This window comes from Vipera berus (assembly GCF_964194415.1).
Source record: "Vipera berus genome assembly, chromosome: 6".
In the NCBI taxonomy this organism is placed as follows: domain Eukaryota; kingdom Metazoa; phylum Chordata; class Lepidosauria; order Squamata; family Viperidae; genus Vipera; species Vipera berus.
Window position 1 is genome coordinate 70,802,406 of NC_138208.1, and position 218,371 is coordinate 71,020,776.

The 218,371-nt window shown below is 39.4% G+C and overlaps 1 protein-coding gene and 1 long non-coding RNA gene across 3 annotated transcripts; one reads left to right on the forward strand and one right to left on the reverse strand.

Annotated features, from left to right (window-relative positions):
- The first annotated feature begins 32,248 nt into the window (after nucleotides 1–32,248).
- On the forward strand, nucleotides 32,249–178,365 carry HIPK2 (homeodomain interacting protein kinase 2). Of its 2 annotated transcripts, none has more exons than XM_081331054.1 (15): nucleotides 32,249–32,531; nucleotides 97,484–98,576; nucleotides 138,171–138,294; nucleotides 142,608–142,727; nucleotides 143,863–143,949; nucleotides 145,274–145,458; nucleotides 147,291–147,453; nucleotides 150,110–150,332; nucleotides 155,289–155,410; nucleotides 160,482–160,624; nucleotides 161,295–161,474; nucleotides 165,179–165,460; nucleotides 169,556–169,803; nucleotides 171,104–171,264; nucleotides 174,985–178,365. In XM_081331054.1, the coding sequence occupies exons 1-15, from the start codon at nucleotides 32,513–32,515 to the stop codon at nucleotides 175,447–175,449; spliced, it is 3,615 nt and encodes a 1,204-aa protein (XP_081187180.1). In that variant the 5' UTR covers nucleotides 32,249–32,512; the 3' UTR covers nucleotides 175,450–178,365. The 2 variants fall into 2 exon arrangements, with proteins under 2 accessions (XP_081187180.1, XP_081187181.1); XM_081331055.1 differs by lacking the exon at nucleotides 32,249–32,531 and adding an exon at nucleotides 95,317–95,393 and having other exon boundaries at nucleotides 174,985–178,364.
- On the reverse strand, nucleotides 61,433–76,916 carry LOC308669572. The gene is made up of 3 exons (XR_014026791.1): nucleotides 76,873–76,916; nucleotides 69,877–69,955; nucleotides 61,433–61,610 (listed from the first exon to the last, which is right to left on the reverse strand). It is a non-coding gene; the product is annotated as an uncharacterized lncRNA (long non-coding RNA).
- Nucleotides 178,366–218,371: the final 40,006 nt, after the last annotated feature.

Here is a 218,371-nt window from a genome sequence, read left to right on the forward strand (position 1 = left end):
TACAGTTTACAGCTAAGTAAAAACATGTTTATTAATTTATCAATAGATTTTTAGCTTATATATATCTTAATTGCTTTTACATTCAACCTTTATAAACAAATCAATATTCAAATTTAACTTTTAATATTTACTTCCAAGTTTTAAATGGCCAAAGTTTTCTTTATCTCAGTTCATAACAAAATCTAGTATTCAAAGTACACATCCTGTCTATTTGAGTATATTCTATTTTAGTCCTCACTAATAAGTCAAAACCTTCAATTTTCTTCAGCCTTATTCTAGCTTTCTTTCTTTGCCAACTTGCCTTCCATATCCATGCTTTTAGGTCATCAAATAGATCTCCCTCTGTTATTATATATATTGTTTGAGATAAAAGAGGCCGTCCAGTCACCATTTTTTGGGAAGGACTAACAAATTGTATATCTGTTTTTTCCATCTCAATGTAGTTGTCCTGAAATGTTTATCTTCCCTTCAGTCTGTTCTTCTTCTTGATCCTCAGGTTTCTTCTGGTTTATATAGAAAAGTCTTTTCTATTTTCAGTGTTGTCAGTCCCTTTTCTGGGTTTTCTTTTAACTGTGTTTGTTGATCAGTTGAATCTTATATCATAGTATTTGATTGTTCCACTTCTTCTATTACATTCTGTGTAGTTGATTCTTTAGTTGTAATCAAAGTTTGGGTTCGTATATCTAGGCTAGTGGTAGCGAACCTATGGCACGCGTGCCAGACGCGGCACCATCGCCCCAGCCCCACCTCCCCACACGGACCCCTCCTCACCAGCAGCCCCCCCCAGAGGAGAGTCATCCCTGGGCGCGGCCTGCACACAGCAGTGCAGCCAAGGACATGGCAGCCGGGCAGCAGGGACAAGAATCTGCCCTCACACCCCATCGTGCACAGATGATGCTGTGGGGTGCGGGTGGAGGGTGTGGCCACCATGGCACTGCAGAGCCACCTGAGTGATCTTCTGTGGCAGCCCGTGGAAGCAGTGGGTGGCCCTGTGGACAGGTGGGGGTGGGCAGAGCAGGCAGGGGTGGGTGGGAGGGGTGGGGCGGTTTGGGGGCACTTGGTCTCTAAAAGGTTCGCCATCACTGATCTAGGTTGACATCTTGTTCTTTTCTGTAGCTTCTTATTTTATCAGAAGCTATAAGAATAGTTTCATAAATTGCTTTCAACACAAAGAGAATCTGTTCCTGATCTTCATCTATGTTTTCTTAGTGGTGTGTTAAATTAAAAGCTTTACAATCAGAGAACGAAAATAATTTTGTCACTGTGTATAGAAGACAGCTGGGCTTCTCACAGCTGATATCTGCCAAGGTTGCAAAAGTCTTATCCATAGTCTGGGCTTCAAGCCAAGTCTCTTTTAGACCATAACAAGTTGTAATATCAGGTTTAGCCACAAGATGTCACCCATACCATTTAAGATTTTTTTAAGTCCAAAATTTTTATAATCCTTTTTCCAATTTTGCTTCTTTTTTGTAAGTAAAAACCCAAATCTTCAATAAGAATAAGAAATCTTTTAGTCCTTGAATTTTAGAAAGATAGAAATCCAGTTAAAATCAGGTTATCCTTTCAGCGTTTTAAACTCCCCTAGATAGTCAAATCGCCACTGTTTTTAGAGGGTGGGATAGAATTTCCCTTCCCTCTCTCCACAAGGGGGAAAATACTTTGGGCAGCTTATACCGGTAGAAAAAATAGTTAGGATTGAAGAGAGGTTCAGATCTCACCCAGTCTCATCCGCGCTGCTTTATAAGTGCCTGGTGGTAAGTTTGACTTCGGCTGTCTGCAGCCTAGTGATGGGCCATATTTCTGTGGCTGGTCTTTTGTCCGCCGGTTTGGAGGGCTGCCCCGGATTGATGGAAGGGCTACCGCCCTCCCGCGATCAAGCGAGGATCCCCTCCTTGCTTGTCGACCCTACAGGGTGACTTTCAACCCTTTCCAGGGGCCCCCAGTGGTGCAAAATTGGATGTGAAAGACAGAGCTCGCCTTTGAGTGGCCACGGTGGCAAACCAGATGTCTTCAGACCTATCAGAATGTAATTTTCAGGCATGGTACCTCTCAGTAATCTCTCTCCTAGGCTGAGATTGCTGGGGATTTTCCATCTGGCTAAGGTGCCAGGGCTGCCCTTGACCTACTTCATTATATTGTAATGGATGGGAAAATTCTATTTGATAAGAGTAACCCCATCTCTCATGAAGCCTCCTTCAGTTCCATAGCCAAGGCTGTAGTTCTTACTCTCTGCTTGGCATCAGGCTGCTCCATTCCTTTGAAGCACCCTGAAATTTAATGCTAAGTGTTTTGCTTTCAGTACAAAATATTTTTGATGTGGCATGTGACAAAACTCTATCAATTTAGATTAACTCAATTATGGACCTCTTCCCACAACGAGATGCTGCTCAGGGTCTGCTTAATGTCTGGTTCCTGTGAGAGAGAAAAAGGAAGGTTAGGGTTTCTCCAAGGTGGCTCTCACACTATGGTACCCCAGAGGTGTCCTTGATTTTCATCAGTTTGACTGCCAAAAAAAAAAGCCCACACAACAGCAGTGTGACTACATAATCAAAGTTCTGCCTCTTTTTTATGTGGCACACATAAATTAAAATTTTCACTTCATCATTCCCCATCACCACAGGTTCCTTGCTTCTGGCATTCCAAAAGGCACTGAAAACCAAAGTTCTTCAGCAGGCTTTAGATTCCTAGCAAAAGAACAATAGGTGACTTTTAATTGTGCTTCTTTCAGGTATGCTCTTGTTATGCTTTAGTGATTTTAATGAGGGTTTGTGTGGGGTTATTTTCGTAGATGTTGTGCTTTATGAATGGCTTTATTGCCCAATGCCAAGAGGTAACTGATTGGGACAATGTGGAAACGATGTGAAATAAACAAATTAATACATAACCTGTACCATTACCAGTGCACCACATCAGAGAGATCACTTCACAAACTATATCATGCCAGGAAAAGAAAGAGCATATAAATTAATCCTATTCCTGAACAGTTAGTGAAGAATTACAATAATTGAAATGAGGAAACAAACAAAGCTAAAAAAAAACAATTATCCACAGGCCACAATTATCTACTAATATAAATTCTCTCCTTTTGTTCTTTTCAGCATCTTTGAAGACCATCACTGCTTATTTCTTGGTTGTGTTTCTATCAACCCATAATTAGCTAACCATAGTTTGTGTTTTGTGTAAACCCAACTGGTCTGATTATGGTTCAATGTCTTTTGATCCCAAATCTAGGTTGATAGAGAATTCATTGGTTAGGTTAAAGATAGGCAGTTGTGTCTTATGAGCACAACTCTGAGGATTATGCATTGGACCCAAGAGTCTATCCTATGTGCAATTCTTTATGCCACAGCCAATGAGCAACTGAGAGAAATTTTGTTAGCATATGTGATTATAGTACCTAGTCAGATTTTCATTACTGAGACAAAACAAATGGAGTTCAAAAGCAGGGGTAGGCAAGGTAATAATGCAAAGTAGTTAGGACTTGGATTGTTTTTATTCTCCCACACTTTTTGGACAGCTAATTTTTTGCATCCAGACAGTTAAAATTAATGTAGACTTTCCACTATTTTTGGGTTTACGGTACTGCTTTGCTCAAAAACTGTCACTGAAATTCAACAGTGCAATTTAAGAAAGCCATGGGAGTCCCAAAATAGGATATGCAATGCTTATGCAGTTCTACAGTTGCAGTTCATCAGCACATGCTTTTAGTGGAAGTGGTGAGTTCAGTTTTTTAAGCTTCCTAAGTTGGTGCTATTTCAGTTTCCAGTCTGGAGATAGCAATAGTGTGGTCTCTGGATTATGCAACTGAATCTCCTCGAAGAGCTGCTGCATGCAGAAGGCCAGTTTGCATATATTACTCGTGATTTTGAGTGGACATTCCTTTTTATAAAAAAATTAAATAAACTAACACCTCTTTACTCTTGTAGCATACATCTCATGTTTGTTTTACTGTTCTACTACAGGCTTAGTGTGATGTTCAAATCCCCAAGGGATTCCTTTTAAAATTAATTAACTATAAGAAGCTCTTTTGTGTTTTACCCATTCTCACCTACACCATTTTCAGTGAAAGCTTTACCCTTTGTTATTGCTACCAAGACAAATGAAATCTTTTCACATGTAAAAATGCACCAGTGTCTCTCATTTGCTTAATAATAATTGCAAACATCTGAGGACAAAACAACCAGTGTCACATATTGATTTAGCTGCTCCTTGTCTCTGTTGTTAGGTATTTTTATTTGGAAAAGCAGAAGTCACATATGCAGAACAATTTTAAGCAGAAAGCCTTAAAACCACAGATCTATGAAACAATTAATGGGAGGGGCATGTAAAATATTGTTGAATGTTATGATAAAAGATGATGTTTATATATATATATGTGTGTGTGTGTGTGTGTGTGTGTGTTCTGAGGTTTTCGCGGGTGACTATATATATATATATATATATATATAAAAGCAAGCAAGCCATCCACTCCATATCCTGTTTATACATTTCTTTCCCCCATCTGCTAAATTATGCCACCATCTTTTATATAGTTTTTGTGGGGCATATACTGTATATTTAAAAAAACCTAACGTAGGCAAATTTACTCATAAGCAGAGTAAAATATTAAAGGGTTTGAACTGAGACAGCTTCTGCATGAAGAGGTCTCCAGACTAATTGATTCATGCATAAAAGAAAAGAGACATTCTTTGTTTCAATTTCTGTTCTATTCCCTTTTTAAATATTTATTTTTCAGATTTAAAATATCTTGCAACCTAATGCCTTAGCTGGAGCAAGTTATAAAAATATATATTTATCACATTACTCTTAGGGCTGTTGGTGGAATACATTCTTCATTCCAAAACCAAAACCTAAACCTTAGAAAACAGCAAGAAAAAGGAAAACACTGTACTCACGCAGGAAAAAATGAAACTATTTGCAGTTTAAAAATAAAGATCATATTTATATTTCATTAGACTGTAGCATGCTAATAGATTTCACAAGTAGTCCAATGTAGAAAAATATTAAGTTGATGTATTTCAGTGCAAAGATGATAAGGAGTGAATTCCAAAAAAGATTGGTTGAAATAACACACTGAACGTGGTTGACATATTTTTATATTCTGATGAAAGCTTTTCATTCTGATAATGTGCAGACAGCTGATGCTATCCAAACATCTCTTCTAACAAATATTAATAGGCTATCTAGTCAAATAAATATCTTTGGGTTGATGGCGTATTTCCAATCCATAAAAAGCAGAACAGGTTATAGGAGAAGAAATAACACTTGCGAGAGTAGCACAGTTGGTAGGAAAATGGCTTGGTGCTAGGACAGTGGCTTTTGTAGAACAAGTGTTTGCTGGGTCAGAGAATTAATCTCTTCATGTCAATCTCCTGGCAAATACCAAGGTGGAAGATGATGTATAAAGATGTACATTATATTAGCTATGATATTTATATCAGAAAACTGGATATGAGAAGGAATGAGTTTAGATGGGTATTATTCAATTGTCCTGCCAGCCAATGTGAGTGAAATTAGCAGAAGCCCAATGGAGGGCTAGGAAAATCGATTTATTCCAATTTTTGTGTTTCATGTATTAAACTGCCCCCCCGACGACTGATAGCCAGGCACTAGTTATTATATTTAAACATATTAGTCTCATAGTAGTGAATGCATATCTTCCTTCCAACACTACTAAAGCACAAATTAATTATTGCTGCTCTTTGAAGACCTCTTTGGACAACTTCATAATGGGCTATCGGGAAGCTCACTTAACAGGAGGTGGTGATTTTTAATGCTAGACTAGAAATGAATTAAATGGAAATTCCGGCAATGTTTACCTCCCTAGAAGAGATGCTTTATCTTTTCTAGTACAACAATGTAAAAAAATCAAAGTGCAATTGAGCCAGACTTAATTGGGCTCATATATTCATATATGTGGTGTGTATAACAGAAGATAACTCATACCTACTGCCTGGATACCACAATAAATACCTCAGACTGTTTGGATATTTCAGGTAGCATGTTGCGTCCATGATTACATTTAGTGTGAATTGTTGCTTAATAGTCATTTACTTGTGATGCTAAGGCTTCAACTCAGAGAACAGGATTTATATACCAAGGCTAAACTGAAACTGGGTATTAAGGAGGAGATTTAAGTCAGACAATAAGATAGGTAGAATAAAGTAAAAATATCCTTAAAAATTAAAGGTTTCTCCTGCCAGTCGTGTCTGATGCAAGGTGCTGTGTTCATCTCAATTTCTTAGCCAGCATTATCCAAAGACTCTTCCGTGGTCATGTGGACAGCATAAATATATGCAGACTGTGCACAGTTTCCTTCCCATAAACAAATAAGGAATTGAAAGAGAAAAAGTAATAAAAGATAATGGAAAAACAGGATCAACTATTGAAAGTTGCTGAATCAAAATACACTTCCAGATTTTGGAGATTAGTATCTTCATCTCTCTGGGACTTGCATTGTAATGTCATATCCCAGCTATGAAATAGGAAGAATATTTTCATGCTTTATATGTATACAAGCTTAGTCCTATAGTCTCTTCATAAAGAGATTTTGGAGTCTTTCTTTCCTATTTTGTATCAGAACATTAACCAATTAACAGCTGGAAAAGCAGTAGGGCAGATGACCTAATTCCCCTAGAGCAGATTAAAAATAATCTGGATTTGCAGGCTTCAATCTTAATGTCCTTTATTCATATACAGTATATAGATAGCACAGCCATGAATACAAGACAAGTGGGTAGGGCTAGAGCAGGGGTTCCCAACTGGGGGTGCAAGATGATATCCCAGGGGATGTGAAACTTGGGTTTAGAAGTTTCAAAATTATAGTGTATATGCATAATTTTTTATTTCAAACTTTTGTAAGGGGTGCAAGAATATATCAGAAGAGTTCTAGGGCAGGGCTTTTCAACCGGTGGTACATCCACCGGTTGTACTTTAGCACCTGGCAGGTGGTACATGACCCCTAGTCAAGTGTAGCGGGGGAGGGAACCAGCTAAAGTGGCGCCACACAGACCTGGAGGAGATCAGCTGGAGCTGCAGAGCTTGGCAGAAGCCCCAGGATCGGTGCACGTAGCTACATGGTAATTGGAGCTTCCGGCACACCCAGAAGAAAAAAGGAGGAGGAGGGCGGAGAGAAGAGAAAGTATAAAAGGGGCAGGTTTTGGCGGGAGAAGGAGAGAAAGAGCGAGAAGCAAAGAGATTTTTCTTAGCAAAGCAGTGAGGAGAGACAGAGTGAGCGGCCTGTTTTCAGAGGAAGGGCGAGCGAGTGGCCTGTTTTGGGGGGAAGGGCAAGCGAGCGAGTGGCCTGTTTTCGGGAGAAGAGTGAGCGAGCGGCCTGTTTTCGGGGGAAGGGTGAGCGAGCAGCCTCTTTTAGGGGGAAGGGCGAGCGAGCGGCCTGTTTTCAGGGGAAGGGTGCAGATAAGCTGGAGCCCGGCGCTGATCCTGGTGCATCTGCTGAGCCGCCCAGACGTGCCAATCAGCTGGAGCCCGACACTGATCCTGGTGCTTCTGCTGACCCCTGACAGCCCTGAAGAAGTGCTGATCAGCTGTCAGGGCTCAGCAGAAGCCCAGGATCAGCAAAGGAAGGAAGGAAGGGAGGAAGGGAGGGAGAGAGGGAGGGAGGGAGGGAAGAAGGGAGAGAGGGAAGGAAGGAAGGAAGGAAGGAAGGAAGGAAGGAAGGAAGGAAGGAAGGAAGGAAGGAAGGAAGGAAGGAGGGAGAGAGGTGGGAATGAGAAGGAGGGAGGCAGGGAGGGAAAAAGGAAGGAAGGAACACCCACACACACACGGTAACCACAATGCTAATGCAGCCCTCAATGAAATTGAGTTTGACACCCCTGATATAAAAGATTGTTAAGTGAATCTGGTTTCCCCACTGACTTTGCTTGTCAGAATCACATGACCTTGAGACACTGCAGCCATCATAAATATGACTCAGTTGCCAAGCATCTGAATGTAAATCACATGACCCTGAGAATGCTGAAACATGGTTATAAGTCACTTTTTTTCCTTGTAACTTCAAACAGTCACTAAGCGAACTGTTGTAAGTCGAGGACTACCTGTACTTTATCACTTTGTCCCCTTTTTTTGGTCATCAAGGTTTTGACACCTAGCTTAGGCGACTGGTGGTACTTGGATATTGCCATATCCTAAAAGTGGTACAATGGGTGAAAAGATTGAAAAGCCCTGTTCTAGGGGTATGGACCCCTTCATGGATTACTGCCTTGTTGTGGCGAAGGGGCTTGCGTAATTCAATGAAGCTATGAGCTATGCTGTGCAGGGCCACCCAAGAGAGTTCTGACAAAATGTGATCCACTGGAGAAGGAAATGGCAACCTACTCCAGTATCTTTGCCATGAAAACCCTATGGACAGTACCAAAAGGAAAAACAATATGACGCTGGAAGATGATCCCCTCAGGTTGGAAGGCGTCCAATATGCTACTGGGGAAGAGCAGAGGGCTAGTACTAGTAGCGCCAGAAAGAATGAAGCGACTGGGCCAAAGCCGAAAGAATGTTCAGCTGTGGATGTGTCTGGTGGTGAAAGGAAAGCCCAATGCTGTAAAGAGTTTTTTCTCCATAGGAACCTGGAATGTAAGATCCATGAATCAAGGAAAGCTGGACGTGGGCAAACAAGAGATGGCAAGACTGAACATCGACATCTTAGGTATCAGCGAACTAAAATGGACAGGAATGGGTGAATTTAATTCAGATGACCATCAGGTATACTACTGTGGGCAAGAATCCCTCAGAAGAAATGGAGTAGCCTTCATAGTCAATAAAAGAGTAGGAAAAGCAATACTGGGATACAATCCTCAAAATGACAGAATGATCTCAGTTCGAAATTGACTGGTTCTATGAAGCCCTACAGCACCTTATAGAACTAACACCAAAAATGATGTCCTTATCATCATGGGGGATTGGAATCCTAAAGTAGGAAGCCAAAAGATAAGCGGAATAACAGGCAAGTTTGGCCTTGGAGTACAAAATGAAGCAGGGCACAGGCTGATAGAATTTTGTCAAGAGAATACCATGGTCATAGCAAACACTCTTTTCCAACAACCCAAGAGACGGCTGTACACATGGACATCACCAGACTGTCAACACAGAAATCAGATTGACTATGTGCTCTGTATCCAAAGATGGAGAAGCTCTATACAGTCAGTAAAAACAAGACCAGGAGCTGACTGTGGCTCAGACCATGAGCTTCTCATTGCAAAGTTTAGGCTTAAACTGAAGAAAGTAGGGAAAAGCACTAGGCCACTCAGGTATGAATTAAATCATATCCCTGTTGAATATACAGTAGAGGTGACAAATAGATTTAAGGAATTAGATTTGATAGACAGAGTGCCTGAAGAACTATGGACAGAGGTTCGCAACATTGTACAACAGGTAGCATCCAAAACCATCCCAAAGAAAAAGAAATGCAAGAAAGCAAAATGGCTGTCTGGGGAAGCTTTGCAAATAGCTGAGGAAAGGAGGGAAGCAAAAGGCAAGGGAGAAAAAGAAAGATACGCCCAATTGAATGCAGAATTCCAGAGAATAGCTAGAAGAGATAAGAATGCCTTCTTAAATGAACAGTGCAAAGAAATAGAAGAAAACAATAGAATAGGGAGGACCAGAAATCTTTTCAAGAAAATTGGAGAGATGAAGGGAACGTTTAATGCAAAAATGGGCCAAAATGGCAGGGACCTAACAGAGGCAGAAGAGATTAAGAAGAGGTGGCAAAATTACACAGAAGAACTATACAAGAATGAGCTTAACGTCCCTGATAATCATAATGAGGTGGTCACTGACCTCGAGCCAGACATCCTAGAATGTGAAGTGAAGTGGGCCTTAGAAAAGCTGAGCAACAACAAAGCTAGTGGAGGTGACAGTATTCCAGCTGAGCTATTCAAAATCTTAAAAGATGATGCGGTAAAAGTGCTACACTCAATTTGTCAGCAAATTTGGAAAACTCAACAGTGGCCACAGGATTGGAAAAGATCAGTTTACATTCCAATTCCAAAGAAAGGCAGTGCCAAAGAATGTTCAAACTATCGCACCATTGCACTCATTTCTCATGCTAGTAAAGTTATGCTTAAAATCCTACAAGCTAGACTCCAGCAGTATGTGGATTGAGAACTGCCAGAAGTACAGGCAGGATTTCGAAGAGGCAGAGGAACTAGAGATCAAATTGCCAACATACACTGGATCATGGAGAAAGCTAGAGAGTTCCAGAAAAACATCTACTTCTGCTTCATTGACTGTGCTAAAGCCTTTGATTGTGTGGATCATAACAAACTGTGGCAATTTCTTAAAGATATGGGTGTACCAGACCATCTTATTTGTCTCTTGAGAAACCTATATGTGGGCCAAGCAGCAACAGTGAGAACTGGACACGGAAGCACTGATTGGTTCAAAATTGGCAAAGGAGTCCGGCAAGGCTGTAAACTGTCGCCCTGCCTATTTAAATTATATGCAGAGCACATCATGAGAAAGGCAGGGTTAGATGAATCAAAAGTTGGAATTAAGATTGCCAGAAGAAATATCAACAACCTAAAATATGCAGATGATACCACTCTAATGGCAGAAAGTGAAGAACTAAAGAGCCTCTTGTTGCGAGTGAAGAAGGAGAAACTTGGGTTGAAACTAAACATTAAGAAAACCAAGATCATGGCATCCGGCCCTCTCAATTCCTGGCAAATAGATGGGGAAGAAATGGAGGTAGTGACAGATTTTATTTTCCTGGGCTCCAAGATCACTGCAGATGGAGACTGTAGCCAAGAAATTAAAAGATGCTTGCTCCTCGGGAGGAAAGCCATGACAAATCTAGACAACACACTAAAAAGCAGAGAAATCACCCTGTCAACAAAAGTGCGTATAGTCAAGGCTACTGTATGGTCTTCCCAGTTGCAATGTATGGTAGTGAAAGTTGGACCATAAGAAAGGACGAGCGCCAAAGAATTGAGACCTTTGAGCTATGGTGCTGGAGAAGACTCCTGCGAGTCCCTTGGACTGCAAGGCGATCAAACAGGTCAGTCCTAGAGGAAATCAACCCTGACTGCTCTTTAGAAGGCCAGATCCTGAAGCTAAAACTCAAATACTTTGGCCACTTAATGAGAAGGAAGGACTCACTGGAGAAGAGCCTAATGCTGGGAAAGATTGAGGGCAAGAGAAGAAGGGGACGACAGAGAATGAGGTGGCTGGATGGAGTCACTGAAGCAGTAGGCGTGAGCTTAAATGGACTCCAGAAGATGGTAGAGGAAGGCCTGGAGGAACATTGTCCATAGGGTCGCGATGGGTCGGACACGACTTTGCAGCTAACAACAACAACAAGGGGTATGGAGTATAGAAAAGGTTGGGAGCTGCTGGGCTAGAGTAATCTTTTAGAAGGGAAAAGAACAAAGTGGCTAGTTACTGCCTGGTTTTGTCAAACCTAGTTAAGACCTATATGACACCTACACTAGAAGTCCACAAATTAATTTGCAAAGTATTTTAACACAAGAGCAAGCAGTTAGAAGCACAATCGTGCTGTGAATTTTGTTCTAAGCTATTTTGTGGAATAATATAAGTCGCAACTCAAGTTTGCATTATATGCTGCATTTAATGATTTCAAGCAGGCATTTGACCATGTTTCAGTAGTAAAACTACAGGGCAGACTTGGAGCCACATCAATTGACTGCTGTTTACCTGCTCTTATTTATAAGATACTTTATGATTATTATTTTCATATACTGTAAGACGTAACATTGTTGGTTACAGTTTGACTTATTACTCACTAGAAAAGAGGTAAAACCAGAATGTTTGTTGCCTGTTACTGTGTAATTTCCATATTTATTTGGGCTGAAAACTTGTGAAAATAGAATTTAATCCCCTTAAATTGCAAATAATTATATCCCAGTGGAGTAACATAAAGATAGTGCATTTCATTACATACATCTTTAAGTATGTTTTTTTTAAAAAAAAAACTAGGAACAATATTTATATTTGAATTATAGTATGGCAAACATGACTTTTTCAAAAAGACCCAGATTTGAACTAGGATTTTTTTGGGGTATAATTTTGAATCAGTAGTACAATTCAATTATCTGGAGAGGATTTTTCATTCTTTCAGTAATTTTAAATTCTACTTCCTACATGCTGCTCAGTAACCACAAAAGAAACTTGCAGCCTTGTATTTTTATATCAGAGGCATCCAAAATACCAGTCACACTACTCCCAACTAAATCTTTGATACAACTCCTTTATGGAGTAGCATGATGTTTAGACATTAAAATAGCAGAAATTGAATTATCCCAGGATATGGCCATAAAGTCAACATGGCAGCCACCAGGGAGAGTGAAGCTCCATGAACTTGTGGAACTTAATCACACTATCACAATTACCTTGACTACCTCTTGAAATGTACACCTGCAATAAAGACTGTAGAAGTAGTTCTTGATTTATGACCTGTCACTTAGCAACTGTTCAAAGTTCTGACAGACCTACCTGGGGGTTACTTATGACCCAGATTCAAAGTTCCAATGGTTGGGGATTCCCCCACAATTTCATGACACCACTTTGGGTGTTCGGCAACTAGGCTGCATTTATGGCTGACTTCGGGATCTCACAATAACATGATTTCATTTTATGATAGTTTTGTTGAAACTGGCATTTACTTCCAGTGTTTGGGGAAACTGCACCCATAGCAAATCATGCCTACATGACCAAGACCCCTGATCATTCCTGGCTTCCAATGTAGGAGGTAGAGAATAGAGTGGTTTGTATTGGGTTTGCCCTATAGATGCTTCTGAGAATGGCATATAATAAAACTAAAGTACGGCTAGGAGAAAAGATAATTGATATTGACATAGAGATAGAGCATAATAGAATCACTACAGATGCAATAATTGGAAAGGCGATGTTCAATCCACAGGTGACAAAATATTTGGAACATCTTTCTCTAACAAAATAGCATACAGCATTTACCTTGGCTCAGTTTAATATCCTTTCCTCAGCAGATGTGGAAGGTAGGTATGTAAAAAAATACACTATTACAAAAGACTTTGCCCTGGTGGAGTAGACATAATCGAAGTGCTGGCTGGCTCACATTCTTCTACACAGTTCTTTTTATAAGGATTTTTGCAATACTTTGTTGTATTCTGTAGTTTGCAAAATCTCTGATGGCTCAGATGATTTTTATGTTAGCCATTTATTTGTGATTCTAGAATTACGTGGCAAGTGGTAAGATTTTGTCTGACTGTTTATAATGGTTGAGTGGCAGCATTTAGAGATGAATGAAGTGTATGTAAATAGAATAACGATTCATAGGTTTATTAGGGGTAATGTTATCTAATTTTCTCTGACTCTAAATTTTACATTGTGCTTGCATTGTCTTTTGAGCATATGAACTTGAGTATCGATCAGTGGCATTAATAAAACTGAATTATTAATAATACAAATGTCCATCTGCTTCTTTGCCACTCTCATTTACTGTCTGTGTTGAACCACAAATAAACCAATAACTTTGGAACTAAGCAAGAACTGAGTCAGCATTTCAGTGAGATATGCTCACTCCAATCATTGGAGTTCAGAGCCAATTTGGTAAAGCACCAGGCTAGAAAATCAGGAGATGTGATTTCTAGGCCTGATTTAGGCACAAAACCTTGGGCTAGTCACTCTCAGCCCTAGGAACAGACAATGGCAAACCACTTCTATAAAATCTTGCCAAAGAAATTCCAAGGACTTATCCAGGCAGTTGTCTGGAATCAAAAACTAACTTGAAAGCACACACATACAAAAACCATGGAGTAACCAAAAAAACCATAGTTGCCCATCAGTTAAGCATATGTAAACATAGGTACCATACATTAGCATGTTGCATGAACCAAGCCATCATAGTAAGCTATAATATGATTTGTTTTGATTTGATACTACTCTTGATCTTATTTATTTATTAAATTTGTTTGCAACCCATCTCTCTGTGAAGTGATTTTTAGCCAGATGGCTGATCCTGTTTAGTATGTTGCATTTGCATTGCTTTTGTCTTTCCATCATGGATTGTTCAGACACTAGTGAGTTCTCACATCAAACGTAGCTCTAATTTTTTTAGAACCAAGATTTATTAACTAAGCTAGCTTTATACATCTAGCCAGAATAACTAAAAAGTTGCAACATTTTGATTCACACTTCACACTATCTCAAAAAGACCTTCCAACACTATCTCAAAAATACCCCAGCCTGAAGGATGGTGTTTGGATTCACATATTGTACTCAACTGAAATAAAATAGCCCATATTATGACAGTGTGGTATATTAATCCAGCCACAATGCCTCTACCTAACCTACCTCACAAGTTCCTCACAGATGTGTGTATGGGTTTATGTATCTCATTAGGCCATAAAAAGATTGGTTTTGGAGATTTCAAATGTGTGAATGAGGCAATGAGTGTTTCAAAGTACTCCTATTATGCTGTATATCTCTAGTCAATTCTGGCTTATTCAACAACCCATGAGTTAGCAAGTTGTAGAGTAGCTTATCTGTGAACCCAGCCTGAAAAAAACAATATAGCCCACCTGAGGTTTTCAAAACAAAAGCAGTATTGTTTTTTGTCTGTATGAACTTTTCATTACTATCCTGACATTGTCAGTTTAGCTTGGGATATTTTGAATATTTGAATATTATTTCTCTTGTGCTGGTTAATGACTGCAATAAAGTAATTTACTATTTACATTTATCCTTGAAATAATAGGCCTTGTGCCCTAATGCGTTTCTATGAGCACCAATTTGCCAGGCTCCCTACATCACCTGAATTTAATTATTTAACATTCTTTGCATTGAAAATCAATAAATAGGAAAGTAGTGTGCTTCCAAGCAAAACATCAACTTCAAGCTTCCTATCTTTCCTAATGATGCCTGTGGGGTCCAAACAGACTCGAATGGCATATTTTGAAAATAAAATTGTGGTGAGCAGCAGCAAGTGTTTGTCTGAAAGTGATCTATCTGTCAAGGAGAGGAAATGTATTGGGAACACCCTGGGTAGGAGTAGCACCAGTCTGCCATTTGAGATTGTGGTTGGCCAAGCACAGTAGCCATTTTGTAGACATGTCCATTGTGTGCCCTCAGAATCCCATATCTGCCCTTTAGCCCCAAAGAGGGTGGAGCATCCCACATTTTTTAGATTGGGGATCACAAATAATGTAAATGTGTTGGACATAAAGATTTGTAACAAATATAAAAATGATTTTATATGTATGTAAATCTTTGATTGGGAGCCTTGTTTGTTTGAAAGCTGGGCGGTTGAACCAATGTTCTAAATAAATAAACTTAAATCATTATCCTATAGGATCACATTGTGCTCAGAATAACTGGGGAGCCCCTTTCTCATCCAGTGAGATTGTTTGCTTGCTGGAACTACGAGTTCCAAATCTGTGGATTTTTCCAAGCTTTTCTTAATGGGGCAGGCATTGAACAGCAGCTGTGGGTGGAGTAGGAAGTTTTTTCCTCTTTGTGGTTATCAGACTGAGCTAAGTTTAGCCTCTGTTTACAATTCTCCTATTCTTGCCTGGAGTTTAGATTGGAAGAGGGTTTGGCTGCTGCTTCTTTTAAAAATTTATTTCTCAATAAATAATACTTCCAGGCTTGAAAAGAGCATAGGCTGGCACTTTAGAAGAGAGGAAAGGAATGTTGCCTGGAATGAAAAGAACAAGCATGTTTGGCATAAATAAAGCTGAAATAGGATTGGAATTTAAAACAAAGAACCCCACCTTCCAACTCCTTCCCCTTCTCTGCTTTATATTCTGCTGCTGAACTTTTCTAGCTGTTAGCTATAAGACAGTATGTAATTTCAGGTTTTTTTAATTGCCATCTATTTGGTTTATCCATGAGAGATCAACCTATAGTCCTCTCTACCTGTGAAGGTAGAAAAAAGAGCTGGCTTCCTTTCTAGCCAGAATAGTGCAACAGTGCATTTTTAGCCAGAAAATTTCAACCTGAAGTTTTCAACATGCAGGACTCACATAATTTGATGGAATTTCTGAATTAAAAGCTTCCCTCTGCAAAATAACTTCATGCATGAGGCCAGCTGCTTTTTGGATATACTGTCCAAGAAACAGTTTGGACAGTATGTCCACCCCAATATGTCCACTAGTCCCCTGATAATTTGACATCAGATGACATTTTTTAAAAAAAACAAAGGTTAAGGTATATTTTCTCCATGGGCATCTAGAGGGGGAGGGGTACGGGAAGACAATGGCGTCATGGACATCATGACATTGTGCAAATGATGTGATTTGAATTAAAGATTGCATTGCATTACACAACTATTGCATTAATACAAAATCAAACATTAGTATAACAAAACGTGCTTAAAGCTTCTTTAACACTTTCCAGTTAGTGAAACGATGTTCACCTATCTACATAGAACACTTTTTTAATACAATTTTTAATTCATGTCCAAAATTATTGTCTTTGTTTTTTTTTCTGCAGGCTTATTATTATTTATTAGATAAATATTTTCCATTTCCTCTAAGAGCATAGATTACATTCCTTCTTTCATTTCACTCCTACCACCCAGTGACGTAAGCTGAATTGAAAGATAGTGGCCAGCCTAATATATGTTCCTGCAAATTCTAAACTGAGAAAAAAGAGAAAATATCTTCTCATAAAATTTAAAAAGGAACTAAAAAAGGGAAATATTTTCACTTTTCTCTATATTTCAAGCTAATATATCTGTATGTCCATAATCTGACATTTTTTAGATATATAAAGAAATAAAATACATTGCTAGATACAGGTTTGGAAAAACTAAAAATATCTTATTTTATAAATGTCCAGCAAATAATTAAATTAATAAACATATTATTAAGAGCACAAAGAGGAATTTTCAACAGCACTCTGACATTGCTAAAGCCATATTAGATAGTAATTAAAAATTAGACTCAGCAGATTTTGAAGTTTTCCAATTTAATGCATGTTGTTTCTGGACACAAATGCACAATGCAACTGGGTGCAAGTCAGCTAAAAGCTCTGTAGATCCAAAGAGACTTAATTAGGCCACAATGAACTTGAATCATTACAACCTGCTTGGCAGTGACACAGACATACATAACGCTTTCACCAGAACAGGAGTGCACAGAATTTGCATGCCCACCTTTGACAACAAAGCAGCATTTACTTCAAGACCTGGTGCCAAACACAAAGACATAAAACAAATGGACACAACCACATAAACTTTTCACTGCTCAACCCCGCCCAAACGTCTCATTATAGTAAATAATTCTGCTCCTTATTTTAAAAAGCAGTTAAATAGTGTGTGAATCCTGATAGCAGGCCATGCAGATCACCTGCCAAAAGAATGCAAAGCTAATTCATATTACTTTCAATAGTAGCCTTCAAGAAATTCCTCTGATGGCTTCCAGGAAGGAAAGTAGAACTTAAAAGCGATATTTTGCTCATGGAATGTTAATCAGTGTTTTGTAGGGCCGGCCATCTGCCTAGTGCAGGGGTCGGCAACCTCGGCTCTTTTATGACTCGTGAACTTCAACTCCCAGAATTCCTGAGCCAGGGAGTTGAAGTCCACGAGTCATAAAAGAGCCGAGGTTGCCGACCCCTGGCCTAGTGCAAAGTGGGTGGCTTTGCCATTAAAAAACGTCAAAATGGAAGCCACTGTCAAATGAACCAATTTTTTACATATGTCAGAGCAAGTCTTCAATCACATAATTATGGCCATCTTCGCTGCTTTGACATTACTGTCTCCCCCTCCCCCCTGCAAATATCATTTCCTTTAATCCTAATGTGATTTGCTTGGGTCTAGTTAAATCCTTTGTGGCTTGAAAACCATACCTTACAATGAAAACTAAAGTAGTGCTTCCCAAACAATTTCCTTCATTATCTAAACCAGGGGTCTTCAAACTTGGCCCTTTTATGACTTGCAGTCTTCAACTCCCAGAATTCATCAGCCAGCGTGCCTGGCTGAGGAATTCTGGAAGTTGAAGTCCACAAGTCATAAAAGGGCAAAGTTTGAAGACCCTTGATCTAAACCAATGTTTCTCAACCTTGGAAACTTAAACATATGTAGACTTCAACCCTCAGAATCCCCCAGCTAGCCTTGCTGGGAGTTCTGGGAGTTGAATTCCACACAACTTAAAGTTGCAGAAGTTGAGAAACACTGAATTCTAAACCACTTATTAGAAAATCTTATCAAACTTTGAGGAGTGGTCTAAGTTCCTTCTTTCAGCATCGTCATAATTTCAAATGGTCAGCAAACAAATGGTCATAAATTGAGGACTATCTGTATTATAAAAACAGCATCCTTGAATGGTCATTATGTCATTTCAATAAATTATCATTGGTACCCTCATTTATTTTTGTGTTAATAGGAATACTTTGGAAGAGTTTTTAATACATGTGGCAATTTTAAAGTCTATTTAAGTGTCCCTATTGTGATGGGTAATGAATTCATGTGTCGTTACTCAAACAAAATTCACTTTTAGCCAGTTTGGGTTAATTTATATACAAGTTTGGGAAGAACTGGCTTAGAGCTATGGGGGAATATAATCAATGGTGTTTTACTCAACCAATTATAATCTTTGGGTCTTTGGGGCAGAAATCTGGGCACTTTCAACCAAATGAGGAGAAAGACCTCTAAATGCATCTGGCCAAGGACCAGCCTTGTCACTGGAGCAGATTGGAGGAACTTATCCCAGAAAGCAGATATTGACAAGGTCAGCAGCATCCATGGGATGGTCATTTCTTTTGAACCCTTTCCCTTCCCAAAATATTTCACTATGTTTAGTGTCCTGTAAGACACTAAAATGCTCCCTCAAAAATTCTGTTACTGCCCTAGGATTGTCAGTTGATTTATATAGACGAATGGGATGTGTAAATAGGATCCACTAAATGCAACGTGCGAATGCATCCAGGGACGGAAACTATACAAAAGGCAAAATCTATTTTGTGCTACATCTTCCAGAAAGACATCCAAGAGAAATGGCCAATACTAAAAATCTTATAGAACAAAATAGGGCATGACCCCAGGGAATACTCTATATAATCAGTTTTACCTAGAATTAAATTCTGATCCCTTTCTCTCAGGAAGGTTATTGGGGAGCAAGAGGAATCCTATATAGAAAAGATCAATGGCAGGGAAAAATCTTTCTCATGAGGAATAGTTACAAGTGGAGACTTTTACTTTTGAAAGAAAAAAAATGAATCAATCAGTGTGGGGAGAAGAACATATTAAGGGTTTTTACAATTATAAATACAATGTGGAGAATGTCTATGGTGATTCCCAGTCATCCAGATCATAGTTATCTCAAAGGTGCTTTTCCAAAAGGCAACAGGACTTTTTTTCTCCCTTGAATACATTTCACTTCTCATCAAAGAAGCTTCTTCAGTTCTTAGATGAGAAGTAAAACATCTTCAAGGAACAACAAAGTCCAGTTGCTTTCTGAAAAAAACATCTTTGGGACAATGTAGAGAAAGTGAATCTAGGGAAGCTGAAGCATAAGAGATTCACAGTAGATGAATGGAATACTTGTTCACTGCAACTACTGTAGCTAAACTATGGTAAGATATTGAGATACCTATCCTTTGGGACACTTGAAAAGGGAATTAGGCATAAGATTTGCAGTAGTTACAATGTCTTTTGCTATCAGTTCCTGCCCAAAAAGGAATAGGAGAACATTGCTGCCTTGGTGACCCATTAACATTTACTTGGCCATTGTGAAAATGCTGTCTTAGGTTTGCTAGATGGATGACCTGATCCTGCATGGTTTGTCTCAGGTCTTTGGCCACTATCCTAACAATTTCCAGAACTAATTTAGTTTTGAAATACAAAGGGACTCGTTTTTTCTTTAACATAAAATATTTCCTAGCATCTTCTCTTGTGAAATTATTTTCTCTAACTTTTCTTGCTGTTCTGATACTCAGCCTCTCTTACTGTCTGAAGACAGATTGGAATCATGCAATGAATGGAAAATGCACAATTCTGACAACATTTTATTTTTCATTCGGCAGTAGAAATGTCAAGGGAAAGAATATTCTACAATTATACTTCAGAAAGACTATAATTACTTTCAATTAAATTGTGGTCCTTAATGTTTGAATGATTTGACCACAATTAAAATCCATTATCTGATAATCATGTTTTTCTTTTCTTTTTAAAAAAAATCATTTAGACTTTATTGGCAATGTGTGTGAGTGTGTAAGTCTGTGTATTGTGAAGTTTAGTATACAGACACTCCCCAGCTTAAGAATGCCTGACTTAAAGACAACACACAGACGTGAATGGGTTGCTTATGACTAAACATGGAGGATGTCATTCTCCTTCTTCAAGCCATTGAAGTGCTGAAGCTGCGCATTGTTAATACAGTATACAGCCTGTTTTTAGCCATTTTCAGTGGTTCCTGAAAGCATTGTGCATCTTCAGCACTTTGTCCGCTCAAGGAAGGACAATGGGGTCCTCCATCTTTAATAATAGGCAGTCTGTTTGCAAGTACGAGTTATGACTGAAATACAAATTTGGGTTAAACACAGAACTAGTGAACAATCAATCAGAATAGAGCTGGAAGGGACCTTGGAGGTCTTCTATCCAACCCCTGGCTCAAGCAGGAGAACCTATACAATTTGAGACAAGTGGCTGTCCAGTCTCTTCTTAAAAACCTCCAGTGATGAAGCACACACAACTTCTGAAGGCAAGCTGTTCCACTGGTTAATTGTTCTCTCACTGTTAGGAAGTTTCTGCTTAATTCCAGGTTGTTTCTCCCCTTGATTAGTTTCCATCTGTTGTTTCTTGTCTTGCCTGGTGCTTTGGAAAATAAGTTGATCCTCTCTTCTTTGTGGCAGCCCCTCAAATCCTGAAGTACTGCTATCATATTCCCCCTAGTCCTTCTTTTCTCTAGACTAGCCATACCCAATTCCTGCTGTTAAGTCGTGGGATCTGGTGAGCGGGAATGAAGACACAAGGCTGAGTACAGAGAAACTCATTTGTTTATTCTTGCTGGAACTGTACTTGAGCTTAGGCCGCACCCAGCCACAATATATAGCCTAGCCCTATTGGTAGCAGCCAATAGGATTGAACCCGTGCTTGCCGCTTGGGGCTGACCAATTGCAGGACCGGAGATGGCCTGTCTGGGTTGCTGGAGAGCCGTTAGCTCTCCAGCAATGCACGTGGTGTGGTACCACAAGCCCAATACATAACACCTGCAATTGTTCTTCATATATTTTAGTCTCCAGGCCTTTAATCGAGTTAACCCAATCCCTGGGTTAACAGAGCCTAGTTAAGCCAAGGGCTGCCTGTATAAGTCCAAGACCTTAATATAATATATTAATAACACAGGTCCAGTCCCTAGTTAACAGACCCTAGTTAACACAGGGACTGCCTGTATAAGTCCAAGATCTTAATATTAAATGGAACAGCTGCTAAAAGAAGATAGGCTTCTAATTCTCAAGAACTAATATCTGACATTGTCCTTACGTTTTCTTCTTCTCATTCCATATGATCTCACCTTTACAAAAGAATCCTATCTGCAAGTTATGGCCACTGAGAAAACTACCATTGGTTCTTAGACCCTTACACTAGCTCAGCATGGCACAATGCCAACAGTAGAAAAGTTCAATTCTACTGCAGTGCAATACGTATTATTGCTGTAACCTTATCTCTTTGAGGTGCTCCATAATGGGAAAAACAAAAGAAAGGGCAGCGTTATGATCAGGAATGCAGATCCCTCTGAAGCCTGTGGCTCTTTATAAGTATTGACTGCAGCCTCCAAAATTTGCTACCATTTTTCAATGCAAAAGGACAAAATCTTTTTAGGCAAAACAGAAGCCTGAAAGGTATATAGCTAAAAGCCATTTTTCAAAAAACTTAATAGTTCATAGTATTAAGTATTTTGAAAAATGGCTTAGAGGGTTTTTTCTGTATGCCAGTGCTTTTTTTTTTCTTCCAAAACTCTGTGTGAATAACCAAAGCTGGTCATACAATATCTAAACTAAAATAAAGCCAGACTATGCACACAACCTCTCATTTCAAATTGGTTTTCCAATTGTTTCCATGAATCTTTAATGCATTCTAGTTTTTAACATGTACAACTCAAATGTTACTATCTTGAATTTTGGAACAGGATTCAGCTGTTCAATATTTTTGAATCTGAAGCCTGATTCAAATGTTCAGAAGGAAAGTACAAAGTTAAAATTGCTTGTTTCTTCTATTTAGTACATTCAAATAGAATGTTCTCTGTCTAATTATAATAATTATCAGTATTGCCCAGTGCATCATACAACTGAGTTGTATTGTTGTGATGTTATGCAACAAGGGAATCAGTAAGTAAATGGTCAGGTTCAGATTCAGGTTCTCTAACAGGACTGGAAACAGGAGTTGAAGCCCATTGTATCTGGAAGGGACTAACTTAGGGAACACCACCAGTGTTCATATTGCTAGCCAAGCACAAGCATAAGAATACTTTTCTGTGCAAAGAACTCTATTCTTTAATGACAATGTGTTGGGGTAGGCCAGGATAGGTGGGACTGAATCCAGGAATGGATTGGGTCAGAACAATAGAAATGAGTCTTCTTTTGTCTCTGTTCTTTCTCTGTCTAGACCAGGGGTAGGCAACCTCGGCTCTTTTATGACTCATGGACTTCAACTCCCAGGAGTTGAAGTCAATGAGTCATAAAAGAGCCGAGGTTGCCTACCCCTGGTCTAGACAAGCTGTTTCTAAAACTGCTTATCAATTGCCTGAGAGCCACCTCTAGATGGCAGTAAGGAGTTATGATCTTCCTGCCATCTAGTGGTCCTTTTGAGGTTTGCAGCCCAGATCAACCTTAGTTGATACCTATCTATACTATCGGTAGAAGAAAGATGTAAAAGACATTGGAAAAAGACAGCATGGTTACAAATAGGAAAAAAATTATTCTGTACAGTCTGAGGCAGAGCAATTACTATACAAACACCTCATTTGAAAGCACATTTCACTTTCTTGTATACTTTCTAACACACTTACACTCACATTTTCCCCGTTTGGTCTCCCTCTTCCTTCCCATCCAGAAAAGGAGGGACAGATTGTTTTAGTCAGATACCTGACCTTACCATTTATTTTAAAAAAAAACCTGTTCATATTTAATCCAAGGCTACATGTAATTTTGGGGGTGCTGGTTGCCAATCTCTCAGGTTTAAGGTTTTTCTCATCCAACACTGCAACAACTATTTACAACTATTTCAGTGACACAGAAAATCATACTTAAAGATGCACAAAGATCTATGGTTGTTCCCCCCCCACACAGGGTTTTTGTTTTGTTTTTGTTTTGCAAAGAGAAGAAATCACTCAAACCAAAGCAAACTTTTATTTTTCTGAACTAGACCATGTTGTCCCTTCCTGCTACGTAGCTTCCCTACTTTCTACATGAAATTTAGCCTGGAACGTACCAGTCTCCGTGTTCTTTGCTATTGATTAATGTAAGCTGCAGAGGGTTAGCACGAGCTATCAATCCACAACAGCTGGCTAGGCTGGCACTTGCCAGCCACAGACACAGCAGTCATTGCTCTGTGCCTGGAAAAAAACACAATCAGTACATTCAGTACAACAGTAACTATTTTGTGTGCTGATTGCATTCTGAGGACAGAAACTGAAATGGCAGATGAATCATTGTTTAAAAATATGAGACACTCTGATGCAAATAAAACAGTCTCTCTTGACACTTGTGTGCAATAATTCTGTTTTCATTAAATGTTCCAAGCTCTAACTGCAACGATCATTTAAATTAAAAAAAGCTTGTGCATATTTACTAGGGGGGAAAAAATCTTTATTTATTTGCAAAAAGGTTTTAGGTATCTGTTTTTATTACTATTTAAACAGCTTCTCTGTCACCGCCTTCTTCGTAATAGCTAATATATATATATATATTCTAATGATGTTAGGACAAATAGTTCAGTTTAACAGTCTGTTCAGACTCATCTCTTCTTCCATTAAAATCCTTAATATTTTGTTCATTTTCCTTTCCTTGCTTTTTTAATAACAATTCCCCTCCCTTTGCACACTTTTTTAAATAAATATTTTATTAATTTTCTAATTTTACAATCGTAAGTACTTAGTAAGCAATGTGTTGTCTGGGTCTATTAGTAATTCAGGGGTACATATTAACTTTCTCAGTCTAGTCCAATACTGCATCATCCAGTGCTTCCTTGGTCCTTTCTTCTTCCAGTAGTATGCATTTTTCCATACTGGGCAAATACAATTCTTGTTACTGTTAATACATATATAATTAAATATAGACATCTTCATGACATTTTTTTGGTATTATACATAATATCGATAGTGTCAATTTATAATATCTTTTCTAGCCAAAATATATCTCAATTGCATTTGCACTTAAAATCTATTTATTCAAGCAATATCCTGTTTTTCCCGCTTTTTAAATTTTTTTAATTTCCCATCAATGTTCAAAATATCTCTATCGCTTATAATTTTCTCATAATAAAATATATTTGGGTAACCAAAAACTTTCCTTATTCAAACCCTTTTAGAATTATCATATTTCCCATCTCATAACAAAGTATAATATTCTAGTTGCAAATCCTATCCTTCTAATTATAATATTACTTTTATTTCTAACAGTTATCTATTTTCTTAGCCATATTTTTAATTGTTGTTTTATTGGGGTTTTAATATTGTATTGACTGTTTTTAGTGGGCATATATTTAATCCTTTTTTAATTTTTGTAACTTTGTATTTTTATTCTTGCCCTGTTCACCGCCCTGAGTCCTTCGGGAGAAGGGCGGTATATAAATATTATTAAATAAATAAATAAATAAATAAATAAATAAATAAATAAATAAATAAATAAATAAACATCTGTTTAGTAGTATAATATCCCATCTAATAGGTCAGAACCTCAATTTTCTTCAGTCTTACTCTAGCTTTCTTACTTTGCCAAATAACTTTCCAAGTCAGTACATTTAAATCATTAACTAGTTCTTCCTCTGTTTTTGTATATATTATTTGGAATGAGGAAAAGAATTTGGTTAAATTGTTTTTGTAAGAATGCTCAACTCATTTATATTCATTAAACAGCCTCCATCCTTCTCCTTTAGTTTTTCTTTTCATTTCTTGTTTGTCAGTATTCAGCATTTCTCCTAGCAGCTTTATCATCCATTTGATCATCTCTTCTTCCTTATCCTCAAATGTGTTCTGAGATCTTGACAAGTATGATGTCTTTTCCATTTCTGGTATTATCACTTCATCTTCTAATTTTTTATGTGTCTGTATCTGTCTGTTAATTCCTTCCTTAGGTCCTCCATCTTTAGATCGGTTTCTTCTAATTTTCCTTCTGTTTTTTGGGTTATTAGTTCCTTCTTTGCAGTCATTGTCTGCATTTGTAAGTTTAGGTTAGAAAATTGTTCTTTTATCTCATTTGAGTTATTTTTAGTCTCATCCTGAAATAAAACAATTGTCTCTTGGATTGATTTCAACATGGAAAGAATTTCTTTCTGAGATTCATTAACATTTTCTTTTTGATATATCAAGCTGGGAGCTTTAGAGACAGGTGTTGGGTGATTTTTTACCACGTAAGGCAAAGTATGGAACATTTATTTTGTTTTTGTATGTAGTCTTTATAGTCCAATAGGGTCCCCAACCCAGAGAAGCACTAGATATCGTTGACACCGTCTTCCAGCTTTCCAAATCCAAGCTTATTTTGCAAACTTTCAAATATTTTTTCTAAAAGAAAGTCTCAAAGGTACTTTTAGTCCCCAAATTTCAAAGCTATAGATCTGTATTAGTTCCAAATGGATTTTGTAGTTTCCTCTGTTTTTCCCCAAAGCAATTAATTTGCCACTTTTCTTTTCCTGAGGAAACAGGGCAATAACTTCTCTTACCTCTCTCATCAGGGAGGATTCTTTGCTTTGGGCATTCTTTTTTACAGGAAAGTAGTGTTAGGGCCATAAAAAGAGGATAAAGTTCACCCAGTTCTATCCACGTTGCTCAGAAATTGCTAGTTAATGCTTGTCTTTGGTTGTCAGAAGCTTCTGACTGGCCACATGAATGTAGCCAGTCTTTTCCCTGCTGGTTTGGAGGGCTTCCTTGCCTCTTTGGGGCGACTTTCAACCCTTTTTAGGGTCTCCAGCAGGGCAAAATCGAATGCGGAAGATGGAGCCCCATCTTCCTGCACCCGTTACACCACGACATCAAACTGGAGGTCCCACAAGAACTATAGGTATCAGATTAGCATTTCTAGCAAATTCATACAAATCATTCTAGTTCTGCAAACTGATGCCATTGAAATGTGTTGGATTAGCACATTTGGAGACCATTAGATTGGAGATGGCTCAGTCTGAGGTGCAGAGTTTTTTGTCTCTAATTCAGGTGAATGTCTGAAATGCAAAGAAACATATGTCGGGGCAAAGAATCAGGAACACTTGTAAAGTTGCAGCATAGAAGTTTTTTTCAGCCTCTATAGACAAGAAACTAGTCAACAAATGATCAGTACTAAATTGCTGCTAGATAAGTGTCAATGGAATTCATAGTGGGGGGTGGACTTGGATTGCTTGTGGTAACTCAAGGACTCTAAATGGATGGTGCATTTAACTCCCCCCCCCAGCTCTGCCTGCTCTTCTATGAACATTTTAAATTAATACATAGAACAGACCTTGCACTTGCTGGAAAATGCTAGCAAGAAAAAGAAAGCACAGAGCAGGGAACATTGTTTTTTTCCAGTCATGAATTTGCAAAGAGTTACTTCTTTGAAGAAAGGAAGAAGCTCCAGATGTTCTTGTCTTTAATTTGTAGACAAGCAATTTCTTACTTTTTTCCAACCAAAAAGATATCCTATTGAGGGGAAAACCCAATGGCTGGGTAGCTGCTTTTAATTGATAGTGCTGGATGTGTTGGTCTAGATTAGAAGCACCAAGTTAAGGGTCAGGGCCCACATTTTCTAAAACTCTTTTTCTAAAAATAAATTTACTTAGAAATAAAATTAAGGAAATTTTATTTAGTTCACAAATTGCACTAGTCATAAAATGGTTTGTTTGATTTTGGCTTACAGGTAGTCCTCAACTTACAATACTTTTTTTAGTGACCACTCAAAGTTAACAATGGCACTGAAAAATGTGACTTATGACTGTTTTTCACAGTTATGACCTTCACAGCATCCCCATGATCATGTGATCAAAATTCAGATGCTTGGCAACTGGTTCATATTTATGACCGTTGCAGTGTCCCAAGGTCATGTAATCACCTTTTGCGACCTTCTCACAAGCAAGGTCAATGGGGAAGCCCAGTTCATTTAACAACCTGTTTACTAACTTATCAACTGCAGTGATTCACTTAACAACTGTGGCAAGAAAAGTCATAAAAAGGGGCAAAACTCACTTAACAGATGTCTCACTTAATAAAAATTTTGGGGTCAATTGCGGTCGTAAGTTGAGGACTACATGTATTGTATTCTACAAACAAGCCATTGTGATTCTGTTAACAAATCATAGTTAAACTAATCACGATGTAATGTGTTGTGTAAACCCAGCAGTTGGGGTTCACTCAACAAACCATGATTTTGCACGATTTGTAATCCAAATCAATATCACAAATTCTAATCTAGTTCATAAAACATTATGAAGCTGTTTTTATGTTACATGCTAAAGAATTTTTCAATCATTGTGTATTGAAAATACACAATTTACTATGTTCACATCCCTTTATACTTTACAAATCTCAGTGATTGGTTTCATGCAACACTATGCTACATAGGTATCTATATAATTAGATAAGTTTAGCAGTTGCTGGGGGTTGGGTAGCATATACATTTCATAAATTATTAGCAGTTTTATTACTGTCATTTGATAATAATATGCAGAGTCCCATGAAAAATGCCACAAAGAAACACATTTTGGCTTAGTATTTTACAGCAATGAGCAGTATTTTCATTCACTTAGAAATTTCCATTTCAAAGCTGGAAAAAGGTATTAAGACAGATATCCTCCAATGCAGCCCCACATAAATTATTGTCAAAAGAGAATTTCAAGTTGCTTCTTGCTCTCCCAAGCCTAACTCTCACTGCTACTGCAGAGATTGCCCATGTTTCTGTCCAGGAAATCTCCGAGGCAAAAGCTAAATATGCAGTTCTGGCAAACCCAGGCAAATGCATGGCTTTGAGTTATCGTGGAAGGAGAGAGTTATGAGATTAATAAAATGCCAGAATGCATAAGTCAGGAAATCACATGGCGCCATGGGGCAGGTCATCATGATTAGGAAGGAATGTGGCTTCCATTTAGGTGTCTGGTATTTAGCAATCACCTCCACTCCACATACACAACTTTTTTCTAGCCCAAAGTATTACAGCTATATGGTACTCTGATTGCTGTACTTTGATAGCATATTGTTTGAAACCAACCCTTGTGGTATGTAAATCATGGTTTCTAGTCCAATGCATTATGTCAGGGGTGTCAAACTGCCGGCCTGTAGGCCAGTTTCATCATATCAAAGCCGCGCCCACCCCATTGCCTGCAATGCAAAAAGAGTCGCAATACGTCGCAACACGTCACGTGATGTGGAGAGTTTGACACCCGTGCATTATGTGATCACAGCCAATTTTGGTTCATCCAAGAAACCATAGTTAAATCACTCAAGCAGTCATACAAGAGGTGAGCAAGATATGAATGTAGTTGTTTGCTTTGCTGACTCCAGGTACAGGGAAATTCCATTTTGCTATCTTCAGCAGCCTTCCCTAAACTGGCACCTCCAAATATGGAATAATTACAAATTCTAGGATTCCCGAGAAATCTCAGAGTTGCATTCTCAGCACATCTGGAGATTTATTTATTTATTATTTATTTATTTTTGGGACTTATATGCCACCCTATCTCCCGAAGGACTCAGGGCGGCTTACAATAAAAACAACAATACAAAAATTAAAAAAGAATTAAATAGCCCCAAAATAGATTAACTACAGTTAAAAATTAAAACATATTTAAAAACCCATCATCAATCCAGGTCAGCCTGATGGAAGAGAAAAGTTTTGAGGTTGCGGCGAAAGGACCGGAGGTCCGGGGCCATCCGAAGCTCAAGGGGAAATTGGTTCCAAAGGGCTGGTGCTCCCACAGAGAAGGCCCTCCCCCTGGGGGTCGCCAGCTGACATTGTCATCTTTGGGAAGGAAGTTTTCTAATCTTGTTGAGCATCACTTTTGGTGGTTCTTCGGGGAGGAAACAATCTATTGCCTGTTAACAGAAGATAGAAGAAATGCATAATACATATCAAAAATTCAGGGTGCTCTCTTATGGCATCAAAGTCATGGATTTTGGTCAGCTATACAATATTTGCTTGAAGTGGAGAACCACTGCAGATCCTGTTCTCCATTCAGTGAAAATCTGAATGGTCTTCTTTGAGCAATTACTTATTGTAGAACAAACATGACATTGGTGCAGTTTCCAGACACTTTTCTCAAATAAATGCTCCCTTTTTAGGAACATATCAAGACAAACACCTTCATGATGGCATAAAGCTCTTAGTACAAATTTGTTTATAATTTGTTTATAATTCCATAAGAGATCTTAGGTAGAGTGGATGCAAGGATACCTTAACAGCTGGTTGTTGTTTGGGGGGATAAACCCAGAGTCTTTATAATGCCTCCAATTAACCACCCAAAGCACAGTTTGTAGGTGGGGTTGGAGGATGGACATGGAACAATGCAGCATGAGAGAGTCATATTACATTGAAAAGAAATGGCCACAATGAAATAATTTCTTTTCAGGTTAAAAAAAAGTGGCACATGAACTACTTGTTGACCCACCAAATATATTTTTGCCTCTGCTTCACATAAAACTCAAGCTGATGAAAAATTTTGTGAAAGTGATGAACAGTGATGAAGTGATGAAGGTAAAGGTTTTCATGATTTGAGACAAATGTTTCCAAAAATATCTGATGCCAAGATTAAGGAAGGCATTTTTGTTGGTCTACAGATCAAGTATGTCATCAATGACAAGGGTTCAAAGAACTGTTAATTGGACCAGAGAAAATCACCTGGAAAGCATTCAAAGATGTCATTGAGAATTTTCTCAACTACAGAGCATCAAACTACTGTATATTCAGTTGGTTGACAAACTTCTTACAGCATACAAGATTTTGAAGTGCAACATGTCACGGAAGATTCCTTTTCTATATTCACACTTGGACTTCTTTCCCTAAAGTCTTGGAGCAGTAAGGATGAATATGGTGAAAAGTTTCACCAGGACACTGCCATAATGGAAAAATGGTATCAGGGCAACTGGAATCCATGAGTGCTATCTGACTGTTGCTGGACACTACAGCTAGATGTATCAGACATGGAGTACAAACCAAAATTAGCAGCAAAACACTTTTAGCCATGTGAATTCATGCAGCATGTCAGAAATATATTACAATTTAATACTTTAGTGTCATTAAAACTTAATTTCTCAAGATTCCTACGTAAGTCATTCTGAAATTATATTTGTGTTCAGTTTGAAGGGGACTATCATAATCACCAAAAGTTTTTCAGAAGGCAAAACATTTGGAAAAAAAATGACCCGTGTAATTAATATGCATTTAACTGGGTTGCAGGATAATCTTTGTTAAGATTTAGTCAGTGGCTTCTTTAATTGTTCTGTGAAGCTATTCAGAAACAGTTTGGAACAAAAATACTATTGGTCTGGACTTGTCTTCCCTTATATATTTATGTAAGTAGCCTGATGTAGATAACAACTGATTTGAGTGAATTTGTTAGTAAGAACACCCTGGGAGGTGATCCTAGGCCTAGGGCCAGTTTGTATATTGTGAAAAACACAAGAGTTGTCTATATAATTAATTTCCATTTAAAGCTGAAATAGAAAGAATTTTGCTAGCAGCCTTGAGGAGAAATGCCCTGAAGACAGCTTAGAAGGAGAGAGTTGGTAGTGCCAGGGCAGAAATTGAACAAAAGAGATAGACCACTTAAAATGAACACAGGAGGGGGCCGCTTGCCCATCACACTCAATATATCAACAGTGTTTTGATGTGGCATTTTCTAGGGGAGAAAATATCTTGAAAACAACACTGCATGTTTATCTAAAAAATGCACCCCATAAATATCCACTCTGCTTATAGCAAATGACATGAGAAGCGACTTAAAAATAAAAATGGCAACATCTTACAACTTTTGTCACCCAAAGAAGATTGCAAAATGCAAATAGCACACAGAGCATTTGTTTTTGAAAGGCACTTTATTTTATTGCAAAATGCATATTGCATTGCAAAATAGATCTTACATTAATGGGATGTGCAACCTTTTGAAAGCCAAAGGACACAATTAGCTTTTTGAGGTGCATTGGGCAGGCCGCTGGACAAAATCCGAATTTCACTAACTTTGAAGAAATATGATAATGCCCCACATTAGTTTATTTTTCTGCTCCAAATAAAATAAGCAAACTGCTGTTACTTGAGGTGGCAGGAAAGCTGCAGGCTGTGCACCCTTGTTGAAATGCGATTACATTTTCGTTGTCCCAAATAGAAAAGGTGAGAAATTTAAAGAAACAAAATGTGAAAGGAGAATTTATACGCACAATAGAAAAACAGCACTTTGTTGTTACTTTTATTTTTTTAAAAAAATGAAAGCAGCATCCTCCGTCTCCCCGGCCGGGTACTACGTACAAAGCAATGGGAAGAAGCTTAAGAGAATCAGATCGAAGATAATTCTACGCCCCGAAAAGGAATACAGTCTGAACGGCCGGCTGATCTCTCCGGCCGTCGGAATCCGCCAATTCCCAATTTCTTGTTCTTTCTTCACGCTCCACGCCACCTCCTCCTTTTTTCTGACTGAAATGCGTGGTTAACCAGATTCCACCTCCTCTGGGCAGCGGGGAGGTGGGTTATTCGGGATTCGCCGGCTTGTTTGGGCCTCTCTACCGCCTCCCCTCGCTTCTTCTGGGAAGCGACGATCCATGCCATCGGCGGTTGATTATGTGCAAAGTCCCTGGGCTTTTTTTTTTCCTTCCCTCCTCCTCGCTCTCGCTCGCTGCTCATCTACTCTCCGCTCGCTCGCTCGCTCGCTCGCTCTCCCCCGTCACTCTCTTCCTCTCCTCTCGAACGCAACTTTTGCAGAAATCTCTCTTCCCCCCCCCAACACACGCACAGACATGTTGAGCTGAGAAGGTCGGGGGATCGCTCCTGTCCCCCCTCCCCGCCCCCAAGCCCCTAAATCTGGGGGACCTCCAGCCGCCCCCTCCCCCTCCCCACTTGACCCGTTCACTGGGCGACGACCCCCTCTCCTCCCCTCCCTCCCTCCCTCCGCCCCCCCTGCCCATCTTCTCTTTTTGCTTCTCCTTCTCCTTCGGCGGCTGGTGCAGCAGCTTCTGGATGGACTCCTCCGCGCCTTTCCCTCGCCCGCCGCCTTTCTCCGGGAACTGAAGCGAGATGCAGGAGGCTGGTGGCCGCTTCGGCTGTACGGAGAGAAGACACAGGCGCAAGATGGCAGATTTCTATTGAGTTTAAAGGGGCGGCGGGCCGGGGGGGGGGGGAGAAGCTGAAGTCCTGCTTCGTTTTTCTTCCGTTGCCATGAATAACAGAATCCCTTGCACCGATGGCTCCCATGTACGAAGGTAAGGGCAGCTTTCGGATCTTGGGCTTTCTCTTCCTGCTTCGACATTGCTCCCGTACCCGGCTTTTCCTTGGGGGGGGCGGAGGAGAAAAAGAGACAGGGGAGGCAGCGAAAGGAGGCGAGGAAAGAGAGGGGAGAGGGGAGAGGTCCCCCCCCACACACACACACACACCCCTCCACCGGCTTGGATTTCCCGGGAGCGGTGGAGAAAACCGTCTCGAAACGGCGCGGAGATCCAGGAGGCGCCGATCCCTCTTTGTATGGGCGCCGGGAGAGAGCAAATGTAGATCCGGGGAGCGCGGGAGCTTTTCCGTGGGTTCGTCTCGTTTGCCCTCTCCCCGCTTAAAGGCGATTCTTCCCCCACCTCCCCACCTCCTCCGCCGCCGCTTGTGGGGAAAGTGCGAGCGCCCGGAGGTCTCGTAGCCCTCGGCGGCTGATTGCTGGAGTCTCCTGGCGGTGCCGGGTTGGAACAATGAAATTGACAAGGCTGGGGCTGCGCCGCCGGCCCACCGGGCGCTCTCTAATGCGGGGCTCGTTCTCTCTCGCACACAAATGGGAGTCCCTTTTCTCCTCCTCCTCCTTCTCTTCTTCTTCTTCCTCCAAAGCTGCGTTGCTCATGAAGGTGCCCGTTTTGTCCAAGCGCTGGCTGGCTGAAGCCCCGAGGTCCCGTAGTTTGCCATAGGTTAGGGGGAAGAGATGTGTCTTACAGGTACACGCCGGCACCTGAGCTTCTCCGGAACCGAGTGCGTGGCCAGATGTCAAGGTTTGGGGAGGGCGTGGGGGGGGGAGGGAGGGAGAGAGAGAGAGAGAAGAAGGAGAAGAGACACGCGATTTTCTGAGCTTCATTCGCCTTCATTTCTTTCAGTTTCGAGCTAAAACAAACTGGGCTGGCTGGGTGGGTGGGTGGGACTGATGTGGTTTGCGGGGAAAGAGCGTGAAGTTGATTTTTTCGCCTTTTCGTTGGAATCTAAATTGGGGAAATGAGGTGTCGCCCCCCCCCTCCCTCCCTCCCGCCCCTCTGTTGCTTCTGGTCCTCCTGCGTCCACCACGAAGACAGAACAATACCTAAATCCGGCTTCGTTTAAAACCACCTTGCGCTTTTCTGTCGTCCCTCCTCCCTCCCCCGTGTTCCCTTTCCTCTTTCGTTCGGGCTTGGTTTTGATTACCGAAAATGCGGGAGAGTCGTCCCGTTTTAATTATTGCTTCAGTTCAAGAATTGTCTCGTCTGACTCTTTTTATCGCAGCCACAGACAGAAAAGTTAAAATGCGAAACCCGGGTGAGTCTGTCGAAGAGCGTGTGTGAAAGAGAGAGTTCTTTCTCTCTCTCTCTTTTTTTTTTTTGCCAGACGAAGGAGTGCAATAAAACTTAGAGAAACCCGACGTTAGTTAATACAGACAGATCTTTTCTTCGCTTTGGTTTCTTCAGGCCTGTAAAAGTTATTATGGTCTAAAGTCGACTGTCCTAAATGTATGGATTCGTAAATCGCTTTCACCCGTTTCTCTTAAATCCTTTGTTGCTTGGGCAGAAATTATAGACCTAAGAATAATAGAGACTCAGGTATGGAGGTATAGTTGCAAATTTCTCTCATTCCAGATGGTGAGTTTATCAGATCAAAAGGTAGCCATTAGGAAAAGAAAGAAAAAATGTAATAAAAATGAGGAGAATTCAAAAAGGTAAAAGGCCACCGAGGTTGGAATTGGGGGTGGAGAAAAATAAGGACGAACCCTCTGTTGCTTTAAGAGACAATAAGCAAAGTCTGCTATGTTGTTATTAAAACTGAAGAAAGAAAGAAAGAAAGAAAGAAAGAAAGAAAGAAAGAAAGAAAGAAAGAAAGAAAGAAAGAAAGAAAGAAAGAAAGAACCATATCTGCAGCGATTAGATCAGCCTGGCATGCCTAAAAAAATAAAAAAAGGGGGGGGGAATGTTTCTCTTTAAATAACTCTTTAGAGCGCCCTCTGCTGAACAAATTGTGTGATTTCTATTCTTGAAAAGTCATTTTACAAATGAACAAGTAATCTGTTAAGGCTACTTTAAATGGACTTTTTCCTACTAGTGGTAGCATTTTCTTTTTCTTGTGATTAAGGACATTGTAAATCATTTTCACCCTGCCCTTTATCCAACAACACAGGCTCCTTCTCATATACATGGGTCTTTCTTAAAACAACCTTGGCAGATATGAAGGTTTAGACCAAACATGTCAAACACAAGGCCCGGGGGCCGGATTCGGCCCACGAAGTGGTTTCATGTGGCCCGCGAAGCCATCCTGGAAACAATGAGGGAACGGCCCCCGCTGCCTTGGCCCCAGCCCAGGCCGGTAGGGAGCCAATGTACAATTTTGTGGTGGCCATCTATGCTGAAACACATTCAGTCTTAGCTTCACAAGGCTGTCTGGAAACAGCGAAGGATCAGCTCCTGCCGCATCAGCCCCACCACCTGGGCGCACGCTGGGGAGGTATCACCCTTTGTGAGGAATGAAGATATGCACCATCGCCTGGAAGTGGCCAGCACATGGACCTGCCTACTTTTGGCAGGCTGGGGACTGGGCAGCGTTGTGCTTCTCTTCAGATTCATGCCACCCAGCTCAGCCTCTTGGCACTGTGAGGAGAGTGCGATGCTGCCTACCGAAACCGGGCAGGCTGGGGGTTGGGTGGCATCGCACTTCTCTTTGGATTTGTACCACCTGGCTCAGCCTCTTGGCACTGTTGGAAGAGCACCTTGCTCTCTGCCAAAACCAGGCAGGCTGGGGGCCAGGCGGCATTGTGCTTTGCGCCGCCTGGCTCAGCCTCTCGGCGCTGGGAGAAGAGCACCCCACTGCCTGCTGAAACTGGGTAGGCTGGAGGCTGGGTAGCATCAGGCTTCTCTTTGGATTTGCACTGCCTGGCTCACCCTCTCGGCACTGTGCAGAGGGCGCCCTGCTGCCTGCCGAAACTGGGCAGGCTGGAGGCTGGGCAGCATTGCGCAGGTAACATCGACTCACACTGCTCGTGGCATCCCCTCCCCCAGAACCCAACAAGCTGGATAAGTGAAGTAGGCGAGGGCCATGTGCTGGCCACTTCCAGGCGATGGTGCATTTCTTCATTCTTCATTAAGGGTGAAACCTCCACAGCTGTGTTTCTTGCATGTTTTTCTCCTTCCCTCATCTCAAATATTTTCCCACCACTCTCTTCTTAGGAAGGAAGGAAGGAAGGAAGGAAGGAAGGAAGGAAGGAAGGAAGGAAGGAAGGAAGGAAGGAGAGGGAGGGCCTGAGGGAAGTCCTGCCTTAGTCCTTCCCTGCTGCCCTTTCACCATCCCCTTGCCCCCTTCTCCTGGCCTATCCTGGGGGGGGTCTCCCATCCTATTGCTAAGGAAGCTTTGGATACAAAGCCAGGTCTCCTCGCATGGAAAGGGAGTGGGCCTCCCTCTTGACTTTGCCCTCATACCCATCATGAGCAACCTGGCTAAGGAGAGCAAGCGCAGCAGCAGCAGCCTTGAGAAGGAGGTAAGTGCAGCTGGGTGCCCCCTTGGGGAAGTGGGGCTGGGCTTAGTGCTGTGGGTCCTTGAGGGCTGGGCATTCGACCTCTGCTGCCCAGGGCTCCAGGCACCCAGCGCCACGCAAACTATGTACAGCTGGCCATCCCCACCCAGGAGGCCACATGCGCTGGCCATGCCTACTCAGTAGGCCACACCTACCCTGGCCACACCCACCTGGCCCCCAAGAGCAACCACATTGCTGATGTGGCCCTCAATGAAATTGAGTTTGACACCCCTGGTTTAGACCAATGTTTCTCAAACTTGGCAACTTTGAAAATGTGTGGACTTCAACTCTCAGAATTCCGTAGCCAGGCAGGGAAATTCTGGGAGTTGAAGTTCATACATCAGTTGTCAAATCTGATAAACACTGGTTTAGGCTTAGGCAGAATGAGTTGATGGCTGACAGTGAGCTTTATGGATGACAGAATGAGATTTCAACCCCTCCATGTTTAATGCTGATGCTGTCATTTGGCCTTCCTTTATATAGTCTTCTCTGGATATGTTGGAATACAGCCCCTATAATTCTCAGTAGACAAAACTGACTCTCTCTCACATGTTTGAAGGGTACCAAATTGGGAAAAGCTGAGGAAGTTGGTTTTCACTTGTGTGCATCCTTTATCCAAACTTTTTATTAGGCTGTGAAGGCTACTATTTGGTTAACATTGTGGCCAGAACAGAAGATAAAGCTGGCAGTTTTCCTACCCCCTGCTTTCAATATCTGGGGTTCTGTTAACATGACTGATAGACCTGACAGTATTTTTCCTCTGTGCCCATAGAGTCTGTTGCTGTTTTAAGGGAAAATATTGTTTGAGTTTGGACTTTGCACTGGCAAGGAAAGCTATACTTTCTCTATGCTCTGTATTCTGCAGAGGGACCATCGTGCCTTTAGTTGCAGATTGGGGGTGGGTAGTGGGGAAATTGCTTGCTGCAAGCACCCAAGAGAGGTTCAGTTGGGTCCAGTTAATTTTTCTATCCATGTTTTTGTGTTTGTGTGTCTTGTGGTTTGTTCTACTGAAGGGTAAAGATAATCTTTTAGCAGTTTAGGAAGCCTAGCACTATTTTAGACTTCACTAGCACTGCACATTTCAGAAGATGTTATCACTCACCTTTGCCTGCTTTGTGACTTTAACGAGACATTTTTGAAATCCTTTTTAAAAGTACTATTAAGCACTACAGCTTTATCTTTTTCATCTTGCCTTTTAAACATTTTTGAATTTTGTTCTGAACTTAAAGGCTTAAGCTGTGCTGGGCAATGCATATGTAACAAAAGAATGGCACAGGATTCTTTATATTATAAATATATAAATATATGTGTATTATAAATATATATATTAGAATTGATGGGCAAAATATTGTAGGGTGACTTTGCTCGGTGTCCCCAGTCTAGTGTATTTTATACCTAGAACAAAGAGTGTATTGATAATTCATATAAACATTGGGCCGTATAAATATAACACCTCTAAAAGAATATTTCCTTGTAATTTACCCAGTAGGTACACTGTTGGCCATCATTCAGGGTTGGATCGCACATGCTTATATATCACTTCATTAATTTACTTCTCCTCAGAAATTAAGTTCTGTCCTGTAAAAGGTAATTCAATGCTGCTGCTGCTACTGCTACAAACTCTGTTTAAGGTCATAGGAAGAACTGGAAAACTTGGGTCTCTGTGGCACTCCATTCATACGTGAAATTCATTACTTGATTTTTTAAAAAAGATTTTTTTTTATCCCACTTTTTGCTGGCACCAAGCAACTGACATACACATAGAATTCAGCCCAACTGTACAGTGACCTGGGATTGAGGAAGAAGACAAAGTCCACATATGAGTGAATCAGCTTTAATTAATTTCCCATTTTCAGGGGTTTTAAGCTGGAGATGCTCCAGAATCACCAGCAGGGGGAGATCATTGATTATTCTAGATCATTTTAAGTAGAGAGACCAAGAATTGAGAAGACATCTCCATGTAAAGCATGTCGCTTTTCATTAAATTTTGATCCTTCTGCACAGCCTTCACTGGATTTGGGCCTATGCGTCTTAGTCCAGAACTATGAGTTCCTTGTTGTTGTTCTATTTCTCAATGGCTTTCTTTTCCCCAATGCTTACCATTTGTCTGTACTCTTCAAAAGAGTCTGCCAACTGTGTTGAATGATACCATTCTTTATATACCCAATCCAGAAAAAAGCCTCTAGCACGCCTCTGGAACTGTGAATTTTAAACTTAAAGTCAGGACTTGACAATCTCTAGAGATTAAACAGGTAATGCATCTGACTGCTAAAAACCAAGCTGATGTAAGAATGTAAGAAGAGCTGTAGTGGATCAAATTAAATGTGTATCTAATTCAGCATCTCGTTCCCAGCAGATGCTAGTGGGAAATCTCCAAGCAGAACATTGGTGCCCTAGCACAAGAAATTTCCATTTTTTTACAAGTGGAATTCAGAAAATTCAAATCTGAAACTGGTTATACCTAGCCAGTACAAATAACAGACGTAGCTAGGATAATCTCCATGGATCTGTCTAATGTTCTATTAAAAAAGATGGCCATCAATGCTTCTTGTAAATGCAAATGTATTTGACATGTGAAGAAGCACATCTCCATGATTCTTAAGTATCCCCTCTGGGAATATTGCATATCATTTAAATAAGACAAATATTCCCAGGTTCATGTTTGTTCCTTAGATTTAGGAAAGCCGGGAACTGGAAAGCAACAAATATGTTTACGGATCACAGGTGAATCTTGCTTGCCTTTGGAAAGTATCTGCTTCAAAAACACACACATTGAAGTGTAAGATTTTTCAATATCTATAGAAAAAGCCCTAGCAAATGAAATATATGAAAATCCCCTTAGGTATAATAGCAGATAATGCTGTCTGGAAGCTTTCAGCAGGATATGTCCTTCATCTGATGACCCAGTTTGCATCCTTAGGTACACACATATCCCCAGACAACAATAGAGGAGTCTGGTTAAAGACATATTAGAGAATTCCCAGCAGCATTGTTCCTTTAATCTTTTTTTCCACCCAACAAAAGATCCACAGGGTAGATTAAGTTAGGAGATAATGTTTGTTACAAAGTCACCCATTAGTTTCCCTGGCTCTGAGTGGGCTTGAATTTGGATATACACCAGATTGACTCTCTATTCTTACGTTCGCTGGAAAACAAATGAGCCATTTGTTCAGTTCAAGTTCAACTGATGACTGTTAGAGAAAATTACATGTACCATGAGTAAGAATTTGGAGAAGAATTTGACTGGCTGATTAATTTTTGTAGTGGTTTGACAGGGAAGAAAAATATGGAAATATAGAAAGTGCTGAGTGGTTGAGCAGGAGGCAAAAAGGAAATGTAGTTGCCAGATAGGTTTATAATGCAAACTAATCTCCATTTATGACAGTTTTTAAACATCACTTTTGGTTAATATGCTTTAGTAATCCTTGCAGCAAGAACTGAAGAAGTGTAGAAATGATCTGGAGACATGACTGGAATGGGCAGAGCCAAGAGTCCTTTGAAATCTTGCAAATCAGGAAAAATTAAATAAAACAGGGTATTAAATCAGCAGTTCATTACCTTTTATTTATGTAGTTTACTGTGGGCTGGGGAGATGATTAGGCCAGCCAGATTTTGTCAACATGGCCAAGAACTGTCAAAATCATGTGTAGGCAAAATATTCATACATCTACTAAGCTACAGAGACCTCACATCAGAAACACTTGAGAACCATATTAAGAGATATGTAGTAAAAGTTGTAGCTCAATGACAAGTGGGTGATCTGTTTTGCATGTAAAAGGTCTTGCTTAAGTCTCTGATACCCCATGTGATGGTAGGAAGGACTTTTGTCTGAAATCCCAAAGAGCTGTTTGTCAATCAGGTAGAGTGAAAACGATGCCCTCCAGCTATTTTGGATTTCAACTCCGGTAAGCAGCTGTGAGAATTGTGATCCAAAGCATCTGCTGGGAACATGTGATCTACTTTCGATGTAGGCAAAAATCTGCCTTAACATAAAGCAGAGTCTGTGTGATTTGAGGTTAAAAGTGGAGAATTCAGTAATGTGAATGAGGAGAACCCCATTTCCCCAACTGGAAGTTATACTTTTGTCACCCCAAACCAGGGAACTAACTCTACATATTGCTCTCTTAAGGGATAGTGCAGGAGCTGTAACACTTAAGACCAAAATCTAAAATCATCCAGTGGCATTTCTGGGTCAGCTAGCAACAAAACAGTTTGAAAATGATCCAGATTATTAAAATAATGGTATTTTTAAGGAAAAATTTTCTGACAGAACAATTAATCAGTGGAAGAACCTGCCTCCAGAAGCTGTGAATGCTCCAACACTGGAAATTTTTAAGAGGAGATTGGACAACAATTTTCCTGAAATGGTAGTGTTTCCTGCCTGAGCAGGGGGTTGGACTAGAAGACCTCCATGATCACCTCCAACAACAACAACAACAACAACAACAACAACAACAACAATAATAATAATAATAAGAAGAAGAAGAAGAAGTTTTCCCATGCACACTTTCAGTGCTAGCTTACCCAAGTATTAACTAGTGCTTAGTGTCTGATGTCTTGATGTGGAACAGAACTTCTGTAAAACCAGTAACACTGCTGCAGGATGCTGATGCTGAGAATTGAGCCTCTTAATAATGCCATGATTAATAAAAAGTGGGTAGTCACTGGCAAAAGCTTTGTTTTTCGCTGCTGTGTTCCATTTAGGTATAAAAAAAGGGGTTGAGTCACTGTTGTTTTATGGTCCCTTTCCACCAAGGCCTTCAAGTGCCAGAAATGGCTTCATTTATCATAAACAGTACGATGCATTTATAGTAAATAGATAGCAGTGCAAATGATTCAGGGACTTGCTGAAAACCAGCACTTGAAGGCATGATCAGTGATTTAAGAAACATTCCTAGGATTTGGGGTTCCCATAGGTAAGAAAGCTCAGAAGCCTTTTGTATCTTGACAGAGATGGAGAATAGATGGAACTTAAGAAGCTGCCTTTTACCAGGTAAGAGTCTTAATTTAGCTTAGCTAATATAAACTATTCCTGATTGACTACAGCTCTCTCAGGTCTCCGAAAGCAATCTTTCCCACCCCCTGAGCAATAAGAAACAACCAGGTAAAAATGCCCTCTGCATGTATTCACTTAGGCACAATGGTAAGGGGTGGAAGACCTGCTGTCTGTTATACGCAAGGAAGACAAATAAGCAATTTGTTCATAAGAAAGAGCAGGGTCTTGTGGGGCAACTAGCACTGACAATTAATTTTAAATGGGTCAGATCTCTTCCCAAAGGTAAAGCAATTGTTCATTACAGAGTTCAAGCAAGAAGCGAGGCATTTATAGTTGGAATCTTAGATCTTGTCTGCAAATACCTGTATGATACTAGATGGAAGCAGATAATTGGTTTCCCAAATCTGTTTGCTGCTCTTCAGTGGTCTTATGAATTTTTGCAGCCCAGACCTTGTAATTCTACAGTGTCCAAAGACAGATATTCAGATTTAATCCAAGATCAAAAGCCAAAATGTAGACAAATATACAAACATTGATCTAGCGTTGGCTGCTAGAAACTGAAGGCTCATTAAACCAATCCCTGAAAACATATCCAGGTACCAGCTGTGGGCTATAAGACAATTCCCAATTATAGATTGAATCCCTCCTCATGAAAAGGACCTACTTCTAGTAATCCTTTACTCATAAGAGGGCCAGTTTCTCAGATGCCCTCTATGCCTTTGGGCCTGAACTACCTTCATGTCAGGATTTTAAAGCATCATGAAAATTTATTTGAGGCTATCTACTTAGAGGTCATTGTGGAAATGTTTATGTCAATATCAATGTAGATTTACGATCTTGTTTTCTGATGAAGATACTGTTATTCTTGCTTTCAGTTTCCTATGGTAGATGGTATATTTGAAGGCATGTCCTGGATGGAAGCTTAAAAGATATGTGTGGTGATAAGTAGATTTCCTGTATAACAGATGTTTATGTTTCTATTGTGTGCTTTAATGATGACATAAAGGAGGTGGACTTTTTTCTGTAGTAGATCTAGGCTGAGATTGATGAAGGGGTAGAAGTTGCTAAAGTAATGATAGAATTTCATAAAGGATTCATTTCCATGGGTCCAGGTGATGAAAACGTCTTCACTGAATCTCAAGTGAAAAAAAGAGTTTCAGGGGGTAAGAACTAAGATAATGTTGCTCAAAGTCTGCCATCAAGATGTTGGCATATTGAAGAGATGTGTGTGTACCCCATGGTTGTATTGCCGAAAATGAAATAGAGTTACTCAGTATGGTGACAAGGCATGCTGTTTTGGCATCAGTGATGATGATGTTCTTGATGGCTTTAGATCTGTTGGGAAATGCCCAGTCAAGCAGGGAACAGTCAGGCAGGGAGTAAGCTTTGAAGCCGCAAAACAACCAGGACTGACCCCTCCCCCTCAAAAACTCCATGGAACCTTATCTTACCCAAGGGAAGGCAAGCAGTTTGGGGATATTCCTTTATTATAGGTTGAATGGCAATAAAGTAAATCAACCTGAACTCTTCACATGTTGATCTGTTGCTTGAGCATGACAAGATCCAAGTTTGTGGGGGATGTTGGTATAGAGTGCCTCAATACCCATAGTGTTGTTAGGGAGATTTGCCTAGAGAGTTGTTTTCTTCCCATTGAGGTGGGAGTGCTGTTAGCATAAGATCTGAGTACTGAATCCACAAAACATGGTATTCTGGTTGTGATTGTTCCAATGCCTGAGACAATGGGATAGCCCAGGACGCTTGGGTTGTGTGTTTTGGAACATAGTTAGAAGATACCATGTTTCCATGTAGAGACGAACTTGCACATCCTTAAGAAAACATGTAATCATTTTCTGTAGTTCTTTCTGATATTTTGTTGTGGGATCTGAGGACAGAAGTTGTTAGAATGTGGTGTTAGAGACTTGCTTGTCAGCTTCCTTGAACTAATCCTCTTTATTCATGATGACAATTATCCCTCCTTTGTCAGCTTGTTTGATTATGATGTTATTGTTAACTGTAGAGTTAACTGAATGTAATAAAAGCAACATACCATAGAAGTAAATTATGTGTGAGAATACATGGTATATTTAGCAAATTGTTCAGCACCAGGCAGTAAGTATGACGAAGTTATCTATTGGGTCTTTGGCTGTTTAAGGTATTTATGAATAAATGTATAAGGAATGCATGTGATGTCACTAGAAGTATGTTGATTGGAGATCCTTAAATGCATACTTTTCTTAGATGATTGCATGTTGTTGGCTGAAAAATGGAATGATTTGCAGTGAATGTTAAACAGATTGTATGATGCAACAGGAAATTAGTATATGGGAAGTATGTTGTATCTTGTGAGGGATCTGTTTGTTGAAAGGAGCAAAAATGACTTTGTACAACAGCACACTTCTCTCCATTTTGTTTTATACAAGTGAGAGTCAGATATGTAATGAAGAACCTAAAAGTGAGTTCAATACAAAGGGAATGAGGTACTTAAATATGTGCTAAAATAAGGATAGGCTTAAAAATGAATGGATGATGAGTGAATGTGGACTGAATATAGAGACTGACTGGTATGAAAGAAGTACGCTTGATCATATAGCAAGTGAAAATCAAGTTGCAATTTAAATATAGGAAAAAAATAAATCTATTAAGATGAAGACTGTCATTTTATGAAGATGAGCTCATGAAAAAAAATGAATTGTGAAGTTTATAGCATGAAAGGTAGTGTATGAAGTCATTTGTTGGCATGGTTTCCAAGCAAGGAACAGTATGGAGACTGTAGTGAAAAGTATTGGCAATTAGTTTTAGCCATGTTTCTTTTTCTTAATCTTTAATTCCTTAATCTTTATATTTGTTATTCTTTTTCTGTGCTTTGCAAAATGTTTCTTCTCCTGAAAGGTGAGTATGTATGCACGCTTAATCTGTAGAATGAGATGAAGCTCCTTTAGTGAAGGAGAATTCAATAGACTAAATTCAGGTTCTATTTGTTGTCCATTTTGAGGATGGTTGAATTGCAATTGCCTACGGCAGGGGTCGGCAACCCGAAAAAGGAAAAGAGCCACTGGGAACCGGTTCCATTACACATAAAAAAAGTGGGAGCCGCGTGCGTGCGTCCATGCACGCGCATGCAAAAAAAAATGTTTCTTGCGCATGCGCGGACGCGCGCGGTTGCCTTTTTTTTATGTGTGATGGAACCGGTTCCCGGTTGCGCGACGGCGACGGCCCGTCTGCAAAGCTGCCGAAAGCGGCAGCTTTCGCAACAAGCGGGGCCTCTACCCATTCCGAGAGGTGCGCGCGCACCTCCCCAAACCTCCCCAAACGTCGGCAGGTTTGGGGAGGTGCGCGCGCACCTCTCGGAATGGGTAGCGGCCCCGCTTGTTACGAAAGCTGCCGCGGCCCGTCTGCAAAGCTGCCGCTTTCGGTAGCTTTGCAGACGGGCCGCGGCAGCTTTCGCAACAAGCAGGGCCGCTGCCCGTTCACGCGCACCTCCCCAAACCTCCCCAAACGTCAGCAGGTCTCCGGACGGCGGCAGCTTGGGAGAGGTGTGCGCGCACTCTCCAAACCGCCGCCATCCCGTTTGCACAGCTGCCGTGAACGCGGCAGGTCTCCGGATGGGACGGCGGCGGCTTGGAGAGGTGCGTGCGCACCTCCGCCCTTCGAAAAGGTGCGCGCGCACCTCTCGGAACGGGCGGTGCCACTCTCCATTTGGAGAGGTGCGCGCGCATCACTGCCTGTTCGAAGAGGTGCGTGCGCACTGGGCGGCTGGGAGCCGCAGGAGACGGCTCAAAGAGCCGCATGCGGCTCCGGAGCCGCGGGTTGCCGACCTGTGGCCTACGGATACAGACAGGTGGCTTTACTTTACGTTGGTCAGAATACAAGTTCTTTATTGGTGTATTTTGAGAAAAGAGAATATTATCAACTGAACTTTTTCTCACATGGGAACCACTGAGAATCACTCTGGGTCAATGACTGTATAGGTAGACCGCACCTAATGGCAGTTGGGTCTCGTACATCTGCCACTAAGGGACACAGTCATTAAGTGCAATGTCACGGGACTGCACCAGCTTATAACAGTAGTTGTGACAGTTTGTGTTGCTGTTGTTAAGCAAATCTTGCACGATTATCAGGCGTGATGTTACACAATTGTCATTTGGAACTTCCGACTGGCTTCCCATGACTTGCTTGTGGGAACTGGCAGTGAGAGCCTCAAACCGTGATCGTGTGACTATAAGATTCTGCAACCATTGTAATTGTAAACTGGTTGCTAGGGGCTTGAATTGCAATCAACTATGCGGAACGGTTATAAATCCCCTCATTCATTGCCGTCGTAACTTTGAATTGTCACCAGTGGTTGTTAAATGAGGACTACCTATATTAACATGTGGAAATGAGTATGCCTCTGTTATTGCTTTAGAAAAATGTATGTATAAACCAGTTAGCATTATGTATTGTTGGTTCTAGTTCTGGGTAGTTGTGGACATTTTTGTACCAGTAGATTGTGACTGCAAAATCCTGACCACCACTAGAGGGATACATAAAATCCTAACACTTTGCTGAAATCTAGTGGCTGGCTAGATTTCTGCTGCCGAGATCAATCTTCTGGATCCCAGATCCTACATTCTGGTATTAATGATAAATTCATTAGGTGGTTTTTAGCTTGCTATAATAGAGGGACACTGATATACAGCCCTCCTCACATCAATGCCTCCTTAAGTAACACCAGCTGCCTGCAATTAGTGCAGGTTCGAGTCCCACCAGGCTCAAGGTTGACTCAGCCTTCCATCCTTCCGAGGTAGGTAAAATGAGGACCCAGATTGTTGGGGGCAATAAGCTGACTTTGTAAAAATGCCGCTTGGGGGGCCCTCGAAAGCCCTAATAAGCAGGCATATACATAGAATGAAGGCTATTGCTAAGCACATTGATTTGTGCTTTAGATTGTAAGCCGCTCTGAGTCTTCGGAGAAGGGCGGGATATAAATGGGAATTAAAAAAATATCTGTAAGAATAGCTATGTAATATACACAGAATAACTGTTATAATCGTTTGTGACTCTGTGCTGTAAACTATAACTCTGTTACAGTAGTTTTATATCACAAAGCCTTCAGTTTGTGTAAATCAGTTTTCTTTGTAGAGAAGAATGTTAATATTAATATAGCATTACAGGATATCTGGCTCTTACTTACACATTACCTCATAATCAAACATCAACCACCAAAAATACAATATACAAAGGCACCAACTTGTACATTTACACAGATTTAAATTTAGAAATATCAGTATAATTTTAAAAAAACATGATCAATCTCAGGAAAAAAGAACACAAGGACACGCATATAGTGTTGATCCAAATGTAATTTGCTCAGCTTGGCATAGCATGTTGTATAAATTGTTCTGGTTGGTGGGCAGAAACTTATAACTTAGCACAATGTGTGAGCCCACCCACCACAAAGAAATAAATCATGGTGCAAATTACAATATGGCTTATATGAAAGTAAATAAGTGAAATGTTTGTGATGCTTTTGCACAACCTCAGTCAGTGCGTCTTTATTCTTTATTCTCAATAGGTAGAGAGACTTTCAAATATATGCCTTGACTCAGATTGGTATTTTTGATAAAATACTTTTTTTATGTTCTGCTTTGTTTTTGCTAGAGAAGATAAATAAAGGTAAAGGTAAAGGTTACCCCGCACATGCGTGCTAGTTGTTTCCGACTCTAGGGGCCGGTGCTCATCTCCGTTTCAAAGCCGAAGAGCCAGCGCTTGTCCGAGGACGTCTCCGTGGTCATGTGGCCGGCATGACTGGACGCCAAAGGCGCACGGAACGCTGTTACCTTCCCACCGGAGTGGTCCCTATTTTTCTACTTGCATTTTTACGTGCTTTCGAACTGCTAGGTTGGCAGAAGCTGGGACGAGTAACAGGCGCTCACTCTGCTACGCGGCACTCGGGATTTGACCCGCCAAACTGCCGACCATCTGATCGACAAGCTCAGCGTCCTAACCCACTGAGCCACCGCGTCCCTGAGAGAAGATAAATGGGAAGATACAAAATAAGATGCAGCAAAAATAAACCAGAAAGATAAACAGAAGCTAGCAGGATACAATGTGTTTTTTTAGCTGTCTTATTCTTAATCAATGCCTGGAAATTTATTGGCGTGATGCAACAACGCTGGGGCAAAATTCAATAGACTTCTGTTAGATGATCAGAATGGCCCTTTAAAAATCAATAACCAGTTTTCAGTGATGTACATCACACAGAACAAAATGACCCTGTGAGAATAAAATAAGGATGGAGAAACTCTTATGGTAGACTTCACTTGCTTACTACAGTCAAGAATTTTAAATAAAATAATACATTCCTTGGTTTTTGAAACTATTTGCATAAAAAAGGGAAGAGGGAATTGTCTTTCAAAAAAGACAAAATTGTCTTCCTTCACAGCTTGAAGGAAGAGTCTTGTTCAGCCTTCTTCAAGATGGCTATGCTTTCTCTTTCTGAATCTATGCATTCTCTTTGACCACTGTAACCATGATTTGTTCTCATTACCGTCTTCTGATATATTGTCCAGAGTTAGAACTTAACACAGTGAGAAAAACTGGTTCCCTTCTTCGTACTCTTATTTACTCTATTCTTCTGGTTTAGAGATGCTCTAGACTTCTTGTATGGAGTACTGCAAACATGCTCAATTGTACATGGGGTTGCCCTTGAAAAGCATTTGAAAACTTCAGCGGGTGCAAAATGCAACTGCATGGGGTAGTAAATGGGTCGGATATCCAACACACGCAACACCAGTACTGAGTGAGCTTCATCGGTTGCCTGCGTGGTTCCAGGTACAATTCAAGGTGATGGTTGACACCTTTAAAGTCTTTTGTTGTTTCAGAGTGGGTTACCTGAGGGACTGTCTTCTTCCACCTGTTTGTACCCATCCAGTCTGGCAAGCTGGGCATGTTACTAGTCCATCAGTCAAGGAATATGACTGACAGGGAATAGGAATTGTGCCTTATTTTCTGTAGCCCGCTGGAGTTTAGAATGACCCTGATCTTGTTGGCTTTTTGTAAAGCCTTGATAACCTGGCTTTGTGTCCAGACCTGGGGCTTCAAGGGTATGTTTTCCTGGCTATGTTTTCTTCTATGATAATATTATTTTTGGCTGCCATATATATTTAATTTTGTACTATATTGTAACTATTTTAAATTGTTTTATGATTGTTCACTGTGCAGAGTCGCTTGCTTGGGATAGGTGGCTATAGAAATTGTATAATGAATGAATGAATAAATAAACAAATAAATAATAACCCCCAGTTTGTTGGTTTATAGCTTGTTGAATAAGACATGAATTTGCCAGGTTTGTATGGTGGACTAATCCACAGTTTAAAAATGCTCAAGTTCAGTTTTTCGAAATATGAAGATTCAAGCAACTACTAAGGTTAACAGTGCCCTAAAGAATTTTTTATATCTACCCCTACGTGATAACCCCCAATGAATTAAAAGCAAAGATTACTTCTCAATTACAGTGCATTATGTTCCCCCCCTTTTTTGCATAAGCAGATTATGCTTTGATGAAGAATACATTTTCCACTAGGTACGGTTAGCAGCTGCTTTTGTATCTATTTAGCACTTTTTCTATGGAGGATTTTCTCTGTAACCTTAATGAAAATTCAGAGAAAAATATTGTTCCAGAAAGATAACCATCTTAGGTATAGAAAGAGAAATTGGATGAGGAAGTTCTATCAATGTTTAGTGTCCTCTGTATATTTAAGTTCTGCTTAATTCTGCTGGAGATTTCAGATTGTCCTAAATTGCCTTAAAGACTTTAGAATCCTTTTTGGCGAACGGAGGAATATCAGCTGATCTTTGTATAGTGATTCTTTTGTCCTTGTCCATTTTGCAAGGCATATTCATATGCCTTCTACTTATTAGAGAAATTATTACAATGTATTTTAATTTTGGCATTGTTTTTTTGGCTCCCCAGCCCCCAAATGTGTTTGCTTTGCTTGCTATTTCTCCTTGACAACCTTTATATTGATTAGCTGCATATTTTTAGCAACAGTAAACAGCCATTAGTCATGTGGGTGGCTTGTGGAATTAATATATGTAATTTTTGTAAACTTTATGTGGTGTTTGACATAGATGGAATGAAGAATTTAAAAAAGTTCCCAGATTCAAAAAGTCATAGAGCAAGCATAGGTTTTAGTGCTTCTTAGGAATACAATCCTCAAAATGAATGAGATTGGAGGTGTGCATTCCTAAGCATCAAATAGATGTAAATAGTTAAAATCAAGCTCACTCTCTGAGAAGATCTCCAATGAGGAGAAGACCAGATTGGGCACTGAAAGAACTGCGCCCAAGTTTGGCCATGACTGGCTGCGTGGTCATAGTTAAATGACTTTCAACTCAAGATGTCCATTTTAAATATAAGTGTGACCATCTATTAATTAGACAAGACACAAGCAGCATTTTATTGGCTAGGAGTGTTCACTGGCCACAGGAATGTGACATGTTTATAAAATGGATAAGACGGTATCATACCCATGAGCATGGATGACATTAAAGTACATTAACTTTATTTTAGGGCTTATTCTACAATGGTTATGTATTCCTTGCCTCAAACAAGATAAATTACGTCCTCAATTTCAGCAGCATGACCAAAGAAGCAGGGGGCAGAAAGTCCTGAGGCATGTGTATCCTCCAAATTTGTAGACTTCAATTTTCAGAATTCCCTGCAATGGCTTTTCTGCTCAGAATGTCTAAGAATTAAAGTACATGTATCTGTGGGTGCCTGGGATAAGGAAGACCAGATTATAACTTGCCTTGATTTCCCTTTTTTTCAAAGTGTTGATCCATGTGGTTGCAACAAGAATTGACCAAGTGACTTGTTGCCCAAGCCTGGCATTGTAGGCTGAGAGAGAAGGACTGGCCAAGTCACCCAGACAGCTTTCATGGCTAAGGCAAAATTAGAACTCATTGTTCTGGTTTCTGGCCTAGTGCCTTAACCACTAGACCAAACTGACCCTCATAAATAGTCTCAAATATTCTACAATAACTCAGTTACTCTAAATAGGGTTTCAGTCGTGACAGAAAAAGTTGGGTCTTCTAATGATAGAACTCCTTCCCTGCTGAGTTATAATTATCCTCAACTTTACAAATGTTTAAATCCCCCTCCTTATTTTTTAGGGATCGTTTTCTGGAATTGGTGGGAAATATAGGTGGGGTTATAATTAGAGAAGGGACGCAGTGGCTCAGTGGGTAAGGACGCTGAGCTTGTCGATCAGATGGTCGGCAGTTTGGTGGGTCGAATCCCGAGTGCCGTGTAACAGAGTGAGCGCCTGTTACTCATTCCAGCTTCTGCTAACCTAGCAGTTCGAAAGCACATAAAAATGCAAGTAGAAAAATAGGGACAACTACAGTGGGAAGGTAACAGCGTTCTGTGCGCCTTTGGCGTCTAGTCATGCCGGCCACATGACCACAGAGACGTCCTCGGACAAGCACTGGCTCTTCGGCTTTGAAACGGAGATGAGCACCGGCCCCTAGAGTCGGAAACGACTAGCACGCATGTGCGGGGGAACCTTTACCTTTATATAATTAGTTGTTTAAAGCCTTGTTCAAAGTAAGCTTTTTCTATTCATTTTTTGAGTTATTAAAACTAGTCCTATTTTAGTTTCATTATATCATCTTTTACTTTTTGCACATTTTGTTATATTTCTCCCAAGACAATGATAATGACCTAAAATTATAATCAGGAGGATAATTATTTAACTTAGAGAAGGAAAAGAACATACTGAGAAATTAGAATTTTGGGGAGGGGTCGAAGTATACTATATTATCAAAGAGATGGGGAAAATGAATAACTGAACACTTTCAGACTTACGGTAATCCTGTCTAAAAGAAATTCCAGCCTCCAAGAAATTCAAAGTCTGGATTTCAGGTTACATGCCTAAGATAAATTACATGAAAACCCAGGTCCTTTGATAAGTCCACACTGTGGGATAAGAGGAAAGAAAGAGAAGAGGACAACCAGCAGCAAAGTGGATTGACTTGATTTCAGCAGGGAAGGGCTTTGTTAGGAGACCTGAAGGGCTAGATTGAAGACACTTATTCTCCAGGGATTATGTTACCTAGAAATCGATGTGGCAATGATATGGACACTAATTTGGAAAGAAGATCTTCTTAGCTTAATAAAAATTGAGAGTGATCCTATCATGAGGTAGAATAAACATAGTGCCAGAAGAGATCAATGCCATAACTGTGGATGGAAAAAGTTGGGAAGGTCAAGGAGAGGTACATCATGTTCCAGTTAGATGCTATGCGTTTCCAGGCTGGCTTATATTCCTCAGGAAAGGAGATGACTTTATTCTTGAAGCAAGATTCAACAGCCACTTTGGTGTTGTCTGGACTTGGAACTAGAAGGTTGAGGTCAAGCATCCTGCTTGGTTTCAGCTTCAGGAAGCAATTGTTTGAAGACAGTTCTTACTTGTCAGTAGATAGCTCACTTATCTTCCGAATATGTGGAAGGTACTTACTCACTAAACTTGTGCTGTTGCTCCATTATAACACAAGGCCGTACTGATCAGCACAAAGAAGCATCTCATACAAAGCACATTCATCTCCACCCTATGTTACCAGTGCCAAACATGGACACTTGCAATAAAGCATAAGCAAAAGTTAGTCACCACAGAAATGAGATGTTTGAGGAAAGCTGCCAGAGCTATCGTAAGGGATAAAATAAAAAAATGATATCATAAGAGAAAGAAATGGAATAGAACCAATCTTAAATTACTTACAAAGACAGCAAGTGAAGTGGTTTGCTCACCTGGAGAGAATGTCTTGGGATTCTATACCATACAAGGCACATACAGGAGAAGGCCAAAGAACACCGGGCAGACCCAGAAGAAGGTGGAGAGACAACATCAAAGACACGCTACAAAAGCATCAAATAACAATGATTTAAGGGCACCAGAAGTATAAGAATCAGAAGTCCCTCAACACCTGAAGTGGTAAAAGAGGAAGTAAAGAAGAAGAAGCTCCATTATGTTTTCATAATAAAACACATAGCTGGGAAGCCATTTTTACAAGCACAATGAGGAAATCTTTTGGCATTTGACTGTAGTAGATATTTTCTGCAGTCCCTTCTTTAAGCTTCATGGTTCAAATATTATGCATCAGCTCCTTGCTCTTGCTTGGACTACCATTATAATGAATAAGTGTCTGGTACAGATATTTATTTTTATTGCCTCCATTTTAATCTAGCTGCTTCCTACATAAACATTTGTCTATACACACATTAGAAAACAACCCATCACCCAATTAAAATTGTATTAATCCATAAAGCAACTGGCAGCAAAAATGTCAGGCTCCAAACTTCACTATTATACCATAAACCAACCAGAGAACTAAATGCAGTGGAAAGAAGCACCAGTAATTAAACTATAAAATCTGAAAATCCAGAATACTGTAATTGTAGATCGACTTGTATGCAGGGGGGTAGGAATACATATTTTCTTAGGAAAAACTATATTGATGCTTTCTAAAGAATTATATATTGATACTTTCTAAAGAACTTGTTGTTGAATAATAGAATGCTGTACTATTATTAATATTTGATTAATAATTGGATTTTGATGCTGGCTGAATCCAGCTGAATATTTCGTTAATTATCAAAGTGAGCAGAGAGAAGAATAAAGAACTTAGAAAAAAAAACAAATATAGAATGAGTGGGTAAAAAAGTTTTGTACAATAGATAATTCTAAGTGGGCTTAATTGGATATTAATGTAATAGAATACATTGATATATTGATCAAAAGATACTCATAGAGATTTATTACAGTAATTATTGGAACACTTTGATTGTTTTAGTAAATCCCTGGTGGTTCAGAAGGAATATTCAGCAAGTGCAACCTTAGGCTTTCATAACATTTATTAGTACTTGGAAGAAATCATAGGAGTGTCTCTGGGGGTAGAGAGATCAAAAAGTCAAGTCAGTGACTGTGATCCCCCATCTTGACTTTTTTGATCTTTCTCTTGCAGATGCCCCTCTGCCCTAGTTACATCTATGTATGGAACTGAGGTTCTTTTCCAATTAGAACTATATATCCATTCCATTTTCCAGTGTGTATGACTGACATTAAGACAATTTTGTCTTAATTCACCAGATTAGAAAGTAAGAGACCATGAGTTCAAGTCCAGCCTTAGCTATAAAAGCCGACTGGGTGACTTTGAGCCAGTCGTTCTCTCTCAGCCCAGCTTACCTTACAGTGCTATTATTGTGGGAAAAATCGGAAGAGGAAGGTTGGATTCTGTTGCCTTGAGTTGTTTGTCAACTCACATGAGTAGCGGGCCAGCATGCACACGGATGTATGCACAGCTCAACTTGCAGTCGAGCTGCATGTGCATGCACGTGTGCGTTGGCCTGCCATTCTCATGTCCCGGTTCCCCTCTCCCCCCTCAGCTGTGCCGCCAAGTCGCACAGGTTGGTGACCACTGTTCTATATCACTCCAAAATTAATTGCAAGGCAAAAGTGAGAAAATAATTCAAAAATTAAAGTGATGGTGAATGAATGTTCAGTTAGCATTAATTTGCCAGTGGCAGACTATACTGCTCAGACAAGGGAACAAGAACTAAACACTTCATTTTTAAAGTAAGATGCATCAACTGTGGTGCTGCCAAGATCAAACTACATTAATTATTCTTTTTCCTCCAATATGCTGAGTTTGGAATAACTTTTCACTAGAGGCCTGCCTAGTAAAGTGAGGATATTTTTGCACCTCTCTATCAGTTCCACAGTTATGTCACCACAATAGCTCTGGAACTACTACCAAGAAAAGTGAAACTATCAGTATTCCACATATATTTCATGTCTATGGTCTTGTTGGCCTCTTTAGCCCAGCATCTTGTTTCCATAGTGGCCAACAAGATATCCTTGAGAACACAATTAGCAAGAGCTCTTCTTTGGCTTCCTAGTAGCAAACACCCCAAATTTTGAAGATGGTCACAACACTGTTTTTCTTCTGTGTAAAATCTAGAGCTTCTAATCAAGTTGAGGGCTGTCATTACATTCTTCAACCATAGCTTTGGATGGAAGACAATCTGCCACTCCCACCCATTTGTGCTTGCCCCATTATTCTCCCCTACAGACACTTTCTTACCATTCACTTTCTGGCCAGCACCCTTGTAGATGACACTCAGAGAGAATCCATTGTGTTGTGAGGTTGCCTAATAGTTACTATATCCATTTCTCGCAGTATCTATAAGGTAAAGGTAAAGGTTCCCCTACACATACGTGCTAGTTGTTTCCGACTCTAGGGGCCGGTGCTCATCTCCATTTCAAAACCGAAGAGCCAGCGCTTGTCCGAGGACGTCTCTGTGGTCATGTGGCCGGCATGACTAGACGCCAAAGGCGCACAGAATGCTGTTACCTTCCCACCGCAGTGGTCCCTATTTTGCTACTTGCATTTTTACGTGCTTTCGAACTGCTAGGTTGGCAGAAGCTGGGACGAGTAACAGGCGTTCACTCTGTTACGTGGCACTCGGGATTCGACCCGCCAAAGTGCCGACCTTCTGATTGACAAGCTCAGCGTCCTAACCCACCGAGCCACCACGTATCTATAGAGAGCCACAAAGATCACCTTGGAGAAGCTCTGTGTCGACAGCAGTTAACAAAACACGAATTAATCCTGGTAAGGAAGAAGGCATTAGAAAGAAGCTTAAAAAGGCCAAGCCTTGATGCTCTTTGGTATAAGAGGGAAGGAAGGGAAAATGCTGGCAGGCTTTGTTATTATAACTTACCTTAATAAAGTAGATTTCCAGTATTTCTGGTGGAGTCTGATTCCTGACATGGCTACCTCAAAAGGCTGATAGTATCTCTCTGAGGGACCCTCTGAGCAATGCTTCACTAATGAACAAACATCTACAAAGAGCTCTATTCTATTCCTTAGATGCAAAGAAGTGGATGTTCTGGGAAGCTTCCACAGAATAAAGAATGAGCATTTGGCTTCAGGTTGTTCTCATCCTGCACCCAGTATGGCTGCTTCGTCAGTAGGGCCAGTCCAAATATTCTGATGACCTGATCTTTAGGGCTGAACCATGCCCTGTATGAAAAAAATGTCTTCCTTTATTTGATAAACCCAGACTCTAGTATTACAAATTATTTAGTGTTATATTATGAAAGCCAGTTTGATTTGGTGACTAAGACACCAAGCTAGAAAGCAGAAGATTGAATTTTTTTCTATTTCCTTAGCTATAAAAGCCAGCTGGGTGAACTTGGGCTAGTCACTGTCTCTCAGCCCAACTCCTCACATGGTTATATATCTATGGAAATACACCTTTGGGGTGCCTCACATGGGGGTTGTTGTCAGGAAAATAGGAGGAGGAAGGAGTATTAGGTAAGTTTGCTGCCAAGAGTAATTTGTAAAAAAATAATAATAATTGAAGGCGGGATACAAATAAAGAAATAAAATAAAATTTAAAAAAATAGATGAAGAAAAACTTTTCCCATTTTCTGTACACTGAATCAAAATGTGAGCGGTGCTGAGAGTCCCTTTGCTATGGTTTTAGTCATGGAACAGTAAAGTATATAAAGGCATGGATTTATATTTAGAAAATAACTGGTCTCTAGGAAATTGCAAAGCACTTCTGACTGAGGCACTATGAAGCACAAATCAAGTTCATAGTACCAAGTTATGTTCCTATATACTCATTCTAAATTACTCAAAACCTTTCGTTTATTTTCCCATCAACATCTGGGGTGCTTCAAATGTTTGTGTCTTAACAGCAATTTGTAGATGCAGCCTCCCCCTCCCCCCCACACAATTTACCTTTTCTGTTTAAACCAAGGGTCCATAATCCTTATTGTCTGACATCATAGTAGTGTGTCTATAGCAACAGATTATGATACTGGAACAAAGAATTCTGTCAAACAGAAGGAAGGCTCAGGTTACTGTATTGGGGAGTAACAATGCATAATAATATTCCTGTGTTCAAATTCACAGGACAGCTAGTCTGATTTCAGTTCTGCTATGTAAGGAAAAAGCAACTCAGATATGTGGGTTTTGCTCAGAGTAATAGGAAGAGGTACTGTTATGGTAGACCTAAGTCAGAATTCCAAAGTTCTTAAGCATTTTTAGTCACTTTCAGGAGATTCCGGACTCAGTGTATATTTATACAATCCCTTAAAGGAAGCTTACTCTTTCGCTGGCTGTTAGCTACAAAATTATTGGACATTCCTCAGCTGCCAATTTCACACCTGCCCAATAGCTGTTTGATGTTTAGGTTGTGTATTTTATTTTTAGATGTGAATAGAAAACGTTTCTGTGAAAGCAACCAATACGTATTCTGGAGACACATGGGTTGGCCAGATGGTTAAATTGGAGAGCTGTGACTGGCTGACTTGTGGAGTGTATGCTTTGTGATGATTTGGGATTTCAGCTATAAAAACATACAGCATGGCAGAGCCTAGCCATTCAGCTCTCTCTGGCATGGTGTCCTCCAGATGGATTGGGATTTATGATCATGTTAGCTGGGACCATTGCAGCTGCAGTCTATGTAGAAAGTTCCAGATTGGAAAAATATACTAACAGATCCAGCAGGAAACTTTTCTTCTTGACAGTGCCAGGAAATGGAGGTAAATGTTTTAAAAACAAACATGTCTCAATCTTGGGGAGGAGTTAATAACGTTAATCTGCAATTCTGCATTTTTATCAGTTGGACTAATAAAATAGTTGAAGCATCTAAAGAGGAGAAGCACAGATGGAAAGCTGCAGATGAACACCCCACCCCCACCACCCCCAGTGGAATGCACACATTGTAGGAGTGAACTTAACTTCACTGCCGAATACAGTGTAAACACACAAGGGTCTCACACTTGAATTGTAGTGCAATGAACCAGGTAGTTTGAACAGTTTGGAAGAGAGTGGGGAAAAGGTCATTTCAAATCCAATTTGCATCAGGAAGAAGCATTAGTAGTTTGACTGTACTACATCCTAACCTTTGAATGAGAAATGCCAGCCCTTAGTATTAACAGGGCTGGGGAAAGCATCCTTCATGAAACTATGGGGGAAATGCTCTTCATTCCTATGGACATATTAAATAAATTTTAATAGTCTTAACTCAGTAAGAAGCAGCTTCTTTCCTTCCTCAGTTCTGCTACTGACAATGTCCAGTAAACTTACTAGCAACTTTATTATACTACATGATACTCTACTATGTGTTTGTGCCAACAATAATGGAAATTGTTTCTTTTGTGGGAAGCTGTGGCTTGGAGGTCTACAAACATAGAAGGGCAGACTGATAATATTTCAACTAATTAAGTAGATAGACATTAGCAGCTAAAATGAGGTGGGGGCATGTTAAATTATTAAATCCAGGCCTTAAAATCACCTAACTTGCACCACTGCATTTATACAACTGGGATCAGTGTTAGTGGGAGGAGGAGCAGTGAGATGGATAAAAACAAATGCTTTCTTGGTAGCTTTCTGAATCTGGAGGTCTGTCTAATGCAGGGGTAGGCAACCTTGGCTCTTTTATGACTCGTGGTCTTCAACTCCCAGACTTCCTGAGCCAGCCAGTTGAAGTCCCCGAGTCATAAAAGAGCCAAGATTGCCTACCCCTGGTCTAATGCCTTACATCTGAGTGGTGACATAAACTTTATGAGGAAAGTGTTTGATCTGATATTTATTTTGACTAATGTTTCTGCTTTTCTAATGCAGCCTTAATTGGTGTACATTTGATTGATTTTGCTTTTTAATTTTCACTATGCTGATTGAATCATAGGCAGTAGAAATTTTCAGAAATCAATTTGCTATTATAGAATTGGGTCATAGCTCCTTTTCCCCCCAGAATGGTAGCTGATGCATGAGAAAGGTCAGTCATTGGGGACAATATGCTTACTCTGTAAACCACTTAGAGAGTGTTGTAAAGCACTATGAAGTGGTATATAAGTCTAAGTACTATTGCTATTGCTATCATAACGAGACAGACAAGACAGAATCAAAACTGGGTAGAATTTATAGCATTGCATAGCCTTGTCCTTTCATCTGATCAATATCTATGGAATAAATTGGAGTGTTCATTACAGTCTGCCCTGCCACTTGCATGCTGACAAACTATACCAAATTCCACAAATGTTTTAATTTTGCAAGGCAGTATTCTATTGCTTCATAGCTGCAAAACAGACAAATGCACACAGTATGTTGCTGAATTGGGTATGCCTAGGTACTGTGCTGATTGACTAGATACAGTTGGAGGCAAGCTGTTTACTTCAGGATTATGCTATAAATAGATTTTTCAGCAGGATGTCATTAGGCCTAAATCCCAGTAGTATCCTCTAATTAAAGGAGATTCCAAATATATAAAATCTGTATTCTCAGAAAACAGCCTCTAATACTTGGCATGCCTGTTATAGCTACAGTTTGTTTTGCAGATCTGGATTTTTTGCCCATCATCTGGCTGAACTATTAGTTTTTTCACCAAGGGAAACTGCTCTTGGGGGGGGAGAAGTAACTCTAGAGGAAAAGACAGTATATTTTACTATGAATACATTTTAAACTAATTCCTTTTCAAGAGGAATTGTTAACCCACAGGCCCATTTGGGTTAAACTAAGTACAAATTTAAGGCATCTGTGGATTTCAGAGCATTCTTTTAAAAATGGAGTGGGGAAATGCAGTATTGAGCCTATCCAGAGATGATGAGATATTAGAATCCTTTCCACTCATTGTAATCCTTTCAGATGGAGGAAACTTTCTCAAAACAATGAAAGATTCTGTGGAGACTACATGCCTATGCAATTGGCTTTCTTGGCACAATTTAGATAGTATTCCCTTCTTCATAGATGATTTTTTAATATCCTGTAACAGCCTCATCTCCTATCCAAGTTCTAGTTGGATCTGATGCTACTTAAATTTTCTTGGATTATCCAAGATTTAAAATCTTAAAATGCTTTGGATGTCTTATAAGCTCTCATCAGCCATGCCTTTCAAATATTTAGTATGCATATTCTAGGGCAGCGGTCCCCACCCTTTCCAGCTTGGCAGCCTGACACCGTGTGTGTGTGTGTGTGTGTGTGTGTGTGTGTGTGTGAGTGGCAGGTATGTGCACTGCTTCATTTATGCAAGCGGCATGTGCTCTCCACTTGCGCGGATGGAGCTTCATGCGCAAGCACAACCATCCTCTGCTCACGCAAGTAGAGCTTCACACGCCTGTGCCTGCCCATTTCTCCTGCAGCCCAGTTTCAAACAGGCTGCAGCCTAGTAGTGGGCCACGGCCCAGGGTTTGGGGACTCGTGATCAAGGGCACATAGCAAGTAAGTTTAACTGTCCTATAGAAATAATAAGTGGTCCTCTCTTTCTTCTGTAGTGAAAAGAATCATGAAACTAATGAGAGGGAAACAAATATGGTCTCACCTTAAACACTGTGAAGAGATATTTTGGCCCTACCTCACCTAGTTTCTTAACAAGGAAAGGGAATATGCCAACTAAACATCCCAAGATTTTCAAATAAATGTTCTACTTTTTTTTCAGAGTTGTTCCCATATTTGATTTTATGCGCTTCTGTTTGTCATGGCCGTGAAGCCCCAAAGAACAATATACAGCTGCATCTGGCCATTGTCACCCATTTAGCACTGCTTAGGGAACATGTGTAGCTTACAGAATGCCACAGTCACAGGTGACCTTTGCTCCCTATATTTAAAACCTATTATTTCTGACAACAGTCAGAATAGAGGATTTGACAATACTTTTAAGGTTTGTTATACTAAACAAGGCTCTTGGCCTTTCTGCTAATATAATATTATTTACATTGGTTCTGGGTTAATTATTTCTAGAAACTTTTTAAATACCTTTTTCGAGAACCACAGATTTTGCAAGTTGGAGGCCAGGAACTATACCTGTACTTATTCATACAATATTTAGTGATACCTACAAAATGAGTCAGATATTTCCTAATCCTAAATAGAGGTGCCAGGGAAATCTGGACATATCTGAGTTGCCTCAGGGTTCATGAGCTAATAAGGAGTGGGCTTTTTCTATATTGGTGTAAAGTACTTCCTAGAGAAGCTTAGCTGAAGTTCATCTGTTTCGTTCTCTTTTTTCCCCCAAAACAAGAAAAGTCCTTCCGTTTTAAAAACCCATACTCATGACTTTTGGATCTTTGTGCTATTGTTGATCTCCTTCAAGTGATGTTGGTTTATCTTGTAAAGCTTTTATTATAAATTATTTCACGTTCTAACAAATTTAACCTTTAATTAAGAGCTTTGACTACTGGGTGGTATAGAAATATAATGCATATATATAAAATAGGTGCTCTGTCCCTAAACAATAGTTCCTTTTCTGAAAAAATCTCTGCTATTGATCACATTTTGCATTTTGTTAGGTTCCCATTTAATACATACTAACTGACAGAGCCAATTTGGACTGAAAGCTGTGAATTTGGTCAACGCCTAGATGGGACATTGTTCAAATTCTGAAAAAGGGTGGACTGATGAGAGGGGAGTAAACTCTTGCCATTTATTAAATTTGTCATTTGGGGCTCAGCTGAAGAGTAAAACCCCTTATCTTGGCATGGTTAATATATCAAATTTATTTTCAGTTTTTCAGTCTACAATATTCTTCTGAAAACTAAATAATAATTTCAACACCAATTGTTCTCATTGTTTAGTTCTCAGATTTATATCTGCCTTTTACCTGAAGAGTCCTCTAGATAGGTTCCAGTAGATTGCAGGCTAAGTATGTGTACATATGTGCACATGCAAACATACAATCCAAACACATACAACCCTGCACAGAAGTCATGAGTTGTTTTGCATTTGTTGCGATTCAAAAACCTCTCTCATTCTGCAGCTCAACACCACTCACCATAGCTTGGAAAGGGTAATTGTTCATTCTTCGTGTGGTGGATAGGATACACAGGTCTCCAAATGGATTTTGATGGAACTAGAATGTGCTTGTCTTGAGTTCAGAAATCCTGATTATTATTATTTTGCAATTGAATTTATGTCAAGTCTTTGCCAATGTGATGCCTTTCCTAAGCATTTGGAATTACAATACCAATTATTCCCAACCAGTGGTTTCCAGTTATCAGAAAGACTGAATGCTCTAAAAAATTTGGAAGGCATCTCATTGAGAAAGGCTGTTAAAACATAGGGAAGAGAGTTCTCTCAGCCTTAAGGTCCCTTACGAAACTTTGTAACTGAAAGGTAATTTTAATGCAGGAGAAAGGAAAACAGTATTAACTGCAGAGAGACAATCACATTAACAACACTGAATTAATTGCATTTTAATGACATACCCTTTAAATTAAAACTGTATTTTCTCTGGAGTCTGCCTGCTTTTTGCTGCTCCTATTTTGGAATAAAGACCATTGTCTGCTACCTAGGGGTCAGGAGCTGCCCCTGATCTTGAAAAGCAAAGATTTGGGAGGGGATGTGCTTGGTAGACAGAAGGTACAGCTTGAGCAATGAAAGCAATGCATGAATCAAGATATTTCCACATTCTTGACTTGTCTGACAGAACAGGTAATCTATATATGGAGTTCATTTCCTTCTTTAATTCTTCATGTTGACTGCTCTTCCGTTGAACAAAGGAATTGATTAGCCAAGCTGTTAGGTGGAGGGAGAGGGAACAAATGAGAAGAAGAGATAATGGATACAAACGTAGCAGCTTTCTCTCTTGCTTCACAAGAGTTAAAAGACTAATGAGATGCCTCAGATACATCATTATAAACCCCATCTCAATAGCTTACCAGTTGTTTTCAAATCATTGTGCTAATGCTGACAATGCTAATTGTCCAATTCCTGAGATACTTATGTCATCCTGCCCATACCAAATAAATCACTTCATTGTCAATCTGTGGAAGTGTATCACACTGATTGGAACATTTGTTTTGAATGACTGAATAATGAGCAAAAGTCTCAAATTCCTTTTCACAGGAATTTCCTTCTAACACAGGTGTGCGTGCATTCTCTAAGAGAGAGAGAGAGAGAAAGATGGAGAAATAGCTACAGTTCTGGCTTCAGGTGATGCAGAAACATGGCCATAGACATTATAAAGCTGATGAAGGGGAACTTGGGTACTGAACAGTAGAACATGAAAGCCTAGGAAGAAGAGCAGATACAGGTAGTCCTCAACTTACAACAGTTCATTTACTGACAATTTGAAGTTACAATGGCACTGAAAAAGTGGTTTATGACTATTCTTCACACTTATGGCCATTGCAGCATCCCCGTAGTCATCTGATCAAAATTCAGACATTTGACAACTGACCCATATTTATGATAGTTGCAATGCCATGGGGGTCACGTGATCACCTTTTGCAACCTTCTTCTGACAAGCAAAGTCAATGGGGAAGCCAGATTCACTTAACACCTGTATTTCTAATTATAGCACTGATTCACTTAACAACTAAGGCAAAAAAAGGTCATAAAATGGGGCAAACTTTTACTTAACAATTGCCTCACTTAGAAACAGATATTTTGGGCTGAATTGTGGTCATAAGTTGAGGACTACCTGTATCTGTGTCAGTCTTAACCCCAGGATTTGCCCACTGCATAACAAGTTCTCCCATTCTGGTCACATCATTTGGGATAGGAATCTTGTAGTCCTAGAATCAAATGCAGCCTGTTTCCATGGGGCCTTTAGACTGATTTCAGAAGTTTTTTGCAAGTTCTCTGCCCTTTATCTAGTATCTGAGGCATATGGGATGTAAAACAAGTACTGTATCAGAGCAAAAAAGAAATTGTAGGCAGCTGAAGGATAGTACTGAGCCATCTATTTTCGGCTATATAGTCCCATGCTTATGACAGCCATTCCATGAATGGCTTAAAATATTGCCAGATAATCGAATCCCAGTGAACTATGCTGAATCAATCCAGCCTCCCTATCCAAAAAAAAAGGCTACTCACACTTTCATCCAAATCCAGACTTTATCTTGCACTCCAGCATTTCGTACTGAAAAGACCTGAGATGCTTCCTGGGAATCTGCCCATTTCCTAAAGCCAGTTTGGTCTAGCGCTTAAGGCACCAAGCTAGAAACCAAGGGATTGTGAATTCTAATCCTACTTTAGGCATGGAAGCTGTCTGGGTGACCTTGGGCCAATCTCTCTCAGCCCAATTTAACTCACTGGACTGTTGATGTGAGGAGGAGGAGGAGGAAGGAATATTAGCTATGTTCACTGCTTTGAGTTGTTTATAAACATAATAAAGGTGAGATATAAAATAAATAAAATGAAAAAAGCAAAGCAAATCTCCATCAGAATAATATATGCAACATATAATGGAGAGGCCATATCTCCAAATTGAGGCCTCTAAAACTGCTGAATTAAACTATTACGCATCTAATTGGGGGGGGGAATCTAAACTAAGTTCTGAAATTATAGATCAGTCATGTCCAACCCACATGCAGCCCTGGACAGCTAGTAGTACGGCCCCACAAAATAGTAAACAATATAAAAAAATGAGTTTGTTATTTAGATGCATTGACTATATTATATATTTATAATTGTCCAAGACAATTCCACTTCATTCAATGAGGCCCGGGTAAGCCAAAAGATTGGACAATCATATTATAGACCATCATCTTTATTTGCATTTATGGACTTGGTTTTCTAAACCTGTGTTTTTTGTCTCACCTTAAAACTTGCTCTAAGTCAACACTAATATTATCACCATCTCATTCTGAGAATGCATGAGGAGCATTTAAGGGCAAGGCAAGGCAAGGCAAGGCTTTTGCTCATTAAAACTGTTGCCTAAGCCAATAATTTGTGGTGGAATGTAGTCTGGATTTGCAGGAGGGAGGGAATACATTCAGAGGAGCAAGAGATAACTCTGCTCAGATTGTGGGAGAGAAAGCAGGTGAAGACATTTCCTCCCTAATAGTTCCCAGAATATATGCTTCATAGGGGTGTTAGCATGCTTTAGTTTGGCAAGAATCTGTCTATGGGTGAGGAATAATAAATTTGCTTGGAAGAATTGTAGTATCTTTCTTAACTTTTGGAGCTTCACTTAACTTTATCTAATGGTGGGGTTGGCCTCTGATTGGAGTTAACATTACCAAACATTCAAAATTTCACTTTCAGGTAAATAGGGCTAAAAATAAAATAGGCTTGAACCTTTTGAAGTGGTACTGAATGTGTGTTTGTGTGCACATCGCTTGGAGCAATGTCAATTACTTACTCATCTTGTTGGGATGAGTTTTAGTTTCCAGCTGTCTTTTCAGTACAATGTGTCACACTGTGAAGGGCAAGATTGAGGCAGCTGATTTTTACCTATGATCTAAAAATGAGATTTTAATAAAATGTTGCCAGCCCAGGCAGGTGACCTCATCATGTGAATAAGCAAAGAAATATTAGCAACAGAGGAGTAAACTGCAACTCTGTGAACACTAAGAGACCTATTAGGAGCAACTAAAGGGAAGAGGGGGAAACTAGCAGGTTCTTTCAAATTAATAAGAAAATAAATGAATACTTTCAATTAGGCCTTTGATGTTCTTTTGAGATTCAGACTTTCTGGTTCTGTAAATGCTCTCTTTATTTGGAAGAAAAGAGTGAATAAAATGCTCTGTGGGGGATTTTAACTCAAATCTTTTGACAAAGAGAATTCAGTTTGCTTGGAGGAAGAGAGTTCTGCAATCTAATGGGGAAAATGGCATTAAACTTTCTATAAGGGGCAATTTGACTTGTAATATGAGGCTGTATTTGTACATTATAGCTGTCAACCAAATAACATGTAACAGTCCTGCATATTTCAATCTAGAGTCTTATTTAAGCTATTCCTAGTTTGCAACACCCACCAAAAGAATAATCTTAATTATCTGGTTCAGCGAAATACACAGGTTTATGTTTTGGCATGTCTGAAATTATTAACTGTAGCCTTGTAAAAGTTTTACTAAGTGCACCATGGCCACCATTGATCAAAGACTATTACCCAAAGTTGGACCAGTAGTCAAAGGTCTTAAGTTCAATCCCTGCCATTCTCAATTTTTTAAAAAAGTTAAGTGGAATGTGATGTGATAACCCTCTTTCCAACACTTCTAGGTAAGTAATTTGGGGCTAGATCAATCTTCCCATTAAAATGTCTTTCCAGATGTGATTGAATTATAGTTCCTAGATAGTGCTGCTTTAGAAGTCTGGGGGGTGTTCTAACACGTCTGAATAGTTCTAGATTGGTGAAGGTTAGTTTAGATGGATTCCTCTGGGTGTAGCACGTTTTTTTTTAATACATGAGCAGCTTCTGGACTTCAGAATACAAAAAGAACAATAATTTAGGGAACATATTCTGTAATTTGTTCAGTTTTATCTTCATAAATTGTATAAATCCAGTAATTGTGGCTCACAAATGATTGCTTATGGTTTAGTGTCCTTTGCCAGCCCAAATGATTCTGATTCATTTAGTAAAATGTGGTTAAGTAAATAATGGCTTAATGTGTACAAACTCAGTTATCTTCTGTCTAGATTGGGATTCTCCAAAGATGTACTTTCCTGTTCTGGAAATCACAATCATCCTAAATCAGCATGCCATCTCCTGGAGATGGTGAGGGGTCTCATCTAGCACAATGGAAAACATCAGGCTGTATGGTGATTCCAGGTGCTGCATCGTATAGTTCTTCCAGGACATTGTCTCCTTCAGAAAGAAACATCTTCTTGGCTGTCCATGATTTGTTGCATCACAATTGTCTTCGGTAATGTAGTGTAGCTTAATGTCAGTTGCTAGATTACAACACTGAGAATGCTAATTGGGGACAAAGGGTGAGAAGTCTAGTAACCTAAAAACCACCAGTTTGGCAAATGTTTCCATAGTTGAGTGGAACCTTTGTTGCACTTATTTTGATTAAGACAATCTGGGAGTCATGATTTGATAATTAAACTGAATATGGGCATAGTGGGAAGTCATTTCCTACTAAAAACTATGTCTTCTACTCATACAAAAGGAAATGAGGTAAATCTCTTCCTGTTCATTGACTAATAACATATTCAGTTGATACTCTAGCAGTGAGGTAGGCTACTATTTCTAGAACATCACTCTGACATTTTTCTTGATGAGCAATGCTACTAATTTAGCATGTAGCTCTATCAATGTATGGCAGGTAGCTGGAATGTATGCACACAGGAGTCCTCTGGGAATAAAGGCTTCATAAAATATAACAATGTGTATTGTATTTAATGCCAGCTGGCTTGAAAAGTTTGCTATGGGAGAAATAGGTTCTGGTGTTTAAGAGGTGACTTTGTTCCGACACAACAAAAGCCATGGTTTACTTTCTTACCCTTTATCAGATAAACCATTTTTAACTGACTCAAAGGTGCTTTTTTCAAAAGGCAATTGGACTGCTTTTCTTGGGGAAGCAGAAGAAGACATTTCGCTTCTCATCCAAGAAGCTTCATCAGTTGTGACTGGATGGTGGGGGGATGGAAGGAGGATAGATCAATCCAGTCTCAATTTTTAGTACCTATCCTTCCATCCCACCGCCATGTAGTCACAACTGATGAAGCTTTTTGGATGAGAAGTGATACGTTATCTTCTTCCTCAAGAAAAACAGTCCAATAGCCTTATGAGTTGCCTTTGAGACAGCTATGACCTGGATGACTGAGAATCTCCATAGACATTTTTGATTGAATTTGCTTAACATAATCATAAGCAACATTTACAGTTCATCCAAACCATCAAGCCAAATACAATGATGCTTTGCCTACAGGATGTTTTAAATTCATTTTTTTATTTGATCCAGTTAAAAATGTTAGCAAAAGCTGCTGATTGAATTGGACAATATTGAGATGGAGCAATTATAACATTTGTTATAACACAGAATCCCAGACTTTTCTTCCCACAAGATGGTTTCCTGTAGCAGACCCATTTTGATTACAGACCTTTTTCTGGGCCATGTGCAAAAAAGTGCTATCTAGTTTTATTGCTGCTTGTTTTCTCCCCATATGAGGGCTATTGCAAATGTGAAAATTGATTTGCAGTGGCTGGTCAGTCCATATTTTTTGCCACCTGAGTTTTACAGCTAATTGTCTTTCCTAAATCACATATGTCAGGGGTCTTCAAACTTGGCCCTTTTATGACTTGTGGACTTCAACTCCCAGAATTCATCAGCCAGGCATGCTGGCTGAGGAATTCTGGGAATTGAAGTCCACAAGTCATAAAAGGGCCAAGTTTGAAGACCCCTGACATATGGCATCTAAGGCTAACCAAGTTGTTCGGGAACCCAAACAAGAACATCTCATGGTGTTCAGTGACACAATCACCATCTTCATGGTTTTGATTCCCACCACCCCAAACCTGATAGACACTCTGAGAATATTCTACAAGTGAGTCTTATAAGAGTCTAAACAGTGGCCTAAAAATTCCATTATACAAGTAGTAAACTCCTTTTTCTTGCAGATTTCAAAACTAGGCACTATGTAAGCCCAGAAAACAAGTGAATACAATAATCATTCAATTTATTACAGTATGTAAGCCCAGAAAATGAGTGAATACAATAATCAAGTTTGTTGTAGGAATCCAGCCACAAATTACATTTATAACTCACCTAGCCCGTCTCAAGGACAAACATTTCTCTCCCTGCTTTCTCCTCCCTGTTTTAAATTATTTTGGCTTTACTTTCATCACCTTAATATCTATATACTATTCATTTTAATCTCTCTCTTCTAAAACACAAGGCTGGGCAGAAGGCTTCTGTGAGGAACTGAGTAACATGATGCTGTTACTGTGCATTGAGATTAAGAAATAAATGAAACCCCTTATCTGAACCAAACCAGGAAATAAAATAAAGCTTTATCTGCTTTTTGCATCTAAGCTGCATTTGTATCTGGGTAGCATCTGGTGATTAGAGATTTCTTCTAGCATCTGGATAACAAAGAATCTAGCAGTGAGAATGCCTAATAATAATGACAAAAACAATAGCTACTACTACTGTATTACTATAGCCACAGCCATAACTAGTTAAATACCACAAATTATTGTCACAAAAATATACACAAATGCTATTTATGCAGTTGAAAGTGGGAAGTGGCATAGAACAATAGTCTTGTCAAAGCTGTGAATGAAAAACTGAGATTATAAACATATTGGCAAAATAATAAGATATAGGAAGAATCAAAGATGGCTGTTGCTAAGGATTTAATAGCTTTTCTATCATCATCATCATATAATCAAAATCCCAGCAGTATAGATTTCTATCTTAAATCACTAGATTTTGTGATTATCCAGGATGTGGATATTAGAGGCTTATATTTGCTTTTAAGAAAAAAAAAAGTTTTTTCTGATTTTTCCTTCCATGGGGATTTTAAAATATTCTTTGCTATTATACTGGGGTAGAGGTCCTCTCGTGTGTTATAATATATGCTATTTTTGTTTGGATATACATGGGACTTTGTTGTTTACTGTTTTTAAACTTTTAAAACTCTCTCTTTGGAGTCCGGCAGCATTTACATCAAACCAACCAATCAATTAACGAACCCTACAAGAATTATTGGAATCTATTTTATTTTTATAGAATATAAAACAGAATCTTAAAAGCCTGACAGTTTCTCCTTCCCTGTTAGAATCAAGATGAGGTAATCTTGAGTTTCTTCCTCACTCTCTCTGATATTCCAGGCTAAGCCAATGCTTACCTAATGACCGTTGCATATTGGTTCAAGGTTGCCTGTCCTCTACACAATCCCACCCCCACTCCACTACATATTTTCTCATGTTGTCAGCTTTGTTGGGGCGGGGTGTATGTGTGTGTGTGTCTCCCCAGACTACTGATTTTTGTCTGACTTTCCAGCTGTCATAGAACAGGGCTTTACAACCTTTTCACTCATTGTACCACCAAAAAAAAAAGGAAAAAAGTGATGAAGTACAGGTAGTCCTCGACTTACAACAGTTCACTTAGTGACTGTTCAAAGTTACAATGGCACTGAAAAAAGTGCCCCCCAAGCCATAGCCGAGCAAGATGCCTGCCCGCCCGGCGGCGCTCTTCCTCCTGTCCAAGGTTTTCATTGTTGTGAGCATTTCTGTTGATGATTGGCAGTGGGGGTGGGGTGGGGGGTGTTTGGTTTTTATTCTCCCCCCCCTCTCTGCTGGGTGGTTGCAGCAGGTTTTGGCCACTTCGCATGACCCTGGGACACTGTGACCGTCATAAATATGAATCAGTTGCCAAGCATCTGAATGTAAATCACAAGACCCTGGAGATGCTGCAACATTCCAGCTGATCGGCGCTTCTTCTGCGCTCAGCAGAAGTGCCAGGATCAGCGCCGAGCTCCATCTGGAGCCTGGCGCTGATCCTGGCACTTCTGCTGAGCCCTGACAGTCCCGAAGAAGTGCTGATCCTGGCACGTCCGCTGAGCCCTGACAGCCCTGCAGCTCCAGCCATCTCTCGCTCAGGCTTGTGCGGTGCTGCCACCAGTTCAGCTCATTCCCCTCCCCCACTACCACTTTTCTAGGATGGTCGCGTACCACCTGCCAGGTGCCAATGTACCACAGGTGGTACCCGTACCACTGGTTGAAAAGCCCTGTCATAGAACACCCAACAGATATTGGGACAGAGATTAACATCTCCAGCAGCACCCAGCTACCTTCACAAGCAGAAATGGGAGACTTCATTCTAACATTGGAAGTTCAATTGTAGTCCAGTATCCATCCAATGTGTTAGGACTCTGATTCCCAGAATTCCTCATATAGCTTGAGATACAAAACTTGGGAAAGCAATGCCTATTTCTATCTCTATGATACACCACTATTATTTTTTTCTACTCATAATTCTCAATCAAGTCTTACTCTTTGCCTATTAATTTCTATTTGTCTTTTTCTGCCTCAGTCCATATTTTTATTTTTTCCTTATATACTTAATTTCAGAGAAGTGGTCAGATATTAGCAGTTCACACTCACAATAGCTCTCTGATGCTGTTCTCCTCTTCCAGTATATCAGTGATGTTGTTTTCCAGGCTCAACTGAGATATCTTTCCTCCTTTGCTATTTTAATATAACAACCTTGAAAAGCAGAGGCAGGTTTGGGAAACATTTCAAGTTAAGAACATCTGGAGATTTTCCTTTACCTACCAAGCATTATTTCTGATTAGTTCCCTTACCTGACAAGCATTAGTTCAGCAAGGAGGAGGCATGGCAGGATGAAGAAAGCTCCATCTTAGCAAACACAGAGATAAATGAAATTATTCAGTTGTTAAAGATTTAGGAACTATGATTTTACCTATTCTCTTTCCATGAAATGGCTAAATAAGCCTTTGCAAAAATTTTCCTGTTGGGTGTCTTTGGCTAACATTTCTTTGTCATTTTATGCAATCAATGGTGTAGCATTTTTCATTTCCAGATAACTGTTACTTTTATGTGATAATTAGTATGTGTTAGGACTTTGCATAGTTTAAAAACAATTTAGAGGAAGAAGAAATATCCATTTGGGGTGGTCAAAAAAGTTTAAGACAGCCAAATGGGATCAATGCCCCACTTCTTTTTTATAAGAATCTACACATGTGGTCATCTTGCCTTCTTTGACCTTCCTCCCTGACACACACTACCTTTTTGTTCTTCATTAAAATCTCAAAAACCTTTTTTCAGGTGTTCCTGTTAGTCTAAATAAAAGGACGATGGCTTTGAGAAATCCACTCATTAAAATTAGCAGTATTTTTTTTTTAAATTTCTTCAGCTCAGGAAAAGCAAGGAAGCAAAGACATTTTCTTTGCAAGAGCTCCTAGGATAGAAGCATATTTAAAATTAAAATGTACTTTTAAGAACGTACTGATGTATCATCTAGGAACTGTCAAGTGTGCTTCTTCTTGAAATGTGATGACAAATCTTGAAAGCTGCTTGAAAGGGATATGGGAATCTGAAAGGTCAGCCCCACTTCTTGAGAGAAAGGAATTGAATTATTCCACCACTGCTTCTGCATAGAGAGAAGGAGGGACTGTAGCAGAGAAATTGTAATTCAGTGGTAGGGCTCCTGCCGTTTGCATGTAAAAAGTTCCAAAACTTTCGCCTCTGTCATCATCATCATCATCAATGTTATTTCCACCTAGTTCTGAACTTCTTAAGTGCTATCTGCACTTCAGGATAACCCCATCAGCAAAAGCCTCAGCTTAGCCAAGCAGAATAGACAGAAATAAGCTAAATGGATTCAGAATTTTCCTTGTAAAAAAGGCAGCTTCCTGCATTCTTACTAGGTTGGAAGGTAGCATTCTTTTCATCCTGCGGCTTCTGTGTTAAGTGCGATAAGTCTAAGCATCGTAATGGTAGAGAGGTGGTGTTTTAGCTCTTTAGTTGCTGTCTCTGTTTTTTTTCCCTATATGGAGAGCAGAGGATTTGATTGATACACAAGTTGCCCACTGTTGCTATCACAACAGACAGCTATGGTGGAGTTCTTGGTGCCGTCAGCTTGGTTATTTTGCTTGCAGACGTTTCATTACTCAACTAGGGAACATCCTCACATTCATTTGCACTGATGATGTTCCCTAGTTGGGTAATTGAAATGCCTGCAAGCAGGCAAACCAACTCACAGATACCAAGATCTCCACAGTTCAGTCCTTAACGACAGATATTCTACTCTATTGGAGATTGTATTGAATGCACAGTTTAATTTTTGCTTCTGATTGGCAGATACGATGATTTGCAAATCAAAGAAAACCACTTAGAATAGATAACTCCAAACCTAGCTAAACTAGCTGGCCTGCTCCAGGAGTGAATGTATAACAGATCTTATGCTGCAGGTTGAATTTCTAAATATGCAGAATATAAATTGGCCAGGAGATTCTGTGTTATGAAACCATAATTTGCAGAATCTTGTGTAAGTGATGTTGCTCTCCCTGAAATATTTCTCTGATTGCCACTTTGGAGTCTCAGATTCACAGCTCAACATGGAGATAGACAAATGGATATATTGAAGAGATGTTTGTTTGGATCCTACGTGAATTGGAAACCTGGCTTAACTATCCAAGATGCTTTAAATGGCCACTTTCAGCATTTGTAAAAGAATTGGGATTCAGTGATTCATGTGTTTTTTTAAAAAAAAATAAGAAAATAACTGTGTGATGAATACTAAGGCAAAATTTCCAGATGACTACATGTCTACAAGGCTTTAGGAAACATACAATTTGTGATTTCCCAGACCTGTTTCTTTTTTGCAAGTGATAGTCCTTGCTCATTCCTGGAAACTGACAAAATGCTAAGGTCTCTTAACACCTAGGCAGATGTCTATTCAGTTGCTTGACAGAGACAATTTATTTTTTTTACTGCTTTGAGAAGGATCAAAGCAAACAATGAACACTTTTTCCCCTGGTGCCTTAATTTACAAATCATTCTTTTCACTGCAAGTATTGTTTAGAGCAGAGTTTTTTCAATTCTGCTTGAGACTGAAAAAGCAAACATACCTACCAAAAGAACTGTCAATATTGAAATAATATCTTATTTGATTTGATGCTAAGATACACACACCTTTGTGCTTGCACAGAATTGTTGCTCATGGCAAATATTCTGAGGTAACGACCAGGGAACAAATATTCTAGACCAGTGTTTCTCAACCTCAGCAACTTTAAATATGTGGACTTCAAGTTCCAGAATTCCCCAGGTAGACAGATCATTATGCTGGCTGGGAAATTCTGGGAGCTGAAGCTTTTCTCCTTAAAAATGGCTCTAAATGGATTAATGATATCAGTATTGATCTGTGAACGATCTGTGTGTAACATAAGGTTAAAAAGGAAAATAAAAGGACATTTATATTGACCACTCAAAATAATTTGGACCAGATTGCTCTCAAATCCTGTTTTATATTCCTTTGTTGAAAAACTAATTTAAATGTATACAATAGCCCATTTCACTGATGGAAATCATATGCAGATTTATTCAATATTGTATAATAATTCTTTTGACTGTCCCCCTTGCATAAATTGTCCATATTTGTTGACTTGATCAATTCCATACATTGGAGATATAACCAAGAATAACATATAAACATCTAAAGCCAAACGAAGAATCCACTGAATTTCAATTCCAAAAGTGACACTACTGCACTAGGGAAATTAATTCATAGTTAACTTGTGAATTAATTCTTGAGTTGCATTTGTAAATATGAGCATCTTTCCAGGATAAGGTCAGGATGGAGGGAGTGATGTCATGGCTTTAATTACTTCATTAGCATGATTTGCATGATGTCGTGACATACATGACATCACTGTGGTTTCTGCTGGGCATTTAAATCCGTGGCAGCAAGGTGCTTATAACTAAGGGTCATTTCATTATAGTTTAGAGCAGACATGTCAAACACAAGGCCCGGGGGCCAGATCCGGCCCATGAAGTGGTTTCATGCGGCCCGCGAAGCCATCCTGGAAACAGTGAGGGAACAGCCCCCACTGCCTTGGCCCTGGCCCAGAGACCCTCCTTCTGCCAGAGACCCTCAGATCTGTCCCACTCCTGCCCAGGCCCCCATAGGCAACCTTGATGCGAACGATGTAGAGCTGGCCATGCCCACCTAGTAGGCCATACGCACTCTAGCCACGCCCACCCAATAGGCCATGCCCACCCAGACCATACCCACCCGGCCCCCTGAGGGCAACCGCAATGCTGATGCGGCCCTCAATGAAATTGAGTTTGACACCCCTGGTTTAGAGATTCTGGTTTGTCAGCTGAGAAAGGCTGATCCTATGACCGTCTATATTTAAAGAACGAGTAGCAACCTTACATGTTACAGGGCACTGGGATTCTAGCGGAAATTAGTAAGCAGTGAAAATGCATAGAGTATGTTTTCATTCTCTTAATTGTACTTGTTAAAAAATTCTGATACAGCATTAAATCTAAGTAGTTTGGAAATGCTTCTATTATTATTAATTAAAATTATGCTAACATTTTACTTCACATCTATTCTTTTGGTGTCAGTGGTAAAGAAAGAGCGATCATTCTTTTCACATACTATTTATTTTTAGTGCATTCTATTCAGGCTCTTTAATTTCTTCTCTCTTAAATATATGGTCCCAAACTTCTCACATATTTTATGTCTATTTTCCACACATCCAATCCTGCTTAATGAGTATTTCTAATCCCTAGTTGTTTCACACAGATGAACCAGTGTGCCAAGTGTAGAAATGGACAGCTTGTAACTTTTTCAGTTTGGCTATGAGGCAAAAGCTTAGCTTTACCATTAAATGCAGTATTTTTTAACCTCAGCACTTTTAATATATGTGGACTCCCAGCAACACAGCACAGGTATAATGTAAGAGCTGGGCCACTTACTTTGCTTGGGATGTTGATAAGAACGAAATGGATTTGGAAACTTTCTGATTATAGTCCCATTAAACTAGATTTGCATACAAGGACACACTTATTTTTCCTAGCCTGGAATATGTGTTAAGAAGTCACTGGAGGTATAGAGTGCACCAAAGAATTGTGTATGAGTTTTTGCCCAATTCTAACCCACCCCCTGCAGTTCTTCTTTTAATTATTGCATAAGCTTAGCCATAAAAATACACCCGCCACAAATGTACCTCCACGTTTCAATACATCTCTAGTATTGCACTAAGTAGCTTCACTCTAGCATAATCCTGTGCATATCTGTTAAGCAATAAACTAAATTCAAAGAGCTTTAGGGGCAGGAAACCTAGTGCTCTAGAGCACGGGTGTCAAACTCACCGCTTCACGTGATGTGTCGTGACATATCGTGACTTTTTTTGCATTGATGGAGCTGGGGTGGACATGGTTTCCACATGATGCAACAGGCCTGCAGGCCGGCAGTTTGACACTCCTGCTCTAGAGCCACATACACTTCTTGGTCCATTTTTATACTGCTTTTGATCTGAATTTCAGACACTCCCTGCCCATGATGAGTTCAGACTTCTGGCAAGAACACCATTTTGTATTCAGAAAGCAGAATTCCCCTCAGTGGGCAAAGGGAGCAATGAATAGAAGAAAGAGGTATCTAATGTGGTTTGTCAAAATCCTGACAAATTGTTCTTACAATAGAATCCCACTGAGCTGCAAAATCCAGCCAACCACTCGATGGTGGCAAAGAGTTAGTATCTTCTGCATTTTTTTTTTTGCTGTCTTCTAGTGGTCCTCCAGAGTTTTCAGAAGTATATTTGGTAGCCCTAAACCACGGGTCGGCAACCCGCGGCTCCGGAGCCGCATGCGGCTCTTTGAGCCGTCCCCTGCGGCTCCCAGCCGCCCGGTGCGCGCGCACCTCTTCGAACGGGCAGTGGTGCGCGCGCACCTCTCCAAATGGAGAGTGGCACCGCCCGTTAGGAGAGGTGCGCGCGCACCTCTCCGAATGGGCGCAGGTGCGCGCGCACCTCCCCAAACCTTTGGAGAGGTGCGCGCGGACCTCCGCGCAAACGGGCAGCGGCGCCGCTCATTGGGAAAGCTGCCGCGGCCCGTTTGCAGGCTGCCGAAAGCGGCAGCTCTGCAAACGGGCCGTGGCAGCTTTCCCAACAAGTGGCGCCGCTGCCCATTCCGAGAGGTGCGCGCGCACCTCTCCGAACGAGCGGAGGTGCGCGCGCACCTCCCCAAACCTTTGGAGAGGTGCGCGCGGACCTCCGCGCAAACGGGCAGCGGCGCCGCTCATTGGGAAAGCTGCCGCGGCCCGTTTGCAGGCTGCCGAAAGCGGCAGCTCTGCAAACGGGCCGTGGCAGCTTTCCCAACAAGCGGCGCCGCTGCCCATTCCGAGAGGTGCGCGCGCACCTCTCCGAACGAGCGGAGGTGCGCGCGCACCTCCCCAAACCTTTGGAGAGGTGCGCGTGGACCTCCGCACGAACGGGTAGCGGCGCCGCTCGTTGGGAAAGCTGCCGCGGCCCGTTTGCAGAGCTGCCGAAAGCGGCAGCTCTGCAAACGGGCCGTGGCAGCTTTCCCAACAAGCGGCACCGCTGCCCATTCGCGTGGAGGTACGCGCGCACCTCCGGTCGTTCGGAGAGGTGCGCGCGCACCTCTCGGAATGGGCAGGGGCGCCGCTCTTTGAGGAAGCTGCCACGGCCCGTCTGCAAAGCTGCCGAAAGCGGCAGCTTTGCAGACGGGCCGTCGCCGTCGGGCAACCGGGAACCGGTTCCATCTCATTTTTAAAAAAATGGCAGCCGCGTGCGTCCGCGCATGCGCAAAAAACCTTTTTGCGCATGCGCGTGCATGGACACACGCACGCGGCTCCCTCTTTTTTTAATTTGTGATGGAACCGGTTCCCAGTGGCTCTTTTTCTTTTTTAGGTTGCCGACCCCTGCCCTAAACGAATAAGAATAGGAGAGTGGCAAAAGATAGATAGGAAGTTTGGGTTTCAAATATTGTGTAGACATTATAAGATGTCTGAAGTATCCAAAAACCTGGTAGCATCTTTTCAGACTTTTATTAAATGGAATATGTTTTCATGAATTACAGCTCACTTCATCAGATGGATGGGATTGCTACATTGATGTAGGATGTAAATTGGGATGAGGAAACAGACAGATGAAGGTGATAAGTGAGAGAGATTATCAACTAACAGATATAGTGTGGTTAAAAACCCACTGTATTTGTTAAAACCTGAGACAGTCTGAAACCTTTTGAAGTTCAAAAGTTTTTTCACTCAGTCATGTTGGTGAAGTTATATATACTTCGCCAGTCTCATTGCAATGAAGTTACAAGAACCTTGGGAGAGAGTGACCATGCAGTACTGAAATTCAACATTATGCAAGCACAAGGATTAGAAAAAAGTCAAACTAAAGTCTTGGACTTTAAGAGAGCTGATTTCAATAAACTTAGAGCTTGGGAAGGATTCCATGGCTGAGAATCCTCAAGAACTGAAGAAACTTGGGAAATTTTGAAAATGAGATTTCTCTTCTCATGGGAACACAAAATAGTAATACTAATATTAAGAACAGAAAAATAGTGACAGTGAATTATGCTCTTTATCCATGCAGCAGTCTTGACAGACTGTACTTACCAAGGAAAATAGGCGGAGTGTGGAATGTTGCAGGTACACCAGACAGTTGAAGAAAAAAGGGCATTGAAAGAATATCTGAAGGATGGTGAAGAAGAAGTACTGAAGCTATGAAGATTTACTGAGTACTGGCGAGATCATGAACAACAGACGTGGTAAAGAAAAGTATCACATGGCCAGCACATTACAAAAAACCATAGCTGGTAAAGTAGATAACAAAAAGACCTGGCAATGGCTAACAGCAGTAAAGTTAAAAAAAAACACAGAAGGGTTAACTAGGCTGCTCAAGATTAAGCTTTAAGAACAAATGCATGGAAATCCAAAATTGAGAAGGCAGCAACAGACAGCAAATGCTGCCTCTGCAAAGAAGGTGAAAGAACCATGGGCCACCTGCTTAGCTGTTGCAAGAAGATTGCGCAGATTGGCTACAAACAGTGCCATGACAAAGTAAGAACAATGGTACATTGGAATTTCTGCAAGAAATAGTTGCTTGCAAGCAAGAACTGGTGGGACCACAAAATAAACAAAGTAATAGAAAAAGAAGGTGATAAAGCAGAGGTCCCCAATCTTTTGGGCACCAGGGACCAGCTCTGTTGAGAGAGGTTTCTCTGTGGACCAGAAGGTGCATGGTTTTGTGTGCTGCCTGCATCCCACAGATGGGGCTTGGCTTGTTTGTGAAGACCAGTTGCTGGCATGCCACAGCCCGGTACTGGTCCACGGACTGGGGATTGCGGACCCCTGTGCTAAAGGGCTTTGGAACTTTAGAATTCAAACAGAGAAGTAACTCCAGGCTTAACAATTGTCAATAAGAAACACAAAAATGTCTGGATAGTGGATGTTGCAATACCTGGGGACAACAGAATAAAAGAGAAAGAAATGGAGAAAATCACAACATACAAAGTTTTGCAAATAGGAATGAACAGCAAATAGCAAGTGAAGATGATAAGGGGTCTGGAGGTTAAACTCGGGATCTAGGTACGTCTAGACTATCAAAGAGAAGGTTTAGGGTTTGACATGATAGCCATCTTCCAATACTTGAGAGGCTGTCACAGAGAAGAGGGGGTTTGCTTATTCTCCAAAGCATCTGAGTTCAGGACAAGAAGTAATGAGCAGAAGCTTGTTAAAGAGAGATCCAACCTAGAATTAAGAAGAAATTTCCTGACAGAACATTTAATCAATGGAACAGCTTGACTCCCAGAGTTGTGGTGTTCCATCACTGGAGGTTTTCAAGAATAGACTGGACAGGCAATTGCCTGGGATGATATAAGGTCTCCTGCCTTGAGCAGGGAGGTGAACTAGAAGACCCCCAAGGTCCCTTCCAACCCTATGATTTTATGATTCTAGAAGTAGAACTGTGGCAAAAGAAAGAAAAAAAATAGTAGCAATAGTATTAAGAATTTTGGGTGCAATCCCAAAATATCTACAGAACCAATTGAACATCATCATTACTGCCAAAATTCCCATCAGTCAATTACTTGGAACAGCTTATACCATGAACAATACCTTTAACACCATCAAACAACAACATCTACCTTTCCCAAGGGAAGGTTTCAATAGGTAGATTAAAAATGCCAAATCTAGTTCAAACATCTTCTTAACTGCCATGAACCACAATAATAATGTAGAGGGGAGGTTTTTTGTGAAAATGGGGGGTGGGGGTGGAGGAGGGGAAATGTCCCTTTGGTGCCATAATGCAATTAATCATCATATAATTGCATATTTTTATATTTTGAAAATTAGCAAAAATTAAAGCTGATTCTCAAGCAGAGTACAATTAAAATGACAACGTCAGCATTTACTTTTTCTGTAATTGCCCTGTAGGGTGTATTTTTCTGACACACTAAACAAATGTGTTCGTGGATTCTGCCAATTATGTCTGCAGATTGGAGAGTCACTGAATAGTTTTCTAGTCCAGGGGTCCCAACCCCTGGTCCCATCTGTGGGATGCAGGCAGCACACAAAACCACGCTACCTCTGGTCCGCGGAAAAACTTCTCTCCACGCAACCGGTCTCTGATGCCTAAAAGGTTGGGACCTCTGCTCTAGTCCATCATTCATTCCCTTTTTAAAAATTGAAAATCCCTGCACATAGAAAACTAGTTGTTAAGTAGACTAATGTGGCATTTCACAATCCATTTCCTGCATGGGCTTTTGTGCTTGCTACTCTTGTTCTGCTGCTTCTGCTGAAGTTAGGGCCACAAACTATGCTGCTTGAGAAGAGAAGCTTGGATAAAAAGACCTTAGGCACACAATCTGTAACTGGCAACTTTAATCAAATCTCTCCACATCCATGCCTGACAGGAATCTTAAGGACTGCCATACTGTTTGCTTTGCTATCTTCATGGGAATTGTTGTAGTAGGTCAGAAGTGCACTTTCATGGGACGTAGGCCATGGGAGAAAAGAGCTGGTATTCAGAGTACTCGTAGCCTAATAATCCATGGGCAAAACATATATTCTAGTATTTGGGAGACTGATTGATATAATCCCTCTTCTGTGCACAAATGTGAAACATTCCTCTTCCCCTTTATTCTGAGAACAATAGGCCTCAAATAGAAAGCACAGGTGTCCATTCTCAAAAAGGTCACTTCCTTTGTACACAAAGACACAGTGCTGTGTTTGATAGTGATTAAAATGGTTCTCAGAGGAGCTGAGTTAATCGGGGTTTTGTTGATATACCAGGAGGGGCTAACAAACAGGAAGAAAAGGACACCATTGCTTAGATGGAGGGGGGGAAGAGAGACAGAAAGAGACGATGGAGGGGGGGAGAGCAAGCGAGCTAATGGTTATTACTAGCTTTTGAAGTCCACCCTACCCAGAAGAAAATATTATAGTATGCAGACAATAAATAAGGAGTTCAATAGCTTAGTGCTATTATGTGCAACAGTCTAATTGGATGGGAAAGTGAAAGCTAGTTTCTAAGGCAAGGTGTGGGGAGGGTGTCAAAAAGTCAAGATAGTTAGTTTTATGAGTATTGTGGGACCTGCATAAAAAGAGACAGGGCCTTGATAACAAAGTCAAGGTTGCCATCTTGATTTTTGTGACCTCACATTTTCAAAGGAATAATGTAGAAATCTATTAGTTAAATAATACTGGCACTAATAGATTTGCTGTAAATTTGAATCTGAAGTAAGCTCAGATTGTGATTTTCATCCTTGCACTAACATGCCAGACTGGGTGTGCTTAAAACAACCCTGCCCCCGCATCCCATGGCAAATGCTGTTGGTTGTTCAGAATTATAGAAATTAAAGTTGAAGAAAATAGTCTGTGATTTTTTTAAAAAAAAATCCTCTCTGTTTCAACTCCTTTTTATTCCACCTAGCTTAGGTGTTTGGTAGAAGCCATTATGATACCATATACAGTCAGTTGCCTCATGACATGAAAAATGTCCAGTTTATTCACCTAAGTCATGGAAGTCATCATTTCACTCCTTTGACCTCATGTCATCTAGTTTCTTCTAGAACAGGGGTGTCAAACTGCTGGCCCGCGGGTCAGACGTGTCATCCGGAAGCCACGCCCACCCCATTGTCGGCAGTGGCAAAACCGTCCCGATACATTGTGCGATGTCACGTGACATCGCAAGTTTGACATGTCTGTTCTAGAAAGTTCTTTCCTTAGAAGCAACTTTGGGGGAAGGTCTCAGACAGAAATGGATTTTTTTAAAAAAATTAATCAGAATTTCTTACCAATCCACTATAATTGCCCAACAATTTACTCCCTTCCTTCTATCATTAGTATCTTCAGCTTTGATATTAGGCTAATCACTATTCTTACCTATTAATCCTCACTAGTCAGGAAATAGCCTTCATATTCTCGTAACATTTTTGAGCAACCCAAGGAAGTGACTCCATTTAGTTGTCTTGTCTTCTATGTTGAATACCACAATCCTGCGTATCAGAGTGTCAAACATGATGTGTCCTTAGCTGTGTTGAAACTGCAGTTCCCAGAATTCCAAGCCGACAAGGCCGTCATCATGCTGTGCTGCCTACAAATTCTGGGAGTTGAAGTTCAAACACATCTGAGCAAATTGAGTCGAGAAAGGTTGCTATGAACATTCCTACAACTTGCTTTGTTTAGCCCCACTTGCATTCGGAGCTGACAGAGTAGCAAATGTATGAAAGGGTGATCAATTCTGTGGCAAGAAATTGCAATGTGGGAAAATACTTGCTATATTTGCTGCTCCAAGCCTCTGTCGGCAAGTGTCTAATGGAAAATAGAAGTTGACTTCCCTCAAGATGAATTCTCAGAGGGGGATTTGGGGATCAGCTGGTGCAGTTTGTACAAATCTGTCCCATATACTAATTAATTCTCCAAACACTCTTGTGTGTCAAACAACTATTATAAGACACCCTCCCATCCTTCTTTGAAGCTAAAAACACGCTCATAAAAGTTAAGCCATTGGATTAAGTTGAGTGCAAAATCAGTGCCAAGCTTGCCTTTTAAAGACTATTTCTCTGAATATAGAGCTGTCTTAAGGCATGATTAGCAGTCTGTAACTAGGTTACATGGGGAATGAATCTGTGTTGTGGTGGTTTAACAGGAAGGTAAAATAGAAAGTGTGTCATCCACACGAAATAAGATGGTTAGTAGGCATGCAGAGTGCAGGCAATCAGATAAATAGATATTATGTAATAAGGAAACAAGGCTAATGAAAGGAATAAACATCACCACACCCAGTTGGGCAGCATATTTCTATGAAATAAAAATACTTGCTCAGTGCTGCATTTCCACAGAAATAACCATGTGCCTGATGGTAGATAGAATAGAAAAGAAGCACAGAGACATGATCCATTATATAATTGTTAATTGCACTTGAGTGCTCATTATTTCTAAAAATTATGTCGACTTTTAGGTTTGCCATGTCATACTTATTAAAGAAATATGTGACAGAATACTGGATTTAGGTAGGGTTATGCCTTAATTCAGCATGCCTCTTCTTATAGCCATACGATTTTGAAAGTAAAGTGGTTATTACTTCTAATGAACATAAGTAATTAATTTTAAGTTCAGGGTAGAAGTTGAAATTTTGAATATTAAGTAGATAGCTAAATGGAGTATAAACCATTGAATTTTAATTTGGTGGTTGGGCAGCAGAGTAGTTAAGACTGCAACAATCCAGATGACCACTAGACGATAGCAAAACTTACAGAAATCACTAATTCTTTGCTGCAATGAAATGCTTATCCAGGTTTTTCAGCCCAGTCTCATGACTAAATACCTATGGTAATTTCGTTTCTATCTTTCTTCCATGTTAGGATTAATCCTAACCTTAACCTAAGAGAAGCCCATAATACCCTTATGTAGCAAAAGTAAGATGTACAATAAATGGGGTGATTTAAAAGTTTCCAAATGACAGCAAGAGGAACTGTGAGATAACTGCTTCCATTTCTTGCTCTCCTCCTGACCTTACCTGATACAGCCTTAATGCTCCCTGTCTGTCTCATTTGCAAACAGGAGATTGCAAAGTGTTTTCTCCCCTTTTATTTTAATTTCTTCCCGCGGTTCTTCCTTCCTGCCTGCCTGCCTTCATTTATTTTCATTTTCCTTTGATACCAGTTGAACTGTAAATCAATCAGTTCAAATTTAACCCCAAGTCTATAAGCATCTGAAACATAGGAAGTGACTTGTAAAAAAGCTGTTGAGTCTTTGCTTTTATAAAATTAAAATAAGAGATTGTAACTAGTCTGCAGTGCATAGGATATTCAGGGATTCATATTTAATTGTACCACTTCAGTGCTCCTATCTGACTGTTCTAAAATTTAGGTAGCATTTTTTTACTATTTTGTAAAAGCTTCATAGGCATTATTTTGGTAATTTTCATCACAGTGCCAATAGTTGTCATCCCTAAATTGCACCAGCTTCATTACCATAATTTTCAACAAAACCTTCCATGCTGCCAGCTTGGGAAAGACTGCTCTAGCACAGCGGTCTCCAACCCCCAGTCTGTGGACTGGTACCGGGCCGTGGCACGCCAGCAACCAGTGCACACAAACAAGCAAAGCCCCATCCATGGGATGCAGACAGCACACAAAACCACGCACTCTCCAGTCCGTGGAAAAACCTTTCTCCACGGAACCAGTCCCTAGTGCCCAAAAGGTTGGGGACCTCTGCTCTAGCAGAAGATTGAAGAATAGTGACATGTCTATTGCTATTCACTAGTGAGCTTTAGGTGAATTGAGTTTGCAGCAGAATTACTTGATGGTACATAATCAGTCAAGACCAGATCTGGGGTGCAAAATCCAGGCAGCTACTATTGGCAGATGAAAAGTCAGATTTTCTGAATCTCAGATGTGATTTAGTAATTGCCCATATTGATCTGGGGGATGGTGTCAGTTTATAATTAAGGAAGGTGTGACAGTAAGACAGGGTTGGGGAACCATGGCCTTATTAAAAGGTAAAGTAAAGGTTCCCCCGCACATGCGTGCTAGTCGCTTCCAACTCTAAGGGCCGGTGCTCATCTCCGTTTCAAAGCCGAAGAGACAGCGCTTGTCCGAGGACGTCTCCATGGTCATGTGGCCTGCATGACTAGACTCCAAACGCTGTTACCTTCCCACCCTAGTGGTCCCTATTTTTCTACTTGCATTTTTACGTGCTTTCGAACTGCTAGGTTGGCAGAAGCTGGGACAAGTAACAGGCGCTCACTCTGTTACGCGGCACTCGGGATTCAACCCGCCAAACTTCCACCTTCTGATCGACAAGCTCAGCGTCCTAACCCACTGAGCCACTGCGTCCCACTTATTAATGCTTGTTAATTAAACCATGCTGGCTCTGGAATTCTGGGAGTTGAAGTCTACAAGTCATAAAAGGGCCATGGTTCCCCACCCCTGCTGTAAGGAAAGGGCAAAACTAGAGTAAGCTAATCTGCATTTTGGGTCCGAGGATCTTTCCATTTGCCTTGCTGGAGACATGGAATTCACTTGTGCCTTTCTTCCTGCTGGGGCTCTGAAACTGGTATGGGAAACCCCAGTGTCAGAGGTGTGTCAAAGGGACCTGGTTGGTAGTATGATGGGAAGGTTTCTCCCACAATCTAAAACATATCAACTATTTGGACTGTTTGGAAACTGGATATAAATATATTTAATCTCATTGTGAACGCTGGCAATAAAAATAAAACAAATTAAAAATGAACCAGGCAAAATCCAGTTGCCTAAGCAGGGTACTCTTGACTACAGGGCAAACTCAGTTTGTAGCAAACTGAGATTTCACTAACATGATAAAAAGTGTGCCTGGGCAAGTGGGTCAGGATGTAATGTTGCAAGCTACATCTCTTGTGTACTTTGGTATGACAGCATGGCGCAAGTCCAAGAAGGATGGGGTGTGATGTAGTGTCCCTCAGCATATTTTGTCTCTCTGCAGATGGTCATCTCTGACCAGCTGACAGCTTTGATCTGTTTCTTGTCTTGCACAGGTATTGTAACAGACTCTCTGTATTTAGTTGCTGTTGATCAGGAGATTCCCATAAACCCCTGCTCAGTGGATCCTGATGCAAAGCAACTAGTTGGCCTGATTCCCTAAAGAAAATCTATTTAGTCAAGCAAAACATATTTAAATTTCAGCATCAATTATCAGCAATGGCACAAATCACAGCTGCAAGAAAGCTGATGCCAGGGAAATGTTACTGTTTCTGAATCTTGCTTTTCTTCAAACGTGATCTCAGTGGTTTTCATCGTGGGCATTAATAAGGTTAAAAATGGTATGAAAGCCATTTGGAATTATTAAGGCCTCCATGAATTCTACTTGAAAGGTTTGGAGCTAGGATCAAATCATCAGGAAATCTCAGCAGGAATAATTTTGCAAAGAGCATTTCTAATCTCTTAACACCGGAGGGACAGTATACAACTGGGAATGTGTAAAAAGGGAACTTTGTTTCATTTGCAGATTTATTTATTAGGAAAAGCAAAGGGGAGTGAGAATTTATTTACCTATAGGTAGACCTCATCTTACAATCACAGTCGAGACCAGCATTTCCATTGATAAGCATGCAGTTGTAAAGTGCAACATCATAGGACCTCATCGCTTAGTGTTGTCATTAAATGAATTCCACTGGTCATTAGCTGAGACCCACCCCAATCGAAGCCATTCCAGGCTTGGTCCCTCCTAGCTCCAAGCCTTGGTTCTCCCAAGGTAAGGGACTGCCTATTTTCAGCTGCCCCTAACTGCTTATTCCCCCCCTCTGCGCTTTTGTCTACCCTGCACCCTGCTTTGCAGTGTGGCAAAGTTAACAAATATTCTCCTTTATTAGTCCCAGAATTGCGCAGTTCTTGGGCTGCTTGCCATATTGTACTCAGGGACTTCTTGGTGTGCCATGGCTCTACGGCTGCAAAAAGCCTCTGAACTGCAGCATAGTACAAAACCACAACTGTCCTTGGAAGCCCCACTCCATCAGTTCAGCCCACGTCAGTGCAAAGCTGCAACACCCCTGACAGGATGGTGCAAATCTACATTGCCCTAGAAGGTTCACTGCCCCAGCCTAGTTCCAGACAGTCACCCTGCACTCTGAGGCCACTGCCATTCTGCGCTCTGCAGTCCCAGCTGACCTCCACTGCCTTTTTGTTCTTCTGGTGAGGCGCACCCAGCTGGCCCTTTGCAAGGCAACTGCTGGCCCACGTGAGGCCATTTTCCCCAGATCTCGTGAAGAAACCACTGTGTGTAACCTTGGGGAAGAAAGCCTCGTCCTTGCAATTGTTTTTGACTTTAAATATTTTATAAGCCTCTCTTTGCTGTTCTGTATTTTTATTTAATAGACTTCCTCAATGCAGATGTGCAGAATACATCTTTATGAGGAAATTGGGCTAAATATGCTGGGGATAAGTAAATTGATTTGTTCCAGATGTTTTGGCCCATCATTCTCACAATCATTTGCCATGGTATGCTGACTGGAGTCGAGTCATACAATGAATCATAGAATGGAAGGATTGAAAGGCATCTTGGAGATTACCTAATCCAAACCCTGCCTTATGTAGGAATGAGCCACTATTGCATCTCAACAGATGCAAATGCTCTGAAAAGAGCGTCCATCTCCCAGGGTAGTCTGTTTCATTGTTGAATGGTTCTTACATTAGAAATGTTTCCTGCTATCTATCTAGCCAAATCTACCTCTACAAAATTTAAATCTGCTCTATATTTTTCCTGTCTTCTGGAACAACTCTGAACAACCCTGTGCCTCTCTTATGATGATAACTTTATTGTCACTTTGAATGTACACCAATCGGCATACATCAAAATGAAATTTCGTTGCATACAGCTCTCAAAGGGTCACCACCTCCGATATATACTCCTTGTTCGTGGCCCACTCTTATATGGTGGTGCTTCAAATATATCTTTGCTCCAAACTAAGCATGCTCAGAACACTCAACTATTCCTTCCCAGACCCCTTCTCATTTCGGTTGCTCATTTCTGGTCCTGCACTAGTTTGTCAATAGCTTTTAACATGTGCTTCCAGTTAATGGAAGTTGTTATTATTTATATTCTGGTTTTCCTCCTGGGCCTCAGGTCAGCATACATCACCTTTCTGAGAAAACCTCTGTGTCTGAAAGTGTATTTGAATTTGGGTCAGAGTAGATTTAATTGAAATTCAAGATGTCTAGGGAGCATCAGGCTGCATATAGCTTATACAGTTAATAACAAGGTAAAATAAGGATGGGAAAAGTTCATTAATTATCCCCAAATTTGCCTGTTGTCATAATTGGTTAATTGTAACTGTTCTACCTTTTCTCTGTGTCTCAGCTTGGTATACATTAACACTTGATTATAACTTTAATGCAGTTCTTAAGACAGTTAGAATTCTGGCTTTAAATAAGACAGAAACCTTATTGAGCTAATCCTCTTCATTTCTTAAGAAAAATAGATGCTCTACAAATGTATATATATATATATATATATATATATATATATATATATATATATATATATATATATATATATATATATATATATATATATATATATATATATATATATATATTTCTACAAATTGTATTTGTTCATATTTAATTTAAATAAAATTATAGAATCAGAGATTTGGAAAGAGCCATTTAGGGCATCAAGCCCAACCTCTATTCTGTGGATTCCAATTTCAATTAAATTCAAAGTAGAACATCTCTAATCAATGACCTTTAGCTTGAATGAAGAATAGCTTATCATCTCCCTTTGTTGTTAGATTTTCAAACATTCAGTAGAATCTGCCTTCCTGTAACTTAAGACAATTATTCTGCATCCACAATTCTGGGATTATTTTGTGTGACATCACTTCAGGGACTTGAAAAGTGGTGTGTTCATATTCTCTCTCAGTTGACTTTTGTCAAGGCTAAGCTTATCCAAGTTGTTTAGTCACTAGAAGATAAAATTCCAGTCCCCGCTTCTCTTTTGTTGCTCTGCTTTATACAACTTGTTCAACTTTCTTTGAATCTTTCTTGAAGTCTGATACCCACAATTGAACACAATCAGATGTCAAGTATTTTCCCAGAAAGTGTGGGAAAGGTTGAGAAAGAATACTACGCAGAAACTATGAAACTTACGGTCTGCTGCTTTTTTTCTCTGGGGCAATTATTAAGCCACTTGTCCATGGATCCTTGGTTATATCCAGATTGTGTTAGCATAAAGTGGACCCATAATTTATTTTAAGTGAAACTCTGAGGTTAACACAACTCTAAAGTAATGAATGCCTGCCATGTTTTATCTTGGATGAATAACAGAGCAGAATTTTTGGAGATAAATTGCATAGAAGAAGAAGAACAAGAAGGCAATAAGTCAAATTGAAATGCCTTAATGGTAATTATGTGAACTACTCATGGCTTGATATGTGATATGAGTCTTCTCTGTACATGTTGCTATCATTTTCAAAGGAATTTTTTTTTCAGAAGAGAGGGAAAGTTCATTTAGTCTGTGCATTTAATGCAAAATAATTTTAATAAGTCATTATTTTTAGTAATATTCTAGGGTAAATAGAGACTACAAGTAAAGATTTCTGGACAAGAAAGCACATTTCTGGCCAAAACACCGAGCATTAGTCACCTGCCAATTTTATTTTGCAGGGTCTATAGCTGATCAAGGATTCTAAGTTAAAAAGATTAAGCTAATTACTGCCAGCTTCCCTGTTTATATTTCCCATTACTGGGTTGTTTTTGTAAGGAATTAGTGGGGAATAAGTCTTATGTCCATTACATTTTATTCTTGGAAAAAAGGCATGTTATAAATAAAAGTTTGCTTTATTTATCTATATGGAAGACACCTACACTATTGAGATTGCTCAGTGATATCCAATATCTGACCGTTCCTTAATCAGAGTCAACATCCCCATCTGAATTTTATCAGGCATCATGAATTAACTTCAATCGAAGAAATGAATGCAAACAGGGGCCTCATTTCATCTTGACTTTAGCAAACATTCTGCTGCAGATCTTGGTTTAGAGCTCTCCTAGAGAATTGTATTTAAAATACCTACCCACCCACCCACCCTCTCCCACACATAAAACCCTTTGTGTCATCTACACAAACAGAATGAGAGAACTTGTATAGACTGTTCAGAGAACAAGAGTATGGAATTTGGACTGCAGTCATTGTCCATTCATCCAGCCAATCTGTTATAATTGGGAATACCTGGAACCAAAATGACAGCATTGTATCATCTACAAGGTACAAACAGTTCCTACTTTATTACTCATGATCTGGGGAACTATTGAGATCATTGTTAGTGGGGATAGCTGGGAATATACGTGGAGCTCAGAAAAGTTAGTGCCAGAAAAGGAATGATGACTCTCTTTCAGTAGGAAATAAAGCCATCATTTTGCCAGATATGTTGTTTCTGTGCTATATGACAAGTTGAGTAATGTTTTTGCAGTTCTCTGAGCTCACCACGTGCTTCCATTCATTGTGGCAACATCATCACCCTGTGGTGATGTAAGAGAAAAGCATCAGGAGAAAGAGACTCAGCCTCTGAGTCACCAGAATTTTTAAGATTTTTCATGATACCAGTAGTACATTCATTTGAAAGGAACTCATCATAATACTCGGACAAAGTTGATGTGAAGGGTATTTTGGGTTGCAGTTTAGAGATTTGGGGTGGGGTGTTAATAGATGAAATGATATGAAAGATTATCTCCCCCTCCCATCCCCGTTGCCTAATAAGGAATGAATAGCACTCTAGCTCTGAAATTTATTTTTTGGATGATTCGAATTAGAAAATGCAGGAATGAATTGGCATGCTCAACAGCAGTTTACACATTAGTAAACCAGATGGTTTGCTGGGGTTTTTTCCCCTGCAAATCTTTCGTGGCTTTTGTGAATTATAATTAATCAGAAGGTGTGTATTTGCTTAAAGGAGTTGTTATTTCTGAACACAGGTATGAAAAAAATGCAAGGAGAAAGAATCATTGAGGCTTTGCAGAATGTGGTGCATATTTTCTTTGCATGCTGTGCACACAAACAGAGGAATTAGAAGGGTGCATGTGTGGAAGTCTTCCCACACATCCACACAGAGAGACTCTTAGCTACATTGTACTTGGAGGCTTCTTTAGCTCATCGTGATTTTGCTCAGTTTTTGTTCCCAGGATATTTCACAAACCTGATTTTTTTTCTTTCAAAAGTTAGAAGGTGTGAAATTCTATTTGCTCTTAAGTGCTTAGAAACATTGGCAGCCAAGTGTATTGCTCTTTTCATGTAGGCTTTTAACTGGTGTAAAATGTTTGACTGAAAGCTCCATACATGATAACACTTGCATTTGTTCTTAATATTTTTTTTAATTATGAAGTTCCTTTTATTTTTCTCCATATGCCCAGTATCCTCATGTATCCGAGAAGTTCCTAACATCTTCAAGGAATTTCCTTGAACCTCCTTTGGGTTCAAAATTCAGTAACAAACAGAGTTATAAAAGCTGTTCAGAGTATATCTCTGAATTAAATAGCTCCTTATCCCTCAAGACATTGTTTCCTATATGGTCCCTCCTGCCTCCCAACTCAGCACAGACTTCCCTACCCCATTATTGGCTGGTTGAGCGCATAAGGAAATGCCTGTCTTTCATGTAGTCTGACTTTATTTGGATGCTGTCAGAGAGTGTAGCTTGAATAGTTCTGTGCATCACTTGGAATGGAGCCTTCTGAAAAATGTACCAGAGGCTGTTTGAGCTATCAGGAAGTCTGGATGCCTTGGTTCACACAACATAGCAGAGAAGAGTCAATTAGAGTTGGATAATTTATGGCTTAGCATGCAGTAGCATGTTGTAGAATCCAACTACAGTCTATTAGTAAATAGCAGCCAGTTGATTGTGCAACTGGGAAAAATTGAGTGGTAGTGGTGGGGACCAGCATAGCTGGAGGGCATCATGTTGGGGATTAACTGAAAATATGATAACCAGCCAGATTTAGGCATTATTTACAAAGCAGAAGTACTAGGCAAGGGTGATTTAACTTAGGCTGTATTTAAGATTGTCGTGCAGAAAGCAGCAGAGGGGTTTCATTTCAATTGTCAGCTATTTTTATCTTTAGCTGACAGTCTTTACAAATGTACCTTAATTTGGACTCATACAGACATCCAACCTCTTATGGCCACCGGGCATTTCTGCCGTGCTACAAATCCACCCAGCAGAACTGCAGTATGCTAAGTGCACTTTTAACACCCATTTCACTTTCATAGTGACTTGCTTTGCCCCACAGCTGTATCTCTGTCAGTTTTATAAAGATTTGCAGGCAGTGTGCTTGTATAGAGGGCATACTATAATCTGCAAAATGGCCAAAGAAATATTCACTGTTAGTAATTTATGAATGATGTGGGGTGGAGGAAATATTTTTTTCCTTCTTTTTAAATAAATGGGAAGATGGTAGTCTTAGAAATAACAAAAATACTTTTTCATATTATTGTAATCTAATGAAACACAATTAAGGTGAACCACAAAGTCATGTGAGAGTCACTTTGAGTTAATCTAGCCAATGTAATGTGGAGTTTGGTTCATATGTGAACAAGACATTGCAGCTTGTTTGACAAAGTATGGTAAAAGAAACTGGGTAAGTCTGATATCTAGATCTAGGCAAGGTTAAGTTCTCAAGAAAATAAAATCTTTCTGGGACAGTGTTTCAGGTAAAATATGTACATTGTAATATTGAAGAACTGGACATTTCTTAATATTAGCAATCTTTTCTTGCAGATTCATTTACAGCTCAGTCTTATTACTCATACTTTAAAGATTGTGAAAAACTGGTCAGGACATAAATAGTTTGCAGTTACTCAAATAAGTAAGTCAAGCTATACACTGCAAGGTAAAAGAACCCAAAGTCATATTGCTAAGGCAACGACTGGGAAGGAAGAGGATAGTGTTTGCTGAGTATTTGTGCCGTCTGGCTTTATGTGGCAGGCAACGTCTCAGCTTCTCATTTCTCAATCTCTTTTATGACAGTTGGGCTGTTATTGATGATAACTTCTGTATGCTGTTGAGTTACTTTTGTGTGTTTGTGTGTGTGCGTGTGTGATTAATCTTACTGTTAGGAGCACCTTCCAAACAATAGAATCAGCATTTCTTCTCCATCTCCAGTTTTGACCTGGGCCAGGAGAAGACATTTGAGAACAGGATGTTCACAGTGGAAATAGTTGATCAGTCTTCTATTTTTCAGGAAACCTAATTCTCAGGGCTTTTACACAGTTGTGTATTTGTGAACAGCTGTGCCATCTTTCTATTTTAAAACCTCCAAGCTGCACAGCTGTGTAGTGTGCCAACATTGACTGGACTGTTGCCTAAAACAGCCTGCCTTCTTTTTCCACGATAGCAAACTTTAACATTTGTGGCTTCACAGCAAGTGCTCTCACAATAAACTTAAATGATAAAGGGTACTTGCCTTTTCAACCTTTTTGTAATTCTTCCACAATTGCAATACTAAAACTTGGTGCCTAAATGCGGAGATATTATAATCACGGTGGTTACTGTATCACATTCTTTCATGTGTGACCGTAGAACAGGGCTTTTCAACCAGTGGTATGGGTACCACCTGTGGTACATTGGCACCTGGCAGGTGGTACGTGAGCATCCTAGAAAAGTGGTAGCAGGGGAAGGGGAATGAGCTGAACCGGTGGCAACACCGCACAAGCCTGAGCGAGAGATGGCTGCCGCTGCAGGGCTGTCAGGGCTCAGCGGAAGCGCCAGGATCAGTGCCAGGCTCCAGCTGGAGCTTGGTGCTGATCCTGGCGCTTCTGAGCCCAGAAGAAGCACCGATCAGCTGGAATGTTGCAGCATCTCCAGGGTCTTGTGATTTACATTCAGATGCTTGGCAACTGATTCATATTTATGACGGTCACAGTGTCCCAGGGTCACATGAAGTGACCAAAACCTGCTGCAACCACCCAGCACAGGGGGGGGAAATAAAAACCAAACACCCCCACCCCATCCCACCCCCGCTGCCAATCTCAACAGAAATGCTCATAACAATGAAAACCTCGGACAGGAGGAAGAGTGCCGCCAGGCGGGCAGGCAGGTGTCTTGCTTAGCTGTGGCTTGGGGGGCACTTTTTTCAGTGCCACTGCAACTTCAAACAGTCACTAAGTGAACTGTTGTAAGTCGAGGACTACCTGTACTTCATCACTTTTTCCCTTTTTTGTGGGGGGGGGGGGTCATCAAGTTTTTGACACCTTGCTAGACGACTGGTGGTACTCGGATGTTGCCATATCCTAAAAGTGGTACAATGGGTGAAAAGGTTGAAAAGCCCTGCCCTAGAACATAAGTTGTATATGAGAAAAATACATGTAGAGTAAGCATTCAGAATCAAGAGATGCTGCAGTGTAACTTCTTAAGTCATCACAAAATACCATACTGTTTTTTTAACGACCAGTTCTTACTTATGGCCATTCCTGATATCCTGGGACTGCAACCCCAACAGGGTTGCCAAAATCCAGTGATGGTAGCAAAAAGATTCAGAAAATACTGTTTCTTTTATTGGGGTTGTAGCTCAGATTTAGTACTTGTAGGAGAAGACACTTTTTGGATTCAGTACAAAATTGTACATACCACTATGTAATCCAAGAAGTGGCAGGGCCTTTAATAGCAAACAAAATGTTTCAATCTATGCCCTTTGAGAGTGTAATATTTTAATAATTTATCATGGCAAATTCAGAATTATTTTATCTCACTTAGACTGCAGATAAGCAAACACTGATTCATAGCATACTCATCGTCTATATACATGCATTGTGGTTTTTTTTAAAAAAAAAGGTTATTCCACATTTAAGCCGTAATTACTTTCTGTAGTTACTTTATTATTTTGAGCTTGGATAGTTTTGGGTGTACTGATTATCTGCAAATGACATATTGAATTTGTAAAGTTTAGGATATGTGATGTCAATCCTCCTCCTCCATATCCTCATTGGTTTCTAAAAGAACACCTAAATTACTTCTCACGTTATTATTCCAATAAATTATAACATTTGAGCAAGTTCCTATAAATACTATCAAATTACATATCCCTTTTTTTAACAACCAACGTCAAGCTTATGAAAATGTTTAGTTATTAACAGAATTATAATGATTGGAGATTGTGAATTCCATCAAATGGCTTCCAAATCTTTTTGTACTTAATGAAAATAATTGTATCCTAACATTTTTAAGTTTTTTCAAAACAATCCTATAATTAGAATGAAAGACCAGCTTCAAAATTTGCACAGTCAAAGCATTTAAACCAGTGTTCTTCAAAGTTTGCAACTTTAAGGTGTGGAATTCTTAAAGTTGTGTTGACAAAACTGGCAAGTGTGTCACTAACCACTGCAACCACTAAGTGAAACATTAGATGACCATGATGAGCTCAAAAGCTCACTTCTCCTTTGGTTGTCCCAAAGGTGCTTTTTCAGAAGGCTACTGGACTTTCTTGTTTTTCTTTGAAGCTGTTTTGCTTCTCATCCAAGAAGCTTTTTCAGCTCTGAATGGTGGGGGATGGAAGGATTTATATTCCTTGCAGACAGCTGGTCATTCTTTTAGAGAATCGTTGAAGCCATTTGGAGGTTTATCTGTGTCCTCAGGTTTACCTGAGTAGTGAGGACACAGATAAACCTCCAAATGGCCTCAGTGACTCTCTAAAAGAATGCAAATGACCAGCTGTCTACAAGGAGTATCAATCTTTCCATTCCCCACCATCCAATCAGAGCTGAAGAACGTCTTCAAAGAAGAAACAAGAAAGTCCAGTTGCCTCCTGAAAAAGCATCTTTGGAACAACCATGACCTGGATGACTGAGAATCTCTATAGACATTCCCCTTTGGTTGTTAAGTGAGCCACTATGGTTAAGCAAAACGTCACGTGACTGCAAGTTATAATTTAGTTTTGTCTTCTCTGTAAACTGTACTTTTTGCAGGCCAGTTGTGAAGTGCCCAAATGGCAATTGCATGGCCACAGGATTCTGTGATGGTCATAAATCAAGGACTGGTAACAAAGGGGGTTTTTTGGTTTTTTTTTACACCATCGTATTTTTGAACAGTTGGTAAACAAACAAAATAGATGAAACCTTTTAACTGTACTCTTTCTGATGTCATTGCCATCTCATCACACCTGCTGTAGACCTCCAAGGACGGATGGATGGACGGACGGATGGATGGATAGGACAGGCATGCCTAGGTGCCTGAAAAATATTACTCATCAGTGACTGACTAAAATAAATTTATTATAACTTGACGACCCAGTTCTGAATGTGGAAAGCATATCCTCTGAAAAGTATATGGGGTGATGTCAAGTGATAATAAAAAATTGGCTTGAAGTGTTGAGACAGGAACAATGCCATGCAAGCAGTCACTGGATTTTCCTTTTTCAAGTGCTAAACATATGTCTATATGTGAATTTCTTCTAATTGCATATTATATATTACACTTAAGGCTTTCACTCTCAGAAGAAGAACATTGCAGAATAAATATTGTTCGACATCTGTCAGATTAATAAAGATTGTATTAGTTCCATGCCAGTAAATTATGTAAATTAAAGGAAGCCAGTCTTCTTGCTTATTATTTTTATTGTAATTCCCAGTGCTGAACAATTTCCCTGCCCTTGGCTCAGACCAACCATCAGGGACTATTTCAGATTTCATAGAAGGGGAGAAGAATAGCAGGGTTTTGTTTTTTATTGGCTAGAAGGGAACGTTGAGATGAATTGAACCTATTTGTACCTGTTTGTAGCTATTAGTAAATTATGAGAATGTAATACATTGTAGGAATATTTTCTATAATTGCACAATCCTTATCCAAGAGGTCAGTCGTATTTTTTCAAAGCACATGGATCGACATGCGTAATTGGTGCATAAGCTGGTTTAATTGTTGATAACCACCACACTTATTGTGCAGAGCCAATATGCTGTTCACAGATGTAGGCCTGCTGATAAGTAAGCATGTGGTAATGAGACTACCTCCTTCCCTGGTCTGTTTGTCTAGTTCTCCTCTGTCAAATGTTGTTTGATAAGTATCCATTACTAGGAATGAAACTGAATACAGGCTAACCAGAAGTACTGCTAGTATGAAATACATCTATTTGCTATTCTGGAAGCTGTGAATTTCCCCAGCAAGGTCAGGTTTGTATATTGGGAGGGCTTTTAGATCCATTTTTTGTCATTAGAGGAACATCTTGGAGGAGAAAAATTCAGAAAATATGGCATTAAGTCCACAGATTTTTCCTGGTCTGAGGGTGTAGATTAGGAGATGGAGGGTGGAAGAAATCCCATCTCTTCCGTAGATGCTGCATATATTTTTTTCTTTTATTTATACCTTTCTCTAATGGCTATATCCAGTTCCTTCCTGGTCTTCAAAATCCAGATTCAGTTTTCTCATTTCTAGCATGTCTTCCTCAAGGAGAATCCAGCAAAGTTGTGACAGATGCTCAATACAATATTGTTGGGAACTGCCCCTTATGATCATATCAGATTACTTTTTTATTGTATTCTTTGCTTTTGAGTAGTTTGGAGCCCAGTTGAAAGTGGAGATGTACATCCAAAAAGCCCTCCTTGTCTCGGAACCCCATTGTTAAAAAAATACTGCATTTTGTTTCTTCTTATCCATATTGTTGATTCAGTACAATTTGTGTTGTGTCCATTTGGAAGATACTCTCCAGAACTGTCCCATTTGATACCTGCTCTGTTAATCTTCTCTCATACCTTTTATCTTATGTGAAATAGTTTTCTCTATGTCCTATTTTATTTCTGTTTAATGCACAAGCTCACTCATTCTTACCATAAACACACAGAGAATACTTATTTTAGTCACGGTGTCAATTGTTATTTCATCATGTAGTGACTTTTACTTTAGTTTTTATTCGTTGACTGCCTTGTTTTTAATCTCTGTGATTCAAGTGTGTTTTGTTCTGGTGGGATTAACACATCTGAGAAATAAAATAATGAATTCACAATGAATTGCTCCAGCATTATCCAGGGATATCGTAATTGGTCTATTTCAGTTTTCTGTGGCAGCTGGGGGGATCCTTTTGACCCATCTTTTCAAATTACAGTTGATTGGTAATGATATCATTGCTAGGAAGACAGTTTTGATTCAAACTGATCAACTCTAAATAAATATGAGTTGCCAAATGAGAAGTAAAATAAAATCCAGTTTTGTGACATATATTTTCAAGTAATACTTTTTCCCCCTAAAAATAAATAAATTTATCTTTGAATTTAGTGATCCTTGTAGTATTTAGAGATCTAGTAGAAGTTCTTAACTTTCCATCTTGAATCAAATATATTTTCTGTAATACAAGGCAAAAGCTGTATCACTCCTTTATCTGGTGGCATAGAGCAGTGATGGCAAACCTTTTAGAGACCGAGTGACCAAACTGCAACCCAAAACCCACTTATTAATTGCCAGGTACCAAGTGGGACATGGCCCACTGGGTGTGCATGGCTGTAATGGTTATGGTAGACTGGGTGGGTGTGGCCAAAGTGGGTGTGGTCACCTCGATGTTGCTCATGGGGAGGGATGCCTGTGGGGGCCCGGCAGGGTTGGGGAAGATCCAGGGGGTCTCTGGCAGGTATGCAGCGGGCAGGAGGCTTGTCCTGTGGGGTGAGGCGAGGCGAGGTAGGGTGGGGGTGCCATTGCCGCAGGGCAAGGCGAGGCAGAGGCAGCTGCTTCCTGACACCATTGGCCCCTGCACTCAGAGGCCAGCAAGTGCATGGGGGCTGACGGTGTCCATCAGCATACACAGCCTGCCAGGATTTTGACCGGCACACTCTGGGGCTCTGCAGCCCACCACCAGCAGTTCAGAGAAGCTGCCTCTGAGCTGGGCATCTGGCCGACAGCTGAGGAGGTGATGCAGTGGGTCATGCCCAGGAAAAGGAGAGCATATGAGGCCAGGAGGGATGGGATGGGGGGGAGGGAAACCAGCCGTACCAGGATGCATCCGGCCACATGGGAAGCTGATTCCCATTGTTTATGTTTTTTTATCGTCAGTTATTCTTTTCCAATGATACTGGTATGCATTGTCTGAATATATTGCTTAGTAGATGTTATTGTAATTTTATGTTTTGTGTCTTTTGTTCACTGTGAATTTTAACTGTATTGTTATTGGTTTTGAATGTTGAAGTGTGGCAAATAATCTTGAGTAGTTTGGTATTAATGTTGTCCAATCTCACCTCTTCATTAGTGTTTCCTCTTGTCTCCTGATACAGGTATGGCCTCCCATGTGCAAGTTTTCTCTCCTCATACTCTTCAATCAAGTGCCTTCTGTAGCGTGAAGAAACTAAAGGTCGAACCAAGTTCTAACTGGGATATGACTGGGTACGGCACACATAGCAAAGTCTATAGTCAGAGCAAAAACGTGCAATCTTCTCAAGCGGCCGCTGCCATCAATGCCTCTCTCCAGATTCCAAACCCCAGCATCCCTTATGAGCAGACCATCATTTTCCCAGCCAGCACAGGGCACATTGTGGTAACATCCGCCAATAGCACCTCTGGTGTGGTTGCAGTATCTGGGCAGGCATTGGGCGGACCACACAACCTAATGCGTCGAAGCACTGTGAGCCTTTTGGATACCTACCAAAAATGTGGACTTAAACGGAAAAGTGAGGAAATCGAAAACACAAGCAGTGTTCAAATTATTGAAGAGCATCCACCGATGATTCAGAATAATGCCAGTGGGGCCACAGTAGCCACCACAACGACGTCCACTGCCACATCCAAAAATAGTGGCTCCAACAGCGAAGGGGATTACCAGTTGGTGCAACATGAAGTGTTATGTTCCATGACCAACACATATGAAGTATTAGAATTTCTGGGCCGTGGTACTTTTGGGCAAGTCGTGAAATGCTGGAAACGTGGCACCAACGAAATTGTAGCCATCAAGATTCTTAAAAACCATCCTTCTTATGCCAGGCAAGGACAAATTGAAGTGAGCATCTTGGCTCGGTTAAGCACTGAAAGCGCAGACGATTACAACTTTGTCCGAGCCTATGAATGTTTCCAGCACAAGAACCACACCTGCTTGGTGTTTGAGATGTTAGAACAGAACTTGTATGATTTTTTAAAGCAAAACAAGTTCAGTCCATTGCCCCTTAAGTACATCAGGCCAATATTACAGCAGGTAGCCACAGCTCTCATGAAATTGAAAAGCTTGGGTTTGATCCATGCTGACCTCAAGCCAGAAAATATCATGTTGGTGGATCCATCTCGGCAGCCCTATAGGGTCAAGGTTATTGACTTTGGTTCTGCTAGTCATGTGTCCAAAGCTGTGTGCTCAACTTACCTTCAGTCCAGATACTACAGGTAAGAAACCTCAGGCAAATGGATTAGGCTGCATTATTCCTTGAGAGCATTTAACCTTTCCAATAAACAAATGGAATGCTATTTGATTCCTTCCACTTGATAGCTGCAATATATACGTCTTTGGTAATATGAAGTGGTGGTGAAATAACATCAGACAGCATTAAGACAGCATAACTTTTTTTAGTGTGCCACAGTGGTAGTGCAGAAAAATCTTGAGTTTCACCTCTAGCTCCCTGTGGCACTTGATACATTCTTCCACAGCAAAATTCTTATAGTGTAACATTTCATTGTGTTGTATATAAATTAATTTGGCCATAAGGTGCCAAAGGAGTCTGTTGTTTTAGATCTAGCAGACTAACAAGTCCAGAAGTAATCAGTGAGGTGAATCTTCATTCTGGTAGATTTGAGCAAAATATACCATGGACATGCTCACCAAGTCTCATAATTTAAATGCAACAGTTACTTTGCCTGTAAAAATTAGGTAATGCTGGTTCTTATGAAGAACCTGGCAAGATGCATAGAAGACTGAGAGAGCCATCTGTCAGTCCATTTGCTCATTACTGTCTATTAAAATCCAGATTTCAAATCCTGGATGAAAGCAACTTTTCAGGATTGGTTAAGAGGTAACTTCAGAGTTTTGCATAGGGTTGCAGCAGCTGACCCTAACTGAAAAAGCTATCATCCTTCTTTTGCTTTTTAGAAATTGTTTATTAAACAAGGAGAGTCACTTTTGCACAGGGATAAGAAGAATGCATATTGCCCTCAAACAGTTTCTGATGCCCAGTGATTTTTTAACAACAGCAAAAAGTTAGAGATTTCCCTCTTGCTGCAATTACATTGCCCTGATACAGAAAGCATGTGTGTGTGGGGGGGGGGAAGCTGCTATGAATATTGTGTGCATGCTCTGTTATGGTGCCAAAGATACATTTTTGAACTTTAATTCTTGAGGCTATTCTTTTGACCTAGCCACTATTTGCTTGTGGTCCTCGTTGGTGGCCCTTGAAATTTAATTTTTATTTTATCTTTTTCAAAATATGAATCAAGACTGAAGTTCTATCCAGAGTCGGTATGCTTCTTCTGTTAATAATATGACAATTTTTAAGATGGTAATTAACACACTGGATGGAAGGGGGATTTGTGATCATTGGAATATTACCTGTGATATTTCAGATGCTGTCCAAGACCACAGAAGAATTTGAAATTTAGGCATATATCAAATATAAAACTTTTAAAAAAGTGTTTTGTTTTCTGGGAAAAAGGCATTGCAGTATTAGAGTATTTTAGTCATGGCATCAGGGAAATCCCTGATTATGTTTGTGCAGTGTTTGCAAGCTTCTGACTCCTGAGATCATCACACCCATTTTTGTTGATTTCTCTACTGTAATTTATTTTAAGAAAAATATCAGGAAACTGAATTGGGCTACTAACAAAATCATAAGGAATACATCTATTATTGCTCTAGCATTTGCTGATGGCAGTGAGGGTCACAGGTAAAAAGCACTGTGGAACAAAGTCTTAACTAAGACAGACTGGAAAATAATACAATTTATTTTTACACTGAATTTATTGCCAGTTCATTAGATGGCATAGATATTTTCTTTCAGAACATATACATTGCAGGTGAATGTTTTAAACATTGATTAAAACATCAAACAAAACTTGATAATAATCAGTCCTACAAAGTAAATATTGCTTTTTAAAAAAAAATATATTTTGTTTGTGATAATTAAATCCTGGCTCGGTTGACAATATTTTGAAGAAAATGTTTAGGGTTGCTCCTGAAGTGGCAGAAGGGATGATTTGGCAAGGCCAGATTCTTTTCTGTACCCTTCCAGGTAGAAGATCTTTGCAAACAGTCTGTGTAAATGACTTGTTCATGGGATACTATAATTTACTGTCATTAACCATCAGAGATGGAATCTTTCCTATTACTTAAAAATTTGTAGCTAACAAATGGGAAGCCAGGTGGTTTCCAAGAAGCCTTAGAATGTACCTTTAAACATTTTAATTAACCAGGTCTCCTTGTACCTTTATTCCTTCTTGTTAGCACATTCAGGCCTTAAAGATACAGTAATTGGGGCAGGGAGGAAAGGCAGAACAATAATCTGCTGATGAAAGAACTTGCATCATTTCCTGTTTTATTGTTCAGCACTAGGAACGAAAGAGCCATTACTCAGATATACAGTATGACCTTGCTCTCAAATAAATGACTGCGCCCAAATGTAGCCATCTTGGCCTATATGGGACTAACTGAACCAGAATTTAATACGATAACTATTTGCCTTAAAAATAGGCAATGATATGGTTTGTATGGTGAATCTCTGCTAAATGATCAGATGGAAAATTTGCAGCTGGAAGAGAATCTTGCAGACACATGAGAAACAGGTGTGCACACTGCCTTCTTTTTTTAAAAAAATATCTTTGATTTTTTTGAGGCATTAAGGTCATCTCCTTCCTCATTATGTATCCAAAATTATTAAAGTTTTAGCTTAAATTATACTTAGACTCTTAGATTTTGCAATAAATACATATAAATTCTGCATTTAGTCACCCCCTAAAAGATCTTAAAATAGGAAGATCTTAAAAATAGCTTGATGGAGAAAGGGCTAATGCAGGCTTACTGTTGGGGGATTGCTGGCAACTGGAATATAATCATGAAATAGAAGCTGAATTCATTGGTAATTTTGCTATTAGCAACTTACAGACTTCTAGAATCATCAAACCAAGGCCAAGGACAGATCATTTCAGCAATATAGCTCATTGCCTAGGACAGAACACATATATAAAACTATGGATTCCCAAATCCAGGCCTAAAATTCTGCACAAAAGGACCTACAATTTATGTCCTAATTTTCTAAGACTTTTAAATAAGCTAATCCCCAAGTGATCCTTTTGTACATTTGGCAATAATAGTGAGGTGACACCCTCCACTGAATGAGCAAGAGGGAGAACAAGGAGGGCACTTACATCACTCCGGAATCAGCTTTAAATCAGACTGAGGATTCACTAACATCTCTGTTTGATAAACGAGATGTTTACTTTTTGAGTAGTTGTAGCGTGTTTGATCTGAAGCTAAAACTCAAATACTTTGGCCACCTAATGAGAAGGAAGGACTCACTGGAGAAAAGCCTAATGCCGGGAAAGATTGAGGGCAATAGAAGAACGGGATGACAGAGAATGAGGTGGCTGGATGGAGTCACTGAAGCAGTAGGTGTGAGCTTAAATGGACTCCAGAAGAGGTAGAAGACAGGAAGGCCTGGAGGAATGTTGTCCATAGGGTCGTGATGGGTCAGTCGGACATGACTTTGCAACTAACAACAACAAAGCGTGTTTGATATTTCAGTAAAATGAATCTTCTTTTAACATCTGTAACTCTGGAGCATACAAGTGATCAGTTTTCTCCATTAGCGAAAACCTCAGTCTCATTCCGGCTCCTAGATTCCAGCCTTTTTAGCAGATCTTTCAAAATGATTTGATGGTTTCTTCCCCACCCCCACAGAGGAACCTGTTTGTTTGTTTGTTTGTTTGCCTATCTATCTATCTATCTATCTATCTATCTATCTATCTATCTATCTATCTATCGCATACAACAAGAGGGACAACTGAGAGGGCACTTACATCACTCCAGAATCAGCTTCAAATCAGACTGAGGATTCACTAACATCTCTGTTTGATGAATGAGTTAGTTTTAGAGCCAGTTTGGTGTCAGCATTGACTTGAAGACACATACCCTATACACATACAACTAGAGAGACATGCAGAAGATGTTGTAAGGACATGGATAAAGAGAGAAGATTTGTATTTTATTTTTTTACCTCAGAATTTGTCACAGCTTTGCTCCTCCTTCTCAACATTTTGCGGTTGGCAGAAGTTGCAGACAATTCTGAATCATTCTCAAGCTGCTTTTGAGAGATTGACAAGTTAGAATGGTATTGGTGTGGCAGTGCCCAGAGACAAGAAAATTCCCTGGTCCTAATTGCTTTTGTTCCCATTGCTTTTGGCTCTGTCGAGTCTGGTATGTAGTGCCTATACAGGCACTGAAAATAAAGCTCTTAAATCAATAGAATTTATAGTACAGTACACCCTGTTGAGCTAGGTGAGCTAAGGATCTAATTCAGTGCTGCAGCACATTACAGAATATTATTTCAGGTACACTAGTAGACCAGCATTTCCCTATGTCCAAATTCACCAGTGAGCATAAACATTGCTGAGAATTTTAACAAATCTAGAGGAAGTCTAGGTTGGGAATGCTATTGTAAACATAGCTCCTCAAGGATGTGCTAATTATTCAAAGCTATTTATGCAACTGTGACTGTGTTAAAAAAAAACCAGACTATATTTTCTGGATGAATATCTGTTTCACAGGTAAAAAGTCTTAGATTTAAATTTCTATCATGTCTAGATAAAAAAAGAGAGAGAAAAGATAGAATAGTAGGTGTAAGAGGGACTTCAGCTGGATTTTGAAGAGTATCTTCTTTCTCAGAAACCTTTACTTTAGTGAAACATTGGGTTAGATGGGCAATTCCCCCCCTTTCCTTTTAATTGTATCCAGTTCTCAGAGACTGTGTAGGAGATGACTAGGCTGAGCCTGAGGGAGGGGTCAAATGTGTCATCAGTCATGAGTTCCTTCAGGCCCACAAGAGATCTAAGTCCAGCCCATCTTGAATTCCTTCTACTTTTATCTACCGCCAATTTCCTTTGGCTGTTAGTAGTTCAGATGCTTGTAGAGAGCTTGCAATAACTCTTTATATCAGTTTGAACTGCCTGGATCTCCTGATTTCTCTGGTGTTTGACAGGCTGTTTAGACAAGACTGCAGTTTGGCAAGGTTTTTCAGAAGTGGTTTGCCATTTCCTCCTTCCTGAGAGAAAGTGACTGACTCAAGGTCATCCCGCTGTGCCTAAAGTGGGATTAGGAGTCATGGTCTCCCAGTTTTTACCCTGATACCTTAACCACCACTTGAAATTGGTTCTCAGATAGTCTGATGTATGTAGCAGGTTTTTGTATCTTGTTCAGGAAAAGATATCTCAGCCTTGACTTTGGAGAATTTTCTTTTCTTATACGTTTCCTTTACAAATATGAAGTTAACATCATGCACAGTTCCGCCATGAATATCTTTGACAGCCTGTTACGGATAATCCAGCAGCTTTACAGATATATCCCTAAGAGCAGAAATTAAGTCAGCTTGTTTTCTGAATTTAGTTATGCATTTACTATTGCTGATTGTTCTTGTTTTATTTCTAGGGGTTGAACTTTGTGTAATATTATTTTCAGTCCGAGAAATTGTAGAGACCTGCAAACCACTACCATTATACTTTTACTTTGGAAAAAGTAAAACTCAAAAGATTTCATCAGACGTTATGACCGGGAATCAATAATCAATATTCTAACTGATTATTTGAATTACTTGATACAAAGAAGAGAAATGAACTTTTGGCTACAAATCTATTGTGGTGATTTTAAGACCATCTACAATGATAGAACTATATAATTTTCTCCTTTTCCCCTTCTTCAGTACTTTGTTTTTAAAATGCAAATGTTATTTGCATTTTAAAGGACTTCCTGCTTCAATTTCCAGGATCTTACTTTCCCTAAAAGTTCCCTTTGAAGTTTTGATTAGGATAGCAGAATAGAGGCAGTTGAGAAGGAACATTTTAGGGTTTCTGATGTGACAAGAGATTGGGTTAAAATATTGTTTGAAATCATGAATTAGTAGTAGTAAACAAAAGTCAATTTCCCCCACTCTGGTTTTTCAAGTAAAAAAAATACTAAAAAGTAACAATGCATAATTTTCTTTCTTAACAACAAAAATAAGTAGAATATTTTTTTGTAAAGTGAGATTTTAGAAATTGAATCAAATGGCCAAGAGAACACAGAAAAGCAGGACATTCTTAGCTACTTTTGGTATACAATATTGGGAGAGGGATTTTTTTTCCTGGTGGAGTGAGACAACTTTTGAACTTTCTCTGCCTCAGATGTAGAGGAAATGTAGTAAAGATTTGATGCGCTGCATCTTGATTTGTAAGTTGGGATAGAGACAAGATTTGGGCATGCTCCAAAGCCTATTTCAGCGTTCTCTTTACTTTCTTTATTATTTACTTTACTCTGTACTTTCTTTGTTGAGGCAAAAGCTTTAAATATTTCTATCCAAACCATGCACTTAACTACTGATTTATTTTCTATTTGGGTACATTAATTTCTTTCCTGTCCTAAATTCCTTGTAATTCCCAACCTATAGTTGAATTTATAACTGACTATGTTTTCCCCGGGTATAAAATGGAATTTGTGCTGTAGTTAGTTTTCTAGTGAAGATGGTCAAAACAGTTTTGACCATCAACACAAAACAATTTTTTAAGAGCAAGAGCAGTACTGGAGAACTAGGCTCTCCTTCCTCTGTGTAATGTTCATAATTTTATAATCCTCATGTCACTCTATATCAGATTGAGTGGTTTAGCTTTTTCCTTTCACGAAAGATGGCATAATATTTCTTTTTATGGCTTTCTGAGCTCTTGATTATTCCTCTGCCCACTCTTTAGATGACTGTTGAAATGTTTTCAGGTAACAACTCTGAACAGTCCATCTTCACTTGTGGTTAAGTTTTCATTGATATACACTGAAGTGGTTCAAGCAAAGAACATCCAATTTGGAGGCAGATGTATTGCAAAGTGCATTTGGTTTCTGTAGGAAACACATGATATATTTGGAAAAGCTCCTTATACTTTGCTTTCCTTAATGGTGTTACTGGCTGCATGAATTTTGCTGGGTTGTAAGTGACTTGACGTTCCGTGCGCATTTGGCGTCTAGTCATGCTGGCCACATGACTACGGAAACGTCGTCGGACAAGGGTTTGGCTTTGAAACGGAGATGAGTACTGGCCCCTAGAGTCGGAAACGACTAGCACACATGTGCGGGGGAACCTTTACCTTACTTTAAGTGACTTGAACTAGAATTTCTAGTGCTTTTTTAAAGCAGGAACTTTTTCAGATGATGGCCACCATTACACGATGTCACACAATGTCACTTAAGGCAATCTTCAACAGGAGACTAAGGAAGAACCAGTTTAACAGGCAGACAAGAAACTTATGATAAGTAACATATTAAAGAAAATCTGAGAAGCCATTATGAAAGAATCCTAATAAAATAATAAAAGAGTAATAAAAATGAGTTCTCTCTACATATAAACCCAAGTTCAAATACTTCTGCCTCTTCCTGTTTGCTAAATGACGTAATGGGTGGGATAGCTCTATTTGTCAGGAGCCCAGTTTCCATCTCCTTCTTATTTTGGTAATGATTAGAGCTGATTTCTTCTAACGATAGGAGAATTAACTGAGAATTTTCTGTGAGTGGTACCCCCACAATAAATAAATAAATTTTAAAAAAGTAGTAATGGTAAAAAAAAATTCATGTAAATTTTATAGGAAGTCAGAATTAGCAATCATGAAAGTTTGGTCATTGACTTTTCAAAATTTTATCTTTAAAAAGCAGAACCAAAGTAAGATTCTTGAGCACCATCTAGTGGCATTATTTAGCACTTGTGGGGTTCTGCCATCTTTTCCACGGCCTTGCTTCTGAATTAGTTGCAAATAGACTGGTACTGACCAAAAAATATAGAGTGGTGCAGAAGCTCAGCCAGAAGGGCTTAAGGTTATATAGTGACTCTCAAATGGTAGCAGCTCTAGAGACCCAGCCATGAGCCCCATGTTGCATTTCTACTAATAAAGTGAGGTAGGATAGATCAGGGCTTTTCAACCAGTGGTAGGGGTACCACCTGTGGTACATTGGCACCTGGCAGGTGGTATGTGACTATCCTAGAAAAGTGGTAGCGGGGGAGGGGAATGAGGTGAACCAGTGGCAGCACCGCACAAGCCTGAGTGAGAGATGGCTGGAGCTGCAGGGCTTTCAGGGCTCAGCCGAAGCGCCAGGAACAGCGCTTCTTCGGGACTGTCAGGGCTCAGTGGAAGCGCCAGGATCAGCACCAGGCTCCAGCTGGAGCTCGGCACTGATCCTGGTGCTTCTGAGCCCAGAAGAAGCACCGATCAGCTGGAATGTTGCAGCATCTCCAGGGTCTTGTGATTTACATTCAGATGCTTGGCAACTGATTCATATTTATGACGGTCACAGTGTCCCAGGGTCATGTGAAATGACCAAAACCTGCTGCAACCACCCAGCAGATGGGGGGAATAAATACCAAACACAACCCACCCCACCCCCGCTGCCAATCCTCAGCAGAAATGCTCACAACAATGAAAACCTCGGACAGGAGGAAGAGCACTGCCTGGCTGTTAGGCAGGCAGGTGTCTTGCTCGGCTGTGGCTTGGTGGGCACTTTTTTCAGTGCCATTGTAACTTCGAACAGTTACTATGCGAACTGTTGTAAGTCAAGGACTACCTGTACTTCATCACTTTATTCCCCCCCCCTTTTTTTGGTCATCAAGTTTTTGACACCTTGCTAGGCAACTGGTGGTACTCGGATGTTGCCATATCCTAAAAGTGGTACAGTGGGTGAAAAGGTTGAAAAGCCCTGGGATAGATTATAAGAAAATGCCTTACAGTTGCCTTTTGATGTGATGATTAGAGTAGTTTCCCCATCGTGTGGCCTTCTAGTTGTGTTGAGACTACAGCTCGTAGAATTCAAAGAATTGCCATGAAGAGTGTAGATTTTATTTAACTTCTGGTTGCTATAAGCATGGACAAGGAGTAGCACTAGGAGGTACAAATCTTGTACCTTTGTATGGCTGGTGTAGAGAAACCGACCACTCAGACTAAACTTGCAGAAAAGGTTATAGAAAGAAAGAAACATTTTCAGTTCCACGACGGTGAAATCAATCATCCAGAGAGGTGGTGACCTCTCCTGTTCAGAGCTGGACTGCATCTCTCTGAGATGCTTTAATTTGGATTCTGTAACTGAGAAGAGGAATGGACTCTGTGGTGTAAACCGGGGTCCCCAAGCCCCGGCCCGTGGACAAGTCCCGGTCCGTGGCATGCCAGCAACTGGGCTGCACAAACAAGCAAAACCCCATCCACGGCATACAGGCAGCATGCAAAACCACACCCCCTCTGGTCCACGGAAAAATGTTTCCCCCTGGTGCCCCAAAGGTTGGGGTCCACTGGTGTAAATGGTGGTATAAATCAAGTCATACGATTCCATCTCTAGTGGAAAGCAAGAGGAAGAAACTATTAAGTATTTAAGTCCCATTCCTTGTATGTTCTTTTTTATTTTGGTTTTTCAAAGATGAACCTTGGAAGGTAGGGTGGGAGGAAGAAGGAAAAAGAGAAGAGACAACATCTTGGCAAGATGTTTCCTGATTGCCAATTCTCTCAGCTGACTGCTGCTAAGAGACTCAAATCATCAAGCCGAGGGGTAAATGTTATGCTTCACTGTAAAATTAATAGAGACAAAATCAGATGAAACAGATTTTTAGCAAAGGAATATGTAGGTAGGAGAGAGCTTCTATATTTATTTTTATTCCTCAGAGACGTTTTTTTCCTAGTTGCTAAAACACAGGGGTAATTATTTCCAAGAACATACTAGATACAAATCTGTTAGGCAAAATATGTACTACTTAGAAAATGTTACCTGCTAGTAGCGTTCCTGTATATTTATTATGTATATTATTTATAGTATCAATAATAAAAATATGAAAATGATGTGATCCAAATAGCTTAAAATCTAGAAAACTTCATGATGACTACAAATGGGGTGGTTTTTTTTCCTTTCTTCTTAAGGTTGTCATTTACTACCATAATTGCTGAAAACTTCATAATGTCATCAATAGTAGCACCTTACTATTATATAAAAGTGATACATAACTCATAAATTAAACCCATGCTCTCAGCAGACTGTAGTTTATATCTGAAACTTTATTTTAATGAAGTGACTAAAGATAACATCACCAATTAACAGCTGTTGTGTTGAGCCATGTAAAAATTGAGACGTGCTTTTATGATCATCAGAAACATAAAAAATACAGAGATAGATGCAGATTCAGCCAAGATAAGACTGCATCAATACTGAACAATATAGAGAAAGGTAGGATCCAGGAAGAGTCAGCATTACTTCTCAGTAGTGTCCAGGAAATTGTAAAACTTAAGATTTTCTTCAGGAAACAGAAAGGCTAACCTAACAAGGAGAATACAGTATATGGAGCCCAAACTATGATAGAAAAGTTTTTAAGATTTTATTTTATTTTTTATTTTATTACATTTATATACCGCCCTTTCCCGAAGGACTCAGGGCGGTTTACAGGGTGATTAAAAAACAAAGATACAAAAGTTAAAAACAAATTAAAAAAATTATATTCGTCCCTGCATAAATAAAACCCCAGTTAAAATTAAGATTAATTCTCAGCCTGGGCCAGAGAGCTCGAAGAGCCAGGTCTTCAGGTCCCAGCGGAATGAACGGAGGTCGGGGGCAGTCCTCAGCTCCACTGGCAGCTGGTTCCAGAGGGCAGGCGCACCCACTGAGAAGGCCCTATCCCTGGGTGTCGTCCGCCGGCAATCTCTTACCGGTGGCACCCTGAGAAGACCCTCCCTGTGGGAGCGCACTGGACGAAGGGAACTTGATGCCGGCAGCAGGTGTTCCCTCAGATATCCCGGACCCAAGCCATTTAGGGCTTTATAGGTCATCACCAGCACCTTGAATCTCACCCGGAGGGCAACCGGGAGCCAATGCAGCTCGCGGAGTAGAGGTGTTACATGGGAGTATCGGGAAACCCCCATCACAACTCGCGCGGCCGCATTCTGCACCAGCTGAAGCCTCCGAGTGGTCCTCAAGGGCAGCCCCATGTAGAGAGCGTTGCAGTAGTCTAAACGGGAGGTCACGAGCGCATGAGTGACTGTGCGTAGGGCATCTCGGTTCAGATAGGGTCGCAACTGGCGCACCAGGCGAACCTGGGCAAAGGCCCCCCTGGTCACGGCTCCTATATGGTCTTCAAAATTGAGTCGTGAATCCAGGAGGACGCCCAAGTTGCGAGCCCTATCAACGGGGGGTAACACCTCACCCCCCATTGTTAGAGATGGAATAGTCTGGTTGACCCGAGATGCCGATATGCACAGCCACTCAGTCTTGGCGGGATTGAGACGAAGCCTGTTTCTCCCCATCCAGACCTGGACCGCCTCCAGGCAACGGGACATCACGGCGAGGGCATCGCTGGGTTGGTTCGGGGTGGAAAGAAAAAGTTGGATATCATCAGGAACATATGTTAAAAAGTCTGAAGGAGAACTGTAACAAGTTTTTAGGTACATTCAAAGCAGGAAATTAGCCAGGAAGTGATTAGTTAGATTCTTAGGACTGAAAAGGATCTTCAGAGGGGATAGGGAGGATGAATAGAAGTGAATGAATTGTCTGCATATTTTAGTTTTGGGGGATGCGGTAAAGACCTGGCTAGGATAGTGGTTGAACCAGGAAGTTAATAGCTGGTGGGAATGTTTGCTCTGTTTATGTTGGTTATTGAGTGCTACCTATTTACTATGTGAGATAGGAAGCCATATAAGTTCTTCAAATAAATTAATATCTTTACAGATTGCTTTTAATAAACCAGTTATTCTGGCTTACAATTACATGCAAACACAGCTTGGGTCTTTGTTACTACATAGTCTACATCCTATTATTTCTACATACCAAGGATAGGGTTATTGGCCCACTTTGGAATGTAGGAAATAGTTGGCCAGAACATTGTCAATCATTAGGTTTCTGTTTATGAAGGCGAGCAGAAAAAATAGTTCTTTCACCCAACTTAGAAAACTATTTGCTACAAAATATGGCCACTGTTTCAGTTGGCTCTAAAAATATTTAGGTATATTGATGGAAGGCATGATTGTTTGTGTGTGTGTGTGTGTGTGTGTGTGTGTGTGTGTGTGTGTGTAGAAACTCCACCACTTGACCATTTGAGGATCTCAGCTCAAATATTGCCTTGCATTTAGCAACATGAAACAGTATAAGAATTTTGATTCAAACTGTGTTTTTTCCCCCCTCTGCACACTGAGTTAGAGTTGTCTGATGCCATTTAGGAGGATGCGAAGATTCATATGTTTTATGCATAGCAAAATAAAATCATTTATAGGGAGAGATTTGCTTCATTAACGATTGAAATACACCCATGGCAAAAAGACATTAATTTACAAAGAAAAATGATGATATTGGACTCATTCCTTGAAGGGGTGGGGGGTTCTACAATAAAAGACCCACCATGAGTTTGATGTAATTATGGCACATTTTGTGAAGAGCTTCTTCCCTGGAATTTAGGACAAAGTTGTCAATTCATAAAATGGCATATGCTCCTTATAATTGAAATGTTCTTGTCAGACAGAAGAAGGCAGGAGCCAGGATAGAATTCAAAAGCACTGTGAGTTTATTCCATACAGCCTGTGCAAGAATCTGATCTATTAATGATCAAGACAAATTGGTGGCAGATAAGAGTCAATGGACCTCAAGGGTGGCTGGACTTAGGTCTCTTCCAGGGGTGTTGAGACTCCATACTGATGATGCATTTGATCCCACCCTCAGGCTTATCCTGGTCATCTTCTACAGTTCTTCCCAATTGTAGAAATAGAATTCTAAACAACATGTTTTCATAAATTGTAAGAGAGCAATCATCCTATGTTTGCAATTCCAATTTTATAATGTATAATTTGTGTTACCTGCATTTATTTCCCTACCCTTACCTTCTCAGACAGCCTCACTGTGGCAGAACAGCCTACTTCTGTTCACATATAAGATTCTAGATGCTGGAACTTCATGAAGGAGGATAAACCAGCAAATAATTGTGAGACTTAGTAAGCAGGCATGGTAGGACAATGGTGTTTTGTTCACCTTGACCTGTGATTGAGAGTAAATGCTTCTGTTTTCCTTTAGCAATTGTAAGAACTGGTTATTTTTTAGTAATGCTCCCTTGTTTATTATCTTAAACATGACATAGGAGATGCCTGGGATACTAGTGTGAGAATTTCTTAGCTTCCCAATACAGGTGGGTAAGAATGAATAAGTTTGCAAAATGGCTCCATTGTAATCCACAGAAATAGAAGACCTAGCTTTTTTATTTGCATTATATTTTAAAGTACATGCTGGAAAGTAGCCTTGTTGTATAAAAAGATTGCAAGCTGTGTTTACTGTAAGAGAAGAAGAATGCATAGCAAAAGCAGAATGTGGGGAATAACAGCTCATTATTGCTGGGACAACAGTATTACATACATATGAAAAAGGATGAAGTAATCTGGACTTTCCTGTGGTGCAAGGAAATTATGAGAAATGATTGGAATCTGTTCGTTTGGGAAGAAATGAATAAACTGACTGAGCTTGCTATGAGTAGGGTCCAACAAGGGGAGGAATGCCATCTGTTCTTCAGTTTTTTAATAGACTGTTCCTATTTCAGGAACTCTGTCCACAAAACAAAGAAAATGCTATTATAGACAGAATTGTCCATTTTGTTTATGAATAAGTATACCATGATTTCAATTAATTCTGTCTTCTGTTTTTAATGTACGAGCTGTGGGGGTGTGAATTCAGAGTCTTCAAAATAAGGGTTGTAATGCATACTTCTGAGGGGGAAAAAGGCTACTAGTAATCTTTGCTTTATATAACTATTACACATAGCCTTATTTTGAGTCAGCTGCTGGATGATGTAATGCCCAAAGCAATACTGGGTTGTTTTTTTAACCATAATTATAATTAATACTTACTCCTAATACTAATGGCTATAGTGGGGTTATAGTAAATCCCTCCATACTCTCACCTTTCTCAACCTGAGGTTCTCCAGTTCTGCTCACATCCTGCAGAGTTTCCAACCAGCCTGACCATTAGCTATTGGAAAGTATCATGATGTAAAGGCCTCCATTTCCTTCCCTCCTGCCCCGCAACCCCATGGATGCTTTTGCTTGATACCCAGAGATGAAGGGATCCCAGTAGAACATCGGTTTTCCCTAGCTCTCATCTCATGAGCAAATGCTTTCAGACAAGTGTATCAAGCTTGTGGATTCCTCCCTTATTGTCGTCCATTCCTATTGCAATCCGTTTGATCAAGGACCAAACTCATTGACTGAGTTTACAACATACACTAAGCTTTAATATGAATTGTTGGTTTTGGCTTAATGTGTACTGAAATGATATTTTTAGTTGAAAGTGCCAGTGAAATTATGTATTTATAGGACAAACAGCTTGACATCATTGGCTTTTCAGCGAAAGCTATTAGATACTCACCTATTGCATCATATTTTATTTTTTATAGTAAAGATGGTAATTAATTGTATGATTTGCATATTTAGTTTTTTGTTTAAACACATTATGAATTTTTAACTTTTAAACTGTCAAGAGTCATAGAATCATGGAATCATAAGCTTGGGAAAGTTTTTGGAGGACTTTCTAGTCTGTCTCCAAAGACAGGATTCCTCATGACATTCAGACAAATGGCAGTCTGTGTCTTGTTTGAACACCCATGCTCCTGGATCATCTTACCTTGGTGTTTTGTTTTGTTTTTTTAAATTGGACAGATTGAAGCAATCATAATCATGGCAAGATCCCATCTCAGAGAAGCAAACAAGCAAGAACATTAAAATATTGAGGTCTATAGGAGATTACAGTTAAAACCTGTCTGCCTTTTCTTCAATCTAATCTTTATATTCCCAACCCTCTGTGGCAGGCATGTCAAACTGCCGGCCCACGGACCGGATGCATCATGCCGAAACCTCACCCACCCCATTGTTGGCAATGGGGAAAAAGTTGCGATACGTCGTGCGATGTCACGCCACGTCGCGAGTTTGACATCTATGGCAATAGCCAACTGAATGTCTTTGGCAGTTCATAGCAGATGGTTTAAACAAAACAAAACAAAATTTCTGCTTGTTGATTTTCAGGAACAACTTTTTGGTGGTGTGTTGTCTAAACCCTAGAGGGCATATAATAATTATGCTTGTAGCACAATTATTTTAGAATTGGAAGCTTTAACCATTGAGTCTAACTCTCAGTGCATTGTTGGAATTTTCCTTTGTGTAAGTTGAGACCATTATTCTGCTTTCTTCATGAATGTACTTAAGTTACCATTAGCATGTTTTTTTAGCAACATGTTCCAACTCTATTATTCTGTTATGTTTACATTCTGGGTGAGTTCCACCATAATATCTTGGGATAATAGGATATATGCACACCCAGCTCTTTGTTTTACCTGAGTACTGGTTAATAAATCAGAAGAGGTTATTTAATAAGAGCTACATTCAGGATTAACACAACTGAAACTTACCTTTCATAGAATTTTAAAAAATAAGCCTGGTTCTCAAAAATCTTGTGGTATATGTCTGTAACTAAAGTGCACAGAATGAGTACAATCATATGCTTCCATGAATATTAAAGATACCCGTAATCCATTAATTTGAGAGATTGGCTTTCCAGAGAGAAGGATATTCTTGCCTGTACTCACCCAAGGTTGGTTAAAAAAATGGGTGGATTTAATGGTTAAATTATGGCTTTATGAGATACACTTTCAGAACTGGATCTGTGGTGGACAGCAGGGACACTGTTCCACATCCAAGCCAGTTAGCTGCAATGTTATATACGTATATTACTATTCCAGCAGAGTAAACTGGTACCTGCTAAATATTCAACTCCCAGGATTTAAGGACTATGGAAGTTGAGCCTAATATCTATAATATAGTTGCAGCCTGACAAAGATTTTGCGTGGAGTTGGTATTATGCTATTGTTCTTGTGGTCATGGGAGTATTATTCGTTTCTGTCTAGCCATCTTTCTTGTACACACCCATTTCTTACAATGACATGTTGTAAGAACATTCCCTCAAAAGGAAAAAAAATAATTGCAAAAAATTTGCCAGAATGCTTTAATTATTGAAGATGCAATTCATTAGCAGTGTAAGGTGTAGAAGAGAATGGGAAATGAATGGGGCAAGCTACTCAGTGAAACTTTCTGAAGTCTACTATACTAAACTGCTGAGTAGCTTTCTAATCTAATCATTTCACTTGCATTGCAAATGACTTCCCAATTAAAAATGAGCTAACAAATTCTGAAATGTAAATCAGACTCCATTACCTTTCATAATTGCAGTGCCAGGTTCAGTCTTCTTTCTGCTCAAATCAGTAGGTACAGACTTCTTCAGTTCTTTGTGTGTGTGTATGTATAAAATATCCTCCTTAATCAGTGTGCTCATTATTCTTAATGTCTATCACCTTTGTGAAACTACATTTGCTCTTCGTTGGTGGGTAGTGGATGGCAAAGAATTGCACTACCATTCCATTAAATAACATGGATCTTTAGATAGGCGTATTATTTGCATTATAAAGCAGATATAGGCAGCTTTTCTTGAACTGAGAATTGAACTGTTAAAATTATTGCTTTGGCCTATAAGGGCTGTGAGAGTCTGTCTGATGATGTCACAGAGTGGTGGTGGAGCCAATTAAGGCAACTATTTTGACCTTTATTTTAACGAGAACCTAACCACAAACTGTGCTGCCAAAAATGCCCTTGTTGATGGTGAATGTCAGTAGGGCAATCTGATGGAATTCTGGGCTATCACATGAGGTTTGGAGAGGGTAATCAATGCATCGATGCATAATTACAAGAGGGCAGATCTGTGCCCTGACTTGATTAGATTGTAAAATGCAGAAAAGGAGAGAAATGTGGAAACCTGGCGTACAATATTAGGAGCAATGTTATGTTGGTGATGGGAGATTGTTCAGTATAATTCTGATACCACAGAAACTGGAGACGTTGAAAGAACATGATGTGGCAGACTAGATAGCTTGCAAGATGACCGCTTGATGACTATAGGGTTTCTACCCCAGATGAAGGAGTTAGGAGACCGGAGGACAATGGCTAAGGTGTACATGTTCCTGCTGCTATTGCTTGTTTATCACCCAGCCTACTTAAAAGAGATCTAACAACATGATCAATCATTCCTTATAAATACGTTTGTGGGGAATGTCAGCATTATTGTTGTTTGTTTTATTAGTTCTACTGTTTGTTTATTTTTGGCCTTTTTTCATTAAGGTTTCTACTTTATGGCTATAACTGATCATGTCTTTAAAAAAGCATATTGGGGGAAAAAGGCTAAGGAATAATTAAGAAAAATATTCTCACAATCTGTTGATTATAAGGACTGCAACTAACTGAATTGTCCTCACCTTAGAATGAGTGGATTTTTTTTAATGTATTTGAAGTTATCATTTGCTCTTAGTATCTGGAGTTGCAGGGTTGAATAGAATAACCTGGAGGGGCTTGCTGATACCATCATTTTTACTTTACTGTCCCCCAACATCTTCATATCTGCTGCTTTGAACCACCTGAAACAGAACACCATAAATTTTGCCCAAACAAACAAAAAGTATGCAGAACTTTAAATTTCATCAGGTTCCTGATGCTTGGGTTGCTTAGGAACAAAAATCCCCTAGCCTTCCCATAATGCTATGGGGAAAGAGACTGCTAATGCCTCCATCCACATATTTTCTGGAAAAAATGTATCCATAAATCCATCCAGTCTGGTGTAATGATTAATGTGCTGGCCTAGAAACCAGGAAATGGTGAGTTCTAGTCTGACCTCAGGCAGAAAGGCCGGCTGGGTGCCTTTGGGCCAGTCGTGCTGTCTCACCTTGACCTACCTCACAGGATTAATGTGGGTAACAAGAGGAGGAGGAAGGAGTATTAGGTACATTTGCTGCCTTGAGTTACTTACAAAGTAATACAGGTAACCCTCAAATTACAACAGTTCATTTACTGTCCATTTAAAGTTACAATGGCACTGAAAAAGTTAGTTATGACTGTTTTTCCCACTTATGACCATTGCAGCATCCTCATGGTCATGTGATCGAAATTCAGACGCTTGGCAAATCAGTCTTATTGATGACGGTTGAAGTGCCACAGGGTCATGTGATCACCTTAGGTGACCTTCTGACAGCCAAATTCAGTGGAGAAGTGCCATGTTGCTAACTTAACAGCTGAAATGATTCACTTAATAACTGTGGGAAGAAAAGTAGTAAAGTCATGCAAAATTCACTTAACAACTGTCTCCCTTAGTAACAGAAATTTGGGGCTCAACTGTGGTCGTACGTCAAGGACCACCTGTACAGGCGAGATAAAATAATAATAAATAAGTGAAGCTCTATGGTGTGGGTGGTGGTGGTGATGTTAGAGCTTTGAAAAGTCATGAAGCAAGTGAGAGAAGAGTTCTGCCAGATGAAAAACTGGCCGGCTTCCAAAGTCTGTAAAGTGTTGCAAAACAAAATACAAGTTTTGCTGCAGCTGACATGAAAATAGTTGGCTCAGCTCTAAGACACTGCTGACACTGTAGGATCAAGGAGATTTGGAGCAGTTTTCAAATTATCCCAGAATCCTCACATGGAAGTATTACAAAGCCTGTTGTATTTGAAATAACTGGTAGTTGCAAATCACCTTGGTAAGCCAATAGGAAGAACACAAAAGCATAGCGTGGATTTTATGCCTCAATTGATCATTTCGTATAGAACAGTGTAATATGTTCTTTGCTATTATTTAATACACCAAGCAACATAATTTGAAAAGCATCCCCAATTTGTGATGGAAAAAAATACTATAGTTTGTTTCCTTTGTTTCCTCCTCTTATTTATCTCTTATTAATGAACCAACATAAATTGATAACTAGAAGACATTTTATTCACAAATTACCTTTGACTACTTGCTATGAAGGAACAGTGCTTCTGTTCTCTAATGAAACCAAAGATTATTTACGAACTGATCACCATGTAGATGATCACCATGTCAAATCTATATAATAAAAATAGGGGCGATTTTGCTAGGTATTATTGTGATTGTACTACTTTCTTAAAAGAAAGGTATCTTAATGCAACTTTTCTAGTGGAAAGAAATAATAAAGTTGGAAGGGACCTTGGAGGTCATCTAGTCCAACCCGCTGCTCAGGCAGGAAACCATATACCATTTCAGACAAATGGCTGTCCAGTCTTCTTAAAAACTTCCAGTGTTGGAGCATTCACCGCTTCTGGAGGCAGGTTGTTCCAATGGTTAATTGTTCTAACTGTCAGGAAGTTTCTGACAGTAGCTTCTCTCCTGGACTAGTTTCCATCCATTGCTTCTTGTCCTGCCTTCAGGTGCTTTGGAGAATAGCATGACTCCTTTGTGGCAGCTCCTGAGATATTGGAACACTGCTATCATGTCACCCCTTGCCCTTCTCTTCATTAAACTAGACATACCCAATTGCAGCAACTGTTCCTTATACGTTTTAGCCTCCAGTCCCCTAATCATCTTTGTTGCTCTTCTCTGTACTCTTTCTAGAGTCTCAACGTCTTTTTTACATTGTGGTGACTAAAACTGGATGCAGTATTTCAAGTGAGGCCTTACCAAGGCATTGTAAAGTGGTATTAATACTTCACGTGATCTTGATTGTATCCCTCTGTTAATGCAGCCTAGCACTGTGTTGGCTTTTTTGGCAGCACACTGCTGGCTCATAGGTTGAGGGAGTTTAATCTGCTTGTTGATACCAGCACCAGCAAAATTATTTGTTTTAGAATATTTTATGTGTTAGGAGTGATGGAGAATAACCTGTTGAATGCTTGAGCATTCAGTAATGGTCTATATTTTAGCATATTTGGGTAGTAAAAGATGTTTTATGAATCTATAAAATGTCTACCATTGGACTGGGATGCTAAACTAATCAGAGCAAAAATATAGAATGAGCTTCTAACTTTTGAATTTCTATCAGCTTTGTTGAACTTTTCAGGTGTTTCCTTCACAAGTATATCCAAAACATAGGTGGATGGTCATTTCTTTGGCTTGTTTTAATGAAACTATAAATGAGATAGAGGTACTGTTCAACCACAGAACATAGTGAGCTAAAGCTCTATCATATAGTTGATATGGTTGACAGCTTTCTTTCAAACAGGCAAAGTATCCTGCTGCTATTTTAATTCTTTGCTTCTCTTTACTTTATGGATCCAAGGATAATCAAGACAGTGAATTAACTTATTTATTAAAGTTGCTTTCCTGTTTTAATTATCTGATCATTTCAGTCAATAGGATACTCTTTTATTTATTTTTAGCTTGTTGATTACTTCTGGTACTTTAACAAAATAATAATACCTGTCTATGGGGCATTAACTTCAGTGGCTGCTTTGTGTCATGACAACTATGGATGTCATTTTACATTGGAGTGGGCAGAAGTACTTCATGATAAGTCCCAGTAATTTTGAACTGGGTGGAGGAGTGAAAGGAGACAGAACAGGAATATTAATACATTATGGCTAATGTCTGCTCCAAGGAATGTGATTGCTGTTAGAAGATGCCAGGTTTGACTTATATTCAAACCAATAGAGTCTGATTCATTATGTTTGTGTCAGAAAGCTCCCAACATTTAACTTTTGTTCCCCATTTCTTTTAGGGTTAATATATATTTTCCCTTGTTTTGAATTTTAACTATAAATTTAAATCAGTTAGTCAATCTGAATTGCAGTCTAAGAGAAGGCAAGGAAGAGAAGACTTGCAAATTCTTGAACAAATTGTTGTTCTCTCTATTATCTAATTCGTTACTCTTATTAAATAGAAAGTTTTGAAATTCTCATTTATTTGGCAAGATGAAGAGAAGACTTGCAAATTCTTGAACAAATTGTTGTTCTCTCTATTATCTAATTCGTTACTCTTATTAAATAGAAAGTTTTGAAATTCTCATTTATTTGGCAAGATGAGGGTTAAACAAAATCAGTTTCCCAAAACAGTCGCTGCATTGTAAAATATAATAAAAGCAAATCAGAGGACAGTCTTGCAATAAAACAATTTAGAAGGCTATAGAATAGAAAAGAACAAACATACCAGCTACATTGACCAGCTAAATAAAATAAGCTGAAAAGATTGTATTATAAAGGAAATATAACTTATAAATAGATTTGGCTGTCAAACTATATGTAGGATCAGGCAAGATAAGTCCAGTTTGGCCGTTTGATGAATACTTTAGAATAAAACACAGAAGGAGGGTTTGGATATGGAGTGTACCTTGAACATTAATATATGTACCATCCATGTGTATGTCTAGACGTGTGTAGATGCATATATATATATATATATATATACACCAAAGTAGTACAAATAAAATTTACACAAAAATAAAGGAAAGCTTTTGTACTATATTAATTATTTTTGCCTTCTTTGATTAAATTCTGATCAAGAAAGCTTTTGATTCCCAAACAGCACCAGTGCAGCTTTACCCCAAAAAAATGCATCCAAAGGCCAACTGAGAAGTAGCCTCCATCAGGTTTTGCCAGGCTGGGAAATCCTCAAAATTTACCCTCCTGCTCTACTTCCCTGTCTTATCTAGCCTGGTCAGCTCTTTTGTGCCGGGAGCAGAATTTGGTCCCGGCATACGCTAATCAAGCTAATGTCATTCACGCAGAAATGTTGTCCGCTATCATGGGGCTTATCTAACAAATTTCAGGCACAATGGTGAACTGAGATGATAGATTGGTCCCTGGATAGTATATTAACTGAACAGTGTGAAGTAGGCTGGCAGAAATGATGGCAGGGGAGTGAGAGTGAGTGAGTGAGAGAGAGAGAGAGAGAGAGAGAGAGAGAGAGAGAGAGAGAGAGAGAGAGAGAGAGAGAGAGAGAGAGGATAAGGCAGGGAGCCTTGCTGCTTGCAGCTCGCCATCTTGTCTACAGTTAGCCATTAGTACAGTAATCTGATTACAAGACCCCAGAAGCTGGAACTGTAAATGGCTATTCCAGAGGGAGCTGATTATCACAACCTCTGGAAAAAAAATTGCTTTTAAGGCTGAAGCTGCAGCTGCGGTCCATGAAGTGTAATGTTGGATGTGGTGCATAATTGCAAGAGGTTAGGCTGTCTTACTGCTCTTTAGAAGGCTAGATCCTGAAGTTGAAACTCAAATACTTTGGCCACCTAATGAGAAGGAAGGACTCACTGGAGAAGAGTTTAATGCTGGGAAAGGTTGAGGACAAAAGAAGAAGGGGACGACAGAGAATGAGGTGGCTGGATGGAGTCACTGAAGCAGTAGGCGTGAGCCTAAATGGACTCCAGAAGATGGTAGAGGACAGGAAGGCCTGGAAGAATGTTGTCCATGGCGTTGCGATGGGTCGGACATGACTTTGCGACTAACAACAACAGGCTGTCTTAACAGGTACCAATGCTGTGTGGTGCTTTCATGGCTAGCTAGTATCCTATGAAATAACATTGGATGGACAACAGGAGGTGACTTTGGAAAAGGTTCATCTGGTAACTTAGTCACAGGCATTTCACACATCATTTTATTCGAAGGGGGAAAAATCACTATTCTAATCTGTCTCTGAGCCAAAGTATTGAAATGCCAGGGGACACAAAGGTAGGGTTCATGTTGCTGTCAACCATGATTTCCTTAGACATAATTACAGAATATGTTATGGTTAATTGGGATAACAGAAAATGCTGTACAAAACAAAGTTTTAAAGCATAGAAACAAAGAACAACGTACATTTCTTACTGCATTTAGGAACATGAGGGGTGGTATCAAAAACAGTGGAAAGACTGAAGGTACATGTGGGACTATGTTTAATTTTCATTTCTGCTTAGCTAGATTCAGTGGCCATTCTGTGTAGAGCCCCCCATTATATGTCAATAGATAAATTGTATGTTGATTCTACAACTTAGTATTGCTTTTCAAAAGCCAGGTGAGATTTTCATACAAAGAACTATTTTTAGACAAACTGATGACTTGGTTATGTCCGGACTCTTGGATTTCACTGTAAATATGAAAGTTAGCATATGAAGTTAGTTTATGTATATACATATACATATATACACATACACACACACACACACACACACACACACACACACACACACACACACATATATATATATATATATATATATATATATATATATATATATATATATATATATATATATATATATATATATATATATTCTTTATCTTCTCCATTAACCAATTATCTGTAACGACTAATTTAGTGAGTGAGGCCAAACCCTGTAGTACATACAGTGATTTATATGTTATACAAGTATGGTTTTTACCTATCCAATTCAGTCCGGCAGGTTGGGTATGTTACAAGTCCCACCAACCAAGGGATGTTGGCTGGTGGGGATGAGGAGACGTGCTTTCTCTGCCATCATCCCTGTCCTCTGGAACACACACTCCTCAAAGTTGAGGATGACTCTGACTGACCCTGTTGGTCTTTCATAAGGCCTTGAAGGCTTTGTGTCTGAGTCTGGGGCTCCAAATGCGTGAAAGGCCTTGCTTCCTGACAGTATAGAAATTTATAATTGCATTTTTTTGTTAGTTGACATATATATTTAATTTTGTAATAAGTTATAACTGTTTTTAACTATTTTATGATTGTTCGCTGTCTAGAGTTACTTGTTTGAGATGAGCAGCTTTAGAAATTGAATAAATAAATAAATTCTATCTTGCAACCAAGTGAAATGATCAGGGGGCTAAGAGGAGGAAGGAGCTGGCGCTGCTGCTGCCTCCAACGTCTGTGGTGTGAGGTGATTGTCTCACTCTAGGACTGGATCTTTCCCCAGAGTTTTCCCATTCTACCTATCTGAGGAATGACATAGATTGAATGAATACAATACATGTTGTACCACTGAATCTAATGCAGAGAGCAGAGTGTGGGAGGCTAAAACAGTAGGATAAATAAAAGATGGCTAACACTATTGGAATGAGCAATCTTTTCATGCAAGCAAAACTGCTGTCTCTATATTAAACATGTTTAAAAGAGGCTTTGATTTTCATTCTTTTTACATTTAGTCCAGCTTGAACTATTTCCTCAGAACTATTTCCAGGCACATAAAAATGATGTCTAGTTTTCTGCTTCCAGACAGAATAGGAAAAGGGAGATTTCCTGAATATATGCATGTGTGTAAACAAGATTAAATTCCCACATTTTCAATTCATAGATTCTCCTCTGTTCATATTTGCCTGACTTTTTATTGTTTCGTGCAAACAGTTTCAAAAAAGCAAATTGGAAGGGATGCTGAAATGAAAAAAATAGGGCAACGTTTTAATTTTATTCTGTCTCCTGTTGCAATTACATTTGTAGAGAAAAGTTGGAGGTGGAAGAGAAATATTTTCTCCTACTTAAATACTTTGAGCTTCCTATTTGGGAAATTGAGAAATATTAGAGATTCTTGATTTGCTGCAGCAATATCTTATCAGGTTAAGAGCAGTTGCAGCAATGCAGAGAAAGACAGAGAATATATACCTTTTATATCTGATATTTTTATTGATATTTAATTGCATCCTACTGCAAAGATGTTTTGATACTGAATTTGTCTCCCATAATTTGAGGGCTGACTAAGGTATTGCTTTACTTATTTGATCAGGAAATGGTGCCAATGCTTTGCATCACAGCTAATTAATTTGAAAGGTATCCATAGAAGTGGGGAATTGCCTTTTCAGGGAGAAAGTTGCTTCATTACATTTATAGGATACCGTATTTTCCGGCGTATAAGACGACTGGGCGTATAAGACGACCCCCCAACTTTTGAGATGATTTTCAGTCTTATACGCCGGAAAATCGCAGGGCAGGCTGGCGGGAGCCGGCAGGGCAGTCCAGCGCACGCGCACACTCCCCGGCTGCTCCTTAGCAGCTGGGGAGTGCGCGCGTGTGCAGGACTGCCCTGCCGGCTCCCGCCAGACGCTCTTCCCTCTTGAGGCAGCATCGCTCCCTGGCTCCTAAGGAGTCCTCGGGGATGCTGCCTCAAGAGGGAAGAGCGTCGGACAGGAGCCGGTAAGGAAGTCCTGCGAGGGTTTGCGAGACAACCAGCAGCTGCCGACCCGAATTATTTCCTGATGAAGACAGAACAAACCCCCGAAGCGGCAACAATGGGCGCTTCTCTTGAAACGACCATAATACAACGGCCAATACCAAGTATGCGCGGGGGGAGGAGAGGAGAGGAGAGATAAAGAACGGAAGCCGAGCGTTTGTCTAGAGCTTAAAGCTTCTTAGGAAAAGAGGGGAGAGCCTCTCGCCGAGGACACGATGGCAGCGCCCTCTCACCTTCCAGTGTACAGGCATGACTCTTCGCCTGCCTGGAACTAGACGTGGACAGCGAAAATGTGCAAGTCTTCTAAGGGGAGAGAAAAGAAGGCGGTTGCGGTGGAAGCAGAGAAGGACGCAACAACTGTAAACAGAGGCGTTTCCTTGACAAAAAGCCCCGCGGCCTACTTGGCTCCGGCCTTCGGGCGCCTGCGCGAGAAGTCACCAATCAGAGCCTGCACGCGCGTTTGCCTTCGACGCCCCTCTGACTCTTCCCTTTCCAACTGCCGGTGGGCTTACTTGAGCAGGAGCGCTTTCTTTGCTAGCGGGGGAAGAGTAGTCGCGCGTCCGAGGGGAGAGGGAGGGAAGGGTTAATGTTGCTCTCTTCCCTCTTGGAGAGATCTCTATAATCGTTGTTGAATTCCTCCTTTGGGTGCTTGTAACTGCTGTAGGATAAGGTGGGTTTATGTTTATACGCAGATTCGTGTCAAAATAAACCATTGGTGAATGGGATGACCTTTCAATACTTACCCCTCCCCCCCAAACAGATTGTTGAAATAAAATGAGGCAGAGACGAGCATCACTCCGGGTGCCTTAATGTGTAATTAATACCGCTTCCCTTCCATGTTGCTTAGCCTTAATTCATGAAGCAAAGGAGGATTTGGAGAATTGGAAAGGAGGACGAATGGGGGCAATGCAGGACAGTTGAGGCAGCATCCCGGGGACTCCTTAGGAGCCAGGGAGCGATGCTGCCTCAAGAGGGAAGAGCCTCTGGCGGGAGCCGGCAGGACAGTCCTGCACACGCGCGCACTCCCCAGCTGCTAAGGAGCAGCCGGGGAGTGCGCGCGTGCGCAGGACTGCCCTGCCGGCTCCCGCCAGACGTCAGACGCTGATTTTCCGGCGTATAAGACGACTGGGCGTATAAGACGACCCCCCAACTTTTGAGGTGATTTTCATGGGTTAAAAAGTCGTCTTATACACCGGAAAATACGGTAGTTAGTTATTTCTGTCTGTCTGTCTGTCTGAATTCCTATAGTTCTTTTATTTTCAAAAGGAGATTCTTGGCATATACCCTACTATCATCCTTATGCTCAACAGTTAGTTATTTCCAGGAAGGTCTGTAAGGATGGGGGAGGAAGACAAGATGGCAGCCACAACTATGTGATCAAAGCCACACCATTTTTTAATATGTGTCATGATGTGGCTGTTATCTTGACTTTTTTTAGCCCCTCTACAGATGACCCAAGTACCTCTGTGGTTTCCTTTAATTTATAACTCCCTAATTTCTCTTTGGTGTGCAATCACCCACTGTTTCCAACACTACAACAATTCTCAGTTTGCTTTATATGATTACATTATTCCTATTGGTTCATAGTTTGGGGTGGAGAGCATCGACCTATTGCCTTGGTAGCTCAGGTTTACTTATTCTAACTAAATCCATTGTTTAATGGGCTGCAATTAGTCCTGATGACCAATGATTTCACTGATTTTAGCTGTGCTCCTTGTGAGTGATTGCTACAGGATAATAAACTACAGTAGCAACTTTGAGCTATGGTATTAAAAGAAGTCAATGGAACTGGATCATAATAATGTTTCAAATAGTTTAAGTAGGTAATAGTTTACACTAAAATAAGCTTTGCACTTCTGTGTTTCCATGAATATTTTTGGTAGCTCTTTACATTGTGAGAAGAGATTTGTTATTCATGAATATCTGGCAGAGATCAACCCTGAACAAAATTCATACTTGCAAAAAGCTCCCTCTTCGTCACTACTACATAATACCTACTGCAGAACTCATTCTGCTTATTTTGCACGTTGGAATTTTTTTCTTCATGCATGTTATTTTTAGCATTTGCCTGGAAGAAAATGTCTCCGACTCCATGCAGTTATGGGGAAGGAGAGAGAGGGAGGGAGGAGGGAGGGAAAGAGAGAAAACTATAACTTGCTTGGAATAAGCCTCACCTTTATAAACCAATCTGCTTCTTGCCTAAACCTCAACATGCACAGTGGCCTCCCTCCAGACCCCATTTTTCAGAAAATATCAACAGGGATCATGGGAATGAGTTTTCTTAATTGCCATCATTTCCCTAACTTACTTTATTGGTTTTTAGGAAAGCCATTGAAATTTAGCTAATGCAGCTGGCCTTGGGAGTCTAGACACTTTAATCACTCTGGCTTTGAAATATATTACTCTGTGTGTGTGTGTGTGTGTGTGTGTGTGTGTGTGTGTGTGTGTGTGTGTACACAGACACACAGACACACACACACACATACATACATACATATATATAAATACTGTAGGTGTATGTTGATTTTCACATTGTATGAATGCTGGAGATATATGTCCTGACAGCCTTACCAAGTAGAACAGGCAGGAAATACAACCAGGTACCTTAATTCTATTATTCAATGTAAAGCTACATTAATAGAATCTTGCAAGTCTTGAAAGTATAAATCTCCTATTTGTACTCCTTTATAGATTGAGAAACTAGAGAGGGTTTCTTCTGGCCCTTCTCACTATCCAGCTATGGACTATATTGTCTCTTATACGTCCATTTCCTGGGCAGCAGTTCTATGCCCTTCTCAAGATCTTTCCTATCATACCATTACAGATCCTCACTCATCAGTGATTAGAGTGGAATATGAGCTCAATAAGTAAGCAAACAAATAAATAACAATATAAATAAAAAATAACCACAAATGTCTTGGGAATTATATCTTCCTCCATCTGGTTTTATATCTGACAGTGTTCTAGAGTTTTCTGTTGTGAAGCCATTTACTTCCTTGTGTGAGCCATTTCTTGCTGCAGTGGTTTGCCTGGTCCAACTGTCACGATTAAAACAACAAAAGCACAAACTCAGTTCCTTATATGGAATGGAACACTGTTAATTATAATCAAGGAACAAGTGATGACATATTCTCTGTTTGGAGATGGTGATGATGACATGTTCTAAAATGGTGTGAGGCCAAATGGCGAGAAATGATAACATTTTAACAACAGAAATTGGTATCAATGGAGCAGCATTATGCACCATTATCGTGACTTCCAAGCTTCTGTCAACTCTTTTCCTGGGTTTTGTCTCCATGCTTTTTATCCTGATTTTGCCTTCTGCAACACAACTTTAGTTCAGATGATAGCCTCAGCCCTGGTACAAGATGAGCCATGTTAGATTTAAAACTTGTATTTATTTTCATGCTGGGCTTTCTCAGTAGACATTTTATACCGGGGGTCTTCAAAATTGGCCCTTTTTCTGACTTGTGGACTTCAACAGCCAGAATTCCTCAGCCAGCGTGTCTGGCTGAGGAATTCTGGGAGTTGAAAGGGCCAACTTTGAAGACCCCTATTTTATACCATAATAGTTCTACCATATTAGTTCATTTTATTTTGCAATTTACCAAGATCTGTTCTATCCGTGTACCAGCATGAGTAAATGAAAAGTAATATTTCTCTCAGATCTTTTAAGTTAAAAGTCTAATCTTATGGGACCTGTTGAGAAGGGCACAATGTGGGATAGACTATTAGTTTCTATCCTGAAGAAGTTAATTCCAAATTGCAAGCAAGAAATGTAACACATATACCATTCTTAGTTGTGACTGGAGAAGAGGTACTCAGTGAGATTAAGTGACTAGTGCATTAAAGCATTGGAAATAATTCATTTCTAAGACACTATCTACAATCTATTGGTGACTGGAAACCTCTTGTGGACTTTTTGTATAAAAATGAAAAAAATGAATTTGTGATTTATGGCTTAGACAAGAGAGATTATGGAAAGAAGAATATTATGATATAACTTTAGAGAGAGAGTTTAAGATATAATTGCATTGATAACTGCTGTGAAGAATATGGGAAAGGACTTCCTACCTTTTTCTTTTCTGTTTCTTCAGCCATTTCTCTTTAACTACTTTTTCCTTTTCCTTTGATTTCTTTCTTTTTTTCCCCTTTAAAATAGTTTGTATTAGTTTTTATCTTCTTTTTTTTAAATGCTTCAATGAAAATTATATTTTAAAAAAGGAAATAATTCATTCTCTAGAAATGTAGGCATACTGTAGATTGAGGTTTCAAAATGTGAGGCTTGCCACCAAAGGCATATGTCATGGAAAGTGTTTCTTCTGTGGAATTACTCACTTTATAGCTCAGCCTATTAAAACCCAAAAGCTTTGCATTTTCTGTAGACACATCTATGTTTTTCAACTGTTATGGATTTCTTCTTGCATGCAACCTGTCTTGTGATTCTGCAGAGGGAGTTTAAGAAGATTGAACTCTTTGAAAATCCTATGCATCTTAATCCCTGTTCCTTTGCCATGCCCAAAGGCAGGGAATGAATATGATTTTATTAAATTTATTCCAGCACAGAGGTTTTGATTAATAAGAAAGAAACAATTTTACCAGACAGGAGCTGACTACCTGAATGCATAAAAAGATTCTTGGAAAGCATTTTTACAATCACTAGTAGACATAGAATTGACTCTCCACAGAATGAAAGTGTAGGGCAGACATGTCAAACACAAGGCCCGGGGGCCGGATCCGGCCCACAAAGTGGTTTCATGTGGCCCGCGAAACCATCCTGGAAACAGTGAGGGAACAGCCCCCACTGCCTTGGCCCCGGCCCAGAGACCCTCCTTCTGCCAGAGCCCCCCAGATCTGTCCCACTCCTGCCCAGGCCCCCATAGGCACCCTTGATGCGAACGATGTAGAGCTGGCCATGCCCACCCAGTAGGCCATATGCACTCTAGCCACGCCCACCCAGTAGGCCATGCCCACCCGCCCCCCTGAGGGCAACCGCAATGCTGATGCGGCCCTCAAGTGAAATTGAGTTTGACACCCCTGGTGTAGGGTTTTTTTTATATTTTGGACAAACTTTGAATTAGGCTATTATTAGAAACCTTCTCTCCCAAAAATAAAATGGTGACAATTACTGTCATGAAAAAGGAATAGTAGTCAGAAAATGCTGGTTTCTTCAGCTGAGACAGTGACAGAAATAGATCCTGGTCATAATGGAAAAAAATCTTCCAGCGGCTGGAAATTCAGCACTATTGTGAGATATCAGGTAGACTATTAGTCAATGTTATTAAAAAAACCAAACCTGCCCCACATGACCAGACATTTTTTGGTTAGCAAGCCAAGTACTTCAAGTTTCTGAATTGCCAAGAAACAGGGTAGAATATGTTTTCTCCACTATGGTGGTGTTTTTATTGTAGCATCTCTGTTGCAGAGTTACGTAATTATTGGTTGGAGTTAGTTGATAGCAACAAGGAGACTGAATTACTGTACTGCCTTTCTTATTATCAAAGTCTTACCAGTGCCAATTTGCAAACCTTGGAGCCATGCCAGTGATCTTCAATTGTGTCCTGCAGCAGAAATAAAGCTGTTTCAAATGTTTTTTCCCTTATTATTTTGAACACGTGCAACGGAAAAGTGTAGGGTGAAACCCAGCAATGCTAACATTCTTGTGTAGGATCCATAAATGAGAGTGAAAGCTATTGATACCCAAGAATATGCCACTTGTATCAAGAATTCATGTAGCACTTTTTCCCTCTCTTTGAGAGAACAATTATCTGCTCACTTTTTCCATACTAGACATACAGTAACTTTGGAATCCTTCATCATGTCCCATTAAAAGGTTGTAAGTTGACTATCTCTATCTGGAATGCCTACATTATTTAAGAAACCTTCTTAATGAAATCACATTAAGAAATGACATTTCGTACAAAGCAAAAACAATTTTGCAACTGATCAAAACAAAGTTTTACCACTCCTCAGTCTCCTTCAAAAGTTCGTATTTAGAATTGTGAACAAGATCTGCTTTTCTCATTCTTCTCTATTGTGCATATGTATAGGTGCATTAAAATAAAAATTAAAAATTGTGCATATGTATAGGTGCATATGTATAGGTGCATTAAAAGGGACACGGTGGCTCAGTGGGTTAGGACGCTGAGCTTGTCGATCAGAAGGGTCGGCAGTTTGGTGGGTCAAATCCCAAGTGCCGCGTAACAGAGTGAGCGCCTGTTACTCGTCCCAGCTTCTGCCAACCTAGCAGTTCGAAAGCACGTAAAAAAATGCAAGTAGAAAAATAGGGACCGCTACGGTGGGAAGGTAACAGCATTCCGTGTGCCTTTGGCGTCTAGTCATGCCGGCCACATGACCACGGAGACGTCCTCGGACAAGCGCTGGCTCTTCGGCTTTGAAACGGAGATGAGCACTGGCCCCTAGAGTTGGAAACGACTAGCACGCATGTGCGGGAGAACCTTTACCTTTACCTTTTATAGGTGCATATTCAAGATTGCTTTACTTCAATTAGTTGCTCTTCACCTCTGTTCTTTCATACAAATAACAGCATTGAGAGAATCATTTGTTCCACTCTTTACCTATACACTTTGCTGTGTATTTGCCTCATCATTACCTCTTCACCTGATTCTCCCAATGGACATGTGAAAAGGCTCAGTAACTATAGAGATCATATTGATTGATTCTAAAATTTATTTTATCCTCTCAATTGTACTTTTTTCTTCCTTTAAATACCGCTTATTGAAACAAACAAAAAAAATATGGATGGGCAAATCTTTTACAATATCAGAGATGAAAATCTGGTTTAATTTTTACCTTCTTCAGACCTGGAAATCTTGACTGCTTCAACAGCTGTTTCTGTTTTTTTCTCAGTGCAGGGGAAAATCACAGGAAACACACCAATAAAATATTAGTTCCTCAAATATTAAGACATAGTGAAACTTGTCAGAAAAATGAGAAATGATTTCACCAGAAATGCCTACTTCCATTAGAACATATTAACCAGCTTTCCATTCTTGAGTCATCAGCTATACTCTTCCTTAAACCCCTAAAGAAAAATAAGATGAAAACAAATGTACCATGTAAATGTATATGGAAAGTTATTGTGCCCAATGTTTGGAAATAAGTTTCTTCTTCCATTTATTTTTAAGTTAAGTAAAATTTAAGCAATTCGGTTTTTCACTAAAATATATTGTGTTTCTCACTAAACATTCATTTGTATGATGTCAGTATAGTCAGACAAAAAAAATCCAGTATGGAATTTCTGAATGGCTTCATCATTGGAGATTTTTAAGAAGAGATTGACAGTCATTTGTCTGAAATGGTATAGGGTCTCCTGCTTGACAGTGGTTTGGACTAGAAGACCTCCAAGATCCCTTCCAGCTCTATTCTGATTGATTGATTGATTGATTAATGGTATTCTTTAGTGTTGAGAATGACAACTAGGGTATTTATTCTGATTTATAGATTATCTCTTTGAGTTTTACCAGCACACTAAATCAGACTTTCTCAAACTGTAGGTCCCCAGATGTGTTGGATGTTCCTTTTGGCTACCCTGATAATGGAAGATGAATTTCTGAATTTGTTTTTTTTTTAATATTCAATTTTATTTTCCCATTTCTTCCACAAACAAGTCAACAAATATATCGCCATACATAAATAAATACACGTAAGTTTGGGTGCTGCTCGTCCATTTCCCCTTTCACTGTATCCACCCTCCTTCTCTCTCTTCCCTCTTCTCTACTTTCTTTCTCCCTTTCTCCTTTCTTTCCTACTTCCCTCTTCTTCCTCTCCTCTTTCCCTCACCACTCCTCTCCCGTTTCTCCCCACTTCTCCTCCTCTTTCCCTCCAACCTTCCTACTTCCTTCCCCCTCCTCTACTCTCTTCCCTCTCTCCTCTCCTTTCTTCCCTCCCATTCCTCTTCCGATACAATTCTGGGGTGATGTCCAAGCAGCTCCTCTCCTTGGATTTTCAAAGTCTATATTAGGTATGATAATATCCTTATCTCCTCATTTTTCTTCCATCTAAATTAGTGTTAGTTGTCTTTTAAGCATATTCTCTTTTTCACCCACTCATAAAATTTTCCCCAAATTTCATAATACTCTGACTCTGTCTTATCTTTAATTATCATTGTTAATCTATTCATTTCTGCACATTCCATTATTTTCCTGAATTTGGAGGGCATCAGTTAGGCAAGGCTACCCTAGATACATAAAGGCTTGGTTAGTTCCTTGGAAGTGCTGATTTTTTTGGACAATCGTTAGAGACATATACAGGAAAGAAAAGTTTGCCATTGATAAATATTGGATGTGAAGCTAACATAATCAGATTGCATTTGTATAAATCATGCATTTCAGTTCAAAATTCAGTTTCCTTTCACAAGCATGAGTAAAACCTTACAGTGGTCATTCTTCCCCTCCTTAGAAAGAATGGAAAATATAATAAATAATGTATAATCAAGCATCTTTTTTCAAGATTTTGCATAGGAGAATCTATGTTTGTTTGGTGCTATTTCTCTCCATCCTTCACTGCAATTCAGAGAGAGAGAAAAAATCTTTGAATTGCCTGTTTTGTCAATACTTTATCCTTCCATCCTATTTCTATGGCTTAAGTCGCACCACATCATGCTATTTTAGTGGAAGAATATTTAATTTAATTTATTTAATTTATTGAGATTTCTATACCGCCCTTTTCCCTAGGGGACTCAGGGCGGTTCACAGGGCATATATAAATAACAATACAAAAATTAAAATATTAGCTCATTGCCTGACTCATGCAGTTCACTCTATGCATATCACTTGAGAAGAAATGTATTTACTGTTTTACCATAGTCCTCAGAATAACTCTACATTTATTTATTTGCAATAAATTCACATTGGAAGTTTTAGAACCTCAGTACTGCTTCTGTTACCTGCATGCCAGAATGGCCTGCATGCCAGTCCATTTTCAAGACAGCTTGAAAATGACAAAAAAAAAGGTTGATCAGTTTCAGCATTTATCTCTCTGAAAGCTAGCTAAATGATTTAAGAACTAGTTCTCTTGAGTCCACGGGATGCTGGAAACAGCAGCCTGCATATCCTTTTATTTTAAAAGCTTATTAGTGTGTTGAGTGTTCATGTGTTTAATGTTCATGTCAGTCAACTGTTTTATTCTTTTCTGTTAAAACAATTAAAACAATTTATGTGCTTCTGTGTCATGATGCATTGTCCATTTTTACACTGGTTTTCCTCCAAGGAAGTCAGAGTGATGGATATAGGCCTCACCCTTTTTTTTCTTTACCGAAACTTGTAAGGTAGGTTCAACAATAAGACAGAAAGAGACTGACCTAAGTTTGTTTGGTCAGATTCTAATTCCCAGTCTTATCTAGCAGAATGGCTCACTGTTGCTTAGTTCCTCCCTGCAATTGAAGTCTGGTTAAGTACTTTACTAAATTTATGACCATTAGAATGGTTTCTCTATCAGGCTGAGAAACGAAGAACAGCTGCAAACAATTATATCCCTTGTTCTTAAAAAACAGCTAATGGGTAGGTAGGAAGATGATAGATAGAGAGAGAGAGAGAGAGAGAGAGAGAGAGAGAGAGATTTCATTTTTCTTCTTTGAATATTTGGTTCTGTAAATCCCTCTAAGACTTACAGTTGCCATCAATCATTTATTCTGTAAAATTTCAGACTTGCTCTCAGTAAACAAGGTAAATAGGGATAATAATTGGAAGAGAACAGCCCCTATTGATGCTTTGTTGTATTTTTTTAAGAGTATTTGTCCTATGTCCTCCTGCTCAAGATTTCTGTCTTTTTGTTTTCTCTCCGTGATAATTTGTGTTTCCCTTCCAGACTCTGGACTTATAATAAGATTTCTCTGTCTGTATACCTGGTACCAATGTATTTGTGAAAACATGTCTATATATTTGGATATGAAGTTTGCAGTAATTCAGTGGAGGCTTCCAAAATTAAACACTGTACTTCTAAATGGGTTAACTGTTAGCCTGCTTTCATGCAAATTGAAACTTTTGCTAAGATCCTTCCAGGTTCCTGTGTGCCAAATTGCAATTATAAATGAGAATGCAACACAAGAATCTCTAGAGTGCCTGAATATTTTTCCCAGACTATCCAAGTTACTTTTTCGGCAGCTAGTAAAGTTTTTCACTAGTGGCAAATCTAATAATTGCTTATAAAATATTTTACTCTTGAGGTTCAAAATGGAGTGATTTACAAAACTAGACTTCTGGAAAAATGGGTTTAAAAAGATGAGCTAAAGGGCTAAGAATGGTATTACAAATACAGCTTTTGAATGGAGATAAAAATAAAATGCCATGCTGTGCAGCCTTAGGATATCTTATAGATAGCTTGTCTTGAGCCAGAATTTCACAGGCAGTTTGCATGATTGGTATACAATTAATATAATAAATATTTCATTTTCATAATGATAACAGATGATAAGCTACCATTGGTGAGCCTGTTATTTGAGGCATCTGTAGGACAAGTAAGAAAAGGCAAGTTGGCAGCCATGATGTATGATCAAAGCCTCACCTTTCTTTATGAATCCACAACTCTAAATGGGTTAATATTAGGTTTAGAAATATGAGTTTGAGCATGCATATAATTTCTTCCGTGATTTCAAACTAATACATGTGACAATATATTGTTCAGAGCTTTTTCACATATAACACCAAAAGTACCAATTTATATGGATATAAATTGTTTCTTTGTTGTAGAAATGTTGGTTTTATATTCCGAGATGGAGAAATTGAAAACTACATTTAGGGTTTGCTATTAAAACTTCCTTAATATTTTACATAGTGCTTCAACTAAAAAGCATATAACATCCATCAGAGCATTAATAAGCAAAAAAAAAACCTATTGCTTCTCTGTTGCAGTTAAGGAAAGTATTCTGCTGAATTCTGCCTGTCAGTCTTCCAAAATACTTCACTTGCAGAAAAGCAGCTTAGGTTTTTTTTTCTTCCTTACCTTATACTGCTTTCAGAATTCTGTAGAAATTCTTTTTTTCTCCTAACACTGTGCTTCCTTTATGATTATGAGGTGGTGGATGTGTTTGTCATTGTTCTCCCCATCACTCAGCCTGCACTTCCTGCTTTAAAACCCCCTTTGGGTGGAATTTCTACTGATGTCTTCCTTTGGGATTTAATAGAAGTATGGGAAGTTAGGGATGCTGTTGGTGACTGGGAAGATAATTGTATAGACAAATGCAGGGTAAAACACTTACCACAGCTTCCAGCCTTTTGGTGATTAAGAGGTATACAAGAATTTCACCAAAATATTTTACTCTTTTTTGTGGATAAGGGACAAATGCAACCTTTTTTGGCATATTACTTAGAAATCTAAATAACAGCTGTATTAATCTTGTTTTAAAAATAAAATGTAATGACTTGACATTTGTATATGCAGTGAGCTCCCTTCCTTCCTTCCTCCCTCCCTCCCTCCCTCCCTCCAAAGGAAGGTGTAGATTTTATATCATCTGTACTGCATATCCTCCATGAGTAAATGAATATATGTTATTAAAAATAATAAAAGCACTGACAGGTTAATACATTATCTCAAGTTTTTGAATTATAAAGACTGTTTAGTTGATCTGTTTCTCAGTTTTTAAGAAGTCTCATCTCATCTAATAATGGAAATAAATTTTGGTTGAATAAGTAGACAGTTCCCAAAGAGTTTTTCTTCTTTCCGTTTAGTTGTATATAGATCAAGCTGTCTAAAACAACAAGTGGAAAATTTTGGAAAAAATGTAGAGTTCAGGCTGTAGAACAAAGGTGCCCTTGCAATTTAAAGAGACCCAGCACCAGATTTGTAGGTGGAGACTATGGTCAATGAATAAAGGTAAAGGTAAAGGTTCCCCCGCCCATGCGTGCTAGTCGTTTCCAACTCTAGGGGCCAGTGCTCATCTCCGTTTCAAAGCCAAAGAGCCAGCGCTTGTCTGAGGACGTCTCCGTGGTCATGTGGCCAGCATGACTAGATGCCAAAGGCGCACGGAACGCTGTTACCTTCCCACCGTAGTGGTCCCTATTTTTCTACTTGCATTTTTACTTGCTTTCGAACCGCTAGGTTGGCAGAAGTGGGGACGAGTAACAGGCGCTCTGTTACGCAGCACTTGGGATTCGACCCACCAAACTGCCGACCTTCTGATCGACAAGCTCAACGTCCTAACCCACTGAGCCACTGCGTCTCTTGGTCGATGAATACACACATCCTCTATTATACAGTCTGTAGCAGCACACCCCCCAATGCATTCTTCTTTCCTTTTTTCCTTACCCCTATAGCTAGAGACAACATTCTCTACTTCCTGATGTCTATCCCCTCCCCATCCACTGCTTGGAAAAGAGACACTATTCTCTTTTATTCCTCTTACTACTGGCAGTGGGGTTCTTTCTTGGCAGCTAACATTCATTTCCAAACCGATTTAATCCTTAGATAGTCAGTAAGGAATTCACTTTTTATTAGGTTTCCTATACTGTCCTTTGAAATTAATATTTCATCAATTTTCACCAAAAAGACTCTTTGAAAAATATTGAGAGCCCTGTTCACACTAAAGCTTAGTTTATAATTTATCTCACTGCAAAAGAGAATTTGTTTCAAATTTCTCTTGGTAGTGTTTTTGAGTTTGTTGTGGATAATAGCAGGATATTTTATGGCTGTTTCATTTTGCACATCCTTCCAGTACTCTGAAGCTTCCAGTCTGAAAAATCCCCATGAAATGTTTTCTCATCAGGTCTTTCCTTGGGATTTCTTAAAAGTGCTAGAAGCCAAAGGGAATGTAAACATTTGGAGAGATTATAGTAATACCTCCAATCTCTTGGTCACTTTGAAACTAAGCGTGAGAAAAAAATCTCACTTTACCCACAAGTATTTTACAAAATTCTCTTCTTTTAAAAAAAAAATCCCCAAAGGAATTTCTTTTTCATCATATTGAATGGGAACTCATAGAAAAATATATATGTGAATGTTTCTGCATGGCATATATTTGCACACGTGGCACCTTTGTGGTTGCTTGGAATGCAATGTATGTAAAAGATGTTACATGCATGTAAAAGATATTAGATCATAGTATCTTTTATGTGTACAGAATAGAAAACATTTGTGAAATGTTCAGCTTGATATGTAACTCAAAGGAAAGTTATATATACCATCAGCCTGTTGAAGACATAGATGCACCATATATATAGTTATTCCTAGAGTTGGTCTTAATATTCCATTATACAGTAACTGGTGCTGTACAGATTTAAATCATGTTGGTCTAAGACAGGGGTAGGCAACCTTGGCTCTTTTATGACTCGTGGACTTCAACTCCCAGAATTCCTGACCCAGCCACACTGAGGGGAAAGGGAGAGACTTCCAAGCTAAGCCATGCTGGCTCAGGAATTCTGGGAGTTGAAGTTCACAAGTCATAAAAGAGCCAAGGTTGCCTACCCCTGGCCTAAGAGGAGATACTGTAGTCTCACAGCCTGGGAATTAGGTTACAAAATCTTTGGTTCTTGCAACAGAGATAACTACTGCATGGATAAATGATTATTGGAGTTAACATTTTTATGGATAAATATTCTGATTTTTATGAGCAGCATGGTAGGCTAGAGCAGAGCTTTTCAACCTTTTCACCCATTGTACCACTTTTAGGATATGGCAGCATCCGAGTACCACCAGTCACCTAGCAAGGTGTCAAAAACCTGATGACCAAAAAAAAAAAGGGGGGGGGGGAAGTGATGAAGTACAGGTAGTCCTCGACTTACAACAGTTCACTTAGGGACTGTTCAAAGTTACAATGGCACTGAAAAAAGTGGCCCCCCCAAGCCACAGCTAAGCAAGACACCTGCCTGCCCGCCCGGCGGTGCTTTTCCTCCTGTCCGAGGTTTTCATTGTTATGAGCATTTCTGTTGAGGATTGGCAGTGGGGGTGGGGTGGGGGGTGTTTGGTTTTTATTTCCCCCCCCCCCTCTGCTGGGTGGTTGCAGCAGGTTTTAGTCACTTCACATGACCCTGGGACACTGTGACCATCATAAATATGAATCAGTTGCCAAGCATCTGAACGTAAATCACAAGACCCTGGAGATGCTGCAACATTCCAGCTGATCGGTGCTTCTTCTGGGCTCAGAAGCGCCAGGATCAGCGCCGAGCTCCAGCTGGAGACTGGCACTGATCCTGGGGCTTCCGCTGAGCCCTGACAGCCCTGCAGCTCCAGCCATCTCGCTCAGGCTTGTGCGGTGCTGCCACCGGTTCAGCTCATTCCCCTCCCCCACTACCACTTTTCTAGGACGGTCGCATACCACATGCCAGGTGCCAATGTACCACAGGTGGTACCCGTACCACTGGTTGAAAAGCCCTGGCCTAGAGGTTAAGAGGCTTGCCTCACACTCAGGAGGCTGAGAGTTCAATCCTGGCTGATGTTTCTCTATCTGGGGACAAAGAGAAGATATCTGAGGCAAACACCACGTGGTGCCAGGAAGGGCATCCAGCCAGTAAACACTCAGCTCCATTTAGTTACCCAGATTCCACCCCGAATAAAAGGATGAAAAAGTCATAAAAAGAAAAAAAATCTTGATTTTTGTCAGTGGTATGGCCAACAAATGTTTGCAGATTATGCTTTTCCCAACATAGAAAGCTGTGATAGGGAAAGAAAGCTCTACCAGTTGAACTCAGGCCAGTCACTTACATAAAAGGGAAGGCAGTACCTATAATAATCTATATAAAAGAGAGTACTCATAAATAAATCCTCTTTTTTTCAGAACATAACCTGATTGTGTTAGCAGTTTGATTCCTTGTGCTTTCTTACATAATCATATTATTATTTTGCAATGGTTAATGTTTTCTTCTGATGCTGTTCCTCCACAGAGCCCCTGAAATCATCCTTGGTTTACCCTTCTGTGAAGCAATTGACATGTGGTCTTTGGGATGTGTCATTGCAGAGCTTTTTTTGGGCTGGCCATTATATCCAGGAGCTTCAGAATATGATCAGGTTGGTATTGTTGGTTTTGTTGCTATTGTTGTTATTGTTTGGACAAATATGTTAACTCTTCTGCTGCAAGGGTGACGTACTTCATGAATTTAATGAGAAATTCTCTTCCATCAGTAATGGGAAATGGAAAGATACTTTTCATCTTGATTATTTATTTATTTATTTATTCATTCATTCATTCATTCATTCATTCATTCATTCATTGGGTTAGGACGCTGAGCTTGTCGATCAGAAGGTCGGCAGTTTGGCGGGTCGAATCCCAAGTGCTGCGTAACAGAGTGAGCGCCTGTTACTCGTCCCAGCTTCTGCCAACCTAGCAGTTCGAAAGCACGTAAAAATGCAAGTAGAAAAATAGGGACCACTATGGTGGGAAGGTAACAGCGTTCCGTGCACCTTTGGTGTCTAGTCATGCCGGCCACATGACCACGGAGACGTCCTTGGACAAGCGCTGGCATGAGCACCGGCCCCTAGAGTCGGAAACGACTAGCACGCATGTGCGGGGGAACCTTTACCTTTACCTTATTCCCGGAGGACTCAGGGCGGTTTACAGGGCAGCAGAATACCAATTCGTCAAGTGCACTCTCCCAATTCAAATACCTCCTTGGTATTTTTACAACAAAAGATCTCAGTCAGGGTAGGGAAATTGTGGCCTTCCACGTGTTCATGAATTATAATTTTGGCAACCTCCAGCAATGGACCAATAGTTGGTGTTTCTGGGAGTTGTACTTTGGCAGCACGTTGAGTTTGTAAAATCTATGAGTTAAAAGTCAAAGTACAAAAGTAATTTCTGAGAAGTGCTCAACTTAGGCATTTAGCTGAATTCATGGAGGACTTCAAAAACCTACTCTTTCTGATTCTGCAAGATCAGCTGAAGGTCTAATGTGTGTATTTGCATTGACCTGAAAATGTGAATTGCTTTCCATTTAATTCTGGACTCTTAATAAAAGAAGCATCAGATCATGCAGAAAGCTATATTAACACTCAAGTAAACACAAATACAGTGTTCCTACAAACTGCCAGTTAGATGTGTAGAGGTTGCTGACAAAATGGGCCAAAGCCTGTATCTAATCTCTGTCTAGCTTTGGTTCTGTGCACTCAATTGAAATGCTTGAACAGAGCTCAGGCATACCAACAAAGGCTAATATAATGACACTCTTACATCTATTCTTCTCCAAGCCAGTTCTGTGTATTAAACTCTCAGGATTTCTTCATATAGCTGTTAGCAAAAGATGTTAACAGTGCAGATATCTAGAAAGCACCCAGCTTAGGGAAGACTACGCTGTTTTTCATCTGTCTCCAAATTTTAACCTTCCCATTTCCAGTTAATTATAATTGCCTTGCCCTGTTAGCATGAAATGATCTTATATTTTCACTGCTGAGGTATGTTTTGTTATTTTTGGACCTCTACATCTGAGCTGTCAAAATTCAGTGTTAAAGAGTTTTCTATATCTCTTTGCTGTCATCTAATGATTGTCTGGAATTTTTTTTTTGCAGTCCAGATATAGTAGCCCTACTTATTCTCTGTAACGTTTAGGAATAGTGTTTCTTTAGTAGCACTTTGCATAAATGTGCTCTCAATCAAGAATTTCATTTTCAAAAAAAAAAAAAGAGAGAGAGAGAACACTGTCTAAATGGCAGTCTGGTCAGTGGTAAGGGAATTCTTGCTCCCTTCTCTTCCTGAAAAAGATAGGTGGACTGAGATGCCCATTGCATGATTATTTGGGACAAACTAATTTTGCACTGCCAAGACATACAAATGTGGTAAGTAAACTGGAGAGAAGGAGGTCTCAATTAGCTACATTTGCATAAACAAAAGCTTATTTCTCATTTACTCAACCATGGAAGTTCTAATTATTATGCAAAGGTCATGTAGTGAATTTACAGCTATAATGTATGCCAAAGGTCTGTCCCATCAGTTTTGAGTTTCCACACTTTTCTAATTTATTGCTATGAAATGCTGCCAAATGTGGCATGGAAGATGGATGCAACACGAAACTTCACTCTCCTTAGTTTTATTCAGGAAGATCCCTATTTATGCTTGTGAGACATGTTAACACAGAGAATAATAATCCACACATTGAATTAGTATTAGAAATTAAAATATACTGAATACCCTAAAAAGCCAATTTGCATGAAAGTAAAACCTGTGTTATTAAATAGTAGGAACTCTTACATTAATTTAAAGGGTTACAATTTTTATGAGACAAGCTTTCATTACATACTGTATGTGATATGCAAATGAGGGAATTGCTATAGTTTCTGCAATTCATTTCCAAATGTCCTATTTATAGGCCCCAAACAATGGATTTAGAGATTTCTTGTAACTTGGGTTGAATTTTCCATGTATCTAATGAAATAGGGGATCATTTAGGGCATAAGGTTCAATCACATCACTCATCAGAGAAATCCAGATTAAAGTATCCCTAACAGATGTCTATCTCTAATACACTCTGAAATAATTAATTTTCTAGTACCATAACTTTCTTTGATACTTTTACTCCTTTCAGGTTATAAACCAATTTCATATTTAAAAACTTATTAAAAAGGAAAATACTAAGTAGGCTTAATATTTTACTATTGTTGGAGCACTGTTCTAGAAAGGGACTTGGGACAGATGGAGCAAATCTCACTTGTCAGGGAGGTAGAAGCTGCAACGGAAGTATTCTGTCCTTTATGTGGATCAGGTAGGAGTTGGCTACAAAATGAAACTTCCCTTGATAATATTAACAAATCTCAGAAATCTAAATATGATCTTGCTAAGGATGTTCCTAGTGAAGGGTTAGGTAGTGGTACCAATCAAAATCATTCTGCAGCTATTCTGTGTTTTTCTCTTAATGGTTTTTGCTTTGTTTGTTTTTGTATTTTGTGGATAGCAAAGTAGATCAAAGGAATAGTGGAAACAGTTCGTTAACAGTTCTACTTGAAGTATGTCATCTGGACCCCTGGAAAATCCTGTCATTGAAACAGGTCATTGACCTTGAGCAGAAATTTTGGATTAAAATCAATATTTGCAGATGACAATTGCTGGAAACTACATTTAATTCTTGGTTTCTGCACAAAATCAATTTCTGCTTTGCCATTGGCCAGCATGGATTTAGCATTGGTTTGCCTAGAGCCTGCAGGGTTTAAATTATTCTGCAAGAATACGCATAATTAGCATATGCATGGGGAGGTAGGGAAAACTAATGTCTGAGCGTCAAATATATTCAGTTGTAACTGCGCACGTAAATCCTTTAGGAGGTCAAACAGCTGAATGTCCTCAGTTCAAAATCCATCCTGTCATTCCTTTTGTCTGCACTAAAGTATTGCTCTGCACTAAAGTAATTGTCTATCTCATCTTTCCCTCTTTCTGGTTTATTGCCACTGCTATATTATTTATTTCCAGAAGCAGCAGAAGTTTGTGTTGTAGTTGCAAAACATACTTACAGTTTTAAAACTTACTTACACACACACACACTCCAGCATTTTAAAGAAAGTGTGTATTTTATATTAAATTAAGATGTCCCACGTAATGAAGTAAGTTCTAGTATATAAACACGGGCAGATGTCTCACTAGGTAGTATTGTTTGCCACACTTATTACTGTTGACTTGGATTCTTCAAATCTCAAACCCAGATACTGTATATTTCTATTGTTTACTGTCTGATCCTTTTTAAATTTTAAATTTCAGGTATAAAAACTGAGACTTAGGATCTACATTAAACCTATTGTCACATTTCTGGATGCTGATGGTCATTTTGATACAGATTCCTTCCTACTCATATTGTTCTAATCACTGGGTCCTTGTGCATCTTTTGACACAGTTACAACTTCCTTCTCCCCCTTTGGGTCTATCAGTTATTAAACAATGCAGCACATACAAATCCTCTTAAAGTTAATATTTGAGGATCAAAGCCAGAGTTGTAAATGTTCTGTTGCCAATAAAGCACAACCTTGGAGCATGTATGCTTTCTTTGTATAGGATTATTACCTTTCCTTTATCTTTATAAGCTATGAACAAAATGATACACACCATAAGCTTGAAAGGCTAATATAGTGGTGTGGTGGGATTTTAATAGAGAAAAGAAAGATAACGTTATAGCACCCTAGTAATTTAGACTTTTAATACGTAGCCAACATTATTAATGGTTGAAATCTGTGGGCCTTGTCCTCTCTTTCAAATCCTTGATTTGAGTAGCACTTTCTGTGCCTTTTGTTTTATTTCTGTATTTTCTTTCGTTGTTAAATATGCACACAAATATGTTTACCTCATTGGGCAGAGATTCTGATACAGATCTCAGTGAAATTATCCTGGTCTCCTCTTTCTCTTACAGATCCGATATATTTCACAGACACAAGGCTTGCCAGCTGAATATTTGTTAAGTGCAGGAACAAAGACCACAAGATTTTTCAATAGGGACACTGATTCACCATATCCACTGTGGAGGCTAAAGGTAAGGTGCTGTTTTTGTGGTTTTTTTAAGCCTCCTTAGACCCTGCATTTCATAGTATTGAAATATTGCTGATATATTTGGTAAAATTATAATGTTGTGCTGATGCAGAGTCCCTGCAATCAGAGAATCCATTTTGGTCTGTCTAGAGGGGTTTATTTATTTAATTACATTTATTGTAACCTAATTATTGAACTGAAGAAACTTCTTGGATGAGAAACATATTCAAGGAAAAACAGTCCAGTTGTCTTTTGAAAAAGCACTTTTGGGGTACATTTATTATAGCTGCCTACTTGCAGCAGCTTGTGCTAGACAAGTTAAGCTGTGTCATGTACAATAAGGCATTCATACTTAAGAATCAGAAGTACGTTCGTTCATCAAAATTTTATGAATTATATCAAGTACAAATTCTTTCTGCCTGTCTTGCTACTATTGGTTTGGAAGACAGAAAGCTTTTACTGGAGATTATCTTGTTACTCAAGACTTCCTGGCTCAAATTCTGTAATTTCTAGTATAATCTTATGAAGAGAAACCGTAATCATATTTTACTGAACATGGTATCTCCAACATTACTGCCTCCCATTAATATAGCCAATGCAGTCTCATTTCACTGCAATATCAGAAGATAATATCAGGGACTTTTGACCCTGAGGGAAGACAAGGATGAGAAATCTTTACAATGGCTGAGGGGTTGCATTCATTTCTGCAGAGATTCATGTCATGGCAGCAGAAACAATCAAAACCAAAAATAGTTAAAGGAATAGTGTTTATTTCCTTCCCATATCCCCTCCCTTTTTCTATATCTTTCCCCAACCCACCTGCATGAGGAGGATAAGAGGAGTTCAGCAGGTGCCATATCTAGGTCAAGAGTCCATTTCCTTACAATAAGACCATGTGTTGCTGAACCTACTTTCTACATATGATGAAAAATATTGTAATGATTTAAAATAATGAAAATATTTATTTTCATTCCCTTGCAACTCTTATGTGTGATGGCCAACGTACCTATAATAAAATAATATTATGTTGGGATTATGCTTAAAGCAGTGGCAAATTATGTATCATTCACTTGAGTAAGAAATAGACTAGTGTATAGTGAAATGCTGATTTTACTGTCTTTTGGGTTGATTCTGGGCAGACACCAGATGACCATGAGGCAGAGACGGGTATTAAGTCAAAAGAAGCAAGAAAGTATATTTTCAACTGTTTGGATGACATGGCACAGGTAAGAATATTGCCGGGATATCACATTTATCAGTAACAAAATAAGTAAATAAAAACAATGCATTCTTCCATTAGTCCAAAAGAACTGTAGATAAATTAAACCTATAGTAGCTTAATTTGCTTTTCAACCTGTATCATTGTCAACAAAGGCGCTTCTTATGACATTTTCCTTATAGAGAAGATCAGTAAATCACAAATTTTAAGCTCCTATCCCCACTACAATACATAAGGTAAAGTAAAGTTTCCCCCGCACGTGCGTGCTAGTCGTTTCCGACTCTAGGGGCCGGTGCTCATCTCCGTTTCAAAGCCGAAGAGCCAGCGCTTGTCCGAGGACATCTCCGTGGTCATGTGGCCAGCATGACTAGACGCCAAAGGCGCACGGAACGCTGTTACCTTCCCACTCACCCACAAAAGTGAAATTTGTTCTAGAACTGAGATTGAGATTTTTAAAAAGGGATGCTTAACTACATAAACTCTCTACACACACATTATATTTTATATATTGGCAGCCCTCCCCCTTTTTAAGGTGTAGTGGTTATGCTTAAGGTTCAGTGTTTATGTCTCTTTATCCAGAATGGGGAAGTCCATCAGTACAGGTAGTCCTCAACGTATGACCACAGTTGAGCCTAACATTTCTGTTGCTAAGTGAGACATTTGTTAAGTGAACTTACAGCCCTTCTTGTCACAGTCGTTAAGTAAATCACTGCAGATGTTAAGTTAGTAACCCAGTTGTTAATTGGATCTGGCTTACCCCCTTGAGTTTGATTGTGAGAAGGTCACAAAAGGGGATGACATGGCCCTGGGATAATGCAACCGTCATAAATATGAACCAGTTGCCAAGAGTCTGACTTTTGATCATGTGACCATGGGAATGCTGCAGTGATTGTAAGTGTGAAAAATGGCCATACGTCCCTTTTTTCCGTGCCATTGTAACTTTGAATGGTCACTAAATGGACTGTTGTAAATTGAGGACTACATATATACTAGACAGGGCTCTGCAATACATGCAACTTAAAACAGATCTCATAATATTGTACAGCAGGTACTGGCCGTCCAGTTTATTCAACAGAGAAGTTGATGTGGAAAACATTACTATGATTGAAAATTATAATCTTAGTAGAATTTACTGCACATTAAACCTACATAAGAGAAAGCAACATTTTTTGTACATGCATTTAGAATAGCTACTACTCCAATGTTCATTGGAAGCCTATACCTCCCCAAAGACTCTACCTCTGTGGAAGAGTGAAGAAGAACCTGCAGATTTGATTAGTTCAGACTTTCTAGAAATCTGTATCTGCTACTGATTTGAATTTCCCTTCCAGGTAAATATGACAACGGATTTAGAAGGAAGTGATATGTTGGTGGAAAAGGCAGACCGGAGGGAGTTCATAGATCTGCTAAAGAAAATGTTGACCATAGACGCAGATAAGAGGATAACACCTATTGAAACACTCAATCACCCATTTGTCACCATGACACACCTGCTTGATTTTCCCCATAGCACCCAGTAAGTTTCTTTCGGTCTACTTTGTGTTGGCAATTTTGGAGTGGGGAGGAGTGAATAATGGGATGCAGGGAAGAGTTAATTGATAAGTTGCCCGATGTGCCTCTTGGGATGGTAGCAGGTTTTGCACATACATGGCAGCCAAGCAGAATTTAGAGACCCAGAAAGCTGTTCACATGACAAGAACATTTTCATGATCTTTAGCTGGCAGCTCTTCTCCTAGAAATGGTTTATTATGAGTTATTTTAATAGCTCTGGAGTCATGAGATATTATTTAAGAATGGCATTTCTGGTTCTTTGCTCCAGTGATTTATTCATCTGTTCCTGAGCTGCTTCAACTATTTCATTGTTAAGTCAGTAACTGTTAGGAAACCTGGATGGTGACTCACCTCCAATAACAAGAAGGCAAAAGTATTTTGTTCCTCTTATTTTCTAGAGCAGCGTGCCTGGCTGAGGAATTCTGGGAATTGAAGTCCACAAGTCATAAAAGGGCCAAGTTTGAAGACCCCTGTTCTAGAGGCAGGCTTAGAGATATGAGAAAGTTTTGGGGGAGAAATCATGGAAGCTTTTTTGAAGGGTCATAGGCATGTTACCTGAAACACAGGGCAACTGTTGAACATGGTAGACAATAAATTGAGTATTTTTTTTCTTGACAGAATTTAAGACACCTTGACTTGTGCTACGATACCACACCATTGTAGCCTTGTGCTATGATACCACACCATTCACATCACTAGCTACCTCCATGCAAAACAAAAACAAAAACCCAACCCAAACCCTCAATTATTAGATCACAACCCAAGGATGTGTGTGGCATGAGCAGGGTGTGTGGATATTTTCACATAAAAATGCAGTTCTATGCTAGGAAATGAATCAGTGAGAATCTGTGAAGAATTATTGATGCCTTTGAGATTCCATCTCAGAATAGATAATTGGACTAGTTGTCTTTAAAAATGTCTTCCAAACTGATGATTATTTTTGCTTGCATTAATGCTGTTCATTCTATTTTTCTTAGTAATTTGTAAATTATTTTTGTTTTAAATGTAGCCCTGGAATAACTTTCTACAAATAAGATATGGTATACTGACTTGACAGAATAGTACGGATTATATCAATATTTGATTGTAGAAAATGATGGGGCAAAAAATGTAAAAAATATGTAGTTTCTCCTTACTACAGGACGTAATGGGTTTTTGCAAAGGTTCAGCTTTGGCACTGTTCACTGGAATGACAGAAAAGGAAAAATAAATTCTAGCATTTTCAGGATATTTGGAGTTCTTAAGATTTGTTTCAAGGCCAGGTGACCTTAGAGCTATAATAAAACTCAGAACGGAGCAATCATCTGAGAATGCATGGTAGAAGAAGCAGTGATTCTAACAACTCATGGTATTTGCATAATTGTTGTTCAGAAAATTAAAGAATTTATCTGTTGAAGCCTTGGGTTATATTCTTAACAGCAGCTGTATCTATTACATAAACTTATTTTTCATAGCTGCCCTTAAAGAATCCTGGTGGATCAATGGTGGATATGGTAATATTTTAGTATGACTGCTTATCATTCCAGACAGAAACTACAATTCCAGCTCTCCCTGGGGAAAAATAATGACTACAAATAATTTTTATGTTGGTGATATAGTTCTATTTGTAATGAATAGAGAGTTTGCTTTTGGCACTAAGTAGCTGGGTTTACAATTTGTATTAAATCATGGCTTGTTTTAAGCCTGGTTTATTGAATAAGACACATTAGCTGAGCTCATGTCTCTTACGAAGACAGATGTGATTTCCTCCATCAGTTAAATTACTGCTAATCTTTGGTTCTCCTTCTTCTTAAATAGTGTTAAGTCCTGTTTTCAAAACATGGAGATTTGCAAGCGGAGAGTAAATATGTATGACACTGTGAATCAGAGCAAAACACCATTCATCACCCATGTAGCCCCAAGCACATCAACAAATTTAACCATGACCTTCAATAACCAGCTCAATACAGTTCATAACCAGGTAAGAGAAATTATTGTGATGGTCTAACTTGGTGGGCTTCTTCTTTCTTTTAAGGGAAGAGATCTTCCAATATGTTTCTTTTTCTTTTAATTTATAATCTCATAACTCAAGTAGACATTAGAGATATAGACTATGGATGGCCTAAGATCACTCAGAAACTGTGGATGACCAAGATTTGACTCTGGTCGTTTTCATTCTAACTCATTGTGACAACCCATCTTCCTCCAAAAAACGTTTTCTCAATGATCATTTTAGTAGCTAATGACATTTGTGACTAAACTCCCAATTAGCAAGGCTTGCTAGTCTCTTCCTTTTTTGGCTTTCTATCACATGCATATACGCAATACTGACATCATACATGCAAGCAGAAAAAGATGGAAAGAAGAAAAGATCTTAGGGACAAAATGGGATTTGGTCCTTGGGGTGGAAATTTTGCAAAGCTCCTCTAATTTTGCCTTCATGGTTGTGACCTTATTGGAAACATTTTGCGAAATCTCAAAAAAGTCTTCAGTGTTCTGCTGGCTTCTTCTTCAATCACATCACCATGGACATTTGTGAAGAAGAACAGATTAGCCAATAGAAGGATGGCTAAAAGTGCCTGACAGCATTAGAATGCAAATGCTGCAACTTATGTACTTATATAAGATGTCAGGATACAAGTGCTTAATTATGTCCTTTTTTATGGTCATTAGTCATCTAGGCAGTTTGTTGCTTAATTTAATACAAAAGGAAATGACTTTTTTTAAAATATTATTTTTGGACCATAGATTCTTTTTTAAGGAAAAGAATCTGGATTATTTTGGGTTGTTGTTTTTTTGTTTTAAATTTTTTTAAAAAAAATCATGACAGTAGTGTTGGGATTCCTCTTAACATTATTAATAAAGTCTCATTAATACTCCTAATTTTTTGCATTGCAAAAATTAACAACTAAGAAAATCAATCACATTTATGAAATAACAAGTAGGGAAAAAGATCAAAATATGTGATGGAGACATTTCTACTTCATTCTAATTGGTGAAAGGTATAATCAAAATCAAATAATCCTTAATGAATTGCATTTTCTGAAGCAAAGGAGGAAGGACGACAGATTCTGTGTACCGTGAAATATTCTTCAGTTACTAAAGGAAATTTAAGGAATTCAATTTATAGCAAAATGAATGCAGGACTGAACGATCAAGAAGAAAACAAAGTTTCAGCTAGAAATGCAATCATGAATAAGTACAAATAATGGCTTTTGTCTATGACTTTTAAGGACAAGAACCAGAAAAAGTTGCTAGTGATTAGAAACTGTGAACTGAGGTACTTGGATTCAGTTATTAGCTTTTCCTGTAAGGAAGAGAAAGTGAGAGCAGTCAAACTAGCGTACCAGGAAAAAAAAACACTGGAATGTTAAAATGAAGCTGACATAAAACAGTTTCCTTGTCAATAGTCTGTGGAAATGTTTTAATAAATAATTTTTTCCATCACACCTCCTCAGATGGAAGGGATGGAAAGTAATCCGTCAAACCACTCTTAAAACCACTGCAGTTCTCCAGATGCTTAGAATTCTTCCAATTCTAAAAAAATAATAATTCTAAACTAGAGTTTTGGTCCTAGAGCAAGATGTCTTGAAATTTTTTAAAAAAAGTCTTGAAATAATAAACATCCAATATCTGAAGCCACACATTTAGGGTTAGAACTAGAGAAAATGCTGGACTCATCATAGGTATGAGTTGTATTTCTATAGAAAAATCCTGTCCTCAAGCAATATTATCTACATATAAGATCCCTTTGTGTTTTATACATCCCAAGCTACAACTTGATCACAATTGGAAAAACCAAATCAACCTGCTTGTGGAGCATGTAACTCCAGAAAGTGAGCCATGTCACAAAGAACCAAGAACAGATCAACACACATGCAGTGTATTACTAAGGATGAATGATCTAGAAATATTTATTCATTTTTCAGATGCACAGTCTTGAATCTTTCTATATGGACAATTGGACTATCTTTGGGGGTTGTAGTCTCGATGTCTGGGGTTGTGATCATAATCAGTTGGTACAGGTAGTACTCGACTTATGACCTCAACTGAGCCCAAAATGTCTGTTGCTAAGTGAGGCATTTGTTAAGTGAGTTTTGCCCCATTTTATAACCTTCCTTGCCGCAGTTGCTAAGTGAATCACTGCAGTTGTTAAGTTAGTAACATGGTTGTTAAGTGAATCTGGCTTCCCCTTTGGCTTTGCTTATCAGAAGATTGCAAAAGGGTCATCACATGACCCCGGGACACTGCACCCGTCATAAATATGAATCATTTGCCAAACGTCTGAATTTTGATTACGTGACCATGAAGATGCTACAACGGCCATAAGTGTGAAAATTGTTCATAAGTCATTTTTTTCAATGCTGTTGTAACTTCAAACAGTCGTCACTAAATGTACTGCTATAAGTCGAGGACTACCTATAGTCGCAAGGGGTACATAATGAATCAAGTTAAACTCTATTATCCTTATTCATCTTTAGCTTCCTCCCTGCTTTGTTTTTTTAAACCTTTTCTACCTTTCAAGGTTTTATTTATGTGCCTTATTTATCTTTTCTTTTGGAAACTAGCTTTCCCCAACATTACCATCGCCTTCATATTTTGTTTTTATTTTATTTTAAATCCCATAATTCCTTTAGGCCACCACTCTGGCTCCCACCTCCACCACCAGTGCCACTATTTCCTTAGCCAACCCTGATGTCTCCATACTAAACTACCAATCTGCACTCTACCAGCCCTCGGCAGCGTCCATGGCCGCGGTGGCTCAGAGGAGTGTCCCTCTGCAGACAGGTACAGCGCAGATATGTGCTCGTCCTGACCCTTTCCAGCAAGCCCTTATCGTGTGTCCTCCAGGTTTTCAAGGTAAGAATGCTTCAGATTCCTTTCTCTTGTTAAATGCTGCTATTACTTAAAGTGAGGATAGGCACAATGGAAAACAAGTGTGCCCTATAGATTCTGAAATGTGTCCTGATTGCTCTGATGTTTTTGAAATGTCTTCAGAAAAACCATATTGACTGTATGAGGCTGATACATTTGCATGTAAGAAAGCATGCATGAAAATAGGTCACCCACACAGACCCTCAAGAATATTGAATCCATGACAAACTGCTACAGGAATAACATGATCATTCTTGCTGGGTGGTAATAAAACTGAGTTGGATCAATTTCCATCCTAAATACTATTGGATGGGGGAGGAATGGCATAACTATTAGGAATATCCTATAGCTGCTAAGCTCTTATTTATTGTTCACGCTAAGAACCGCTTGTTGTTCTGGCAAAACAACAACGGAATGCAATGTTTCCATGTTGCAATAAATACAATAAGCTGAGTTCATACAACACACTGAATCAAAATCAAATAAAGCATACTATAGGTTAGTGCAAAATCAAATAAAGTATGCTACAGGCAAGTCAATAGCTAACAGTTTCAAGATTAATACTTTAGAGTCTATGGCCTTTCAGAACTTCTGGTGGGTATGTTATTTCTGTCTGTAGGGAACTATAGCTAATCTGAAAAACCACCATTTTTTCTACAATACAAAATATGTGTTTTTTCATTGACATGTATAGGATTGCACAACACATTAGGAAAGCTGACTTGGCAAGATGGTCTCAGATGGAAAATTTCTCCATATGTCAGTATATGAATGCACTGACAGATGATATCTACAGCATCAATATTCTCAGCTTGGTTATCATATTACCTGACATTTACCAATTTCCTAGGCAATTTTTGGAGACATTTGGGGCTAGGAGAATAAGGAAATAAGAGCCTATTTCACTATTTTTGAGCTTCAGTTTCTTTTATATATCTAACTCTAGCTGTGGCCAGGAAGCTGAGCCACTACCCCCTGGTTCTCTCTCTCATTTTTATCCAAAGATATTTAAGTTATTTGTAGATATTGATGTCTTAGTGCACCACTGTGCAGCAGACATTTTATCCTTTTTATCTGGCTTTGAAATAACATAAAAGAACTCCAGAGTGAAATCCTCAAAAGTCCCCTGAGTCTTATTTACAAAAGCTACAAAAGGAATTTGACTATTTGGGGGCATTTTTTTTATCCTCAGTGATTTCTTCAGCTCAGAGAGATGCACAGCTGGTAGGATAACTGAAAGGTTGACAGACACCTGAAGTCTTAATTTCTGCCCCAGACATTAGCAGCCAGTGGCTCTTCCTGTGGAGACAATTGTCTCTTGTTCAGCAGTTGCATGGTGTCAGTCTGCATTGGGAACAATTGGAAAATGACCTTGTAACTATTTCCTTAATTTGTCTAGGTGTCTAACCTTCTCCTTCTTTAATGGCTCAGGGAAGGTAACAACCGTTCCAAACAAAATACACAAAGGAAAAATACAGCATTACTGTTCTTTTCAGGAGCAAATTACAGACAATATTTAATGCATCTTTTAAAACAAAATCCAATTTAGGGACCAAAAATAGAAAAGACTCGGGGGCTTTTTCATTTGAAGTCCTTTGGAACTGGGGCTTGGAAGGGGAAAGTTGAACTTTCCCTCCCTAAAGCACTCTATTTCAATTGGAATGTGAATCCTATTCCTCTTTTAAAGCCTCTGCTAGAGCTTCTACTAATGCCTTTGAGAAGGGCGTGTTGAGAATGTTTGGCTTGACTTTAGTTTTACTTGTGAACTCCTAAGGCCACCTGCAAAGCAATTGATAAATGTTAAAACAGGCATATAACAATGTTGTTGACATTTTGTGCCCAATCATGGTCTCACTCTAATTTATTGAATAAACTGCAGTTGACTAATTTCACACATCATCTAATTCCAAAATCTAAAAGAATATATTATAGATAAGTACAATGTGCAGACTGAGTCCAAGTTAATTCTTACCTGTTTAATCTCTGTTGTTGAAGACTTGGCGGTGCCAAAATTGGAAGCTAGTAAATTCATAAGCCGAACCTCAGTCTAAGGACTCCTGCCTGATGGTATAAGATCTCCTGCCTTGGGCAAAGAGGTTGGACTGGAAGACCTCCAAGCTCTGATTCACCAAACCTTTAGGGAGCCCTCTATGGTGGAGGCTACAAGTTCCATCCATACAAGCATGTCCAGTAGCTAGATATGAAGTAGTTGGCGTCCTGTATATGTGAAGAATGAGAGGTTGGTGTAGGCTGCTTTAAGAAGAGATTCTTCTAGGATTTGTCTTTACATGCCACTGTGTAGCATACATATCTTAGAAAGTTAACCATAAATTACATTCCTAATATTTGTTTATTAAAGCTAATGGATATTAAGTTCCACGAGGTCACGGATGTTGCTCCAGAGAAACAGACACTGGATCTAGGCTACAACTGATAGCCCTAAGATTCTCAGTATATCTTATAATAATATAATTGTTCTGTATAATAGAGCAGATGTTTCTTTCATACCCAAATATTGGAAGACATTCACAAATTAAAATTCAACCCCTGCATTTGATTTCACTTTCCATTATTCAGAGAAATCATATTTATTTCTCATTTATGAAAGAATTTCAAATCAGGGTAAAACAAAGTTTTAAAAAATGCATTAAATCAGTTTTACAATAAAACCATTCTCACATCCTAAAGATAAAACTTAAAACATAGCTTAAAATTTTAGAATACAGCATGAAGCAATAAAATTTTCATGATCACAAAAAGAGCATCAGGAATTTATTTATTTAAAAAAATATTTTTAAAGGTATCAAGAATGTATCTCATTAAAATAATTGTAATGAAATAAAAATTGTTAAAGAGAAAATAAAGACAATAAAAAGAATAGTAAAGAGTGAAAATGGAACAAGAAATAGAAAAGAAAAAGATTACAAAGAAACAGCCTTCAATCGTTGACAGTGGTTATAGATGTATATATTACTTAGCGCTCTCTCTGTAAAATTTCATTATAATTTCCTTCTTTCCATAGGCTACCCTTTCTAATCTTCAAACCCATAAATCACAAGTTTATTTTTCTTAGTCAACAAAAAGTCCAAAAGGGGTTTCCAGTCACTAATAATGTACTGTAGTTGTTGAACTTTCTCTATTGAACAGGTTAATTTTGCCATTTCTGTCCTCTTCATCAACCATTGTTGTGGGTATTTCATAATATTTCCATTTCTGCACATAAAATAGTTTCGCAGAAGTAATCATGTACAAAAGTAATCTTCCATGGGTGTTTTCTAATTGACTATCCATTAATCAGGACCAAGAATTTATCTGAAAACTCCCATTAAAACATCTTATTTCCCTGAAGGACCAGAGTATTTTGCAGGTTGAGTTTGAAAATTTGATGCAGGCTTTTGATACATTTCCACTTTTATGGCCATGTGTAAGAGTCACGCTAGCACTTTTTCCTAAGAATGATCAGACCACATTTCACCTGATTATGGCATTTGGACAGGAGTCTCTGTTAAGGAGTTCTGATTAGCTTTCAAAGCAAGCTACAGATCTATACAATTAAGTTTGAGAGACGATGAAATCTTACTGAACAAATCTAGCTTTATTCAGCATTAGGTGGAACACAGTTGGAATAATACATCAAGTCTTTAACAACGGTAAGATGAAAAGAGGAATTCAAGAGAAACTGATAAAGTGGAGATAATAAAAAGTAAAAGTCTCTTTCAATTCTAGTTCTGCTCCTGATGACTTTATGGACAGGTCCAAACTATTTTCTTGGCAATAGAATTGAAGAGCTTTGCCACTGCTTTTTCTGAGGATGGTATTTCCCCCCCCCCAACTTCTCATCTACTCCACAGTCTTGGAATTCCCTGTAGTTTTCCTTCCAAATATTTCTGCTATGCTAAAGTTTCTGAATCTAAATGAGGTCAATCAGATGCTGTCACCTCCTGAGAAATTTGAGGCATCTGAACACAATGTTGAGGGGACTTGGCACATTTTTTTACAATAACAAAGATAATTATTTCTCATCTGCCCAATAACCAGATCTGTCATGGAAGATTACAAGTTAAAGCAAACAGACAAACTAGAAGTGTTAATAAAGACCGTGGGGAGGATACAATAAAAATGATTTAAAAAGTCCCTTCCCAATACAACACTGACATTTTTTTAAAAAAAACAAGTAACCTCACTCCAAAAGTTTCTACTGGAAAATAAATGTCTTAGGCAGATACTGAAAATATCTTAATATATGCTATTCTTGGCTAGTGAAAGAACAAATGAAGAAGCTTATTCAAATTATTTATTTGTGTTGAGAGAATGGAAATTTTGCCAAGTGGAAGAGAGCAGTTGGCTGATGGGAAAATTTGCACAGTGAAGTTGTAAAATTTCTACCACGATAAAAGATTAACTTGTTTGCCTCAAAGCTGTTCTGAAAATATTAACATATTCAATAAATTAACAAATGAGAGAGGAATTATATATAATAAACCAAAAAATATAATACCAACAACTACAGAACAATTTTAAGAAGGATCTTGATGCTAGGATTATACAAATTTTGAAGTTTATTCAGAAGGGGGGTGTATTTGAAAGCCTGGAACTTTGGATACATCCCTTCCTAAAAGTAGATTGTTTAATCTTCTATTCAAGCTTGAGACAAGATGTGGCTGCTTTAATGAGCTGCATTTGCTTTAATCGGTCAACGTATTAAAGTGGTTGTGTCTTTTTCAACCTTACAGAAACTTCAGGTATTGTGTTCACATGAAACACCTCTTTTTTAAACACCTCTTTTCAAATCATTTGAAGTTTGCACAGATTTACCTGGTACCATGGAGCCAAATCGAAGGAATTTTTTTCAGAGATGTGCTTTCTATTGATGGTGATTGACCTTAAAAAGATACGTATTGTCTAACACTGCCTTTTCTTTCCATTATTTTCTTGGCTCAGGATTGCAAACTTCCCCTTCAAAGCATGCTGGCTATTCTGTCCGGATGGAGAATGCAGTTCCCATAGTCACTCAGGCTGCTGGGGCTCAGCCTCTTCAGATCCAACCAGGCCTCTTAGCACAGGTAAATAATAATTTTGGACCACGCAAAAACTTTAAGGAACTAGACAGAGTTGTCAATAAGGAAGAGAGGTTCACGTGTGGAAGTTATTATGGATTTTGAGAATGTGCATGATGTTATTTGACCTTTCATCTTTTTATCTGTGGAGGGAAGAGCTTCCTGGGAATTTGAGACATTAGACAAAAAAAACCCATCTCTATTTTTCCTTAAGCCATTTGCCTCCAGCCACACATGATAACAGCTCTTTGCAAATACATTTGATTTCCATATTTGTCTTCCATTAAGTAGGAATGCTCCAGTTAAACATGGCTACATCAAACTAGCAAGAACAAAACTGAGCTAGAGAGACCATTGAGCTGACTCTATTTCTGGTAGCAGTCTAAGACTAGAAACTGTTAATTCCAAGAACAATTCTCTCGGAATTTGATTAGTAAGCCTTATCAAGAAATAACAATACTAGAATGATGGTAGCCATACCACTTTCAAAGGAGAAATGTTCTGCAAATTAGGGCTGAAAAATCTGGGTTTTTTTCTCATGCTTTTTCAATGTAAAGGAAGAAGTTTCTTTAATGAACATAAGGCAGTCTGCATCAATTGATTCTTTTGAAAATAGGTATTAGACTTCTTATCCATTTAATAATCAGCTCTCAAAACTTCCTAGGAAGTTTGGCCTCACCCAAAATACGATGCTTGCAAGCAGATCCTTAGGAATGCTAGTTATCTCGTTTAGCTGCCTTTTATTTCAAATAACACTATTATGCACCAATGCACAAAAGTGAATGTGGGGTTTATGTCAGGAAAATCCAGTGTTCTTGGATACTAGAGGATTCTAAAATCCTGCAAATCACTGCCTTGCCTGGATCTCCTTTCCAGCATCAGTTGCTTTTCTTTTTGTGCTTCCAGGCTCCCGTATCTTGGGAAAAACAATATGGAGTAGAACTTAAAACATGTGTCGTTTCTTTTCATTCAACTTAATATGATCTTCTGTCCTCATGACGGGTCATTGTTAAAGGGCACTTGACTGATATGAATGGAGTCCATCTCTGTGAAAACTTGCCATCCTTCTCCAAGAAGTACATGTGAAGGATAACTGTCATATTTACAAATAACATTGAAATATTCCATGAAAAGTTAAAATTTTATAAACATCAATATGTAAAATATTTGGACAGAAGTACCTTGTAAAATTAGATTAATTGTCTGGCTCTGCGCATGGGTAATCACACAAATTAGACCCAAAACATTTGACAGGCTTCTGAGTTGGCTGCATTACAGTTGGCAGTTACAGCAGACAGACTAAAAATACTGAGCTGATGCAAAGGCTTAATCACTAACACTTAATCAGATAAAGCAGCAGGGGAGATTGTTCAGGTAGTAATTATAGCATCTGAATCAGGAATATGGAACGTCTTTAGGAGTCAGAGGTCATGTTTGGGCTTTGAGTGATATATTAGGGGCTGCGCTCCAAGAATTAAATGAGGTCAGAACATTCAGATTCTAATATTCTCTCAAGCAACTTTTCCAAAAATTTCCAAAATGCTACCCAGCCCTAATACTATCCTTTTCGGTCAGTTAGATTCATATCTTCAGTAGGAGTAATTGTAAAATTGTAAAAAAACAAAATGCTTTGATTCCTTACAAAGCCAATCAAACTAAGCCCAGCCCTGCTTGACGTCAACCATAATCACCACCTGTAGCCTCAGGACTCTGTCGAGCTCCAGGAACCCTCCCTAGATATCTGCCAAATTCTCTTTTTAATGTGGCCGAAGAGGAATATAATTAAAGACATAATTGGAAATGAATTACATATACAAATGTAAATGAAACCAAATGTATTTTATTTCTTGGGCCCACTGTGTTTTCTCTAGCACACCATTCCAAGGCCAAAATATGGCCGCCTGCTAAGAAAAGTTGCACCTCCATGCCTTGTTCCTGCTTCTCCCTTCTTTCAGTGTGTAGGTAGGAAGTAGGAGGCCGGAAAAGGAAGTTTCAGGTTCAGCTTGCTTGCTACTTGGCCCTTAAAAAAAATGCTGTGAAATGGAAAGCTGTCCCTGTGGAATGTTCTAATCACTTCTACAGCTGTCAGAGATACACTGGGTTCTCTCATGGCAAATGGGGGAAGAGGGAGGCAAAGGCCTGACATTGTAGATGCCTGATGCTTTGCGATAATCTCTGTAGGCTGATGGACCACAGTTAGTGTGACATCTTCATAGCTGTTGATTACCACTGGAAATGTGATACAACTGCCTGAGTCAATATCTTGCCTGGAAGGCCTAGATAGAGCAGGTGAAAAACCAGCCTCCACAAGTCCATTTTCACCCCAGAGAGGCAGGTTTATCTGCTTACTGGTGCAAAATGTGAGAGGCCACTCTAGCTGCTTCTTTGGAAAGGTAGCAGCTGCTTCTTTAAAAGGCAGGAGTCGGCTTTATCTCACTCTGAAAGCTGGAAGAAAGAAACTGAGAAACTGTTTGCACCAAGGAATTTGAAAAATCTATTTTCTGTAAAACATATTTAGCATACCTATGAGGGTGCATGTGTATGTGGGAAAAGGGAGTTAGGCTGTCATAGGTGAGGTTTTTTAAAATAACAACAACAACAATAATAATAATAATGAAACTTGAAATGCTAAGTTCATAAAGAAAGAACAAGGAAGGGAAAAGGTACCTGGAAAGTGGGAGACGTCAACTGGGGAAGATATATTCTTAGTAACTTTGGGGCTGTGCCTAATGCATACATTCACTGCAATTCATATGATAATGCTGAAAGTAACGGGAATTATTATATAAGCATGCAGAAAGAGAAGAGAAAGCATCTGATATTTTCCAGGAATCTTCATGCAGTCTTTGCACAAGACATGAATCGTGGTTAATTGAACCATGTTGTATTGAATCAAGTCAACTCAATTGTCTGAATTTGCAGAAAACTGACCAGAAACCTGGCTACTGCCATACACTTTGCCCTTCACTTTTAGATCATCAGCGGGGCACCTTTCAATTGTCCTGCTGTAGGTAGATTTTGACTGTTAATTCTGCTTTTCCTGTCGCAATGTCTGTGTTCTAGAACAAATAGGCTGATTGGATTTGTAACAAGTGCAACTTTCTTGTCGGTTTAGGAAGAATCTTAAAACATACTTGTTCAACCAGATCTTTTAATTGTTCTGTTTTAAATTGCTTTTCATTATTTTTTATTTTATAATGTTATTTTATTGTTTGAGTGATGTTTTAAGATTTGTCTTAAAATGCACATATTTCTGGGAAGCACCCTGAGCCATTAAGAGCCTGGGCTAGCCCTTAATTGAAAGCCAGATTGAGGTAGTGATTAAGTCATCAGGCTAGAAACCCAGAGACTGTGAATTCTTCTCCCACATTAGGCACAATCTTTCTAGGTGTCAGTCACTTTCTCTCCGCCCTAGGAAAGAGGCAATAGCAAACCACTTTTGAAAAACCTTACTAAGACAACTACAGGGAAGTTCAGGCGGTTTCCGAGACTCTGATATGATTGAATGGAACAAAAAGTCTTTAATTAATAAATAAAGCTTACGTCCATGGCTGGTATCATACACTGAACTGCAAAGTAGCCCATCGGGTTTTAGCTTAATATTGTTGCATGAATTTAGCCTATGGCTCTGGATTCCTGTTGAAATAGCTCTGGTTTGCACAGGGGCCACCATTCATGTCCTTATTATCCTATGACTTGAATTCTCCCAATTACCTTTGTTTATCTAAAATCTAGGTCTTGAGTTACTCTGAGTCCATGTTTTCAGGCTGTACTCAGAAGACATTAAATTGCCCTGCTGTGGCATGTAGGAGGAATCCTAATATGACCTATGTATAAAATCTTACCTATTTCCAACAGTGAGTCACTTGAGTAAGATGACACTTGCCACTGTCTTAGGTGATGCCATCTGTACTTACACCTCTGTTAGGTGGCAACATCTACAGAATGATGCTTACACAGCAGAGAAGCTGTTTAGCCCTCAGAATGAAGGCTCAAATACTGTAACGCTGCCAAATGTTAATTTAGAATTTACCAAGAAAGGAGAGAGCTCAAGATATTTGTTCATTAGACAGAAGGCATAAGGATGAAATTATATCTCAGTGTAGACTTGTAGCTAGATTCCATTATGGAGGAAAATTAACCTTGAACTTAGTAGAGTTTACTTTAAATAAACATTAAATGCATGAATACCTACACAAATGTACTTTGGAGAATGGATGCAACCTAATGTAATCTTAAATTGGAGACAGGCCTACTAAATTCAGTGAATGTATTTGTAAATAAACATTATGTACTATTGAGTGCTCTGTATATACCTACTTTGAAATAAGAGGTTATTAAGATCATTGCTTAATGCTAGTGATGTTGCCTTCATGCTTAGTTTGATTTAAGAATGATCTAAAGTTAGATTATTTTAATCTTGAGGAAGTATTTTCATGGCTTATCCATGTTCCTGACTACTGCTACTAAATTAGCTATGTTGTTGGAATGTTTTTCGCTGATTTGTGCTAATCTGCTGCATGTTATGGAACAACAATTTTCATCTGAAAACTGCATTCCACTGGGAGTATTCTAGAGAAAGCTACATGCCAGTGATGGGTAGCACTATCTTTTGATCATTCTCTTTTTTTCTGATATTCTCTTTTTTCCTTTTCCTTTTTTCTTTTTACCAATCTTGTCTCCATTTTCCTCCCATTACTCTTGGTAGTGATCTAAATAGGTGGAGGATTTTTGATAACAGTTGGAATATGGGCATGCTTACAGTGATTATGAGGGCGGCAAGGCTCAGCACTTTCGGAAAGTTGTTGCTGCCAGCTAATGAATGGCTGATTCTTGCAGCTCAGATATAGTATTCCCATAGGCCAACATCTGCATATGACCTTATTCCTGCATTATCCTCCTCTATTCTTTATTCTTATATTTATGTATTAAATTTGTTTGCCACCCGTCTTGCCCTAAGGTGACTCTTTATTCAGTACTGTAAAAGGCTCTTTAAAAACTGATTATAAGTAAGGTTTGTTAGCACGGAACACAGTGGATTATAATAGCGAGAACTATTTTCTGTTCTGATCCACAGCAAGCGTGGCCTAGTGGCACTCAGCAAATCTTGCTTCCTCCAGCTTGGCAGCAACTGACCGGGGTAGCTACTCACACCTCAGTCCAGCATGCTACTGTAATCCCAGAGACCATGGCAGGGACTCAACCACTGGCAGACTGGAGGTAAACAGAAAAGAAACCTTGTTCCATGGGAGGCTGTTTGCAGGAGCTAAGCATTGTTCATAGTTGAAAGTTATAGCTATCTCCTCATCATCGTGGCCCATGATTTGTCCTACAATTATTCTGTTGTTCAGATTTGTCCATAAGTGGTAGATTATCAAATGTCACTTTTGGGTTGTCTTACCCTCAGACCTTCACCATGTGTGCATCCTTCATCTGTTCCAATGATCTGAAATTAAGGTTGTTTTCACACGAGCCTTTTTCGTCTAGACACAGAAGCAACTGATACCAAATGGCTCAGTAAGCAGCAGAGAACATTTTTAGCTTTACAAGAAATAGTTTGTTGTGATAGTTAATAATAAAAACCAGTTGCCTTAATGGGACATTTAAATTAAGACACAAGAGCTCCTGAATACCACACAGAACTTGGTCTAGTACTATGATTTGGAGAACATTAAGAATTCACTTGAAAGCGCACACTGTCTGGATGTGACATTGGGAAAAGTTATTGCAGCTGCACTAAAATATTATCTCAAATACAGGAGGAGTTCAGGGGAATGGGAACGTGGAAAGAAGTGAAAGTTATTTCTAAAATGCTTGTCAGATACAAGGTGTTGCCATTGATTTCTGAATAGTTTTTTTAAATATACCAACTTCCTTTCTCTCCTTACAGAAATACACACGCTCACGGTAGCCATTACAATCCCATCATACAACAACCTGCACTTTTAACAAGTCATGTCACCCTTCCAGCAGCCCAGCCTTTAAATGTGGGGGTAGCTCATGTCATGAGGCAACAACCAACCAGCACCACCTCATCAAGGAAGACCAAACAGCACCTATCATCAGCAAGGTATGGGGGTGGGAGGGTGATCCATGTGGGAGAGAGACAAGCAAGCTTTTGTCTGTTCTTCATACAGTCTGTTGGTTAAAAAGAGAGGAGAGATCCAGTATGGAGCTATTGACCCCAATCAGTTCATTCATTTTCTTCTCACTGAGCAGACACAAAGGATTTTGGAAAATGAAAAAAAAATCTTTAGATAATCAGAATATACTAAAAAGTTTGAATGAATTAAACATATCCTGTTCTGAGTGTGGAACAAGCTGTTTTGATTTTGAAATTGGCTGTTTCAAACACTTGGGAAGTGTTATGAACTCAAAATAATTCTGTTTCAAGTGGGGAATGTTCTTTTTTGAGCTCAGAACACCTCCCAAATATACAGAACAGTCCATTTTATGTTTGGAATAAAAAGCTTTAAATTTCAAATGGTTCAATACAAACTATCTTACACATCCCTTTCATGAGAGATATTCCCAGGGTAGATGTGGCACTGTTGAATTCCCACATGCACATTCCCACATACAACACAAATTTGCTCAAGTCAGACATTATTCTCAAAATGCATAGCACGTGAATGCTCGCAATAATCTCCCCTCATTGCCAACTGACAATGTACAAAAGAAAAAGCTTGCCTGTGCATACTGTATAGGCTTTTGCCTTTCAGGCACTCACACTGAATATCTAATGTCCATGAACCCAATGGCATTTGAGTGGGGTGAGCTTTAATTCAACTGATGAGCATTCCTGCAATAACAATATCTGAATGGGTCTAATATGAGTCAAATAATCTTACCATGTTACATTTTGAGATGCAGACTGTAAAGTGTGAATACAGGAAACTAAGTCCAGAAGTCAGGATTAAATAACTCACTAGCTGATCTGAGTTTGCCCTAGATAATTGGAAAACATTTTTAACATAGGAAGTTTTTTAGAGTAGTCATACCAATGGTCCATTATTTACCTCCCCATGAACCAGGATGGAGTTCATGGGAAAGAGAGGGGATAGCTCCTGTCTCCACAGTCTCCCCTGTCTGCATCTGAACATCAGCCAGAAAAATGATGCTGAGCAAGGGAGACTTGTAAGAGGTGGTCAAACCAGAGGCAAAGGCTTGGTGATGTGTGTTTTGCCTATCAGTGATGTCTACCATCATTCTGGTCAGAGATATTGCTGATTGGAGGATGGATGTTTTAGGTGAGGTCTTCATTTGGTTGGCTATAAATTGTTTTTCTGGCACGATTTCCTTTACAACTAAGATTCCGGCCCATAATATAGGTGACATCAGCCTATGAGCAAAGTACCAGATCATGTATGAAACCCTCCCTTAGATATTATAGTATTCTTTCCAACTGGGTGTAGCAGCATTTTGTCAGAGGAAACACTCAAAACATTTGCAGACTGTGCCTCTTGAGAATGGAATCTAATCAATGTGGCTGTCAAAACATTACTTTTAATGAATCCTACAATACTCTCAATAATAGGAGAAAACATTGAAATAGTTCCACACTTTATAAAATGGGGAAGCATCCTTACTTGCTTACTCTGGTTGAGGCCAGAGAACCTATAATGAATTTGTAACAGTCTCTGTTTAAAAACCATCTGTTTATAAATAAGTGCTTTCCAGCTGCCTTTCCCCATGTGAAAAAAAGGATAGGGACTGCAAAAGCCTGGTCAACCATGAAAACAGGGAACGGATTCTCCTAGCACATCCTGGCCTGCTAAACTTCCCCCATCTCCCCACCCACACACACATGATATTTACTTGGGGAGGTGGGAGATAAGAAGAGGCCCTTGCAGAATGTGCCAGTTCTATAGCTTGAAATCTGCTTGGCATGATAATACATTATACAAACGAGTGATGCACTTCTCTGGAGAAAAGAGTGCTCTGTGTCTCTCATTGGTATTCAGCAGGCACCATGAATGCTACTGTTCAGTCATTTGTTATGCAAAGGACTCATTGCAGTGTATATGTCCATAATTCCCCTCCCTTTGATAATGTTCCGGCTTGCTCTTTGTTTGCTCTCATGCCAATCCGAGCACTCGGACAAAGGCTGGCTGCAGAATACTTTTGCCAGAAGTAAAACTTAGCTTACTTTTGATTATTGTAGCAGATCACACTGGAACGCCAACCCCCCCAAAAAAGTGATTGTAAAAGTAGGTTGGCTTCTTGGAGAGTAAGTAGTAGGTCCAAGAGGAATTTAGTGCCTTCCCAAATTCTGTCCAGCTTTCAAATGTAAGTTTGCGATCCATAGAGAACTGCATTTTAAGTGTTCCAAATGCTTCTGCTTCCTAAACAAAGCAACACCATAAATGGATGAATTTTAGAAATATGTAGGATTCAGATCTGCAAGAAGAAAGGCTTTTGATTTTGGTGTAAGTTCCCTCACGGAACCTGTATGAAGTCAAACTATTTTTTTCTGGGCTAGGAAAATACACGTTTAGGTTAAGGAATCAGAGACTTTGCACACTGCTTTAAAGAAACTTTTGTAGCAAACATTTTTCTTTGACGGGTGCAGATGTTTGGAAGGTGCCTTTTAATTTCCTGAAAGGGGTCAGTAGAAGGGTAATGCAGCTTTTCTATTTTGCTCTGAAATGACATTATCCAGGTTTACTAAATTAAACTATCAGCTTTGATGTAGTGCATTGCATGAATCCAACCAATTTTGGCTTAGTCAGTAAACCATGATTTGAATGACTAAATCCAGACTGTGTCAAGGATATTACGGGTTTTCATGGCATCTCACAGTTGTCAGTATTTAGTAACTATCAGTGGGGACCTGGCAGGCATCTGGAACTCAGCCTTGGTAAGTTTGAGTGACCGGCTCACACAATGTTTTATGGAATAGTTTGTTTAGCAAATCACAGTTGGCTAAATTTTCATATCACAGGAAGAAATCATAAATTTTAGTTTACAAGCACTAGTTTACAAGCACAATACACTAAATCAAAACCGTTCACCTGCCTTAATTCAAATGTTAGCCTGAGCTGATTGGAAGAAAAACAGAATATTTAAACAAATATGTGTCCTGCTGAAGAGAGCACAAGGCAAACTAGCACATACAGGAACAAAATCAGAAAGATAAGGAAGCTCCGCTAGAGCACAATGAAATAGTAGTCACTATTTTTGTCATTCTGTGTCTCCTATCTGTTTACAGGTAGTCCTCAACTTACAGCAGTTCATTTAGTGACCATTCAAAGCTACAATCACACTGAAAAAAATGACTTAGGACCATTTTTCACAATTATGGCCGTTGCAGTATCCCTGTGGTCACATGATCAAAATTTAGATGCTTGGCAGCTGACTCATACTTATGACAGTTGCAGTGCCCTGGGGTCATGTGATCATCTTTTGTGACGTTCTGACAAGCAGAGTCAATGAAGAAGCCAGATTCACTTAACAACAATGTTACTAACGACTGCAATGTTTCACTTAACAACTGAGGCAAGAAAGATTGTAAAATGGGGCAAAACTCATTTAACAAGGGTTTCACTTAGCAACATACATTTTGGACTGAATTGTGGTCGTACGTTGAGGACTACCTGTATTTTAAATCTTCCTTTCTTTCTTCATTTTCCACAACAGCAACAGGCCTGTGTGTGTGTGTAAGATTTTTCTATAAAGTGGATTGTGATCTACAAGAGGTTATCTTGAAAAAAAATTGTGTTGTTGTTTGCGTGCATTTAATATATATTTTTTTCTTCCTGACACTATTTTCAGGAATATGTCCAATTTTGAGGTGTCTTCTTCTCAGACGATCAGCTCTCCGCAGCGGTCTAAGCGAGTAAAGGAGAACACCCCTCCTCGCTGTGCAGTGGTGCACAACAGCCCAGCCTGCAGCACCTCCGTCACGTGTGGGTGGGGCGACGGACCTTCTAGTACTACAAGGGAACGACAGAGACAAACAATAGTCATCCCTGACACCCCCAGCCCCACAGTCAGTGTTATCACAATTAGCAGTGACACTGATGAGGAGGAGGAACAGAAGCATGCACCTACAAAGTAAGCTGGCATCATATATGTTGGTCAGCAGAAATATATAGGTATACATGGTTTTAGAATTCTGGGTTATTTATCACTGAACGACCAGCTAATCTTTGTTATTGAGTTGAGCCAATCCATTAATTTTAGTTAACACAGCTTCTCTCTTGGTTACTTTCAGTTTGTTAGGAACTTGACTTAAAAATATCTCTGCATTTTGCATGGATCTAACATTTTTGGCAAGGCCTTTTCCCCTTATCCCTTATCTATTCACTTTTTGGGCACAGTTTTTAAAAGATGTGAATGCTATAATTAAAAAAATATATTGTGAAATGATTTCTGGGCTATTAAAAAAGGGATTCAGGAATATATACAACCTGGTTGATCAACCCAATCTGCTACAAAAGTGATTGTGTTTCATGCAGAGAAGCAGCCTAGAAGAATATATAGCATTTGAAAACTATTTTCAGATTATTAGGGATTGGTATACAAATCCCACTTTTCCTCCAGAGGTAATTCAATATCATTAAATTTCCTGGACAATATCAGAACTTTTGGGAAAAATAACCCAGATCATCTTTAAATCTAAATCAGGTCCTTAACTGCATTTGTGATATAGACAAGCGTGCCAGAGTTGGGGGAAAAAAGAATGGTATTTAAATCTAAAAGATCAATTTCAGATTTCATAATGATGATTTGGATATTGCCACAATGGTGCCATGTTATCTGATTACCTGAATATAACAAAGCAGTTTTCCTGGCCTTCATTCGGGATTTTTTTTCAAGTTTCCAATCTAGTTTAAAATATTCCCTATAGAACTCTTGCCCTTAATACTGTTGAATTTTTCTAAGCCCAGATAACTTCAGAACTAAGGTTTAAACAATTATCAGGCAACATGTAAAAAAATCTCTTCTAGTGATATAAAATATAGAGGTAGACATTTGTAGTTATTTTTAGTAGCTTTAAGCAATATTTCTGTAATGCAAGCACCCAAAGCAGAAAATAATATGCAGTAGAAAAATATAAGCTTTTGACTTCAATATACAGCAATCGATCTCTATATTAAAATATAATTAATCAGTATATTAAAAGCAATAAGTATTCTTATATGATTTATCCATTATTTATGGCAGCATTCCTAATTCAATATTTCTTATTAGGAAATTATTGAATTTAGTGGATCCTACATTCAACTCCAAAGAAACTGTCAATCAGTATATAAGTACAGGTGAAATCTTAAAATCATATTAGAAAAGTCATTTTTTCTTCATTAACAGTGCTATCCTAATTCATCTGTATTCTAATATATACAATGTTATGTTTAATGGAGATAAAGTACAAAAGAATCAATGCATACATAGCTAATGTAAGTTGATGGAGCTGAGAATTTGCTTCTGAATAAATAGACATAGGAACAAGTTAATTGCTTTAATCCATCATTTTACCTATACATTTTGCATTACAGTTTTTAATCAATAAACACTTTATAGGTAATCAATTGTCATGATTTGGGGGGAAAAAACAGTAGGGAAAGAAGTGTCCATGTAATGAAGACAGCGTTATGTTCTGGTCTAATATAGTAAAAGTGTGCCATCTAATGGAGAAAATTCTTGAGTATATTGTACAGCTGAAGAATATTTTTATTTTAAGGGGATATAATTCAGAGTTCACTTGTTGATCAATGAATTAGTGATCGAATTCCTGATATGTGTTTTATAAATACAAATTCTTTACTAAGACTAGGTTACTGGAATTGTGTCCAGCGGCAATCAAAGCAAATTGCAACAGCAATAAAATGTTGAGATATATGGTGATGTTATAACACAAAGGCATCATTCCATCTTTGTGTCCCAATGTCTGATCCAGGTACATAAGGTGGGACATTGTGTAATTATGTCATCACACAAATGCCATCATTTGCTCCCATATGCTATTGCAGTTTATCCTTAGTAATATAATAGTGTGAACACATGGCTCTTCGGAAAGGCCTTTAGGAATGCATGAGACCAGTGGTGGGATTCAAATATGTGAACAACTGGTTCTCTTTGTGGATGCCGCTTCCAGAAGTCCATTCTTGGCCTGGGCAACAAAAAATTAGCTACCGGTTCTGCCGAACTGGTGCAAACTGGCTGAATCCCACCAGTTCATGAGACCATCCTCTCTCAAAATGCTGGTGTTTCAGAATCTGTGAATATATTGTATTAATTGATTTTGATTTTTAATCTTATTCTATTTATACTGTAAGGTTCTCTGGAAATGGAGTGCCATGTAGTCCATAGCAATAACTAACTCACTATGTGGAACTTCATTTTCCCAGAGATCAGATTTGCCCCAACCTTGCTGGCCTTTTTGTAAGCCTTTGAAGACCTGGTTGTACTACTGAGACGGAGCTTTGGGTGTGTTGCTGAGCCCCCATCATGGTTGTGTTAACTGATCTTTTATTTCAACTGCTATGTTATTTATTGGTTTGTTATAATGCTTTTACCTTGTGTGTAATAGTTAGCCAAAAAGAGTCATGTATTTGAGATGGGTGGCCATTTAAACTGAATGAATGAATGAATTGAATGAATGAATGAATGAATGAATGAATGAATGAATGAATGAATGAATGAATGAATGAATGACTATTGCTTGCCTATTTGGGAAAACTTTTTAATTTCTAATGGAACAAACAGCAACTTTCTAAGTGTGGAACTAAGTTAGGAAAATTATGGGCTGGGAATGGTTGACAAGTATGCTGAACACTGTTGTAAGTGTAAAAGCAATACCGATTAATAATATCATCATCATCATCTCATGCAATATTTTTGCTTTTCCTCTGGGAGTGTAAGGTGACAGGCATCCTGGATTTCACCTTCATTTAGCTTCTCCAAAACCACATTTGAAATAAATTGAACAGAAAAGTAGTGATTGGCACACACTCCAGAGACTACTGTGAGGAGGAGATGCAAATCTCATGGGTCCCAGGGACTGTCGCCTTAGTCTTTATGCTAGTCTATTTATTTCAAAGACAACTGGATGATGACTGCAAATTATCCAGATAAGCCTCCATAGCAATCCAAATGAACACTCCTGAAAATCAATTTCCCATTGTTCTACATTTAAGAAAGAAATTCTATTGTTCACACAAATTGGGAGGAAAAAAAACATTATGGGCTCCAGCACAAGTCCAAAGCTTGGAAGACTAAACCTCTGGTCTTGGTGACCATCCCCGATTGGATCCTGCAATGCTACCTATTATAATCACTTTGCCCAGCAAATCCATCAGTCTCAAGGAAGACTAGTAGTTCCCCATTTTTGTCTCAGCTGAATAGTACATAAAAATGAAGACCTTTTGGAGGTTGCACCTTGTCCCTAATGAAGAGGTTAGGCAGACAAGGTTTTTTTTCGGCCTGGAAGTCCTCTTTTTTGTTTTTAAAGTATTTTGGCTTCGAAACACTACAGAGATCCAAGTGATGCAACGATACGGGTGTTTTGTAATTTTCAAAGTTGGCAGTTGAAGAGATTATAAGGGTGGAAATTGGTATGCTCTTGCTTCTCAGAGGTTTAACAAATCCCTTTCTATTGCTACTTCTGCAAAACAGCAGTGCAAAAACAGATTATGCCAGCTCAATCTGGCAATGTTCCAGAGGCTCTCGATGGAGGCCAGAGGGTCACATGCTGGATGTGAGGCTGTGGTTGCTGAGGTTCAGAAACATTGCTTTAAAGTACTATTTCAAAGATCCATTCCCTGCATTAAACAAGCAGAAGAAGCTGAAATGAATCTTTTAGAAAGAGGAAGGGAAAATATAAAGTTTTGGGATGCAGAAAAATAAGTAAAATATTTGTGTAAGATGAGAGTTTCCATTTTAATGTTTTCTTAGAGAAATATAGTAGAATGCAAAGTTTACACAGTTCTGAAAACGAGAACCTCCTCTATTACCTCAGTGCCAGTCATTATCAGCTTAACAGAGAAGCTGGCTCTGCCATTTGTGTTGATAACCTAATGGAATGGCAGGTCTTTTAGTGTGCTTCATATTTTTTTAAGGCTGTGCTATTGAGAACATGACTGTGCTTTTACCTACTGCCAGATAGGAATGTCTTACATAAATATTTTATTTTATTTTATTTTACAGCCACCTGTCTAAGCAAAGAAAAAATGTCATCAGCTGTGTAACTGTGCATGATTCCCCATATTCTGATTCCTCTGGCCACAACAGTCCATATGCAGTACAACATCGTGGAGGAAACAATAATGGAAACAATTATGACACAAAGGGTGCACCAGAGTCACACTGTAATGGCAATCCTCGAACGATCATTGTACCACCACTGAAAACCCAGGCCAGCGAAGTCTTAGTAGAATGTGATAGCTTGGTACCAGGTAAGTTGGCTGTATATCATCAAGGTATAAAAAGACTTAAATGAAAGGTGGTTAGTGGTTGTGGTTAGCGTGCCATGTTTGCAGGGAAGAGAGAGTTAACAAAGAGATAACAGTCTTGTTGCCAGCCAAAAATGAAGTCTTAGAGTGGTGGCAAAATCAGGACTTTTTTGGGAAGTTTCTATCCATGTTACTTTTCTTTACCATTATTGGGACCATGGGGGAGGACTGGAAGAGAGGCAGAAATGGGTGATAAGTGTATAAATCTCCCCCAAACTGTCCATGGTGCGTTTGCCTTTAATAGGGCCTCTCCATGATTTTTGTCTTGGTTTTTTTAAAAAAGTAAATTTTAAAAAATGCAGCCAGAAATAACAGCTCTTTGGTATCTTTTGTGTCAGCAAGGTAGCTGTCAGAAATCATGCTCAATATGATTTGGCCATCTCTGGTCAGCCTTTGGGGGATAAATAATTCCAGTGGGAACATGAGTCATGATATACATGTACAGTCCCTACGTCTCCCACCTCATCGGTATTTAGGATTCTCTAGTTAGTTCCTTCATGCTCTGTCAGACTCAACGATAAATAGCCCACCAATTGTGAAGAGTAGTCTCTAGAAAGGAGAGAGAAAGAGAGAGAGAGAGAGAGAGAGATGATTTTCCAAAGCCAACATGGAAGAGCTCCAGATGCAAATAGTTTTAGGGGGAAAAACCCACTTCCTTGGAATTTAGCGGAAGTGATGATGACACCTTGCTCCTTTTTTCCATGCTAAGGCCCATCCATGCTTGATCTCTGAAGAACATGCTGAATATTGCATTCGTCCAAACAGGATAGGCCAAGATACAGATTTGGGAAAGGCCAGAAGGAAAATTATTCTTTATAAAATATAATTTTTATTAAATTAAGATAAATAAAGGAGAGCCAGTTTGGTGTAATGGTTAAGGCATGAGACTAGAAAGAGGAGACCATGACTTCTTTATCCCAAACCAGCTGGATGATATTGAGCCAGTGTCTCTCTCTCTCTCTCTCTCTCTCTCTTCTCTCTTTTCTCTCTCTCTCTCTCTTTCTCTCTCTCTCACTTTTGGCTCATCCCTGAAGGTCTTCAGAGACGCATGTAGCTTTGTAAAGGCAGGTTGTACATTCTCCCCAAACTCTTAACTCGTAATGGATTAAATAGGAATAAAGCAAGGTGTAACTTGACCAGGAAGGGAGCTTGGCATTAATTTTTGTGTCAGTCTTACGTCTGAAAGCTGCTGAAGTTTATAGATCTGAATGCAATAATAAATCTATGTTCTTTTCCCCTCTAGTCACTACCAGTCACCACTCATCTTCCTGTAAGTCAAAGTCCTCTAGCATTGTGACCTCCACCAGTGGTCACTCTTCAGGGAGCTCATCTGGAGCCATTGCCTATAGGCAGCAGCGGCCAGGACCACACTTCCAGCAGCAGCAGCCTCTTAATCTCAGCCAGGTAAGCCAGGGGTGAATGAGCCCCTAAAGCCTTGTAATAACCTCTGGACATTACAATCCAGGCACAGCAACTTAATTCCATAGAGATCAGTTTACTCAAAATTAGCTATGTCAATGTATGCCATGGATCAAAGGTTAGAAAGGAGAGAAGTGGAAGGAGTAGGTAGAAAACTTTTCATTCAAGAGATGCAAGAGGTCTGGATCTCAATAACTGAGTTCAAATAGTGTTTTCCTCCTGGTTGCATCCTGTGATTGTGGTTTGTAAATCATAACGTCCATGTTCTTGGCTTGGATTATGCCTAACTTGCAGAACAATTAGGCAGAATGTGAATGCAAGTGACTATGTACATGCATTTTAGAGTTGGTGAATCTAAAAGAAAATCACATTGCTATAGCTTAAACTACAGTAACAGAAATAATTACAGAAAAGTGGAATAAAGGTGTATTCTTCCACCGTTTATTCTGTTTCTTTTCTTTCCCCTTTCTTTGCACTGAATTGTAAATTGTAAATTTCCTGGATCAAGGACCTCTTCACATGTTCAGCGATTGCACCGGTCACTTGTACAACAACAAAAACCAGACATATGGGTTTTCTCATATTGTTAATGAAATAGTGTGGCACTTGTACAAACTTGGCAGACCAAATGGAATCCTTAATCCTTCAGCTACTTTTTAAAAATTACTTTTCCTAACTAGAATCCAACATGGAAAGAAGCTGATGGGGAGAAGGAAATCTGTAGAGAAAAATTACTCTTTTAAGCATCCTTTGCCTGAGAGTCTCTCTCCTCCTCAATTCCGGTCCCTGGAATTAAGGCATGATTTTTAGAGAAAAATATAACTGCTGAATACTCTACTAGAAAGGTAGAAAAGTAGGCTGTGTACATCCATTTCCATTGCTCTCAATTTCTTGATTTTGTTAAACTGTCCCTTTTAATTTAATTTAATTTAATTTATTAATATTTCTATACCGCCCTTCTCCCGAAGGACTCAGGGCGGTGTACAGGGCAAGAGTAAAATACAAAATTACAAAAGTTAAAAGTAATTAAATATATGCCCGTTAAAAGAACAATTAATACATAATAAATAACCCCAATAAAATAATAATAACCCCCCCAATCCCCCCTCAGGCCAGGCCGGCTTGTTCGAACAAGTATGTTTTTAGGTCGCGGCGGAAGGAGCGGAGATCGGGCGCCGTCCGGAGCTCAACTGGTAGCTGGTTCCATAATTCTGGGGCGCCCACAGAGAAAGATCTCCCCCTGGGGGCCACCAATCTACATTCTCTGACCGGTGGCACCCTGAGGAGGCCCTCTCTGTGGGAACGCACAGGGCGGAGGGAAGTTGATGCCGGCAGCAGGTGTTCCCTAAGGTACTCCGGACCCCTGCCATGTAGGGCTTTAAACACCATTACTAGTACCTTGAATCTCACCCGGAAGACAACTGGCAACCAATGCAGCTCACGGAGCAGAGGTGTAACGTGGGAGCATCGGGAGACTCCCAACACAACTCTCGCGGCTGCATTCTGTACCAGTTGGAGCCTCCGGGTGGTCCTCAAGGGAAGCCCCATGTAGAGAGCGTTGCAGTAGTCCAGACGAGAGGTCACGAGCGCATGAGTGACCGTGCATAAATCATCCCGGCTTAGATAGGGCCGCAACTGGCGCACCAGGCGAACCTGGGCGAAAGCCCCCCTAGTCACAGCCACCATGTGATCTTCCAAGGTGAGCCGTGAATCTAGGAGGACTCCCAAGTTGCGAGCCCTATCTACGGGGGGTAATAATTCACCCCCCATAGAAAGAGATGGAATATCCGAATAAACCCGGGATGAAGGTATGCAAAGCCACTCGGTCTTGTCGGGGTTGAGTTGAAGTCTGTTCCTCCCCATCCAGACCCGAACTCCCCATCCAGACCCGAACCGCCTCCAGGCAACGGGACATCACGTTGAGGGCATCACTGGGGTGGTTTGGGGTCGAAAGAAAAAGCTGGGTATCATCAGCATACTGATGATACCCAACTCCAAAGCCACGAATGATCTCACCCAGCGGTTTCATGTAGATGTTGAACAGGAGAGGCGAGAGGACCGACCCCTGAGGAACTCCACAAACGAGAGACCTCGCGGTCGACCTCTGCCCTCCTGTCAACACCGACTGCGAGCGTCCCTGGAGATAGGAGGAGAACCACTGTAAGACCGTGCCTCCCACTCCCAATCCCCTGAGACGCCGCAGCAGGATACCATGGTCGATGGCATCGAAAGCCGCTGAGAGGTCTAATAGGACTAGAACAGAGGAATGACCCCTGTCCCTAGCCCTCCAGAGATCATTCACCAGCGCAACCAATGCCGTCTCCGTGCTGTGCCCGGGCCTGAAACCCGATTGGTACGGGTCTAGATAATCCGCTTCATCCAGGACCAAAGGGAGCTGATGCGCCACCACACTCTCAACAACCTTCGCAAGAAAGCGAAGGTTGGAGACCGGACGAAAGTTGTTCAATACAGCTGGGTCCAAGGCAGGCTTCTTGAGGAGAGGCCTCACCACCGCCTCTTTCAAGATGGCAGGGAAGCTACCCTCACTCAAAGAAGCTGATATAACTGCTTGGAACCAGCTGCGTGTCCTCTCCCGGGCTGCATAAACCAGCCAGGAAGGGCACGGGTTCTCCCCCCCCCCCCAATTTCCCTGTCAAATTGAATTTGAATTTTGAATTTTATTTAATTTATATACCGCCCTTTCCCGAAGGACTCAGGGCGGTTTACAGGGTACTTAAAACATCGATACAAAAATTAAAGACTATTAAAAAGATTAAATTAAATCCCTGAAAAAATATAAAAACCCCGATTAAAGCTTTCAGCCTGGGCTGGAAAGCTCAAAGAGCCAGGTCTTCAGGTCCCGGCAAAATGAACGAAGGTCAGGGGCAGTCCTAAGCTCCGCGGGCAGCTGGTTCCAGAGGGCAGGCGCACCCACAGAGAAGGCCCTCCCCCTGGGTGTTATCTGCCGGCAATCTTTTACCGGCGGTACCCTGAGAAGGCCCTCCCTGTGGGAGCGCACAGGATGAAGGGAACTTAATACCGGCAGTAGGTGTTCCCTCAGATATCCCGGAGCCAAGCCATTTAGGGCTTTATAGGTCATCACCAGCACCTTGAATCTCACCTGGAGGGCAACCGGAAGCCAATGCAGCTCGCGGAGTAGAGGTGTTACATGGGAGTATCGGGAAACCCCCATCACAACTCGCGCGGCCGCATTCTGCACCAGCTGAAGCCTCCGAGTGGTCCTCAAGGGCAGCCCCATGTAGAGAGCATTGCAGTAGTCTAAACGGGAGGTCACGATTGAGAGGATTCTTTCAAAAGAAATGCTCATATTAAAATTGTATGAATGGAGGCACATTTCTCCAAAGAGGTTTTTAAAATTTTGATTTTTCCATTAACCATTTTTTGCTGATACATTATTTTTTAGAATATTTGTTTTTGGTACATAGGCTAAATTTGCCCCCACCTTGAAAGTATTGTCCTCTTGGCCATCATGTTTACCTTTTATCCACATCCTTCCGCTCATGCTTAGCATGTACTGCAGAGCCGAGGAAGGTGACAGATTCTCAGCCAGAAATGCAAGACAGTCCATGTTGCTCAGTTCTTCCACTAACAAACACGTGTAACCCAAGAGGGTTGAAAGTTCCAGAGGACAAAGAGGAACCACAAACTCTTAACGTCAGTTGCTCCTTTCTTTCTTTTGCACAGGCGCAGCAGCACATGGCAACCGATCGCACAGGGACCCATCGCCGACAACAGGCCTACATCACTCCAACAATTGCTCAGGCACCGTATTCCTTCCCACACAACAGCCCTAGTCATGGCACGGTCCATCCGCACTTGGCTGCAGCTGCTGCTGCCCACCTTCCGGCTCAACCTCATCTCTACACCTATACAGCACCTGCGGCTCTGGGTTCCACTGGCACCGTGGCCCACTTAGTGGCTTCCCAAGGCTCAGCTCGACACACCGTACAGCACACCACTTATCCAGCCAGCATCGTCCACCAAGTTCCGGTCAGCATGGGCCCTCGTGTCCTTCCATCACCCACAATCCACCCAAGTCAGTATCAAGCTCAGTTTGCCCATCAAACCTATATCAGTGCATCTCCAGCCTCCGTCTACACTGGATATCCCCTAAGTCCTGCGAAGATCAACCAGTACCCGTACATCTAAACACTGGAATGAGGAAAAGAGACGTTTCAGCACACATTGAGAGGAACAAGGCTGCTTTTATACTGAAGAATGTCACAGGCAAATGAACAATGCAAACGGGAGGCTCCAACAAAACTTGAACAAAGGAGACTTTAAGGAAGAAAGCAGACAAAAGAAGACGTCCTACACTTTTATTTAAAAAAAAAAAGAAACGAAAGAAAAAAAAAGCTAAAAAGAATGAAAAATAAAAATACAAAAAAAATAATAATAATTCTGCACCAAACCACATAGTGGAAGAAGCAGAAGGACCACAGTTGTCCGGTCCTGTTTTGGATAATTTCACCAAGAGACTTTTACAGATTATTTTCATCTGATTACAGGAGACTCCGTTTAGGAATTTGTTGTTCAAATCTTCTAATACAAAGTTTCATAGGTGTTTGGGTATATTTTTTTTTAATTCAGCAAAGGAGCATACACATTAGGGATTTATCCAGAATTTCAAAAGGGTTGTGACTTTGTCTTTGCACTGGTTGCTGTAACCCAAAATAAAAAAAAACACACACAATGGAAAGTGTGATGTGTTTTCTGTTGGCAATGGAATGAGCAAAAGCCAAGAGCTGTTTTGGATTATTCCAGCCCTCCCAATAAGTCTAGAAGCACTAGAAAGTTGGGAGGATAGAAAAACACTGAGCAGAAAACACGATCTCATGAAATCAAAGGCCGTGTTGAATATTTGTTCTTACTCTGAGCATCCTGGATAAATCCCTTTTCTTAAATAATGTATGATAGAATCTCGACTTCCTTACTTGAAAATACTTTTCCCCCACTTTATTTCTCTGGATAACCCTTCATCATTTGCAGTCCAATCCTAACATTGCCTGCTTTGGCCGATGGCTACTTTGGTCACCACTTCACAAAGCACAACAGTGTGCTGTTGCTGTTGGAACATAACGGTAATACCAGGAGCAGGTACATAATCCCAAAAGTTTAGGATTGGGTTGTTAGTGTAGGAGTAGAAGTTCTAGCTGGCCCTTGGTAGAATGTAGCACTATACATCCATACAGCCGTTTTCTACTTTGTGTTAAGCTCCAGTGATACCAATAGACTATTCCTCAATGTTATTGCACAAAAAAGTGATATAACATAGGCATGTAACAAATGTGATTGTCGAGGTATATCTGTGTCTGCGTGTGTGAGTGTGTGTGCGCATGTGCGCGCTGATGCTGCCTTTTCTTGTGGTGTGGTCCTCAGCACAGCCATTATACACTGTCACAGTCTTAGTTTTACATCATTCCCTTGTAGTGCCTTACCAAACTACAGTTGCAGTTTTAAGGGTTTACTTCCACTGGTACGCCTAGAAACAGACTGAGGCTGGTTCGAATTTAAACTCAGCTCCTTTTTCTCTTCCTCCTCTTCCTTACGTTTGATTGCTTTCCTTTTTTTCTAGACTTTCAGAAACAAAATAAAATTAATATCTTTCTTGGTTAAGTTGCAAGGGCCAAATGAAGGCTGCTGGGAGTTTGCTGGAATAGAACACTCAGTGGACCTAAGAAAGGGTTTCTTTCTGGGAAGGGGGTAAAATTGAGATGTCTGGATGAGTTCTTAGCCTCTAAAGCAGCTTTCCAAGGAATTCCATTTTATCAGTTGTGTTATTAGTTGAATTTCCTTCCAGGATACCCAATTCTCCATAACCTTTTGCAGGTTCATATATTTATTGAAGTATGAATAGAAAAAGGGGTGGAAGAGACACCCAGGCTTGCTTTGGATTAGTAATATGTAGTACCTCATGTTCAGTTGCTATGTCTAAACTGGGGGTGTAAGGGGGGAGTGGGTGAAGGACAATGACTTGGAATGAACTTTATATATTGTCACTTGAATGGTTTCAGAAATCTGAGAAATAAGAGGTATTCTTTCTAGAACATCAGACTCAGACTTGTGCCAAAAGCTGGTTTGGTTTGGTTTGGCTTTCTTCTGTTCTTGAGGAACAGTTGCACCAGAGCTCCTTGACACGGACTTGGAATGGACTCTACTACGCTTGTGGCAGGTCTGGCTCTGGTTCCTTAGGGTACAGTCTGATCAAGTCTAAGCAACATGTTCTGCATTTAGAAGCTAGCTTGGAGATGCAAGCATAACTGTTACTGTTGTAATCAGCTTTCCCCCAGCTGGTGTTCCGTAATCATGTACATAAATCCCACAATATCCTATTGGCAGTGCTAATTTGGAATTCTGGGGGTTATTATCCAAGACATCTAGAACTGGATGGGGAAAGATGTTTCTATCAGGTGCTTTCTTCACTTTGTCCCATTTTGGTCTTACTGTGCTTTTCCTTTCCTTAAAAGTAATAATCATAATAATAATGTTAACAATAGCTAACCAGACTCTGTATCTTCCACAATAAATTATTTGTATTTCCCCCCCCCCTTTGGTATATTCTTTTTCAGAAGGATTCCAAAGAGAAGTGTTTGTAAAATAATAAAATAATAATAACTAAAGAATTAGTAGATATTTTATGGTGACATCACTAGATTTTTTCCTGTTGTGTCAGTCTTTACTGTTCCCCCCCTCCTGTGAAGTTTTACTTGTATTAGTGGTTTGAGGTTGATTGTGAAAAAGGCTGTCTGCCATTATAGACAATTCAGCATGGCTTCTAAGCAAAGGCTATCAGATCTGGGCTGCAAAAATTTGGAGATTATATGCAAAAAAGTAACGGAGTTGTCTTTTGTCTCTTTGCTGTCCTGATCATCATGACTTTTTGCAACTTAGATCTGTTAGCCCCCCAAGTAGCAGAGACACCTGTTTGGGAATGGTGAAGGGAGAAATGTCAAGAAATCAATATGGTGGCTGTAACAATATGATCAAAGCCTCCCCCTCCCCCCCTTTTTTTAAAAGAAAACCATGTGTGGCGATGCATGTGAAGACTGAACTTTGATTATGGGCTGTGGAAGCCATCTTGGCTTTTGTTTTAAAAAATTCTGTGGACACCCCTGCTAAGAAGTGTCCCAATTTTTCTGGCTTCAGAAAAGAAGTGCTTCGGCAATAGGGTAAGATGTTGGGTTAAGGCAAGTCAGTTAGTTGAGAGATGAGGGAGGGATCTTAGAGGTGGCAAAGATAAAAAGCTTGTTCATGAGGGGAGTTGTGAAGAAAGACAAGCACAGTTGTCATATCTGGAAGTGGGCACACTTGCTTCACCAGCAGGAAGGAAGGACTCCTACCCCAAATACTAAGGTGGATATTATTATTTTTCTGAAGTAAATCATTGAAAGCAAAATGGGCTTCTTTTTCCGCTATTTAGAAACTGAACCTCTTTTTAATTTTTAGTATCTCTCTGCTTGTACGTATAGTAATGTAAAGGCATCTGCCTTTTTGAAGAGAATATCTTCCACTGCCTCCCCAATGAAGAAATTCCTCACCAGCAGCTGGGTCTTAATAGAATAGTGTATATTCCTCTCTTTCTGTCCAGGTTCAAGCACCATGAAAGCTTCATGCTGCTTATATCTTTGAGGGGAAAGATCCTACCATTCAATCCTTGTTGTATTACTAATTTTAATATAATTATATTTTAGTTTTTCCTTTAATTGCACTTGCATTTCTGTGTGCTCTTGTTGTTAATGTTCTCTTAATAAGGTATTGTTAAGTAAGGAAGGGTTTTTTTCTGTGTTATTGGCATCAGCATGTTTACCCCTCATGTAGGTTTTGGAAGGAAAGGGAGACAGAAGGACACACTGAGAAACTTGGAAAGAACAAGACGTTAATAAAGTTTCCAATATGTGAATAATCTATGGTGAGTTCTGGGCTTATATATATCTGCCTCCCCTCAGCAAGAAAGAGTTTAAAAAGTACTCCGTATCTGTTTTAAGGACACACAGTTCCATTAATCTGAATCCATAATTAGAATCTAATTTGTTTCTTATTAACATAGTTTAAAAATACGAAGTAGAGATTAAATGCATCACAGTTCTCCCCTATGTCCAAAGTATAATTCCTTAAGATTGTATATTGTAGGGTACTCTGATTATTTTTACAATATTGTAGAACAAAAACATTTCTAGTCTCTAGTGTGTAAAGGAAGATTAGAGGGAAATAGGTCCACATTTGCTTAAGTTTATTTACATAGCAGGAAAATGTGGTTACATGACATATTGAAGATTTTATACAGTGGCATACCTCTGCAGTTTCTGGACACCTTATTATTATATATTTATCTTTCCAGAAGTCTGCCTTTTTAGGCATAAGCCAAACAATTGCTGACTGCATACATGGATTTAAGAAGAATGGTAAGATCATGAAAACCTAGTACAAATCTTGCCCTGTAGGAATTGATGGATGAGTTCACACAATTCCCTAAGGTGAAAATCAAACAAAACTCAATATAATTTAGCATATTCTGCAGTCCTGTTCAGTGTCTTTGTAAAGAATGGTTTATGTACAAAATAGTTGCACGTTTTAAAAACCCAATCAATTGGTGCTTCTACAAACCATGATTTGGTGAGTGAACCCAAACACTATTATATAAATTCCTTTGATACAGTAATATTAAAGAGTTAAATTACAATCTTGTAATGAACTCAAGATTCAAATACTTGTAGTTAGGTTTCCCACTTTAGAAGTGCAATAGTTGGGGATTTCTATGAATAAATGGAAATGAAATTCAGGAAACCAGCTAAAGAAAATCCTAGTAACTAATGTTGGCTACTCAGATTTGAAGGACCCAGAGATTCAGTCTAAGCTTTGGTATATTCTCTCTTGTACCAGGGCTCAAAATTGTTTCCATTTCTTCCTCCTCAAACTGTTTTATGTTCAGAAGTCACCTTGCAGTGAGATGGGTGGAAAACAAATTTAATAAAATAATACATTACAAATGTACAAATTACTTATGATGAAGACTTCTTCTGGTTCCATAATGTGATTTTTATGTGTTAAATTAAAAGTCTTCCTTTTCTTTACTTGTAAAAGCTCTTTACTTATGAGAATATGGTCTAGTCTAGAACATTTGAGCATAATATTTATATTGATAAATAAACGATTAGCTGTTTAACTTCTGGCAGGAAAGCTTTGAAGAGCTGGTTTTAATGATTGGCAAACTTTCATTTAAATATTTTAGTATTTTTAAAAATGCGTACAAAGAAGTTGCATTTTTTCCACCATATATAATTATTCTTATAAAGGAACATGGCAAGAGAGAGTGAGAGAGAGAGAGCACGTGAATTGGGCTAGAAAAAGAAAACTTGCACAATTTGAGGGTGGATTAATTAAGAGGGACAAGTGAAATAAAAAGGTAATAAACATACAGGGAGAACCTTAAACTGGTCTTTGCAACCTGGTGCCTTCCTATTGAATTGGGACTGCAATATAATGTTTTTTCCTTCATTAGGGTAGAAATAATACAGATAGTTTCTTACACAGATTGAAGTTCTGAAACAATGGAAGATTGTTTTTTCAGACTAGGAAAATATAAATTTAACAAAGCACTACAATGTTTTAATACGAGACCACAATGTCAACTGCATGCATAGCCAGTTCAGTGTTAATTACAGCTCATCACATCCCTAGACAGTATAGCCAATTATCCAGATTCTAATTCATGGAAATTGTTATCAGAAAGAAGGCAGTACTTCGAGGAAGCCTGACAGCATGTGACTGGCATTGTGCAAGCCAAACACAAGCTTGTGTGGTCTGTGTCTTGATGGCACTGATTATAATTTTCAAGGGATTATAATATACCTTTTGACTTTTTGTCTGAATCAATGAAGGAAGCTAATTAAAATCTGGGGGAATAAGTGATAACATCAAATTATCTGGATAGCCACAAAGAAATGTAAGGTTGCAATTTAATAAACTTTGATGACAGAGATTGATAATTGAATTGAAGGTGACTTTCTGTTCAGTAAATATGCCAGATGTTGCAGCAGCTCAGAGAAGAAATGGATTACAGCAGCCTTTAAAATGTTAACATAAACACTAGAGCATTGTTTTTCGAACTTGGCAATTTTAAGTTGTGTGGACTTCAATCCCCTGGGAGTTGAAGTCCACACAACTTAAAAATGCCAAGTTCAAAAAAACAGTGCACCAGTCTTTCAACAGTGTCAAAGGGGATGGAGATAACTGGATACAAGAGTATCTTCTCTTAAATTTTAAAGTCTCTCTCTCTCTCTCTCTCTCTCTCTGTCTCTCTCTCTCTCTCTGTGTGTGTGTGTGTGTGTGTGTGTGTGTGTGTATGCATATTGTGTTTTCTGATATATAATGCATGAGCCATTTGCATAAGAAGAAGTGAGGGAATGATAGACCTCTTAGTCACCTAGATTTTATCAACAATATACCACCAATTCATAAGAAATAGGTTCAGTTTTATAAATCTGGCAGTGCACCACATTTAAAACATTCCAAACCTGATATTTGTTTTTAATACTTGTTCCAGATACTAGTTTAATAAAAGAGTATTACTTTTGCCCATTATTTTTCCTTCACAGTCTAACATAGCCATACCTCAAAATCTGGCTTGATAGGTAAAATGATTTACTAGCATGAAGAGAAATTAAAAACTCATGCCTCTATTTAGTCAAATGAAATTTCAAACAACACCAGTGTTACAAAAACTAAATTGTGCTTCTGCTTGCTAAAGAGTTCATTCAAAATTTGGGGACCAACGACATAATATAAGAGGCTATATTTTTTTTCCTTACATCTCATTTTGGTTTTCATCATATATATTGCTTTGTAGACATCATATATATTGCTTTTTAGAACACTTTGCTGTTCTAAAATTTAGTCATGGTTTGAAGGAAAGGGGAAAAAAGCTGTGCTTGTTGTATTATGAATAACATTATCTGTAACAGCAGTACAAATTTGTTAAACTGCCTGTCTGGAATACATCTGTGCAAATTTCTTTTGTTTCCACAAAATGCCACTTCCATGTTTTAGTACTAATCAGGGTCCTGGTTGGACACAGTATGGAAAGTAGGTTTAAATGCAGAAAATCAATAAGAAAAAGCTTTGCTATCAGCTCCCAAACTCTGAGGTATCTAGTGCTGAGGACTGTTTCCTGTGTCCTTCAGTAAGATAGTTCCCCAAGGAGAGGTCATTTTCCACTCCTGCCAATTTAAGAGACATTGTAACATTGAGTCTGTTGTACTCCATTCTTCTTCTGTGCCAGGCTCGCACACCATATATTACACCTACCATCAGGCCAGTCTCCTCAATCTTTCCTGGAAACAACAAGAGACATTACAGCATTCCATGGGACTGTTGTGTCTCCCAGGTCCCTTGATTTTATTTGGTTTAACAAACTGTCTTGAGCCATCTGTGCAGTTCCTAATCTGTGTTCCCTAAGCATATGGGAATCTTGATTTTACAAATTCTTAAACAGCTGTCATCTAAGAAGTTGTGATTCAAGGTACTGATGCAGGTCCGCTGTAGTCCTGAATGAATGAACGAATGAGTGAATGAATGAACAAATGAATGAATGCCAGCTTTCTGACTGTTCCACTGGGTCTCTGCTTTGAATAGCTAGATTTGTGTTGTGTTTTTTTCCTTAACTCATTGTAAGAATTTATTTGTTCTCAGCACTTGGCTGTAATGATTGGGCTTATGCTGATTTTAGGTGGTAGTATTGGTGCCATGGAAAAGATTATTCACATCCAAATTGTCAGGTGTCTGTGATGTTCACAAGAATATTCAAGCTGGACAAGTGAAAGGATGGTAACCAGTGAATGTAAAAAGAAAAAGAAACCTCTTACAGCAGAAGGAAACACATATGTAGCAAGTATGTTGAGTAAGCAATTAGTAGAAATTATCAGGAGTCTGATACTTTTCTAACTACAGCAAATAAGAGTGAACTTTCTTTTGTTATGTACGGGTTAGTCACATCCTTCCATTCTTAGCATTGCTGCTATATTAGACTTTATATGTGCATATTAAAGAAAAAAGCTGTACATTAATCTTTTGCTTATTATTGTGAAATCAAGAATGGCAATACATTTTTTTCCAAATAGGATACTTTTACTGCACTGATAAATATTGTGATCCATAATCCTAACTTGTTGAAGAAGCTGCTTGCCAGTTCAGGTCTGTGTGTTTGTGTATGTGTGTGCGTGCGTCCTTGCACATGAGCTAACTTTGTATGTATGTATGTGTGTGTGTGTGCACGTGAGCTAAGGGAATCTCCTTCTTGCTCGTCTCTGAAAGAAATAGTATAATGCTGCAGAATGAAATCAAAATTCTTATCTCACCATCAAAGCAAAGCAAAGGAGTAATTGAGGTGCTGAGATTCTACCATTAACCATAGGGACCTGTCTTGTTTAAATCAATAAATTATGGCTATGTTTGAGATAGATTGGTCTGGGATTTCTTGTCAGAAGATATCTGCCACACCTGTTTTAATTCTGACTCATTTGCTAGTTTCTGTATATTTTTAATGTTCTCTTGTTTGCTTTGCTTCTGGAATATCTATGCTCCATGACTCCACCAACAGCAAATCTCTGTCCAGGTTTCTGATCTCTGAGCTAGTTAAAAAGGGATTCCAAAATCTAGGCAGGACATTTGTTTTATATGTAAAGGAAAGGATTAATTTACTTAACTTACAAAAACTGTGACCTAGTGGCAATAATTACCTCAAATGTGGGCATTTATCTTGGTTTTAGCCTTTTTTTCTGAAAATATGTAGCCAGCCTGAAATTTGAACTTAAAAAAATGCTAATCTGTATGGGCAGAATATGATAAATGCCTGCCCTGGTCATTCTGAGTAACCTTTAAAAGTAAAATGGCAAAATCTAAGATCAAGTTGGTCTTTTATGTAGTTTAATTAATTGTGACATTAAAATGCACATATAAGTATATTGTGTTCATAGCTACTGTAAAGAGCTTCGGCTTTTGAAGATATGTAACAAATCGCCTTTTAAACCAATATGAACTAAATAATAATCTGTATTTCTGGCTACATTTTATAGTTATAGTATTTTATAGTTTACATTTAAACTGGTACTTTCTAACTAAATGTTCTGTTTTTAATAATATCTTCAGAATCTTAACACTATTGTCCTTTTTTGATCTTTCCTTTTAGAAACAGAAATAGCAATGTGTCTTTAATATATACATTCTGTTCTGAGATATAACATAGTAGCAGAAAGTCAGATCAAATAATATAATTCCAAAGTTTAATTTTAAAAAACAATTCACTCCATCTATGTTAAAAGTGTAGTCTACAAGATTACCTTTCTGTTTTTGAATTAAAAGTACAATAAATTTTTGGGGTGAATCAGGAAGCACAGTAATTCCCAGTCATTTCAAATATAATCCTAAGTACATTTAGAAAGTAGTAAATCCCATAAACACAGAAGGATTTACTTCTAGATAAACCTGTGCATAGTTAGACTGTCAAAATTCTCAATTTGGACAAAATTATCTGTTATGTTGTGAAAAATAAATATATAAAGCAAGAGACCCATTTTACTGCTGAACAACGCTGAGCTAGTTCACCCCAGTATGTTTTATTTTGTGTTTATGAGTTTTATAATCATGTGAAGCGAAATTGTTCTCTTAGAATGATCATGTGAAAATGGCAATCTTGGATCACAGGTGCATTATGTTTGGCTTTTACTGAAAATCTTAGAAGCACTGCATCATTTACATCCCAGCAGTAGTCTATTATACATGGAAATCTTTCAGTGTCGAATAGTCACTTAAATACCCCAGGCATGTGCGTGTTCACAGCAAGGAAAATGTACTGTGATAAAATTCTGAAATATGAACTATGAATTCCTGAGACAAGCCCTTGGGCTGCTTTGAGAAGCAGTAATAGGCAGTGCTTAATTTTGACACTACCCATTGATCTTTCTGAAATAAATCAAATTGTACTTGTCACTCTAATTTCCTTTTGTATCTTAAACTTAATATAAAGAATTGCACCAGATCTTTATACATTTAGTTGCCTGTTGTCCAATGACACTCTATAAAATTCTGTTTTGTAGTGAATTATATATTTGGATGTATAGAGTCTGTTGCTTTTCCTCCTTCTTTCTCCTTCAGATCTGCTTATGGCAGAGGAATGGATATAAATGTAAATCTTCTGCTGGTCAGGAGGTATTTACAGAAGTAAATATGCAGGAACTAGCTTGCAAACGATTCTGTCTGAACAGCTAAGCTTAGTTGTGAAGTTAACAATCAGAGCAAAGTTCCTTGTATGCAGCAGATTAACAAGTCATGGTGGAAGGAGAGAAATTCATTGTTTTTAGGCCTGACCAAAAATCAGTATTTCCAATGGCAGACCTCAGCCACCTTTCAATAAATTCATTTAAAGCCATGGTATCTACACTCTAGCTCAACTTACCAAAGCAAATCTTGGCATACATTTGTGCCACCATTTTAGAAAACCAAAATGGGAGGCCACTTATGAATATTGGCCTTAAGACAATGGAAGCATTTGGCCTCTGATTCTTGGGCCCACCTACTAACAACCAACCCTTCTTAACTACTGCTCACTTGTTCTGTCAATTTTGGTGTTTTGTTTTTTTTAATGTCACTTATCCCAAAATTATATACAGACAAAAATGTGTAGACTCCAAATCCTGTACCAAAAGCTCTCCCCTGTTCCCCAAAAGCATATAAGACAATAGCTTTATTACAATGGGAGAAGAAAAGGAGATTTCGTTGTCAATTGAAGTCTATATTATTGTAGTTCTATAAAAGCAAAATAGGGAAGATACTTGTAGATATTTGGGTTCTTCTAATGTAATTGAGAGGGGTTTTATTAATACTTATTTGTTGCCCAGAAGCCAAATAGCTCCAAGAAAATATTCTACACAAGAAGAGAGAGGGCATAAATTTTGAAACAATTTGCAAACACAAGGAATATACATCTCCTACCTTCTGTTTGATATGTTGAAGATTTCTTTTCTTACCATCCCATCTTCAAAATTCCAGAAAAACTCTGATTTCTAACTGTATGGTTCTGTATTGAGTGTCAATCCATGTTAAAACTTAGTGAAAACTATTGTGCAACAGTATTTTCTTGTGTATTGCATTTTTTTCTTTTAATTTTCTGTGAATTGTCCTTTTTTCCTCTTTCTTTTTCTTCTCTTTTCCCCGTTTTGTTACTATTTTTCCCTTTCTGATAATGTCTTTGAGGGGAAAAACAGAAGAAACTGACGTGTCGTAGAATTATATGTAACCTATTCCTTAGTCTCATATTATAGGTATGTTATAAGAATGGATATTTTACTTGGCTTTAGAATGTTTTACAAAAAACCCTAATTCTTAACCAATCAAGTTCTTGCTACTAAAAAAAAACCCTTGTGTTTCTCATCATGACATTGTGTGCTTCTAATTAATCATTTTCGTTGTAGAAAAATGGAGTGAATTTATATTAGACTTGAAAACTAATAATAGCATTGTAAATTTATGAAATGATTTTAACAGAAAAAGCATTATAGAAAATATAGTTATTTTAATTGTAATATTACTAACTGTAGGGTGGAGAAGGGGGTCCTGTTGTGATGAACTATGTTACAGTTTGTTATTCACAGTTTCTTTTTGATCATTTTTTCGGTCTCTGAGGTGAAACGAGTTATTAATCAGAATTTGTAAACTCACATATGCATATTGTATATGTGTAGAAATGTAATCACACTTTGTCTTGGAATTACATTAAACTGTTTTAAGTCACTCTATTGTCTGCTTGTCTTTTAACTGGCATGGATATGATATAACCGTTGGTTTGCTTTGCTTTGCTTTAACTCTGAGGAATTGGATCTGATGTGTTTTTGGAATTGGAAAAAAAGTGAAAGGCAACACCTATAAAAGCCATCACTTGTAATTCATGTGTAGCATCTAAATATATAATTTACTATTTTTCTGAATATCTTATCCACCTATTTATTGGTATTCAAAATTTTAATATTTTATTTCACTTGTTCTCCTTTCTTGTCAGGATGAATCCCCGAGGGACTTATTCTTTTTAAAATATCTAGTTTCTTCCTAAAATCTCAATATTTGTTGAGGAAGACTTGGTTCATACATTATACAAAGTCAAATGTGGTGGTTTATTCGTCTTTAACATAGTAAAGTATATGGACACAACAGCTGTGGTTTATTTAAGGCCAAGATGTTCTGTAGCTCAGTGTTAGAACTGAGTAACTCAAGTACTGTATAATCTTGATCATTCTTCCTCAGTGTGGTCCTCTACCTGGATGACCAAAATTCTGTTGGTTTAGGATTATGGAAGTTAAAGTTGTTCTAAATTGATTGAATTTGTTTCATCCATAGAGACCAAGGTTTCACTCTTCATTAGATTCAATATTTAAATTACATTATAATCACACATGAGAATAGTGGTAAGTCACTTAAATGGCAATGGCTACTGTGGTTATATGCATATTCCAAAGTTAGACCTAGTAGGTCTAATATCAGTTATCACCACAGGAGAAAAAAAGTGCTTTTTGCATCCAATTTGTGGAAGTAAACCAAGGGAAAAATCACACAACTTTGCCTCCCATACTGCTCATTATTGGACCAATCATTGGACATTCAGTTTACTCATATGCTTGCATTACTCTTCTTGTGGTACATAGCAACCAATCTTCATAATCACACATAATGGTGCCTCATTGAAGCCTGTTCATTTACCAAACCTTTCCCTAACTCAATAAATATTTTTTCTTATATATTTCTCAATCATTTGCTGAAGAATAGCAAATGTGTTTTGTAGCTCTCCTGTCCAATATAAACACACATGACATTTTCCAAAGTTTGCTATGTGTTTTCTCCTGTGACCTGAAGCTTTCCCGTTTTTCCTTTGTATAGGGAACAATATAGCTTACCACAATTTTATGTAGAGAATAGCATTCTTCCAAATATAAGGCACAGGTGCTTCTTTCAAATGTACACTGAAAAATCTGCATAGCTATTCCATATGCAAACAACTTCTACGTTTAACATTTTCTCTAGTTACACTGTCTATACCTGCAGCTCTTTTATGACATTGTCACAACATGTGTTCTTTTTAACCATTTTTCTTGGGCACTAACATTTATAACGTTTTCATTATTATTTGTGATTATTCCCAAATTTATCTCTACTACTTCCAACATTCCCTCATCCCTGTTTTATCCAATCAGTTTTTTTGAACTTTAGGAAAAAGACAACAGAATATTATTCTCCTTTTTGCATTCATTCAGAATATTGTATTGTTTTTCTTCAAACCCATCTCTGTTTCTTCAATTTCAACCATTTGGTGAAATATAACATGAAATTATCACCAATCTATGGATCCCTACTTTTATACACATATCTAGATGACACCAATTGCTTCTTTCTGACATTCATTTCAGCACTTTTTCATAATTAAACCTTCATTTTCATCTTTCTGCATTTATTCATCAATTCATATCTACCAAATCAAACAAACTTTCATTCACATCTATTACAACACTTCTTCTCTGCTACATAGACATTTTTTTTCTTTCATTAATGTACGCTCTTTCTGATTTACTGCTTTCAAAATGATAGTTTTCATGGCAATGACTAGATGGATTTGCACATATTTCATCATCCATCATTCTGGGTCAGACCAGGTTTTTGCACAATGCTTTTTAATAATCATGACTGTTTTGCCACAATTAAAAAAATATATGATAGCAAACCTGACCATTGCAAAAATAAAAAAAGGTGGACCTGGCTATTCTGCCCCCTCCCCAAAAGGAAGATTTTTTTAAAAAAGAGCAAAAGGGTTTGAATATTTTTTTTCTCTTCTAGCGCTTTGATTATTGCTTCTTAACCTTTATTCACTAAATTAACTTTTTAAGATTCTTATGAATTTATTTTTCAGACCTGTATGCTTGGTGAAATGTGGTAGGTGATTCTAGTGACTCCTTATCTGCCATAAAAGGAAGACAGCCTTATAGCAAATGAATGCTTATTTTAAAAGATAGTTTTTATTTTTAAAATGAAAAAAAAATGTCAACTGATAGCTCATTCCAGAGTCCCAGATTAACCACAGCCAGGTCTTGGCCCCACCTAAATGGTGAGATGTGCCTGCTATTATAGGTAAACTTCCTTGATGACAAAAGACTGTACATGTATCAGATTATATCCTTCCACGTAACCCAGATTTGTTACGGAAGTAGCTTGTGAACTGGTAAGTACTATTATTACTTCTTGTGCATTTCCATTTGCTATGTTTCAACTTTATTTTTTTATGCAATAATAATTGAATTGAATTATTGAATTGCATTCTTTGCTGTCTTTAAGAACTACATGTAATTTGACATGTTCATGAATTAAAGAATCAATAAATGCTGCAATTGCTGGCCAGCTGTAAAAAGACTGCTTTTAATGCCTTCCAGAAGACCCAGACTTGATGTCAGTCTTGCTATAGAGTAACCTTCCCCAACTTGGTGTTTTCCAGATGTTTTAGGCTACTGGTCCTATGCATCTACAACTCCTGTGGTGGAAGTTGTAGTCCTAATATGTTTGGAGGACATCATGTAAAAAAAGTTTGTTTATTATTTTTATAAATAACTCAAGGTAGCAAAAATACCTCCTTCCTCCTCCTATTTTCTCCATAACAACTCTGTGTGGTGGGTTGGCCCAAAGTCACACAGCTAATTGCTTAGAATAGGGACCCCCAATCTGTGGGCCATGCCGTACTACTGGGCTGTGGTCTAATCGCCACTGTGCTGCATGAGTGGCCAGCTGGTGCGCGCTCGTGCAGGTACGCATGCACACGTGCAAGCAGCGCTGTGTCAGGGATGTTCATGGTCCCACTTGCGCAAGATCATTGGGGTTGTGGTCCCACTCACGTGAACGTTGTCACAGGCGTTCACGGCTCCACTAATGCAAACATCATCACAGGAGTTTGTGGCCTCACTTGCACGAGTGTCGTCATGGTGTTTGCTGCCCCATTCACCCGACCCTTGTTGCGGGTGCTTGTGGCCCCACTCACACTCATGTCGCCGCAAAAATTGTGGGCATTCACATGCATGCACACATGCATCTACCCCTCCCATAAAATCATTCCCTCTTTCCCCCCCAGAATCCAGTATCTTAAGAGTCCAGAATCTTTTTATTTAAATTTTGATTACATGTGAATACCACTAATGCAAACACATCTGCTGGCAACTAGATGCACTTTAAGTTGCTGGTTATGAGTTTTAGATTCCTGCATGATATAAGGCCTAGTATTTGAGAGAAATTGTGTCTGTGGTGGTGCCTGCCTGAGTGTACATTGGCTTGTATCAGGCTCTGTCAATCAAGCACTGTCATTTAGCACAGGGGTCCCCAACCCCCCAGGCTGCAGTCTGGCACTGGTCTGCAGCCCGCCAGGAACTGTTCTGTCCCAGCCTACTACGTCCTTGTTACTTCACAAGGCAACCCTTAGTTTAGCAGTGCACTGGATAAATAAACCCCTTTTACTGAAGGTACAGACCTTGTCCACAAACAAAACAGCACAGCCAACAGGAAATAACTCACTGGTAACATAAACAGACCATCATCTCTTGACACAGAAGTTCTTTGCAAACGGTTGCCTCCAGCAACCAGCCCTGCCCACACATTCCCTTTTTGTTTTGCAGCCTTGCAGCCCCCAAGGTGTGGCTTCTCATTGCTTTCTCCTTCTCCTCTGGAGTCGCCCTATTGCTTCCCTCTGGTTTACCCGTGTGACCTGTCTATGTTTCTGAGCATCTCTGAGGTCTTCCAGCTGTGCTTCCTCTGAGTGTGACTCCACCTCCCAGCCCAGGTGGCTTTCAGCTTGACCATGAGTGGAGAGGCCAGGTTCTTCCTCACTTTGTAAGTCTGGTAACTCATCAGAGCCTTCCTCTGACTCTGATGGCTCCCCAGGGCCCTCCCCCTCCTCCTCTGATTCCCTGGACTCAGCTGCCGGGATCACAGGCTGGCATGGAATCACAACAGGAACTGGGCCACAGAAACAAGTGAAGTCCCAAACATGCATGCTCAGGATCCAGGCAGCGTATGAAACCACACCCACCCTAGTCCACAAAAAAAAACCTGCCCTCCATGGAACCAGGCCCTAGCACCCAAAAGGTTGGGGACCACTGATTTACCATGATCCAAGATAAGCACCTCTTCTGTTGCTGCGTCTTCTATCTGGAACAGCATTCGCTATCCAACTCACCTTTAAATGAATTTTCCAAATCTGGCTCTTCCACCAGGCTTCAGGTTAGCTGCTTAAAATTGGGGTATGAGATGACTTTTTATTATTAAATTGATATACTGCCATCTCACTGTCCAAAGAACTGGGTGGGTTACAATGCAGTAAAAAAGCCAACACAGTGCTAGGCTGCATTAAGAGAGGGATAGAATCAAGATCGCGTGAAGTACTAATACCACTTTACAATGCTTTGGTAAGGCCACACCTGGAATACTGCATCCAGTTTTGGTCACCACGATATAAAAAAGATGTCGAGACTCTAGAAAAAGTACAGAGAAGAGCAACAATGATGATTGGGGAACTGGAGGCTAAAACATACAGTATAAGGAACAGTTGCTGGAATTGGGTATGTGTAGTTTAATGAAGAGAAGGGTGAGGGGTGACATGATAGCATTGTTCCAATATCTCAGGGGCTGCCACAAAGAAGAGGGAGTCAAGCTATTCTCCAAAGCACCTGAAAGCAGGACAAGAAGCAATGGATGGAAACTAGTCAAGGAGAGAAGCAACCCAGAACTAAGGAGAAACTTCCTGACAGTTAGAACAATTAACCAGTGGAACAACCTGCCTCCAGAAGTGGTGAATGCTCCAACACTGGAAGTTTTTAAGAAGAGACTGGACAGCCATTTGCCTGAAATGGTATAGGGTTTCCTGCCTGAGCAGGGGGTTGGACTAGATGACCTCCAAGGTTCCTTCCAACTACTTCTTCTTCTTCTTCTTCTTCTTCTTCTTCTTCTTCTTATTATTATTATTATTATTATTATTATTATTATTATTATTATTATTATTATTATTATTATTATTATTATTATTATTATTATTAAATAAAAACAATTTAAAATTTCAATAAATACAAGCTAGAAAAACAAGGGCCCACAAAAAGAGGCAGTGGTGTTTCCTCTATCACTGGATCAACCACCTCTAGCCCAATGTGCCTCCATCAGGGCTCTTAAAAACCATCAGGATTTTAAGGCCCTTCTGGATGGCCAGAAAGGCGGGGCAGATCTCACCTATAATGTCAGGATGTTCCATATCATAGACAGCAGAAAAGACTCTTTTGCTGGTACCTGATAGCTGGAATTCCTTGAGATAAGCAGCAGGCCCTTTCTGCCATAATAAGTAGGATGGGCCAGTCCCATTGGAACAAGATGGTTCCTTTTCTATCCTGGACCCCAACCTTTTGGACACCAGGGACCGGTTACATGGAGAGGGGTTTCTCCACAGACCAGAGGGGGCCTGGTTTTGTGTGCTGCCTGTATCCTGCAGATGGGGCTTTCCTTGTTTGTGTGAAAAGGCTGCTGGCATCCCGTGGCCCGGTACTGGTCCATGGGCCGTGGATTGGGGACCCCTGCCATAAAGGGCTTCAAAGGCACTAACAAAAACCTTGACCCAGAAGCAAATCTGCAACCAGTGCAACTTGCACAACTAGTTTGAGAGTAACTGCTATTCTTTTCTGATATTATATTGATTTATATCTGTTTTTAATTATGAAGCCACCCAGAATTGTTCCAGAGCTGGGCAACCTAGAAATTGATGGCTAAAATAATTATTCAATCAATCAGTCAATCAATTAATCATTCAATCAGTTGTAAAATGCCATATAAGTATGTGACATTTGTGTTAAAAGCCTTTTAGTCCTTGGATTGAAAACAAAGGTAGTAGACCACAATCTCTTTTTTTAAAGTGTAATGATGCTGTTTCAAATACAAATGGATTGTCTTGGGACAGGCAGTATCCCCCTCCTCTAATGCCAGTATATTTCTGCCCATCTTTTTTGCATTTACCTTTGTTTAACTGTACTGTGTTTCAGTGTTTTGCACTGTTTTTCAGCATACCAGCAGAGGGCGCTACGCGCCTACTCCTCAAGCAGTGAATGGGCCATTGATGGGTTTAAATCTATTTTTAAACTCCTGCACATTAACATTCATTCTAGCTTCTTCTCCTAGAGTAATAATTGGATGCAAATTTTGCCCTTCTCCATCTCATCCTATTAAATGTTGTATAAATGTTCAATTTCTGCTTTCTAAAAATAATGGATTCTTTTCTAAGACTAATCAAATGAGAAGGAACACATGCACCACAACCTTTAAAATATGTTTTTGAAGAGAAAGAAACTTTAACAGGAAATAATTTCCTCTACATCCTATTTTTAATAAGGAAAAATTATATATCATGCTATAATTGCTAAGCACATTGGTTTGTGCTTAAATTGTAAGCCGCCCTGAGTCTTCGGAGAAGGGCGGGATATAAATGGGATTAAAATTAAATTAAAAAATAATTCTGGATTATTTAAACCAAATGTATTGCTCCTAAGACACTGCAGGAAGAAAGGGTGGGATGGCAAGTGCACAAACCTATTATTGATTGTGCTTATTGAGTCCATCTTAAGGATCTTAACACCTTAAGCATAACTTAAAACTCTTCATAATGCAACACTTCCAGAAAAAGCCTTGTCCTGCCTTGTTCCTTTCCCCACTCAAATCCTAAACTGCCCTCCTTCTGTGCTCCAATGTTTCCTGGTACCTCCATGGGGACATTGATGCACAGTACAATTAAGAGTGTGCTTCTGTTCACACAGCCTAATAACATGGGGTTGTTGCAGAATTTTTGCCAAAGGAAAGAGCACAATGCCAAAGAGAAATTGCCAGACTTTATTCAATGATTATTGGATTTGAGCTGTCCAAGAAAGAGGGACCTTAAACAATAGAAAGACAGAGATTTCTATACATTTTAAGGCTGAAGTGGGGGAAATTTAAAGGAGCTGATTCATGGTCACAGTTTGAGCAAGTGAGGTTAGTGTTTAAACAAAGGAAAATGTATTTTTCTATTGTAAAGCAACGCTTCTAAGAATTCCATAGTTAAAGAAGATGGAATGTTAAGAGAATCAAGTTCATGCACTTGATCAGGATGGAAAATTTGCCTCAAAATATTGTAATGGAAATGGAATTTTTCTCACCTCCTGCTTCCTAGATGAACATTTAAGTGAGGACTTTTTCATTGTTCTCCTGGTGATAGGATTAAAAGATTATCTTGGCCATGGAAACCTGGGCCAAATTTAGTTATGCAATAGTCTGGGACTGGTCCAGTTTACCTGTGCAAGTGGGGGGGGGGGGCAGGGACAGCAGAAGAAAATGTGGAAAAGAGCCTGCTGGGTGGTGGGGGAGAGGCAGGGGGAAGGAAGAAGAGCTTGCAGCTTTATTTTTAAACACAATTTTACTTTTTTATAGTTTAATATGTGAAAATCTACCATTCATACAGTTTACTGCTTACCAAGTTGAGTGAACTAAAGTAGTGTATGAATAGACCATTGATTTTACTTAATGAAACTTCATTTATTATATATGATGGGTTGGGTTCTTTTACATGAACTCTACCACCTCTGAGATATCAATGGAGGCACTGTGCAATGTAGCCCAGTTTTTAGACTTGAAAAGTGAAGGAAGACAAGGTTTTCTCATTTATAATCTCCTTTTGGGTCTCTGCAGGAAAGTTTATTTACTCTGCTAATTTTAAGTAAGCAATATTGAGCACTGATACCTAGAAGGATAAGGTTTAAATGTCTGGTAGGAAGAGAAAGAGGAATTGTGGAGGAAGGAGAAGCATGAGCTTAAAAAATACAGTTATGCAGTAGTATGCTATCTAATCTGCATTATAGTAGAATGCTCTTGATTTCAGTATTCTGGTAGATCAGACCAATTCGTTTCTTATTGAATCCATTTCTTTCAATACAACAAATGCAAATATTCATATCTATAGCTATATAAATGAATATGTTCTGTACCAGCCTGCTACTGGCCCTGCAGATAAAGCAGGGACAACCCCTTTTACAAGAAGGCAAGAGGCTGGAACTAAGCCTGCCAAATTTATTAACATAAAAACATAAACAGAGCAAAGAGAGCAAACACGAACCATGAAACATGAACTATTCAAACGGTTGCCTTCAGCAAACCAGCCCTCCCACGCATTCCCCTTTTATACAGTTCAGGACATGGCTTCTCTCTGCCTCCTTCCGAGGTGCCCCATTGCGTTCCTCTGTTTACTCCTGATTGACTGCCTCCTGCGTCGGTCGTCCTTGAATAGGGCCAGCTGGGGGTCATCTTCATCCACGCTGTCAGGCTCACACAGCTGGGTCTGCGTCGTGACCAGGTGGGAGGGGCCTGGCTGAGGGCTCTCATCAGCAAGCTCTCCAACCCCCTCAGCAAGCTCTTCAACACCCCCCTCCTCCTCCTCTGAGTCGTCCGACCCAACTGCCGAACCCACAGGCTGACCCTGAATCACAATAGAATAGATGATGATGATGATGATGATGATGATGATGATGATGATGATGATGATGATAATAATAATAAGAAGAAGAAGAAGAAGAAGGAGAAGGAGAAGGAGAAGGAGAAGAAGAAGAAGAAGAAGAAGAAGAAGAAGAAGAAGAAGAAGAAGAAGAAGAAGAAGAAGAAGAAGAAGAAGAAGAAGAAGAAGAAGAAGAAGAAGAAGAAGAAGAAGAAGAAGAAGAAGAAGAAGAAGAAGAAGTTGGAAGGGACTTGGAGGTCATCTAGTCCAACCCCCTGCTCAGGCAGGAAACCCTATACCATTTCAGGCAAATGGCTGTCCAGTCTCTTCTTTAAAACTTCCAGTGTTGGAGCATTCACCACTTCTGGAGGCAGGTTGTTCCACTGGTTAATTTTCTAACTGTCAGGAAGTTTCTCCTTAGTTCTAGGTTGCTTCTCTCCTTGACTAGTTTCCATCCATTGCTTCTTGTCCTGCTTTCAGATGCTTTGGAGAATAGCTTGACTCCCTCTTCTTTGTGGCAGCCCCTGAGATATTGGAACACTGCTATCATGTCACCCCTCACCCTTGTCTTTGTTAAACTACACATACCCAATTCCAGCAACTGTTCCCTATATGTTTTAGTCTCCAGTCCCCCAATCATCTTTGTTGCTCTTCTCTATACCCTTTCTAGAGTCTTGACATCTTTTTTACATCGTGGTGACCAAAACTGGATGCAGTATTCCAGGTGTGGCCTTACCAAAGCATTGTAAAGTGGTATTAGTACTTCATTTGATCTTGATTCTATCCCTCCATTAATGCAGCCTAGCACTGTGTTGGATTTTTTGGCAGCTGCAGCACACTGCTGGCTTATATTGAAGTGATTGTCTACTAGGACTCCGAGATCCCTCTCACAGTTACTACTATCGAGCAAGGTACCACCTATACTATACCTGTGCATTTGATTTTTCCTGCCTAAATGCAGAACCTTACTTTTTTCACAATTGAATTTCATTTTGTTAGATAGTGCCCAGTGTTCGAGTCTGTCCAGATCCTCCTGTATTTTAAGCCTATCTTCTGGAGTATTGGCTATTCCTGCCAGCTTGGTGTCATCTGCAAATTTGATGAGTTCCCCATCTATCCCCTCATCCAAATCATTGATGAAGATGTTGAAGAGCACTGGGCCCAGAACAGAGCCCTGGGGCACCCCACTACACACTTCCTTCCATGTAGATGCAGTTCCATTGAGGACCACACGCTGAGTACGGCCTGTCAGCCAGCTAAGAATCCATCTGGTGGTGATGCTATCTAACCCACATTTTTCTATCTTATCAAGTAGTAGGTTGTGATCTACTTTATCAAATGCCTTACTGAAGTCCAAGTAAATTATATCTACAGCATTCCTCTGGTCCACTAATTTTGTCACTTCGTCAAAGAATGTAATAAGATTTGTCTGGCATGATCTGTTTTTGACAAACCCATGTTGACTTTTAGTGATGACTTTGTTTGCATCAAGGCGTTCGCTGATTTGTTGTTTGATTATCTTTTCCAGAATCTTCCCAGGTATTGAGGTCAGGCTGATAGGTCTGTAGTTTCCTAGATCTATTTTTTCCCCTTTTTTGAAGATTGGAACTACATCAGCTCTCTTCCAGTCTTCTGGTAGTTCCCCAGTGCTCCAGGATCTTTGAAAAATATAGTTCAGTGGTTCTGAGATCACGTAAGCCAGTTCCTTGAGAATTTTGGGGTGTAATCCATCTGGTCCTGGTGATTTGAACTCGTCTAGGCTGGACAGGTGTTCACTTACCATTTTTTTGCCTATCTTAACTTGCGTTTCTATTCTGTTTTTTATGGCACTGGTTTTGGTAGGTTGGACTGTTTTTCCCTTTGTGTAAAGACAGATGCAAAAAACGAGTTAAATAGTTCTGCTTTCTCCCTATTGCTTGTCACCTTCTTGCCACTTTCCCCCACTAATGGACCAATCATTTCCTTAACTTTTTTCTTGTTTTTTATATGTTGAAAGAAGCATTTTTGTTATTTTTGACTTTGGTCGCAAGCCTTAGTTCATTTTGAGCCTTAGCTTTCCTCACTTCATCTTTGCAGGCACGGGCTATTTGCTGATATTCTGACTTAGTTATGTGCCCCTCTTTCCAATTCTTATACTTGTCCTTTTTATCTTTCAATTTATCAGAGAGTTCTTTATGCAGCCATGCTGGTTTCTTTTGAGAGCTGTTATTTTTCTTCTTTGTTGGTATTGTACTAGACTGGGCCTTTATTATCTCACTTTTCAAAATTTCCCAAGCTTTTTGAGTTGTTTTCCCCTTTAGGATTCTCATCCATGGAATTCTTTCCATGGTCTATCTAAGTTTATTGAAATTAACTCTTTTAAAGTCCAAGACTCTAGTTTGGCTGTGTTCTATTGCTTGTGCTTCCAGAATGTTGAATTCCAATATTGCATGATCACTTCCCCCCAAGGTTCCTGTGGCTTCGACATTTTCTATCATTTTATCTCTGTTTGTGAGATGAAGTTCTATTAGGAAATAGATGAAGTTCTATTAGGAATTTTGGGATCAACAAGTTTTATAGCGGCAGGTGAGTTTCCTTCAATCCTTAGTGAAAGTTTCAAATGCAAATTGAAGGACTTTTGGGGGAGAATAAACAGCAAATGGACGATTAAAGCTTTGATTTTAGAAAATTACAAACAGAATGAAATTGGTGGAATTAAATATAAGGAGACCTTCCTGTGGGGAAATGCTTTTGTTTTTAATTGTTTTTTTTAAACTTAATAGGAAGTTAAAAATTGGATTCTGGGGGCAGTACAAGAAGCTAAAAATTACAATTAAAGGAGAAAAACTTTTAAGCTCATTCTTCTTTTTTATTCTTCTACTTTCTCTTTTTTCTTTCTTTTCTGCACCTTTCATTGTTTCTTTTTCTAGTTTGTATTAGTTTTAGTTAGCTTTTAATAGTTAGCTTTTACTGTTGTAATCTTTAATAAAATTACTATTAAAAAGATCTTTGATTTAGTGTGCCATGTGAAAGTAGGACCTTTTTTCCCATTGGTTCCAAAGACTGTGACAAGTTTGTTCAAATTCCTTCCTTCCTTAATTCTAGGTTTAAATTGGCTGGTAAACTAAATGGTTGCAATTGCTCTTTAACTGCTGTTCTATTTTTAATATTGATAAAGGGTTTAACTGATTTTTAATATTTTTATATGCTGTTCCAGGAACATTTCTGGCTTGAAAAACAAAGTACTGATGGAAATCCCCCTCTCATTCCAGTTTCTTCCTGCTTCTCTTCAAAAAGGAAGGGCACCAGCAGTTCTGTCTCAACTCAGAAGTAAATTGGCAACAAGAGCTACTTTGGATACCTAGGTCCACATACAAGGTAGCTGTCACATAACTGGGGCTGGAGGAAGCCTCTTAATCTTAAAAAAAATAAATTAATTTAAAACTGGAGGAAAAGATAGCCTAATTAAATAATTTCTACCTTTCATTATAATTAAATTCCTTCCCTCTCTGAATCTCTCAGATCAATGGAGAAGGAGGAGTCAAAGGCGAGGCTGATAGTTGAAGAGATGGATGCCTTTCTCCTGACAGGCCAGGCCACAACTGCTCGAAATAAGCTGGTTGAATATATATTATGGTGCCACTGCTGTTGCCAAGCAACCACTCTGTGCAATTGCATGAATGAACAAATAAATATATGGGTCAAGCAATAGGATCATTTTGCAAGTTTTATTTACATTTTTTATTTAAATGGTTTAGATGGCCGCCCATGTCACAGCAGTGACTCTGGGTGGCATGCAAGGATTAAAACAAAACAAATGGCCCCCATGATGCCCAAGGTGAAAGCAATAAACCCTCAATCACAAAAACCACACCAGCCACAGACTTATCTTCTCTCGCTTTTGCCTTTTTAAATTTCACTTCTGTTCCCCTAATTTCTCCATTCTTGGCAGCAAAGAGTTTCTCTCTGTGCCATTTTCTCTTGGACTAGAGCCAGAAAAGTTCTTGGGGGCATACAGTGAAAAGAATTCAATGCTTTCACGTGAGCATTATAATCCATTAATAGAAGTGACAGAAAATTTTCCTCTTTTGTTGGGAGACCATTTAAAACAGGGGTCTTCAAACCTGGCCCTTTTATGACTTGTGGACTTCAACTCCCAGAATTCCTTAGCCAGGCATGCTGGCTGAGGAATTCTGGGAGTTGAAGTCCACAAGTCATAAAAGGGCCAAATTTGAAGACCCCCTGATTTAAGAGGTCAATATATCTTATGATGCTGGAGCTTTTCCTGGAGCTTAAATTAAGAGCTACTTTGCATAATTTAATTTCTACATATGGACATCTACACTGTACTATATCATTAGAAAACTGGCTTTGAATCTCCAGTATACTAACAGAGTGTTCATTCGATATTTATATCTCATCATTTAGGCTGTCTAGAGAACAGAGAACCATACATATTTTCCTTAGGATTCAGGCAGATTCAGTTGTTTTCCAGGTCAGCTACTATACCTGCTGCTTCTACTTTCTAGATCACCCGGAGCATGTTGGACTACATCATCAAACTATATAGTAGCTGCTATATCTAATACATATTTTCTGAGTGTGTCAGTACACTGCAAATGCTTCCTACTTGGTGGGATGTACCCAACAGAATGCTGGCTTGCAAGATAGATTAGAGGTCCTATCTTGCACCTGACTTTGTTTGGGGTAAAAGTGAGCTTTGATTATGTTTGTGATATATTACCCAAAATCTGGCAAAACTGATTGGCTTCACCTTTCTATTAGAAGACAAAGCAAGTATAACTAAAACTGATAAATCTAGTCTATAATATCTTCATACTACTAAAATTCTTAATGAAAAGTCTTCTTTGACAAAACTCATGAAAGCAACATCTGTGGGCTCATTTGGTGAACAGTAAACAGTATGAGTTAATAAAAGAAAAAGGAAGGAAGGAAGGAAGGAAGGAAGGAAGGAAGGAAGGAAGGAAGGAAGGAAGGAAGGAAGGAAGGAAGGAAGATAAATATGTTGTAGTCTGATATTAAGAGAAAGAGAGATAAGGTAATAGATCAGAATGAAGGTGGTCTGATCTTCTGGAGGAAAGTGGAGGTATAAATTTAATTCCAAATTATTAAAATCTATATCAAAAAGTATGAACTGGTATCATACGGAATGCTGTGGATGCCATAAAAATAGGAATCATTAAATTCCAGTGAATGATGACAACAGAAGAATCAGAGATGAGTTTTAGAAAAAACTGCACAACATTCTAAATGGCTGAAATTGGGGCTGGGGGTGAGAATAGATGAGAGGGTACACGACTGGGTCATTCAAAGGCTCCAAATAAATAAGGATGGTTACAATTTGTTGAATACCCACTTAGAAAAATGTTTCCTTCATATTTCTTTTCTAAGCTGTGCATAAACTCACATGCCAGAACAAAAAAATAATAATAATGTGATGGGTGTGCGTGTGTAATATTATTTTTTTATCCCTTCAAAGCAAGGTTGGTGAGTTTAGGCCAAAACAGTTTAGGTAAAAAGATCAGTTTTATTTGCACAGTATATGGTTTTTAAATGTTATTGATTTTTAAGAATTAAAATCTTTAGTGCTTAGTAAACAACATGTTTTCTGGGTTCACATATTTGACATTAGCTTCTTTAATATAAATCTGTTCAGTACTACATAATCCAGTATGTTTTTCCTGATCCTCCTTTCTTCCCCTTATTTTTTCCATTTTCCCCTCATTGCACAGTTACAATTTTTGGTACTATTGGTGTATACAAAGTTAGATATAAGCATCTTCATATTTTACTAATATTATAAAAATAACAACAATATTAATTCATAAATCAATATCCTGTTTTCTGTGCTCTTGTTAAGGTTTAATTTCCCATCAGTATTTAAGATATCTTTGTCAGTTATGATTTCCTCAATAATAATTACATTTATATGGCTGTTTTATTCATACCAATCCTCTTATTTTCATATTTCCCATATCAAAAAAAAAGAAAAATGTTATAATTCTAAATCATATCTTTCATTATAAAAGTCTAATTATATCTAATGGTCATCTGTTCTTTTAATCTTATTCAAACAAGTATTTAAACATATAATGCCCCCTCTCTAAAAGGTCAAATCTGTTTTTTAAATCTATCTTTCGCTTTCTTTCTTTGCCAAGTATCTTTCCAAGCCAATTAAATCACCTAGGAATTTTCTTTCTATTTTTGTGAAAATTGCTTGGCATGAAGAAGACAATTTAGGTAGGATATATTTTTTGGGGGGTGGGGAATGCCACCCATTTATATTCCTTAAGCAACTCCGTTTCCTTCTCCCTCAATTTCTCTTTTCATTCCGTCTCCCAAGTTGTGACATTTTCCCTAACAGCTCTATATTCCATTTTTTAAAATCTTCTTCCTTGCCATCAGATGTATTTTGCAGACCTAATGGGTAAAGGGTCTTTTGCATTTTCATTGTTATGGCTAAATCTTTCAGTATTTTGTTTGTTTATGTTCATTTATATTTTCCTTCTTTTATCTCTTCCGTCTCTCAATCTATTTCCTCTGCTTTGTCTTCTGATTTCTGGTTTATTTGTTTATACTTTACAGTTGTCTGGGGAATTTCTAGTTATAGATTTAATTTGGAGATTTGCTCATTTATATTATTTAAATTGTTTTTAGTCTCATTATGGTTTCTTTTTATGTCCTCTTTCTATGCAACAACTGTTTGCTCAATTAGTTGTAGCATAGAGTATATTTCCTTCTGAAAGGTGTTTGTTTTTTTCTTGAGGCATTGTTCCTGGAGATCCTCTAGTATCACCAGTCTCAGTAAGAATAGATCAAAGTTTCATCTAGTTTTCTGGTCTTTATATGTAGCCTTTATAATTTAATAGGTTCCAGAGTGTAGATCCAGTCCTGAAAACAATATTTTATAGTGATCCTTTGTCTCAGATATCCAAAAATTGTCAGTCAGGTAAGGTTGTAATCCACAATGTTCAAAGTGTTCAAAACGTTCAACCTCCCTGAAAACAGCTCAAAAGTCTCTCCCAGCCAGGCATAGTCCAAAGTCAAATATTTTTTCTTTCCCACTAGCTCTTGAGATTAAAAGTCGAAGCTCAGTAGGTATTTATAATCCAAGAAGTGGGTGATAAGTATGCCAAAATATTTTCCTTCATTGCCAGCTGTTCTCCCAAGCAGCCAGAAAGCAAATTATAGTGCTGTACACAAATCCACCACTAGATGTCATTCAAAGTCCATTTTCCACTCTTAAGACAAAGGATTGATTTTTTATATTTTGCCTCAATATTTTTATTTTTTTTTCAAAGAGAAAATCTTAACAATTATCTCAGTTCTCAAATTTATCAAAACTGTAGCTTTATATTATTTCCATTTCAGTATTGTATGTTTCTCTTCCCTATAAAATTAAAATGCTACTTCCATTCACATTTGGAGGTTTTTATCTTCTTGGGAGCCTTTCCCAGAAAATTAGGTTGTAAAATAGTAAAGAAAGGATCAGTATTCTCACCCAGTTCCAAACATGCTACTTAAGATGTGTTAATTGGTGCTTCTTCTTCTTCTTTCTTCTTGTCATCAGCTAATGGCCAGCCACAGGAATGTAGCCAGTCTTTCCCCTGCCAATTTGGAGGGTTTTCCTTGGATCAAACAGAAAGTCTGTGGTCACTCTGTGATCAACAAGGCACCCCTCCTCTTCATCTTTAGGCCATTTTTAGGGCCCCCAGCAGGGCAAAATCAGACATGGAAGGCAGAGCCCTGCCTTCCTGCATCCATTCTACTGAGACGCAAAACTGGAAGCCATTTGCACAGTACATGAATCACAAGTCACTCAACCACAAATTCACTTATGTAGACACTAGCCTGTGTGCTAGTGTCTAGTTCAGTATCTCATGCAAATCCAGTACTGAATTAACAAAATAAACCATGGATAAGTTAACCATGGGCATGCCATAAAATGTACAGCCATGGGCATTTATATGGCATATTAAGCTAAAACAAAATTGTATGTGTGCAGAAGCACTTTATTATGAAAAATATGCACAACAGATCAATTCACATAAGGATTCCTGAAGAGTAGTCCTTCCCTTTATTTATTTTTTTAACTAAAAGAATAGAAGCTGTATGAATAGCTAGCCCAGATGGAACCTGGCGTAGTTAATGGAGGTGAGCAGGTGGTTTCACCTGCATTATACCTCTATCCAAAGCCAATGCTGTAGCCTCCTCTCCATGCTTTTGTTCAGCAGGTAGCGATAGTCCTTGACTTACAACAGTTCATTTGATGACTGTTCAAGGTTACATCACAGAAAAAAGTGACTTATGACCATTTTTCACACTTATGACCATTGCAGCATCCCCATGGTCACGTGATCAAAATTCAGACAATTGGCAACTGACTCAAATTTATGACGGTGGAAAGTCTCGGAATTATGTGATCACCTTTTGCGACCTTATGACAAGCAAAGATCTGAATCTGATAACCAGATTCACCTAACAAACACATAATTAACTTAATAACTGCCATGATTCATTTCACAACTGTGGCAAGAACGGTTGTAAAATGGGGCAAAACTCACATAACAAATGTCTCATTTAGCAACAGAAATCTTGGATTCAGTTGTGGTCGTAAGTTGAGGACTACCTGTACAATGCTTTATAAGCTTACAGGTGGCTGATGCTGTCTGCAGGCAGTTGTTCCACTTTTCCATAAGAACAGAGATTTGGGTAGTCAGATGGCACTCTTAAAAGTATCCTGAAGGAATTGTGTATTTTTTTCTGACTTTGATATTTACTAATTGCTGAGGCCAAGACACCCACATTCTCAAAGTAATTTAGAGTAACCAACAATGAATACAAAATCCACAAAGCTAGGGTAAACACAACTTCTCGCCTGCTCCCAAAAGATGCCATTGTGTTATATAGTCTTGGGGATCTTCTGCAGATGACATTTGATGAGGTCGAAATAGCTGGCAACATTGGAATTCAAAGCAGCAGCCCCTCAACTCTTTAACCTTGCTATGAATAAGCTTCCTATTAGCTAAAAGACCATCTGTCCAGTGTGTGTGTGTGTGTGTGTGTGTGTGTGCGTGTACCAGTATAGAGGTGGTTGAATTGGTCATGTTGGTTACAGATTCTTTGTCACTATTTAGGCTGCCCGACTCCCAGATTTAGCTTCTGAGGAGATAAAAATAGGATGCCATAAAATGAAATTTGCAGGCTAATTTGAGAAATAGTTCCCTTCCACTTTTTGCATATTTCTCTAATCCATAATTTGCAGCTGCCTCTAAAATATATTTAGAATCACAGACAGTACTTTGTTATTGCTAACAGATACAACTTAACTTTAGCTGTTAAGCTAATTAAACTGGACATATTTTTACCAAGCCATTGAAAGCGCTGTGCTTTTTAGTTTTGTCTTTCATTCTCACCTGCTCTCTTCAGCTTCATTTACATAGAAAATCCCGATTTACATAGAAAAAAAGTAATTTGCATTGGTAGAAGATTGACTTCATAGCAGCCAGCCATGTAGAAAGGATCTAGGAGAACAATAGACCATTGTGGCTGAACATTAGCAAGCTGTGTGAATCAGTAACTAGAAAAGCCAGTGTCATCTTGGACTGATTGTGGGTCACAGGCAGAAGTAGTAAATAGTAAAAACTGAGATTTGGGAATGCAACATTCCAGATAATTCATCCAAAGTGAATTGTTCAAGGTGCAAACGCCACTGTACTGGAACAGGGGGATTAGATAGCCGTCCCTGAAATGATATTAGTTCTGGAAACAATCCCTGGGATGTTGTGATCTAACAATGGGTTTGGCATGACTGGAAGGGAATGGACCTCTGGCATGATCCAGAGGAGGAACAAAGTATTCCAAAATTTTCTAAATGTTTCATTCCCTAAATTGTTAATTTTGCACATCCGTAATGGGAACTAAGGGTTGCACCCTATTCTGCCTGAATTAGAACTGTATTTAGGGTTGTAGGCTTGCTCAATTGGCTGTTCAGTTCTGAGCCATTTACTTCAAAAGACATGAAGCTGGAGGAAGTTTAGAGGAGAGTTAACTGGTTGGTAATGAACCTAGTTGCAAAGCTTTAAAAAATGGTAAGCTATCACTTTCAAAGGAAGCAAATGTGTTATTTGTTGAAACAGTAAGCAGGATAAAGACTACAGGTAGTCCTCGACATACGGCCACAATTGAGGCCCAAATTTCTGTTGCTAAATTAGTTTTGCCCCATTTTACGACCATTCTTGCCACAGTTGTTAAGTAAATCATTGCAGCTTTTAAGTTAGTAACATGGTTGTTGAGTGCATCTGGCTTCCTCATTGACTTTACTTGTCAGAAGGTCGCAAAAGGGGATCACATGACCCTGGGACGCTGCAACCATCATAACTATGAACCAACTGCCAAGCGGCCTAATTTCGATCATATGACCATGGGGATGCCGTAATGGTTGTGTGAAAAATGTTTATAAGTCACTTTTTTTGGTGCTGTTATACTTTGAACAGTCACTAAATGAATTGATGTATATCTTGCATTGAATACTAGGAAGAATTTCCCGAGAATAAGAGCTGTTAAGCAGTTGAACAGTTTGACTAGATGAGTGATGTTTTCCCAAACCCTGGAAAGTTTTGAACATGGCTGGATGACTACATGTTAGAGATAATTTAGGCCAGGGGTGGGGAACGATGACCCTTTTATGAATTGTGGACTTCAACTCCCAGAATTCTGGGAGTTGAAGTCCACAAGACATAAAAGGGCCATCATTCCCCACCTCTGGTTTAGGCAATTGGAATGGCCTACTGCTGCATGAGGTTCTTTATAACTCATACACACATTAGAGTCACAGTGTCACAGAGTGCCCCAAAACTGCACTTTACACTTCGGGAGGCGGGGAGGGGAGCAGACAGCTGCAAAAGGAGTGAGAATCATTGCACATAAGGGAAGAAACAGCTTTTTGGGAGAGGAGGGGGTTGTCTTTATTTTCAATGTCCCTTTCCTTCCCCAAATGGAAATTCAGTCATCCGTTTTCAAGAATTAGGACCAGGAGGGATTGGAAGATGCAAAAGGGAACTGAAGGCCATGAGTGGCCATAAGGTTGCATGTTGCTCAGTCCTGTTGGATAATTGCACTTCGTGCCTATTTGCCATTTTTGAGGTAATCTTTTCTCTCAATTTCTGAAGAACCCTTCTGAATCAGTACAAATATAGTGTAAATCTGAATTAAATTCAAATGACTCACATAGTTCTCCCTCTCTTATATAAAACAATGCATTCTTTTTTAATAAAATACCGTATATACTTGAGTATAAGCCGACTCGAGTATAAGCCGAGACCCCCAATTTCACCCCCAAAAACTGGAAAAAGTTATTGACTCGAGTATAAGCCGATCCGCCGTTCTGCAAGCCTCCGCCGCCGGCGGAGGCTGGATCCGCGCTCTGCAAGCCTCTGCCACCAGCAGAGGCTCGATCCGCCATTTTGCAAGCCTGAATACACAGGAATACCCTGTGTGGCCGCGGCTCTCGGGGAAGCCCTGGCTGTCCGTTTCCTCGCTCCACGCTGCCATTCGGGGCCCGCGCGTTCCCCGGGCAAATCGCGGCGCCCAGCAGGCGAGGAAACACGCCCGCTCCAGTCGCCCCCCCCCCTTCCCTCAGGAGACGCGAAGCAAGTGACCGCCCGGAGCTTACCGAGGACTTGCGCGCGGCCGAGGCTTCGGTGCTTCCAGGATCTCGCGCACCTCTCCCAAGCCGTCGCCATCCGGAGACCTGCCGAAGTTTGGGGAGGTTTGGGGAGGTGCACGCGCACCTCCCCAAACCTCCCCAAATGTCGGCAGGTCTCCGGACCTCCGCGCCCTGCCTGCCTGCTTCTTTCCGCTGCGGAAAGAAGCAGCCTGCCTGCTTCTTTCTGCTGTGGAAAGAAGCAGCCTGCCTGCTTCTTTCCGCTGCGGAAAGAAGCAGGCAGGCAGGGCGCGGAGGTCCGGAGACCTGCCGACGTTTGGGGAGGTTTGGGGAGGCAGGCTGCTTCTTTCCGCAGCGGAAAGAAGCAGGCAGGCTGCTTCTTTCTGCTGCGGAAAGAAGCAGGCAGGCAGGGCGCGGAGGTCCGGAGACCTGCCGACGTTTGGGGAGGTTTGCGCGCGCACCTCCCCAAACCTCCCCAAACTTCGGCAGGTCTCCGGACGGCGGTGGCTTGGGAGAGGTGCGCGCGATCCCGGAAGCACCAAAGCCTCGGCCGCGCACAAGTCCTCGGTAAGTTTTTTTGTTGACTGGAGTATAAGCCGAAGTGGAATTTTTCAGCCCAAAAAGTGGGCTGAAAAATTCGGCTTATACTCAAGTATATACGTTAATTTTTAATTAGAATTATTTTTTAATTCCAGCTTAAAGAGTCCCAAATTTTTTATTTCTGGTTCTGAATTATTTCTAGAAGCTGAAATTATCCTTGTCCGGCTTCATGTATATCTTAGTATTTACTTTCTTTTCAGAAGTAGGAGTTACTGCTGTGATATTTATAAACATGGGTTCAGGCTGCTTTCAAAATACACAGCAAATTGAAAAATACTGTGCCCACGTTCTTTTCATTATTTCAGTGGCAAATATCAATAGTTCAACATGCAAGATACATATACAAAGGCTCTTAAGCTCACAATGTATGTAATTGTTTCAATATATGTACTGTAAAGCTTTAGGAAAAAATATTCTCCATAACTCTTCACAGGGGTCTTCAAACTTGGCCCTTTTATGATTTGTGGACTTCAACTCCCAGAATTCCTCAGCCAGGATGTGAGTGCTTATCTTCTGCCCTTTTTCTATGCCAGAGCTAAAATCATGTAGCTGTTGGTAATCAGCTTGCAATTTCCCTATTTTGGGTGAAAAGTTAAAAAAAAGCAATTTGGGTACTGAGATTCCTTCCCTTTAAGGGATCCTTTTTTCTCTTTCTGAATCTGACAACTTGCAAATCAAACGGGAATTTTAAGGTAGAATCTGCATCGAAAAAGGTGTTTGTTCAGAGAAAGCATTCACTGGAGAGAGAGACTCACATGACCTTAGTTTTGTATTGAATGCAATGCTCCTGGAAGAGAAGGGTGTTTTTGTTCAGAAATTACAGCTGCACTTTTCAGCAGTACTTCACGTGGCCTTAAAAATAATAAAAATCCAAACAAGTCAGCAGAAACTGCACCTGCTGCTTTCTTAAGTATTAATGTGTGAGAATGTATCTTTGAGATTAAGAATATAATTACTTCCTTGCTTTTTATTAGTTGAGCAATGGAAGGGTGAGTGGGTGGAAGGAGTCTAGTTTTTTAATCTCATCCTTCTAATTCTAATTCACAGGGAGTCACCTTCTAGGGTAAACATGCTTAGGATTACTGCCATATTTATTTTCCAATTCAAGTACTTTACTTTTGAGGTGTGTAAAAACAAAAATGCACGGTCAAAAATAAATAGTCCAGGTCATACACAATAGTAACAGTCCAAGGAGTATTCCAAATACAAAGTCTTCTTACCGGTCCAGAGGTCAATACACAGTTCAGGTTTATCACAGTAGTAAACCAACAGTACAGCAAAACAGCAATAGTAGAGAGAGCAGAAGGGACATGGTGGCTCAGTGGGTTAGGACACTGAGCTTGTCGATCGGAAGGTCGGCAGTTTGGTGGGTCGAATTCCGAGTGCCGTGTAGCAGAGTGAGCACCTGTTACTCCTCCCAGCTTCTGCCAACCTAGCAGTTCGAAAGCACGTAAAAATGCAAGTAGAAAAATAGGGACCATTGCGGTGGGAAGGTAACAGCGTTCCGTGTGCCTTTGGTGTCTAGTCATGCCGGCCACATGACCACGGAGACGTCCTCGGACAAGCGCTGGCTCTTCGGCTTTGAAACGGAGATGAGCACAGGCCCCTAGAGTCGGAAACGACTAGCATGCATGTGTGGGGGAACCTTTACCTTTTTTAGAGAGAGCAGTGAATTCAGAGAGAGAGAGAAGCTACGTTCCTAGCTCCCTCTTATGGCCATGAGAACACTTACACACCCATTGGCCAATTAACATCTTAAAGTCACAACATCATAGTTTATATATTTTCAACCCAACTATGTAGGCTATCACCATATGCCTAACATAATCCATTAGACTTTTCACGTGGGAAGTGCCTTCCCTTTTAGCAGCTACCTAGATTTAGCAATGGGAAGGTCAATTGGTATTTCTTTTTTGCCATTTCTCATTTCCAGCTCCTCTGCATTAGTATTTTAGTACAGGTAGTCCTCAACTTACAACAGTTCATTTAGTGACCATTCAAAGTTACAACAGCACTGAAAAAAGTTACTTATTACCATTTTTCACAGTGACAACTTTTGCAGCATTGGCAACTGACTCATATTTATGACGGCTGCAGTGTCCCAGGGTCACGTGGTTACTTTTTGTGACCTTCTGACAAGCAAAATCAATGGGGAAGCCAGATTCACTTAACAACCCTGTTACTAACTTAACAACAGCAGTGATTCACTTAACAGCAATGGGAAGAATGGTCGTAAAATGGGGCAAAACTCATTTATTTATTTATTTTTAATTTTTAATCCCATTTATATCCCGCCCTTCTCCGAAGACTCATGGCGGCTTACAATCTAAAGCACAAATCAATGTGCTTAGCAATAGCCTTCATTCTATGTATATGCCTGCTTATTAGGGCTTTCGGGGGCCCCCAAGTGGCATTATTACAAAGTCAGCTTATTGCCCCCAACAATTTGGGTCCTCATTTTACCTACCTCGGAAGGATGGAAGGCTGAGTCAACCTTGAGCCTGGTGGGACTCGAACCTACACTAATTGCAGGCAGCTGGCGTTAGCCCACTGCTCCACCAAGGCTTGTCAGAACGTCGCAAAAGGGGATCCCGTGACCTTGGGACACGGCGACCATCATAAATATGAACCAGTTGCCCAGCATCTGAATTTTGATCACATGACCATGGGGATGCTGCAAAAGTCGTGACCGTGAAAAACGGTCGTAAGTTACATTTTCCAGTGCTGTTGCAACTTTGAATGGGTCACTAAACGAACTGTTGTAAGTCAAGGACCTCCTGCATTTGTATGGTTGTAGTAGGTCATGGGGACTGGGGAGGAGAAGCTTATAAGATAGTTGTGTCCAAAATCCACATTTGCTCACTTAGACTTAAAAGAAAAGAGGAATGTGTTTTGCTAAGACATTTAACAAATGTCTTGCTTAGCAACAGAAATTTTGGGATCAATTGCGGTCATACATCAAAGACTACCTGTTCTGTGTGTCTTCTAGATTTCCTTTAAAAAAAATTAGCAAGAGTTTTGCCAAGAACATAAAAATTAACACAAATTTAAAAAAAGCAATAAAGAAAGAAAGGGAGAAGAAAGGAATAGGAAAAGTGCAAAAAAGTTTCTGATTTCTTTTTTCAGCAAATATAAGTAATTATCTCTTGCTCTGTGATTAGAAAAACATGCTCACTCTTTTCTATTACTCTGCTTCTAATCATCAAAACCACAAATAATTTTTTCCATTTTATACAAAATGTCTACAGGGGGTTTCTAATCAGCTATAAATGTAGCTATTGGTTTTTTTTTCTCATTAAAGATGTTAATTTAGCCATTTCCCTAGGTTCGATCACTTTCACCAACCATTCCTCCATTGTCAGTAGTTGTCAGCAATAACTCTGGTTATATGGTGAACACAACTTTACAGTCCCATAACATCTTTTCCTTATCTTTCCTTATCTTTTCTGTCCCTAGGCCAGAATTAATAAGTATTTTTCCATGGGTGGTTGCAGTATTGCATCCCAAGCTTGGTCCAATAATTCTGGATACTGTTATTAAATATAAGAAATAAATTTGGGCTATTGCAATTTGCTTTGGGACAGAACACTTTGGTATGAAATATAATTCCCTTAGCAATGGTAATCCTTGTTGTATGACACCCTACCCCACCCCCATTCACGATTGCATTTTGAGTGCTTGGCAACCTGTTTGCATTTATGACTGGTTGCTAAGTGCTCTGTGGTCATGTGATCCTGATTTTCTTTTCTGGCAGGGAAGGCTGCAAACAGAGGGGATGGAGAATTTCAGGTCTGTTCCCCCAGTGTGTCACAGGATTTCCCCGCCCTTCCAGCTTTGCTAGCTCACAGTCTTTAGCATTTTAAGTAACAGAATAATAGAATAACAAGAGTTAGAAGGAACCTTGGAGATCTAGTTCATCCCTCTGCTCGAACAGGGAACCATATACCATTTCAGACAAATAGTTGTCTAATCTCTTCTTAAAAACTTCCAGTTACAAACCTTGGAGGTTTTTCTCCCCAGAGAGAAAGATACTAGCAAAAGAGGTGGATTCCAGAGGAGAAGATGCTAGTGAATGCCATCATTCTCATGATAGTTCGGAAGATTCCTTCCCTAACCTTAACCATTGTGAGGAGGGGGTCCACATAGAGGATAGAGTGAGGTAATGGAAAGGTAAGTGTGGTGTGGTGGGAGATGGTTTATGTGCCAATGGGCCTAGACACCCAATATCTTCTAGCCCACAGCAGATGTCCACTTGCCGGTGGGTGCTGGGCCCCCTTAGGGTCTGCCTCACATAGTCACTTACTGATGGGGAGAGCTCCAGTTGTGGTCATTGAGCAAGGCAGTGACATGGGCACCTTGCTTAACAACTGCAATGATTTACGACCAAAATTCTGGCCTCTATTGTGGTTGTAAGCCAAGGACTAACCAGATTGTGGGAAGTCAGCTCCCCAGAGAAGAAAATATTTAAAGGGCAGGAAAATACATTTCCTAAAAAGAAGTTAAAAGAGACAGAAAAAGCATGCCCAGGTTTTCTTAATAGCCCCGTCTCCTTCCCCCAAGTGGAAGCTAACTCTATAGAAATGCAGATGTAAACCATTCAGGAAGGTTGAAGCTAAGAAGACTTCAGACTTGTAAAATCTACATACCCCTGCCCCAGGGAGGTGGGCTGGGACAGACAACCAGCAAGAATCCTAGAGTGGCACACCTAGGCTCAGGACAGAATATGTGACAAAGGAAATACAAAGCTTGAAACAGGAAATAACTCCAGACAATAGAGTCCAGGGGGTATAAAAACCCACTACCCACATGTGCTCAGCCCTTCTTTTCCTGTTGGATCCATCTTTCTGTCTGCCTTTCCTCTGCAATAAACTACAACCTTCTTCCCAAAGCAGTTGCCATGTTTATTCCCTGCTTGGAGGAACCATGATGGAGACTTTTCTTCCTACAATATCGATCATACTTATTCCTAAAGAACTTAATATTAACAGAAAATATCTGACCATAAGCTTTTGAATTGTTTGGTAGGACAAACAAAGCTGCAGATGTTAACACAAGCTAGGAATTTCTGATTAATTGCAGATTTTTGTAATAGCATAGAGTAAAACAATATGACAGGCTGTGCTTCCTTACATCCCCAAAAGGAAATTTGTACCATTCTCTGCAAGCAGGATACAAAACTGGAGTAAGTAAATCATTGATGTTCAAATTTCTGTTTATATTTTATAGCAGCTATGCAATATCTGAAAGGAAAACTGAGTAAAATTCAAACTCTTCATCTTAGTTCAGAATATTTCTGGTGCTAGTTACTTATGAAACCAGGCAAGACCAGAGATGAGAAGTGTTTGCATCCTGATTAATTGTGGGTTCTGAAATAAATGATACATACAAGAAAAAGACAGTTTCCAGCTGGGTCAGTTTGACAAAGGCTCTTGCAGCACTTTAAAGATGAACAGATTTCTAATGGCAAAAGTTTTTGTAGAGAAGAAGCTTACATATTATGAAGTAGCGTCTAATCTATAAAAGCTTATCCCATCGTACAATTGATAATGTTCCTTTATTAAAAAGCTACATTGTATGATTTACACAGGGGAGTAGTCTAAAGGATAAAAGAAAACAGATATAGTAGTTCTTCTGTACTGGAGAAAAGGCCAATTATTTTCATAATAGTCCAGAGGCAGGACAAGTGTACAATTCTCCCCTATTTCTTTCACAGCAAAAGGTATTCAGAAAGATTTTCTTCCAATTCTGGAATTACTTTATAACCTTTGTTTATAAGTCATATTCTTGGTAGATCCAAATGTGTCAAAGCCACCTTTAAAGCTATCCATGCTGGTGCCCATAAGAACATTCCATAACAAATTCCATAGACTAGACTAGACTAGACTAGACTAGACTAGACTAGAGCTGGAAGGAACCTTGAAGGTCTTCTAGTTCAGCCCCCACTCAAGCAGGAGAGCCTACACCATCTCAGACAAGTGACTGTCTAGTCTCTTCTTAAAAATCTCCAGTGATGGAGTGCCCATGATTTCTGGAGGCAAGCTGTTCCACTGGTTAACTGTCCTCACTATCAGGAAGTTTCTCCTTAATTCCAGGTTGCTTCTCTCTTTGATCAGTTTCCAACCATTGTTTCTCATCCTGCCCTCTGGTGCTTTGGTGAATAATGTGACTCCCTCTTCTTTGTGGCAGCCCCTCAAATACTGCAATATTGCTATCATGTTTCCCCTATTTCTTCTTTTCTTTAGACTAGCCAAACCCAAGTCCTGCAGACGTTCTTTGTATGTTTTAGTCTCCAGACCTTTGACCATCTTAGTTGCTCTTCTCTGAATTTTTTCAAAACTCTCAACGCATCTATGGCAACCCATATACCCATATATGGATAAAATATATCTTGTCACATGGGCAGCTCCATTTTCAATCTCTTCTCTAATAAATTCTAAAATAAACGTTGCCCTTTTTCTAGCTGTTTTCTGGAACTGTTATCCATTTTACTCATTCTGAGAAAGTCTCTTGGAGTCCTTTGCAATCAATTTTGGTTTTATTACTCCAAATCATTTGATATTAAGTTTCAGTTCACACTAAACAAAGGTATAAAAATTGGTCCCTAATACAGAAAAAGGGAAATGTCACTCTTTACATCCTTCCACTTATTGTAAACAGCTGAAGAACTTTTATGTTGGTATAGAATGTGTTAAAGGGACGCGGTGGCTCACTGGGTTAGGATGCTGAGCTCGTCGATCAGAAGGTCGGCACTTTGGCGGGTCGAATCCTGAGTGCCACGTAACAGAGTGAGCGCCTGTTACTCGTCCGAGCTTCTGCCAACCTAACAGTTCGAAAGCACGTAAAAATGCAAGTAGAAAAATAGTGACCACTACGGTGGGAAGGTAACAGCGTTCCGTGCGCCTTTGGTGTCTAGTCACACCAGCCACATGACCACGGAAATGTCCTCGGACAAGCACTGGCTCTTCGGCTTTGAAACGGAGATGAGCACCGCCCCCTAGAGTTGGAAACGACTAGCACGCATGTGTGGGGGAACCTTTACCTTTACCTTTAGAATGTGTTAACTAAATAAAAATCCCTTTCAATTCTCTTCTTCTTCTTCTTGAAATGGCACCACTAGCTCCTGGCTAGTTTTGAAAAGATTGAGAAAAGCCATATATGCATTTTGCTGAAGCAACAGCTCTCCATCCATAAAGAAAACTCTACAACCAATCTTCTTATGGTACTCTGTCCAAGGTCCTGATTCCTTGACTAAGCTGGAGCTTATGGTACCCACTTTTATTTGACTTTCCTGAGTAGGACTTGGTATATCCATATCAGGCCCTTGAGAACTGCTGTCAATCAACCTGAATAAGACTGATGGACCACTTCATCTGATTTTGTATCAAGCAGTTTCCCAAGGTGCTATTTTAAAGTACAGATTTCTTTTCCTGACAAATTTGTGAAAAAGAGGCACTGCCAAAAATATCCATTACATTCTTAACATTGCTATATTGTGTTTCTGTCAATTTAGTTACAAAGCACACATGAAAGAAAAACAGACAGGTATACTGCAGCAGATTATAAGTACATTCTACCCTGTCACTTTGCTCCCTTGACAAAATTCCTACTGTTAGATAGAGAATTCTATACTTGTGTGATGGAAGATGTACTTTTGCAAAAGCATTGTTATTTTTCTGCCTACTTCAGCTGACATTTAAACTCATTTATTTATTTTGCAGTTTTGGAGGCTGCCCAACTCCTGACGACTTTGGGTAGCTTACAGTTTAAAAAGAATGATTGATTGATTGTGTGCCTTTGAGTCATTTCCAGCTCCTAGCAACCACATAAATCAATTTTCTCCACAATGCTCTATCCTAACCTGTTGTTTCAGGTTTCCTAACAGTGTATCCATCAACACTGTAACTGAGTCCTTCCAACTTGCTGCAAGTTCTCCTCTTCTTCTCTTTTCTTTCATCTTTCTAAGCATTATGAATGAGCCTTTATTGTCAAAGTACAACCATGTATACATTGAGATTGGCTGAGCCTCCCTTCATGCCCCCCACCACAACTCACAGGGACAACAAATCCACCATCTTATTACACCATGTGAGCTAATTCCACCCAACACACTGGCCTTGCAAGTCAATCATACATAAAGTTATTTCCCATTCAAGAACCTGACAGCCCATGGATAGAAGCTGTTCTTCAGCCTGTTGGTACGGCTGGCTACACTCCTGTATCTCCTACCCGATGGTAGGAGAGTAAAGAAGTACCGACCATGGTGTGAGTCGTCTCTGAGAATTTTCCTCACTCTTCCAAGGCAGCGAGCCCTAGCCATGTCATCCAGTGGTGTCAGGGGACAGCCCACGATGTTTTGTGCTTTTTCTCACCACCCTCTGTAATATCTTCCTATCCATGGCTGTCAGGCCAGCACACCAAACCGCAATACAGTGCGAGAGGACGCTCTCTATAGTAGACCGGTAAAAGAAGGTCATTAGCCGTTGTTCTACCCTGTTCTTCCGCAAGATCCTGAGGAAGTGGAACCCTTCTCCATACAGCTAGATCTTCACAAAGTAGGATAATTTCAGCTTGGTGAGAACTCTGGGTTGATGTGTTTAATGATCCATTGATTTGGTTTGGGAGAGAGGGAGAACAATACCAAAAAGACAGAGAGAAAAAATAAGTGACTTAAAGATACATATATAAGCAAAAACTCATTCAACAGTAACTCTACCCTCTATTCCAGAAGGAAGGTGTCACAACAAGAAAGGCACATTTCCTGTATGTCACTAGATGATATGGCTTCATTCATGGGAATCCAAATGCCCTCAATGCATTGTTGCTTTAGTGGCTAGACCAGGGGTAGGCAGCCTTGGCTCTTTTATGATTCATGGACTTCAACTCCCAGAATTCCTGGGTCAGCTGACTCAGGAATTCTGGGAGTTGAAGTCCATGAGTCACAAAAGAGCCGAGGTTGCCTACCCCTGGGCTAGACAAATCTTCTGAGATATTTTTTTAAACAGTGCTTATTAAGGATATTTCACACCGTGTTTGTGATTATAAATATGGCCACTGCTGCCTATTCCTCTTTGTAGTCTTATTATAATCACAGAGGGGGGAAATGAGTGCTAGACTGTAACCATTAGCTGTGTCACTCAATCTAGAAGTTAAAGGCTCCCAAGTTGAGCTTGACTCCTGATGACTACACAACCAAGTTCATATTGTTGCTTGAGATAAGGAAGTTGTTTACCACTTCCTTTTTCCAGGATGTTTTCCAGGATGTCAAAACTAGTCCACCACTCAGAATTTTCCTGGTGGTTTCCCATGCTAGTTATTAGGCAGATTTGACACTACTTAGCATTTTTAAGATCAGCCAAAGCTTGCTAAATATCATCACCTGTTGTGGCTCTCAAATTGTTGTCTTTGATGATTGTAATGCAAATGGTAGACTTATCAAATAGTAGAACATTTCTGAAGTAGATAATTTTTTTAACCTAAAATACTGAAAAAAGCAACATGAGAAGGCCACATATTTAACTGAAAGTATCTTATATACTTTCATATATTTTTCATACCACAAAAAATACAGAAAGGGCTATAGTGCATAAAATGTCCAAGGGCTATCTCTGGACAAATTAAATAAGTGAAATGGAAAATGGGATACAGACTAACAATTCAGAAAAGAAAAATGCAAAAATAAATACTGGCTGGATAATGTAAATACCACATTCTGAAAATAGCTGGAACATGCCAGGTTTTTTAAAACCAGCTATGTGGAGCCCTTTACAAATGTTTATCAATTTTCTCCCAAGAAATTTAGTATTAATACACCACAGTAGGTAGACCTCCATCCTATGTCATGATAAGTCATACACTGAGGCACTCACATAACTGACCTGATTGTCATGTTTTTGTGACAGTTGTTAAGTCAACATGGCATTCTTATATTATGGCTTAATCTGATTGGTGACCTGGATCTGACCAACCCCAAATCAGGCAGCATTGGCTGATTGGTTGTTGAATATTGCTGGAAGAACAGACTCAAGGGCCGTTAAATTGCAAATTCTCTCCAGCCAAGGTCCACCATGTTGTCGGGCGTCAGGTGGTTTCCCCATGAGTAGCAAAGACTTGGTTTAACACCCAGTGTAAAAGTAAGTATTCTATTGCAATGTGATCCAGCAACTCACCCAACTTGTTGTGTCTAGCCTGCTGTGTGAATCCTGCCAATAAGTTGTTTTCTGCATGGGCTGAACATTGCTTTC

What these genes read in the sequence shown, in the direction of transcription:
- HIPK2 (XM_081331054.1), top strand. An exon ending in TCAATACAGTTCATAACCAG is followed by an intron (nt 147,454 to 150,109) that starts GTAAGAGAAATT and finishes TAATTCCTTTAG; the next exon opens with GCCACCACTCTGGCTCCCAC. An exon ending in ATGTGATAGCTTGGTACCAG is followed by an intron (nt 169,804 to 171,103) that starts GTAAGTTGGCTG and finishes TTTCCCCTCTAG; the next exon opens with TCACTACCAGTCACCACTCA.